We start from the raw sequence: 259286 nt of genomic DNA, 5'->3' as shown, positions 1-259286 counted from the left end.
CCGCCTCAGTCAAGCTGACGGTTTGAGAGTTGGACATAAACGTATCCAAAGAATATTTGGTTTGGTCCACACCAGACAACAAACAGTTGACACACGAGAATGGTTTAACGAACCAAACTTTAGATGTGGGGTTTGCACCTTAAAGGTGAAACCTTTTCTCCACATTGACTCTTAGACGGAATGTATCTGTTAGTGCTTCTATAGATTTTGTAGAAAAAAGATCTATGTTCTACTGCTTACTTATCGCTAATGTATTAAAAAGAAAAAACTTACAAAAAAGACTTTGAGAAAAAAAAAGATCCTAAAAAACATTGATGATAATAACTTGATTTTAGACCAAAAATTTTAACTATCTCTCTTTGGACTTTTTTTATTTCTCCTTATCAATAATGATTTAGACTTTTGATTGTACTATTTATTCGGGTAGGGTTGATTTATTTGCTTGTTACCTTTTTTTTTTTCTCTTGCTATTTATTTGTTAATTTATTTCTAGAGGTGCTTTTTTTCATATTCTATTCTGGGATGTATTTGTGATGGATGTTTTTTCCCCCTGCCTAAGTTCTTTCTTACCTCTATAAACCAAATAATACCACAAATGCAACCAGGGGTCCTGTAGGGCCTTTATAAGAGAATATAGCTGACTTGACGGTCGGCCATAAAGATGTTCTCTTCCTCACTGAGAAGACTCTCCTCTTAAAGCGGAGGGGAAGCTCACAGTGGTGTGAGGCAGCACTGTGTGGACAAACACCTCATGATTTAATGATGGGAAAAATGAATTTGGTATGAGATTTCTGGACACACTTGCCTTTGTGTCTCTTGATAATGAGACAAAAAAAAGGCCAATTTAAACTCTGTTTCCAAGCATAAATGTGATTTATGTGTGAAAAAAAAAAACTGCCTGAGTTACAGTATGAAGTGATCTCTGAGGCACAGTGCTGCTTCTGTTCTCTATACTTTCTCCATAGGGAGAACACACTGAAAGCTTTACAGCTACACAACCAAAAACACAAAAGAAGAAGATCAACTGGGGCAATGGCTAAAGTTTTTTACATGATAGAGAGGAAAGAAAGAGGCAAAAGCAAAAGAGGGTGATTTTGGTTTCCCAGCCTTAAATTGCCTTCTAACTTCTGACTTTGTCTCTGTCTCTTTTTTATGTTTCTGTATCTATTTTTGTTTCCACTTTTCTGCTAGTTTTATTTTAACTTTCTACTTCATCCACTGTAAAAGAGAGATAGTTCATCATATACCTCATGTTCTTTGATGAAAAACCAAATAGATGAATGCTTTAAAATGCGGGGTTCAAGTGGGGATCAGGGTACTGGGATGGTACGTGTGGCCTGTGTGTTCATGTGGCCGGGAGCAGACACAGTGCGGCTCAAAGGTCAAGGGTCGTTGTCCTAATGGAGGTAAACACAGGTTTGGGATTGATCTGGGAAGTAACAGATCATTGAATAGATTGGAGGTTTTCTCCATTGGACTCAGAAGGTGCCACTTAAGGTCAAAAGGCCGCACTGGTTCATGCTCTGGTCTGCACACACACATACACACACACCTTGTCCCCCTGGAAAACACCCCCCGCTGTCTGTGTTGAGCTTTGAACACAGCCCTCTCCTCATATCTGACCCTTAGTGCTTCCTCCCTGTCAAACATGGACAGTGGGCTTAAAGCTGCTCTTTGGCACAGATCTAGGATCAAATCTGGATCCATTTTTGGCTTAACAAAAAAAAAAAAAGCTTTTAGTTTTGTGCCTCAGAGCAATTTTATCACCAAGGTCTCCAAGCCCTCTCTCGCCTTTAGGTCTTTATTGCCTGATGAGGGGGCATATTGGCCACTTGATGTCCATGTGTATCAGGGAGCGCCGCAGGGCAGGTGACAGAGGAACGGCTGAGACCGAGGTTGCTAGGTGACGCATCCAGACACTTCTCACGATTCTGTGTTTGTTGAGAAAGTGGACATTGGAGGGAGAGGTGTGCATGTCATCAAGCCGAGGAAATGGAAGTGGAGTGGCACTTTTCTGGGAACCTCAGGGTTTGGGGGGAGTCAGGTGTCAAATGCAGGTCTCTGTGGTGGGGATACCCCCTTAGTGAATGATACCAAAGTCAATGCCCTGCCACGGGATCCAGCGCGATGTTCATGCTCCCAAAAATCCTGAACTCCACCTGAGTGTCCACAAACTCCACTTTCCTCCATGTTTTTATTATCTGCCAGCAAATTTGTTAGCTCTTTCTCCACACAATTACATATTCTCTGTAGGCAAGAGACGTTTCTTTAAAAGCTTTGACTATTTGGAAATACCACTCTCAAATCTGTATGGTAAATAAGAAGCTTATGCCTGCAGCCAGTTTTCTTAGCATAAATACTGGAATCAGAATGACACAGCTAGCCTTGAAGATTCATAGTGATGTCCAGATACTGCAGCTAAGACAGAAAGACCAGTTCCAGTACCTTGTAATTTATGCTTTTAACGCTTCCTTTTTAAAAAAAAAATATTTTTCAAATTAAACAAACAAGATATAGTTGAATTACTGAGCTTCAGAGGTGCTAGTGCAGTTTAACCTGTGGATAATAGTGGTTTTCAATACACATGAGTCAACTGATGAAACTGAATCATCGTCAGTAGCTTTTTACACTGGAGCTCCACTCACTGGCGACTGAAAGCACCACTGTCAGCTCAGCCTGGAGACACAGTGTGTTGCTGCCGGGTTATAAGCTGACTGAAAGATAATTATGATCTGATAACTGTGTTGCCGATAGTTGGCTGCTAAGCTTCTAAACAGCCAGTTTTGGTACCGAACTGAAAGCAGTAGCTTTGAGCAGCAACAGATGGAACTAAAATGAAGAATCAGCACAGAACATTACAGTGTTATGAATGGGAATGAGTTTGCTTCCTGCTGTTCATGCTCAAGTGCATTTGAACAGTGATGCAAGTGCTTGGCTCAGAAAGAAGAGTGAACTGCATAGTCAGTGACTACACATATCTGAACTGAACGAAACGATTTTAATCAGCAAAGTGATTTATAATTTCCACCTCACTGAGACAGATCAGAGGTAGCTGTTTCCAGTCTTCATGGTAAGCTAAGGTAACCAACTCCTGTAGCTTAGCTTCATATTTACCGTGCACAGACAAGACTCATATCAGTCGTCTTATCTTAAGTCTGGATAAGAAAGTGAATGAGCACGTTCGCATAACGTGGAACCATTCCTTTAAAATGCAAGAACTGACATTTGAACTTAACTGAAATCAAGTCAGAAGATGGAAACTCTTGATAGAAAGCAAATATCTCTGAACACGAAGCCACAAGAAATGCAATTGTTGTTGGGGAATGAGAGACACCGCGAGCAGATCAAAGAAAACAGCAACGACAACAAGCTGCTACTTCTTCCTTCACCCACTCTCATCCACACATACGTGCTTTTCCTCTCTTTCATTCCTTTTCTTCTTTCTCTCTTTCTCTTCTACAATACAGCTTTAGTCCAAAGGTTCTCCAGCAACACAGCAAAGTGAGTCAGATGTTAAAGAATAAAACCAAAGAGCTCTAACTTGACCTTCTCTTCAACACAAAGCCTCCACTGCATCCTTCACCTCTCTCTATCCATCCCCCTGTCCCCCCCGTCTGCTCTCCTTTATCTCCTCTGTCACCTAGCGAGCCGGTCTTTGAAGCATTAACCTCAGCTATCCAAAGGGAAATAATAATAATGATGATAATTAAGATGATGATGATGATGATGATGAAATGTATATTTTTAAGTATTTGTCATTGGAAAAATAATCTTAAGCTTCTCATAATTATGATGATCATGATGACGACAACGACAACGACGATGATGATGATGATGATGATAATGAAGTTTCTCTTGGTATCTTTGTAGCTGTTCTGATCCTTCTTAAGTTCTTGTCCTTTCTGCTCGTGCTGCCAGAGTACTGCTTAACTCCCATCACCCCCCACCCCGACCCCCCTCCCCTTTTCATTTGGTTTACCCCAATGTTTGGTCCTAACGTCTAACTGTCTGACCTTTACCCCTGGATGTGTTTGTCTTTGCCTCTGCTTGTGGGTGTGTGTGTGTGTGTGTGTGCGCGCTGGCAAACACTGACAAGGGGAAGTTTGAGATTTTCTCTGGAAGTGGCTTCTTGTTGTTAGCTGTTGAAGAGGGGAGGGCTTCAGCCAATTATGCATCCACCTGTGAGGTGTATGTGCGTGACACGGTGGGCGTGGGGTGGGGGGTTGCTGGAAAATGGGAAGGGTGTGGTTCCCTGCAGCTATGTGCAAAAAAGACAAAGAGATTACTTGTTCTTTGGACAACAAGTCCCCACACATGGCCTGTACTGTCAACTGTAACGTACCGTTTGCCAACTTCCTAGTACATGTAGCTTTAATTCCCCCTGTCACAACAGTCAGCTTGTTTCCTTATTGTGTGTGTGTGTGTGTGTGTGTGTGTGTGTGTGTGTGTGTGTGTGTGTGTGTGTGTGTGTGTGTGTGTGTGTGTGTGTGGTTGTGTTGCCATCATTCCTCCCTTTGTGTCTTCCATCCTGTGAGCAGCCCCCTCCACCCCTTCCCTCTATCCACCCCTTCCCTTTCTGTCTCCCACCTTCTTCTCCCTTGTGGTAGCAAGTTAGCCTTTTAGTGTATTTATCTTGAAAACCAAAAAAAAAGAAAAAAGAAAAATAACTGCTTGTTCATTGTACAGTGTTGTTCATTTTAAGTCATTTTTGTAACTGAAAGTGTTTCATTCATCCAAATAAAACAGGAGACAAAAACTGTACAGATGACCCCCGCCCACCCTCCCCTGCTCCTCCCTGCCTCTTGTCGTGTTTCTTAATCTCTTCTGTCAAACTCTGCTCTGCACAGACGTTTTCATGTTGAACCACAGGTTTCGCTTGGTTTGGAGAAGTCTGATCTCTGAAACAGGAAATGTACCACCGCTTGTCATGCTGCTTTTTATCCAGAGGAGGGAGCTGTTAGACTTAATATTTTTCCTAACCGAGGCCATATCGAGCCATGATTCTCTGCTGACTCTCCTGTTGCTCTTTGACCCCCCCCCCCCGCCCCCAGGTATGGAGGACCACACCTAGCTACTAGTAACTAATCGATTTAAAAGATATTTACAAAAGAATGAATTAATCCATAAATTATCAGGATAAGATTCTCAGTATTGCTTTAATTGATATTTAGTAGAACAGTCAATAAATATGTAATTTAAAGTTAGGTTAATGAATACCTAAATAAAAAACAAAATTTTAAAATGTAGTCTCAAAAGGGAAATAAATAAATAAACTGAAATAAATATTCAGGCATTTGAAAGGGCAACTCCTGTTTCCATTTGCCTTTCCATTCTATGTTTTTTTTTTTTTTTAATTTGACCTGTTCATTGATGGTTTGATGCATTTATTTTCAAATTACGTTTTAAATTATCCTTTGTATTACCCATCAACTCATACAACACTTAGTAATTTAGTCAGTTCACATAGTTTATCAATCAGTTAATTAATGAAATGCTGTTTCCATGGCACTTCTGGTTCTCTATGCACAGTTTTTTTAAATCCATACTCAACATTGAGGTGTGAGAAGCTCTGATGGAAGTGGTTGAGATAACCAATGATAACTAGCTGTACACTAAAAAAAAGTCTCATCCTGTGTCTCCGCACCCTGGAGATAACTTATCACCCAGCAGACTTGTTGGTGTGGGGAGGAGTCGGGGCGGAGGGGGGCTGAGGCAGGGGTCAGATCATCCAGATCATCTCTCCCTCCGTGTATTTTTCTCTCAGCTGAGTCAGGGGGACATCTGCTAATTAACAAACAGCATTGCATACATTTGGCCTTCTCCCATCGTCCTTCCTCGTCCAGAAGTGTAGCTGTGTGGTGTCTCCTCGTCTGACTCTTTTGCTGTCTTCTTCCACATTCCTCTTCTCCTCCTCCTCCTCCTCCTCCACCTCCTCCTCCTCTACCAGCTCATCACTCTCCCTCTCTTGTTAACTGCCTCTCCTTCAGTCTGTCTCCCTCTCTCTGTTGCTCCCCCCTGCTGTGTGGCACAGTAGGTGGATGATTAGGTAGGATGCTGGAGTGTGTAAGTGTGACAGCTTTCAGACACCCACCTCCGAGTTGAGTCACGGACGGCGGTGGTGAGCATGTGATCCTATCACCAGGGTGACTCGGGTAGATCTGTGTTGCTGCGTTGTCACATCGATATTTGTTCTTTTTCAAAATGTAGCCATTTTGGAAATATCTGAAATTGATACTGATATGTCTAAAATACAAACTGTGACAAATTTCATACAGTTCATTATGCGTACTAGATTACGTAGATTACATTTACTTAAGTATTGTACTTGTGTACAATTTTAAGGTATTTTATTAAAGCATTTCCTTTTTATTTTACTTAATACTTTTACTCTATTGTATTTCAGAGGCAAATATTGTACTTTTTACTCCACTACATTTACTTGACTTTGCTTGACTGAGTTCTTCTTTCTTTTTTAGTTCACAGTTATCTAATTACAAGCGCTTTTCTTAGATAAAATGTTATTGTTATGTAACAATAGTGAGTCAAAATGTCATGATATCTCTAGATAGTTATTATAGGAGGAAGCAAATTATTTGCTGCGGCAATGGGGAGCATCATAACTTTCTGCGTGCCATTGTGAGAGCACTTAATGTTTGACATCACAAAGTTGTTCCCTGTGACTGTAAAACCAGCCTATGGCATGAAGCGGGTAACTGTAGAGCAACATATCTGGTTTGGTGAGGAGTCAGTTAACACAGCCGCAATACGACTGCGTTTGGAAAAATCCCAGTAAAGGTGGAACTGGCTACGAATAAGGCCTCACTGTGTCAGTGGTACGAGAATACAGAACGCCAGCTGTCAGTTTAACCAGGAACTCTGCCAGGGTGTGTGTGTGTGTGTGTGTGTGTGTGTGTGTGTGTGTGTGTGTGTGTGTGTGTGTGTGTGTGTGTGTGTGTGTGTGTGTGTGTGTGTGTGTGTGTCTGTTTAGTGCCAGTGAGAGACAGTGCCAGCAGTGAAGTGCCACTAGACAGATCTGGTTTCCCTCCCTGAGCAGCGGTGTGTATGTTTTGTTGGGTAAGCTACTGTTGCCTCACCCGTCGACCTCCCACCCTCTCCTAGAGACACAAATGAAAAGAATATTAGTGCTCGACCTGTAGTGCATGTACTTCATCAGTCATCATTCAAGTAGAAGTAAGTAACTTTAAAAAAAAAAAGTATTTGTTGCATTTTTGAGACTTATCTTATTTATTTTAGTGTTGTCCCTGCAAATAATTCAGCTTGTAATACTCAGTTAACAAACTCACTAGATTATGAGGGGGTGTCTATAATAGTACAGAAATATTTGTTGCCATTTTAACAAATGTTTCAGTTCATTTTTATTTAACTTGTGACTAACTGCCTGTTTAAAATATCAGATATTAGTGAAAAATGACGTCAAAAATCCAAAGATATTCAATTTACAATTGCATAAAATGAAGAAAAGCAGTAAATCCTCACATTTGAGAGGGTTTAAGTCTTAAGAAATGACATAATGATGATTATATAATCTAAATTGTCAATGCATCCTGATGGGGACCTATGGTGCACGTCATTCCACTCTCATATCTCTCATTACTGTCACTATTGGCAAAAAAAAAATCACATTAAATTACTCTTTCATAAGAAACACTGAATAAAAGCACGTTCCTAGTCTGGTGTATGAATATAAGTAAGTTACTTCAAGAGTAACCTAATACCCCATCAAAGTAGTTTAACCTCTCACCTAGCAGTGGTGATGTACATGTGTACTCCAGGACATCACTTCACTGTTGGATATGATCAGAGGTGAAACAGGCTTGAGACCTTCAACCAGAGACAGCAGTGACACACTCTGCTTTTCAGCTTGGTGTTACGTTACTCTATAAAAATCCTTCTCCTCAGAAAAAGAGAAGAGAATGCCCTCAAGTTCACAGAAAGCTTTTTTACTGCCTTGTACTTTTCCTTTGCAGTTTTACTCCACAATGTGTAGCACAAAAAAATAAACATCTCTGTCGACTGTAGATGATCCTTGGTTCTCCTTTCCTAGAAAGTTCTTAATACATCTACAGAGATCTCTTTAAGAATACAAAATGAATCCATTTTCTTCCATTATTCTATCAGCTTTCTTTGAATAGATTGAAGATTGATTTGGCCTTGTCTTGGCAGAGGCATTGTCATACCATCACTTTAAAGTGTGTGTGGTTAAGTACATGACGAAAAATGAAACAAATTAACAAAATCAGACCTAAAGCTTTAGGAAGTAAAGCTTTAGGTCTGATTAACTTTCATTTTATTCTTTTTGTTCTGTTTTTTTTTTTCTTTTGCTACTTCCTGTCATCTGCTCAGATCCAGTGAACTGTTTACAATTTAGTGTTTCAATGTAAATCTAGAACAATGGTGTATTGAGATTCACATAAATAGACTGCTCTGAGACTGTGGATGTGTTGTATGTTTCAACACCTCTGTTCTCTTATCTTTTCTGTCATTCCCTCTGCCTTCACCTTGTCAATAAAGCGCCAAAAGCCTGAATGAAGGCAGGATGCCGACACTCCATGGAAATTAACATCAGAGCGCTTTGGGAGAGATAAGGATGTGACAGTCATTTAGTACAAGTGCCTCCTCCATCCCTTCATCACAACAATTTTATGGGAACTGAACGTCATTCAGAAACAGACACACAAACACACACCAACCCTGGGCACAGCAGGGAAGCCGTCCGCCCCCTGAATGACACATCACCCAGAGCGCCCACTGCCCAGAGAAACCCTCCACAACACTCACAGCTCCTCTCTCTGCAGTTCCCCACAGCCTTACAGATGATTTTTATTTTCTTCACTGATTTTAAACATCTTGATAATAATCAGGTTGATGTGACAACAAACCTGTTTAGTATCCAGATTCCACAATAAAAATGTTCATCTGCTGAGAAAGGCCACAAGATGCAAAAAAAACCTCTTGAAAAAGCTAGTGTCCTTTGACTGCTTCAACAATGACGCAGTCAAGTATTTCTATACCTGATTATCACTGTGACAGGGTAGGACAAGCCATTAAGCAAGAAATGTACAAATTCTCTAAACTATTGTGACCCTGACACTGTACAGTGTGAAAACCACATTAAGAGTTTACAGCCATGCAAGCAGCATTTTTTGTGAATACTTTCTAAACTCCCAAGATACAGATAAACAAAACTGAAAATGTAGACAGTGTGTCTGGGGAAATTCACCATCTTAAGAAACAGTAAAAAACAGAATTTACTCTAAGTAACTGTGGATATTCATCAAACTTTTGCAAGTAGAAGAGAGACGTAAAAACAAAACAAAACAAAACCCCCCCCCAAAAAAATCTTTTCCTTGGAAATGTTCATCAGACAGCAGCAGTGACCTGAACTAGAGAGTGAGATTCTTCCTTCTCTGCTCTCACAGAGCAGTTCCCAAACTTAGGTTAGCTAGCAACTTCTATTTAGCACTAAACACAAAGGACAGCTGAAGCTGGAGGGAATGTCAGTAGTTCTGTAGGTATTTAGCCATTAACCAAAGTATTGAACATAGTCAGGTGCTATTTGTTGGTGGTACTACAGGAAAAATCAGGGATCAGTTTATATCTGGAAACTGTGGACATCAGTACCAGTTCATCGTGTAGTTGTTGAGATACTTTAGTCAGGACCATAGAGGTCCAAACCACAATGCCAAAGAACTTTTTGTTTGATCTTTTCTGGATGCATCTTCTACACCTGGGTCTCTGAGTTAAGTGAAATGACCCATCCATGACCGGCCAGCCAAAAAGAAAGAAGGAAAAACAGTAGTGTAATAACTAACAATGTGACCAGTGTACACTGGTGAGCCAAAACATTATAACCACTTAAGATGAGGAGAATAACGTTCATTATCTCGTAACAGTGGTGCATGTCAAGGTCTGGGATAAATTAGACGGTACGTGAACAGTCAGTTCTTGTATTCAATGTGTGGGAGAAATGGGCAAGTCAAAAAATCTGAGTGACTTTGACAAGGGCCAAATCGTTATGGTCAGACCACTTGTGGTGCACTCCCAGTTAGCAGTGGCGAGTAGTTACCGACAGTGGCCCAATTAGGGACAAACCATGAACCGGCAATCGCAAAGGCAACAAAAGCTATCCTGTCTGTCCTGAGCCGACAGAGGGGCTACTGTGGCACAAGTTGCAGAAAAATTTAATGATGGTTATGGGAGAGCTGTGCAGCAACACAGTGCATTGCACCCCGCTGCGTATGGGGCTGTGTAGCCACAGACCAGTCAGAGTAGCCATGCTGGCCATAATGTTTTGGCTCATCATTGAACAAGACAGCTTCAACAACTGCAAAGACTGTTTGCGAAAGTTCATTCTTGACTTTGGAAACAATGGTTTGATTAAAAAAAAAAAAAAAGTATATATATATATATATATATATATATATATATATATATATATATATATATATCTTTTCCAGGGTTTTTAACCACATGTCACTGTCTTCTCCAAATTGAGTTATCAAGTCCACTGAAAAATACTACGAGATGCAGGTAAAAGCTCTGGAAAAAAGCTAGTGAGGTGACCTTGAGTTAATATTTTTCTTTGACACATTTAGAAAAGGTTTTGTAGCATCTGCTCTTCTTAAAATGTGTCTTGTTCTATTGTCCCTATTCCCAAACGAGCTGTATTGCGCACTCACTGTACACACAATCCCCGTGGCAGGCAAAGCACAGATAATTAGTTGAGGACTTGCATGATGTAAAACATGAGCCGTCAAACCACCACAATACATACTGGCACACGCAGGTCAGAAAAACTGAATCAGTTCTACTGTGTAACAGCAGCTCCCACACTGTGAATGAGCCCACAGCGCGGCACCTCCACAAAGGGACCTACAGTATAGCAATGCGAAAACAATCGCACACGCACATACAGGCACGCACATATGAGGAGAAATCCGACAAAGCAAAGGATGATGGTGATTATGACACATAGCTATGCCACCCACAGTGGTGCCTGTGCGAGGGCAGAGCACATCAAACTGAGCAAGTGTAACACATGCTCTGTGTCAATCCTCCTCCCCTGCACTGGCATGTAATGTATGACACATAGCTGAACCACCTACAGGCCTGCTGTCTCCATGCCCAGCTGATGATGATGATGATGGGGGGGGGGGGGGGTGAAGTAAGGGTACAGAGACCGACGAAACAGTTCTGCCGGAACGTCCTCTGGGTGAAAGAGGGGGTAGAGTAAATGTTTACAAGACGGTGCGACTGCTCAGTATATGTCAGGGAGAAGGAGTGAGGATTACTTGTTTTGGTTAAATTAAATGTTTTTAACTTTAAAAATATCCTCAAATATCACTTGGAGTAGAGTGCATGAATGTACTGCCAAACATCATCTGCTATTGCTTCCCACACCCAGCTAGATGAATGTCTGACACAAGCCTCAGGATGTTATGTGGCTTGCAGGGGCATCTGACATGGGCTCAGGGTTATTCTCTGTATGTGATGAGCGTGTGGTATTGGGCGGGTGAGGGGTGTCAGTGGCTGGTGGCCAAGCACCTCTGGGTGATCCAATCTGAAGAGGGGGCGAGTGACCCTGGCTTAGCCCGGTGTGGGGATGACTAATTGAGGATGAGACAGAGGGGGGAGAAGCTGAGGCTGTTACTGGATCTCACCCAGACCTCTTCTGCACATACAGTGCATGCCTCTCATACACTCACTGACACACAAACACAAGAAAGGGAGTGATCCGGAAACCTAATCTAATTCTGGACTTGCTCTGACACATATGGATGAGAGAGGGGAGGAGAGACAGGAATATTTGTACTGTACAGGGATGAAAGGTGAGGAATTTTTTTTATTCAGTTCTTTTAAGATTTGTCTATGTTCTCATCTCCACAAAACTTTGAAGGTTGTTGTGATCGCCTCTCTCCGTCTGTCCATCTGACTAACATACCTTGAAACTGACAAAGAAACTGGCAGGAAATTTGCTGAGCAGATCTTAGTAATAAACCTATTTCTTTGACTTTCTGACCTTTTTGTCTGGCACTGGCAATTTTAAAACAAGCACATATCCTGACTGGTTCGCCATCAGTTCACAATATTTACTGCATATAGTCATGTTGCCAATAATTGCTGATCCTATCAACTTTCCTCTGGCACCATCATCAGGTCAAATGTTCAAGCAAATATAGTCAAATAGGAGTCCTAACAACACTGTTAGACCACATTTTGTCTTATAAACTGGTATTAAGGCTGCAAGTGGTAAATGTTTTTATCATCGATTATTATGTTTGTAATTTTTTCAGTTAACTGATTATATGTTTAGATGACAAAATACCAGAAAAGACACAATGTCCCAAAGCACACAGTTATATCCCCAAATAGCTTGTTTTGTCAGACCAGCAGTCCAAAAGTTAAAGTTACAATGATGCAAAACAGAGTAAACCCGCAAACTCTCACATTTTAGAAGTTGGAATGAGTGAATGTTGATCATTTTCTTTCTTGACAGGTGCAATTAACCCACAATAACTGATTTTTGGCCACTTGGTAACTGCTGAGCCACCAGGAAACAAGCTTTAAACACCACTGATATGTCAAACACAGAGAATACAATATGGAGAAACATTAGCATTCATTTGGAGTTGTGTTTCTTACGAGAGTGGAGAGAATGAAACAAAGCAGTCAAGTTATGAGCAGAAACCCAAATCAAAGAGCTGAAAGTTGCTAAAATACTCTACAGAGCTGAGGGGAACTGTAGAATTGGGTAATAACTCTCTGTGGGTTTTCCACGATAAGTGACGCCTCATACACAGGAAGACACATGATCCTTTTAATCCAGTAACAACGATTATAGCTGCTTTCAATATTGTTTAAATTGTTGTTAGGTCATTATCTGTTGAATAATCAACTAATTGTTTTACAGTTGTTCCCTCCTCCTGTCACAATGATATTGACTGTGAAAGCAACAGCTAACTGTGAGAATAGACCTTGGCAAAGGTCTGTCCTTTATTGACTGCTTAATTGTCACTCTTGCAATAATGACTGCCTTTCATTCATGCAAATACAACATAACTGAATTCAACTGACAGAGAAAGAGGAAGAAGAGAGAAATTTGCAGTGAGTTCAAGGCAATTGTACTGAGTGGAAGCAGGTGATAGTAAGACAGATGTGGTGGTGAGACTGAGACTTTATTTAAATCAAAGATAAGGAAAGGAAACAGACGGGATGGATGGGAGGAAGAGAGAGTGCACTTTGGCCACTGAAGGGTAGAGAGGAGTAGAGAGGGGAAGAGGAAGCTCTGTACTGTGCCAATAGGAAGAGTTTGTTCCTCAGTGAGATACAGGAGACAGTGTCAACACACACGCTGCGCTCAATATAGCTACTGTCACATGGCCAGGCATACCTCTCTCTCCTTTCCAGCCTGACACTTGCACCTTCCTTAACACCGATCCCGCCTTGCTCACGTTCTTCAACCACCCCCCCAAGCTGCCTTACCCCTCATCTGAACAGGTTACATTCTTCCCTTCCCTCCACAGCCCCGTCCATCAATGTCATGTCCCCAGAGCTAAATTAACTGATCTCCCTTCCTTTGCTCTTTCTCCCCTTCTCTCTCCCCTCGCTCTCTGTATATATTACAGGCTTGACACCCTGCCAGACATTGGTTTAATATAACACACATTCTCTGTGCCTTCCACCCGCTCTCACATTACCCTCTCTTTCCAACTCCCACCACCCCGCTTTCATATGGGCACTGGCCGCTTGCTTTTTCCATACTTTACCCACCGCAAAAGGAGCTTTTTGTTCTTGAATAGCTCCCTCATTGCCATGGTAATCCAACAGAAAGAGAGTGCGGTTTTTCTGTCTAGGGCCTTGTGGATGAAAATAGTAAGTCACAATGGTTTCTTTAAGTGGCCCTGAAACTAAGAAATCAATCAGTGGAAACTTGGAGTTGTCAGGACGAAAGCAGAAGTTTGTATATGTGTGATTGTTGAGTGTATAAATGTCAAATCTTACCACCATCAACCCATAACCCACATTTGTCTTCTCTCATCTACTTCTTCCAGGTGGACCTCTCGCTGCCTTCCCCTTGATGCCCCTCTTCCACTTTCTCACTTGTCCTCCAACATCACCCTCCCCACCCCTTCCTTCCCTCCTCCACCACCTGACCGCTTGCTGTGGTAATCCCATTACTCATGTGCGAATACCAGCTGGGGAAGAGAAGGAGGGAGGGAGGGAAGGAGGGAGGGAGGGAGAATTTGGACAGAGGATAACTGTGTTGAGGCCTCGGGTCGCAACTAAACGGTTGGACATCCCAGATATTTATTCAAATTGTTGTTGAGAAAAGAAAATGTTGACTCACAAATTGTTTAACTGTAATTTGAAAAGTGTTTAAAGGTAGACCCCTGATGACCCTGTGAGGGGTAAGGAGGGAGAAAAACAGACAGAGAGAGACAGAGGGAGTGATATCTGGCTGTGTCTCCTGACGGTTGGACTGGCAAGCTTGAAAATAAACAAGTTCTTTGATGACAAAGAACCCATTGACTCTCTTATTCCCTCTCTCTCCCACTCCTTATTCTCCACAGCTTTGCTCTCTTTTCCTCTCACTCTCTCTGCCCTTCTTCACTCTTGCCATTTCTATGGGGTGAGGTTGGAGGGTGAGCATGGTGTGTGTGTGTGTATGTGTGTGTGTGTGTGTGTGTGTGTGTGTGTGTGTGTGTGTGTGTGAGAGAGAGAGAGGTGGGGGAGGCATTAACCGCCACCCTGCTGCACTTGTTGTCCCCCTCAGCTGCCGGCTTTTTCTTTCATCCAGGCTGCTCTCACCCTCCATGCCTTTCAGTCTAGCGACCCATCTTCCCTTCGCCTTTCACTGTCACACAAGAAGTTAAAGCTTTTTCTCCTCGGTCAAGGTTCTCCTACAAGAATTGCAGCTGAACAAGGATTTAACTTTGCAGACATTTTGTACAATACTGTCTGAAGTTGATTATGTAAGATCATTCACTTGAAGTCAAGTCAAAGATAATTGTGGCAGTTATGTACATGGGTGAATGAAAAAAAGTAAAGTCTAAGAAGGAGAAAGGTAGGGAGAGACTGAGTGTGTGCACATGCATGTCTTTGTGCGTGTGTAGGTGCATTTGTTCACGTCACCGGAGGAATGAATCATCACATACCCTATGTACATATTACACCTCTGTTGGTTGTTTAACGCCCCGTCCAGGAATTATAATCCTGCCTGGCTTCCACTGATTGCTGAAATCAGGTTCTGCATGTACATGTATTGCATATGCGTGTCTATCTGTGTGTGCATGTGTTTGTGTGTCTGCACTGCCTGTGGTGGCCCTGGTTAGTGGGCTACCACACCCATTGTCCACGGTAATTACACTGAGTCGAGCCATCTGTGTTATAGAGGCACAGCGTAGAAGAAACTGGTGTGTGTGTGTGTATTAGAGCTGGTTGAATGACATGCTATGCAGTTGCACCACTGAAAAAAAGTCTGTAAGGTTTTTGACCCTCTTCAGCAACTGTACACTAACTTGTTTAGCAGTTGTGATTGTCTGACACAGATCTCAATGGCGTCTTCCATTCTTACTTGGAATGGCACATCACTTTGCTCATGTAAGATGAAGTAAGGAGAGGATGGGGGGTTGTAGTGGTTTGAATCTATAGGGAAGATATCCGGGGATGTTCACACCCACACCCACCCAACTGTGAGCATTCACATACACACAAATACTCCAGTGACAAAATCTCCGCTCTCCCTTTCATTCTCTCCGTCTTTCTCTCTGGAGCGTCTGTCTGTCACTCTGATTAGGAACGGACAGAGTCACATAAAGCATGGAGTGGATGAAAAAGGGCGGGATGGGAGATAGAGGGAGTTACGGATGATGTGGAACCAATAGGACAAGGCTTTTCTGTGATACCCTTCATTTGTCAAGCACATCATCAAGCTCACTTGCAAAGTAATGGCCAAAGGCGTGTGACAGTTTAAATAAATAATAATATGTGTACATTTGTTGCAGATGTGGGGATTTACGTCGCTCCCCTGAAACACAAATGTTAGCAGTGCAGAGATCCTGTATCTGACTGTGTGCTCACAGTGAAAAGCTTATAGTTTAAATGTTGGAACATTGCAAAAGTCAGACTGGAAGTGCTGATCATACTGATTAGGCAATCTAACTTTTTTCTCAACTTTTTTATATTCAGGGGCATTTTATGTCTTTATTAACAAATTCACAGTAGAAAGATGACACAAGATGTGGAGAGAGAGATATATTACATGCAACAACATTCTTCTGTCATGATAATTGCTAAATATTTATTTTTATTTTTTCTTACCGAAAACAAAATTCTTTAGCGATGTGTTAATTGGCGAGCTCTCACACCCTGACAAGACTCTTAATTCTAACTTTATTAAAGACGAGTGCACTACAAAGGTCACCATCTGTTAAAGAATGCAATATAACAACAACTTAAAACAGAAAGGTGAGACAAATATACTGTATTTTGCCTACTGCATGTGTCTAACTATAAACAAGATGACAAGATCTCGAAAATGTCCAAATAAATTTAGAATCACAAAAGTTTCTTTACTCATTTTCATTTGTAGGGTATTTGGAATCAGATGCAACACAAAATCAAAAAATACGGGGTATGTAAAAACTTTTGACTGTCAGTGGAAATTAACTTGTAGCCTAATAAAGTTAAATATCACCTATAAAAATAGATACTATTGATTCTTTTGATTGATTCGATTCGTGACTCCGTCAGCCTTTAGCTTGTAACTGAAGTAATGACCTGAGGAGAGAAAGTGAGTGATGAGTGTGAGGGAGGGAGGGAAAGAGATGCAGGCATGGAGAGGTGGCAGAGGATGGAGCGGGAGGAGGAACAGAAGAGGTGCGAGAGTGAGGGGAGGGTGGACGGACGTATGGATATATGAGTGGTAAAAGATGACAGGAGTGTAACAGACAGAGTAGGAGCAAAGTAAAGAGGGAATGGGGGAGAGAAAACTGGAGAGGTGGATAAAAAAACAAGAGCGCGGGATGAGGAGGAGGAGGACATGGGTGGGCGAGAGGGAGGGTGTTGAGTGAAGCACTGTGTTTATCAGTGTTCAGAATGTACTGTGCTGTAGATTTGTCTGTAAATGTCATCTCCTGTGCTTGAGTTACAATAGAGTACGCTCACACTAGTCACAAACGGGTACACACGCACTTAAATACACAGAAATATCAAAGAGGAGAAGCCATTTGTCCACCCTGCAGTTAATCACTAAATCACTCTTATTTGACTGTCAGGTTTGTTTGTTTTTTTACTCATCCTCTCCCTCTGGAGCGTTTCCTCTTGTCCTCTCTTTGATTTCTTCTCTCTCATCTCTCCCTGTCTGTGAAGAGCCCGGGGGACACTGAAGAGCTCTTCACCACAACCAGAAATACAGACATCGGAAAATGAGGAAATGATAGACATGAGGTGGATGTATGCCAAAACAGATGACAACACATCACAGACAGCAACAAACAGAAACGGGAATAGTGCAATAGTCTTGTTCTCAGCTGATTGCCCTATTGTCAGCATCCGTGTGAGAAAAAAAAACAACTAAAAAACATGCAGGTCTCTCCAGTGGTTTTCCTGCTCTGAAGAAGAAGACAGGACAGGATAGCAGCTTCCTCAGTGTGAGGGTTCAGCATCCAATTTAAGAGGTCTTTTTTTCTTCTTCTTATGGTCCAGTTTCTTATCAGGCAGAGCAGAGTGGGTTTCCTGAGCCTGTCAAAGAATGGCCAGTGAAGGGAGGAGAAATCCTGTTTGTAAATCACACCACGGGGACGTAGCTGCTGTCAGGGGACTTTGTTTACTTTGTTTTACTACCTCTGTCTTATCCTGTTGACAAGGCAGGGCAGCGGTGTGTATCGCTGATGTAACAACACGGTGGTCAAAAATGCACAGAAACACACATAAAGCCTCCATCCCTTACAGCAGGTGCTAGTGTACATGGAGGAAAAAGGAGGAGATGCACTTCACCTCCCATGTATGAAGCCTCACCCACTCACATGCACATTGATAACACATGACAGCTTCATATCAGTGGTACATGAGGAAGCAGAAGGTCAACGTGTTCGAGGTGACAGGAAACACGTCTGGGCATGACACCAGAACAAGCCATGCTGAACATCTGATCAAGTGAAAGAGTTACCTTTAACATGACCGGATGTTTCTGAGCTCGGGTACTTTATATGCACATGGACATGCATATGTTAATGCCCACTCTGGGTCACTGTCCATGTGTGAGTGTTTGTGAGTTAAAGGCCAGATATGGTTGGTTGGCTTCACCTTAAAAAAGAGGAAAAGGGAGTTAGCGTTAAATGAGAGTGGCAGGATGCAGGTTCATATTCAAATTAACCACAAGTTTTTTTTTCTTGTTTTTATGTGAAGTACTTCTTGGTCAACATTTCTTTGATCTGAAGCCCACGTATTTCAGAAGAAATTCAAATAAGGGTAAAAATGGTTTCTACTGTGGCTGCCAAAATCACAAACAGCAGTGAACTATATGGCATTGTTGTTAAACATACTTTTAAATCTACCGTAGTTCTACTTTGGGAAGAATTGTAACTGTTATCCAATTACAATCACAGGTAATGCTTTCAGATGGATTTATAAAAGTAGTTATGGTATAATTCATTACAAAATGATTTTCAGAAAAGCAGCTGGGGTAAGAAAAGAAGCTTCAGAGAATTTATACTGTAAGACTTTTTTCAATACAATGCCCTTAAACCAACAAGAGCAAAAGAGGAATAAAATAAGAAACATGCAAAAAGCAGAGGGAAGATTAATTATATAGGAAAGGCTTATGTTTTTGTAACATATGACAACTTGATATAAATACTGTCATAGTCAACAGTCAGGGTTGTAGTTACCATTGAGGTCACAGAGGTCACATCCCTTTGTTTTTCCCTGGAAATCTGGGGTTTGAAAAACCCCAATTTAATATTCAAAGACCCTGCTTTGAATAACAGTTTGTCTTGTATAGTTTTCGATAACTAATGATTCTTAAAAGCACATCTACTCCTTTTTCTTAATTGAAATCTGTGAAATTTGTTTTATTTCAAGTTTAACTGTTTGACGCAAGATGTCTGCTACTTCACCAACAGGTCCTTTCAGAGTGTACTATGTGCACTGAAGGTTTCAAGTTTTCACAGCACACTTGTGTAAGTTTCATTTTTAACCATGACTGGCATCCAAACTAGCTATGATGTTAAAAAAAATCATACTTGCACATAGATGTGTTAAACTCAGGTTTAGCACATCTGATCACAGAGAAACTTTTCTTCTTCAGCAGACAAACGTAAAGACAGCCTTCTCGTGTCAAACGCTGCACATATATCACATTGTTCAGCACAGTGACAGTCCAGTGAAGTGAAATAGCAATAACCAAAACAGGTGCCCATATGAGCACTGAAACAGGTTTTGCCGACTGCAGTCATTCCTCTTTTTCATCCTGTAATGACCTTTACAGGATCCCTTACTAATGAGGATCAGGTTTAAAAGATAGGGGACCTCGTTCTGTTCAAAAATGTATTTCGAAGCTTCATATTAACCTCAGATCAACTTTGGAATACACTGAAAGTACATTAGGAAGGGATCTCATCTTATGTGGTCCTAACTACTGTGAGGACTGTAGACTTGAAAAAATTTTACTTTTACTAGTATTCTTATGAGTACGTTTTCCATCTCTACAAAGGAATGTGGCACAATGTGTTATACCTGACTTGATAAGATAAGCAGTAATACTGAGTTTGAATTTCCTGTTTTCAGTGTTAATCACTAACTGACGCTTTCATATTCAATTTTCCAGTTTAATAAGTGTAATTATCCTGACATGAAAGGGCCTAATTAGAGCCGTAACCCCTGATTGACGTAAACTGTTCACCGTGAGTCGAGCCACTCTCGCGCCCCTCTCGAATCGTAGGGCTCGGATGTGATGTCACCACGGCAGCGCGCTGTGGCGGTCTCCAGGGCAACGCCGCGTGCTGCAGTGAAGCCAGCTCAGGCCCCGGCTCGTGGTGAGTGGGCGTGACTCGCCACGTTAGCCACCCCCCTCACCCTCACCCTCCCGTGCTTCTCTCCAGTCAGTGTGGGCGGGCCCCGCTCAGAAGAGAGCGAGCGAAACACGACACCCTGAGGACGGAGAGAGGCACGGGGGGAGGAGAGAGTAGCATTGAGTGGTGTGAGAGTGAGCGGAGGACTAAAAAAAGTCTGTAAAGAAAGAGAGGTTCCTCTCCGACGTTAATTTCTGTCAAAGAAGTAACGAAGCTTTACGGTGGAGAGATGTCAAACAGCGGAGAAGATGCGGTTGAGACGGAGTAAACAGCTACCGGACAGTTAGCGAAAGAACTTGTTAGAAGAGAGAGAAAGGCTTTTCGGCTGGCTCGAGTCGGGACGGTTGGCCGTTTTTCCGCCGCAACTTGAGCAGATTTCAACGCTACAAGTTACGGGACGAGAGGCGAGGACCAAACAGCGAGGTCTTGACCGCTCAGCTCGGTGGAAGGAAAGCCATTCGCTCGGTTTGGTCGGTTGGCGGAGAGCCTGGGGTGAAACGGACCGAGAGAGCGCGGCGGCTCGACAAGAGAAGAGCCGCTGAAGCACTAGCTACAAAAGTTTGCCGTGTGTCTTCACCTAGTTTTCCAGATTGGGAACCAGAGGCGAAGGAAGAGGCCGAGAGACGGACTTTTCTTTCCACAAGCAACTTTGTGGAATTCATCCAGTTTAGTGAACTTTAGACACTTGCTGTTTTGCTACGTAGCTGAAGCAGAAAGAATGAAAACACCTGGAGATAGTGGTAAGTTTGCGTGAATCGTGCTATGAATTTTTATCAACTATTGTCTTTCTTGTTTACTTGCCGTGGTTGCTGTCGGCAAAGCTAACAGTAACTGCACTGCTGATTAATTAACAAAGCCAGATAATTATCAGCACCCGTCTCCAGTCCGTAAAAAAAGAAGATGAAAATCAGTTGAATTTAGCTGTTCTCATGATTAGTGCGATAGTCCATTGTTTAGCTAGATAAGATACTAAAATCTGGTGCAGGTTTAGTACTGTACTCCGGTTCAAGAGGAAGTGGTTAAACTACTGTACAGTTGTTACAGCGACATCCTCTGTGTCACCCTGACAACCTAATTTCACCATCCAACACCTTTCAGAGAACTGACTGAAGATCCTAGAAGCACTGTATGTGTGTTTTTTTTGTACTGACTGAGTGAGAAAGAGAGATGTGGACGTGTTGATAAGTCACTTGAAGACTCTTCTCCTCCTGGCGGTGGTGGAGTCGAGGCGATTGGGTCTAGCCAGGTATACACGGAGCAATCTGATATTAACCCAGTGGTTGACTATACGTTTGTCAGGTACTTGGCCTGTCAGCATGTTGAAGTGAGAGCCGGGGGGTTTCCAGTAGTCAGCTGAGGTCTGCGTGTGTTTGTCTAATTCCTGAAATGCTTGCATAAGTTTGTTCTTGCTCTTCTCTGTTAAAGCCTCGGCTATTTTTTTTTCGAAAGGAGGAAGTGGAAGTACTACTATTTGTGCCAGCTATGCAGTTTATTATTTCTGAGTGTCCGTAATGAAATGTCTGCCTGACATAACCCTTTCTTAAATCCAAATCCATCCAGATTGACATAACTGAACAGAATAGGACTAAGACAATAAGTCGTTATTGATAAAGGATTAATCGTTTCAGTCATATTTCAAGCAAAAATAATGAATTTTAATTTATTTATTAATTAATGTATTTGCAGAAGCCATCCTCTGATTTTCTTTGCCACCTATCATTGCAAACTGTTCATTGCAGACGGTTCTCCTGGGGTGGGGGGGTTATTTGAAGATGGCACTTTTAGCACAGAGAATCATTTATTTATTTATTTATGGATAGATGTTTCTTAGACCAAACGATTAATTGATTATTTAAAAAAAAGACAGCTTAATAATGAAAAGAAATGTCACTAGCAGTCATTGAATGGACAAGAGACCTAGTGGATAACATCTGAGAGTGTATAACAATAATTTATTGTCTGGCCTTGTGTGTAAAACAAAATATACATATTTAATAAGTTGTCTTTCCTGCTGCAACAATATGATGACTTTCTAAGTAGTTACTGGTAAGCATTTGGCATAAGGCCCCATGTGTGTGACTGACAAACTGTGCGGGACAAACTTTTCCACTTGGGATGTTCCCCTCCCTTCCCCCACCCTGTCCCCTCCTGACTCCCGCTGCACCCTGCTTCAGCCCCTCAGCCCTCCACATTCCTGCACACACACACCCACTCCCTGCAGCAGCCCTGAGGAGGCTGCCATGACATCACACCACATCCCACCACAAGTAGCCCTTTTATTACACTGAACTCAGTGTTTGTGTGGCAGCAGATAGCTTACGGCCTTCTGGGAAGGCACTAAAAATTGATTGTGTTTAGGTTATGGGTTTGATGTATGCACTTCGTGTGTTTGTGTTTGCGTAGCAGGCTGGTTGTGTTTGTTATCTGTTCAGTAAAGGTAAAGAACGTTAACTGGTCCTACTTTACTGTGGTTCTCTTGTGTGTGTTTGGTGTAAAGTGTGTGCTGTCATCAGGCCAGTCTTATTTAACATTTAACTGTGTTGATGGTAGGGCAGCCTCTAGCTGCTATTTTCATAATAGATTTTGTGTTAAGTGTTAAGCTCAAAGTTGTCTTGACACAGCCTGCTTAATCCAAGTCTCAAAACTCAAAGTTCATATTTTATAATAACTAGTGTTGCAACAAATAATTGTTGATTACTTCCTTGATTAATCAATTAATCGTCAAGTCCAAATATTTAGTTTATAATGATATGAGGAAATGCAGCAAATCCTCAGAGTTGGGACCAGAAATTATTTGGCATTTTTTCCATGAAAATCTAATTAATTATCAAAATAACTAATCATTTCACTTCTGATTATTTAAAATTTGGAAAAGCAAAAATCGTCTCAGCTCCGTCTCTGAGTTATTTGTCAGTTACCAAAATTAAAGTTTTATTAATTCTGTGTTTATTCCCTAATTGATTAATCCTTTCAGTAGTCACTGGTAAACATAGCCTCTCTATCTCAGAGGCATTATCTAACAACAGATCTGATCTTATAACAGCACCTTTAAATAGTTGAATTATTGAACTGGTTAATCCGTGGTGCTGTTCTGGCCTGTGTGATCTCCTGCTGTTGCTGCGTTTTCAATCAGAACACAAGTTTTAACCCTTAACCTACGTAGATCCCAACATTTAACGTGAACACACTTTCGTTGGATATGTGTAGGATAAAAAATGTAATCATCCCTTCCCAGGATGTTTGGTGATGTAGGATTATGTCCCATATGGTAAGCTGCTGCCTCTGTGGAGCTTACCTCCTTTCTCTCCATCACCGGACGCTTCCTTTGCGCTCCTGTTTTCCATGGTCACTTCATTAGCCTGAATAGATGATAGGATTTCTGCTGAGATAGAAAACTGATGTGATGAAGCAGGAAAGGACGGGACTATAGCTGCATCTGTTGTTGCTGGCAGATCGGTGCTGGTTTTGTGATGTTGGAAAGTATCCGATTTAATTTCTGTTTATATACGATCACTGCTGTTTACCTGGTCTTTGTTAGGGTTTGACGGGTCTGGGGGGCTGGTTGGAGGCAAAGTATTCTACAGGTTGCCTTAGTCAGCAGACAGGGAGTTGATGGTGTGTAGTATCTCCTCTGCATTTACAGTCATTTGTCCACCTTTGTCTGTACCTCAGAGGCTGTGCTAATGATTGATTAAGCTCTGGTGATAAGGACATAGACACACATTAATAACTGCACTACTGTATGTCTCTCCCCCGCCACACACACTCTGTACTCTGGCTTTTGTGTTTCACCTGTTTTCCTCCATCCTTCTCCAAGGGTTACAATTTTTCTTCCACCTCCTCTGTCATTCTTCTTTTTCTCTCTGACGGGATAAGGACTGGTGTGTGTCTTTGTGTGATGGAATTGCATAGTGGGACCCCTGGCTCTGGAGTGGCCATTGTATGTGTGTGTGTGTGGAGTGTGGGACAATGGTGGGAGTGGGGCAGGCCCTGGGGCTGATTGTGTGTGGACTTGTGGGGCCAGGGACCTCTCATTGTACTCATAATGGTGCGGAGTAGCTCATAGTTTGGTGGTGCTTTTGACAAGTGAAGAGACTGCACTTCTGTGTGTGCGTCTGTGTGTGTGTGAAAGAAAAAGCGAGGTAAATGTGGGCATCCCAGTCTATTTTTCATCAGTCACTCAACTACGTAGTTTAATGATGGTTGTTTTTTCTTTCTTTGTGCTGCTTGCTGCTTCCCCAGAGTGATTGACATGCTATGGAGCTGTTTTACCATGTATTCTAGAGGCACACACACACACAGTCAGTCACACATACACACACAATCCTGCCTTATGATGTGGCAGGGCAGGAGACAAAAGGGTAGCTTGTGAGCAAGGAATTGAAAGGGAACATTTCACCTTTTCCCTGTGTGGGTTTATGTGTGCGATTGCAAGCATATGCTTTTCAATCTCAACACACAACCACTGTGATGATAAGCACAGCGATTAGCCTTATCTGTGAAAACTCCCTCACAGTGCTGACCACAGCAAAACCACTACCTCCCATTATCCCAATACAGTTTTACAGCTTGGTTTATGGGACAGTGTCCTGCTGTGATCAGGCTTAGCCAACATGCTTAAAGCCTGAAACAGATGATGTTCCATAACGAAACTGGTTATCTTCCATCTGAAAAAGCAGGCAAGTTCTGTTAGGTGCCAAGAATTGACTTTGATTGCTGGTGTAAACATATCAGCAGTTAGGAATACTGCTACAGCTATTCAGCCAAATCAGAATATATATTAGCAAAGTTATTTTAATGTAATATTTACACGATAAAGATTGATCTTATAACTGACAGAAAGAGCATTCCCAATGCTGTGGCAGCGTGGCTCAGTTTTCCTTGTCACTATAGCTCTTCATAAAAGTTTTGATATCAACTGTGACGCGAAGTTGACAAATGACTTCTGGTAGTGGAGGCCTTCAGTTGTGGAAATATCTGTATTTAGCCAGGAATGTGACCAAAGGGAACAATGTGCTCAGCCAGTCGACACTAATAGACCTCCCCACCATTAGTTCTGTGCCGCCCTTGACCAGGGAGACCACAGCCAACAAGGCAGCGTTACCCTTGACGGTCTGGGTGCTTCTGACTGCTGTCCTGAGCTGCTCTTGGTCCATTCACCCCCGCACCACCTCCCAAAGACCCACACATTAACCTCGCATCTGACCATCGAGTCCTATAGATTATTGGCCTCTCAGACTTGTTTGATCAGATGCATGGCTGTGAGGTTCGGCACTAAAGAGCTCCATTTAAAATTCACTTTTTATGCTGATAACACAGCAGCAGAACTAAATGTGTCCTCGGGCCATGTGTGTATGTCTGTGATGTGAGTTGAGCCTCATTTTACCGCAATCCCATTGGTTGTAGTTGCTCCATGACCGCATATCGACTTTATTGGCTATTGGTCAGTGATGGTAATGGGGTAGGTCTGCGTGTCTGGACACGCTGTTGATGGATAACTGTAACACTTTTGAGGAACATATTTGTGAGTACACATACACAGAACACACACTCACACACACTGCTGCCTTTTTATTGGAATTCTTGGACCTCCCACATTCCTGCTTAGAAGGTTAATAGTTGCCGGCTGTGTTGCATTACACATGAGGGGAAAACACAACAGTTACTATCTCTGCAAGCCTTTCCTGAACACACTCAGTCACTGACTTGCAAAGGCATGCATGCATTCATACAGACATTTTAATACCTCTTAAGGACAATATGAATAAAATGTGTTGAATAATGTAATCCAAATAATGCCTGTTATTTTAAGAGATGAGAAGTAACATGCTTAATTAAAACTAGTGGCCTCAAAATGCTCACAAACTTAATCATGCACACACAGCAAGGGTCTCTTTTCAAATGGGTATCAGAATTCATGTTGAGAATGCAGTGGGGTGTGTTGGTGTGCATGGATTGACCTGCTCTGTTCAGCAGCTGTTTGTGTTTGCGCATGCATGTGTATTGTAATGTAATATGGGGAGTTTACAGAGCCACATTGTTGTAGAAGTGACTCAGAGTGAGGCGCAGAATGGCATGTTATTGTAAAAGAATATCAAGTGTGTACAGGGTTTTCTGGGTGGGCAGCTGTGTAAAGGTATTACTTGTGAACAAAGTGTGTACGCCTGTGCTTGTGGGTGTATGTATAAAAGCTTCTTGGTGACGAGGGCGCCACTGAAAGTGATCCGAGTCTGATGACATGCACGCCTGCACACACACACACACACACACACACACACATGAAGATCAGGTAACCTTATTCCTCTGATCCATCCAGATGAGAGGTTCCTCACAACACAATGACCTGGTCCTTTAGATTAGAGTCCGGAGTGTCGCCTCTCTGCTGGCTGGAATATAATCAGCATGTAAGCTGTCAATACACTGTCAAGAAGTGACTGCACCTAGTCTCTCAGGAAGTCAGTCTTGAAGCTAACTCTTCCTTCACCTATTTCCCTAACAGTGGGCCACTGCATCACCCCAGACCACATCACCTGACCTGTTGTGCATACATACACACACACACAGACGCACACAGCAGTTTCTCGTAATCACCTACTGATGTCACTGCACTCATTGGTGGCTGTTTTTGCCATTGGCAGGGCTTGGCCTAAGTAGCGTTGTAATGCATACTCTTAATCTTCTTAGATTAACCTCAGGATGTGAGCAACAGGACCTGATCTTCTATGTACTGTAAACTGAAATGAACTATTTAAAGAAAAAAAAACTCAAATCTTTCATATGGCCTTTGTACATTCTGAAAGTCTTGTGCATCAGGCAGTCAGTGTATGCAAGTGATAGTCTTCCCTTGGCCTGCAGAGTTAACTGTGTATAATAATCCATTATTAATCATGTAGCAATTGGCAATTTGGCAATTAAAACACATGCTTTTTCTTTTGACTTAAGTGTCGTCTGTAGCTCTTGTGTTTGGAAGACAATGAAGTTTTCAGTGTGTTTTGCATAGAAACTTCAAAGGCAGACTAAACTTGCAAATATGTCAGATTTGATTTGATTACAAAAAAAAAGAGTTTTTTATACAAACTCATTTGAACTTCATTGTGTGTCTTTTAAGTGTGTAAGTGTGATAGGGATTGGGCTGTCCTGCTGTCCCAGGCCCTTTGATTCAGGGAGGTGGTGAGTGGAGCTCCTAACCCCTCTCTAACCCCTTAAGTCCAGTGCAGTCAGCAGACACTCCCTGCAGAAAGGCAGCAGTGTTTGAATAGTTCCTCTGGCTATTTTTATCTGGGAATCTGCCTCTGTGCTGGACCCAGGGAGCTGGGGTGGAGGGCAAATATCTAATCTAATTTCGGACGATGGGAAGTCACCAAAAGGACTTCTGTGCCACTTGCATAGTGCCGATATTTTGTGTGTGTATCTGTGTGGTTGGCTGTCGGGTATTGAAATGCTGTCTGGCGCCAAGTTAAACTTTCTCTCTTGTCACCCTCCTCCCCTTCACCCCTCTCTCCCTTCCCCCATTCCTCCCTCTTTTTCCTCACCTCCCTCTTTCTCTCTCCCTCTCTCTCGTTCCCTCCGCCCCATGTAAGGAATGCAAGATCACGTTTGCAGTTTTCTTTTCAACCAGTCTTTCCTCTTCCTCTGCCTTTCACTTTGCTGTCTCCCTCGCAGTCTTTACCTCCTTTCTCTCTCTCCCTCCATGTCCAGACCTGTTCTCTTTTGTACGTCAGAGTACATTTTGAACTTTGAGCCAACTCATCACAGCCCATGCATGTGAGTGAGAAAGTTATGTGTATTTGAAAGGCAGGGCTTTAGGTGGGAATGCCATGTCAGAGGTAGAAAGTGTGTTTTTGTGGGAACAAACTGTCCCAAACTCTGTAAAACTTGCATTAAAAGATGGATTCTAGTGTGGTAAATTTCTTCAGTTTGGCTTTTAGTTCACACCACCTTAATGACTAGGCACATAATTGTCACCCTGTCTGGAAGGGCTAGCAGTTGCAAGCTGCAGTTGTGTGTGAGGGAAAGAGATAAGTGGGAAAAGGACATCCTCTGTTTTTATCATCTGTGACTGCTTGATCTAATTTTTTCCTTCTGGACAACCCCACACGTAAGCACAGTCTTTTATACTTGAGATTTAGGAACACAAACCCTGTGTGTCTCTGCCTAATTAGACCTAGTGATTGCTAATCTACCTCTTGTTTGAGTCACAGGCCACTTGCTGATTGCTACTTCTGAATTCTAAGCTAGATGAAGCCATCCCATGAAATATACGTGTTTTTGTGTAGGAGAGAGAGTGTTTTCATTTGGAATAGGCTGTTGTGTGTTTGTGCACACACACACTCACATGTCCCTGTAGGGGATTGAAACCTTTTTAAGCATCGATTGACCCTCCCATCCCACCATCCTCTCCTCCCTCTCACTATCATTTCTGTGTCACCAATCCATGGACTAATACCCCAGTGGCAGCTCCACTTCCATTAGCCTCCTCCTCTTCTTTCCTCTTCTCTCCCCTCCTCTCTCCTGATTCATGTCACCCTACCCTGTCTCTCTTTCACTGGACACCCTGATTTACCAGCCAACATGACTTCAAGACCAGATACAGCATGGTTGTCTGCTAACATGGCTAAAATAGTATAGAAACCTGTCAATCACTGTCAAAATGTATCAGCAATAAGTAGTGGCTGATGTTGTTTTGCCCGAGTAGCCCTGAAAACTGAATATGAGCTGAAAGTCAGACTAGACCACACGCTAGTATCAAGTGCTGGTTGCCCTCAGTGCATGTATAACTGATGCACTGCACTTGAACATATGTCCATACATACACAAGCACACACAGCCTTTTGCTTCTTCCAAGATGCGTGTTCATGGGTAGAATAAGGGGCAGTGGATTGCACTCACTTGCAGGACAAACATCTGACTATTTTTGCCCATTGGCCATCGTCCTCTTAAATGTTCATAAGGCTTCCTTCCTCCAGGAAACTGGCTTTTTCTTGGCTCTCCAGGTGTGTCTCTCTGTTTCTCTGCTTGTGTATCTGTGTGTGTGCTGGCCTGAGAGAAGCTGAATAATGCATTGGATCATTGGAAAGGTATTTATAGGAAAGCAGAGTGTTTAAACTTTAATGACAAAGCCGGCCATCAGTGCTGCACATCATATAGCATATCCTCCTCCTGCACATGCACACACACACACACACACACACACACACACACACACACACACACACACACACACACACACACACACACACACACACACACACACACACACTTGGAAACATCACATATTTCTTGTTTGTCCATAAGTGAGTGTGCCAGCCAGTCTCATATGATGTACCACTACACACTCTTTTTGTGCCCTGACCAAAACACATCTTCTAGTAGTTTTGAGATAATTCTAGCATCGGTCATTTGCTGAGGTTTGAGTAAATTATTCATGTTTTAGTGTTTTATGTAGTCAAAGACAATGTTTTGGGTAAACACCTGTAGTCTGCACCTCTCTATCTAAACAGTTTACTGTTGTTGCTTCCTTTTATATTAGTCCTACTTTGCACCACTGTCCCTTACAAAACTGTTCCACAAAAACCTCAGTAATGTGGAGTGCAGTGTGCAGACTGAACAGACTGTGCTTATGATTCTCACCCAGTCCACACAGAAATACTCATACTCTTAAATTAAAACCAACATTCATTGTCATATAGGAATTTATTGAGTTAAATATACAATTTATTAAGTCCATGTTTAAAGTTCTTGCAGAGGAAAAATTAGCATTTTGACTCTCAGAAGCCTTTAACGATTGTCTATTGTTTAACACGAACATGGCTGGTGATCAGTTAAGGAAAAGGCTTAAATTTGCACCCCTGGTTCATGACATCGGGGTTAAGCAGCTTGCCCAGCCCCCGCTGTCTGTATGTGCATTTGAGATGTGTGTGCGCCAGTGCTTCTGTACAGTAGCCCTGCCCTCGGTCACAATAGCTTTATCCATGTCCATTTTTAGCATCAGATGTGGCCCAGTGAAATTACGTAACAACCAAGCAGTTGCATGCGGGTGGGCGCACACACACATATAGGCCTACTGTACATACACACACACAGTGATTGCTGTTTTAGGGGATTAAAGCCTTTGATGAAGAGAACAGTGAGCTAGATCCCCTGCCCAGTCACAGGGTGAGAGGGAAAAGAAAAGTAAGGAAGAATGGATCAAAAGCAGCAGAGGGATTTACAATAGCATGAGAGAAGGAGGGAAAGGTGACGAGCTAAATAGGGAGAATCAGAAAGCATGGTGGAGGAAGAGAAAATGCACAAAATGTGCTTGGTTATTGGACCTTATAATAGTCTATTATGAGAAGGACAGGAGGGCTCTTAAACCCAAACTCAGGTTACTAATTAGAATCAAATTTAGATGAGTGTGTTGCACTTTTAACAGGTACAGGGCTCATCACATCAATAATAGCGTTCTATGGCAACTAAAATACTCTATTTAAAGAGATGGAAACATAAATCTTGAGCAAGAAACTGAGTCGTGATGAATTGTGGATGTAGTCAAACAGATTTTATCAGCATATTTTCATTAACCTGGCGTGTTTGGTTTTAACTGCCAGGATGTGCGTCTGTGGTAAATAACAATACTTTGTATACATGTTACCTTGGAAACAAGTCATAAATGCAGCAGCTTTCGCCTGCCAAGAGATGTCAATCATAATATTATGTTCTTGACTACAGGCAACAGAAAGAGTGCAGAAAACAAATTAGAGGGGCTGTAACTATAATTCTAATGAATTACTTTTGCCCATGCACACATTAATATACACTAGGGACTTTGTAGTCTCTCACACAAGTGCATATAACATCACACACACTCTTGTACACAGCATGGCCCCCAGCTAGTATCCTCACTGTGTGTGAGTGGGTGTTGTGTTAGTAGGGTTATTGTGTTCGTCTGGCCCAAGTATTAGCCGGGTTCTGTGCAAAGGTACACTCTCTCCCTTAGGTTAGTTGTGAGAGGAGGCATAGTACAGAGGTGTGTGTGTGTGTGTGGGGGGGGGGGGTGTATGCGCGTGTGTGACTCATTGATGTCCGCATTGTGAATGTGTAACCTTGTTTCTCTGTATAATTTAGGGTTGGCCAATAAGTCACACAATGTTTCCACGCTTATACATCTAACCTGCAATTGCTAGTGTATGGTTGGACTCAAAAATTACAATCAGAGTAGCAAGAATGTGTACTCACAATGCTGAATGAAGCCTCATGCTTGTGTTTCCAGTATGCCTCCTGGTGGCACTTGTTTTAGACTGAGAATTGGCAAAATTTCTCTTCTCTGATTCTTTAAGTGTCTGCCCTACAGTGCCAACCCAAGTATAATCCTTTAAATCTTTTACACACACAGTTGTATACATGGTATGTTGTTTACATGGTATGTGGTAACCAGATTATGATTTATCTAATGGTCTGTCAGAAGTAGTACCATAAAAGGACAGGAAAACTGCAGGGACATTGTTCAAAAATCTAAAACCTAAAGACATCAATTTACTATTATACACGCTAAAGGCAAGTGGCAAGTCCTGCCATTTGAGAGGCTGGAACCTTACTGGTTAATCAATTATAAAAAATAGCTGCGGATTAATTTTCTGTTGATTGACTAATCAATTAATTGACCAATTGTTTAATCTCTAATTGTGTTCATGCACCCAGTCACCCTGGTGTGTATATAAAACGCAAGCAGACATCACCTAAATCTCATTGCACTGTCATTGTAGAGATGTAACTGTAAGCCAGCGTACCTATCATTTCATGGGGAACCCCCGTGCTACCTTACACCTTGGATGGATGATTTGAGCTCTTTTGAATCAGCGTTCAGGACAATAGTCTGTGTGAATGCTGTCTCTGTAATGTGTGTGCTTGTGTCTTTGTGTGTGAAATGTAACTGAGAGGTATCACTATTGTATGTTCATGCACGTACCCACAATCCCACCCATACACATCACAGACACACACAAACAGTGAGCTAGCGCCTCATGTTATGAGTTCCACCGAGCGGAGGTAATCGGTGTGTTTGCACTCATCTCTTACATAACACCATCCAGTCAGTATACTAACGGAGAGGAGAAAGTTCATTGCTCTCTCTCTTTCTCTGCCAGTCAGTCTTTTATCTCTGAGAACCTACTTCCTTCCCCATGGTCCATTCATTTCTCTCTTTTTTTCACTTCCTTCCTTCTTGTCCTCTTCTTTCTGTTTCCCCTGACACCTGTTGTTTTTTATTTTTACTTGGCATACATGCCTTGCCAACAGCAGCATCTAAAAATCAGGTCCTTACTTAGTAAAGAAAGTAACAATTAACATTATGCAGCATTAGATTTAATAAAATAGACATGATAAATATAGTTCTCTAGCATACTAAAAAATAGAGCAATAGTTTAATAAATCAGTACTTTAAGGTGGACTTGTAACTTTATCATACCATGTTCTTGTTCAGCACAGATCCTTTATTCGAGACTCACTCTTTTTCAGCCCTTACTGTCCATATCTACCTTGGACTTTTAAGAATATAACATGTGTAAACATTACAAGCGACCAGTCTGCAATCTTACCTACATCTACCTACATCATGTATCTGTTAAATAGAAATCACCAAATGTAAGTCCTAAGGCCTGCAAAAGAAAAAAAAAACTGCTGGAATGAATGAGAAGTCACATGCAGTTTGTTCAGATGAATTCCCTTCAGGGTGGCCATAATGACATCAAGTATAACACAGTGATTTACCTTAAATTGTGTAGTCTGGTTTTGTATGTGGCTGGGGCAAGGATGTGAGAAACTGAGGAGGACTGGTCTCTGCCAGTGCAGGGCAGCTGTGTGTTTACTGCTGAGCTCATTGCCCATTAGAGCGTATTGGCTACCATTGTTTAGATGGGTTGCTGGCACTATATATTACAGTAAGGTTCATACAGCAGGCTGTGATGGAGCTTGGTCATCTTGTAAGGTAAGATGCTTCAAGGCGCCCTGTCACACACCTCTGTGGCCCTGCCTCTTTATCTTTTTCTCTCTTGCTCTCCATTTCTGTATTTTGCTCTTTACTCAAGTTACATCATCATCAGCCTTTCTCTCTCTCTCTCTGTCTCTTCCTCCCTCTCCCGGGCTCTTGCATAACATCCAGCTTTATTTGCTCCAGCTGAGGATTCTAATCTTTCCCATGAAGCAGAGCGCGAGAGCAAACCAGGAGAGGAGAGAATAGGAGCCGGGCGAGTCGACCTTTCTAACCTGCCTGTGTGCAGTGCCTCGTTAACTCAGTCGCTCCACCCATTAATGAGATCTGGAGCAGAGCTTTGTTTACAGACACCAACAGCACAGTGTTAAAGTGTATGTGTTTGTGTGCTTGTGGCTGTAAAGATGGTTTTCATCATTTATGCCTTCAGTCTGTCATGTCAAGTTTGTCTGTGTGTGTGTGTGCGCTGGCGTGTGTGTCCCACCCCCTGCTGCAGTGTTGTAGGTGCATGGTCTCTCTTGGCAGCACTATGTTAACTGGGGGATAAGCACTGATTATCTTCACAGCCTGCATTAGCAACACACACACACACGCACACACACACACTTACACTTACATACACCTGGGGAGACCATGATGTGCACATTCCACCATTGTGGCTAAATGTTCTTATTTCATGCACTGACTTGGCTCCAACCCAAGAAGACGTAGTATTATTGTAATACATGCACACAGGCTTATGAGTGTGTGTGTGCGTGCGTGTGTGTGTGTATGTTGCAACTGCAAATACTCCATGCAGAGCGGTGTTCATTGAAGCAATCTCTCACACACATACACAAAGGCACAAAGACAGTAGGCTGGCTGGCTGGCTGGCTGGCAGCGACGTCTGTGCGAGGTGAGTGTTACATAAGGCTGATCAGCACTACTTAATCAGCTTTAGGAGACATGCTTAACAAGCTGACCAAGTGGGGTGGGGGTTAGTGGAGGAGAAAGAAGCACTGAGGAGTTGAAGGGGCACAAGACAAGGGCAAAGGCACAGGCGTGAGGCTTGATGGAAAACAGGAGAAACTGAGGGAAGGACGAGAATAGTGGGGGAAGAAGGGAAAGTGGTGACAGGCGGTGACACGGCATGTGTCTTTTGTCCCTGTTTACGACGAGATAAACACGCACACATAAACATGCTGTACTCTGCCCTCTGTGTCCCCCTCACAGCCCACTGTGACGCATGGTAGTTATTGCCAGGATCCCGTGTGAGTGCTGTGTGCATTTGTATGCCTGTGTGCATGTATATAGTTTTTTACATGTTAGAGTGTGTCTTGCTGGACATTGGCTCTGTGCAGCTGAGGTGAAAGGGGACTGTGTCACCCCACAGTAGTAAAAGACATGCTAACATGATGAATGTTGAATTTACTGAATCAGCCAGCATGTGTTGTTGCCATTCCATATTTTTCCATGAAACCATTCCATAAGTTTTGGTTTCATTTTGTTTGAAGTAAAACTTTAATCAAATTTAAAATCTCCTGAAGAAAAGCAATGTGTTGCAGACTATAATCCTCCTGCAAAAAAAATAGTTATTTTGTGTGCATCACATTCCTTTACTTGAGGTTTGACTTCACCTGTGGCCAGCATGCCAAAACCATAGGCTTTGTGTCCTCCACTACAAATTATTCCCATTTGGATGATTTATGATCATTAAAGAGATCAAGTACTTTGTCTTTACATTTGTCTCTCCTTCTCTGGGTAGATTGAGCTAAATTATAATGTTTAGTTTATTTCACATTCTCTTTACTCATGATGGCAGTTTATTGCTCTCGTGGTTCACCACTGCCAAGTAAATGTAGAGTGAAACGCTCAGTCTAAATGACTATATTTCAGCAATGATGAACATTTGCTCTGGTTGTGACAGTGACTCTGACTTTAACCTCATTTTTTTGTACATTTCCTCTGATTTCCTTTTCAGTACTCTTTCTGTTTTCTACTTCTCTCTGCCTTTGACCTTTTCCCAGTTTCCTTTCCCTCTCCTCTTAATCCTAAACACACAAACACACACACACACACACCTCTTAAAGAATGACTAGCAGATGTGGACAGAGCTTTTTCCTTCATCTAAAATTAGCTGCAATAGAAGAATAGCAGGAAAGCGCGCAGGGTTGGACGAACGGGTGGGGTGTGGGGGGTTGGGATGGGGGAATTGATGGAGGAATAGACTAGAAGTGCAGGAAGGAATAGCTTGATGGGACTTAGTGAAGTGGTGTGTATTTTTGGTTCTGTTCACACACACTGCTGACGCACAGGAACCTCTGAGGGCACAGTCTACCGGCGCCTCAGACTTTGAATGTGCATGTACTGCTATGTAATACACTGTTTGGTGTTGTTATAAGTGTGTGGGCCAGTGTGAAATAAATTAAATTAATTAAGGAGCGGCAGAGGTAATCAAAGAAGGTTATTGTTTCAGTGTACTTCGTTGCTGGACCTTTTGTTTGGCTGATATACCATTTATAACATTCTGCATAGTTTTGTGAAGTTCAATTATGTCATTAGTTAGTCATTAGTAACCGTGTTGCACTATCAACAGTCATCATCATAACGCAATGCTGCTGTGAAACTTCCCATCCCTAATTTTTTGTAATTACCCATCTATTAGCACCTTAGAAGCTGGATGCTGTACACAGCTCCAAAGCTGCTCTTCCCCCGAGCAGCAGGGAGGTGTTATGGACAACAGTGCTGGTTGGTAAGCTGCCAATGTCCCCTGTTCACTCAGCACCCAAGGGCCCGTTTAGAATACCAGCCCTCTGCTTCACCCTTAAGTTAGGTTCATCTTTCCCCTGATGATCACATAGTCTACAAGGGAGTGTGTGTGTATGTGTTGGAAGGGTGCACAATGACTTAGGTAACAGGTGACACTTTGGTGTTGTTTTTCGAATACAAGCACCATCAGTGTATCAGTGTACCTTTTTGTTTTGTAGAAAACCTGCGTAGCTTTTATGTTATAGCTGCCTTTGTTTTTCAGAAAGTACTAGGAGAGTGTGTGTGCGTTTGTACGTGTCTGCCTAACTACTCACGGTGAATACCTTGTGAATGCAAGCCATCACCAGCACAGTTATCAGCAGAAGAGCTGTGAGAAAAACATGATTCCCCAGGGGCAGTCACCTATTCTACTCTCACCTCTTGTCTGAACAACAGCACACAGTTCATAACAAGAGGCACACAAACATAAACATATAGTACATCCACAGGATTCCCATTTGAGCTTTGAGTTTTTGAAGATGAGAGAGAATATTTGTGTGTAAACGTGTGTGTGTGCCTGTTGTGTCTTCAGGATAGCAAAGGTAGTTCTAACTGAACAAGTAACTTGTAAAATAAAATGAATGCAAACTGTCTTTTGCTGCACTGGAGTAAAGCAACAATAAAATTCTCCATACATGCATAGTTAAGGGTTGTACTAGTGAACTAGTTAGGCTAAATGTAGCTGTAGGTAGGCATTTCTTGTAGTATAGAAGCATTAAAGGTGTATCAAACTTGAAACTTTATCAGGAGATATGAACTAAGGGTTAGGGTTACATTGACATGTAATCAGTATAGCTGTTTTCTCTCTTTTGTTGAGAGCCTACAGTTTTAAAACATCACCAAAATGAAAAAAAAAAAACAGCAGAAGGACAGTGTGTGTCTCCAGAAAATGGCAGAGGCCCGTGGTACCCATCATTAATTTATGTTTCCCATGTAATATAGGAGACTTGAGGCAAGGGATGTACCTGTGACTTTTCCTGATTGACAGCAGCATTTAGCCCTTGCCAAGCTATTTCATGGGTTAACAAAGTATCTGACTGGTCTTTCTGCGTATAAAGGCCATTAGTACACCATCATCAGGAACAATGTCTCAGGTCGGTATTTTGGTAGCTGTTATCAGGCTTGAGCGCAAAATGAGTGCCATACATTACTTTCTTAATATTAGAACACCTTCGTCATCATAACGCGGTCAAAGTTGTGGAACGGTCATGGTTAGATGAAACAATGAAGAAAAAATCAGTTCCACATGGGAAACAAACAACTGTCTCCTGTGTCCACATCCTGTATTTTGTCAACCCATCCATCCACCTGGGCTTCACCTCAAACGAACTTTGTTGCACTGTAAATCACCTGACTTCCTCTTTTGCTTCCATTGTAATTAATATGGCTGCTAGAGGTCGCCTAACAATAAAACATAACTATGGGTTGTAATAAACGGCTTTCATGATTATACTCTTAATAAGCTCTTGTTTGTTCACTCTCATCATAATTAGACCATTATCTGTAATTTTAAGTTATCGTGTATTGATGAAGCACAGAAAAAGTTTTTAACCAGTTCAGTGTAGATATTAGATATATTTAATAGAACATTTTCTTATTTCTACATTTAATAGCAATAAGTCCTTTGTTTAAAGAGCATAAATGTTTTTCTTGAGTTATTTTAAATAAGTTAGTAGCAAACCAGGAGTGATTTTGTCAGTAAAAATATGCCACTGCCTCAGCACCACCCAACCACAGCATTCAGAGTACAGTGTAAGGTATAGCATAAATAAACATTTCTGTCAGGAACGTTGAGATCTGGACTGTTCATACAAACAATCTAGACTATTTGTATAAATATTTAAATAATTACTGTAAGGAAAATGCACAAGAGGTTGATCCATCAAATGTTTAAAAAAAAATCATGACAGAACAATAGAAACAATGGAATCTGTTTCACTGGAGTAAGTCCTTGTTCACAATTATATATGAGTGTAATGTACCTATTAATCCCAGCCTGACAAGAGTAATTATATCACTATTCGTTCCATGAAACTGTTAATTTAGGACTTGGAGATTGAATGCAAATTCTATACCTTTTAATATGGTCTCTCTCTAACTTTTAGTTTTTATGCCAACTGGTCTGAAAGTTTTACTTCAAGGAAAGACTTGAATACACTTGTGTCAGTGAAACAAAAACACATTGTGATATTATATTTTTGCCAACATAGCACTAGGTTGATCTGATTTTAAAAGAACAAGAACAGCTCCTTCTGAACTGTTAGACATCTGGTGTAAAGATCAGGTGTCTCGCTGCTTTGTCTCTCACTTGCCATCACACATCCAAAATGTTAATCCACTGTGGAATGTGTCGGCATCAGATGCTAGACAGCAGGCCTCCGTGTACGTGTGTTCATGACTCACTTGTCTTTTACTTTGTTTCATAACATTGTTTATTTCATAACATTGCAGGAAGAGGAGGAAAACTCACAATACAGGTGCTTGCTGTCAAAGAGAGAGAAGGAGAGAGAGGCCTTGCTGAGTTTTTTGACATGCATCATGTTATTCTCTTCAAACTCTGTTTAACACATGTTGCCAGCTTGTCGCAGGACCGCTGCGTTGGTTTATGCTGGAGGCTTGTTTGCCTAGAGCAGCCCCTGCTTTTGGAGATGGTGGAAAAGTTGTCTTGTTCCCAGCCAAGGATAGTGGGCACACACTCATATACACACACTTTATGCACACGCACATACACTGTCATGTAGCTCAGAACTCTGTCTCCTGACGACTACCTGTTGCTGGCAGATTCAGCCTCCTACTCCTCTCACTCGCTTGCTCCTGCCCTGCTCTTCCCTTTCTAATACCTGGTCTATTTGAGTCCATGTTCCAGGCTTGAAAGGATTAATTGCCGTTTATGCTTTATTTTTTTGTTCTGTTCGTTTCTGGGGGTTTATTTTTAGGCCTTAAGTGTCTGGTTGCTAGGAGACAGTGTTAGAGAGAGAGAGCGGGAGAGAGACGCAGGAGAATGGAGGAGAGTTTGCGTTGTGAAGGCTGAATTACAAACACATTCACGCACTGAGTCAGCACTGACGCACACTCGCACACATAAATATACACACACACACTGGGTGTTTTAGTCAGTAGCTGTTATTGTGGACTTGTTTTTCTGGTTCTGTGTATCTTTTCAGTAGGTCTTAGCTCTGTGTGTGTCATACTCATTTATGTCCTTCATGTATGACAGATGTCATTATGTCATTTATTATTGTCCACTGCAGTATCTCCTGTCACTCGTATGTATGTATGTATGTATGTATTTATGTATATACATGTATTTATATACATATATTTATTTATATATGCACACAGTGAGGTGCAGTTGACAGCAGAGGTGACATCAGAGTGCATGCTCATTTGTTTGAAAGAGTGTGCGTCTGTGTCAGTGTTACATTCTTTTCATTTCTTTTTATCTTTGAAGCACTCTCCCCTGTTTTCTCCAGCATACTTGTATTTCCACAACCGTGACCGTAATCATCAGAAGTACTTATCAAGGTGTAGTAATTCCTGTGTTACTTCTGAGTATTGCTTGAGTTGGTTTTGATTCTTGCCAGATTTTAGTATGTATCAGAAATGACATGCATGGGTGCACACACACACACACACACACACACACACACACAAACACACACACACACACAGGAAACAGATCTGTTGTTGTGGTGCATAGCAGTTGCTAACATCCTGTCCCGCTCTAGTGGCACATTCCAGGAAACCACCTCCCAAAAGTGCCACCTGTCTCTCACAGAAACACACACCTTCTCCGCCTGATAGATATATTGTTCAGTCATGCCACATCTGATGTACTCTTGTGTGGCAAAGTAACTCTTTGACCCACTGACCTTACAAATACACAGTGACAGTCAAGCTGCATAGTGTGGGTGATCACAGACACAGACCCTCTGGCCCACAGTCAAATGATGGACAGTGTGGTCTCTCCATATGGAGATCGTTTCATCGTTTCATGAGGCAAATGTTTAATGAATTGAAAAATCAATCAGCATATTAATGGAAAATGAAAATAATCTTTAGTCGCAGCCCTGATACAATTTTAAAAATACACATAATTTAGACATGGATATAATACTGTAATATTTTTTAAATATTAATGTCTATATCGCTGTCCCTATTTGCTCCAGCACACAGATGTGCATACACAGTCACCACACTCTTTCAGGCAGCAGCGAGTGTGGGCAGTGTGTTGTTGAACCAGAGGTGAAGTGTCAACTGGCAGCTCTCTGCCAAGCTGTTGGCTGGAGAAGTACATTAACACCAGACTGTGAGGTGGGGAGACAGAGCGAAAGAGAAGAGAGGCGCCTGTGGCCTGTAACACGGTCGTGTTAGGCCTTAACAGCTTTTCCCAAAAAGTAACTTTGAAGCAAATTATTAGTCTAAAATGAGAAAATTGCCATATATTTTAGTGCAGATGCCCTGACCTATTTAATTCACTTTCGGTTCAGTTTTCAGTTTCCTAACCATGCAAAACCACTTTCTGTCTGCCACTTTCCTAACCATACAAAGCCATGTTTTAATGAAGGTGTGGTCAGCTAATTTTTTACATTTTTACTTTTCACTTTTTACATTTTTTAGTAAAGGTGAACATTTAAAGGTGTTTGCAGTCCCAGATTTAAGTTTTTTCACACATTCCCTCCACCACAATAAAAAGGTACACAGGAGGGCTACATCTAACGATCATTTACATTACCAGTTAATGTGACGATTATTTCCTCAACTACTTGGTTAATCAGTTAGTCTGTGAAATGTCAATCAGATGCTCTGATCTGATCTACCAGCTTGGGCCTTAATAAATGGACCAGGTATTAGCTGCATGTGACTGATTACAGTAGACAGGGTGTCATTTAAAAAAAACTGGCACTAAACTAATGAGTCCCAGGCCGTGAGGTAGCTGTTTATACAGATTTTAAATTTGGGAGTAGAAAAAGCAGTGGTATCATATCAGCACTCATTGTTGGCAGACATGGGGAATTTCAAGCATAGTTTGAGCACGTATTTGGCATGCTGAAACTACACAGTGTATAAAATCTCACTATTGTTTAATACAGAAAAGACTGCATTAACAATTGAACCAGATGTGAGGCTGTCTTTGGGGTGTACTGGGATCTGGATCTGCCATTGTAGTCTCTGCTAATAAAAGATTCAGCTTCATTCCAACATCTTAAAATTATATCATTAGGTGTGATTTTTATCTTGGTCCTCTGCACCTCGGCTTGTGTGAGTGCAGCATGTAGAAGCAGTTTGTGTGTGTATCTCAGTGTGTGTATTTCTAAGGAGAAGGGTTAATGTCCTGGGAGCAGTGCGTCACTTTGGTGAGAGTAAATATACCTAACAGCGCCCTGAGAGCAACAGGACTCTTCTCTCACTGACACAATATTATTCTGCTGTTCTTAACACACTCTGGGGAACACACACACACACACACACACACACTCCCACCAGGTGTGTTTGAGTGTGATTACACAGAGAGAGGTTCAGTTCTCCAGCCCACCAAAGCACATCAGGTGCAAGGCCTCAGGGCTTTATGTGTGTGTTGCATGGACAGAGCTCAGTATTTTAGTTCGTAGGGTGCTCGTTCTACATGCATTTGTGGCTGCTGGTGACTTTTGCTCTTTTAGTCTTCCAGTTCCCATGTGAAAAAGCTGCATAGGTGTGTGTGTGTGTGTGTTTGTGCCTTTTCTTGGAGCTCCCATGTGAAGAACTGCTTGTTGTGTACATGTTGCTAGTTACATGGGCTGTATAGTGTGTTACAGTATCCCTCGTGGTGAAGTACTAGACTGCTGGGTCGTCAAAGCCTAAAATCAAGCTCCCATCAACAGGCTCAGCCTCTTTGGAAACCAGTCGACCCCTCTTAGGTGATCAAATATTCATTAAGGTAGTTTTATCAAGTGACTAACTTGTCTTTTCTCTTTTTGTTCTCATTCTTAATAAATAGACCATACATGTTTTACACATTTTAGTCCCTTGGCTGCAAATCAGGTATTTTACATTACATTTGGCACCACATTCAGGCATACAGTATGTTTTAGATTTATTTTCCACCCTTCAGGTATTTCACTGCTGTTTTAAATTAACTTAAAACTTCCTTCTTGTGTTAAAGTTGTTACATTTCGCCAGAAGCAGGAATCACATTCTTTGCTTGTAACTGCATTAGCACACTATGCTAAATTAACTAACTTTAGCAAGTTGGAAAACCGTGCAAGTTTATTTTCTATTTGTTATTTTTTTATAATGTATTGAAATGAATGGAAACCTGTGATTATCTTGAATCTGACTGGTTGAGAGTAAGCAATAATATAAAGTAATTTGTAGTTTATTGCAAAACCACTCATACAGCCCTAGAGGATAATGTTGGAGATACAAATTTCTTTTACAATAAAGTGCTTAGCTAGTTTGTAAACCATGTGTAAGCTTAGAGTTTCTGCTTTCAGAGTCAACTCTGAAACATGCGGTCTTCCACACACTTGAAAGCCTTGCTTTAACTAATGGATATTTGTACTGTGCTGTGGCTTAACAAGTTGTCTACTGTCTGGCAGTCGAGCTTGTGGACTAGATGTAGAGGGCTGCAGCAGAGGAGCTTGTTCTGGAAGAGAAGATCCCAGTGGACGCTCGTGCCTTTTTTTTTTTTCCTTTATTGCTCCTCCCCTACAATTTCCTGGAAAAGACGTCTGTCTGTTCACTGGAAGACAAGCTATACAGCACTGAACCGAGGGATGAAGTCGTTCATCTTACATCATGTCCTTCTCATTCTCTGTCCCACGTGTGCCCTCATCGCCTCCTCCTCTTCCTCCTTCATCACTTCTGTACTTTCCCTCTTCTCCCCATCCATGTTGTGTATTCTCGCTCGCTCTCCTCTCTCTTGCTTTCCCACTGTTGAACAATAACCCCTGTGTGTGTGTGTGTGTGTGTGTGTGTGTGTGTGTGTGTGTGTGTGTGTGTGTGTGTGTGTGTGTGTGTGTGTGTGTGTGTGTGTGTGTGTGTGTGGGGTGCTATTTTTGGGCCTTCCAAGGCCACAAAGCACTCTCTTCTCTCCTGCTCTTTCTCTGCTTCTCTCTTCTGCAGCTATACGGCAATGAGTAGGAGCCTATAGAAAATGTAGACTGTGGTGACCTCTAAGAATAGTTGAGCAGCCTGTGAGGCTTACATGTTTTTTTTGTGTGATGTGTGTTTAACCGCTCCTGGCACATAGGTGAGGCCGGGGTCATTATGGACCTCCAACTAGAACCATTCTTCCAAGGGAAATTTGTCTCCATCTGTATTATTCACAACAACCCAACATTTCTCTGGAAGATTGTTTCCAAACCAGTAAAAAAAAAAAACGCATAGAAGTCAAAAACCTGCCTACTTATTCATCATCACCTAACTCAAGTTTTTCAGAATGATAAGTGAGACGGTGTGATGTTGAAATGGAAACTAGGACCAACAGTCATCGGTTGTTGTTCTAATCTGCATCTCCCCTAGACATTTTCACTGGTGGCAGCTTTAAGCATCTGATTCTATTTCTTACCCTTGCATTTCCAGTTTTTAGTCACCTAGTTCAGAGCACAAATTCATAATGTCAGACCAAAGACTGATTCTTGTAGTTGGAGCTGAAAAGATCAGTGGACAGAGAATTCATCAGCAAGCGGTTTAAAGATTATGTCATTTTTCATAAACAAATTCCTCTCTTACAGCCTGTCAGATGTCAGTATTCACTAGTTTTCTTAATCTGTTTGGGTTTTGGGCCATTGTGCAGACAAAACAAGAAACCTGAAGACGTCATCTTCAGTTTTGGGGAAATTGTCATAGATATTTGTCACTGTTTTCTGATGTATTATAGACCAGACAATTGACTGAGAAAATAATGGTCAGATTAATTGATAATGAAAATCACAACAAGTATTAGACATTTCGCTGATAGTGGCATTTATACATTGCAGCTTATAATAATATACCTAACATTTTGAATAAATACCATTTTGAGTTGAAAGTTCTCTACCAAATTATCAGTTTTTCTCATCAATGTTTTTCTCATAGCCCCAACTTTGTGTTGTTTTTTTCTGTCACTCTCTTGTGTGTCTGTCTTTCTCTCTCTCTCTGTCTCACTCTCTAGTCTTCCTCTAGTATTGGCCTAATGAATTTTTAATGGACTTGGTGGGAAGAGTCCAGACACTTTGGGATTCAGGCGTATGGGCTCTTATTACCCCCCCCCTGCAGAGCCCACCCTCCTCTTTTTCTCCCTCCTTTCACTCTTACTTTCTCTGTCTCACCCTCCAAGCCTTTTATTATCCCTCCATCCCTCCCCTCCACCTCCTGGTCTTGTGTTTCTGTCTTCTCTGCTCCCTCTGCTCGTCGCTTCGGGCAGTTTCACTCATCCAAGCAGCTGTGACAAAGGAAAGGCTGTGTATACTTGTGTATGAATGTGCTATAGGCAAATACTGACTGTCTCTCAATATTTAGTGCTTTTACAGAGTCTCAGAGACGACAGTGACCTCACCGCCCCTCAACATTCACCCACCCACACACACACTTGCACTCGTCGTTTCCCACATCCATGTTAAAGCTGAGTTGGGTTAAACTAGTGCGGTGCCAGCCAGCTGCCGCTAATGGCTGTTCAGAGGCCCTGGCCCTGTGTAAAAACCCTGAGTTTGCAACTCGGCTGTGAGTTTGGCACAGGCCTGTCAGTTGATTTGCTGCTGAGTAGGACTCGCAGCTCTGGGAATCTCTCCTCCTCATCTCTTTTCTCACTCTACTACTTTGTCTGACTGGCCGTCTGTCTCTGCCTCCTTCCCATCAGCTCACGCTCTCCTTGACATCTCAGCCCCAGGTTGACGATCCAGTCAGCAATTTCTTTGAGGCTGTGCAGTTGAAACTAAAGATTTTCATCGTCTGCGAACACACTGACAATTTTCTTAATTATCTGATTAAACATTTTGTATGTAAAATATCAGAAAAACAGTGGAAAAAATGCCTGTAATAATTCTCCGGAGCCCAAAATGGCATCTTCAGACTCAGGTTTTATCCAACAATACGTCCATAGCACTGCTGGTGGTCAAAAACTCTAAAGGGTACCTTAAACTGTCATGTAAAAAAAAAAAAAAGCAGCAAATCATCACATTTAAAGAGGTGGAACTGGAGAACGTTTGGCATTTTTGCTTGTTAAAAATGACAGTTGAATAATTTACCAGTTGCTTCAACTCTAAAATGTTTTTGCAAGTAGTGTTGTCAGCAGGGCTTTTGACAGAACACAAGACCGACAAGACAAGAATTAAGGATGATAGAAACTGAAACGACAGATCGAATGAATTATGAACTTTAAGAAATAGGACAAGAACTCATGAAACTGTGCCAAAATGCAGCATGCATCCACAGGCAATCTGAGGGCAATATTATCTTTTGGAGTTTGCTGAGAAGTTGCTCTGTAACCAGCCTTCACACTGTGTCCAGCTCTTCACAGCGTAGTGCCACTTTTCTGTGTCTTCTCAAGCTTTTTGTCATTTTGTCTTTCTTACCTTTCTCTTTCACTATTTTCTCACTCAGTTGCTTTCATCACCACGGACTTCCTCCCCACCCCCTCTTGTGAGCCGCTTACATAGCTGGTATAGCAGCAGTGTTAGAAGTCTGCTAGGGGCTTGCCACCAAGATCACACAGAGGAAAAGAGGCATCCGCACTCCTAGAGAGGAGGGGGGGTGGAGAGGAGAAGGGCAGAAGGGGAGTGGGAAGGAGAGGGGATGGAGGGAAGAAGGAGGAGGTGGGGTAAGCAATCTGACCTGGATGACAACAGACTACCAGACGAGCTATGATCTCATCGCTCCCTTAATCCCCCCTCCTCCTCCTCCTCCTTCCTTCCCTCCATCCATCCACCCCCTCGCTCCTCTCCCACTCTTGCCATTGTCTCTTTCTCTCTCTTCCCACTCTTGTTTCCCCAAACTCCCTCCCCCGTCTCTTTTTCTCCTACTTTCTTTTCTCTGTTCTCCGCATGTCCTAGTCCTCACCCCATCTCGTCTTGCCTTCTTCTCTTTCACTCCACCCCCATCCCTCGCGCACTCCCTCCCTCCCTTCGTCCTCCTCCTCTTCGTCCCCTTTGCATCACTTTCTACCACCTGCCCCTCACTTGTCCCAACTCACAACACAAGCACACAGTTCTTGACGCACTTGCACTCTCTCTAGTGTCCCAGGGCAGAGATTAGGCGCACCCCTATCGCCAACCCTCCACACCAGTCTCTACATTATTGATGCAGAGTCTGTGTGTGTGTGAGAGAGAGAGTGTGTGAGGCCTGCGCATGCATGGTGTAATGGCTATCTGGTGTCTCCCTGGGGAGGGAGGGGGGTGAGGGAGGAAAGGAGCCAAAGAGAGGGAGAGCTGAGGTCAGAGAGGTTAAGTGTGGTGGTGGTGGGGGGGGGGTCGTGCTGTGCAGGCCCTTCCCCGCTCTTTCTGTCTCTCTCTTGTCTTTATCCTGACACACATCACATCTTCACACAGTTTTTACACTCACACACAGATTCCAAAAAATTCCCCGCTGAAATTCTCCTATCGGGTGCGCGTATCAGAGTGTGTGTGTGTGTGTGTGTGTGTGATAGCTGATCCAGTGTGAGTCAGGACAGCTCAGCCTGCGTTGGACTCTGGGTGGAGAGAAGGACAAAGACACCTGTTCTTGCTCTCAGCATTCCTCTAAACATAATCCCTACCATCTCTCTCTCTCTCTCTCTCTCTCTCTCTCTCTCTCTCTCTCTCTCTCTCTCTCTCTCTCTCTCTCTCACACACACACACACACACACACAGTAACAAAAGTTGCTGTTGTATTGTACTCAAACTATGCCATGTGGTCCCTTTGATGTAAAGGTTTTGACAGGTAAACTGATGAGTTATACTAAGTACCCAAGACCATGACATATATATATACAATACAGATGACATGCACACACCTGTGCACTGTACTCGTACCTCTGTTTATCTGCATAGTCGCTTTGATATACAGTGTTGCTGATGACAGTGAATCATGCGTCAGGTAGACAATGTCCTTTTGCCATTATTCACACACACTGCACGGCTGCTGGTCTTCCAAGTATTTACAAGGGATCAGTTTCACACAGTGATCTGAAATATGATGTGTGTGTGTGTGTGTGTGTGTGTGTGTGTGTGTGTGTGTATAATGACCTTGTGGGCCATGCCAAAGTCAAAAAGATCATTATGGATGCATCTTTACAGACATACACATTCACACAGAGTGAGTGACTGCACAAATAATGGCAATATAAAAGTTTAAAAGCTGTGGTGTTTTTTTTTTTTTTTAATACCTACCTTGGATGAGCTTTGCTTGCTCATTTACATGCAGACAGTTACACAGCCGGTACAAACTCCCAGTACGAAACAGTCGACCACTGAGCAGCGTCCGTGGAGCAGTTGCCAACTCGGCAGCAGCACCGCAGGGTCAATGGTTAAGATGCGGTCAGCACTGTTGATTTATTCATCTCAGATTGGGGATTTGGCCAGCTACCTCTTGACTTGACACACATCTCTTGATTTGACACAGTCACCATCAGTACTGTCCTCTGCAGTAGGACTGTGTGTGTGTGTGTGTGTGTGTGTGTGTGTGTGTGTGTGTGTGTGTGTGTGTGTGTGTGTGTGTGTGTGTGTGTGTGATTTATGTGTTATTGTTGGAGGAGTATGCTCAGCCAGGCCAGTATGTTTATGATGGCCCCTCGGTGTGTTCCTCTGTGATTGTAGTTCACTAAGGGTTTGATCATCCCGCGAGTGTTTGTTTGACTGTTTGAAAGAGAAAAAGGAGGTGGAGGGTGGGAAGAGAAAAAGGAAATAAAATGACAGTGAGTGTTGTTTCATTTGCATGCTAACTTCTGCCTACATATGCAGATCTGGAAAGTCTGAGAAATTATACAACACAGACGACACAGTTTATGCAGTTTTCACACCCGTGGTCATTTCACACATCGTGATGTTTGTTACAAGGAACAATAATCTGTAGTTTCAACAAAGTGGCTAAGCTGCCTGCACAGCCTGTTTGTTGACTGTCGTTAGCCACCTACTAACTGCTGATAAAATCCTGTCTGGATTTTGGAGATGGAAAATGTGTAGGCATCTTGTACATTCTTTGACTGATATTCAGAGATCTTTATTTTGAATCGCAAAATGTCTCCTGAGTAGGTGGGACAAATGAATGATTCATTGACCATGCCTCGCAAATACATCACTGTGGAGGAAAACCATCAAGAAATGATGCTGAGAAATAACTAGTAGCCTACGTTTAATGAGTAAGAAGACAAATAGGAAGATAACTTTCCTTTCAGCCTATTTTTAACTTAAAAAACTGGAAACCCAAATGTGACTGCCCCCGATCTGACTCTTACATAGCACAAGAGACAAAAATTGGTAAAGAAGTTAACTCATGTTGATGAATGGCTTTGGTAGGAACACTTATGTACAGATCCAAAGATACAGTATCTGGCAGATGTGCTATCAACATTATTTAGTGTTATGAAACAGTGACTAAATGGCTAGAGCCAGCTAGCGCAGCAGAGATTATCAGGGCTATCTATCTCTGCCTCAGGCCGTCGTCCAGCAAATCCATTGACAGGCCTGCACATTGATAATCTGATGATTTGGGCCTGTTTGTTTCCCAATCTCCAGCCCAGCCCATCTCATTTCCTCTGTTGCCACTTGCATGCTGTGCAGTTAAACACATTGCAGACACTGGCCTCATTCTACCCTTATAAGTCTGTCTGTGTCCTCTCAAAGAAGAATCTAATATTAAAATCAACGAAGTAAGCAGAAAAATAGAAACCCCTGCCCCCTGTAGAACAATAGCCCTTTTCTGAAGTTGACAGTGTCACAGGGGTACTCATTTAATTGTGCTTTTTGAAGGTGTAGTTTACATTGTTTGTTAATGAGGGTTTGTAATATTCATCCCCCATATGTGTCAATCCAGATGGACTAATAGGAGTCCTGTGTAACACCACTACAACATGCACCATTCGCAACAAAAGCTCTAAGGTATCATTTATTGAAGGGTTATTGTATTTCATTGCACAGCATCAGACAGGTAATACCACTTGCCTGGATATTCAGTATAATGTGACGCTTTACATTATTTTCACCAAACATTATAAACTAGCATCAGCAGAACTGACAGGCATTAAGTGTCCTGTACAACAACACTTTAGCAGGGTGGATGTCATTTTCTTTGGTGACTCAACTTCCCCACTTATGCGTTCATTAGTGCTATGAAGATGATTGTGGGTAAACTCAAATCCAATCCAGGCTATATCTGGCTGAATATTACACTGTAATACTCTATTTTGCTCAGTCGTGTCAAATTTTCTTGACCACCCAGGCAACAGAATGTTAGTGGGAGACTTGCACAAACATTTTCAAACACGCACACTGGCACATAAACGCTTTTAAACTTGTACATTTGGGCGCACACATGCTCATACAAACAGTCATATACCCACGCCCACAGTCTCATTCTGCGCCTCTTACTCTGCGTTTCCTTCAAGCAGCGGGTGGAGAGAGATGGAGGGATAGACAGGAGAGATGACTGGCCATGTTGTTTTCCTCCGGTCATAGGAAAGAGTGACTGCATAAGAGGAAAAAGGTGGAGGAGAGGTGGAAACGTTTTTCATGTGCCGAACTGTTCCACGAAGCCCACTAACACTATAACTTTTAGAGTCATAGTTTCAGTGTGTGTGTGTTTCCTGAGAATAGCTACGGTGGTGAGGTGGTGACCTAATGACTGTAGAGGAGTGTGGTTTGTATGTAGTACCCTTTCACTTAAACAAAGAAAAAACACAATTTTCTCTGAAATTTGTGATGTAAGTTATTTTACCTCATGTTTTAATGATGGATATTATTTTTAAATAATACAACAAATGAGAATAGCATGGAAAGAAATGTTGGAACCTTTAACTATATACTTTGTATTACTCTAACTGAGCAAGCTGCTCTAGTTCTCTCAGGTTTGATGGTGCCTTCTCCCACCTGTGAGTTTCAGCTCCTTCCATGTTCAATTAAGATTAATATCAGGACTCATAGCAGTCCACCTCTGAATAGTCCGATGTTTTCTTCTCATCCACTCTTGGGTTCTTTTAGATGTTTGTTTTGTGTTATTATCCTGTTGAAGGAGCCATGACCTGCAGCTGAGGCAGAGCTCTCTGACACTGGGCAGTATGTTTCGCTGCAGAACGCCTTGATAACTGTCTGATTTCATTGTGCCCTGCGCACATTCAAGGCACCCTGTCCCAGACGTAGCAAAGTAACACCATAACATAACTGAGCCTCCTCCATGTTTCACAGTGGGGATGGTGTTCTTTTCTATGACAGCTTCACTTTTTTTCCTCCTGTGAACACAGAGCTGATGTGACTTACCAAAAAACTCTAATTTTGTTTCATTTGTCCAAAGGACATTCTCCCAGAAGCAGGGACTTGTTAGTGTGCATTTTAGCAAACTCCATTTGGGCTTTTTTATGGTTCTTTTTCAAAAGTGGGGCCTTCCTTCTTCCTTGGAGACCACTTTGATTCAGAAAGCAATGTATGGTGCGACTGAACATCCTTGATCTTGGAGGTCACCACCATTTTCCACCATTCGAACTATCCTTCTTTTCAGTCAGATATCGGTTTTCTTCTCCTAGTGCACTCAGTGATACCAAGCAAACACAATGAGGACTTTTTTTGAGCATTTTTCTCCATTTAAATAGCCTGAATGACTGATTGCACGGCTGGAAACACCTATGATACTAATTGAAGACAGTAGTCTGCTTGAAAAATTACTACAGTCCACTTATGATCACCAGTTCTAAAGTATCAATAATTTTGTCCAGGCCATTTTAGAAGATCTTTGTAGAATAAATGAGTTTAGAGAGAGTTCGCGTCTTTGTTTTATTCTGTGGCAAACTGAAGTCATGCATGTATGCATGACAGAAGAGCTTTTAATTTCAACACTTTTTAGGAAGAGTGAGTTCAGTGAGTTGTAAGGGCACCAACACTTTTTGACCACCTAGAGGGTCTTGTAAGATGAAGACAATTAAAGTTATAGTGGCATTCTTGCAGCCAGGGCATGTTACAGTGCCCCTCAGCCCAATGTTTGTGAGATATATTACTTTATTCACTCTCCGTCTTTGCTTTTTCCTGCCTTTCCTCTTGTTCTCCACTGAGTCAAACTCCTCAATAAGGCAGAAATTGCTTGTGAATTACCCACAAAATTGTTCAAAGACTGACTGGAGAATGAAAGAAAATGCAGGAAAGACTCGGGGGTGGCAGTGAAATGTGCAATGTGAAATATGACAGAGGACACTCCATTCTGTGCTCGACTAAGCTGCACTGTTGTATGTGATCTATACTTGGGCAGACACCTATAATCCTCTTTTCTCTTATAGAACAGAATCCTCACCTGAAACAGCTACAACTGCTGACTCGTAATCGTATCTTCTGCTTTTCTTTTGCCTTCCTTTTAAAGTAGTTTTCTATAGTTATCATTTCTCCACAGAGACAAAAGTGACTCACCTTGGTTCTCATGTCCCTCAGAAAGAAGGGCTTTCAAATGAATAAATATGACTTGTGTTCACCACATCACCATTCACTGTTCCTGGTATTTTCCCCACACTAACCCTCCACTCTCCTTATTTTTCTGTTTCAGGGTTCGCCTTCCCAGAATGGGCTTACAAACCTGAGTCAAGCCCTGGGTCCAGGCAGATCCAGCTATGGCACTTCATCCTGGAGCTGCTCAGAAAAGAAGAGTATCATGACGTTATTGCCTGGCAGGGCGACTATGGCGAGTTTGTTATCAAAGACCCAGATGAGGTGGCCCGACTGTGGGGGGCCAGGAAGTGTAAACCCCAGATGAACTACGATAAACTGAGCAGGGCACTGAGGTATGATTACAGAGAAACTTGCTGAATACCCTTGTTTCTTCTGTTTTGTATGTGGGAGTATGTAGTCATTCATAGTTATTTGCTCCTATTCTTGACCTTTAACTTCTCTTTCTGTGGGGGACCAGCAAATACACCAGATGAGCTGTTTTGCAGAAAGCCTATTTTTTTTACACACTACAGTGATGATGATTATGATAAGGTTGTGTGAACCTTACATGGCTGCATATTCTCAAACATTTACTGTATGCTAAATGTAAAGAGCCCACATGCTCCAGTTGAATCGCTAGTTGACTTAGTTGACTTGCAATCAAATCACACAAAACACCACTGACTATTTAGAAGAGGCACAAATATAGATCCACATTGCTTGGATTGTTATTAAAAAGGAAGAAGAAAATTAACTTTGATATAAACAATGTACTACGTTCATTCAAAATCACTGACTGGTTAAGGGCCAGAGTAAGAGTGATTCAAAGACATTTATGAATCGGCTTCTTTAGGGGTTAGGAAAATAAGTTGAGTTCCTTCAATAATCTGCCAGAGCCGATCGCCCTTACATTTTAACATGGACCCATGGCTGTAGTGTCACTTGTCGCTTGTGCAGGGGCCTCAAGCAGGGGCGTGGTCAGGGGACATGGAATGTCACTGTTTTTGGAGGGGAATGAGCCTGAGATGGTGTAGTTTGAGAAGCAGTACCAAATACATATATTTGGGCTCTGCATCTACGTACATCACTGTCTCTGGTTTTCAACTCATGAACAGGGGCTGAAATTGCTCCTTTTTCCAGATAATTCAAAAAGAACTAGCAGGAAAGGAGAACTGCTGACCTCGACTAGGGATATTGTCGGTGTTTGCAGGAATATCTGAGGAACCCCTAAGCCTGGTTGTGAATGAGGCAGACTTAAAAGACTTGGATTTTTAAAAATAATTTTTTGGGGCATTTTATGTTTTTATTTGAGGGTTGAGAGTGTAGACACCAGAGGTAGTGAGGGAAGAGAGAGGTGGGGAACAACAAGCAGCAAAGGTCCCAGCCAGATGCGATCCAGGGATTCTCAGTCGGCGCCTAGGCCACCAGGTTGCCCTGGCTTTGATATCTCTTTGGTGGAGGTCACTGAAGTTGTGAAGAGGCTCTGTAGGGGCATTACCCGAGAGGTGATTGAGATTAGACTGGACTGGTACAGCGACAGCAGTATTTTTACCGGGGTGTTGTAGTGAAGAGGAAACTGAGCCTGAAGTCAATTTACCCATCTATCTATGTTCCAACCCTCACCTGATTTCTAGAATACTTTACCTTGAAGCCAGGCACACTACAGTCTCCTTCTCAGTGGCAATGTGATTTCCATGTGCAGAAGGGATGTGTGCACAGGTTTACTGATCAGAGGTTTTTTTATTTACACATGTAGTTAAACTAGCACTGGTACAAATGTTTAGTAAATGAGGTTACAACTCTTAAACCCACACAGACGCCCCTGAGGCTACATCCATTATAAAGAAACATTCTGTAATCCAAACTGAGAATACCACCTGTGACCCTGGCAGCTGATTCCAGTTACAGCAGTGAACCTGCTGGAAGCATTTCATTCAGACCCACAGACCCCATAGCCTTGATTCTCTGGCTCTGTTTCACCCAGACATTCTACTAGTCATGCCTGCCTGGGCACTAATAACACTCAACCAAGTCTATAATACCGTTGCAAGACTGACCCCTTGCCACATGTCTTCACATGTTATTGACCTGGACAAGTTTAGCTATTATACTCTAAGCATAGTTACAACACTGGCCCATTCAGACGGGCACACCTTTGCACCTTTTGGTTAGAGTTACATCCATGGACGCCAGCACAGCTAAGCTCATTCACATGTTACGACAGTGATTTGGCACAGTTTTGATTGTGACCTTAGCTTCAAGTTCATATAAATGCTGTATCATGGTAAGGCTTTCTGCTGGTTGTTGTATGGTTGTTGATCCACAGTGTTGGTTAACTCCATTATTCAAGTACTTTGATATCAGCAACATTATGTTTCACCATCATCTGTAGACTTTATTATTTGATTTGGACTTCTGTGGCTATTTTTGCTTCACAGTCTATTGAAAAATATATTAAATTTTCTTTCCAGGGGCTGGATAAGTTTTTCTCAGCTGCTTTGCTGATCTTCAAGTATGGGGTAAATCAAATTTGACCGACTGAACTGTTCTAGACATTACGTGGAGAGACTGTATGTGTGAATGTAAATCTCTGAATTAGTTGCACCAGACATTAAACAGATTTTACCAGGCGCCACCCCTTACCCGAATCGAACGGAGTATTTTCTGTAGGTGAGACCGTGTCGTGTCTCCGGTCGTGTGCTGCATGTGTGAAAGGGCAACTCCGGACAATGTCCAGAACTGATTCTCCAGCAACTGTCCGGAGTTCATGTGTAAATGGCTAATGGCTGCCTTCAGCACATTTAAGCTCAGTATTATACACATCACAATATCCCAGAGGAACTTGTCTCAGCTGATATTAGTTGTGGTAATAACAGTATCTCATTCTCTAGGTCTTGTACCTCTGGTTTGTTGTTTACACTCAAACAGGGGCCAAGATTAGGCTAAGCACTTAACAGAAAGCCACATAGGCCATTAACGAAGGGAAATGCATTAAACTGCTTAATTTAGGGGTGGGAGGGCTTATATATATATGCTCAGTTACACTGGTGAGATTAAGATAACGTGTCTTACAGATGGGATCCTATGAGGACAGAGGGAATTAACATGGACTACTAATGTGTACCTACATGTGATACACACACGCACACACGCTCGGACTTGGAGTCCGGATTCAGAATTTCCGAATTAGAGAGAAAAAGAATGTGGATGGGGATACTTGTGGTCAGGCTGTGTATTTATAGCATGTCCATCCTCTAGAGCTGTAACAGATTTGGAGCTTAGGCTTCAGTAAGTGCTTATATATAGCGGGTCTTAGTGCCCTCTGATGGACCGGCCTTAGAGCCTGGTTATCAACAGGTTTTCTACACAGGAGTTTCTCCTTTGCACTTTATGTCCTGATCCACCCTCCTACACCAGGTTGTCTCCCTCTGTGCCTATAAATTGACCAGAGTCACTTCAGGCTTAGCGTGAGGAGGACAGTCAACAAAACAACAGACGCATGCACACACCCACGTCCATGTTGTCACCTGATTTGACACCAGAGCTGTCGTCAGTCCCTTCACCGCAAGAGACACTGGAAATGAAGCCTCTCAAGACACACATCAATAGTAATGTGGCAAGAGGATTAATGACACTAAAGATTAATGAAGTTGTAAAAGAGTCGCACAAACACACATGTGCATGGTAACAGTCCCCATATGGAGCAAACTGTTGATTTGCAGGCCACCTTGTGCCCCTCATATGGAGAAAACCTGGAGTCTGCTAATAATGGAGACCACAGTCAGCATGTGGCAATTAGCATACACACACATGCTCACATACTTGAAAAGGCATGTGTGTTTTGAAGTGTTCTTTTTATCGCTTAGCCTTTGTAATTATTATTTTTACCTCCATGATCTTATTCTTTCCTGTCTGCCATGCACATGGTGGAAATTCCCTTAATCATGACCACTGTATTGTGTGTGTGGACATGTGCGTATGTGTTGGCTTTCCGTTTAGGGGGCACAGCCTCAGTCCATGCGTCATCTTGGCCTCCCGCTCCCACGGCCGCTGTGAAATTCCCACTCCTGTTGAGAGGATTACACTCACACTGTGTGAGTGTGTGTTTATGTACGCAACTGTGTGTGGACGTGCTGGATATTGATAGAGAGAAGACTGTCATTTCATAGCCTTGTTTTTTTTTTCATTTATTAATGAGTTTGTTGTTCTGTCAGGACAAAGGAGACTATGTCCAGATTGTCGGGTACTTCATGTATTCAGCTCTTTTTAAGTCATGCTCACCTTCAGCTTGGATATTCCTCAAGCTTTGAGGTCAGAGATGTCTGACATTTCTTGTGTGAGCAATGAGTAGTAGGAAGGACACAATCTTTAACCCTCAACTGCATTTCCATAATGAGGGATCATGTTGTAGGACAAGGAAGTAAAGCCTCTCCTCTAATTCCCTGCACCACCAGCTTGCTCTCATAAATGAGATGTGTACTGATCGGCAAAGGAGAGTACGGGAAATGAAGCCTGTTGCCAATCAGTCATTTGTCGAGTTTTGGCTTAATGAGTGTAATCACGCTAAGAGGTCCCAGCTCCTTGAGACGTCCAGGCCCCCCTGTCCTTGCAGGCAGCAGCCCACATTGGCTCCAGCACGGCAGTCAGAGGTCAGAGGGGACTGCCACGCACAGCTGGCAAAGATTATAAACACAGCACATGTGCACATTCACATACACAAATGCACCATTGTACACTGATTCTTGCCCATGCATACTTGCTTGCACACATGTTTGGAGTGTTTGCTTCATTTCCAACTTCCATTTAGCTGTGATGGGCTGCCACAGCTGGAAGATTGCCACCACAGAAAAACACATAAAAAGAATGAAGGTCCAACAAAATTCCTGGGAATGGTGATGCTGTGAACAACAAAAAACTATTTTTGTTGTATGCTAAAATTACATGAGAATATGCATCTGACATCCCGATTTTAAGTGAATGAATGATTATGTGTAATTTTTAATACCACTGTTTCATTCTTGTCCTTAAATACTGCAGTGTATTTTAAACTGCTGCACTAAAGCTGGTTCTGATGTGCATTTAGAATAACCTCATAGACCACATCAACAAAACATGCAGCAGGAAATACTGCTGCATATGCACACAGCGTTAGTCACCTAGCTGGCTGGGCCTGTTTGTAGGTCAGAAGGCCTCTCACTGTAACAACACATTGTATGGAAACACCCAGGGCCCGAGAGAAAGTGCAGAGGGAGCACCCAGGGACAGTACCACTGTATGACTTTGTGTTCAACGTATGCTTGTGTGCATTGTCTTTCCATTGTCTCTGTCCGCAGCATGTATGTGTTCAGTGTACAGTGTATGTCATTGTCCCTGATTGAATGAGGCCTTTATTTTCTATGAGGGAGGGATGCACACGAGCTGCACACACATGAGCACACACACCAGATTGTGCTCGAGTAGATACTCGCACCCACAGAGCACGTGACCCTCCTAATCGGACCCTCACCAGATCCTCCTCTTCACACACAAACATATATACCAACCCCAACCCATTGCACACACACAGAGATGTAGCATGTGACACCTTGCCTAATCATACCCCCAGCCCAGCCCACTTCCCTACACAAACACATTTTATTTCCTTTTTGAGACAGCAAACACTTGTCAAACCTGGCTTCCACACAAAGCACTCTCACGTGTGCAATTTGTACACACACACACACACACACCTGAGTGTGAGCAGCTGGTGTGTGTGCGCATGTGTGTAGAGGAGGATCTGGCTGGGATGTGTGTGTAACAGCCAATGCTGACGAAAGAGGTAGAAAATAAACATGGGGCTCATGGGGAGTATTGTAATCCCAACTTCCTGTCACAGTCAGCGCCTATTTACAGCCCAACAATGGGCAAGGCACAGGCTGTGCACGCACACACAAGCAGGTTGGTTCAATTCATTTTTAGTGTTGACGTGTGTGTGGAGTGATACTGAAATAGACTGGTGAGCTTGTACAGATTTCATATTATAAGTAAAGTTGTACAGAAAGTTACCCATAGCAGGCAGGTCTTTTGTTCCTCACTATTTGAACTGAATACATATAGTCCCCAAAAAATGATTATTCAGTTAACCTTTTCCATATTTACAACTACTGCTAGGTGTCAAACCTCAATATTGAATTTTTGAATACAGACTGAGATGTGTCTGTTTGTAGCAGCAATTATTGCACATGGCAACATCACAAAAAAAATCCAAAAGTCCAGTCAGGCAATGAACATAACTGTATAGGTTGCAAACTCTCAGGAAAGTCAGACTTATTTTACACATGAATGATCATCTGACCACTTGTTTTTTGTTGTCCTGTTGACCCTGTTTTTAGCGACATTGCTGCATTCTCAGATCTTAGCAATGACTTGATGTGACCACTATTAGAGCTAGAAATATAAAAGTCACATTTTATTTTCCATTTTATTAAGATTCTGTATGCCTGCTTGTGTTGAAGACAGTTGCGCTTCAGACATTTGGCTTATTTTGTTAAATGAACAAATAGAAGAGTTTAGGTAAGAAACAAATGTTTATATTACTCAAAGTTAGACATCAGAAAATATTGTTTTGATGCAAAAATTGAGGTATTGTACTGATACCACTAATAACACACAAGTAAATCATAATACTGTGCTCTCTTCCTGAATGGCTTTGAACATGGTTGTAGTACTGTTTTGAAATGTATATGTTCATTCATTGCCACTGAGTTCCTGCACACCGGTGTTTCTCTCTGCCTCTGCTTTGATCATAATGTTTTGGATCACAGCAGGTCTGTGTAATCGCAGCCTTAATCCCTGGCCTAGAATCACAGACAGTAACAACTGAGTTGATAGAAAGCCTCCCCTCTGTTTCCCTGAAGGCTTTGCCTAAATCCATACTTGCATTGATTGTTCAATCTACCCTTTTGGTTAAACAGAGAGCGGGATAAAGCTGCATCTTACTGGATGATGCGTTCTGGGGGTGTGTGGGGGCACACATGTGTTTGAGTGCGCCTGAATGAGATGGCAGTTATAGAGTCAGGATATGGGAGAGAGGTGTGCATGTGTGTGTGTATGTGTGTACTTGTGTGTGTGTAAGGCGAGTGTGGTGGGCAGCTAAACACAGGCACTCAAAGAATCTCTTTCTTCTCTTTTGAAGTGAGTTCAAATGCTCTTCAAAGACTGTCTGCCCGTATGACGGCGCAGGAGGAGGGGGCATGGAGAAAGAATGGGTGACCATGTGCTCTAAACACAGCTTCAGTTGCCGTGGCTAGGATTACACAAAGTTGTTGTCTGCTTCCAACTATGCATTTCAGCATTCAGTGTGTGTGTGTGTGTGTGTGTGTGCAGCCGAGCACGCACAAAATTTTAGTTGGCTCCACTCCCTCCAAGCCGACTGCCACAAGCCAGGGTCAGACAGATGTGTCAGCACAGTGATATTATTGGTGGTATTATTTGTACACTGAGTGTCCAGTTTATTAAGAACACCCATCTGAAGGCAATGCGATCTAATACAACCGCCCTGCAATAAATTCAGCCTTTATAAAGGTTGTAATGTTCAGTTTTTAGAGAGGTGATGATTTAGGATTCAAGGAAGCTTTAGGATTTACCTGCTGTGGATAAATGTCCAAGGACGAGAAGGTATTCACTTGAGTTTCTCCCTTATTTGTGTGTCACTTGCCTCCATAATTACAGACACAAATAAAAATAAAGTTCTGCTTGGCACAAATAGTAGGAGATTGTAAAAGAACGCAGTAGGTTGCTTATTTACAGAGTTTTCTAACAAGCAACTACTCACCAGCGACGAGCGAGAAGTGGCAGAGGTGATGTCGCGCAGTTTGTTTGCTTCCAGCAGGTGTTCACAATTAGACTGCATTAGTTTTAGATAGGCACACGCAGTATGTCATGAAATTTTGTTCCAGTTAGGCTGCAGTGATGATGTGTGTTGAAGAAAATAAATTACTTTTACATGGGACTTTGTTTGTTTTCTCCCCTTGCAATTTATATTTATATTGGACCCTCATGTGGGACCATTGACTTTTCTATCATCAGCTAATTTGATCATAGTCCTGTTGTGGTTTTAATCCTGCTTGACTTCCTGTCTGTCTCTGTCTGTCCCCTTGCTCTCAACTGCTTCTCTCCCCTCCTTCCCGGCCCTTGTGAGTGTCTCCCCTAGAGCAGAAATTACATGCTGCTTTGTGCCTGGCGCAAACAATGTTTTCAACAGTGCAGGCCTGTCCTGTCTCTCTCTGTCTCTCCCTCTCTCTCACCATCTCCCATCGCCTCAGGGGACGAGTGAGTGGGGATAAAGAGGGGGGAGGTGGATTGATGAGAGAAAAAGAGAGAGAGAAAGAGAGAGAGGTATCAGTAGGATAAAGGGAGGAGAGGGGGAGGGTTGAAGAGAACAAGTGAAAAAGAGCAACAGTCTGTTCCCAGAGCAAAAACGGCCCAACAAGTCTGTGTAATAAGCATAATAAGAGGGGGTGAAGGGCAACACCTCCCCACCACCAAACAGACAGACACTCACACACGACACACACACACAGACACACACACACATACACCGCCGTCAGGATAACTACCATTCAGTATAATGATAGTCAATGGGCTCTGATTAACTCAGCATTACCTACATACCCTGAAGCCTCTATCTTTGCCAGCACACTTCACTTAACTTGTGCCAGCAGACACATGCAGGAGGAAGAGAAAGCATAGTCTAGTGCTATAAAAGCAGGTCGGCATGCAGACATGATATGTAAAGTTCAGTCTGGTTAAATCTTGTGTTAAATAGCCAGGGGTACTGTTGAAAGGATAGGCGGTGGTTTCAGTGAACATGGCACTCAAGCTTGTTCTCTCCTTGACGGACAAACACGCTCTCTACTCGTTTTCTTGCCCTTTATCTCCTCCTCTTTCCTTCGCTCCGTCTCCCTTACTGTGTGAGGGTTGGCAGCCAGGGATCCAGAGGTTACATAAAGTGGATGTGGATCTGGGGAAGAAAGCAGAGAGATGTTACATAAAGAGCTGTAGCTGGACAAAGGTTAATAAAAATGGAGCCTTGTATTGTAGGCAGGAGCCATGGGAGAGAAAAAGCTTGAAAAAAGAGAGAATGGCCATTACATAAACAGATAAAGATGGGGTGAATTATTGGTGGCTTTGCTTTGGTGTTACATAAAGAGACGGGTCCATCTAGTAAAATGAAAGACAGAATCTCTTGTTGTGTGTGACACTTATCGCTCAAAATCTGAACTTAAAAGACCCTAAAAGACACATTCCTCTAATTTCTGGCCTTCTTTTAAAGAGATATAGATTGGTTCTACATGTACACAATCCACACACAGTAACACATGAGTCACACACACTTGTCAAACATGCATACAACTGCTCACACACCCTTGTGGCCTTACGATCCATGCAGACTCAAAATAGCCCAACATTTGGCCGTGGTGGTAACGCAGCATACATTGACCTCTGATCTCCTAATTGTTTGTTTATCCCTACACACAACATCACTCTGCTGCTTCATTGCTCAGTCCATCCACTGCTCTCATCTGTCTGTTCCCCCTCTCTCTTACCCCCCCCCCCCCCCCCCCTTCTGTGTCTGCTTTGTGCAAATGTCATACAACACTCTGTAATATCTCTCATTAGAAGGGGGGGGGCGGGGGGCGAGATGAAAGACTCATGCTTATTAAAGTGTGTGCTTGAGTGTGTGAGCTCATCTGTCATAGTCTCGATGACTTCAGGAACAAAATAATATTTTAAAATGAGGAACGCATTTTAATCTAAATGTTCCAGTCTGCGTTGTTAAAAGGCCAATATTTATATTTCTCTGTGGTATACAGCAAAGTCTTGGCTTACGTTTGTTTTATTAATATTTTTATTTATCATGTCTGTTTTATGCTCTTTTCCAGATATTACTACAACAAGAGGATCCTTCATAAGACTAAAGGAAAGAGGTTCACCTATAAGTTCAACTTCAATAAACTGGTTTTGGTCAACTACCCATTCATCGACATGGGCTCCTCTGGTAAGCCTGTGCAGTCTACCGCTGTGTGTGCTTGCCTGTGCATGCTCAGATGTCTCCTAATCCTACCTATCCTGTAGGATAGCATGATTACATAGGATTATGCAAGAGAACAATATATATTATTTCTCAGTATTCACCCCCTCCTCTCCTCCAAACCTTGTCTTCACGTTTCCAGGAAGCAGTGTTCCTCAGAGCGCCCCTCCTGTCCCTACTGGTGCAGCGACCCACTTCCGCTTTCCTCCTTCAACACCGTCCGAAGTCCTCTCCCCCAACGAAGACCTGCGCAGCCCCAGCGGCATGTTCAGCTCTGTGGCCCGACGAATGGCACGCGGCTCCGTCAGCGACTGCAGCGACGGCACATCGGTCAACTCGGAGGTTGAGGAGGGCAATGCGGGAGCGGGTGAGGAGAGGGGAGAGAGGGGTGTGAGTGGAGGAGGAGGAGGACCTGGAGGTGGAGGAGGAGGCTACCGGAGTATCATTCATCCTCGTCTGTCTCATGAAACCCTGTTCCGCATGTATGGAGGACCAGGCAACCCTGCTGGCCACCCAGGCTCCCATGGCCCCGCAGGGCACCGGATCCACACAGAGCCCCTATCCCCCTTCCCTGTGTCCCCTCTGCCAGGGCCAGGAGGAGCCGGCCTCCTAGCACCTCCTCTGTCCCCGGCACTCTCCATGACCCCGACATCTCACCTAACTTACACTCCCTCACCCACCCTGTCCCCCATGTTAGGCTCCCACTTTTCATTCAACCCAGAGGACATGAAGCGCTACCTGCAGGCCCACACCCAGTCGGTGTACAACTACGGCCTCAGCCCCAGAGCTTTCCTCCAGTACCCCAACATCGTTATCCCTCAGCCCCACCGGCCCGCTGCAGACAAGGCTGGTCTGAGTGGAGACAGAGGAGCGGCCGAGAGAGCAGAAAGAGCAGCGACTGCAGGCGGAGGAGAGAGGGGAGGAGATCGGCACCACCATCCACCTCTGGCTCACTCTGCCCACCACCACCCGCATCCACCTCACTCTGCCCACCCTCACCCCCATTCTCATCCCATTCATCACCCACTCCATCTGGGTGAGGAGCCTCCACACATGTCTCCCTTCAAGTTTAAGCTGCAGCCACCACCACTGGGCAGGAAGCAGAGGGAGACTCAAAGCCAGAGCAAACCCAGGCAGAGCTCGCTGTCTTCGGGCTCAGGATCCGGGTCCATGTCATCTACCTCTGGCCTGGGATCCTCGCTGTCGTTTGGCAGTGACCTGAGCTCAGCCAGTGGCTCAGGCCTCATCTCTGCCTCCTCCTCAACACAGTCTCTAAATAGTGCAGGACTCCCCAAGATAAAGGTGAGACACATACTTTTATCTGTGCACTGTTCTTAAATCTGTACGGTGAAAATGTTTGACATGAATCACCTTGAAAAGTTTTTAAAATTACACATGCATATTTAATCTGTACAATTAACAACACATAGTCTTAAAACAAAAACTTTTTTAATAAAGCTACATTTTGAATAATTTATATAATTCAAATAAGCTTCAGTGGTGTTCACTATTAAAACATTGCTGAACTAAAATGTTTTATTAATTGAGTTTTCTTTTGTGCTCTTGTGCTCATTATTGTCTTTGTCCCTATTTGTACCTGACTCTCCAGGTGGAGCCCATCTCTGACATAGAGTCAGAGGAAGAGGTGGAGGTGACCGACATTAGCGATGAGGACCCAGATGAAAGAGATGAAGAGTTTGAGCTCTTCTCCCATCGCCACTCCAGAGCCCCTGACCGCCACCACCATCACCTTGCTAACGGCACAGCTGCACCCCAGCATCAACCCCATAATGAGGAGGACCTGGACGAGGATGTCTTCAAAGCCCCCGCTCCGCCTCCACCTGGCCTGATGCCCTTTTTTACCTCCCAGCACACACACTCCAACGCACATCGTGTGCTGCCCACACTCAAGAGTGAACCGGCCGAGCCAGGGGACAGCAACACGCCTCCACCTCAGACGGGTTCGGCAGGAGCTCCCCAGACCAAGTGCATACCGTTGAAGCTGCGCTTCAAAAGGCGCTGGAGCGAAGACCAGCGCATGGAGGCCTCACAGGAGGAGTCAGACGACAAGAAAGTACGACCAGAGGAGGAGAGGGAAAGAGAGAGGCAAAGTAATGGACAAATGGAGATGGACGAGGACGGGACAGGCAGTGGAGAAGGGGACAGCCCCCCTCCTTTGGCATACGAGGGCTCTTTAGCCACACCGTTGGCCTCACACCGGAGGGTGAGCGCGGAGCTGCATCGTGCCACTGCACAGCTGTCCCTGGAGAACAAAGACTGCTGATGAGACACACAGCCCAAACACTACTGCTCCAGTAGCACAGGAGGTGGTACAGGAGTATGTAAATGGTTCCCCTGTAATCCCCACACTGATAAACTAGATTCCTGAAACCTCCAGTGAACTGAGAGCACGGTCCAGCATACACACATATAAAACCGACACCTCAAAGACAGCCTGACTCTTGCTATGTCAGATCCCCCATCAATGTCTGTCTGGATCAGGGTTCTTCTGGGACACATCCTTTGGGAGGAGGGACTCTCTGAGACTCAGCCATCCCAGGCTCAGTGACTGTAATGGGGCTGAAATCAGAGCGATGCTCCCTCATGAAACTTGGCCACAAGTTCACCTCCCACCTGGCCAGTGAAGCTCCAGATACCCTGTCCCAGTAGCACAGCTCCTGCCTTCAGGCCCCCACCGGTAGGAACAGCAGCCAGTCAATACTTTCCTCAGGGGACACACACTCCCTTACAGCCCAGCGACACACCCAGGACGACGATATGCTCACTCTCCCATATGCTACTTTTCCTGGAAGACGACAGGACTTTGATAAGTGCCTGTATCTAAAACTGACAGCCCTGGAGTGACATGGAAGAGAGCAAAGACGGGAGAGTGTGAGGAAGGAGGACTGCTTTGAGTTACCATACGTTTAACTCATGAAAAACCTGGCAGATACTGAAAAATCATATGAACAAAAAGGAAAGTGTGTCTCTATGACTGAAGAGAGGAGCTGTTGGTGTTGTCTGACTGACTCTTTAACCTGGCCCACTCCACTCAGGGAAGCCTATTGCTGTATGTTTATTGGATTCATGCACACAAACAAAAACAAAAAGCAACCCAGCCAACAGTGAATGGGACTTGAGGACCATGGACACTAAACAGTGTTCACAGCGACACAAGACCATTCACACTCACAAGCATACGCTCACCCATACACAGACTTTGACTCTCTGGCACACTGTTCTTTCAGAGCTGATGACTTTTGTATGACCTTCCTTCTGTCTCTCTCCTGTCCTGCCCCTCTTTCTCTTGCGGACCACCTGTGGAAAGGTCACGACTCCACTCACCGGGGTGGGGGGGGGGGTGAGAGGGGTTTGAGGGGCTCCAGTAAATTTTAACTAACCTTCTTGCCTCACCTAACATGGCTTGTACACTGAAAATTGTTTCCCTTGAGTCCCAGCAGCACAGAATCCTAGTTCACCAGCTAAAGCTCCTCTAACAATCATAGATAGTGTTAAACTAAACCAGCATAGACACACACACGCACACACGGCACTGCCTTTAGTTCTTCAACACGCATCCTCTCTCTCTCTCTCTGTCTGGACCTCCAGTTCTCCTTGTAGTGGCGTCATCCTCAGGTCCTGAGAGTGTGTGAGACTGCCAGGCCTGTTAATGACATGAGTGTGAGAGCCTGAGAGACCAGGGAACACACACACACACGCACGCACGCACGCATACGCATACACACATTCTCTGCCTCTCTATGCCTTGTTTTTATAGCATGTACAAAAGTGCAAACTGAGCTCTAATAACACACATGCAGACTATATCTTTATATATTCTAAATGAAATTATTAAAGAAAAGTGAGATTTTAAAAGAACCATAGCATTTTAATGATATGATTGATTCAGGATTTTTTTTTGTAAATGAATTATTTTGAGTGGTCAGAAGCCTCACAGCACTCGTTCGGTAATCTAGTATGGAGGGTGGGTGGGCGGAATGAAGTGGGGTGGGGGTCCAGGATCTTCTTGTACATTTGTTTCATAGACAAACAAGCCAGAGAAAAACAGCACAGGCCAGTCTACCAGCAAGGGAGGGAAAAAAAAGAAAAACACAGGACAGACTGCTAATGATTCAGATGTGTGGTTCACTCTGCTGCTCACTTCATTTGCAGTAGCTTGCCCTTTCAGCACGCAGCACTCTGCTCTTTCCTGTCTGTGCAGTCTAGCTCAGCTCAATGGGGTTCACTCCAGCCTGAGCTGTCCTGGCCCCGGGCTGTATGTGTGTATGTGTGTGTGTGTGAGATAGCTCATGGGCTATTAGTGAAGTAGTAATCCGGTCTTTTCCATAAGGCCAGTTAGCATAATGCTCCAAAGTTCACAGCAGCTCTGGACTGGGGCAAGTGAGAGAGAGGGGGGAGCTTAAGGGGTTAATCATTATCGTAAGATAGCCCGAAAAAGTCAGACACGTGAGGCCCTGTCCTGAAATGCCCTCTCCTCAAACTATACACACACACACACACATACACACACACACACAGAAATTATCACGTTTATGTTATGTTTTAACATCCTTGAGCTTTTCGTCTCTGTGGCCAGGTCATCCAGGCGCCTGATTGGTTGAGTGAGCTGTGTTTACCAGAGCGAGGCCTGTCCCTGCCTGGCCAGCGACAAGACGGATCTATAGCAGCAAACTGTGAGATAGATGTCCTCCAGGCGGTCTGTGTAGCTGAGCTGATCGAATTTCCTCATCAGACCCATGTGGTCTGGACTGGAGCATGTCATAACATGCACATACGCACACGCACACACACATGCACACACACACCACCCTCACCACGTCCTGTGTCTGTATTTGAACTGACAGCTGCCTTATTACAACTTTTCATATCTCAGCAACAGACGAGGCATCAGTCTACCTGCTCTGCACTCTTTCTCTCTTCTTTCTGTTTCATTTTTTCCTCGCTGTGTTTCAGGCGTTGTCTGACTTCCTGCTAACTGCGGCGTGATCTGAATCACTCATGATATTGCAGGGTAAAAAGATTGATTGGAGACTGATTGTAACACAGGCTCTCTCTCTCAACCTCCGCAGTCAAACAAAGGTAGACAAACAGCACAAAGATTACATTTCTCTATAAAAAGAATAAAGGTTTCTCAGTTTATTTTTCTGATGTCAATATTGCTATTGATTATTGTTGTTGTTGTTATTGTTCTCATTGGGTTATTTACCTCTCCACCTGGCATTATGATTATTCCATGGTTCTGTTAGCTGTTGCTTTTTATGTTGTGTACATCACTTTGGATGATGTGGAAACCCCCACCCCTCCCAAACTCCATTCCCTCTTTCCAACCTTAGAGCCCCTGAACCAGAAATCTTTTTCCTGTCTTTAATCTTTACAAATGTAATATAACTAGAATGTGTAATATTAATTTTGATGCTGACAGAGAAATAACATCGGGGACTGAGAGGGAAGAGCAGTGTCGGAGGATTTTATTTAGGGGCAGAGGGGAAGTGATTTTATCTTTTTTGTCACGTATTGTAATTTTTATTTTATAATGTTACTTTTTCTCTCTCTCTCTCGCTCTTGTATATTTTTTCATTTTTTTGGGGAGGGGGGGGGTGGGGGGGTGGGGTGGGGTTGTATCATTTTAAAAGCAGAAAAAAGATGTGTATTGTTTTACTGTGTAAAGGTCTATCTTCTCCCTCTTTCAGTCTCTTCTTCTTTCGCCTCGTCTCCCCCGAGCAGTTACATAACACTCAGATAGAGAGACGAGAGTTAATACCATGATGTAACATTGAATTTCTCCACTTCTTTTGTGTTTTTTTTTCCAAACTTGTAATTAAGCTGTAATCAGGGTTAATTAAAACTGGTTAAAACTCAATATGAGTATCACTCTGTTTATGCCTGTCTCTCTCAAACATCCATATTAATGAATTACATACGATCAGACAGCAGAGTTTTATTACCAGGTTGTTTGTAAACAAGGAGCTTAACCCCTGACTCTTTGTCTAGTCAACAGAAAGCCGACGGTTATATGAGGCCTTTTGCTATTTCAAGATTCCCGTTAATTGCATTGAGAACAAAATGACACTAAACAACACTGCTCTTTACTTTAAGCATTTTGAAAAGTTGCCTCCACTTCTTAGTTTCAGGGCTGGATCACCAAACAGGCAACTACCCAAAGGTTTTACTCCACAACATCTAGAGCTACATAATGCGATAAATTACAAATTTACTGGACATTTGTACCTCTGAAGTACAGTATCAGCTATGATGGGTTCTCCAGTTCATGGTCCCAGCTCTTGAAAAAGTGTTTTAGTTTATGCTGTAGAAAACATAGAATATAGAAAACCTCCAGCAAATGTCGTATTATTCCATCACAGAAGAACTACAAAGCTGCAACCGACATTTACATGATATCAGAATTCACCCAGTTTAAACCTGAGGTATTAACATGTTACAGCTTGTTGGTTAATTTGTACTAATTCTTGGCCGTAAGCAGTAACTTCCTCTTCGCTGGTTGCCTGCTGACGGCTCAGAATCAAGAAATAGTCAAAATCATAAAGCAGCAAATTGACATTTTTACGACAATTTTTTTGCAAAATATATTTGTGCAAAGATTTTTAAAAAAGAGAGAGAAAAGATGCAAAAAAAAATTGAAAGACTCGAGATAAAGCTTGTTCATTCATATCAAAATCCACCCTATAAGAATCAGTTCCTTTTGAAACAATTACTCATTTCATCATTTTTTAACTATAATAGAGCAGCAGTTTTATTCGCTTTCATTATGGCTGAGTGAATCGTGTGAACACACACACATTCATTGCTGCTGTCATGCAGAGACCTCTGAGGTTATACATTTAGCCTTGATAAAGAAAAGCACTTTGTCCGCGGTGCTGCTGCTCACCCACCCACATAATGGTCACATAAGGCACATAAGGAAGAATAGGATTTTTTTTTCAGGCTGACATTTAAGGGTGTTTTCTGTCCACTGGAAATCCTGCAGTTCTGTATAAGCCCACTTATGTGTTTTGGGAGTTATAGAAAACACACAGTTTAAACTTTAAATCTTACACACGCTGTATGTTTTGACAGGTTAAATTTATATGAACAAGTTAATAAGAGACTTCTTTATCCTCAACAGTATCTCTGAAGCTGAATCAGCAGCTCTCTGGTGATGTTTTTATAAACGTCACCAAAGAACTAAAACAACTCTTCATGTTACTGTTTTCCTCGCAGAGTAAAGTTAGAAAGATCAGAACAAAAACTTCAGGGAAGATGCATGCTTCATTTATCTGAAGCATCATATTGTCCTCAGACGAACTTCAGACTGGATTTGGACTGGATTTTGTCGAGTATCACTTACATTGGAATCACTCTAGGGTACGATCACTTTACTGACAGCACAGAGAGAAGGAATAATCACAGCCACCAAATACTTTTTCAGCATTTGTTAGGGAATGGGATTATTACAGACAGACCTGACACAATTTAAAACTACACTTTAAAGCAACTTGTGGGCCAGGATCCCTCCAAGGTATCACGAGGGAATTACTGTAACAGGACAGCATTTTCTTTGTTTCTTTTCAGGCCTTTAATTGTCATTCAAATAGACAAACACACTCTCTGGTTGAACTCCTCTCAGGTCACAGACACATCCAGCCTGTGAGGAGAGGTCACAAGCAGAGACGGCTGGGAACCTTTGTGATATGTGATTCACGTAACCTGGTTTTACCTGCTGTGACCTTGGTGAAGGTATATGAGTGCATGTACAGATTCCTGGACCTCACTGTTGACACACAAGTCGTCCATGTGCTCCATTCACAGCAGAGGAGAGAGAGAGAGAGAGAGATAGAGAGACCACAGGAACCACTGTGCTCTCTCACCTGCGCCACATCCCTCTCCCCTCGCTTCCTCTGTGCGCCTGCTTTCGTGGAAACCTGCGCAGAGCCAGCTCTCTTCTCCACATGTAACCGCAACCTGTGCATTGTGCACACACTGCACAGCAAGAAGCCTTTGTGAATTTCACACACACGCACACACACACACACACAAGGCTGTTGCATCCTCTCTTAGAGTTACCGTATGGTGAAATACAGGAGGCATGCTAGTAAGTTCACCACATCCTCCACCATACAGAGAAAAGCTGCACCACACAGGAGTGAAGCACTTTCACAGAGACGGCACTTTGTCACACCGAGCACAGACGAATGTGTGCATGCATTGATGTGGTTTGTTTGAAACTCTGGTACTGGTATTTCCTTTTTCTCCTTCCTTCCCGCTCATCTTTCTTTTCATACTATATGACAACCAAAAGAAACATCAGTCTCATTTTTTTGTCTCATTCAGGGGACAGAAATACCACTGATGGACCTGGTGTGAAGGGTAAATAACACTCAGTGAAACAGGGCCTAGTTTACTTTTTTCTACAGCATTAAAACAGAACTGGTTTACTTTGCTTCCTCTATTTGGTCATTTCCCATTGACTGTCTCCCCCTATTGTTGGAATACTTTACTGCATACTGTATTTCTACTGTATTTAGAGTGAACAAATCATCCACCTAAAACACTGAGTCTGAGATGTTGGTTCCCATGTTTTAGTTTTAATTTTTAGTAAAATTTCTCCAGATTAAAAAAACGAGATGGCAATTACAGAAATTACAGTTTCGTGTTTAAATTTTTTACACACCTCAAAACCGAAGAAATATACACTTCTTGCTTGTGTACAGTTCTTAAACTATGCTACACACAGGACACCTCATGTGCAAAAGTGAATGCAAAATTTAAGAAATGAAACATTACTGAAGTGATGAGAGGATCTATGACGGAGTGCCCTGATTTGAAAAAGCTCACTAACCACTCGTTCTTCATCTTGTCTCTAATACAGGCAGGAATCTGTGCGTCCAAGGACGCTTGTCCATGACAGTTCTGTCTTCAGCCTGGGGGACATGACGTGGACCCTGAGGAACAGCTGAGTGGTGTAAAGTTACTGTGAACAAGAATGCGGTGAGCACAAGGGCCTACTGTTCTCCATATTGCAGCTTGTACAGATGCCAGCCTTCCTCACCACCTCTGTTAGGCTTTAATGTCACTATGATGTGCTCCCTGTGCCTTTTTTAGCCAAAGCACATCAGTATACAGTAGCTGTTCATGTCTCAGAATAAGTCCATGAATGAGATTATAGATTTCTGTCCTTATTTCTCATGTGGTTCTTTTACTCAAACTGGTTTTATCTCCAGGTTTAATACCCATGTGTGCTTGCTTGATCTCCCCTAAATCCTTAACCTTGCTGAGTCTGAGTAGCAGCATTTATCAGACATTATTAGGCATCATGATTTGTGTGAGAGTTTACCTTAGCCCCAGTTAGCCTGCGGAAGATTGATGACTAAAAACCAAATGTGATTAAAAACCTGACTAACATTTTCTAATTAGCACTAAACAGAAAGTACAGCTGAGGCTGATGGGAACACAGATAGCTTTGCAGATATTTAGTCATTTAGGTATTTAGTCATTTAGTCACCAACATACCGGACAAATTAAAAAGGAGACCCGATGGTGGCACTAGGGGAAAAGTCAGGGGATCACAGAAGTCAGAGGGATTCATCCTCTGGGAACCGTGAATGTTTGTGTAAAATTTTATTCCAGTCCATCAAATATTTGTTACGAGAGTTCAGTCAGGACTGATGGACTGACGTTTCTATTGTCTAACGTGCTGTTAAAATCCAAGGCAGGCCCTCTCCATGAGTGCAAAGCTGTTCTTTTGAGAACCTTTCAGCCTTTCAGTTTTCTATTTTCATCACTTATTTAATAGAGTTTGATGGTGCATGCGCTGTCTGGCTACGCTGGGTGAGAGGCCAGGGTGAGGGTCAGAGGTGAGAGGTTATGCTACTGTGAGTGTCTGCTTTAAGAATCCCTGCGGTGAGAGACATTCCTGATGATGGGCCTGAGTTATGGTTAGTTCGGATGTGGAGAGTGGAAAGAGAAAGGTAAGGCTGCTGCTGCTGCTGAGAGTTGGACTAGTTAATCCAAAATCATTTACTGTTTTTGGCAAAGAATTCAATAAACATTACCGATCTTTCTTCTCCTTTTTTTTCTTCTATTCTCACCGTGTTTCCTCTTCCACTTCTCTCTGTCTCTCTTCCTCCTCTGCTGCCGTCTGTACCTGAGGCCGGGCTGACAGCAGAGCGCAGCAGGAGAAGGAGGGTCTCTGGTGTTTGACTGACAGACCAGTGATGAGTGCACAGAAAGAGGGTGAAGGGTAAAGGTCAGAGGTCAGGATCCCATGGAGAGGGGGAGAACAGAGCTGGGGAAACAGATGGGGAGGGGGGACTTGCTAACAAGGTAGCGTGGTTGGTGCATGGTTGCATGCAAAAAAAAAAGAAGATAAAAACCACACTGAAAATGATACAATGAGAGTTTACTGATCCTCTAGTGGGGAAAGGGGCCACAGTAACAGCAAACAGCTATGAGATCAGACAAAATAATAAAGAAGAATATATATTTGTACATGTGAACATTACAAGCTGTCCACTAAAAGTACTTATATTATATTATTCCGTACAAGATGCAGTGCAAGCAACAGTGATGCACCTTGTTGTGTATCCTAATTATCATTTTAATATCAGCAGTGCAGAACCAAGGGATGCAACAGGAATCCAGGTCCAGCAGTGTTCACATGTGGACACGCCTGGCTGCTGAATCCTTGGCTAAAATCTGGACTGCTGTTTGGACAATGCAGGCAGTTTAAAAGTTCATGTGCTTCCTCAGTGTCTGCACTGCCCCCAGCTGTTTTCAATTCTTTATTTTCCTTTCCCTTTCTCCCCAATAATTCATATAATAAAAAAAAAAAAAATCCTCCAACCAGGGCTGGATTCCTAGCTTTTACTTCATGTCACTTGGGTCTACCGAATTTGATTAATCACAAATTTGTTAGAAACTTACGCCGCTTAAGTACAATATCAGCTAAGATGGGCCCATCCTCCATCTTGTCACCTTATCTTGTCAAAATGTACTTTTAGGACTTTAACAGTTTGAGTTTATATTGTTGTCCTTTGTTGTAAAGGGTTTTCTTAAACTGCTTCAACTCACAAAAAACCTAAGGCAGGGTCCTTTATTCCATCACAGAAGTACTGCAAGGCTGCAACCAACAATTAACTTTCATTATCAATGTGTAGGACCTACAACTCGTGGAACTGCATCTCCTCCATCCTGGATTTTAATATTCAACTCGCATAATATTATTACTAAATTCCAACTGATAATTTCCTGAGATTAACTCATCACAGATGCACTGGTATCAAAATATTGTAGCAAGAAATTGCTGTAAGAAATTCCAAAGATTATGTCTTGGTCTCAACTGTTAAACATCTAAATTGAATCGAAAACATCAAAAACATTTTTAGGTTATTTAATTTTTTTTTTTACCTCTGAGATAACATTATCAGTGTTGATCTAAAATAATCCAGTGTATGAGCTATGATTTTTACTTCCCAGTATCCTCTATCTTACTGGTTTTAAGCTGAAGATTGGTCTCCTCATGTAGAACTGGCCGGGCATGAAGAGACTGAGAGACTGACAGAGAGTAATGTAGTTAACACCTAACATGTTGAAAGCTTACAAGGTTATCTAAGAACAAAGATTCATCTCATAACCTGAAATGTTGTAATGAGGTGGTTCCAAAACCTTTTTGGCTTGAGAAGCCAAAGACCACTCATGACTCACGAGTGATGTTCACCTTTATTTATTTATTTTAAATTTTAGTTTGAGGATAAAACCCTCGAGGGGCATCATCTTGTCATCTCGTCAGGCACCAAAAACATGGAAATTAGCATTCAAATAAAAATGCACCAATAATAGTAACGATAATGTTTGAAAGTGATGCAGATCAATTAATGTAATAGAACACACACAAGGGTTCCCTTGTATTCAAGTGTCACGTGCACAAAGCTAATGAGAAATAAAATAAATCAACACTGCCAAACAAAGTAATGCCACTCCACAAGATGTTTTGAAATGTGTAAGCTGCAGTGCTGGACATTTACCACTAGATGTCAGCCTACATCAACATTTAACCACCATCCAGCCTTGTCTCTGTCTTTCTCCCTCGCTGTCTCCACACACACACGCAGACAAGCACAGACAAGCACACATGAGTGGTAAACACACTCTTACAAAATACTATCCAGCTCCTTTCAACCAATCAGGACTTGCCTCTGTTTTTAGATCTACACATCTCTGCTCTCCCATCACTGGGCTTGGGTGAGAGATCAGCATGCCAGCATCAGATCAGGCCGACAGAGGACGCTGCTCCTATGAGATCCCGCATGGCTGGGTATCTCAGCATGAGTCTGGTCTTCTCTACTACGCACGGAGAAGAGATTATGTAATGTTTACTATTATGGCACTTTATCTTTTGCGAGGTGTTGTGCTTTCTCTCCTTCGATGCAGCGGTTAAAAGTCACAGTGCAGATGTTTTACACGAAAGTGATCATATGTGCAGGAGGCCCGTCTCACGCGCCACATGCACATCTTTCAGTCAGGACTCAGCACACCGGTTCATCCCCACCACCGCTGCCTGCAAGTTTCAAACACGGGGTTAGCCGAGTTTACGCCAGACCACGCCCCCTCGGTCCAGCTGGTGGCAACACTCGTGATGACATCACCGCCGCGCGCACCCATTGGCCCCGAGACGTCGCACACCTGCCCAATCGCCTGCCGGTGAAGTGACGTCAGCGGAGACCGGTCCCGTTCACTTCCAGCGGAGTGGGCGGGGCGGAGACGTTACCGACGTCAGAGCGAGCGGAATGCTGCGCCGCGATTGGCTGACAGCGGTGAAAGTGAGCGTCTGTTGCTGAGAGAAAAGGGAGAGGGAGAGAGACGGAGGGTGGTTTGTGTCGGCTGCACCACGCAGGAGTCGTCCAGCTCCGGGACACACTTTTCAAACGTGCGGTCATGGTAATTTCTGTCCTGTGTGAGTGCGTTCACCCTGTTTGTCTAAATGATCACAGAAAACAGCGGTTGCAACGCTTCGGATGCGGGCCCACTGACTAGAAACTGCCCACCGCATTGTGGTGCTTTAATCCTGCTGCACCAACTTCCACCTGGACAAGCAGAAGCGTTGATGCATTATCACCGTCTGCTCAGGGATGGCACTGGTGCTGTCAATTATGGTAAACATACTCCTTTTCAGAGGGGGAGGGGGCATTTGTGCCTTTCAATTGGCTCTCAGTTGTGTGCTCCCTCCTCTCGGCCCTCCCTCATGCTGTTCCTATGGTTCCCAAAGCTCTTATTGGATACTGTAAAGTTTGGGACAGGACACCGGTCTGGCTCAGCATCTCCGTCGCCATTGGCTGCAGCCCCCAGTCTGTCAACAGCGCTTTGACAGCACGGCACGCCCTCTGGTCTGTGGCACCGACGCTGATTGGCTACTGTACCTGTCAGCAACCTCTGATTGGTCGGCTCGTCCAGCTGTTAGTGGTTCATTCACCATTTTGTGACTGTAGTGGGAAAAGAAGACCGATAGTTTTTTATATCCTTGTTTGAGTTTCTGTGGGGGAAAGACATGTTTTGCGGAGGAAAAGTAAAGTGTGAGGCCGGACCGCACAGTCGTCAAAGCCGACAGCCAAGGGATGTTACCGAGAGTTGTGCGAGCCTCCTCATCAGCAGAATAAGACCATAAATCTTTCTCTGGCGAAGGAAAAAGCTCTGTTTGGGTGAGTTGAAACTAAGTTAGCAAACGACAGAGACGCTCAACTGACATGAATTTTCCATTTTCAGTGCGAGGCGAGGATGAACTGCCAACGGTCGGTCGCTTGTTCCGATACCGTCCGAAGAAACGGAGTGGCACCGCTTGCGAGCCGAGGAAGAGCCGAGAGAGAGGGGAGGGGTGAGGGTGTAACAGCCTAAAAACTTTCTCAAATGTTTTACCGCAGTCCCACGGACGACGGAGAAACATTTTTGCTTCCCTCGGGTGATATCACAATATTGTGGCTAGTGTTGAGCACTTTTCCTTGACCTTAGTTTTCGAGTTTTTTTTTTTTTTTTTTTTTTTTTGCGCGGAGCAGCGCTAGCGTAGTAAAAAAAAAACAAAAAACAAAAAACAATCGACCTATTTGCAGCATTGCAGCCCAAATGTTTACCAATAGCCACGCAGGCTTATTTTGTGTTTATGAAACGGACCCGGGGAGAAAATGGAAAACAACAAGAGAGCGTGTAACGTCCCGTTTCCTTGTGGTCTGGGCTGGCGGTGTCATTATGTGGGTACGAGTGGTCTGCTGCCGTTGCGTACTACGACTTCTACAACCACCACTACTACTAACGTTACTGAGCTGCTTACTAGAGCGAAACACCAACACGGAGAGATTCCTGCCTTTTCCAAGTTTTTAAAAACCATGCAGGCAGAGTGTCACCTTACTGGCTCCATTAAATACGCTTCTCTGGAGCGGTTGCGTGCGTACTCTCGGCGCTGTAGTGGGCATTTGCATGCCAAACATCGCCGTGTGAGGAAGAATCGGGCCCGTCTACATGGGATGATAAAGCGTCACTTGAAACCGGTTGTTTGTGTTTGTTACCGAGCATCGTACAGCAGCGCAGACCGGCTGACTGCCTCGAGTCATAATACTCCTTTGACATTGTGTAGCGCCTCCCGTAGTACTCGCAGAGATCAGCGCAAAGAAGCCGGGGATGCATTCGGTGTTTTCTTTTGCTTTTCCCTCGCCGACACCACTTTTCTGCACTGCAATCCTGCGCTCAGTGTCGGTGCACCCTTGACATCTCTGACTGGGCAGTTTTAAACAGTTTTGTCACATTTCTCCTTGCGTGTATTTTAAGTGATAGGAATTTAATGCTTGTTTTTGACATTTGGAAAGTGTCCTCGTCTGTCCTGCAGATTTACACCGTGGCATGCATTCCTCGTGTCTTCATTAGCCTATTGCACTTGTTTACGAGTAGGACAAATCCCTGATGGTGTAGGCATCTTTGCATAGCTCTTTGCATTGAGCAGTTGGCCATTGATGTGGCATTGGCAGTTCTGCCATTTGGTCCCAAACAGGAGCAGTCACCTCTGATCTATGCTACAGCCTCCTGATCAATGTGGGGCCAGAATGCACAAATTCCAGGCCTCAGTGTATCTCTGTTATTGATATAATATCTACAGTAAGATATGTCATCCACTAAACAGCTGCCAGTATTCATACTACGTCACAATGGATGCTCTTCATAACAAGCGCGCACACACTTCATTGCTCATACACACACACACTTCAGCCCTCCCTCTTGCTACATCTAAAATATCCTAACGAAATGTTTTCTTTTACTTGTGTTATGCTGCCTGTACGATCACATCCCACTCACTCATGAGAGCACAAACCAAAGAGTGTGTGTGTGTGTGTGTGTGTGTGTAACAGAGAGCATGTTCTTTTTCTTTCTTTTTTTGCTGTTTCATATGTGAGTGTGTTCCCCGGTGACCCAGTTAAGGGCAAAACCACCCTGCCATGCTGGAGTGTACGAGGGCCACGGCAGGCTTCACTGTCACGGCTGTACTACTGTCTTCCTCTGTTGTACCATTGCACGTTCTTCTCTCTCCATCCCTGTCCTCGTCACTGCAGCCCTGCGCCCATACAGACACCCATAAAATGCTTTTAGGAGAGGGATGAGCTGCAGTGTGCCTGGTAACTACGTATACACTCACACTGACATATAGTGCAAACAAGGTAGATACAACCTGAAGACAGTTGTATACAGTCATATACCTTGTGTACTATAAGCAGCTCAAATGCCCCCATGTCTCCCACACACACACACATCCTGTGCCATGTTGCGGTGGGGCATACTAGGCTCTACGACTCACTGAATAAACTGGCATCAGGGGTGGAGGTTTAGTAGGGTTGTACAGGCCAGTAATAAATACTGTACAACTTCTTGTTGTTGTTGTTGTTGTGTTGACAGTGAGATGAGATTTTCCTATGAATGATCTTTCTGTGTTTGTTTGTGTGTGTCTGTGTGTGTGCGTTTGGCACATACATGCACCCTAGTCCACGCTACTGAGAACTCACTAGCCCTTTGCATGAAAATGTATATTTTTAATCTCAAAATTTAAGAATGATAAAAGTCATTTTTATGTTTCTTTTTACAGAAATGCAAAACTTATACTGCTCAGAGTGTGAGCTCCTCACCGAATGCGTGTGTGTACCAGTGTTTATGTGGCACAATGAATGTGCGAGTGTGAGACAATATATAGGTCCAGGGGAGATTTTAACAGTGTATGCATGACTACACTGTAAATTCCGGGGAGAGCATTTAGTGTGTGTGTAAAGTTTGATGTTGCTATGCTGTGAAAGGGGGGGTAAGGTTGTGCGCTCCTGTTTGTTTACTGGGTGAAACAGCATCTTTTTGCTTTTTAAGGAGGAGTTCGCTCCAACGCCATGGAGACTATAGCCCTCGATTATCTGTCTTTTCAGGATTTACAGTAGCCTTAGACCAGACCAGCAAACATCTCGCTCTTAACCTACTCTAATGCAGGTGTAGACGAGTGAAGGTTTAGACGTCTGGAATTATTACCAAAATTATGACCAAGTTCCTCTCTGCTTTGTCTGGATTCACCCCAGACGGCAATCAGGATTTTTCAACAATCTCATTTATTTATTTATTAATTAATCCTAATTTTTGAATAACCATCTGATTCAGACTTGCCCTCGGCATCTCGGATTGTAGCTGACGAACACTAAGAGTTAAAGGTCTGCAGTTGTATTCAATTTAGGGGATATTTGTTGATCACACACTGTGTAATGCTTCTGATTTTTTAGGGAAAAATTATAGACTGCCATTAGGACTATGTGAAATGTTAAAATCCTATGCCATTTATTATATGACTGCACTGCAATTATAGATGGCTTCATGCATAAATTCATATACTTTTCCCTGTAATTTAGTACAACATATCTGGTGTCTTTGGCAACCTTGGTATTTTGTCTGGAATTTCAAATAAAATCCTGTGAATGAGATTATTGCTTGTCCACACAACACGCTTCTAAGGATGGACTCGCAAATGGGTACGCATAGCTGAGGAGTTAAAATGTTTTTCACTATTGAATTCAGAGTAACAAAAACTTACAAAGCTTTCTTTGATTACATAAATTGTTTTAGACTGGTTGCAAACTTGTACCAAATACTCAGTTCTGAAAATAAATACAGGTCGGTGTCTAATTTCCGAAACCCCTATTTTATCTGCACAGTCTGTTTTGCCGTCCAGTACCTTCACAGTTACAGAACGTGAATACTCACACATGCCTACTGCTGGCTTATCAGCCAAAGCCTGGATCATTTTGTGAGACCAGGAGCATGACCAAACGCATTTTTCTATGCAAAGATCAGATCCTCGAGAGTCATTCAGTCAGCCAGTCAGTCAGCCAAGTGGCCCTGACTCCTTCCTGTCTTTTCCAGTGCACTACAGTAACTCTACAGGACCAACACTCGCAGTCTAGGCCTCAGTATCTACTCTAATGAAGGGGTACTTGTCCTGGTACTGGTAGGATGTACATTCCTGCAGTCTGAGTTTTCTTTCTTTTTTAATTTTGTCTGAAATGGACGATTTACACATGTAGTTTACAAAGCTCTACTATAATTAGAACGTGTGTGCCGTTTCACTTTATGTCCTTCTCTTTATTTAGTTTTTCTTTTTGTTGTGCAATATAAAATATGGTCTGCAAATTGGTATTGAACAATATTTGTTTCAAAAAATATTTTCTTATCAGCTCGGATGTCAAAGGTATGCCCAATATTTTGGATTGATTATGTGACTCATTTCATGGTGAAGCTTTCAGAGACCAAACTACTTTAGAAGAAACCAGACACGTGTGAAACATTTGCATCTGTTTAATTTTCATACATGATGTAAACGATCTTCTTCAGTAGCAGACGGCTAATAATAAATAAGCACAGAAAGTAATAGAGCTTTGTTTTTCAAATGTAAACTTCAGACGTGGAACCACACTCGTGGTGCTATTGCGAAGAAATACAAAACATCACTAAGTATTGGTTACGGCAGAAATGATCAGTTAATTTAAACTGGTAAGAAAATAATAGATACTCATTATCAGTCAGTAACAATGGTGATACATTTCTGAAAATAAAGAGTAATGAAATGATGATTCAGTAATAAAAATGAAAGCCAGTTTGTTTGTTTGTGCAGTAAATATTGTGTGAGGGCAGAGTTCAAAATGGAGAGTCAGTGATGAGTGTGTGTGAATGACTCGGGTTGTTTATTAGTCATTCAGGGCCAGGAAGAGGTGTTTTTCTGTACTGCAGGAAGTGGAAGTGGTGTGGTACTGGTTTATGTTGTGGATTGTTTGTTACGGCAAACAAACAGTTAACAGTTAAGGTCATCTCATGTGTGTGAGACGAACTTTTCCGGTGTCTAGGACAGGAAATGTGAGTATGTGTGTTGTATGAATTTATCAGGGTCGTAGTTTCTATATTCGTTGGAATTCGGGCATTTGCACATGTTGGCGAGTTGCTGAGCTTAATCGAGGGAAGCACATATGCACGTGTGTGTGTGTGTGTGTGAGTGACTGTATTTAGCCTGTAATCTTGCATCAGTGAGTGTGCCTGATCCTGTGCCAGCCTTTTAATTTCTCTCATTTTGGGCGTATCTTACCATGGCAGATTATTCCAATTATATTGTCTTTTTGTAGAAAAGCGTGTTTTTATATGTGTGTGTGTGTGTGTGTGTGTGTGTGTGTGTGTGTGTGTGTGTCAGTGAGACAATGACAAAAAGCGACTGGGAAAGACTGAGACGTTGAGAAAGAGTGAGAGAGGGCCAGCGAGTGCTAGAATGACTGTGGAAATTCCCAGTGACTACACAAGAACAGCCTATTTGAACAAACAGCCAAACAGCCACATACTCCTACCTCTCTCTCTTTCAGTCTCTCTCTCTTTCACTTATGTTGTAGGCTGACCTCATCCAGGCCCTCCTGATGGAAGTCAAAATAAATGCCGTGTTGCTGTTGCGATCCGAAGTTGAACGTGGAGTATCAAGTCTTTTTATGCATAGCATGAGAAAGCTACCCTGTCGTATGTCGAAGTAGCTTCGGGGAGTACAGTGGAGAGATCAGGCTGCCTGTAGTATGAGACTCAAGTGTGTGTTTGTGTGTGTGTGTGTGTGTGTTACATAGAGAGATAAAGGAAAACATTTTTGGCCCTGCCTGCATTTAAAGAGATGTAGGCCTCATTAAAGGCAGCGTAGGAGATAAATGGAGTGAGTGACCTTGGATGTTTACATTACTTTTTCTTTCTTTCTTTGTTTCTTTCTTTCTATTGTCTTTTTCTACATTTTTTTTTTTTGCTTACTCTTTGTAAACTAACCTACCATATGAGTGATATACCCACACAAGGTTAACTACATTAAACCTCAATCTCAGACATGTTTACCCAGGGTTACCTTGGAGGTAAACCAATATTTCTTTATAATCAAAACACAAACAGCTGTTTATTCATCCTTTATTAATTATTTAATATTGAACAAACTGTGAAAAGACCTTAACAAGAATACTGTTTTTTTTTTTAAATAAGAAAAACAATTCTATCCTATTTCCATGAAGCAGGGAATTTTTAAATGTTGTCAGGTTTTAAAATGGTGGATAGCAAATGTCGGAATTAAGATTTTATGTTTCGAGTATACAAACACAGACAAGCACACACAGACACGCTTGCATGCACACTGTAGTGGACCAGGCAGACATGGAGCATGAATGAGAGCATACGTCAGATATTGAGCCAGTGTGATAGCCAGTGCAGAGAAGCACGCTTCCAGGTATGACGTCATTTTTATTCTAAGCAATTTTTGATTATGAAGATAATAAATGACCACCTGTCTTCTGCTTCTCCCTCTTCCTTTCCAGACTGCAATACAGAGGACAGAAAAAGGGGAGAAGAAAAAGCGGAGAAAGACAAAGAGAAATACAAGGAGTGCCTTAGAAGTGAAAAAAGAGGAGTGCCATACAATCTACAGCACTTTGTGAACAGTGAAGAAGAGATGAGACCGGTAAAGAAACACAGAGGGCGTTCTCCACCGTTAACCAGAGGCAGAGGGGGGAGAAGGAGAGGAGGCTCTCAGCCCCTCCAAGAGAAAGACCCCAAAAGAGTCAAGAGGGAGACACCCGTCAAAACCACACAGCACACACCCAACACTCCCTCCACACGCAAGCAGAGTCCGCCCACAGCCACCAATTCCAACGAAGAACCAATCACAAACAGCAATAGCCCCACGAAGGAGGAGTCTAATGAACCGAGGAAACCTGTGGAGTCAGTTGAGAAAGATGGAAAGAAGGCAGAGGAAAAGACAGAAAAAGAGAAAATAGTGGGCACGAATGGAAATAGTGCTGTGTCCACTGATACTGTAGCATTTCCTACCTCTGCCCCAGCGCCGCTCTCCACAGCTACACCTCCTCTGGCCACCAATCACAGCCCCAGTTTAGGCTCAGTCTCTAGCAGGAAAACAGCCACATTTAAGGCTCGTGTCCCCAAGAAGAAATACACATACGAGCACTTTGCTAATAATGCAAGTGCCCTGACTACCATTCCTACCTCCAGCCCTGCACTCATACACAACAGTTACTGCAATATTAACAGCAAAATTAATGATAATGTGAATACACCCAACAATAATTTCAAGAGTAGTAACAATATGAATAATAGCATTAATAAAAGCATTAATGTTTGCATCAATAGTAGTACTAACAATAACACTACCAGTGGTATTAACAACATGACTAACAGTAGTAACAGTAGTGCTGGGAGCCATAGTACTTTTATTAATAGCAGTAATAGTAGAAGTAATAATTGCTCAGGTAATCAGCCATCAGTGCTAACTGTGGATAGTAAAGCTACAGGAGAAAACCATTTTGTGTCCATGGAAGATAGGGCCCTCAGGACAGCAGACTCCCAGGAAAAAGAGTCCCAAGCTGGTGAAAATGAGTCAGAGGGGGCCCCTAACTCAGTGCGCTCCTCGTCCACTGATACAGCTAGTGAGCACTCAGCTGACCTGGACGTGATGGACGCAACAGGACCAAGCCTTCATCAAAAAAACTCCCACATCCTGGCTCCCCTCCATAACTCACACCCTGAAGAGGTTAGTCTTTCAGAAGGACTAGCTGAAGCTCTGGCCAAAGGCATGAAGAACCAGAGAGTCCTGGCTCGCCAGATAAAGAGAACCCTGGAGAGTAGGGTTGGGGCCCTAGGGGACAGAGTGGTCAAGCAGAGAGACTCGTGCCCTCTGTCCCCCGTGTTCAGACCAGGTGTGGTGCGGAGGGTCAGTGGAGGTGTTGTGGAAGTCCAGCTCCAAGGAGAGGAGGCCCTTGTTAAATACCCTTTCCATAGTGGAACTGTGATAACGTCGTCATCAGGGGCAGAGAGCACTGTGGAGTTCATTTTGGATGCCCCCCCACCTGGCATCGCGCCTGTGGCTGTCGGGACCCGAGTGTGCGTGCCCTTTGGTGGAGAGGAGGGTGTTCCCCTGCTGTACAGAGAGGGGATTGTCACTCAGGTGGATCCCCACCCTGGTGTTTCGTTTCCTTACCAGGTGTTACTGAGTGAGGACAGAGAACTTCTGGGTAATGGAGGGGTGGCAGAAGAGAATGACAAAAGGAAAGCTAATGGTCAAGCTGTGTGGGTGTCCCGACAGAGCCTGAGACTGCTCACCCCTCCCTGGGAGGTCTCACATTTGGATGGTGGGAGGGCTAAGGAGAGAGAGCGGGAGAGGGAAAGGGAAGAGAGGGAGCGGAGGGAGGAGATGGAGGTAGAGAGGGAAGTGTGCCAGTTGAGTATTGGAATGGGGGTGCTGGGAGGGGCGGCAAGGTTGGGCCATGGTTTTACACATGAAGGGGTCGCAGGAGGGCATCCCTATGGAAACGTACATCCACCCCCCCACTCCTCCACTGTGACTTCTAGTGCTGTAGCCAGCGGAGATAACTACTCTGACAGAGAAAGACAGAAAGAGCCAAACACTCCAGAAGAAGACGTTGAGGTATCTCGTTTTAACATGGGCCTTACGGTTGGTCCCAAGCCAAATACTGGGACCTCTCAGCAGAGAAACATCATCTCCAAGTCCAGTGGCTACCCTCCCTCCTCCCCCCACCTCTCTGTAGTGCGAGGCCCGGGACCCACACACCTCTCCACCCTAGCCAATCCTCAGCCTCCCCCTTCCCCTGCCTTACTGGTGTCTGAAATGAACAACACCACTCCAAACCTACCTCCATCCAAAACCACTCCCACCCAGACCCCTACTCCCACTTCTGGTGTGGGGTCCTCCTCTACCTCCTCTCGCTCCAGGACTCCGCTCTCATTGGCCCAGCAGAAGTACAAGAAGGGCGATGTTGTGTGCACCCCTAATGGTATCCGTAAGAAGTTCAATGGTAAGCAGTGGAGAAGGCTGTGCTCCAGGGAGGGCTGTATGAAGGAGTCTCAGCGTCGAGGATACTGTTCCAGACACTTATCCATGAGGACCAAAGAGATGGAGGCAGCAGGGGGGGAGAGGGGAGGAGGAGGCAGCAGCTCAGGGACAGTCACCCCCTCTGACCTGCGAGGCAGAGCCAGTAGTGAGTTTGAGTGGGATGACACATCAAGAGAGAGCAGTGAGACCAGTAGCAGAGGAGACTCAAGACCCCGCCTGGTCCTACCCTCTCTCCTCCCCCATGACCTGTCCTCACGCTTTGACTTTGACGAGTGTGAGGCAGCCACCATGCTTGTATCATTAGGGAGCTCCCGCTCTGGCACCCCCTCCTTTTCTCCCATCTCCAACCAGTCACCCTTCTCCCCTGCCCCCTCTCCCTCACCCTCCCCACTGTTCGGCTTCAGGCCGGCCAACTTCTCTCCGATAACTGCCTCCCCGGTTCTGCAACACCGGAGGCACAGGCAGCCCAGTGGTACTGGGGGAGGAGGGGGAGGGGGCAGTAAAGCCACAACCTCAGCTGGAGGAGCAGAAAGGGAGAGACACACTTCAGGCATCCAGCCCTCCTTCCACAGCAACCTGACGTTTACAGTCCCCATGAGCCCCAGTAAACGAAAGCCAGATGCACCTCCTCCACCACCCCTTCCTTCACACCACCACGATTACACACCGAAAACAGAGCTTGACCAGGGGGACCTCAGTTCTTTCAGGGTGTTGTCCCCCCAAACACCAGCTTCACATTCCCGCACACACACACCCACCTTCTCCCGACCCAGAGGAATGACCACCCCCTCCTCCAGTAGGCCCCCTTCCTCCACCGCTGTCTCCCCTCCTCCTTTGCTGGTGTCTCCAGCTCCTCCTTCTCCTCTCACTCCCGATGGAGGGCCTCGTCGTGTGGTCCCTGTATCTCAACAGGCTTTGCGGGACTCCCCTGTCATAGTGAGGAATCCTGAAGTCCCACTGGCAAAATTTACAGAATGTCCCTTGGGAAGAGGAGCAGGAGGCGGAGGTGGAAACGAGGGAGGGATAGATAACACATCATCTAAAGACATTGGCCTAACACCCCTTACCCCACAGCCAGTTTCTGGCCTTCAGGTTCCCGTCCCCATTAACGCTGCTACAGCCACAGTACCCAACGGCACCGTCCTTTTGCGAAGCCCAGCCCAAACGCTGGTGTTTGTGTCCCCGACACCTTCCTCCCTGCCCACCCCTGATACGCCTGCCACTCCCCTGCAGGCCCTGTCAGTTACTGTCAGCACAACAGTCACAGCTCCTGCTCCAAGTAGCACAGACAGCCCCGGGGAAAGAGAGGAGAACAGGGGGACAGGGTTTGGGGGTGAGGTCCAGCAGCCAGTTCCCTGTCATCCTTCTCCCACTGCCCTGCTGCCCTTGATCCTGCCGGCGGAAAGCCTTCACCCCGTCCCACGAAAGGACATCATCATGGGACGCCCTGGCACAGGTGAGAATTGCTTACTGTGTGTGGGTATATTTTCTATGTGAGGTCTGTGACTTTGGGGGAATGAGGAGGAACTTTAGTTGCGATTTATGAATTGAACTACAGTTATTTCAAGAATAGCATAAAACAGGACCTGAGTGGAAAAAGCATATTAAATGGTATATTCTGTTTGCCTTCAGAAATTCTCCAGTCACTGTTCAGCTACAATACGAGAATGAAAAAAAAGCAAAGACCTCAATAAGAAATGTTTCTTCTTTCTAATCTTGTTGATTCGAAAAAAATATAGATCGTAATAGATTATTATTCAGGTACAATGTGTTGAAAAATGTATGATTTAGTGTATTTCAAAATGAGGAATAATTACACAAAATTCATCAGAATATAGGCTCTCTGTTTATATCACTCATTACACTGTTAATATAGTGTTTTTGAAATATTCCTCGAGACAAACTTTATTCCTACATGACATATCAAATTCCAGCTCTCATGAAAAACGAGGGCAAAAAATTTTCTACTATTTAATTTTTATTGAAACCCGATTTAACCTCAAAGGAAGGATTTTTTTTTGTATCATCCTCAGCAGTGTGGCACAAAGATGTAGGGGAATTCAGATTTTTCTCTGTGTAATAAATATCTTTTTAGTTGATTTTACAGTTTAATTACATGTTATCCATAAGGTATACTCACTAAATTTAATTGTCATTAGAATCTTCTCATAAGTTTTTAAAAGGTATATTTGTTGGTTTGCTGTGTGGCTTGTAGTGACAGTGTGAACTCAGAATGGAAAGAGGAAACTCTTTTTACTGGCCTTGAACTAGTAGGTTAACCAACATTTTACAGTGCAGGGGCAATGATTCTTTTTTTCATACACTGAGAATCCACAGAGAGATGCAGGGACAGTGCAGCTACGTCTTGAGAGACGTATCAGAGGAGAGACAGAAGAAAAATTCTAGCCATTAAAGTAAATTTAGTTGAAGCTACTGCAAGTGACATAAATATTAAAATAATAAGAAGACTAGAAATGTAGCTTTACAAGTTTCTTTTGTTTTTCTGTATACACACACACACACACACACACACACACACACACACACACACACACACACAGATCAAGAAAGAAAGAGTAACAGAGTTGTATTGAATCTTTAATATTAGAATGACATTTTCCTGTTAAATAAAATAGCAAATAGATATTGTTTCTCTCTATATATATTTTCTTATCGTTAAATACCAGGCAACCATTAATATACTGTTTTGTATTTCATTTATCAAATTAATCTAATTTAGCTAAGCAATCATTCAGTCAACAATTATGGTTGTTTGGAGCAAAAAAGTATTAAACAGCTGTTTTTTCTTTTAATTTTCCATAATAACTTGTCTGAGAAGAGATAACACCCACAGTGTAATAGAGGGTTAGATTCACATGAACATGCCACAACCTGTGTGTGTTGGTGCCCAGTGAAAGAAGCGTCTGTTAGCCAGCATGCTGTTGTCCCATATGGCTTCCTCTAATCGTCTGTCCACCATCCTCATGTCTGCTTGTAAACTAAATGTTAAAGCTGGTCACGTGACCCACGTAAGCCCCGAAATAGGCTCTTGTGATTGACCGGGTCATCACTAGTCTTGTTGGAATCACTGCTGATGGCAAAACAATCACTAAATTCACTAGTCAGCACACATTAATGTGCGAATAATCCCTGACGTCCATGCCGGTATCTCAGAGCAAAAAGGGAGCTTGGTTTATCTGTTGATTTTTGGAAGAAGACTGTTTTATGTGACGTATCATACAATATTTAAGGGCCAAACTCTATTATTAGAAAGACAAAATTGCCAAAGTAATAATTGATTTGCTGTTTAGATTTTAGATGCAAAGGGAAAAGGGATGCACAAGCTGGATTCAAAATTATTTCAGTGTAGTCATGTGTGTGTTTGTGTCTTAGAGTGTGTAAGAGAGAAAGTTCAAAAGAGAAAATGTATGCATGGGCATGCATGCTTTGGTGTTTTTGTGTTTTCTATAGGGATTAGACTGTATGTTATACAGGATTAGTCTTGTCGATATTGGAGAGTCCCTCTTATATTCCAGGTCATTATAGACAGAAACTTTGGGGCTGAATGATGGCAATCATACCTTCACTACATAGACAAGACACACAGATTTATAATAAAAGAACTTTGATAAGAAAAAATTATCATTATGAAGAAAAAGAAAAAAATTGGAGGCATGAAGAGGAGTAAGTGGTGTGAGACTAGCTGCTTTGAATCAGTGCTACACAAGAAATTAACATTTAAAGACGAAAGCAAAAGTGGGTATGGAACGTGTGGGCTACATTTACAATATGTAGGCCAGCTATGGAGTGTTTCCACCAACTTGTTTTCGATTTTGTGTCCTAGAGAGAGAGGAAAAAAATGGGGATTAGATCAGAAAGAGAATGAGGAATGCCATAGAGAGGACGGCGGATAAACAAGATAGAGGGAGGGAAAGAGGAGAATTCAAAAGCAAGTTCTGTGTAAATCTCTCATTCATTTATTTCTTAAAAACTTTGACGCTGACTATAACGCTTATTATAAGTGTGTGTGTGTGTGTGTGTGTGTGTGTGTGTGTGACTTCCTGACCCTGGCGACTATTATCTTCTTAGTCACTACTCACTATTTTTGCTGGCTCCTGTTGTGTGTTTGTTCAGGTGTTTGTATGTTTATTTATTAGTGATTCATGTAAAGATATAGTGAAACAAGTTGTGGGCTGCATTTTTGGCCGGTGTTACAGAGGTGGGTTGATCTGAAATGTGTGTGTGTGTGTGTGTAAGATATATGTTGCAAGTTTCAGTTTATTGCGTGGGTGTGTGAAGTATTCATTTCTCAAGCTCCTGTGTGGGAATTTGCTGTACTATACTGTGTGTGTGTGTGTGTGTGTGAGAGAGAGAGAGAGAGACAGAGAACATTATTCATCATCAGCTGAAAATAAGAGCCTACTTTTTAGTTCTGTGGTACATCGACATATAGTATCAGTTAGTGTGTTTCACTTCACCATCTCTCAGTGTGTTTGTACTTATCTCTGTGCAGACTTTCATGGGTGTGACAGAGAAGTGTACAGAAAAGGCACTGCTGTCATTTTGAGTGTACGGTCCCTCCTCAGACCCCTTATTTTTTTTTTTTTTGCAGCTGAAAGGACGCTGAATGAATGAATAGCATCTCTTTGTGAGACAGCATGACGCTTGCCTGTGTGTGCATTTATTTTGAAGATCTTTGCATGAGGAGCACATGTGGGTGTTTTCTGTAGAGTTAGAAAGGGTGTGTGAGCTTTTGCATATGGTCGTAGGAGAGTGTGAAATGTGAGGGAAAGAAGGAAACGCCGTGCGTGTGTGCAAACACATTTAGTACGTTTGTGATTTGTAAGCTTGCGTAGGTGTTAGTGTTTTCTTATCAGATTGTGAGAAATGAATAAATGGCAAACTGCTAATTTAAAAAAAAAAGTTTTAGAGGTAATTTAGTGTTTTTCAAATGACCTTAAATATAGTTTGTGTCAGAATATATTATTATATTTAAACTGCAAAAAATCTTGGCTAATTTTAACTCCCTGAGGTCACAACGAATAGTTTAAAAAACAAAAATGAATTGGTACTCTAAAACCTCTGCAGAAATAATGTTGACACTTGATCTTGGAAGTACAGTTGTATGATTAATATGTGTATCTTTGTGGTGATCATTGGTAAATAATATTATGTACAGTACACATTCAGTTTAATCAGTGAAAACTTGATCATGTTTTTGCCAGAAAGTACACACATTCAGGTTTCTGTTCATATGAGGGTGGAAACACTGAAAACCTTCACTGAACCCCAGACTATTGAAATTCTCCTACGTGGGTTACCAGCTCATCAGTGATGACACATCTATTCAAGGACAGGAAAAACTCTAGAATATATGAGGCTTTTAAATGAAAATTTTATTTGAAAAAAAGAAAAACTACTACTGAACAATTGGCTTAATAAATAAAATGTGCAAACTAAATGTTTGGTGTGTTCCTGTGGTCAGGTTGGAACCTTCTATTCATTCATCAGGAGTGAATTAAATTACTGTGAAATATTTAGCAGCTGAACGGACAATTTAGCTTGATACTTCAGCAAATCACTATAGTTCTAACATTATATAGATCATAAAGTGTAGATGCAATATGTAAGAAGAAGGTTAACAGGTTAAATGTTTGATACAATTCAAAAATTTCATACAATTCAGAAATAAGTAGTTGGTGAATTCTTCCTCTCTTGTCCATGTTAAATACAGTATAATCCTACAAATACAAACTGATATGCTGTTAATTCAGATTTTGTTAATTCACTCAGAAATAAGGCAACAGTCTCCTGACAGTTTAGCTCCTCGGCTGACAGTCGCACACTTTACAGACAAAACCACGTATGTTCATGTGCTTTCCCACCAAAGACGTGCTAATGAGTAAGTAAATTAAATGTCTGTTTAAGCTTCCCTGTAACTTCCTGTAAAATAAAACTGTTGAGGGAAGAGGCAGAAAACTGTTAAGGTGAAGGATGAGACCATTTTCATGGTGTCACGTGTGTGTTGCATGCAATGTGTAAGTGTGTGTGTGTATGAGACGGAGTAACCGCGCGTCAATCATTGAGTACCGGATATGATGTGTGAGCGCCAAACGTCTGTTGCCATGGCAACAAAGCAAACATCACTCTGATGTAGCCTGTATATAACACTGAACATTCACAAATAGAAATAGCAGTCCCTGTGTGTGTGTGTGTGTGTATGTGTGCGTGTGTGTATGTGTGCGTGTGTGTGTGTGAGTTGGTGTTTGTGTGTGTGTGCTCGTGTGTGTGGCACATGTGCTTGTGTGACTTTCCACTGAGAGAGGAGGAACTTCAGCATGCTCACATGTGTTTACACACCAACACACCATCGGTAGCTTCTTCTTATTCTGTCCCGGGTGTTTCAGTCAACATTCCCTAAAAACAGAAACGATCCTGGATAATCGGAGGGTTTCCCCTAAATTATTTAAACAGTGACTAAACTGTTCCAGGTCAAATATCAATTACACACTCATATTTACAGCCATTTCCACATTGTACCACATTTTTATGTATTTAAAAAAAATACAGCTCCTATTATAAGCATTTATTTAGAAGATATTTTCCCTTTTGACATTTACTGAGAGTGAGAGTGTAGCATTCTTGAGCGGCAACTTTCATCGCCATTGCTCTGAAGTCAGTTAGGAAAGTGTGTACTGTGTCCTTCTTATAGGGATGACCTAGGTGACTTAAATCTTAAATGAGTATTGTGTATTTGTTTTCTTGAGTCCAAGTCCTGGTTTCACCTAGTCCACGTCCTGGAAACACAAGCTTTCTCTGTATGACCACATAGTAAAACTGCTCAGCATCTCACGTACTGTGCGGTGTGATTATGTCTGTGGGCAAATCATTATTAGCATGATTGTTTCTTGAACAGAGCATCTTTTATTTGCACTTCTAGCTTCTTAAATGAACATGTTCTCCTTCAGTTCACCTTCAGTCAACATTCAAAGATATGTGTTTTGATATATCTCGTATGCCAGTATTCTACAGTTATAAGTGATTGAAAGCAAAATTGCAATGTAGCCTTCGTATGTTACTAAGTTGGCTTAATTCTTTTTCTCTGTGCTCACACACACACAAACATGCACACGCAGTTAGTGCAACACTGAGTAAACATGTCACCCTCTCTTAAGTACACGTGAATACACTTTTCCGCACTGTTATTTTGCACTTGGATACGTCTTTTTCTCTGCTTTCCCGTCTTCTTCTGTCTCATTTGTGATTTTTCTTTCTAAAACATTATGACACATTTATTTTAACCCTTTGCTCCATCGCATTGCAGTGGCTTTGCTTCCCCTCCTCTCTTTATCCTGGTCTACCCGGATACGGATACCCGGGAATAACATCCCCACTCCCTCCCGCCCCTGCTTTACGTAACGCTTAAAGCCCTGCATATCCTCCCTGGCCATGGCAACAACCACATCTGGATCACACAGACATCTAGACTGGCACTAAGGCACATGTGAGGCCCTCAAGACTTACCACAAAAGTCATGTGCAACGATAATCCTATTTCCTATTGGGCAAAGCATACTTTGGGGAGATTCTCGAAATGCACTGGTGCAGTGGGACTCCTTAGTCTGAGGTGGCTTCAAGACTTTAACTGCATGCATATAAAGTTAGAACGAGATTCAGCTTCTTTGGGGTCTCTGTCAAACTCACATTCATTGTTCTTAAGAGATCACCGTTTTCATGTGTTCCTCACATCCCAAAGTTTGGAATGAGTTTGTATTTTGCATAGGAATTTCTTTTCTCTCCTTCATCCCACTCTCCTCCTCTGCTTCCCTTTCATCTCTAGCTCCACAGTCTTTCCACTGGTTTACTGTCTGTTCGGCATTTATCCGCAGACTAGTAGTGCCCTCAGATGGCCAAACACATACATTACAAGTTCCTTCATGCAGTGGGTGGAGGGATCTCGGTCTCCAAACACTAGTCTCAAGTTTGTGTACGATGTATTCTACTTGATGGTAATTATTCACTGTTGGGAAGCGAGAGTTAATGAATCTCCATATGTGTCCACAGAGTGTGAAGTGTGTTTTGTGTTTTGCCGATGACTGATCCATCTTATTCCTAATAATTATTGTTTCATTCCTCTCAGTACTCAATGATGGGGTTGTCCTTTTTTTGTATCATTGAATGAAATAAGGAGTACCAATTTAATTAAACTTTAAGTGAAACTATAACGAAGGGATGAGCACGTCCAGCGTCTTAAAAATCTCCTTTTTGGGTCACACAGAGTTCTCCCTCTGGGTGTCGACAAGCCAAGTAAAAATGATTGGTAAAGCTTATTTTGATGCAATAGATGGTGATGGTCAGTGGCAGACTAGTGACCATGGGCGACATAGGGACCTGTGCCCAACATAGCTGTTGCCATGGTAACTGCAAAGGACCGGTGGATCGAGTTATAATTGGACAGCGCAAATGGTGGGTTGTGGGAGGGAGAGACACAGAGCACAGGGGTGGAAGATGAATTAAGGGATGAGAGAGATGGGATGGGAGAGTGAGTGAAGGCGGTGCTCTGCCTGCATAGCGCCAGTGTAGGTAAAGAGGAGGAGGAAAAGTTTCTTGAGTGAGGTCACGTGGCGTTTGTCAGATTTAATTGGGGGGTAGACACATGCATACATACGCACATTAAAAGCAAGATGTCTGTAAGAGGAGACAGCCAATGAAAGCTGCTGAACACCTACACAGATATTGCACTGCCAGCACGGTAGCAGGGAGAGATAGTTAAGCTTAGCTGAGGGGGAAATTCTCTTACTGTTTTTTTCACACCTTCTCTCTTACTCTTTCCAGTCTTCACCACTTATCTCTTTTATATATGACTAAGCGCTAAAATTCTGTGGTTTCCTACGATCCTCTTGTGTCTGCCACACCTCCTCTGCGCAACTTCGCATGCATGCAGTCAACAGATGCTCTTATCTTAACGTTACATCTTTTCGTACACAAATAGCTGTTGTGTGACAATTGAAATCGTTTCTGAAGTGACAAAAACACTTTTGTCCAAATAAGTTTGCAATAGTTTGTTGTGATTCGATCGAGAATTTAGGCATATTGAAGTCAGGCTAAAGGGAAAGCTCATTATTCTGCTCTGAATAATTGGTCAGATGTAGTTCATTACTAAGGGCTTGTAATGTTTACCCAGGGTTGTAACCACTGAGCAGCCACAGTAATCCCTCATCTCCACCCCTGCCTTCTTTCACCCTCTTTTCCTTTGAGCCAAGCTGTCCAACTCCCTCCCCTTAACACACTGTGTTTGCTGGATTGACTTGTTGAGAGCTCAGTGCAGTTGATAAGCTTTAATCTCTTACTCTCTCTCCTTGTCTCTTCTTCTAATGCCTATTAGTTTAACCCTTTCTAGAAACCCCCTGGGCTTAAAAACAGACAGCCACCCCGAATTTTTACATGACGCAAGACGCTTTACTGATGCCAGGGGACTGAGAAGCTAAAGGCATGTGAGAGTTGAGTGGCATATTGAGCTTAGGCACATTGCAGAGATGTTTCTTTTTGTTTGAGATGTCAGAATATTGTTTTTAGTCTTGTATAGTTGCACTGACCTAAATTTAGATTTGTAACTGTTTTTGAGATTTGTAACATATGTAACCCAGAACTGAATGGGTTAACTTTTTTACTACTGAGGACAGCGGCTGCCAGTGGCTCTCACAACCTTATTGGTCAGCTCCCAAGCTCCTGATGAGCCAACTGGCTTGTAGTGGTAATTAAGTCCCTCCCAGTATTGTATTTGTCTTGTGGATACATGAGCTAGGCTGCGCATGACTTCTTGACTCAGAGAATGACAAGAAATCATATCATGTGTGGAAGTCCTCTTCTTTCGTGTCTTAGTTGTGTTATATTTAAACAATAGAAATATCTTTAAATGCTTTCTCTTTGTCTCCCTCTGCCCCCCCATCTCTGGCCCCCCACACCCTTCCTCCTTTTAAGAGAAGTTCTGTTTTCACAAGTTGTTTTCTCTCCACCCACCCACCCACCCTTCTCCTCCATCCCTCTCTCCCTCCCTCCCTCCCTGCTTGCCTGCCTCTCCTGCTGAAAATGACTCTCAGTCTATTTTTACCCTCTGGTCCTCTCCACTGTTAGCCTGTTCCACCCATTTTCCCTCTCTTTCTAACCACCCCTACTCTCCTGTTTTCAATTCACTTCTTCTTCTCTGTCTCCGTCTCATGTCTCTCTCTTCTCTCCATGCCAGTGTTGCATCAGAACATTTAAAATTCTGTCTGGAGGAGGCACATTTGCATGATGGATAGATGGAAAAATGTTTGGGGATTTGAAAGGGCTTTTTTATGGTGGAAAATTACATCACTTGCCTCCCTACTGTTAGCTGCATTACTGAAAGGAAAGGTATAGCGTTACCCGAGACTGGGTTTATAATCCTTCTCAGAAGTGACTATTGCTTTACAATACAGTCAGCATTTATATTTGCACAACTTTGTTAAAACATTCAAATATAACCGACAGAATTGACCCTGCATACATAGGTTTAATGGGTGCGAATGCCCACTGTTATCTTGACCTCAGAGCCCTCATCAACATCCATCCCCTGTTCAGATTGCATAGAAAGACCTAAAACAGAGTGGCAAGTAAACAGTAGATAGCTCACTAGCGCCCCCCTGCATCGAATGGTCTTCATGGGTATTAAAGCTTGAGCCGAACATTTGTAAGAGGGAGGGCTCTTATCTAACTTCTGTTAAGTCATTGGTTGGCCTATATCTCAGTGTCGGATTTTGATTCGCGCATTCACGCGTCAGTCAAGGTTTACTACGACTCTTTCACCAATGACATAAAACTGGGGTGGGCATATTGCAAGAAACACAAAAATACATAATTTTGAGTCATTACTTGAGTGCCAGCCAGTGTGTTCGTGTGAGTTCAGTAGAGTTACATGGCGTTTCTTCCTTAATAGCATTGTGGCTGTAAGATAAGTTCAGTGTTTGTGGTGAGAACAGAAGTTGCTCGTGAGGCCGGGTGAAATTTGCATATGACTGGCATTCCAGTGCACACGCTGGCCAATCAGAGTACGCGGCGGGCAGATGACGGGTGTCTGTCTTGGCCAATAGCCGAGCGGAATTTGCCGAAGGAGGCGGGACAAGGCTGGGCGAGGTTGACAGGACGAGAAGGGGAGGGCGACGATAACGGGGGAAGGGGGGTGGGGGGGGAGCAGCAGCCTAGTTTACAACAAGAGGAAGAGGGAGGGAAAGAGAAAGAAAGGGCCAAGGCTTGCGAGAGCGAGGACGAGACAAAAATAAGGGAGTAAACTCGGGCCGGGAGCTCTGGAGATGCGATACGAGGACTTTTCTAGACCAAAACAACACTCGTAACTCCAGGTATTATACGCGGACTGGGCTGTGTGCGCGCCGATGTCGTCCGCGCGAAGTGGCTAGCTAACCTGCTGCAGACGGACGGACCTCACCAACGGCTTTAACCTAACCTACTGTATCGCTTCTTCTTAAAGTCCCCCCCCCTCCTCACCGCCACCACCTCCCTCGTCGGCTTCGGGTGCTGTATTCGGGCATCTTCAACCAGCCACTCGTTTGCTGCCTTGATAGCTTGATCGAGGAGGAGGAGAAAGAAATATAACTGCGATTCATCCCGCTTTTCTCCTCGCGGACTGGAGACAGGAGTCCTCACCGTTCTCGCTTTTTTCGCTGTGGTGTAGTCTCATCAGTTGCTAGCTAACGTCAGGTTTGTGGTCAGATCGGCCAGGTAGAAACGGAGCTGGTAAATTGTGCAGAGATGAGCTAAGTGTTAGCTAGTAGAAGGGACGATAGTGTTTATTTGCTCTCTTGATTATCAGGCTGATGGATAGCGGGCTTGTAAGCACTGGGTGATGGATGAATGCACCAGATTTACAGTCAACGACATCTGCTTATGCGTAGTAAACAAGGATAAACCCAAGTTGGTCGCTATCCTTTTATAGGTGATTTTATATCTTGACAGGTGTTAACTAAATCGTCAGGTTAAGTCAGGTGCATGGTACAATTCAGGGGTCAAGTAATGGGGAAAACAAGTTAGTATTTGGTGTAATGCACTTGTCAAACAGTCCTCGCCGGATTATTTTGGCAGCCAATACGTGTGAATACGCCTTTGTAGTTGAGACATGAGAACAATTGCGTTTCTTTTGCCTCTGTCTGTGCGGCTGGTGCACGACCAGGGGCGTTCCCGAGAGGTTGGTCCAATTTGGAGCGGTGCACTTGAGGCTCCGGTTGTTGCGAGAGACAGCTAAATCAAAGTCTGTGTGGTTTATTATGTAAATCAGCAAGTATTAAAGCAGTCTCCGTTGCACACGTTGACAATAAGCAGATTCTCACGCCGCTCTTCCAAGTTAGACGAATCACCTTAGCTCTGGTCGCCCCAATTTGCTTGTTGCAGTGCTGTTTAGCCTGATCGATAAGGTGCCCTCTTACAGCAGCCCTTCAGCTGTTTTACTCGGAGGCTTTATGTTCTTCTTCATACCTGCCGATCCCACCTGTCTGCAGCACTATTTTAACCGCAGACCAAGGTTTGACATGGCCCAGAAAGACTGCGTAGTTTCCGGGTGCAAGTATTAATCCAGGCCGCGGATGTGCTCGAGGCCTTGTTAACCCCTTCATGGCCAAGCTGCTGTAGTAATGTAAACAAACAGGGAGAGAGGGCATCGGGGGTAATTAGACCAAAGGGAGGAGGAACGTTGCCTTCGATCATAATCATCTTTTCAGTGGGTCGTCTATACACTGTTGCATTCTTACCAATGTAACTTAAGTTTTGTATGTCATTGTAATCGTTTATAGTACATTTTGTCCACTGATGTTTGGTTGTTCCGTGTGCGTTATTAGATTGCGGCATTCTGCGATACGGAGAGATGGACTCTACTTGACAGATATATTTCATTTTTCCTCACATTGGAATAAAAAAAAAGAATACCTCTGTATGCTACATCTTGAAATCCTCATGATGCAGGAGGGTGATGCAGTAATAATTGTGAATGATGACTGCAACCTGTAGGGATGAAACGGATACAGACACCATTGAGCACTTGTCGTCATCTGTGAGCTTCCAAACAGTATCGGCTCGAGATTTTGGATTAAAAATGTTTCATTACCTGGATTTCTGTGTGTTGTAGAGGAGAGAATTTAAAAGGACATATCATTATTATTATTATTTTTTTTTTTTTTGAGAAACGTCAAGGATTTCATTCAACCATGTTCTCATCAGAGAATCCCCAGTATCTCCGCCAAGGATTAAGCATGTTTGGTTAGTCCCTGTCCCTTACCTTAATGAATGTATGGAAATACTGTGTTCTTTTTTTTTTGCCAAATCTGTATAAGTATTTCATTATTGTTTAGTTGTAACATAATGCAGTTCTTAAGTGTTTAATTAACATTCTTACTGAATATGTTTTTGAAGGCTGAAGCCAGATATTGCTACTTGAAAGTCTTTGGCATACGTATCCTTATTAAGAGATTTTTCAAAAATAAAGGACATTAAGATAATATGACTTACACAGTCCTTTATTCCTTTATGAGGTTCAGAGTGTACCAGCTTCTGTTCCCTATCCAGTCTGTTATTGAGAACAGAGAGTCCTGTGGTACATCTGCTGTTGTTGCAGTGATTTAACCAGTTAAGTGGCTGGAGGTGTGCTGCTTGTATTCTTGGTGGTTCTCAAAGTGCTGATATTGTTTTATTCTGCCAGGCATGTAGCTAGTGTCACAGATGTTAACCAGCCCCTAGTTCGATGACTAAAATGAAAGCCAGTAGTTCTCTTCATACTGTCATAGCCTAAGGGCTGGGCTCTAGCATATGTCTGATTTTAGTATATTTCTTTGTGGTACCATCAGTCATAACTAATAAAAAAAAAGGATGCATGATCACATTGCAGACTAATTTTTAAAAAATGACTAGAACAAGTGAGTGGAGTAGGAATGCATTTCTGGTGGGAGTGTTGCACTGAGGGCCCTGATTCCCCAAATAAGGAAATAGGCCTGGTTCTCTTGAATGTGATATCTGAGCAGGGAGCATATTATGAAGTTATGGACATCAGATGGTGTTGGCTGTTAATAATAAGTAATACTGTTTTCCTCCGCAGTGTGGACCAATGTAGAGCCCCGGTCAGTTCCAGTCTTCCCCTGGCATTCATTGGTCCCTTTCCTGGCACCAACCCAATCAGATGCTTCTTCTCAGCCAGGAGAGGGCCAGCACCCAGTCAACCACCCCCAAGCAGCCAGTCTGAAGACAGGTACCTTAATACCTTTCTCGCAGACAGAGTGACTATAGAACATTTGTTATCACCAGTTTTATGTAATTTTCCTTGGGTTTTAATACTGTTTTGAATACCACATATTGTTTACTTTTCCATGAATAAGTATGCATCTCTTTGTTGTTTTTCCTCAGAGTGTCAGGGGGTGGCAGCGCTGTCACAGGAGCCTGCAGAGGCACCTCCCACTGTAGAAAGAGGTCCCCCGTCCCGGCCTCCCCCCTCTTCTGATGAGCCGCCTCCAGAGAAGGAAAAAGGAGATGCAGAGAGGGAGAGGCCTGACAGCGAGACGGAGAGTGATGTGGATGACCCGTTAGTGCAGTTTTGATTTTTTATAGTGATTTTTTTTTTTTATGTGAAGAGATGTGAGGTTACATGAACACATAAAGACACTGCATATACACCCTCATGTGTTACCAGTGTCTGTATATAAGAGTGGTTATGTATTTGTCCAAGTCAGCCTTTGCAGTCATTTTCTGTGTGGTACTGTGTACCCACACATACAGTAAGGGAGTGTGATATTTTCTGTATCCTCACGCTAATTTGGGCAGAAGAGCTCAGTGCCAGAACAAAGCAGATGGGAACAAAAGCATTCCATCTCTGGGCTCTATCACTATATGAAAGGCAGTGGCCAGGCTGTCAGCCATTGAAGTGAATGAGCTATCTGCTGAATCTGCTGATGTATCTCATGGGAGATGAACTACTTGTGCTGTGTGTCTACATCTGATAGATTTGCAGCTCTACGGTACATAATACTTGTTCTGAAGTAGAAAATTAGTCACTTTTTGAATATTAAAGATGGAAAGGAAAGTAGTGTTTATGTGTAAGGCTGCATGTTCGCATTGTTGTCTAGGGAGGTATCTGCTGAAGATTATAAACAGGGGGCTGTTTTTTGTCCCCTTTCAGCTTCCTCCCAGGAGTTGTACCAGAGCAGCCCCTCTCTACATCACCAGTAAAGAGACGCACTCAGTCCCTCAGTGCACTTCCCAAAGATGGAGACAAGAGCAGCCCTGGAAAGGTAACCTTTTCATTGCTCCTACTAGAATATCAAAATTTTCAATGTTCTTTCAGTAAAACGTGTAATGTAATATCCGTTTGTCTTTTTTTCTCACTTGCTCAGAGGGAGAAGGACCACATACGGCGGCCGATGAATGCATTCATGATTTTCAGTAAGCGCCATCGAGCATTGGTGCACCAGCGGCACCCAAACCAGGACAACAGGACAGTCAGCAAGATTCTGGGGGAATGGTGGTATGCTCTGGGACCCAAGGAGAAGCAGAAGTACCATGATTTGGCGTTCCAGGTATGCAGATGCATTTTCAGACAATAAAAACCCTCCACAGAATTGAATAACATACTAGTACTTCTGTGCTAACCTATACTGCATGTACTATATGTTTGTCTCCTTTTCACTTACTCCCTCCTTCTTGTCCCCTCTCCTTTTCCCAGGTAAAAGAGGCCCACTTTAAGGCGCACCCAGACTGGAAATGGTGCAATAAAGACAGGAAGAAATCCAGCTCTGAAGGTCGTGGGGTCCCAGGGGGCAAAGACATCAGAGAGAGGAGCATGTCTGAGTCTACAGGTTGGTTTCACCCAGCTCTCAAATATACAACAACAACAACCACACACACACACACACACACACATATAAATATTTCAGTAACATCTGTCATTTACAATATTTCTATCCTCTTCAGTCCTCTTGATGGTCCTTTTTTTGCCCCCTGATAGAGCCCCATTCTGTGGAGCTGAAGGGGGTTGGTCCAGGTCTGGCATCTGAAAGGAGTACAGGAGAAGGTCATGTGGGCCAGCTTACCCGTCCCCGAGCCTTTTCTCAGAGTGCCATGCACAGCCTGGAGCGGAGTGATAGGGGTAATACACAGGCCCTGGCAGAACTGGCACAGGTAAGGTATTACAACAGCTTGTGGACCTGGAAAGTTGATTTTGTAACATGCAATCTGGCGTATTGTGAACAACAAAGAGGAAACAATCATCACTGCTGGGGACTAACAGTGTTTTATTGCTGTTTTTGTAAGCACAATTTGATTAAAAAAACAGAGCTTGTTTTCCAGTGCAGTCATTGCAAAAAAAAAAAAAAAATATTATGTGGCAGATTTGCTTTTTACAAACATTGAAAAAATTACCGGTACATGTTTAACATTTCTCTCATTTTAGATGAAAATAAGAAAACAAACACAAATAGTAAACAAATACTATAAGGCATTTCTGCTATTTGGTCTTTTATGTCACGATTTCAGATGTGTGGGGATGGTGGCAGCCAGTTTTCAAGCCATGCCCCACCCCTGTCGCAGTCCCAGCGGGGGGTCAGTGAGGACATGACCAGTGATGAAGAACGCATGGTCATCTGTGAGGAGGAGGGAGATGATGATGTCATTGGTGAGAAATCAAACTCATGAAGCCATATGTTAAATTAGTGATATTAAAAGTGTCAATGCACTTTCCTGTGTCACTGACCTACTTAATAAATTTCCAGCAGCTACATGTTGCCCTTGTGTTACATTGCCACAGAATACTTTGCGAAACTATCATGAGGGGTTTTTTTGTGTGGTTTTATTTATTCTCTCTGTGCTGTTTGTTCCTTACCTACAAATATAGCCTAGAAAATAGTGTTCTTACCTCTTCCATGTTTTGTTTTTATGGCTCGGATTGCATTGAAAGTTGATTCAGACACTTGCGGCTTTCGCATCATATCGTTTAAACTGTAATTACAAGCAGCCAAGTGGGAAAACCCATTCATTCGACTTGAATTTCTGATACTGATGATATCTCCCACTTGGTGAAAAGAACTACAGGCATGTGAACAAACTGTTGGCAGAATGGCTGCAAATGCTCCACTGCTGACATTTACATTAAAATAAAATATAATATTAACACTAATACAGTTGATTCGGCTCATTTTATCTGAGCTAAACTGTTCTCATTCTGTCGACATTGCATGAATGCAGCATTATTAGTGTATATTTTTATTTTCTGCAGAGGACCCCTATCCTAGCAGTTCCATAGACCTCAAGTGTAAGGAGCGGGTGACTGACAGCGATAGTGATAACGGTTCTGGAGACGAAAGCGATCGAAAGGTAACATTATTTTTCTCCTGACACTTTTTAGTTTATCACATACAAATTTGCTATTTAAAGGTAGTTGCCTTCTGCGGTATCTTCCTTTTCTCAAAATATTTTTCTGTCCATCTGTCTTTCTTTTCAGAGAGTTTTTGCTCCAGTCATCTGCTCTACTGCATCATCTTCTTCTTCACACCATATCCCTCATGGCAGGAGTGTCTCACTGTCATCTTACCCCACCAGCAAGCGTTATGATGAGGGGAGATCAGGAGGGGGAGGGTTTTCAGATCACAGGAGGAAGGAAAGAGGAGAAGGAGAGGGTAAGGACACATTTGGGGGAGAGGGAGGAGGAGGAGGAGTGCAAGTGTCTTCTCTCTCCCTCTCTTCTGGCCAGTCAGTCATTTCCACTTCTCCAGCTGGAGGGCCTCCATCCTCTTCAGTGGGTTCACAGGGTGCGAATCCACTCCTGGGCATTGGCGCTGTGAGGATGGCCTCTACTGTGGTGACCAATGTAATGCGTCCTGTTATTAGCACACCACTCCCTATTGCCAGCAAACCCAGAGACGGAGGCACTTCATCCAGCCCACATCCACCAGAGAGGAAGTCCCTGACTCCCCAGCAGCAGCCGCAACTTCTGATTGGTTCAGGACCAGGAGGCGGGGCTGCAGCCACAGGGGGTGGGTACTACTCTTCTTCATCACCTAACCCTGTAGGTGGAGGCGTGGGCCCAGGTGGTGTAGTGACTAATTTGGTGTTAGGTGGGCCTCTGTCTGCTCAACCTGCTGTACAGCTCATCACCCCCTCCCCCCAGCCTCAGCCCTCCCAGCAGCAGGCCCTTCCCTCCACCGCTGTATCAGCTGCACATAGCCAAACCAATGGGCCTCTTCCTCTGCCCCTGCTTCAGCCCCAGTTCCTTCCTGCTTCCTCCCTGGCACCCCCCGGGGGTAAGGCCATCACACAAGTTCAGTACATCCTGCCCACCCTACCTGCCAACACCAACCCCAAGAGTCCACCTCAGCAGCTCAGCCAGCCAACCAGTATCTTCAACCTGCCCACAGCTCCACCTGCACATGTGTCCTTGGCCAATGGAAAGCAGCAGGGTACAAGTTCACTGACAGGATATACGTCCAGCCCAGGAGTGGGAGTGGTCAGCCCGGGAACTAGAGGTGAGAGTTTTAAATCAGCAGTAATGACAGCAAAGCAGAGTAGAGTAACGATGGGGCCGTAGGCACATATAGCTAAAAACCTGGGGTGACTCCTAATAAAATGCTCTTTCCCCCTCTTTCTCTGTCCGTGCCTCAGTGCAAACTCAGTCACCGGTGCTCCAGGGTAAAATGCTTGTTCCCATGGCAACAGTACGGACTGCGCCAGCTCCTGCTCAGCAGTTTCCCATCGTGGCTCCTCCTCTTCCTGTCCAGAACGGTGCTCAGACCGGAAGCAAGGTTAGTGAGCACCTCACTGGAGACACAGACATGACTACTTTCGAAACTGTGTCCATTTGTTTTTTTTTTTTAAGTAATGCCAAGTAAATACAAATCTTTAGCTCACCAGTTGCATTACCCACTCACAAATTTGTATTTATTCTATGCCTTTCTTCATGGCTTCCTCTGTCCATACCTCTCCAGATCATTCAGATAGCACCTATGCCTGTGGTCCAGTCCCAGCTGCCTCAGGGTGGAGCCGTGCACCCTGCCAGCCCCTTCCCTGTAACAGTGGGCACAGCTGCTGTGGTGGCTCCAGGATCAGCCCCATCCCAGGCAGTACTACTGCCACCAGCACCTACCAGGTAGGAAATAACAGTGAGAGAATGAATATGGATCCTATACTTCTTGAACCTGCAACTCCACCCTTGCTGACTTGAGAACATGGCCGATAAACATCACCACTTTGTTACTCCAGAACAAACAGTTTTCAGTTATTAAGATTGTTCTAAACTGACTGAAATGCTTTACTGTAATTGTCTGCTTAGACACCCTCTTTATTTATATGAGACTAAATCCACCTGTCAGACTACCTGTCACTCTGGCATTCTTTTAAATTAGGACTAAATGTGATGATCTAAATGAGTGTTTATACATACAGCTGTTACATGTGTGACTTGTGTTGCCTTTTTAAGGGAGCTGGGTAATACATTTCACATGTATGTAATTATCAGTCTATGTTCAAAGAAATTCAATCTATAATAGATTATTTTATAAACAAAATACAGTGAATAAGCCAATTTAAGAGGACAAAAGAGAAAAGTAGGACGAGATGTTCTTCATATTTCAGGTGAGAATATTTCTAAGATGTGTTTTCTTTTCATTGAGGGTTTATTTTTTATAGCAGTGCAGGGGAACAAAGCACAAAAAATCCTCCTCAGCAAATTCTACTGATTAGATTACCAGCATGTTTGCCCCAAATTTTCACCTTTTTTCAGTCCAAGCATTTTGTTGAAAATCCAGCAAAATGTCTACCATACAAAATACAACAATATGTGCAACCGATACAAGGCTGGGTCCTTGCTCAGGTGAGAGTAGGACTGCACGACAACATATGATGGCACACCCTGATACGCCCTGCAGGGCCTGATGATAGGCCGCAACGTGAATTTTGGGCTTCTATAGAAATGCTCACCTGGCCATTGGCAAATTTTACTAAATAATTTAACAAAGAAAATAAACGGCATGTGAGCTAATGAGGAATTGGTTGAAAGCCATAACTGAACCTGAATATGTGTTTTCCAAACATCACTGTAACAGCTTGGATGCTGCCAGCATGTGTTATATACATATGTGTGTAATCTGGGCGAATAAATTAAAGTTACTAAAAGCGGGGGGGCTGCTGACTATCAAAACAGTGAGGATAAACTGTCAGTGGCAAAACAAGCTTTATTTTTCATCACAGAGGCACTGTGTATGTTGGCTGTGTATGGCAAAATGTACTAACTCGCCGATGTTTTCCATCGCCGTTGTTGGGCTTTGCAGTAACAAGGAGGGGAAAAGGGAATTTCAAGTTCCTTTAATGCTGTGGCTCTATAATGGAGACTGATGTTTGAAAGCCTAAAAGCTATTTCTTTAACAGATAAATGAACCCAACACTGTTACAGATCAGATGTCTGCAAAGGGCTATAAACAAATTACAGTATGTGCCAGTAAAGGTTGAGTCAGCTCTGACAAACGGGCACCCATTTGTGAACATATGCCAGCTTCACTCATCCTGCCCTGGGCTACTGTTGATCTCAGTAGTCATTGCATTATTGTCTGTTTCCTTCTGTGTAATTGGCAATGGTAATTTTTTTTTCTGCATGAGAGAAATCCATCTGATGGCTTCCATTAAAGTCCATAAATGTACAAAGTCCACAAAAATAGATAAGGTGTGCTGTTTATATGTCCGGTGTAGAAAAAGGAGTTCCAACTCATGGATAAATGTTTGAAAAGATGTACCCGCATTGAGTCACACTGTGACAATATACTACTCTAGCAGTCATTAAATGGGAAATAACAAGTCATCCATGGGATATGGAGTGATTCAGAATCTCCCTAGAACAAGTAAACATCACTTAACCAAAGATAATTCCCCTGCAACAATCTTGGATTTAAATAAATTAGGTGAGCATTCACAGAAAATGTGTCTTTACTCCAAAAATAGAAAGTTGCCAGAAAGAATGTTTAGACAGTTAGACCAATAATAAAAGGTTTATTTGTCCATTTCAAACAGAATTAAATATGTTTTCAAATGGGCTAGTTTATTCTTATTAGGGTTTTAAACAAAGCAGTTTTATCCTGTGTGGATTCTTATTTTGCTTATTGGTGGAGTAAAAGCCCCATGTAAATACAAATGATAGCAACTAATGAAGCTTTTGCAATACTGTTAAACAAAGCTGTTATCAAAATAAATGTACTGCCCTTTTGTTGTACTTTAAGGACAGAGTTAAGGTGGCATAAATAATACCAAACATCAGGAAGTTGTAGAAGTTGTATTGTCTGGTGGTTTGGATTTCTTAAAGCATAGCAATCAGACAATATGAAAAACAAAAACTCAGCAGGGGTGCAGCTGTAGCAGTGCAGGTCTATTCTGGATGTGTTAGTCATGCTGCTGGTGGCCCAAGTTGCCTCTGCCTTCCACCCCCACACTACCTCTCAGCTTCTAACACACACACACACACACGTATAGCACTAGTCATCTAGTGCTGCTCGCTGTGATGTACACTCACCCACTGACCCCCTCTGCAGCACTTCTCTTTTTGTCTTCCTCTTTCTTTCTAATCATGCCTCTGTTCCCATCATTTCTATTCTGCCTCGTTATTATACCATAGCACCTTCTGTCACTGCTACTACACCTTTCTCGACATTTTTCATTACAAAAATGTCATCATCTCCTTCCTCTCTGTCTCTCTTGGCCATTTTTATTTTTCCTCCACGTTTTTCTCTCCTCTAATCACCTCTCCCTCTCCTGTCCAGGATCACCTATGTCCAATCCACTCCAGGGGTCCCATCCACTCTGCCTCTGGTCTCCACGACAACAGGCTCTTCCCCCACCCAGCAAGCTCTGCCTGTGCCTGGATCTGCATATGTTCCCTCGCCCCTAGCAACACTCGGGTTTACAGCCATCGCACCACCTGGACAGACATTGGTCCAGCCCCTGATTGCAGGTTAATGCTTTTGAGAAATTATTTCATAGCCTCTATTCTTTAGATTCTGACTTTATATTTGGCTGGACAAATGTTGAAGTTAGTTAGCTAGACAACGTTATAACAACACACATTTAAATCTTAATAAATACAACCTTATAATATCTATTACTACGGCTACATGAAGAGAAGTGTGCAAACCACGAGTACTCTAGTGTATGTACTGTTTCCCACTTGTTATAGTAAACTAGTTTAGCAAACAGGATTCAAAAAAGTTAACACACTTCACCATTTTATACTAAATAATACGTGTAAGGCCTGTACAAAAAAAACTTTTGGAACACGTTTGCCAGTTTAACTTCACGAATATGAGAATGTTTGTCCTGTCTGTCCTGTTTTTTCCCAGTACCTTTCAGGATCTGTTTCACCAACATCCACAGTTTATTTTAGTCGTTTTCCAGCAGTGTGTAAATTCTCCATTTCCTTTTTGCTTTGCTTTGTGGGAGAGTATTGTCCAACAACAGCACACTCAAAAATCAACTATGTTTAGTCTGCATACAGTGTGGTTTGAGTATACTTCATTCAGTCACTGTTTTCAATGTGAATACACTACTGTATATTCTCAAAGCTTGCTTAGAATTAGTACAGACACCCACATTTTCCAGTTTGCAGTTTTTATTGAAATTTTCACATTCAAACACATGAAAAAATCTTGTAAACTTCATACACAACAGGCCTTTTTCAGGGATTATGAAATGTATTAATTTACAACTTTCCTGTAGCAATGGAAGCAAATGAAGCTTTAAAAGTGAATGCAACAACAATTCCAGGTGTACCTACTCTGTCCTGCCTACTGCAGGAAGTAGTTCTGTATCTTTACTGTTACTATCAAATGGCGAGAAAAAGACAAGTAACCAAGGACAGACTGGTTGGTCAGAGGTTCATCCCACAGCAAGATAATGACCCAAAACATTAGAAGAAAAGAACTTGATGGTGACTTCACATGATGGAAGACCAGCACAGAAAAAAATCAAGGTGTTCTAAAACTTTCGACCTGTAGTGTGTGTAGTTAGGGTTTTGGACACACAGTGTGTCTCATTCTGTGCCAGGTGAATAGTGCTGAAATGAAACGTCCGTCAGTCGAAAGCTCTGCGAAATGAAACAGTTTAAATTCCAGGTCTTTATCCTGTGTGACACTGTGATAGTAGAACTAGTTCATGTTAAGACCTCATTCTCAGGGACAAGTCTGGCCCACAGTTGGCAAGGGAGACTGAATCGCTAATTTTCAATGTGAATTGGCAGTAGAGAAGAAATGTTGACATCCATTCATGTGAAAATGTTATGTATTATCACTGTAAGGGTTAAAGAGACTGACAAGAATATTTTGCGTCTTGGATCCCCTGTCTCCTTCATCCAGGTCAGCCTCCGCTGCTCGCCACAGCTCAGTCTCCACAGCCCTCCACCTCAGCCCCGGCCTCAGGCTCCGGGGGCCAAATAGTTACCGCCATCTACCCTCCCTCACCTAGCGTCACCATGGCAACAGGGGTGGTCTCCATGACAGCGGTGCCCCCCAGCGTGGTTTACTCTGTCTCTAGCCCTTCCAGTGCTTCACCACACATCCTGCCCAAGCACACAGCAACACCCGCCACGATCACACACCCACATCCGGACAGACAGGCAGACAGGCACCTGCCTTTGGACAGACCTGCAGATCGACAAGCAGAGAGGCAGACAGAGCTGCTGACGCACTCGGACAGACAGCTTGAGAGGCCGACGCAGATCTCCAGCAGTAGCAGCTCAGTGGCACCTCCCAGTGGCTCATCTGTGTCCATAAGGCCCTGCAGTCCGCCAATTCAAATCCAAACACCTAGTACGGCTGCATGCATGTTTCCTTTTTTTAATTCAAAACTAAATAAATTGTAGACTATTTTATTTATTTATTTATTTATATTTTTAATCTTTCTGTTTTTAGGCAGTGCACCAGGTACACCCAAACTAACCCAGCTTCCAGTCAGGACCCCTCAGAAAGTGAAGGCAACAGTGGCAAACATTCCTGTGGGCAGCTATGAAGGAGGAGGAAGAGGTAAAGAGAGAGAGCGGGAGAAGGACAGGGAGCGAGAGAGGGAGCGTGAGCGGGAAAAGGAGAGAGAGAGGGAGAGGGAAGCCGCAGCCAACAGTCACTTCTCCTTTGATCCTGAGCCGGCGGGGCAGACAGGGTCTCCATCAGCACATCCTGCTGAGGAGCCGCCATCCTCTGACAGACCCCTGGAGGGCTCCAGTTCAGCAGACTCCTCTGACACACGGACTAGGGAAAGCACAACCACCAAAGAGGTGACAGGAACATCACACACTGGCTCTCAGCTCTGACACAATCAGAGAAATCTACCCAGTTGTTGTTGACAAATAACACCTCTGAGTCTTTGTTTAAAGTATTTAACTGGAACTTTCTCTGCAGACTGGATGGAGGGAGTCCCTCCCCTCCTCTCCTCTCCCTCCTCCATCAGCCACGGAACCTGCCCTGCCACCTCCACAGACTGACAAAGACGGTCCTACACCCAAAAAGGTCAAAGCCCGCCCACCACCTCTAAAGAAGACGTTTGACTCAGTTGACAAGTGAGTTAACACCTTTATGAATCTCTTGTGTAAGGTTACACAAATCATTAGTGGGCAGTGTACATATACTCTGTTTTGTGTGTGTGTGTGTGTGTTGGTCTGGCAGGGTGCTCTCAGAGGTGTATTTCGAGGAGCGCTTTGCCGAGCTGCCAGAGTTTCGGCCTGAGGAGGTTTTGCCTTCACCCACCCTGCAGAGTCTGGCCACTTCGCCTCGCGCCATTCTAGGCAGCTATCGCCGCAAGAGGAAGAACTCCACAGGTCTCACTCACAAGAGCCTTTCATGAACGTCTGACTAAATGCTTTTAGATTTGTGTTTGTAGTTGAGCTGTAACGATTACTTGATCAAAGAAAAAACGAATTGGCATATTCACTGTATTTGTGAAAGTGAAGGTAGAAATATCTCTACAGCGTTTATTGATTTTTATATATATGAGACCCTCAATAGACTTCATTACAAGTCTATCCTAATGAAAGTTTGCAGCTCGTTCAGCTGATTGTTACAGGTGTTTAATTGTTACCAATGTATGTGTCTTTTTAGTGTAATTCAACGGTAAAACTATTTTCAGATTGTTTCATTCTCACGTTGAATTTGTCGTTTCCTCTATGGTAAAGCTTGAGCATTGTGTAAGTAGTTTTGAAATAAGTGTGTTTTTGTATAAATCTCATTTTGTGTACTGGGTTCTAAGTTTGTTTCCTCTGTGTGCTTCTAGATTTGGACTCAGCCACTGACGATCAAGTCTCTCCTAAAAGAAAGAGCCGACGACGCTCAAGTTGCAGCTCAGAGCCCAACACGCCTAAAAGTGCTGCCAAGTGTGAGGGAGACATCTTCACCTTTGACAGAGCAGGTAAGGCACAGAGTAAAGCAAGGGTATACTACTCAGACAATTACAATTTCTAGATTTCCCTAATTTTTCTTTGGTTTATGTATTTTTTGTTCTGGGCAGGATGTGTGGAAGGCAGCATAGGATCCCTTGTTTCATATTTTAGTTGTTTCCTTTTTTAGTTGTTTTCTTTTTTTCCAGTGTTTGCACTTTACTTTCATTGTAATGTTTTTTTTTTCTTTTGTGTCTGTAATGACTCTCTCAAAAATAAAATTAAAATTAAAAATTAAGTCCTTCTTCATATTTGGCTTTATTTTAGTTGCTTTGACCTCAGCAAGAATTAGTTTGAAAGTCTTAAGAATATGTGGGTCAAATAGGAATCACTATTTTTCATCTCAAATGGATGCCCCTTTTGGAGTGTATCAGATATGGGCCTGTAGGGATATGATCAAAGACTTTCATTGCTGTAGTCAGGTCTCTGAAGACTCAACCACTCCACCTGTTTGTCCCCTCTTCCAGCCACAGATGGAGAAGACATCCTGGCAGAACTGGAGTTTGATAAGGTGCCATACTCGTCCCTGAGAAGAACACTGGACCAGAGGAGAGCACTGGTCATGCAGCTGTTCCAGGAGCAGGGTTTCTTTCCATCGGGTAAGACACAAACTGTGCACTCTGTACTGCATTTACGGGCATTTTTAAAATGAGTTTCCGCTTGCAGACAATAATATTTTTGATTTTGTGATATTCCTCCCAGCTCAGGCAACTGCAGCCTTCCAGACGAGATACTCCGACATATTTCCCACCAAGATTTGTCTGCAGCTGAAGATCAGGGAGGTCCGGCAGAAGATCATGCAGACAGCTGCTCCCTCCGATGCTTCTGGTTTAGGCATTCCTGACTCAGTCGGCTCCCTTCCTGGACCTTCTGGCTCCCAGTCAGGTGAGGGATCTGGGAGAGGTGGTGGGGACCTGCAGGATGAGGAAATGGAGCAAGGGACAGAAGTGAGTATAGAGGATGCTCGCGACTCGCAGGACTCTTGCAGATGAGAGATGCTGACTAATCAGATTGACCAATCAGTGGCTGTTGCCGTCACATTTTTCCACCCCCCTCCATACACTTTTCTTTTCACTCTCATCTACTCTCTCTGCTCTCCCCTGGTGAGATCCTGATTTATTTCTATCCTCAGCAGCCAACCTTTGAGAGTGAGAGATGTTTGTATGCAACTTTTTGCCCCTTTTTATTTTTATTTTTTAAATGCGTGACCCTTGTACCAAAAAAAAAAAACGGACGTGAAAAAACCAGTGGAACAAAAACTTCCACATACCACAACACATACACAAACCCTGCAAACTCTTAAATCCCACACTTGAATTAGCACTCTGTATTAACCACCTTGGAGGAAGTTCCCATTGATGCCAGTGAACGAAGGACCATTGTGTACAGCTGCACTCATTTGCCTCGAAGAAGAAAGGGTTCTTGTTTTGGACGGAGAGACCTGCTTAACCCGTTCTGAGACGGTGAAAATTCAGCAGTTTAAAAAAAAAAAAAAAGAAGAATGTTATATGTTTTGATATTTGTTTTTAATAGGGTTAGAAGAGTAAAAGCAGTAAGCATCTGCTTGAGGAACAATCTGTACGTGGACTTAACCGTTGTAAGCTTGTGTCTTGTTTCTGCTGACATTCGGGGGCTGGGCCCTCAACAGCTGGAAACCATTTGATTTGACAAGAGCACTCATTGTTGTGGACCTGGAGAGATCTTTTTCTCAGTTTTACGTCTCACATGTAGACCTTCAGGGGAGGTCTACCAGGAGTGACTGAAAAATTGACTGAAACGTTAGTGGACTTCTGGCAGTGCCATCATTCCTGCAATTACCTGTCTGGCCAAGACCTCCCTTCTCACGACTGACCCTAGCACATGCCAGTAGGTAGGAACCAAGCATTCCCGTGCCTCTCATTCGCTAGCCATGAAGGAAGGAGGTGGGTCAGAGTCAACAGGCACATCCTGGCTCTTAGTTGTAGAGGTCAGGCTGTTACGGCCTTAATCCTCTATTGCCAAGCAGTTTTATTAACTTTTTTAAAATAATTTGATTTGTATTTAACATGGTCATATTCAGTTTGTTGTTGTTACTATTCTTATGGTCATTGTTATTACTCCTTCTATAATTGCAGTGAATCCTGGTCCTTAGTTCTACTCTCATTGCTGGCAGATCCTTCCTTTCTGCCAGCTGTTGATTTCTTGTACTTTTTTTTGTTTTTATATAATTTTGAAGGCAGGTGAGAGATGCTGCTCCACACCTGTACAGCTCCATTGTAGTCTTCCCTTGACTGGTCTCTCACCTCACCAAGGACCTGTGGTGCAGTTATTTTTATGGTTCATTTCACACAGGAAGACAAACTCAACGTGGACCTTTATATTCTTTCAGCAGTAATAAGCAGTATGTTTTTAGAAAACCTTGTATGCCTCTCTGTCCCTGGCTAAGTTCTGACTCTATAGTCTCAACACTTGTACATCTCCTTCCTCCACCTCTTTCCTTCCCTCCTTCCTCCCTTTGTCACTTTATTGCTCTCTCAAGACCTCCTTTTTAGACAGGCGGAGAGAAAACTGGGGTAAGTGAGAGGAGGGTAACAAATCAAAGAGAGCTGGTAGGATATAAAACTGATTGTGTCTTTGTGCAAGACTTGGTTGTGTTGTAAATAATTACTGTAGAGTCAGTAGACTCATTATATTATTGATAAGGAAAAATCTGTCATTGAACATAAGTTGACTTTTAAGACACCCATTACCGAAGGTTAAAAAAAAAAAACACATGAAATGGAAAAACAATAATAAATATGGCTATTAATGTTTTTGTGTTATACTCCTTGTTTTGCTGTTCCAGTATGCAAGAGAGGAATTTATATAAATAATTTAAGTTTGTATCTGTATCTTTCAGTATGCAAATAAAAATAGGTGTTCAATTAAAGTGATTTTATTGCTGGAAATGTGAAAAATTGTTTTTTCTTAAGCAGAGATATAATAGATGAGAGAGTGGTTCAAGAATGTTATCTAAAATTATTATTTTTTTTTTTTTTTGTCCAGCACCTTTAAACAGCAGGTCATGGGAAAATGAGGTTCACCTTATTCCTACAGTGTGCAGCCCTGACTCTGGATATAAGAAGTCTGACTTAATGAGACTGTGGGTTACAAATGTTGATCATCTTGGAAAAAAAAAAACATTTATTGATTTCACTTATTTACAACAGAATACTTTGTTTCAAAAGTATGACCAAACCTTTAAACAAAAGAAAAATCACAGCCATCTCATATAAATGATAAAATTAATCATACAAATGTCATGAGGCACAACAAATGGTCCTTTTTCATAACGAATGCTGTATTCTTAAATTTAATATGCATCAACACATTTTAATACTGAACCCTTTCATAGCTTTGTGAAAGAGGGAACTTGACATACTTTGGTATGTTTGCTGAACTTAACATGCATTTTGTCCTTTCAGGATTCTGGTTCCAGAGAACTAAATTCTCAGATTCACAGTAATCAATTAGTCTTTCAGTCTGTATTAAGACTTGCACTGGACTCATCAGTTCAGCAGTAGCTCTAAAGAATTAACTGTAGTTTTTCCTGACTGGTACTAGTCCTCAGAGGAGCTGCAGTCCGTCCACAGCGACTGTGTCCATGGTGAGGCCGTTCTCCAAAGCTGTGTGGTAGATCTCCAAGGCCTGCTCCAGAGGCAGGGCTCCTCCCTCGCTTGTCTCAATGATGGCGATGGTCTCCCCAAACTCATTACACATGATCGTAGGAGTGCCTGTCTAAGAGGAGGAAGCAGAGCTCAGAATAAGTTCAAGCACCACAGACAACAAGTGCACAAACAAATTTACATATGCTTAATTTTCAATTTTTTAACCATAAATAGTTTATTAATGATTCACTAGATATGACTAAACTTGCCAGTCAGCTCATGTTAGTTTACTGCAATGCTTTCATGTCTTTTTCTTTTTTGATAAGGTGACATAAATCCATTCTACCTGCTGAAGATCTGAGGCTTGGATCTGGATGAGCTGAGGCTGCCCGTTAGCTAATTCCACTGCTGAAGCGTCCACCACTGCCACAGCAGAGCTGGTCTCAATGGCAGCTTGAGCAGCAGCCTCCTCATCCAGCCTCTGCTGCCTGGCGTGGGTCTTTTTGTGGCTCCTCAGGTTGGAAAAGGTCTTGAAGGCTTTGCCACACAGAGGACAAACGTGCGGCCGTTCGCCCGTGTGTGTTCTACGGTGTTCAGCCAGGTGCATACTCTGGATGAAACCCTTTCCGCACACTTCGCAGCGAAATGGCCGTTCTCCCGAGTGCGTGCGCAGGTGCTCTCGCAGGTGCGTGTTCTGACGGAAGCGCTTGCCACACACCTGACAGGGAAACGGACGCTCACCGGTGTGGACTCGCTGGTGAAGAGCAACTCCGGAGGAAGACACAAACAATTTTCCACAGACAGGACACTGGTGGGCTTTAGGCCGCTTCCCTGAGGCGCACCGCGGCCGCCCGGGGCCTAAGGCGAAGTGGCTCAGTCTGTGAAGTCGCAGATTGGCAGGAGAGTTGAGCCTCTTCCCACAAATGTTGCAGTCTAGACCCCCCCGCACAAGACTGGCTGAATCCCCTGATTCCGTCTCTGCTGTGCTTGAGGTGGAGGGCTCTGAGGTCAGGTCTTTGACTGGCTCTGCTTGGCAGTAGGTCTCTTTGCCCACTTCTATCCCTGTCCCAGCCTGCACCAGGGTGGGGTGCTGCTCCAGACAGTGGCTGTCTCGTTGCCTCCTACTCAGGAAGCCAGCCTCGCAGTGTGGACAGGAGAAAGGGGCTGGAGCACCTGGGTGCTGGGTGTAGCGATGTGCTGCTAACTTGGTGGGCCAGCGAAAGGTGGCGGGGCAGTCAGGGCAGCACAGAGTTGCAGCACTGGAGTGCAGCAGGCTGTGCTGACGGAGGTTGGAGGACTGTGAGAAGGAGCGGTGGCAGATGTCACAGCGGTGCGGGCGCACACCAGAGTGGATGAGGTTGTGTCTCATTAGATTGGCTAGAGATGAGAAGGTTTTGCCACAGTCAGAACACTGAAAGGGCCTCTCACCAGTGTGTGTTCGTATGTGATTGCGCACGTGGATCTGCTTCTTAAAAGACTTGCCACAGATTCCACAGACAAAGCTGCGCTCAGTGACGTGGGACTTGCGTCGATGTTGAACTAGCTGCAGCTGGGACGGAAACGTCTTCCAGCATGAACGACAAGAGAACGGCCCTTTGTCTGGTGACGAGGCCGAAGCAGCTTCTGTCGAGCTAGTGGAGCTAAACGTGACTCCTACGTCCAAAGGGGCAGGGTCTGTAGCTAACCCAGGCTTGGTGGCATCCTCCACCTGCTGGGGGCCATCAGTGTTACCTTCAAGTGAGACAGACACCTCCATGTTGTTGTCCTCCCCCTGCTTCTCCACTTCAACTCCTTCCGTTTTAATCTGAGAGATTTGTATGGGATCTTCTTCCAGTTTTTCCATCTCTTCCTCTGTGAGCGGGGCCAGCAGGTTGGTTTTTGCCTCAGAGAGGGAATTCCTCTTTTCTCTTGCTCTCTGTAGGATGGCAAGGGCAGAGAGAGATGCTCTTCTCGGAGCTGAGACCTAGCGAGGACAACAGACATATGTTACATTAAAATGTCTTACTAAGACGAGGTTGCGGACACAGCTGTGAGAAGGACATGCTTATTGTACTACCATAGAGGCAGTGGCGGGTGTGGCAGATGTATCACGGTTGAGGTGGGTTCGACGGTGGTAAAGGTACTTGGTCATGTTGGTGAAGGTTTTGTTGCAGAACTGACACTTGTGAAGGGGGTCTGCAGTGTGGGACTTCCTGCAAGAAGATAAAACAGAAAAAGGGGTCAAAGGGTCACATCAGAGTCAGTTTCTCATTATTACTCAGGATGTGGCGGTGTCTCCAAGCCTTTTACCTATGCATGATGAGAGTCATCTCAGTGGTGAAGCCATTGCCACAGTCCACACACAGGTACCTGGCCACACCAGAGTGTGTGCGCATGTGTGTCTGCAGCGATGTAGCCTTCTTGAACACCTTGCCGCACTCCGGGCACTCGTGCGTGCCCTGCTCATGAACACGTTTGTGAGCCGCCAGCCGGTTGACGGAGGTGAATGTGCGGCTGCAGAGCTCACACTGTTGTGGCTTGGCCCACATGGCGTCTTTCTTGTCTGCCACTCTAATCCTAATGTCCTCCACCTTCTCTGAAGTCTCTTCCCTCCCTCGCACCTCCTCAAAGCCACTCATGACTCCTGACTCTCCACTCTCTTTGTCCTGGGCCAGGAAGTGCTCCCCCTGGTGCTGGAGGAAGTCTTCTGGAGTTTGGAAGAGAAGGGAGCACTCCGAGCACTCGTAAGGGTGGATGACCACCACCTCTGTAGGCTGCTGCTGCTCCTGGATGGTGGGGGCCAACCTTAACTCCAGTCTCTGGACACCGTTCTCCAGGACACCCAGCTTTGCTGAGGAGCCTCGGCCAACAGCAGGCAACAGAGGAGGTAGTTTGGAGCGGTGCTGACTGTGAGCAATCGAGTTGTCCGCTAGTGCTTGAGCCGTGAGAATCTGCAGGTGCATGGTAGCAGAGCCGGGGGTTGGTGTCACGGGAGGCAGCAGGGAGGAGCGGGAGTGTGCAGCGGCTTTAGAGACAGACTGACGTTTCTTCTGTTGTTGCTGCTGCTGCTGCTGTGCAAGTACCTGGAAAACACACAGAACAATGTACAGAAAAGGACTTAAAGACCAAGAAACCCCCAAACCACTTATCTTGTCCTCAAATCTATGCCTCTGTTTTGAGGTGTTTAAAATACCTGTGCCAAGATCTCCCCCGCCTGCTGCTCACTCAGCACGTAGTTCTGTATACTGTTCAGTGGAGTGACGGTGCCATCAGGCTGTAGTACGTACTCCTGTTGCAGGGACAAAAAAAAAGGTAGGTGATGATGTCTGATCATTTCAGTTTCAGAATAGCAAATGCTTTGACATTTTAGAACCGCTGCCACTCATTCATTTATTTTAGTCGATTATCAGATGTTTTTTTATAGACTGGATGTCTGTGGTTTGGCCGTGACTCTCAATCATACTAGTATTCCTAGAATTACAGTATAATCACAGCGAGCTGGACTGTGCTGGCCTACACAACCCCAATCAGAAAGGCACTGAAGTAAACTTTGACTGTGCTGCAAATTGAATATAGTCAGAAACAGCTCTAAGTGCATCATTTCCATTCTTAGGATTTTTTTTTTTAAACAGTGTCACCATCGCCCAGAGATTTTCCAAAGTGCTTGCTTTTGAATTCATAGAAATAGATACAGCTTTTGACTGCTCTCGCAAAAATTTTCACTGGGTTGATCTGTGCCCTCATGAATGACTCAGCATGGTAAAAGTATGCATCAGTAAATTACTGCTATTACCAATACTTCAAGTCAAGCAGTTTTAATATAGGATAGCCCCATTGTCTACATTTCTACTCTACAACGTTCAGAGATGTTATATTAAAATAAAATTACAAATTCAGTTGATGATTTACAAAAAGGGAAACAGCTCGACAAAATCTTGTATTAAGAGGATGTTAACGAGAAAGCATAATGTGCCCCTCTTTAATTACAAATAATTTTGATAATAACAAAAAGACTTGTACCTTAGCACTTAACAAAGACACGCTAATCAATTAAACACTGATTAGACTGTCAGTATGGTGCTGCATATGCCTGATCCCTTACCGTGGTCTCTGTGTTACTGTGTGTGCTACTCCTGCTGTGGGTCCGCCGGTGCTCGAGCCAGGTCTCCGGTGAGTGAAACAAAGCCAGACAGTCAAGACACTGGTATTGGACCGGTCCCGACATCTGAGCCTCTGACCCGACTTCCTCTGTCTCCAGGACCTGACACAACTCTGGTGAACAGACATATGCACACACTTAGTGTTGTTTCTTAATCTTAAAATAACAAAAAGCCATAGAACTAACCAAAAGATTGAATGTAGAACTAAAAGTTGAAAACCTGACAACTGAGTAAGAGTCTGTTTTACTGAGAACTGTATGCTTCCTGTTTGATATGACTGCATTATTAAATTAGACAAATGGACTTCCTAATAAGAGAATAGCATCATGTACATTTTATCAGTGGTTATCATTACTAATATCTCATGCTCGCTCAAAGCACACATAAACCAGTGTCACCTTGTTGCTCCATCTCCATCCCAGCCTCCCTCATGTGCATCTCCTGGTGCTGCAGTAGCTCCTCTGGGTTCATGAGGAGGGTCTCACACTCCACACACTGGTACTGCTGGGTTTGCCCCATCCCCAGGACACCCTGGATGGTCATCCCCTCCAATACTTCCCCTTCACCTTCTCCGTCTTGGCCAGTGTGGATCTGCTGGTGGATCAACACCTCCTCGAGGGTGTTGAAGAGCTGGTGGCACTCACTGCACATGTACTGGTGCTCCACATAAACACCTTCTCCGTCCTCCTGCTGCTCAGCCATGCTGGCACTGTGTGTCTGTGTGAGTGTATGTGTTGTCTTATGTAGACTGTATCATGAAAGGGGATACGTGTCCAATTAATGAAGACTTCTTTTTTCATCCAGAAGGCAAGTATAAGAGCACACCTGTGGTAAACAAAACATTGAGCAGTATCAGTACATGAATCAGAAATTATGCAGTTGCCATTTAATTACTAAAACGAGGCGTTTCTCTCGCACATTTGTCATTATTTTTTACAATCAAAAAAACCCAACAGTGTTCAGACAGAGACATTATGGAACAACGCCGCGGACAAACATCGTAATTTTCAGCCGTTAGCTAAACGAAGGCCCTCTGCTGCTAACGATACGACCACTAGTCAACAGGAACTAATTTATCGTTGTCTGATTTTCCTCAAAAATGTGAGCCATATCATTGTTTACAGTGTGATGGCATATGGAGAGCTGTTGGCGGCGCTCCCTCCGATATTGCAGACCTGTTTCTCGACACCGCGGTTTCCTGACAGCGGCTGCCCGGTTCGTCGGGCGGTCCGTCAGGCGGCGCTACCCACTTTTTCCCGAAGCTCTCCGGCTACGATGGCGGGCCCTTCTTTCCCCTTACCTCTCATTTACTCTGGTTGGACAATCCCTCGTGTAGTCACCTCTCTTCGTTCACACAGGCGTATGCCGTTCTGTCAGTCCCTCGTCGCCATCCGTGGCATGGAAATCAAAATACTGAAAAGACGCCGTGGGAAATTACATTTCAAAGCGTGTAATGAAACGTTTGCCCGCCGATCGCCTCCATTCTTGTGAAACGAAGCCCCGCCCAATGCGGTAGCTTCACCATTTGAGATTCTGTGATTGGACAGGATGACTGTCCATCACAGAGTGTGTTTTATTGATGGGAATTGTAGTTTTTTGACAGTTGTGAAAGCACAGACATAATTTGATATTTTTAATTGTTTGATCATCATTATTATTGTACTTCTTCAGTTTATCTATTAATCCTGTTTAGTTGATTACTTTGTGTGATTTGGTGGATGTCTGTCTTTTTCAGAATTGTTTAAGCTTACACATGTTCGTTTTAAAAAGCAGCATTAACCCTGTTAATAATATGTTGACTGTATGTCCATAACCAGCTTCAATGTATATACACATAGAACACACATTTAGACATCTTAGTCTATCCGTACAGTACGAAATCATAGAAATGAAGTTTTAATTTCATTAACACAGCTGGAAAAGGGGTTTGCTTTAAGAGTATCGATAATATAAAAGCTGGCTATAGGTATGATAAGACTGATCAGTTAGTAGGTTTCTTTATCTCTCTGGCTCTGGTAAATGAAACCAAACGAGACATTTTCCAATTCAATGAAAAAAGGATGATCAACTCTAGAATAAGCAAAGGAATATAGATTCTTTCAAAAACGTATACAGTATTGACTGATGCAAGATGAACAACTGAGTGACAATCTCAGTAGAATACTTACAAAATCACAAGCAGTATCAATGGATGGTTTTTTATTATTATATCGCACCTTTCACCAGCAAAAGTTATTCCATAAAAGTTATGAGAAAGAGCATAAATTTCAGTCATACACTCAGTTGGGAGTGCATTAGATACACCTAGCTAAAACTAATACAGCCTAACACAACAGTGTATTTTTGTTTGTACTGTCACTGGGTCTGGAAGAGCTCAACAACTCAATTTCCCATAAACCCTTGCGAGCTTTACGTCGTTGTGCGTCAACTCCCCAGTCCCCCCACCATCATCGTTCTACAGAGGAAGAAAGGGGGAGACGGGCAGCCTATACAGAACGCTGTAAGTGTAGTTTTTATTTATATCGAATATTAAAATACACATAGATAGCCTAAGTCTGTGCCGGTCTGGCTGCTAATAACGCTCATTCTTGCCCCGGCTTTAGTTCACACAAATATGAGCAGCAGCGGGCGGCCCAGGACCAGCTCATTCGCTGAGCCTCCCGGAGCTCCCGGATCCGCTGCAGCCGGTGCCGGATCAGCAGTAGCCGGTGGAAGCTCGACAGGAAAAACTGGGGCTTCACAAGCCACTGGAAGCAGCTCAACGAGCTTTGGGAATCTGAAACTGCCTAGTGAGTATTATTTTATGTTTCGATCACAAGCCCAGTTTACATGCAAATACAAAGTTTCGGATTGAGCGGTATTTTTAAAGAATTGTGTCGGAGTGTATTTAATGTCGATCATTGTCGCGGAGCTAACCGTAGCTGGTTAGCTAGCTTAAGTTAGCGGTCTGGCTAACGCTAGCTGTGTTTTTCATTAAGGAGCCACTGCGATCAAGGGCTTTTATCGTATAGCTAACATCACCGTTAGCGCCTGGTGGCAGGCCTACAACTAAGCCGATAATATTTCGACGGAAAATAGCGTTATGTCATTTTTTTCTGCAATATTACCCAACCATTATTATTGCATTGTAACCCAAGAATAGAGCTGGCGTTAGCCGACGCTCTAATGTATTCGTCATTAATATCAGATGTAGAAGCTAACTAGCTTGCTAACGTTTGTAAAGAGCAGACTGAAAATAATCATGTTTAAGTTTTTAGGCGTCGTCCTCGGTCCAATCTGATCTTGCACAGATAGGTTTTGCCAGACTACGGTAACGTTAGTATACGGTGTGGTAGCCTGAATATATGACAATTATTTTGAGTGAGGATTTCCCAAATTACTAAGTTCCAACTGCTTATAAACCAACAAATGTTGACTTTACCTTTATGTTACTTAACTGTTCGCTTGGATACCTTTACTTCCATACATAAAAGTATTTATGCATGGTTTCAGACAGCTGGTCCAGTACAGAAATCCATCTCAGGACATCTTTGCAATCAGGAAAGTAAGCATATTCTACCTTAGTGTCGTAGAAACAGTTTGACAAACCTGTATCTGGCATATTGCCTGTGCAACTGTGTCAGCACCCTGGGATGGAAGACATGTTCTGAATTAAATTTTTGTACACCTTAGAAGAAACCATTATCTCCTTAAGTAGGCTGTCTGCACTGACGCTGATGGTTGAACACACTGACTTTCTTTACAAGCTTGTACCGGAAAACCTGGTTTTCCAACAGCAGAGTCCCTCCAGTTGGTTTTATTGGTGTGATGACAAGAACTTACAGAATGCTCAGGGTCCTGTAGCTATGCAACAGTAGCAGTTGGCTGAAGATCTGCAGGGTTAAACAGAGGTGTGCAGACGGGCAGACTGCAAGAGGCCAAAGGAAATAGTTCTTATGTCAAAAAACATTTCCAAAACAGGAAAGAAAAACTGGAGTTTCTTTGGGTCTCGACAAGAAAATAATATTGAGTTTGATAATTACCACAGGTGAAATGACTAACCAAGAAAATGAATGGAAGTCAAAGATCAATGTTGATGCAGTCTGCTGTGCTCGAAGTCTCTATTGAAGTTTGAACTTGTTTGTACTCTTCACCAGGTGATTTGGCCTTCTCATTTACATCCATTACTTTTAGAAGCAAGATGACCTTTTCAATTGCTCAGTTTTCAGAATATTCTAGCTTTGGTCTTTAGAATCTGCTGCACTCACTGAAAGCACTGTTCTTGTGTAAGGTGTCTGGACCCTCCAGAAACCCAAACAAAAGTGCTTTTTTAGACTGCATCAACACTAACTGTGCGTATACACACAGGGATACAAAGTAGGTGCCAGTATCTGGCCTCTTGTGGATCTGTAGGGCACGTAATTGACATACTCTGCCCGTTAACTTCTGATGTATCTGCAGCCCCCAGACACCCCGACAATGTTTGCAGTTTGTTTTGATGTGTCTTTTGTCTTTTTCAATGTCCCAGTAACTCCTTAAAGATGTGCTTTTCAGCTTTTCTTCTCTTTTGTTTAAAGTTTATTCCTTTTGTCCAAATTAACCTGGCTGTTTTCACATCCCAAACTAAGCTCTCTGGAGTGGATAAAGCCAAAAACCACAGACTCAATTTTTAATGTGCATCAAGAAAATAGAGCATCCCCAAAAGGAAGATCTCTGCCTGCTCAGACGTGGTCAGATGCTGTGTAGCAGAAGTATTGAGAAGGCCACTTTCTGCTTCCTCTACCCTCTGTGATTCTGTCGATACTGCTAGTTACACAATACACATATGGTTGTTAACCTCTATTCACTGTTGTTAAACAACTTGTCAGCACATAATAGTGATTTGATCAGTGGTTTTAGTGCAGCAGTGTAGGAGTAACCGTTCTTGACTAACAGGTAGCATTAGCAAGTCACAAGTGAATCACTACTTTATACAACTGAATATACTTATTCAGTTGTCTGACACCACAAAAATCTCAGTGAGAACAAATGAATGGTGTTTTGGTAATATTTGAAAACGGTATAGGTGATCTCTGAGAGCAGGGTGTGACAGATCAGTTGAAAGTGATCTAAAGAAAAGGAAGAAGAAAATATCTGTCCATTTTGGCTGATCAAAGCCTTTATGGATGATGCCTGTGGCAGATTTAAAGCGATTACATTTGGCTAAACAAACATCCGTCTCACATTCATTCCTATTTCTCAAATGTTAGATGTTGTCAAAACAACTAGCTCTACAGGAACATAACCTTAACAAAATATCTGAAATCAGAAACAGTCTGGTCAAATAACGAGAGGACTACAAATCTGAGAAAGATTTCACCTCTTGAGTTCTTAATATTGACACATTTCAGTGTGTACCAAGAAACAGTTCAATATTCTGCCCTTTTCATTTCTTTTCTGAAGTGGGTTCACACATTTGTATCTGTTAGCCATGTTAATTTCAAAGTTGGCCTTCTCACTTCTAACTATAGTATGTATCTTACTACTGGTTACGCGTTTCAAAAGTATTAAGCCGTTTTATTGTGACCTGTGGGTTGTTAAATTAAATTAATTACATTTTCCTAATCAACATCACTATGAAATTCAGTGTTTCTTTGAGTCTCAACTGAGTGTTTAATACCATTGCAATACCTTGCCTGATGTTAGCTTATATAAAAATGATCGCAATGAGTTCTGTGCAGTTTGGTATTATAGACTTTAAATTCAGGAAAATGCAAGCACCATATTGGATCAGTACTCTGCATCAATAGATAGCCTGAGTTGAGGTATCATAATTGGTAACGGGAGGGAAAAGGGCGAATCTGTGCATTTCAGTAGCACCACGTTTAGTCTGTGATCAGCAAATTTATGGATCATTGATAGTTATAATGCATATTATGTGATCGTGATTAGCTTCTGGTCACTTGATGCATCTTCTATTGTGGAGGAAGAGAAATGTGTAAATGAATGGATTAAAAGCTGCACCCAGTGTAAATCCATCACCATACAAAATCACACAAGATGGCGTTATAATTCCCACAGGCCAGTATTTGTAAAGTGCTAGTTGTAATTTATCCTGCAATTGCTGATCATCGTCTCAAGTTAAAAGTGTGCTTGGGTTTTACACTTACAAACAAGCTCCAAGCTAATTACTTGTAAGTGTGGGTGTGATGAAAGTCACTTTGCTCATCCTTTTTCTCTTACTCATCAGACTTGCATTGACGTATCAGAAACCAAAGCTATTCACTGACAGCTGGGCAGAGAGCTCATCTGTGCATTCATTATTCAAGGGACTATCATGCCACAGCTGCTCCATATTTAACGTGTTCCCCTCTGTCTTAACTTGTTTAAAAAGAGTGTGGAAGTGATGCTAAAAGGAAACACAGAGAGGTAGTGTATTGTGGAGCTGGAATACAGGAATGTGCAGGAACCACACAGTGACTGATCTCAAAGGCTAAATATTTCCTGCTGACCTGAGGGTAGAGATCAGATCTAGGCCGGTCATGTGGATATGCTATCGACTGCTGTTCACTGTTAACCTTGAAAAAGTTTTGGAAACCTGTCAAAATAGAAATGTATTTGTTTTTAATTTGTCATTGAGAATTAATTGGACGTTGTAATCTAATCAAGAATTTATTAAATCATTAAATATCTTTGCAGATTTGTTAATACAGACAGAAATAGCAAGTGATGAAGCTAGATTGCTCGTTTTTTCGTCAATTTATGGGAGAGACCTAAATTCTTCATTGTCTGGCTCCATTTTGAGTCTCGGAGACCTACTAGAGATCAGGAGGGGTCCTGTTGAGACAGGCGAAGTGAGCAAGCCCAGGAAATGGTAGCACTTCTGGGTGTGCTACTGTCCACGCAATTTTATCACAGGCTCTGACAAGCCTTTTGGCAATGGGCCTCCTTTCTGCTGTTCTTCCCCTCCCAGTGTCATTGCTTCTGATGCCGATTTGTCAAATCATTCTTGATCCAACACGCGCACGTACGGAAAACCCTAACGAGAGCTGTCAGTTACTGATGGACCTTGAGCATCTCTGTTTGCTTGACCTCCACAAGGTCAAACATTAGCCAGACAGTGACACTTTTGGACGAGTTTAAAACATACACCTTGCATTCCTTCCTATATGTAAAATCTCTAATGCAAGTGCTACAGCTTGCACGTGTCCCTTTAGCCATTCTGAATGTGATCAGGGTGTAGTGGCGCTTTTTACTGTATTCTTTTTTCCAAGGCCGCTCAATCCAACTTTACTGTGTAACTTAACCAGTAGCAGGTGGAGGCAGAGAAAATACAGAGTGAGGGTTTATGTGGTGGTTTAGATCACAACATGACGACAGGTGATTTGGCGACCCAAAAGTTACATCTTACACTGTCAGATGGTCAGAGGCGTGTTTTGATTCAGATTGTACAAGCGCCATTTGTTCTTAAACTTATCTACCCGTACACTCTTAAAACCTTCCTTATGGCACAATCACACCTTAAAAAATATATATTAGCTCTTAAAGAACGACGCATAATTGCAAATATAACCATACCCTAGTCCACAAATAGCTCACTATTCAAAATATATATGAACTCTTGTATGAATGCCAATAATAACGGCATGTCCATAACACGTGATAATGACAAAGAAATGTACGACATACAACCATGTGCTTGACCGACTCTGTGCAGGGATTACATCAACTCACCCTTGGGGTATATGTGTATTATTGGAATGGGGACATTGAGGTTATTGAGATTGAAGTGGTGTGAGCAAAGCAAAGAAGCTGGCTTCAAGGTAAATTTTACTGGCTAATTTATTCTGTACATTAGTACAGAATAAATTACATTACATGTAATTAGTACATGTAATGTATTTTAGGTGTGATATGTTTAGAGTACTGTTGTAGACACGTCTGTGAATTGTGATGACAGTTTATTAATGTAAGCCATCAGTCAGGGTCAAACTTTGGCTGAACTTTATTTGACCTGCGTCAAATTCGTGTCTGCAGTATGAAAGGGGTTTCACCCAGGGGATCAGGGGAAATTGTTGTGGGAGGTATCGGGAGCTCATTACCAACCAGTGGAGTGTGTCTGGGGAACCACCACATGGGTCACAACCACTCAAAGAAGGAGGGAGAGCTTGTTGGTGTTTAGCTTCTCTCTCTTAGGGACACTGGTTTAAAGGCTAAATTGGAGAGGGTTATGTGACTGGGTTTCTTGCATTTATAAACATCACTTTATCAATGAAAAGTATGGTATTTTTTATGCTATGGTTTCATTACAGTATGTATGTAATTTGATATTTAACTTTGTTGTTAAGGGATATTTTTGGGTCTCTCTCTGACAAGGTGCATTTCTGCTTTCATCCACAGGAGACAGTGGCAAAGTGACAACAGTGGTGGCTACACCTGGCCAGGGCCCTGATCGCCCACAGGAAGTGTCCTACACAGATATAAAGGTCATAGGAAATGGCTCCTTTGGAGTGGTCTACCAGGCTCGCCTCATCGACAGCCAAGAGATGGTGGCGATTAAGAAAGTTCTCCAAGACAAGAGGTTTAAAGTAAGTTTAGACAGGTTTACTTAGTCAGATAATTACAGTAAGGCTAATTGCTACTGTTTAAATAGGGGCTTTGCATCTACAGAAAAGGTTGTGGTGGTATCTGGTATGCTTAAATGTTCACTTTATGTTACTATGTTTTTATAAGCACTGCTTTTTTACTCTTTGGATTATAATATGATGAACTTCGGTCCTGAATTAACTGTGTCAGCTGTGATTTTTGCACAATTCACATTCTCTGTTTCTCTTCCCTTTCCCTTTTCCTTTCCTCATCATAGAATAGGGAGCTGCAAATTATGAGGAAATTGGACCACTGCAACATTGTGAGGCTACGTTACTTCTTCTACTCCAGCGGAGAGAAGGTGTGTATTGTAGGAATCAAGTTTCCAGATGGAGCACTCTGCCTCCACACCCAGCCATTTTTATGGTGCATGCATCAAGGATGATTCATGGACATGGTCTAGACTAGTAGAGCTTTAGTCTTTAGTGTAACATGAATTCACATGCTTTACTTTCAGATTATTGTTGTAGTTTTGCTTTTGCCCTGAATGTAGAAAACATGAGCTATATCACCTAGACGTGAAAGGAAAAGGAAGGTTTATGTCTCACTCACAGCCTTAGCAAGAAATACCAGATCTGATAACTGTGAAATACTTACAATTGGGATTAGCTTTTGGTTCAAAACATCTGATCTGTATGCTTTAGACAAAATATTTGTGTCCCTGAATTTCTCAGATAAAGATGTGTCTTTCTATGTAGGTTATGCACCGTGTCATGTACTGAATTTTATGCCAAATCCGACACAGCAGGCATAGCAAATAGCACATAATACATCCCCACTGGCATAGAGCCACTGTATAACTCGTTTATTCTAACTCCGCCTCTGTAAAGAGTAGAAATTCATGTATCATATTTCATAATGAAAGATTTTATTGTTTATGAATTAAGTTCTACATTGGTGTCAGTAAAACTGTGTTTACAATTTATTGTACTTTCGCAATATGTGCCATAGCAGGCTAATCAATTGTGTTTAGACTCATAATGATAGATGTGTTTTATTGCTCATAAAGCGTAAGTGCAGTGTCACTAAGCTCAACTGTAATTGTTTTATTTAGTCATTGTTTTCAGCAAATATTCATTTAAAATAATAAGTGCAAATTACAAGCTAAATATTTCATTTCTTTCTTATTGTCCTTCTTCAGTTATGTAACTAATCACTGCTTACAGCTACAGTAATTATTCTTTGTTTACTCACTTAACCCATATCCAATCCATCAGCATCTTTTTTTTTTTTTTTACTGATTTTTTTGTGTAGGTTATGCTCATAGCACTTTTTTTTGTGAAGTAATAACTTTTGATATAGATTGGATTGGATGTCACTTTCCTCTTCTAACTATACAGTCCTCTTACTTGCTTTTGTTCGTCCTCTCCAGAAAGATGAGGTGTATTTGAATCTGGTGCTGGACTACGTCCCCGAGACAGTGTACAGGGTGGCTCGGCACTTCAACAAGGCCAAGACTACCATCCCCATCATCTATGTTAAGGTTGGTAAGCACAAAAACATACAGACACACAAACACTCACACACACACACACAAAGCTGGGCATGCTCCTGGGTGTTCACTTCACTGTTTTTACCACACCACTTTAACATCAAAATGTTAATTCAAGTTCAGTTTTCAGTGATGACACACTTCAGTTCTGCGCATATCATAAGTGAAAAGTGCAGTTGTCATCTTAGAAGCAAATATTGTTTGATCTGTGTAATGGCTACTTGTTATGTTAACTTCACATTGTTTGCAGTGGTTGTTTTCACCCCTGTCTGTTTATCTCAGACCTGGGAATGCAAATGAAGTTGACGTTGTCTGAGTTCATTTTGGCGGTGATGTGGGATTAATGCATCTGAAACACCTTTTTACTGGAATTTAAAATACTGCATTTATTCGTTTTTTGGGAAGCCCTGACATCTGGACTGTCAAACAGAATTGTGTGCTGCTTTTTGTCAGAAGACAGACAGATGCCGTATAAACTGTTGGAAAGGCAGCTGCTTTACAAGTTGGAAAATTGTTCACCTTGTGGCTTGAAGTATACTGCTGTAAATATTTAATTTAAACGAGCAATCTAATTTAAAAAATGAGACTTTAAATCGAAATCGCCAACTCTGACATGGAATGTGGCTTATATTTTTACTTGGCTAATGGGTCTGATTTTTACCTTTGTCCTTTTTACATTTTGCACTTAGTCATTGGTTTCCATGGTAGGTCATTATCTCTTTCCATGGGTCAGATAATAAAAGGGGTTGGGTTTAAATATTTCATCTTAGCCTTTTGAATTTAGTCCTAAATGTTATTGTCCACTTTTTACTGAAAATTGGTTTAAACTGAAAGTGAAATTTTGTTCAGTAATTGCCTGTGGATGTAATAAACAACCAAGTATTTTCCAGTTTGTTTTTCACAGACAGCTCACTGTTTAAGGATTATGAAAGCAGGAAGGGAAAGATTGCCCCATGGGAATTAATGTGTTTGCAATACACTTGGCTCCCTGTCTAAAAGGGTGCTCATTTTAGGGAGAGTGTTTGTGTGTTTACTGTCTGTTGCAGCAGAGAGGACATTATAGCTGTCTCATGGCCCATTTCCCTACCTCAGCCTGCTGCTCCCCTGTGGCTTTGAGATGCATACTGATCTCTCCCTCCTTCCCTCTCCCCTCTGTCGTTCCTCCTTCCTCCAGCGGCACACTTCCATCACAGCATGTCTGGGACCTCCACGCCCTCTGAGTCTAATGTTTTTACCATGTCTCTCATTGTTTCTCTCTTTCTCACCTCTCTCCTCCTCTTATCTCTCTCCCTCTCTCTCTCTGTGCCCCCTTTTTCACCATTATCTCTCATCCCTCAGTCATCTTGTCTTTAATAATTTTGTAATCTGTGGCCGGCCTGCTGTCACAGCATGGGCGGGTAATAATGATGATAATGGTGATGATGACGGTGATTTCATATTAAGATGCTTACCATCTGCATTCCACAGACACATTAAATGAGTGCAGACCTGGATGATTACATATTTCAGGTTCACGTTTTTTGGGTTTTTTTTTTTTTTTTTTTGTAGAAGCATGCCACTACAGGCTGCATCAGACACCATACAGATGCTTCATTCGTATACCTACAGTAAACCAAAAAATCCAATTAGAACACATGTAGAAGTGACGAAAATCTATAAACTTTGGAAAAGAAATTATATTGCCGCCTGATAATAATGTATCTTGTGACCCTGTGGAGGGGTCCCAACCCCAAGGTGGGGAATCACCACCTTAGTTAACTCAAGCTTAGCTGAGGTCAGTTAAGGTCATACGAGATTACCAGTCTAGATGGCAATGAAACCTATGTTACTCTAGTTACTCATTATAACATCTGAATGTATACTTTGCAATTAATTGGCAGGGTACGTCTTCCATTTCCTCAGAAATAAATAATTTAGTCTTAGACGGTCTTACATTTAATTAACAAATGTCTTGAATATTTTCTCTTGCCTGCTATAGGCAAAAACGTTGTGTTATTGCATGTGATTGTGGTCTGCCCGTAGATATTATACATTTGTAAAGTACAACTGGCATAGTTGTGACAGTTGATGCCACTGCAGGAGGTTGTTCGGTCCTTTTTGTGGAGTTTCTGTCAGTGCTGTAGGCAAACACTGTCACTACTCCTAGCTGCAGTATCGAGGAAGCTCATTGTCTCATAACAGGCAAGTGTCATTTTTAGCAGGAACTTGTATGAATGAATCATTTTTAATTGGTTGATACAGCCATCCTGTTTCTGCTGCGTATCCAGGTCCAGGTTGCATTAATTTCACTATTTATTTCTTTAGGAATTATTGTACTGCTGGAAAGTACTGAAAAAAATTTGAATATTCTAGGACTTACCTACTTGTTTGCCATCATACTTTGGCTGGTATGATTTTAAAAGGGGTATAAATTTGCATTCTCCGTGGTATTAAAAAGGTCTTAAGAAGTCTTGCAGCAAATCTGATTGAGCACCGGAGCTAGGACGTGTCCCATGAGTCAAGAATCACCTGACTAAGCAAAAGAAGAGGGGAAAGACGTGACAGGCAGTAGTGACCTTGGGTGTTCTAGTGTGCTCTTTTGCTTTTCTTCTTGGAATACGTTTATGATTCTGTCGTTAAACACTGTCGGGCATTATGCCAACCCTCTCTGTCCCCCCTCAGGTGTACATGTACCAGCTGTTCCGCAGTCTGGCTTATATCCATTCCCAAGGCGTGTGCCACAGAGACATCAAGCCCCAGAACCTCCTGGTGGACCCAGAGACGGCCATCCTCAAACTCTGTGACTTTGGCAGGTCAGTAACAGACATTGCCTCTGGACCCGTCTGACTGTCTCTATCATTCTTTCCATTGTGGTAACTGTCTGTGTCTCAGCATGCATGTTTAGTTGGCTGTCTGTTTGTGTAGCCATCTCTTTCTCAGTCTTGACTTTGCCTCTGTGTATCTGTCACATGCCTTCTCACCTGCTGCGATTTTGTGAAACAAACACACTGAGAAATGAAAGGTTCCTATTGACTGGCACTCTCCTCCTGAGATCTCTGTTTTTCTGCTTCATCTCCCATCTACCACCTTCTAGTGCTAAGCAGCTAGTTCGGGGGGAGCCGAATGTGTCCTATATCTGCTCACGGTACTATCGTGCCCCAGAGCTCATCTTTGGTGCCACCGACTACACATCCAACATTGACATCTGGTCGGCCGGCTGTGTGCTGGCTGAGCTGCTGCTGGGCCAGCCCATTTTCCCTGGGGACAGCGGTGTGGACCAGCTAGTAGAGATAATCAAGGTACAGTAAGGATGCTACAAACAGTGAAGGAAAGCAAACTGATGGCTCTTTGATGAAATGAGACATGGTGTTAAGTTTGTAATTGAAACTAGTTTTGGCATAGTTTGACCATGCAATACTGATGTTAGTAGAATCAAGAAACATGGAAAAAGAAACAAGTTTTCAAAAGCAAAGTTTAGCTAAGTCCTACTTAACAATTAAAAACAAAATAATGTGTGCACACCCACCCGCTGTGCACACATGCAATAATTGTGATTAATATGACTGAATGTTAACTTTTCACCCTTGTTTGTCAGGTTCTGGGGACACCAACAAGGGAGCAGATCCGGGAGATGAACCCTAACTACACAGAGTTCAAATTCCCACAGATCAAAGCACACCCTTGGACAAAGGTATGTTCCCACTGCTGGAGTACATTCAAGCCGGAAATATGCCATAGCAAAATAAAACTGAAAGTTTGTCTAAGTAGACTCAGTGTGCTCTTTGGAATCCCCATATTTACATACACACAAATTCCTGGTGGCACCAACTCTCTCTCTGTCTGTGTCAATACAGAACCCTAAATTTCTGTATCAAATTTCTCTCTTTCTCTCTCCCGTCAGGTGTTTAAGCCTCGTACCCCACCAGAGGCCATCGCCCTCTGCTCTCGACTGCTGGAATACACGCCGGTGACCAGGCTCTCTCCTCTGGAGGCATGTGCACATGCCTTCTTCGATGAGCTCCGCCAGCCCAACACCCGCCTGCCCAGCGGACGAGAACTGCCGCTCCTCTTCAACTTCAGTCCCGTTGGTCAGTTTGCCTCTCTGTCATTCATTTTTGTCCTTTATCTCCACATTGTATTGCTTGTTGTCGACTTTTGATGACCTTCATTTAGTTTCTCATGTTTGGCTGTCATGCCATTTCGCCTCAAGTATTGTATGTGTAATTAAACATTTACTTGTCTTTCCTGCCCACTCAGAGCTGTCTATCCAGCCCCAGCTGAACTCCACACTCATTCCTCCTCACGCTCGTGCACAGTCATCGCCTGCCTCACATGGTATGTTTGGCTACAAAAAATTATTCTCTTTTTGATACTACTGTCTTCTTTGATTGAGCTTACCGAGAACCGAGATTTATTCACTTATTGGCAATTGTTATTGTACTGTCTGTCTTTAGAGGCCTAAAATATGACAGGTAATGTGGATCATCCACTGACACTGAAAAAGTAGTGTTGAAAACAGAATATCTTTTTGGTTGCTGACCTCTATAACCCCAACCCTTAGTTTAACTCCAGTCTGAACTCTAACCCTGACCCATTTCTGAGATTGAATGAAAACTGAATTAAAAATGACAGAACTTTTTCTGTGCGTCTGTTTTTGATAGTGACAGTTGTATTCCCTCTCTCTCCCTGCAGAGGGCAGTGTGTCAGACAGTACCGCCCAGCCCAGCTCAGCACCTGGATCACTCAACAACAGCACCTGAGCATCCATCCCTCTGTCCTTTCTTTTTTGTCTTCCCCATTTTCCTTTTCTCTCCTCTGCTCTCCTCCCTCTCGCCCTTCCTCCTGGCTCCAAACCCCTTAAAATAGAAAAAAAAAAAACTATACACACCCACATAAACACTCAGCATTGCTATTTACCCTGAATGTTAACCATTTCCAATAGAAAGCGGTTTCCGTGGCTGCTAGTTTCACAAAGATGTGGGTTGTTTTAAGGACATTTAGGTAACCATTCATGGGCTTAATATAAGCTGCAGTTCTAAGTCCCTGGTGGCCCTTGTCTGGCCCATTAGAATAAAGAATCGTTACATTGGTTGGGTAGGATGTTTGGGAGATGGGTGGGAGGGGGTGTTCGGGGGGGTTATACATGTTGTGTGGATTTTCTGTATTATAATCAAAAGTTGGCTTTTATCCCTTTTATGTTCTTTTTATTTGTATTAGCTGATTTTATGTGTGGCCGTGGTGCCATTGAATGGGGTCTTGATTGGCTATGGAGTTGAGAATGAGGGCCGCATGTAAGGCCTGACTAATATTGACAATCATTCTTAGTAGGGTCAAAAATGGCACACTTGTACTGTACATAGTGTTTGATCGTACAACCCACTGTGTAGACTAGTGGCTTTTCTTATCATTTGCTACCCTGAACTCTACTCAAGTATTGTCAGTTCATCTAGCCCAGCGGTGAACAAATGTGAAGAATTGTTTTTAAATCTCCCAGTTTGACACCAGACCGATTTTGTCCATGTCATTTTAGATAAGAGGTGGTTTTAAATTTTATTACAAAGCAGGGCACCACAGCCTGTCTTTACTGTTTGTTTTTGAAAATTAGCTCCTCGACTGCCTTTTATGTGAATGAGAGGGAGCTTTATATGAGCAAAGTGCACACATCTTCACTTTATTTAGTATAAGCTCATGTTGTCATTGGTTAAGCTGGAAACCAAGCGTTTCATGTTGATTCTCATAGTGAGTATTGCACATCTCCAAAGGGAGTAGAAGAGGGGGAGCAAAGGGGGGAGTTATGTGTACTGTCCAGCTGTGAACGTAACCTCACACAGAGGGAGCCGTTGGTGTGGGGCTCCACTTGCATCCAATACAGAAGCCTCAGTGTCTCAAATGTCATAAATGCAGTTGCCGAGCACTGTAGGGTGAATAGTCACCTCATTAATTATGTCACTTTTACGGTGTTACGTTTCATATCAGCTCGATTATGTTGAAGCATTACATCAGGTGCAGAGGGTACAGAGAGACTACTGGCCGCTTTCGCTGCTCACCTGGCTCATCATTGTCATTTCGGCTAATATACACAATTACTGTTTGTGCAGGAGGATGACTCTGTGAATGAATTTAGTTTGCTGTGTGTATGAGAGATCTGTTGAAACCCTCTTCGCCCCTTCCCAAACAGCCTGCCTGTGACGCTCATATCACGTCGTGTAATGGTGGTAGGAACTGAGCTCGAAAGAATCGCGCAGCCTAACGGTCCACGGTCAGCATGGACTACTTTTTCTTCCACCACGCAAATGTGCATGTTCAGCCCAGGTTGACCACACTATATTACTTCCACTAATATCAGTAATAATCTGACCAGAAATGATGCTCAAACGCCTGAAACCCAACAGCTTTGGAGCCTCCCCCAATTCCTTTTTGCCCTCATCCCTCTGCCTTCTGCTTCCCTCTTTCCTCTTCCTTTTTTCACTGCTAAACTGTAAATATCAAGTACCTTTTATTTTATTTTGTTATTTTTGTTATTATTGTTATTATATTGTTGTTCTTGTAATTTTTTTTTTTCTCTAGTAGACCGGCGCAGCAGCGGCCGGACTGTTTATCCTCAGTCGCAGTCTGTAAATAAGATTTCATTTCAGTCCCTGGTTCACGGGGGAAAAACAGAACAAAACGTTTCATTTTTATTCTCTCTCCCTCCATTTCTCTCTTCACAACTTTCCCTTTCCCCCCATAAATGTTGTCATAACTGTTTTATTTATTGTATTGTGTTTTTGAGGGTGGGATTTGGGGAATCTTTTTTTCCACTGGGGTGGTAAAAATTGAGGGATTTGTTTGTTTTGTTTTTTTTTTTTGTTCCAGATTTTAGTCCATCAGTGTCACATGCAAAATGATTTCACATCCAAGATACTGTACACAGATCCAGATGTTGGAGTGTGCTCTTCAATCAGTGTATATTCAGCTGCACATGGCTACCAACAGGTGGAACTCATGTTTTCCATTTGACTTCAATGTGAAGGGAATGTTACAAACCTCTGGATCTATTGGGGGGGTCACCCTGTGTGTGTGTGTGTGTGTGTGTGTGCTTGTGCGTGTGTGCTTGGAGGAAAGGAGAAAAATGAATCTGTCCATTGACATGTATCATCTCCTGTGTCCGACCGTCTCCTGTTTTCTCTCGCTGTGTCATATGAGTGTAACGCGGGTTTGACCTGTTGACAGTATGTGTCGCAGATAGGTGAATTTCTTGAGCACAGCTGCAGGGAATGTATGTTTGCATCTTTGTGTGCGTGTGTGTGTGTGTGTGGGCAAACCATGGACATTATTCTCTGTATTTTCCTAAACGAAGAGCTGACTAAATGTGCTATTTTAATGTTTGTTTTTTTGTTTCCATCTTCTGATGTCACACTTAGTTTTAAATTTTGCTCTTTTATCACCCTTGCCTGAGGGAAGAATGTCATTGTTGGGAACAGAACGGTTGGATAAAGGAGATGATGAACCATGAGGGATGGAGGGAGAGAGACAGTTTTTGTTTGTTGGTATAAATAATTAAACTCATTAATAAAGTGATGAAACTGTTCATGTTTCACATTCATCATTGAATTATACCTGAATAATTGAGCCGTGTTTTGATGATCACAGTGGGGATACAGGTCAAAATGATATTATTACTATGATATAGTATATTTACTGACAACTCGCTTGTCCTGCGTTTGCAAAGAAAGAGAACATCATGAATATGAAATTGAAAGTCTGTGCAATATAAGGGTAGATTATCAACCAGGCAATGTGGGCAAATAGTCAATTTAATTGTGTTGCACCACTGAGCACCATAATAACATACATGATGAGGACCTTAAGATGGGTTTTTATTAACTGATCTTGAGACTATGTCCTAAAGAGGATCCCAGTGTTAAAATCTAAGTCAAATTACCACATTGCATGTCCCCTTTCTCCTACATGAAATGTGAATATCTACATGTTCTGAATATAAAACAGGACATATTTAATGCACTAATTTTGATGTGGAATTTTGAATGTCCAAAACATAAACTTAGTTATCAGGCATGAGTCGGGATTTGCTTCAACTCTGTGTGAAACCTTTTCATGAGGGGATTAATGAAATGAACAGCTCTTTAGGCTCTGCAGTGGAGCCGAGTGGAGTGCTGAACTCAGGGAAAGGACCAGTTGGAGAATGATGCAATCAGAACGGCTGTTATGGGAACCATGCTACTGCAAATGTCAGTGAAAATGTTTTTGACCTTGACTGATGAAATCTTGCACTTCCACAGTTTGACTATATCAGATGTTTGAGCAGAGGGGAGGGTTCTGGACAGGTTCATGAACAATTAACATGCCGGTATTCATAGCTTTTTGTGTTGATGGTACATTTCAGTGACACTCCCTTAGCCTTTGTCTCTCTTTTTTGACACAGTCTCACTTTTGTCTTAAAATATCAGAGCATTCCATTGAATTCAGGTCTCATTTGGCTTTATGACTTCAAGGACCTTCAGCACACATCTCAGACAGCTGAATATCTTCATGGCCGCCTAACAAGGACCAAGGAAGTCTCTTCCACACAACTGTCTCAGAGCGACTCCGATTTTTCATTCAGACAAGAATCTGCTGTTCACTGCTGTAGAAGAGCAGGATTTAATGAAGTCTCAGGGTGTCCATGAACTTTCTTCTTTCATCTTTCTCTGTGCTCAGTAGAAAATATTTATAGGCTCTGGCAGAACCTTTGCTTCCCAGTGCAAAACGAAAATTTCTTGGTTACCTGTGAGCATGCCCCTCAGGTTCAGCTCAGCTAAATTAATACTATGTCCTTGTGTGACCTGGCCCAGTCCCTGATCTCTATGCATAAACATGAACTTAAGTCTTACATAGACACCAGGCACGGATTTAGACTGTGTGATAATTTCTGAAGAATGATTTTGGTTTACAAAATATTAATGTGCTTGTTCAAGTTTAAAAAATTTGGCACGGTAGGGTAATTGTGTAGGCAGAGGAAATCCTTTGATACTTAGTGACTTATGTGTGTAGTTAGAAAAATTGTTAAGTCATTCATGATGTTTTCTACAAGTAAAATATTTTGCACTACAAACGTTGTGGTCAGCATCTACACAAGCTACAGATATATAGAAGGACAGCAAACTGTAAAAAGACAGAAATCTTGTTAGGCTTTAATTATTTGATGATCTTATTGATCATTTTACCCAAAGTAATCATTCCCGTAAACCACACAGTACCTAAAAAAGTGCTGATACTGCACCTGCCTTTGGATAATTTTCTGCAGTTTATACCAGTAGCATGTTCTTTCCATTTTCTCATCCATTTTAACTGGTTTGCTGGAGAAAGTTTTTCTGTTTGGTTAAGTTGATCTGTATGAGTGCTATTAATATTTATACTGAAATTTAATACATTAATTCACAATTTCATACATGACTTAAAGGTAGCTGAACCACAATAAAACACATCCATTCCATGCAGCATGCCTTATTTGATTTTATGAAATGACAAAGTGGATTACCAATATGTCACTTTGCAGTCATTTACTGATAAAAACTAAGAGAAAATCAATAACTAAGCTTAGCTTTAGTTTTAGTTAAGGCTTATCTAGAGCCAGCTTCCACTTGATATAGACTTATGTTAGCTACCTAGTTAGTTGTCTCTCTATGGCAGAGTGCAGTAAATGTGGTGAGGAGTCCAACAACTCCCAGATTCCTCATACTGCCACAGTTTCTGTTGGATTATTTTCTGTATTTAGGTTCATGAAATAAAAGGTAACAGTGCACTAACATTTGAAGAAAGGTTCATTTTTAAATGTCTGTTCGCTGCTGTATTTATGTCCTAAAAAAACTGACATAATATGTAATTTGCCTTGAAAGTTTTGCATGTAACATCCACACAGACGCCAGACAGACGCCTGTCATTCCACTAATGCTTGTTTGCATATTCAAATCTGAAAGTATTTCATAACAAAACCTGAGTGAGATAAATAGATGTCCGAGTTTTCCAAGTCTCTTTTAATTGTAGTGGGAATCTGCAAAGATAAATATCGAGTGAAGGCATTTTTTCAATGTGAGGAATCAAATTCATAAGAAGCCTGAATTCTAGCCTTATAAACTACAAAATGCTCTTCTTGACAAATCCCAAAATGAGTCACCTACGAAGTGGACCTTACTGTGAGATAGTTTAACAACAGAGGAAGTGAGAGGAAATGAAGAAGAAGAGGAAGAAGGTGCATGTATAGATCCCAAGTAATCACTGCTGCATGACAAGACAGCTCTCCTCTCCAGGGACCTGCAGTCTCTGAACCGTAACCTTCAATGAAAAACATTTCTGCTAAGTCTTCATCTCGGTTATATGATATGTCAAGGTTGAATAATGTTATTGCTCAGTGTGTTGATATTATACAGTTTCTGTGGAGCTTGAGTGGCCCCGGCCCCTCTGGCTGAACGCCCGGCCGGCTCTTTAATACCATTTGGATTCAGGTTAAGCATTCTGGAGGAGCTGCTCATCTTCCCAATCAGCCAGTGGGGCACATTGGGGCACTGTGTAATTCTGGGAAATGAGTGGAGTGGGCTAGTCTATACTTCCACTGACCTCTGTAATACTTGATGTGGCAGAATTGAGATATGCCACGCAGCTACCTGTACTCACTCTGAGGAGGGTAAATCTGATAAGTGTTATATAGTGTAGATTTAATAAACCTCTCTGGGTATTCAAGTGCAGTTGAAGTCACACAAGATAGTTATTGCTGTCACTGTGGGAAAAAAGGTGAAAAAAGACAGCAATTATGTTGTTTATCAGAAACTAAAACATTTGACTCAGTGCTCCTTCAGAAGTGGCGCTGAGAGTGCTGTGTGGCATGTTTGTGTGGCATTAAATTTGGCTTAGAATAACAATTTGAGTGTTTACAAATTGTACAAATAGGCCTAATAGACTCTCCTCCACCTATGTCTTACGACATGCCCTTTCACGAGCTATACACATATGTAAACAAATGCATCAATACCACATACACATATTGTTTGTTACCAGCAATACTGAAGGCCTCAACACTGCTGAAGATTTAATGTAGTCATATGATTTCAGTGTGCTGTATATAGTTGTGTAGCCTACTCATCAACCCAACCTAAACAATGTGTGCTGTTATATATGGGGCCTAAACAGCTCCAGGTTTACTCCATGTCATTTCTGTTGAAATAATTTAGAAAACCTACAGCACGTCTGGATTATTCCATCATAGGGAATGTTGTAAAGCTGTAATCAACGTTGTTTTCATTCTTTATAGATCTGATACGTATTTTCTTTCAAAAAATAATTGATGTAATGATGATGAAAATTATGTCCAAGTTAACGTATTCTACAGGCAACCCTAAAAATGTTGTAGTTTGCAATTACAGAAAGAAAGAAAACCAAGCATGTACCAGCCAATATTCACGTTTTAAGGCAGGAACATGTGATTGGCTTTTTTGGCTTTTTTCCTTTGCAGCAGTGTCTGTGACCGGTCTTCACTAAAAAACTGTGCTACAGCACTGGCGCGCTTTTGGACTACAAACCCTTTCAGTGTTATGTGTAATCGAATCCTATTGGTTTACGAAGTGACGGGTCCAGCCAATCAGACTGAGTCTTCGAACATGCAGAAAAAAAACTGAAGTTGTTGTCCTATTTCCTCAACCGGTAACGTCTGAGTACGGTGAGTTGTGCTGAATTAATTATGTTTAATTTACATGAATGTGGCTTTTTCGGTATGATATTAGACACTCATATTAATGGATGGAGGATTTCAACGGGGGGAGACAGCTAATGTTAACTTTTAGTCTGTCGCCGCCATTATACCACCGAAGAAGCGTATCCCGCCCTCCTTCTTCGCTCTTTTCTTCTTCTTCTCCTTGGTATCAGAAAGTAAGCACCACTGGTCCAAGTGGTAAACCAGGTTTAGTCGCCAGCTAACGCGGCTTCGACGCCCGCCATAAAGGAATGATCTAACAGCTGTTTCATTAGCTTCCGAGCTAGCTACCACGCCGCGGACATGTTAGCTTTGTTGCTAGAAAGATGGCTATCGTTGCATGTTAGCAACACTATTCTGGTCAGAGATAATACAGCTGGCTAACTGGCTGCTAAGCTGCTAGCTGTGAGTCCGTCGTTCACCCCTAGCTCCGGTCAGACCCTCAGAAAAAGGGTCAAAGGTGCTGACATGTGGAATTAGCTGGTGACTGCATGAATTAGGAGATACTGGTCAATTTGTGTGTAAAGTCAACGTCGGACTGATTTTGCCCCTGCAGAAAACATTCATAAGTACTGGCTAGCGTTAGGTCATCCTCCATTAACATGTCATGGATTAACATTCGTGGCGTTTGAGCAAATGGTATGTCCAACTGCTCACTAATAAAGGCCTACTGGTGGAAGGGAAATTACTACTGGTGCATGCAGCTAAATGGGTCCAAACAGTTGAAGACCATGGCCGGATTAACTTCGTGTGGGGGGGCGGGGTTCTTCTTGGGCCCTAGCTGACCCCAAATACACGTTAGTGTCACTATTCCCCAGACAGGTATTTGAGAGATTGGGTTTAACAAACTTTGAGATGTTTAATCCTGAGACGGGAAACTCCAGAACAGCTAATCAGGGGTAGTTCAAACTCTGATTTGTGTGAATGGAAAAAAGCCATCAGCAGTGGACCTCCGATACAACAATTCATCATGTCAACAGGTAAAGACACAGTTAAAGAGTCCATTTTAATCCAGTGGTGCCATAAAGATTAATGTATGGTGGTGTACATTCAAACACATTAAAACACAGCAAGAGCAGTGAGAGAGCCTGCGGTCATGTCTACATTAAGCTGGCTAAATTCTGAAACAGTGTTTTCATGCTAATATGACGTCTACTGCAGGACTTTCAGCGTTTACCTCTGTTCTCATTAAGACAACAAACAGGTCATTTTCATCTTACTTGGCTTGGTATAATAAAAACAATATCCAGTTTCCATTTCCAGACTTAGTTAAAGAAAACAATGAAATGCCAAGCTACTGCCACCATCTGTTTGATCACTGATATAATGGTGTTTCTGCAAAGCTCTGTTTTCCCTGTACACACAAAAACGCCAAGCTGGCATTTACACACTCTGGAGGTTGTTTTGGTTTCTAGTCTGGAAAATGGAGAGAAAAAGATGTCTTTATGAATTTATCTGGCTAAGTGTGGACATGGCCTGAGTTGGAGCAGAGAAAGCAGTCAATGTATTAACACTATTACATTTTATCCAGCGTTGTCCACTAGACCACATTGTTTTGCAGACTTGAATTTCCTTAATGGATCGTACAGATCTGAAATCCAGCTTTTGGATTAAACGTTAAAATCTATTTATTCAGCTGTAACTTGATGGGAGACAAAGTGCTGCTGGCAGCAGAAGAGGAAATTATAGATTAAATTGATAAGACATAAGTTTATAGACTGGCCCAGTAATAGCCTAATGATTTTGGTGATTTGCAGCTGAAAAAGCCTCAAGGTTAAATTTCTAGATGTCTGCTTTACATTTAAAAGTCTTCCACAACAGTATTTAATGACTATATTTCAACATGTAGTAAATTTAAACACAGCAGCTAAAATGCTGTTAAGACTACACTCTGTTGGCTATAAGTGTGGCTATATTCTGTTCTATTTTCTTTTTTCTTTTTTGATAGCTGAATAATAATTTTTGTCATTTTTCTTAAGCAAAGATGTCAAATATTTCTGTTTGTAGCTTTTCAAGGAATTGATGCTTTTCTATATATAATATAATTGCTAGTTGTAGCTGCACTGAGTAACATGTTACTTCATTACAGTGAATGTGGTCACTGTAGTTAGGGTTTTAGTTAATCCCACATACACTGTCCTGCTGCTGTAAATACTCACTAAATCACATCTGCAGCAAATGATGCTGTAAATTAAGTTTCCTCCAGTTTTACTAACATTTGCTAAAACCAACAGTGGCCAGCTGTTTTAGTTGTTTTTTCTTTTTTTTGGGGGGGGGGGGGGGGGGGGGGTAAGGCACCTTTTAAAAATTAATTTATACATTTGTGACCCATTTTCAAAGATTTATCTCTGGTAGAAACAAATGAGCTTGGTGTGGAGTGTCACAGAAAACCAGGGGGAGGTGAAAAGTACTGAGAGATAAACAGTGCTGGTTTTGGTCTTGCATTTTTCAACAATTAGAAAAATATAAAATTTCACCATTGACTTATGTCTTTCAGTAGATTTCTTTGATTTGTAAGGTTCTTTTTTCAAAGCAGACCTTTGCTGGTGTAGTATGTGGTCTGATTAGTATCCATTGAGGGGGAAGGATCGCAGAGATTGTGTCTTTGATTGTAGTATACATTCAGCAGCAGCATGAGCTAAAAAAATTACAATTAGCCTAGGCCCAGCACATGGTGAGTCATCTTGGCAACCCCAGAGTTAGCCTCCTGGCACTTGAGTCCAAGCTGTTGTCTTGATAATATATGCAGGCACTTCTTTTCATCAGGAGAGGGCAATGTTCACAACCTAACTTCAGATGTAATGCACTGGGGGGTAGGCATCTGTATAAGGTTCACGTTGCGATATTACTTTCATATTCAAAGCATGTTGAGTTTTGTGAACTATTGCACCTTTTATCTAAATCAGATTTGCATTGCTGTGTCTCTTATAAAATATTTTTGATTTCTAATCCTCTGGCAGCCATGGAGACTTCGTCAGTGTACATGTGCTTCCCCTGCTACCAGGAGTTCAACACTCTAGAGGAGGTACTCAAGCACCAGTTGACGTGTACTGCTGAGGATGAACAGTCAGACGCATCAGGAGCCACCCCTGTCACTGTTCCAGTGCTACAGACTCAGGTAAATACTGGCACAGTTAACAGTTTCTCCTTTTTATCATGTGAATCGTGCCTGGCTGTTTTGAGTCCAAGAACAGAATGGAAAAAACATCAGCATTGTGATGGTGGAGCCTGAAATGGCCAGATGTGTGATCACATAAAAGCTGCTGAATCATATCTGGAGAATGACATTGAAGAGACAAGTATAACTTTGCTCATAAATTGACAATGTTCTGCTATTCATCATAGTAATAGTGACCTTCATCAGAGCACTCATCAGAATATTGAGTTGTTTATAATGATTTACTGAGTCATTTGAAGGCTTTGCTGTGTATTTATACCCAGTTTAGGTGTACGCTGACTTTATATTTTTAACCACAGAATCACCACTGTCACCAGTCTTTTTTGAGTTAGTCATCTTTGTCAGATTTTTATTGTGTACTTCTTATTTGACATGTACCAAATTTCCTTTTTTTCAGTTTTCCTTTATTAAATTAGGCAAATCACTAATCCACATCAACATTAAAAGGAATAACATGGTCATTAGACAATTTTAAAATATTTTTTCTACAACATCTAGTATATAGTAGATGTGGAGGTCTTTATGTAAGCTTTAATTTGTTAGCCTGGATTTCCCTGTTCAGTTTGCACTACAACATGTATACATAACAGTATACTAGAAAACATATTAAATACAAACATCGGTCACTAGCTCATCGTATTTGTACATTTATTAGGCAGACCCCTGACGTTTACCCTGATAAGTTGACAGTGGATGTGCAGCAAAGCCTGCAGATTATTCAACAGGTTTTTACTGAGTACTTAAGTGCCTACCTGGGCCTGCTTTCTGTCTAGCTTAATGGCAAAATAACACATTAGCACGTTGTTTATCAGGGGAATGAGTCACTAGTGAAGCAAACAGGTGGAACAGGGAAAATGTGGCAGTGCTAAAAGTGGATTGATTATGGATTACAGAGTGCTGGACTTTTTCAACCAGGCTTTATATTTCAGAATACGTGACAGCGCATGTTTTATATTTTGAATGAGCTCTGTCCAGATATGTATCACGTACATTAGACTTGTTGGTTAAATTCTATTCTGAAAGTCCTGGTGTACATAAGATTTTGTCAAGTCAGTGTATGTAAGCCTGTTCAATCGAGAGGTTGTTTTTTTGTCATATGATACAATACAACAGCAACATAAGTACTGCATTATTTTTGGATGTAATAGAGTAAATCATAGTAGATCAAAACATGAAGGATTGAGAGCAGAAGAGAAGGACATTTGATAAAGGTCCCAGGCCAGATTGATGTAGAGTATGCCACGTTTTCATGGTATCCAGCAAGGCCAGCTGAATCGCCAGCATGTTCCTCGTGCTTCAGTAATTATGAACAATTTGTTTTCATGAGGATGGAAAAAAATGTTTCTGTCATTTTATGCTGTGATGGTTCTACCCTTTTGCATCTTTGGGTGAAGTCTACAACATGTCGTTTTTCTGCATATTCCCTATGTGTAATTAATGTGTGCATCTGCATGTTAATCCTGTTGTACTTCTGTTGTTTGGCTCATAGTGCATCTGAAAGGCCTGTGGATTTTTACATAATGCATTGTGTTCAGTGTTTTTTACAGTATGTCCTGTTTGGAATATATTCTCCTGGGATGCATTTCATCTAAATGCTGAGCTCTATTAATTCAGAGTTCTATGAAGATGCTATCTGAATTGCAGAGTTTGAAAGTTGTATAATGGGGCGAGTTATTCAGTATAACTTTGACATATTGCGCTGAGTCTTGGTGCGACTGGCACTTTTTTCTTTTTGCCTTTCTCATGACAGCTTCAGAGAGCCCTCGGGGCTAAAAGCAGTCATTGGCCCTCGTTTAGCAGTAGGGCATGGCTGTCTGAGTTTGTGCCCAGACTTCCATCCTTACAGTCTTCAACACACGTCCATAAAGCACAGTGACACTCATGACAGACAGATTGCATCCTGAGTCGCCAGCGGGAAGAGAAGCATGAGAAATGCATCAGTCAGTGCCACCCTTTCTCCTGATGTATCGCTCATTTGCCTTCTCATAGATGAATCAGCTGGAGAAACACAATAAAACCTGTGTACCTTATGGCTTCCCAGCCTCTGCTTTGCCATAACCCGGTTTAATGCAAACATCCCCACTTCATCAGCAAGAGTATTGAAATTTCTGCGGACCAAAGTGGGACTCAACTGCTACATCTGCAAACTTATCCGCATACTGAAAATACCCACTTCACATACAGCATGGCAGCATTAGAAGCTCTCTAATAATCATTGAATAATTGGGTAAATTCAGTAGGGTTGGTTAAATCCTTCCATTTTTTTTTAGTTTTAAAAATTGTAATACATCGTGCCTTTGTTCAGTATGACAAAAGAGTGTAGGTAGTTTCTAAATGGGCAGTGCAGACAAAGCTTGCAGGACAGAGTTGGGGCCTTGTCTCCTCACTCGTGTTTACCCTTTTGAATGTGTTTTTTGTTTGGGGTGTCATCCTCTACTGAAGCTTCAACACCAATTAACAATACACAGTTGAGCCAGTTGAACTCTGCACAGAAGCTGTTAAACCATTCATTATTAATTGCAGTATGAAAGAAGACTTAATTTGTTGTTGTTGCCTTTTTTTTTTTTAAATTGGGATGGTTTCACTATTTGAAACTCACTGTAATGGAAGCCTTATGTCAAAGATTAAAATGAAACTCTTCCTAATATGATAAAATCAGGGACTTAAACAAATAAAATACTCATTGTTTTATGTGTCATTTGTATTACATGTAACTGGTGTAATCAGCGATATGAGACTTTAATAATGTGTATGTTAAGAAAGATGAGACCATGCAGTCAGTTTGAAATCTCTATGAATCAAAATGTGCAGAATTTTGCACTTGTTTTTCCTTGTGATGTTTTTTTCTTTATGTCTGTGAAGGGAAGAAGCTCTATGTGAAAACTCATTGTCCGTATAGCCTCCGTTTTAAAGCTGTCCAAGGTCTTTCTTGCACAGTCTGAAAATGCTTATTCTGAATGGTGAAGATCTGTCCACTTATCAGAAGAATCACAAGTTAGGATTAGTGTTTGATGTGAAGATTTAAGCCTTTATAACTCTACTAACTTTTTGCATTTGAAACCTTTTGAAACCGTTTTCACATAAAATATGACTGTTATAAACAGAGGATATGCATGCTTGTTTTTACTAATACTTCCTTCTGATATTATTTGCTGTGATTTTTAATAATGTGAAACCTTATCTCCAGTGTAGCACGTAGTGCTGGAGATGGGCTGATAGACTGTTTTTGTTTGTGGGTCTTTTTTTGTGCTGTGTCTGGGAATGTGACCGGTTTTGTGCATGCTAAAGCTGTAGAGGAAAATTTACAGAAATGGTAGGTCTTTTGAGTGACTTTGATCTGAAAAATTGCAAGAACAGTTATGGATTACAGTGCCTGTGGATGAGTAATGTTTTTTTGAAGGTATGGTCCTCCATCAAATCATGTCCACAGTTGGCTAGATCCTACAAAAGACTCATTCTGTATGCATGCAAGATGACATAAGTTCTCCACTGTGCTGAGCTACAGGAGATAAAAAAATGTTATTCACATTCCTGGTGAGTTCAAAACATAAATCCTAATGTTGACTTTCTGCCCCATTACAGGCTTGAGTGTGCAGTTAGTGAGAAAATACTTTAGAGCTAACAAAGTTATATTCTGAAATATGCCCTTTGTTGGCAAGAAATCTAAGGTCAAAGAATGTAACCGAAGCTGAAAGTAAGTTGTTCTCATCTGTGACATGATGTTTTAACATTATGTGCAACGTTTTACCTCGGATCCTAGTTCATGACACATTCAATAATCATTTGTTATATGGATAAAATTGAGCAGTTAAGCAAACCGCTTCAGCTTTAAAATGCGGTGAAATGTACCAATTTTAAGTAGTAGTGGAGACACAATATTTTAAAGGTGCTTCGGAAGCCCAAAGAACAAAATAATACTCAGCGTACCATCAGCCAAAATGCCCTAAATATTCAAAAGCTTACAGGATAAAAATCTAGCAAAATGGTTTTAGCTGTAAAAAAAAAAAATCAACAAAAAACAGGACATGAAGTATCCCACAAATCACTAATGTATGTGAGACATGTTGAACTGTTGTGATTGAGGCAGTTTCAGACGTCTTAAACCTTGACCTTGACGTTCCGTTTTTATCATCTGAATGGACAGAGGGAGCGAATGTAAAACCCTGTGGAGTGACCTATTCAACCTTTGATAGTTATCATCCGGTCTGAGACCTTATCTTGGCAGTCTGGTGCTCTCAGTGGAACCTTGGCTCTTAAACACATGCTGCTCTAATTGACCTCAGTACCCCAACACTGAATTCTCATCCCTCATCTGTCAGACAGGGTAAAATTAGAGGAAAAATGCTGCAGGTTGAGCTGACTCCAAACAATTATTTGATTAGTATTGAAGAGTTGTTTGTACGCTTAAATACAAAGAACAAGTAAAACATTGAAGGTGATTTCTGATTTGTTTTTTTCCTTTTCTTTGCAGCAAAAGGTAGTAAATATATCAAGGACAGTTGCCGCCCCACAGATTCAAATCCAAGCAAGACACTCCTCTTTGCAACTTGATAAGAGTGCACTCAGGCAGGCTGCAGTCAGTGCAAAGCTGTCATCAGACCAGCCCAGAATCCTCTACCAGTGCGGGGACTGTGATGAACTTTTCAAGACCCTGGACCTTTGGCAGCAACATCGTAAAGAAGAGACATGTCAGCAGTCTGCCTCTGGGAGCAAGTCAAAACCTGATTCACAACTTGAGGAGGAGACCTCCTCAGCTCAGTGCTCCACTTCAGCTTTAAATCCAGATGATTCTTCTCTCTCACAGAGTGAAAGTAGCGAAAATTTCAAGCCAGAACCAGCGGAGCAACCTGTAGCAGAGGAAGAGAGGCAGCAGGACACAGAGACCTCTGCAGCTCAGAGCTCTGATCCTCCTGTTTCTGAGGCGACCTCTTCAACCTCTAATCCAGAGGATTCATCTCCCAAGAAGAGAGGGGCAAACAAAAAGCCTAAGCCTGAGCCAGTGCTCCTCTGTGTTGACTGTGGCTCATGCTTTGGCCTGGTGTCTGAACTAGTGGCCCATCGCAGGACACAGCACGGCTTTGAGGAAGCTCTGCACCGCTGCTCTGTTTGCGGGGAAAGCTTTCTAAACACTACACTCTTTCTTTACCACCGCAAGCAACACAGACAGAAAGGCGAAGAAAAGGTGGTAGTGGTTCCTGAAGAGACACCTTTAGAGGAGGTTTGTACTCAGAGCAATGTGACTGATGAGCAGGGTCAGGATGCCACTCCATCCGCCACCACTGTCACCTCCACTTTCACACAGCCCGAGCTGTTTATGTGCACCCAGTGTGGGCAGAGCTTCAGCGATGAGGAAGGACTGGCTGCCCATCGTAAGCAGCAGCACGGCCTGAAGGAGCCACTACACAGATGCTCCCATTGTGGCGTTAGCTTCATGAACACCACCCAGTACCTGTACCATCGCCGCGAGCACACCTTCACATCAGGGACGGAGGTGGCGGATGGAGCTGAAACCGATGATGAAACAGCCGCCGCTAAACCTCAGGATACCCCTCAGAGCTCAAAGCGGCTGCTTTCCCCGCCCGCCTCTGCCAGTGATTCAGGTTCACCCGTTCCTAAGAGAAGTAGACCCACTTTCAGGATCCTGAGCGGTGGTAGTGCCCTCAGAGGTAAGTGGAATTAATTGTTTTAAAGCCCATTTGGGAATTAATAAGGCATTTGTCGCAGGGTGTTCTGGCCTTAATGGACTGTTCTTTGTTGTTGTCAGGAAACAAGGGATCAGGCGCCAAAGAGGAAACAGAGGGCAGCACTGCAGCAGACTCAGACAACACCAACCAACCTCCACCTGCTAAGCTGCTGCAGGACTGGGCCCGTACACCATTACCCCATGTTTGCCCTTACTGTGGCAAAACCTTCACCCGACGCGTCTTCCTCCGCACCCATGTGTACAGCCACACTGGAGAAAAACTCTTCACGTGCAAGGTGCTAATCAAAATTCTATCAAACTGTGCCCTTTCTTGAATCTGAGGGGTAATTTGCTTTGATGTAAATGTCATTTACTTTGTGCCGTTGACATTGACGAGATGATGTAATGCTTTGAAGGGGAGGCAGATGCAATTTGAACCTCCAACCTCATTATATTTGACATATTCTCCAGTTCCTGTGCACAGGGTTGGAAATTGCTTTGACAGTTATAATTTTATCATATTTAGTCTTAAACAACTTTATGTATTCCTTTACTAGAGGTTCTTAAAACTGTTTTAAATATGTCTATGGCACTAATCCTGATTATTGTCATTGTGAAGGTGTGCACAAAGTCCTTCACCAACTCACAGAGCCTACTGCGCCACAGCATGAGCCACACAGGCAACAAGCCCTTCAGCTGCGATATTTGTGGCAAAAACTTCTCGCAGGCAGCCACCCTGAAGAGACACCAACGCATTCACACATCAACACAGCCTCGGCGCAAGCGTGGAAGAAAACCGGTACACTTCCTATTGTCCATTTTCTGCTTGTTAAAATTGTTCTCAAATTGATGCCTTCCATTCCAAAATCTCATAGAAAAAATTTTGGAAAAATTAGTGCTACATGAAATTCAAACGCAAATGATTCAGAGAGATTTACCTGGATGTCAGCTGTCAATATTTTTAGTATGTATCACACTTAAGATAAGTTATTTTGAAATAAAAACATTGAATTTTATCATTGGTAAATAAAGAATTGTATATTTTTGTAGGTAACCTGCTGTGAATTTTTTAAATTGACCTTGACTTTTGTGAACCTCAACATAGGTGTGTACTTTGGACAATGAGGGAGCTGTTCATCTCTTCCCGTGTCCTCACTGCCCCTCACGGTTCAACACGGAGGATCAGCTTAACCATCACAAGTAATAACTTCATTAGTTTCTCACATCTTTTATTTGCAGAAATGTAGGTAGAAATGGCGAAAAACATGTCAGACAGATGTCAATATTTAATTCCAGACCCTTTTTGTTGTGGAAATACATTAGAATTACGGCTCCAGACAGAACCCAGGGCAGGATTTAGATAACCCACCTTTGCCAAGAGCTGCAGTAGCTGAGCCGTGTCCGACTACTGAGCAAGACCTTTAAGCTGCGTAGCACACACACTAACTGAGATGTCTTGATGCCCTTGAGCCTCAGCCACATATGACTGACAGACAGAGGCCCAGTAAATTAAGATGATAACGATAACAGCCCAGGACTGGGGAACAGCGTGGTCCTGTCCTATCTGGTTAAGCAATGGGGAGAGGATATACAGTTTGTATGCATGTATTTTTATTAGTTTTGGCAACAACAGTTTGGATGTGAAATAAAGCATTGTAAGTTAAAAGCACTGACTTTAGGCTTTACAGATTGAAAATTGCATACCTTACTTTTTTACCAGCAGGACAATGATCAGGGTCAAGGTTTCGCTGTTAAAATACCTATGGACTACACTTGTGTTTGTTTTGAAACTGACTGGGAAACTGACATGTTTTGGGAATCAGTGTAACATACAGTTTGGCCAATTTCTGCTGTACTGAAGAAAAAGCAGGAATCAAGATAAGGGTTTGTCAGATATTCGGTTGATTATAATTTTGTTGAATCTCTCAAATGTCAGAAAATAGAGGGAAATGCACATCACAAGATGCAACGACCTTAGAATTGGCTGTTTTGTTTGAGGAAGTCCAAAACCCAAAGATAATTAATTTTGACAAAACAATGTCAACTTAAGGTCCCCTTTCAAGCTTTTTCCCGAGCTTTCAACATTACATTTATCTCACATTCCGCATGAGCAGATAGAGTTTGTTGCTCATCCTCTGAAGAAGACCTTGAGTTATGATTGTTATGTTTATTTCCAAGGTCAAAGATGAACGTTCACACAGCACAAAGATATTCAGTTTCCTGTCACAGAGGATGAGCAAAAGCAGCAGCATCATCAATTGAGAAGCCGAACCCAGCAAATGATCAACTGATTGTTTTCAGCTCCAGTCAGTGTATACTGTTGTATGTGTAGTACTAATACTATTCAGTTCACACCTACCGACGTACTAATGCTGTACATACAGCATCACCCCTACTCGTTAACGAGCATCTGGCTGGAAGGAGAGGTGACTGAAAATTTTAATTCTCCCAGCTGTCTCAGGGTCAGCTGTCCCTGAAATATTGATTTCTATTGTCTATTTAACAGGGAAAAGAAACAGCCTGAGCTCTTATATAGACCTTGAGAGGTCCTTGCGCATCACCTCTACCCTCCAGCTTTACTTTAAATGACTTGTGTTGTAATGTACTTTTGCTTTACCAATACCTGTGGCAGTATGAAATATATAATATACATACTTGTATGTATACACGAATTCATGAAGCATGTTTTTAAAACTTCAGCATCATTTCAGTTTGTTCTGATTATGAGAAGCTACCAAAAGAACCAATGTTTTCCTTTCTTTGTCCCTGATTTGAAAGCAGGCCTGATGCAGCATTAGGTGAACACACTCTAACACTTCTCTCCTCCCCTAAGGCTATATCCAGCGTAATGTTATGCAATGGATAAATATAGACGTTCATGTCCTAACTCTGACTCCTCCCAATTTACTGCTGTTCTTTTATCTCCAGCCGTTATACACTCAGCTAATACCCCTTATTTAACCTGAAGCACAGCTAAGCACATACTTGCTGGCAATCCTCCTACGAGTCACATATAGGGCGGCAGCTTAAAACCAAAACATGACTTTTTTCACCTCTTTATTAAGGTTTATTATGTGTCTTTAAACTGGGACACTTTAAATCTTAATATCTTGGGGCTTAGATATAATTATTTCATTTAATTAAATGTGTATGATGTTCTTCTGAGACATGTTTTTTGCCTTTCTCCCATCCAGACGTTTTTATTACAATATTTTTGGTTTCAAACCTTCAATTTATTAGTTATTGTCAGCTTTAGTAATGGTATATGGTTAAATCATCTTACTTGGTTGTGTTTGTACACTTACTTAAATATATTTTTTGTTTGTTTAAATAGACTGCTCCACACCAGCCACCCATTCCCTTGCCCAGACTGTGGAGAGGCCTTTAAACGCAGGAAAGACCTTGACCTGCACTCGCTCACTCATCAAGGTGAGAGTTCAGGGCTCAGCCTGGCAACATATATCTTTCTCCCTCATACCTGGATGATTAGCAACAGCAACCTGAAGATAGCAGAACGTGGGACGGAAGCTCTTTTTTACTTCTATTTTAAGTCACATATTCTTTGCCCGTGTGACCATTTCTTATCTATCCTTGATCAACGTTTCCATCTATTTGTTAGAACGTGTGAATGCTTTCAAGAGGAATACAGATTGTGATGAACATATCAAGAAATCAGGTGCAAGCCCATGTGCTTTGTTTTAATGGAAACTAATTAGATATGATGTTCTTATCTGTACAACATGCTGTGAATTACTATTGATTAATGCAAAGTTGGCGATAAAAGTCCCTATCAGCTTGCCTGGGTGGCCTATCTGGTTTATTTATAAACATACATCCATGTTATATGTGCATTGTTCCTCTGATGCATTAGGTCAATGACTTTGCATTGATCTGCCTCCCATGTGGAATGAAGGAGGAAGGTGGAGGTAAATGAATTGGGTCAACATGTTGACACTTCATCTTAATCAAGGGGGCGTTGGCACGGCAACCTCATTAGTTAAGCTTGAAGAGTCAGCGTGCAGCAGGGGTCAGAGGTATGTGGCTCCTCCGAGAGGGATGATTGGGGAGATTGATCCATTGATCAGTCCAAGGCCATAGGCTGAGATTGTCCTTATTAAAGGTTTAATTAGACGGTCCCAGTGGGGAGCAGAGTGGATCGCCTCCACTGGCATAGACAGTACAGATGGTTAGCAGATTGCAAGATGTTGGCGTGACAACCCATGGACACGCTGACGAGCCATCAGTGTCAGCGATTTCCCAGCCAGGTTTTTAAGAGCAACCCATGTGATAGTGTGGTTTTTGCTTTGCCAAAATACAGCTAGGCCACCAGCTGATCAGAGCTGAGATGATGAATGGATGAGTGATTAGTTGTTTGACAAGAAATTAATCTGCAACCATTTTGGCAATTGATTCTTCACTTAAATCAGATTTCAAGAAAAAATGCTCAACATTTGGTGTTTCTTGGTTCTCAGGTGAGGATTTGCTGTTTTCTGTGTTTTATGTCACCGTTGATAATTTTAGGTTTTGGAATGTTGTTTGGACAGGAAAAGCAGCTTGGTGCCATGTTGGGAAGTTGTAATTTCTTTTATTTTCTGACATTTTGGTCATAGACCAAATTATCATTCAGTTCTTTGAGAGAGAGTTCCCGGCTAGATCAGTTGATAATGAAAATAACTGTTAATTGTGGATCTACAAAGTAATCTGTCAAAGAATGTAGTGATACGTTTATGTTTATAAAATGTGAAAAAGGTAACGTCTTCAGATGACTGGTATTATAATATATAAAACAAAGAAAAGCATGCCATCATATTTTATTTGGCACTTCTGCTTGATAAACCACTTAAATGATGAATAAGTTGATAGAAATTATTTCACTTGACGAATAGACCTTTTTCACAGGAGACAATTTGAGTTTTCGTGTTATTAGGAAAAGAAAAGGTGTTTCTGGAAACAATAATGGCTTTGTTCTTTTCAAGTGCCCTGTAAACTGTGACAGTGTGACCATGAGTTATTATTGATGCCTGTGCTTTGTCACTTTCACATCAAAGTGCTGTGTGTGGAAAAAGAACTATTGTTTAGTCCCTAATCACAACACAAGTTCGTATCTTAACATCTTGTGTTGGACATTTTTGTAGGTTGAGCTCTCCCTGTGTGTTCATATTATGAGCAGCCACTGATCACAGTCACAATCTTACCATGTTTATTGACACTGAAAAACTGGCTGCATCTGAATGTTTGGGCACCGCTGTCCATCGCCAGCCATTTCTCTATGTACCACCTGTCACTGCAGGATTTTTGGCGCGACATCCAGCAATCAACAGCCTCAAACAAGCCATCAGATATCAGCATGGCACAGAAGCTTCTTGTAGAGTGAGGACAGAATACAACCACCTGTCTAAGACCTGACACTGCTCCATTACAGACAAGCAGCCGGCGATGTGCCCTCACTGTTCATCCCAATTTGTGAACCAGTCCGTGCTGGAAATCCACCTGCAGCGTTGTCCTACCACAGAGGAGGAGAAGAATGCTGGCCGTGGCCGGGGTCAGGGCCGGGGACGCTGCACTGGACAGGTTAGCAGCAAAGATAACCATTAATCAGTTTTTTTCCCTCTCAACCTCAAATGCGTTCAGAGAGTGAGAGATGGCTAAATCTGAAGTCACAGATATGTTTTTAACGAGAGTGAAGCGAGCGCTTGAAATTTTATGTGATCTTTTTATCTGTTTACTTCCACCTTTTTAAAATTATTTTGGCATTTTGCCTTTATTGGATAGCTGACATTCAAGACCACCTGGAAATACAGGCATAGAGAGAAGGGGGTGGCATCTAACAAAGGTCTCCATTCGTAATTGAGTTGTGACATTGTGGTTACGTCACAATTAGACCATAAAGACACCGACCTTTTCTCTTTTCATTAATCCACCCCACCCTCTTTTCCGTTTCTTTATTTTTCTGTATGTCTGCCTCCCATCTCTTTTTCCTTTGCGCCTTTTATTGCTCCCTCAGATTGAGTGTGACCTATGTGGCCACCGTTGCATGACCCAGGAGGGCCTCGACCTCCATCGGTTGTCCCACACGGGCCAGACACCCCTCAAATGCCCAGTGAGGCCTTGCCGCCGCCGATTTACCTCCAACTGTGCCCTGGAGGAGCACGTGCTGGCGCATTTCCAGGGAACACTCAGCAAGTCCAAAAACCGACCCCGCTTCCGCTGTCAGATTTGCCTCAAGGAATTTGCCTACAATTCCACTTTCAATGTTCACATGAGGACACATACTGATGAGAGGCCCTTTGAGGTAAGAAGCAGGATGGTGTGTGTGTACTTGCATGGAGAGGGAATTTCTTTCAGCCCTCTGAATCATATTTTGTCCTTTTTTTACACAAGGCTTTCAAACACTTTAACACCTGTATTTCAAATTGAAATCCAGCTCTGCCTCACCCCCCCCATGGTCACATCCTTTCATAGCTGTGGCCATCTCTCTGGTTCCGGACCATGGCCATTTGTGCAGTGTGTGTCCTGCGGGTGTTTCCTCCCTCCCTGTGTACCTGTGATTAATGGCAGGGCTGAGTTAGGGCCTGTCAGCTCCCCTCTGTGCCTGTTACTATTCTGGGACTCTCTCCCTCTCTCTCTGCTACTCTGGTGACAAGGCAGGGCATCAGCTATAGACCCACCCAAGCCCATCACTGCACGTGGGACTGTAGAAATTGATTTAATGTTTGTGGTTTTTGAGCCGTATCTATCAGGCATGCTAAAGATTGAGGTTCAAGGAGCATTGGTTCTCAAACACAGGCAGTTATAGGGATGAATTTTAATTTAAATCAAATACACTTTGCATTCCCAAAGGAACATCTGTATTTGCTCAGTATATAAAAAGCAATCTCAACAAGAAAGGTAATTTTATTAGGGTATATTTCACAGAGATACTGAAACTGCAAAACTGACAGCAGGGATTACGGTTTCAATCTGAGTGTCTCCAGTAGGAATCAAAGTAAAGCACAGCGAAGTCATTCTTTTGTAGTGCTTTAGGTTTAATCAAGTATCTAGTTGCAGTTCATTGTCTTCACCCTGGTGGGAGCAAACAGAGTGAATGTTAGGGCAGCAGGAAAGGTATGATTGTTTATTTGTAAATTCTCAGCTCACTGGTCACACTTTTTCTGTTGTCCACTGTTCATTAATTGGTTGATCAACAGAATATTATAAATAATCATTTGTTTATTTATCGAGCCAAAAAATCAGTTTCTTAAATGTAAACTAAGGCTAGGCCAAGAAAAATGTACATATTTTCTTAGTCTTTTATGACAGTAAACTAAATAATTTTGAGTTTGGACGACTGGTCAGACAAATCAAGACATTTGAAGACATTTCTTTAAGCTCGAGCACAATGCAATGGTCATTCTTTTAACTGTTCTCTGATTCTTTATAGACAATTAATTGTGTGAAAATCATTGATAAAATAAGTGACAAACGCTTGTGTCATATTTACGCTTCATATCTGTCTTTCCCCATCTGTCTTACCTCGTACACTGTCCACTTCTTCACTGCTTTTATTCTATCCCAGCCAGAAGTGCCGCATCTGCAGAAAAATATAAAGAGGTCTCAGAAAATATTAATTACTGCCGAGTTTGTGCACTGGCACTGTTGTGAATATAACCGTACTTTCTTTCCACCCTCTTATCTTTCTTATATTTTTTCCACTTTCCCCTTTTCCACTTCCCCATTCTCCTTCATCCTTCCACCAGTGCACCACATGTGGCAAGCGTTTCCGCCAGTTACCACATCTGCAGGACCATGAGCGCATCCACAGTGGCCTGCGGCCTTTCTGCTGCTGGATTTGCGGTAAGAGTTTCAGCGTGGCCGCCCGTCTCACCGAGCACGCCCGTACTCACAGCGGTGAGAAGCCCTACCCGTGTCCCCACTGCACTGCTGCCTTCCGCTCTCGCTCGAATCTGGACAAACACATCCGGCTACATGGAGACCTGCCTTTGGAAACCGCTGAGCAGGTGGCACAAGCAGCAGAGGCTGCCCAGGTCCAGAAGGTGCTGGAGGGGGCCAAGGTGCTGTCTTCTCTGGCCACCACGGGGGATGTTGATTCTGGCTCAGTGCAGACCATCTATGTGTTGCAGGGGGCCGAAGGAGGTACTGAGACGGTCATGATCCCATCTGACCAGCTCAGTGGCATGGAGGGTGCCTCGCAGGTCGTCATCCTACCTTCCTCTGTTCTAGGAACTCAGGCCATCACTGTTCCCACTATCACCATGGATGGAAATGAAATCACCATGGTGGAGACGAGCCAGTCACCGCAACATACCATCGAGTTCATTGTAGAGGAGACGGTATGAAGGCAGATTAGAAACTGATGGTGGCCAAGTTAGTTAAGAAAGCAGGCTATCGATAGAGTGAACAATTTGATAATTAAAGGATATGCAGTTCCTACATTATGTGTTTATAGTTTGATTATAGTTTGATAGGTTTCCAAGCCAGTTTAAACAAAAGTCCCATCCTGTGAAATAATACTATTTCACAACTTTTGTTGAGCAGAAAAGGAATTTAATAATCGAAAAATGGTGTAAAACTAACAAATTAAAGGTTGGTACACAAGTGAAATTCTCAGGAGAACAGAATGTACCTTAAATTAGTCTTTCAAACTGATTGAAAAACAGGTCGTAAATTGGCCCCCCCATTGTATATAGACGTGTATCTAGAGACCCTATTTATTAGGGGAAGACCGGAGGTGGCCCATGAAATGTCTTCTGCTTTCTTTATAATAAAACGCTTCAGCTTTCACAACTGTGAGCGTCCATCATTTTATAAGGTGGATGACATGAGGGCATTGCCCCCATCCCATCAGATGAGATGGACTTTATAGGTCGTGCCGTAAATTGCCACTTCTGTCTTTTGACAAACAATCTGAGGTCTTCTGATGAGAAATATACAGACCCACTCAGCACCAGTCAGTGTACAGGTTTTCAGGCCGCTTTGTTTTGTGTTCACATGCACGCTAATGTTAGTGGAAGGCACGATGAAGTGGAACGGTTTGTATAGATCAACCCTAATGTTCCAATAATTTGTTGGGCATTATGTTATTGATTGGTTCTGTGCTGTAATTAAATACAATAATAACAGGGATATGGCGAGATATATGATGATTTAGCTGAAGTGTAGCATTATGCAGTGGCAAGTAGTGTAATGAAATTATCCACCGCTTGCTGTATAGTTATCAAAAATAATGATCCTATTTGTGTCCGAATGGGAAGAGGCATAATATGATATAAGTTTTGCCAGCGCTGCAGTAGCCCATTATGGGCTTCTAAAGCGCAGTTTATGGCTGTCTCCCACCCAGTGATTGCTGACAGGGGGTTTGAAACCGCACGCACTCAGAGGCACTCAGTCTTAGTTTGTTTTCATGTCATGGAGGGAGAAATGCTGATGATTGCGCGGGGAACTGAAATGGGAAAATGGCAGCATTTCTGCAGAGTGAGACGCATATCAGGAAATAGAGGGATCCTGAAGAGCAAAAAGAAGCCGGTGCCAAGAATTCAGCAGCTCTTCATTGCTTTTCTGAGAGAGTCAACAAGCAACCAGTCGATAAATACATGTTTTTTTTTTCCCTTCCTAGCAAATCTTGAGAGCTGATATTCTGGTGGAGTGCCGTTTATCATACCTGCAGCCTGACACTGAAACCGAAAACGCACACAACAAACACACAGATGTGTAATGAAATTGTTGATGCCGGCGGTGAAATCATGAGTCGTATGCTCTAGGGAGACAGACTGACTGCAGTATTATGGTCTTTTTGCTGTACAGAGGACAGTATATTGCCTGCCCGTGTTCATTCCTTAGCTCGGACTTTAGCTGGTGGTTTTGCTTTTTTTGTTTTTTTGCTCTGGGTTTGTGACGAGCATTGATGAACCGAAGAAAAAAAAGAAAAAAAAAAATCCCCAAAGTGATTCAGAATTTTGAGAACCAAATTTAAATGCAGTTAAAATTTTAAAGTGGCCATATTTTGACTTATGGCTTTAGGTGCGATTTGTATGTTACATCATGATGCCAGGCTGTAAGCTCACAGATCTGATTGGCTGGTTTATCTTGATTGAAAATGGAGTTTGGTGTAGTCTGATCGAGCAAACTACAAATTTTGGGATAAATAATGTAATTGCAATTGGCAAACAAATACAGTTGAATTCAGTTATTTTCATTTTAAAATCTGATCACATCTTCAAAAAGTACTGTAACCATAGTCTAGGAAACTGCAGTGTTGATAATATTGAAAATAGAGCATTTACAACCAATTTTGATATATGAACTCAGTTGCAGTTGGTGCACTTGAATAAACTGACATGACTAGTTTTTAACTAATCATGTCAATAGCTTTTCTGATTTTCACCTTATTGATAAAAATACTCAAAAAGCCAATATACAGTAAATGATTAATAACCATGCATGTACAGAGCTGGGATGAATATAAAATACTGTATATGCTTGCATGTGTTTTTGCAATTATGTATTTGAATTATTCATGGAATTTGTAGGCTGTAGAAACAGGCTGTGAAAAGATTTTAATACAAGCAAATGAAAGGGACAATTATGCAGGAATGTGTGGCCTAAAATAACTGTCAGATTTAGGAATGTCCTTGCTACAAAAAAAAAAAAAAAAAACTAAAACGAGAAACAAGCACATGCAGTAGCTGCTCTCACCCTGGGCATCCCTTTGATTCTCACCTCTTTTTATATCATAAACACTAAAAATACCCAAATGACCCTCAGGAGAAAATGTGCATATTCAGCTCTCACAGCAGTAAACTCGCTGACATCACAGTGTCCCGTGCAGGTGGAGGACACCATGAGCTCTGTTTTTGGCAAACACCTCCAGGTAAGAAAACCGTAAGTGGAGATACAGGTTTAAAACAACTACATTTTGCTTTGAATTTTAATGTTGCCTTTAAACATCATCTGCAACATCTGTAGTATTTTTTTCATGCCAGATGCATTTATACCAGTTAATGTTAAAATATTTATCCATTTGCAAAATTACTTTTAGTTATTTTAGCCATTCATCCATTACTTTGAATGTTATGCATCCATAACTTTTAGCTAGACTAAGGGATTTCAATTGTGTATTTACTGGCTTATGTTTTGCAATTTCACTGTTAACTGTTAATCTGTTATTTCAGCTTGTTTAACTGTTTGAGCCGTTTACTAATTACTCTTTGATATTTCAGCCTTTAGTCATTACTGTTACTGATTTGGCTATTTAGCATGCCATTACTTTTAGCTATCTATTTCAACCATTTATGTGACCAAGCTTCTGTTTCAACTATTTATCCTTTATTTATGCATTTATCCTTTTTTATTACTTTTAGCCATTTCAAAAATCTTTTCCATTTCTTAGCTGTTTTAAACATTTTGCCATTATTTGTAGCCAATTATTTCAACTTGTTTGTAGTTCAGCTATACTGTATTTCCATTACCTTTAACAATTTCAACTACTAATTCATTACCTCTAGCTATTTCAACATTTACCCACTAGTTTAAGCCATTTAAACCATTTACCCATTACTTTGAGCTATTTTATTCATTTAACCACCAGCCCTAGTATTTCATCCATGGATTGATTACTTTGAACTGTTTCAACTTCCCTTGCTTGTTTTCTTAGCTAGTTTTCACATACCCTTAGTTCCAGTGTGATATTTAGGTGTTACAGCTGACATATATATGTATGTATGTATATTGTTGAAATGTAATTTCCATTTTTCAAAGTAGTTGGCCTAACATTTCTCCACAGTCTTTCCACGGTCCCCCCTAGGGTACATATACTTCTGGCTTGGATTCAGCGGAGTAAACTGTTGTCCTAAATAACTCAATCTGCAATATGGGCTTCTAGAATAATGCCTACAGTAATGCTATAATGATGTGTCTGAAGGATACACTACAAATGTTACTTCAAAACTAGGATACAATATCCTTGAGGTACATTACAGTATATCACTGGAAATAAAAAAATATATAGACCTACATTAAACTTCTATGCAGTCGCTGTAAACCCACTAACCACTGACTCCCCAGAGAAGTATTGAAGTCATGGTTTGTTGCCATGCCACTTTTATTGACATCTTGGCAAGTTGGAGATGCTTAGTAAAGCTTTGTTTCCAAGGTAACATGATGGAAAATTTATGTTTGCTGACACAGATTAGCTCTGTGGTTTAAAAGAAATGTAATTTAACCGTAGAGCCATTTTCTTTATAGTTCCACGGTTACTGCGTTATCTTTACACTGCCATATGACGTGTATTCAAGTGTTGCATGAGCATTCGTCATGGATTAATTGCTGTACTTATTTACACTACACTAATAGATTTTGCCTGAAGCATTTCATGTTTCAGTTAGATGTGACAGGCGACTTATTTCATTCAGTCCTTAAAGTAACAAGGTAATGCTGCATTATATATATTTATGAGAGATGCAATATAAATATCACAGAAAAAACTATCATGCAGCCATTAAAGGTCAAAAATTTTACCAGAGAAAATCACAAACAGAGATAATGCAACAGGAGAAGGAAAATATCATAAATCATGTTAAGGTCAAAGTACTGTATGTACACTGCTATACAATACAACCCTGCAGAAAAAATTATGCTGTTTTTTTTTATATAGTGAGACAGCCATGTTTTATTGAGTTATATTTTTATACACACCACTGCAGATGTACATGCTGAATCTTGACTGACACTGGTGACCTCTGCTTGGGGTGTGTTATAAATGATAGTCAAAATTATGCATTCCTACCCACCTTAGCTGTTTTACTCAACTAATATTCTGTTTTACACATTTGTCTGATGAAGATTATACTATTGCAAATGCATCATGGTGAAACTGTAGATGTACTTCAACAGACTTAAATGCTGTATATTTAAGACTGTGTCTGACTGTCTAAAATCAAAGCGTCAACATTTGGTCTATTGTTTATACCATTAAAAATTAATGTTACTGCTTCCAGTAATTCTTTCTATTTACTGTGCTCTACAAGTGACATTTGAGTAAGTTATGTGCATTAATGTAGTTTAAGATTTTCCATCTTAATTGAAAAACATTTCTCTCCTCTTTTGATAATCCGCCTTGCAAAATAAAGTCTGAGTTAGGGGGCGTGCAAAAACATGATGTAGTTCTTTGTATTTGACTAAGTGAGCACACTTATGCAAACTTACTCAGTCGGCTACAGCTGACTTCCCAACTCTATTATCATATTGTAGTTATTAATGTATGATTGACCTATTTAAGTAATCGTATACATTTATCATTCTCTATGCCTTGTGATTACATATTTATTGCTTGCACATGCTTCCTCTCCATCCTCTGTCCTTCTCTTATTTCCTTTTTCTCCTTTCTCTCTTTTTTTCCCATCATTACTCCCCCATTCTGTCTCTCCCTCTCTTCCCCCCTGCGACATAGCCTCTGTCTCTCTCTTTGCTGAGGTGGCTATACCTGCTGTGACTTTGACAAAGTAGTCTCCACGCGTGTAGTGGTGTATTTCTGTGTGTGTGTGTGTGTGTGTGTGTGTGTGTGTGTGTGTGTGTGTGTGTGTGTGTGTGTGTGTGTGTGTGTGTGTGTGTGTGTGTGTGTGTGTGTGTGTGTGTGTGTGTGTGTGTGTGTGTGTGTGTGTGTTCGTGTGTTCGTGTGGATTTGAGGGTCCACAAGAGTGTTCGTGTGCATGCAGGCGCTGCTTGCACCTAGGTTCACTTTTACTTTGCAAATTTGTCTGACTGTTGTGTTTGTTTAATGTGCACATTGAACACATGCATTGTGCATTTGTGTGTGTGTGTGTGTGTGTGTGTGTGAGCATACTGCAGCATACTAGCAGCCTCATCTACTGCTTATGTCATACTATACTCCTGTTTTGTCCTCCATTACCCCTCACTTTTTTCATCCATTGCTCTCTTTTTCACCTTGTTTCTCCCTGTGTGCTCTTCTTCGCTGATGCCCCCCCCAACCTCCATCCTCCCTCCGCTTGTCTCCTCCCTCTCTGTCCCCTCCCTTATGTTTCCTCCTTCCTCTCTCTCTCTCTCTCTCTCATTGATAGTGAAGCATATGTGACTAGAATACTGAGGAGCTAATCATTATTCCACGAGCACAGCGCAGTACTTGGGCAGAATGTCAATTCTCCCCCCTCCCTCTGTCTTCCTCTCCCTCTCCCTCCCCTTTTTTGCATGCTTTCCAAGTAATAGTTAACATGGAAGCCACATTTGTGTTCTACGAAGAGAAAACTAAGGAAGCACTCTTACAAATGCATATTCGCAATTGCAAATGCTGGGCTCTTAACACCTGCAGTGAAGTGTATGTGTGAGATGGTTGAGTAAGGTTTACATTTGTGCTGTGGATGGTATTTGGCGTGTGTGTTTAAGTGATACGTAGTTGTTATGTAAAAGCGCTCCATATCAATTTGTCAGGAGCAAAGTGGTGTGGGATGGAGATGAGAGAGAGACAGCTGTTGAATGCATATTTAGAGAGAGGAGGGAGACTGAAACAGAGGGACAGCAGACTTTCCGTGGACACAGTGAGGCCTAAATCACCAGTAATATTAAGTTAAATAGCCTTAACACCTTTTTGCATGTTGGATTATCAATATACAGTATATAGGATAGCCATAAAAAGACTGAGGTATAATATGCAGATTGTCACTCTCACAGAGCAGATTCAGTGTCACCCAGTGGTGCTGAAAACCAAGAGAGGGGTAAATTAGACCAGAGGTAAATTAGACAACACACACACAAACACTGGGACTGCGGGCGTGTGTCAGTGTGTGTGATTGAATGGGAGAGACAGCACACGGAGACTCCTCCTGACTTCCTGAAAACTACAGCTGTGGGTCACAGCCAGGGGTAACGCTGTGTATGCTCTCAACCCTCCAAGTCACACACACAGACACACACACACTCACTTACCACGTGTACAGAGCCTAAATAAAGAATGTTAGATTTGCAAGTTGGTTGGATGCAGATACAGTCATGTCCAAATGTCCACACAGACACTCACACATAGAGAAAAAAAATGCCATGGCCTAAGGGAACCTCTGGCGTGACATGGCTGCAGTCTAATAGGGTCAAGCATGAGTGAGTAATAGGTGTTCCAGCGCTGTCCACCCACTGGACAAAGACATCTTGAGATGCGCATTATTTTATGAGATGCAAAGTGAATAGGTGAAAACATGGTGGAGCACTGGGTGGGGGGGCTGTTTGAGACCAAAGCAGAGGAGACAGCTCAGCATTGTCACTTACTATATTTGCTGCCCTGTTTGATTAGGGGACAACTTAGTGGACGAACTAGAGTTGATGTATCCAAAGGCTCAAATCAGAGGGTATTAGTCAATATGGGAGACACAAATAGGCCCTAGCTTTACATTACGCCACTGCCCATGCAACATTTTTTTGTTTGACTGGGGCAGTATGGTTTAATTGGTAATAGACACATGGCAGATTTAGCTGTAATTTAGTTAAATTAAAATCTAACAACAATCTTGTAACCAAACACATGTTTTAAAATGTTTTAAAGCATAATTTACAAATATCACTGCAAGGCACCACAGTGCTGTCACTAGCAATTAAAGAGCCACCTCATGCACAGAGTGACAAAATCAATGATTCAACACACTGTGGTGAGTTTAATAGCCTTGGAGGACATGAAATGCTAAGGGAGCATTGGGGCTACAAGGTTAAGAAAAAGATCTATGTTGAAAAGGCTACTTGGACTGACCAGAGCACCAGAGAGGAACAAAGGCATCATAAGGCCAACGTCCCAGTCTCGTTAGGGGGGGATGAGACAGCGTAGCGTGATAGAAGTGGGATATGGGAGTTAGGCAGTGACATCATATAGTGTGAGCTGCTTCCTCTGGAGACTGCTGTCTGCTTGCAGTGGGCTCATGCTGTTGTGGAGTTGTGCCTTATATGAGTGAACATTATAAATAGTGAGGAGGGTGTCAGCTCCATTCAAGGGAGTCCCACATGAAGTGTCTGGGTGCTCTGGTGAGAGGAGGGATGATTTTCAGCAATGTGTGCATGTACTGCATGCGCTTGCCCAGTGGTGGAAGAAGTATTTAAATCATTTACTTGGGTAGAAGTAGAAATATCAGGATGTAAAATATACTCCATTACACATAACTGTTCAGTATTTAAATTTGATCTAAGTAAAAGAACTGGGAGCAAACTGTACTTAAAGTAATAAAAAAAGAATTTAGAATGGATCTTTGCAGAGTATTGAGGTACAATTTACATGCATTTATGTGTAAATTAATTTTGTAGTTGGTCAAAGTAGAGATAATTTTAACTACTTTATATATTGTTGTGTAGTAGATCTATAAAAATGCATGTCTTTTAGGGTGATCACATTTTCAGGCTCTCTGTCGGTCAGGATGATGACCATAAACTGCAGCGTCCCTGGTTTGTGTCTGGCCGAGGGCCTTTGTTGCATCTCTCACCTCATTTCCTGTCATCTCTGGCTGTCGGCTGTTCAGTTAAAGGCATAAAGTGAGTGTTTGAAATCTATCGAGTTACCAACTATAGCTGAGTTAAAAGTACAACATTTGCCTCTGAAATGTAGAGGAGTAGAAGAATTATGTCACAATAAAATAGAAATAAAAATAAATCGACACCTCAGAATTGTACAGCTCTTGACTAAATGTACTTAGTTACATTGCACCACTGTGTACGCCTGCATGCATGTTTGATCTAACCTCATGCTCTGATAGGATTTATGCCCGTGTGTGTTTACCTCTACTTCCCCCGCTTGTGTTTGTGCATATCAGTAACATTATGTCAATATGTGCCTCAGTATGTGAGCCCAAATATGTGTTTACATCTGATTCTGCTGTGTGTGTAGATATATATATGTTTATGTGTGTGACAGTGTGTGATGTGTGTCATAGGGTATGAGGCGAGCATTGCACAGTGGGTGTGATAGTGTTTGTCACCCTGAGCATGTAGCCATGTCAAACTCTGTCAGAGTGGTTTACCCTGGCTGGGGATGTAACACATCCCTATGATTACTCGCCCCCCCCCCCCCCCCCCCCCCCCCTTCCTGTTGGCATGTGTGTGTGTGTCTGTTTCAGATAGTGTGTATTTTCTTCATGGCCAGTTTTTTTTTGCCTTTCCCCTTATTTCGAAAGCTTATCGCGGAGACTGACAGAGAGAAGAGAGAGGGTGGGGGGGGGGGGGGGTGATAGTCATCTTTGAGAAAAATATCTAGGAGGGAGAGAGAGAGTGTAAAGGAGTGGGTGTTGGGAAGGAGGAGGAAGGGAGGGGGGAGAGTGGGAGGGTGCAGGCAGAGAGAGAGAGAGGGAGAGCTTTATAGATTGGAGAAAGCCAAGGAGGTATGGGTATACTATTGAGCAAGGGGAGAGACAGAGCAGAGAGACACAGAGGGGAGGGTGACTAAGTGAATGCCGCTTGCCGTCGCGTGTCGCTGAATCACAGTGAAGTCCACAGGCAGGCGGACGGATTGGACCTGAATCAACAAATGGATACAGAAAAACTGGATGTACACTGCATATGAGGAGATAAGAAAGGAGGACGAAGAGTCTGCCTTCATTTCCTTTTATCTCTGCATCAGATACTGCTGTGAGGAAGCCACGGGGAGGGAAAGGAAAATAGCGGACAACTCATTTCTCTCTAACACCCTTAGCAGCCGAGGAGCTGTGAGCCAGAATAGAGTCGACTGTGGGACTCGTTGGGATTGAATATATGCTCAGTAAGTGTTTGTATAGGCTGCAAATGTCAGTGCATAAGCGTGTGTGTGTGTGTGTGGATTGATGCCTCTGGCTTTAGAATAGCCTCTGATGCTTTTTTCATGAAGAAAGAGAAAAAGGAGAAAATAAGAGAGGAAGAAGGGAATGCAAATGAACTTGTGCTGCAATGTCTCTTCTATTGTGATATGCTGATTATGTTGCTGGACAGCTTTTTTTTTCCCTGATTTAAACAACTACCCCTGACTTGACTGTGTGTGTTTGTGCCTTTTCCTCCACAGTGCCGGTGTGAGTGTGTATGTGAGTGTGTGTGTGTTTGTGTATGAGAGAGCTGATAATAGCAGCCCCATTGGTATTCAGTGGAGGGAGCTCCAGGATCTCGCTGCGCCTTTCCCCAGGATGGGATCACAGAGCAGGGATTGTGCTTGCCTGTGGAGAGCCCGCTGAAATGGGTGAGCGTCCATCCTTCTCTTCCTCCTTTTTCCCTCTCTCCATTCTCTTTCAGCTCTCCTTTTCTTGTTTCTTATATCTCTCTGTCTTCCTCCTCTTCTTCAGTCTGCAGTTGTGTTCAGAGCATTTTCACCTCTGATGGGTTCTCCCTTCGTTCCCTTATGTCTCTTACTCACTCACCCTGTCCCTCCCTACCTCCCTACCACTCCCCCACCTGTTTCCCTCCATCCCTCCTTCCATCCTCTTTTCATCCAGCATCCATCTCTCCTCATCCCCCACCCCACCTCCCCATCTAGACATAAACAGGCCTGTCCGGTTTGATGGATTTGGATGAAATCTGAATGGCTCACTTCAATTTGTTGCTCCCCCCTCTCATCCTCTGCCCCCACTCCCTCTCTGGCTTGCTCTCTCTCTCTCCCCCCACTTTGGCTGTGTCACCCCTCCCCCCTCCTCGCCTCCATCCCTCTCTTGGTCTCTTCAGGCTCCTCTCTATATTCTGTTTGAATTCAGACACACCGAAGACGGTTGAGTCTCTTGCCTGACACAGGCAATGAATGGAGATGCTGTGGATGTGTGTATATATAAAAAAGGACTGCTATTTCTGTGACTGTGTCAATCATTTTTTATAGCATTTCATATGTGCACGTCTGTGACACAATGCAGAGAGGAAGAGCTGTGTGTTCAGCCTCAGTGTATGGGACTGGTGGAACAGAAGGTTATGCAGTAGATCAATGTGTTTAATTGCTTCAGGCATGACAGCTGTGACACATATGCACGCACACACACACTGTCTCTCGTTTTACACGCACCTCCGTCTTTGCACTCCTCGCTGACATACCTTCTGCACACCAATTCACACCCACCTACATCTTTTCACACCTGCGACACAATAGCATGCTAATGGTGCCAACAAAGGCTGTGCGCGCACACACACACACACACACACACACACACACACACACACACACACACACACACACACAGACATGCACGCACACACACACACACACACTAACAGACGCAGAGCACTAACCTAACTAGTAAGCCAACACACACACATGGTCTCATCCTAAATGGTCCTAGGAGGATATGAGTGTCACAGGAGGGTCATATCTATCCACACAGCAGTATTGATTGGAGCTGATCCTCTGAATGGCCTCTAATGTTTCACTTTAAATGGAACATCGTCTCACTGGACTCTGGAAAAAAAGAACGAGTGACAAAACCCATTTAATGATTTTGTTCAGTTCTGTTCAAAGAGATGATGTTGAAATCTACTTTTAAAGAAATGCATGCTCTCTCTGTACTTCTCTGAATTAAGAAGGTATTCATTACTCAGTTGCGAGCTGTGAGCTTTTTGATTAGTGTTCAGAAATGACTTTTATATATTCAACAGGTGCAAACTGTTGCATAGTAACAGAGGTGAGACTACCTGTTGGGGAGCTAAGATTTGACATCCTGCTGCTATTTTTAGATTTAGGCAATCTCTTTGAGAAAGGGCGGTATGATTTATTAGGAAAGGAGAAAAACAAAAGAAAAAAGAAAGAAACTCAACAGGCGTCTGTCTAAGCTCAGGCTAACATTAGTTTTGCCATCTGTCATCTTCATGCGTACCTGTCTGCCTGGAACATTGAAGGGGTGTAAGAATATGCCCTGGCACGATTTAGAGGGATACATAAATGTGACAATGTGCATTGTGGAGCTGAAAAATTGATCAAAGAATAAACTAAATCTGATGAGTTATGACTTTAAAAAGGTAAAAATTTTTGTGTACATACATGAAATCCAAGAAAGCACAATGAAATACCAAAGCTGTGACCTGTTTGAAAAAGCTTTGTCAGGACAAACTTCTTTTCATTCGTGCTGCCTCACTTTAGTCACAAGTTAACGTTACTGTAAGGCAGCTGCATTTTACAAAGTTAGTTTGACATTTGTCCACAAATTTTTCCATCTGTGGTGTCAAAATTGCCTCCTCCTGTTACGTCTCATGGTTTGGTGTCCTAGTTATCCATTCAGAATGGCTCACTAGTTTTCTCCTTCTTACGTTAGTAAAGAAAACAATGATTAGTCATCGGGCAACAGGCCATGCAATGGTTCAGACAGACAGTGTTTCCTACTCTACAAATTTTGAATTCTAACAGATCTTTGCAGAATATTCTCCCACAATCAAACACAAGTTTGAAATTTGTAATAAAAGTGACAGCCGTCGTCTACATAAATCAAGTATGTGCACTTCTATCTGACCAATGATCCTGGGATCTTCCACCTGCCTCAGGCATATTCACCTGTCAGAGGTGTCTCTACGTCCTTCTGTGTGCTCCCTCACATGCATCTTGTCTTGGGTACTGTGGCATGTGCTGGACCCCTAACTTGGAATTGAAGAAAAAGACAGCAGAAATGATTGGATGAAAGCAGGAGTGGTTCAGATGTAAAATTGGATGGAGGGAACAGAGGAGAGATGTGACGGGCGAGAGTATTTGAAGATGAGCTTGTTGGGAGAAAGTGAAGGAATCAAATCATAGAGTGAGTGGAGAGGTGGAAGGAGCAAACAAGCAGCAAAGTCGGAGGAAGAGTGACAAGGACGGAATAGACAGCAGGACGACAGGCAGGGTGGAGTGTGACAAGGAGGAGAATGACGTACGTGATAAGGCAGAGTGACACAAATGTCACCATGCTAACCTTTCATGCACTCTCCCTCTCTCTCTTCTCTACTTTGCCTCTGTTCTTCCTCTCCTTCCAGATCTGAAGCCTTGCAGAGATGGACACCAAATGGGCAGCATGGAAGCCAACATACACCCTCCAGCGACTAGCTTTCCACACCTAACTGCCTCCACAAACTCCAGGCGTCAGTTCGAACCATCCCAGCGAGGCCTGAGCCTGCAGAGTTGAGGCTGGACAGGCCAGTCTGCAATACCAGAAGCTGTCTACAGGAATACAGATGGAAGTGGAGAAAAGCAGAGGGTGACAAGCCTTAGAGGAATCGAATCGACCTATAACAAACCAATCAACCTGTTGAGCATTCAGCTGAGCTTCTTGGACTTCATGAGAAATGAAATAGGCAGGAGTGATGCTTGAGCAATGGTATGGAGCTTTCGGACATGTCCGGATTTATCGACCGGATATCCTTTCGAGATTACGACACTTTTGTGCACACCTCAGAGTTGGGCCACTTTTCCAGATTGGCTTGTGGGCAAAAGCGAGTAATTGAAAATCCCCCCTCGAGAGACTCTCTGTTCTGATTTGTTGTGGGGGAGGAGGGCTTGTATTTTTTAAAAACGAACAATTTCAAAACCCCCCTCTCTTTATCCCACCACCCCCCTACTTTTTCACCATCTCTCTCACACATTGCGGAGAAATACATTATGAAGCAGCACCATTCTTCTTCATCCTCCCTCTGTGACTGAGAGTGAAGAGGGACAGACTGTCCAGAATAGATAACGAGCAAGGAGAACGGCACTGAGGAGAGGAAAAGGAGAGAGAAAGAGCAGAAAACAGAGGGAAACAGGTAGAGAGAAAGAAGAAGAGAAGACAAGAAAAGAAAAATAGAGAATTAACTCGGATTGTTCAAAATCCTCTCTGAGACTCAGTTTCTTTCTAATTCGTCTATGCCGTGTTGGAGGATAGTTAGCGCAATGGCCAGGGGAGGGGTCAGGATTTACACAAGGGGGGGCACTTGAGCAGGAGAGTAGGGTTATGTCCCCCCTGCACCTGCCTGCTCTGTATCTTAGCATTTGGCAGGAAGACAGACTGAGAGATGGCCTGGTAAACAGACAGCTATACTGAATGACAGACAAGCTCTGAAGCTGGTAAGACAGACAGACAGACAGACAGGACGACACAGCCTATTCCAAGTGTCAGGCAGAGAGCCAGGCAGACATCCAGTGCCGGCACAGTAGACAGCGTGCGATTCATTGTCATTCTATACAGTGTGTGTGAGGAAAAGACAGGGAGAAGGAAAGAAAGCAGAGGCAGAAAAGAAGAAGAGGAGCATCCCTGTGTTTGTAGCTTCCAGAGAATCTCACTTCCTCTGCATCCACTTCAGTCACTACTGTGGCAAGCCCATGCACTAAAAAAACCAGCGGGAAGGGTGGGGGCTGTTACTAGAAAGGAAATACAGGTTGGAGTGAGAGGGAGAGGGAGGGAGGCAGAGAAACAGAGGGAGAGAGCAGGTGTCGAAAATCCTCCCCTTCATCTGCTTGTCATTTACTCCTTTATGTTCTCTCGTCGTCTGGCGAGGTGATTGGTTTTCTGATGCCGGCGTTCCTCTGCTCATAGGCCCTGCGCAATCCCAAGGAAAACAAGCGGTGGGCAGACAGAGGAAAGCAGAAAAAAGACAGCATAAAAGGAAAGGTGGAGCCCTATTTTGATTGACTAATTTTTCACTCCTTCCTTTTCTTATTTGTCAAGACGGGCTCTTTCTTTTTTTTTTTTGCTTTTTTTCTAGAAGTAAGAGATAGAAGGAAGAAAAACACTGGCCCAGTCAATCCCTCATTCTCCTCGTACACAGAACTGAACCTCTCCTTTTATCAACTGTTGATTTTTCCTGCCTTGGTCTTAAAGGATTATTTTTTCCATCTGAATATAGACACTGGAATCCTCTATATGTCCATATAGTGTGAACCCCTCTGACTCCCCCACGGCATCCCCTCCTTGGCTGAAGTGCTAAAAACCCTGTGGTCTCAAGTCTCAATGCCTGTGTTGACTCACTACTACAGCGATAATATGGCACAGAGCTTCTGATACCGTCTGATTCATTCTGTAAGTAGGACTCTCTTTCTTTCTATGTGTGTATATGTAGGTTTTCACATGTACACTGCATGTCATTAGCGTATGTTCCGCTCATGTACGCAGAAAACACAGACGTGGTCCATTTTTCTGCAGTGTTGGTTTTATGGTGTCTTCACAGTGGATTTGCTTTCCTGTGCTTACTCCGCTCCAGGCAATTTGAGCATGTGTGTGTGTGTGAGTGTGTGTGTCTGCCAAAGAAAGAGATTTTGATCTTACAGCCAAGCTTACAACAGCATCAGAGTGGTGTCAGAAAGAGGCAAAGGAGGTGCCTCTCTCTCTCTCTCTCTCTCTCTCTCTCTCTCTCTCTCTCACTCTGTCTGTGTGTGTGCACTCCTACATATTGGTCCTGAGGTTAATTTGAACTAATTAGTGGTATTTTTGCTTCTCAGAGCAGTTTTTGGTTCTGTGTCAGTGTACTTGCATTCATTAGGGTGAGATGGAAACGGGGATGGGGGGCTAAAACTGAAGAGGGTGAACAAGCTAATGAGAATGACTGATTCCCTGACTAGTTCTTTGTTGCCTCCATTTCACGTCTAATGCCCTGAACATTATGCCCCGGCTGCATATCATTTCAGCCTCCTTTTATCTCCCTATGTGTTGCTTTGGATGAAACCCTATATGGAGACCTAGCCTCTGCAATGTCCTGCATATTACTAAGCCCATCTATCTCCGTGGACACATCCACATCTTTATACACTCCCACAGTCACCAGGCCCTGCACCGGGAGACGCTCAATCAAGATAGTCCCTTCAAACAGACCAATGAACTGTGAATAACGCCATTACACAAACTCCCAGCTGAGGGTGGAAAAAAAAAAGGAAGAAAAAAAGCAAGAGAGAGAGAGACTGAAAAACATTCTGGAGATAGAAGAACAAGAGTAGAAGGGGTATAAAAGAGGAAACAGAGTGTGAGACAGAAAGCAACAGAGAGGAGGACATATCGAGGAGGGAGGGTGAGAGACAGAGAGGGAAAAGGGAGTGCGCGGGTCTAGTGAGGCTGCAGAGCAGGAAAAGACCTCTGCTCCATGGGAGCACTCTGATAGGCTTAGCAAGGCCCCGCTTTGTTCACACTGTTGGTCAGCCACTCAGAATTAAGATTACTAAATAATACGATTACTGCAGCTGCACATTGATAACACACTGCTGCCGATCCCCTTTGTCACTGTCAGAAAACCCGGAGAAGAGAGGAGGAGTGGCATATGATGGCATCAAAGGCATAACAGCACTGACTACATTACACTATCACAAGGGCCCCTGCTTCACAACATCACTTCCCTGCTTGTCGCTGAGTAAAAGTGGAAAGAGATGGTGTGACTTTTCATATGACAAGTGGCCATAAACAAAAGGACACTGGGGCACGAACAATGCTACCCCAGGTGTTTTCTGGATGGATGTTGTCATTATGATCAATAATGTGCCATAAATTTTGATTTGTTTTATCTTTTTCTCCCCAGTTGTTAATGTTGCCCTGTCAGCTCCAAAAGGGACTAAAAAAAACAAGTGAACAGGGAAACCTCTCACTATATTACTGTACATGTGTAAACGTAAACCAAGGGTCTCTTGGTGAGACGTCAGCCCCTTATCTCGATGTTTTACTCCACATCCTCTGGGTGGGCTATTTGTTTCATGTTTCCGCGCTTGACAGCTTTGACACAGATTCCTGCCAAGTTGACCCTGCAGTTTAAAGTCTAATAAAAGCTGAATTCCCAGGCTATGTTGCACATCGATACGTGTTCTTCTGGTAGCTGATAAATGGTCTCCCACCCCTCGAGAGAGAGTGGAAAAACAAGCAGGCAGCAGAAACTGCTGTCCAGTCCTGCTCAGCGGAAGTAAAGTACAACCAACTGGACTAATATCGGGGTTGGGCTTGGCTCAAACCCCCTCCTATGAGATATGAAGTATCTCCACTCTCCTCTCAGCAGGAGCAACCATTTGCCTGCCGAGCTAAAGATTAGCTTGGAGCGGGAAACAGAAAAGGTGCATTTAGCATGTGATAGTGTAGTGTAAGAGTAACAAATAACAAACCAGAGCTGAGGGCACAAAACGAAATCAATGAATTATGACACACAGCACAAACATGCAGCTTAAAACAGCCCTAAACCACTCCAAGTTGGCAACCATTCATTTGAGTTTCTGTTCCTGCGCAGCACATTTGTCATCTAGTGGTGGTTTCATGTACATGTCATGGAGTGTATTTGCTTCAATGACATCAAATGAACTTTGACCCCAGGCCCTCGCTGAGTCCCATTGTCACAAGATAACTGTATGAGTCACCAGTCAAAAAGCATGCGTGTTGGAACGCTTGCGCTCTGCTCAGCGAATCCAGACATGCAGAAACAGAAAGGCAATACGGAAATGATGTGCCAAATTATCAGCTACATGTTCTTGTCATTCGGTCTCCCCTTTTTAAGTGCTTTTCACAGTAGCAGTATGTTGTGTTGGTACAGCGCGCTCCAATCATTTCACTCGACTTGGTCTAAATTGTGTCAGAAATGCACATGGTTCATATGATAATCTTTCATGTTGAGTTTCAGAGCTTCCCATTGCCTCTGATTGTACCAGTCAGGTCCTTTCAGATCAGTGGTCCCATCATCCCTCTGGGTTAGATTTTCTAATCTCTGGTTCAGACTTTTACTTTCTGCTTCTACTTTTATTGTGCCTCACAATATTGTTCCTTCATAGTTTTCCTCTCATTCCATCTCATTTCATTGTTTAGGCAAAAACACTTTCTCACAGTTAGCATCATTTATCATTTCTTTGGTGGGAACATCTGTTCTTTCTTAAAGGTGGTCTGCAGTTGTTGTTTCCTTAACTGTGCTGTGATGTTACAGCACAAGGAAATGTTTCATTCTCCTGAAAAAGGTCTTCATTTAGAGTTATAGTAGAAGTAGATAATTGTCAGACTGTTATCAACACGGAGTCTATCCTTTTTTTTGTCAAGTTGGTGTGGTGAACAGCTTCTGCTGTTCTGCCCCATGATGCCTCTTGCATGACAGTTCACCCCTGGAGTGTCTCAGGCAGCTCCTGCTCTAAAGCCAGCCAGGCTAATTTGGGATATGAGATCTCTTCTAACACTGAGCAGCTCTTCAGTTTCCTCTGCTTTCAATCCTCCGCCGCTTGACCACCAGCGCGAGGCACTGCAGCCTGCACTAAACCTTTGCTCCTCATTGCCTAATGGAGCACAAAAAATGGCCCTGTTTGCTTAGTCGTTTGTCCACTCCTGCTTGCTTCAGGCTAGTTGGCCTTGGGGGAAAGATTGAGTGAGTGCATGAGAGTGTGTGTGTGGCTGTGCGTGTGTGTGAGAGAGAGAGAGAGAGAGGAGGGTGACAAGAAATGGACATTAGGACACACATGCCCTTTCCATAATGTGCTCCCGGCTGGGCTGTTTGGGTGGTCATAAAGTGAATGCCGCTAATGGCCTCTCAGTTAATGGAGTCATTAAGATCGGATTGCAAGAAGATAAAAGCAATGTGTATAATGTGTGTGAACCGGGTGGAAGTGTGATCGTTTGTACATGTACTGTTACTGTAACGGCTTTGTGTATTTGTAGTTATTTAGTGCTTCAGTGGCTACACCCAGGACAACACGAGAGGTGGCAGTGACACTCTGCTGCATTCGCATTAGTAGAAAAGGTCAGTTTTCTATCAGTGTAATTGTAATACGGTCTGAGGCTCAGGTGATCAGACCCGGCTTGTCCTAATCAGCCGGCTGGCGGAGGCTCAGAAAGTCACAGCTATAATGTTTCACTGCAAGATTGCTGCTGCCTTGTGTGAGTGTGTAAGTGACAAAGGCTGATAAGGCTGATCTTAGGTCACTCCAGGACTTTTCCCTGGGAGAATATGGCAAGGCTGGCGAAAGGCATTCTGGGTAGTGTTGCGTGTTGTTTTCATGGTGGCACGACTGCTCATTAAGCCTATGTCAATTTCTAGATTCTCACCAGAGGGTTTGCTTATGTCACCGTGCTCATCATGTTTTAAGCTTCAGTTGCGGTCGTTACAGCTCACCTCATTCACTTATTGTATTCAGTGAAATGCTGCCTTCAATGAACCACAAAGCCGCCTCCTGTAGGCAGAATTAACATTAAATTATGTGATAAAGCAATTAAAACAGAATAGAAAACACTTTTAGACCAGACAGAGTCAATAGTTTGACTGCTGAACTTTGTGTATATTCACATTTTGTTTTTCCCAATTTTGCAAAATGGAAGTGTATTTACCACGCTGTTTACAAATATTCTAAACTAACAAAACTCTGATAGCCTGATGGGTAATAACCAGATTTATCCATCAAATGGTGTCAGAATATCAGAAAATACATTTCAGAGTGAATGAGTGCACCTTTTAATCTAATCAGTTACTAAGCAGCCAAATCCCGTAGCGAGAAAATAGAGTCTCAGCAGGGGATGTCATACTCCAATCACTGATCAAACCTGTCTGCACACCCCTGAGGAGGCCTTCAGGAGGTCATGCTGTAAAATAAGGAAAAGTGGTTTAATGTCAATCTTAGTTTATTGTGAGATAGGCTAGTGGGGGTATATTTTAGAAGTGACTGTTCTGAGAGATTTAATTATGGTTTGTCATCATAGTATAAACGGTTGTAAATTACAGTGTGTATGTGTGTCTGTTTGGGGAGCTTTTTTTGTGAAAATGTTCAAAAAGCCCATATTTAGACAGTCTGACTACACTATAAGGGCAAAGTCTTTCATTGCAGTATGAGCTGAAGCACTCTGCAAGCAGTCCTGTACTGTTCATCTACTCTGTTACAATTCTACATAACTGCCTTTGTGCGAAAAATTGTCAGCATTGTCAGCCTTGGTCTAGTGAGTCTATTTTACATTTTAATGTTTCACTGCTGCTCCTGCTGAGTGGCAGCTTGGCTCGCAGTGTAATAATGGCACTCATCATCATATCTACAGGTATCGCCTCTCTCTGAAGCTGATCATTAATACACTTTGGACTCAGCTTGGCTCCCCTTGTCTTTATAGGATTCAGTGATGAACCTGGATCAAATAACTTTTTAATGTATTTGCTTTGATGTATGTGGATAAACAAAATGCTGTTTTGCCTTATCAAAAAAGCAAAAACAATCAAAAGGACAAAACTCTCTGCTGCCTCATGCTTCACTGTGGTTCACATGGCACTGTGTGTAAATATAGGGACACTCACTGGAAACTGGAGTCAAATTTCTTGTATGCACAAACAGCCTACTCGGCCAATAAAGCTGATTCTGATTCAGATTCAGGTTGAGTACTTCCAATGTAGTATTTGCAAGCAGATGTTGTGCTGTTTGTGTAATATACTGTACATATACCAGTGCGAAACCCACATGAGCTTATACCAAATATACCATTTCAGTAGTGAAAGGTTTTGTCAGGAAAACAAATGTGTTCAGAATTTAGTTTTGCCCCAAATATCAATAGATGTATAGTGTGTAAGCTATAAGGAACAGTGTGTGTTAAGAGATATGAATATTCCATGCAAAATGTCCCAATACAATTTCAAAATACAAAGACCCAGCAAGTTCTCTCAGCTAGTGCCAGGATAAATGTGCGTGTCATTGTAGAACATTAAAATCACCCACTTGAGAGTTCTCATCTCAAACGTCAATATAAAAATTGTTTAGGATCATATCATACCAATATTGTGACAATTTCAACGTGGTCATGTCACCTGCAGATACATAAATCCCTCCTAAGGAATCTTTAAAAGGTAAATTCACTTATCAAGGGGGCTGTCACCTTCTGGCAGATTAATCTCTCTCTAGTGCTCACCCTTTTCCGCCACCCAGGTTTTTCCAGCATTCATTAACATTATTGTAAACCGCCAACAGCACATTTAATTATAATGCCATGTCTGCCGCTCATTTGTATAATGTAGTCTAAGGCCACATGTCTTCGCCACGTCCATATCTTACCCTGCGTCTCGTTGTGTGTCTACAACACTGGTATTTTGGGATTGTGAGTGAAGAGCCTGTAATCAGCTCCAGCAATCAGAAGTATTAACATACGAGTCAGTTCCAGCTCAGCTGGCCTGGTCCAAATGGTGATGTGGCAGTTGATTATGGGCCACTGCCTGGTTTTAAACTGCTGAATATTTAATTGACTCAATGAAACATAATACTCCAAATCGGCTCATATCATGTCACTATGACTGAATTTAAAACACACGACAGATGTGATTAATAAACTAATTTGTGGGTTTATGGGCTTTAGATTTCCATAAATGTGTGGTGGGTCTGGAAAATATGGCAGCATCTTTTCCGCTTAGTCAAAACTTGGCTACGATGACAACCCCCCACCACTGCCCCCTGCTGCAACCACATACACAGGTGTGTCATGAAATAGTAGAAAATTATCTGCATCATTGCCTTTTTGGGGTATAACTTTCAGATTAGTTCGGATGTAAAATGGTAGCTTGTGAATAATGCAAGTTCAGACACCTAGGGAAGGAGGTGTTGACTGTAATTAAGCTCATATGGAGGTGTGCGTGACATAAAGTAAAAATGTTTCACTAATGAAAAGTAACTCTTTAAAGGGTTTGACACCTTCCTGAGGGTGATAGTTTTCTACTTCACTTAAGCTAAACAATAGCAGCACATCATCCAAGAAGCTCAGTTAAAATGAAAAACATTTTTTTTTGTCTCTGGTTCACTGGTGCTTGATGTAATCCAGAGTTGTTTGACCAGTGTCTATTTCAGCTCCTCCTGAGCTAGACTATATTCACTTGCTTGGGAATCAAAGTGTAAAGCTCAAATAATTTATCTAGTGCTTTTCTCTGAATCTTCATGTGCCGCAGCGACTTTTCACCGAACCCAGAAATGAAAAAAAAAAAACAAATGTGTACATGATACACTGCCTTTGGACACATATGTTTACATGTCTGCTGTTTATACATGAGCATCTGACATAGCCTGTGCGTGTGTATGTGCATGTGTGTGCCATGTTTATGCATACCAAGCCTGTATGTGTGATATAAATGTTGCGTGGGCGTTTTTGCTGTATATGTCATAATGAGTGATTGTCAAGATGAGGGCCGTATTGTGCTTGGAGGTGGGGGAAGCGTTCATCAATGCCTTCTGCCGATGTCATGGTTAGTGTCGGTGTGTGGTGCTTGCCAGAATCAATGCATTTCACACAAGCGGAGCTGTGGTCATGCTGAGAGGCACAGAGGATTTCAGACTGCTCATGAGACAGTCTTTGATCCAGGCTGGGAGAGCACAAACTCTTCAGATTCACACAGGCTATACCAGCCTATTAGCACCTGCAGTCAGCCTCAGCTCTGAGGCTGACTGAGCTGAGCAGAGCCACTAGGAGAAAATAATATAAGAAAGTCAGCAGGATAACTTGGGACACAACATATTGTGTGTCTTACTTAAAAGCTGCTGGATTCAAACTGTTATGTTTTGGGTATTAGTGAACAAATGTGGGGTACAATGTAACAGGTGCTATATTGACTTTTATTTTATTTACTGGCATCTAACCTGCTGTTACAGACTTTTTTTTGCCAGTTGGGGGCAGCAGAAACAAGCTCTACATACAACTCTGACATATTAGCACCTCATTAAGTTGATTGGCCGAATATATGTGCAAACAGTTGCATATTTAAATGACCTGAAGCAACACTGATGAAAATGGTGAGAGTGAACCAAACAGTTAGGCCAAAACAATTTTGTACTGCGGGGAACTGCAGTTTGTTGGTCATTCGCTGTGTCAGAACTGCAAACAACCGCTTTCATATTACATACTGCAGCTGTAACAGTGCAGATGAGATTAATCTGAATAATACATCAAAAAATAAGATTTTGGCCTTGTAATCTGAGGGCATTCTGATGGAAATCCAAATCCAAACCAGGTAGCTAATTAGCAGTTATAGGCTGTTTGCCCAGTGAAGATTCACTGTTTAGCTGACAATGTCAGACCTTTGCCCACACGACAAATGAGGACAAAACAAACAAGAACACTGCCATCATTTGCAGTGCCTGAAGATTTACGTAACATCACCTACTGATATCACTGTTTTCCAATTTTGCCATCTATTCTCAATGGGACATAATCAGTCACTAGCAGTTGGCCTGTGGCACTCGCTGGTGATATTCTGTCTACGATAATGACAACAGGGCCTCATAAGGGGATAACCTGCCTTATTGCTCAATAGATTTACATACAGCAGGTAATCATTGTGGCCGCAGGCTATGTGTGACTGATGGTGTGTGTCAGCACTGTACATGCAGCTTTTGTTTTCATTTGGCAATCAGGCCTGTCGGGCCATGCTGCTGCAGAGATCAATGTACCGTTTGGACGATTGTAATGTGTGTGATTGTGTGTGTGTGTGTGTAATTCATCTAAATGCTTACCTGTGGGCCATCATCTTTGCTGCCTCCATGTATCCATCTCACTCAGCGCTGTCGTGAAGCAGAGAATACACAGAGCTCCTTTCGAAGGAGACCACACCATTAAAATAGGAACCTGATTTACACTCCCACAATGGCTTTGACATTAAAACACTGCTGTATAATAATCCATTTTAACAGAAAACCCAAATTCAGAAATAGGCTAATTAAGAGAAAGGTGTGTGTATAGCTATATCCTCCAAGGCTTAACTAGTGAGGGGATGTTGGAGGCTGAGGGGAGGAGGTGTGGAGGGGAGGAGATAGGAACCGTTAGCTCAGCAGAAAGGTGTAAAGTCCTCTAGTGGCTAGCTAATCTGCCAGGCTTAGGGTGGCTGGTTTTCTTCGTGCCCTCATGGAGGAGAAGGGAAGCTCTTTTGGGCTCACCTTTCAAGCCGCCTGGGCTATAGCCACAGGGGGAAACCCAAACACATCGATTAGCCGTCAGGAGGGGTGGGGGGCGGCAGAGAGGGAGAGAGCCTCCACCTCCTTAGACCACCTCCTCTGGCTCAGGCCACTGCTTTCTCACGGGAACATATGGGTATGGCAAGGAGAAGATTGAGGATGGAAGGAGGGCAGTCAAGAATGAGGTGGAAGAAAAATGAGGAAGGTGTGTTGAGCGAGAACAATCGACAAAGAAAGAAAGACAGGAATCAAACAAACAGGCGAGCCCAGAACAGCCGTGTTTTGTTTTGCTCTGATCATAAGCCAAAATCTGGGAGTGTGCGTGTGCACAAGTGAGCTTGCGTGTATGTGTATGAGTTTGCGTGCACGGCAGCTGCGGAGTTGCTGTGTTTATCTGTGTGAAAGCTTTACGGTAAATAAAGCTCGGGTGCTGGCAGGGAGACAGGTGCAGCAGGCTGGGCCAAAGGAGAGCTACTGTAACTCAGGAAGAGAGAGAGCGAGAGGAAGAGAGCAACTGTCTTGAAAGTGCCAACCGGACAATCTTTTGAAGTGGCCCATATTGGCATATGATGAATAAACATGAGCAATGTTTGCTTTCGAGCAAAGCAAGGCTGAAAGTGTGGGGCTCATTAGCGACCAAGAGGCCATGTTGATAAAAGAACTGTGGCCATGATCATTTACTGCACTGAAAAGCCCTTTGTCTGGTTGTATCAGTCATTTTAACCCTTATGTTAGTCTAATCATGCATGCAATGATGAGAAAAAATGGAGGAGCTAATTAAAAAGAAAATTCCGCAAAGATGAAGAGTACCATGTAGACATGAAAACATCTGAGATCATCTACTGTACTGTGTTATCTATTCATTGCTCAGTATTTCGAAATTACCTACCAATTATGTTGTCAGCTACCTAATGATACTATTTTGTCAGCACATTTATTAAGTAAACCATTATAATAATCTCTAGAGTTTCACTGTAATGCCATTTTGTAGGGATAGGCTTCACATTTTTCAGTTGCTGGAAACAAACTGATGATAATGTCTATTACTGCTGATAAAATTACTGCTACAAATTACATAACTCTCCCAGCACTTCAACTCCAAATCATAACTCATCTATAGGCACTTGGAATATTAACCCAGTGCTCCCCCAAGGCTGAGAATATGAACCAGCACCTTATAAGCCAATGCAGCCCGGTGCAACGGTGGTGTGATTATAAACCCTGCCTGGTGAACTGCTAATATACTCGCTGGAGTTTGATAGCCTCCAGTATGGCAGGCTGCTGGTTATGAATAACCCTCTGCATAGCCGACCCTCCCCCACATCACTCACGGTGAAATACACAGTTTTCACTGCCTTTCAATCAGTGTTTTAGGCTGTGCACTTAATTTTTTTTTTTCAGGCTAACTGAATACATGTCAGAGCATAAGGTTCATCTGAAAGCATTAGAGGAATCAGTAACAGCCTTTAAGTCTTTCTGAGGCGGATCGGGGTGGAGATTAAACAACATCGGTTAAAGGGAGACGGGAGGGGAAATGCGTTTTTTGGTCTTATAGGCATCTGACAGTTCCTCTATAATAGTGAGCTAATCCTTTTTATACAGTGCGTGTCAGTCTGTCTCCCTTTCCTAGACACATTGGCAACATCCAAACCCACAAACACAGATGTACTGCATGCACACACACACACGCGTGCATGTAAATATGGGCTCATAGGCACAAACACTTAACACATAAACAAAACCGTTCATAAACACTCATCTCAGCATTCCCGGTTGAGCTGATGCATGGTCTTTGAACTGTTGATAATTTCTTGACATGTTTCATCATTTCAATTTGACATCTGTCAAAACTGCTCAGACCACCGTAGCCAAATAACTGGTGTCCTCCTGCCAAGACCTTGGCCAGGCAATATTACTACAAGTCAGGCTGTTGGCTAAGGTGCTGAAGCACAGTGTGTGGCTATTCCTGGCACGGTTCTACAAGCTAGTTAGACACCAAACTGACTCATTATAAGTGCTAATGACAGGTGTCCCTTCATGTTTGGTTTGCTGTATGGAAACGTTGCCAAATGCCTGTCATCACTAGCGGTGTGCAAATATTCTGTAGGATGAGGTGCCTTATCTATTGCTGTGCACTTGTTGAGCTCATTAAAAATTAATTGATATGTGACATTTGATATCCATTGTTGAATCACTTTAATGACATTGATGTGACAGACTCAATTTAGCCAGTTAGGCTGCATCAGAGTAAGAAGTCATTTTGTCCCTCCTATCATTATCTCCCTCATCGCACCCTGTGATTGCACAGACCAATTAAAAAGGATTAACCTCCCATCCAGTTCAAGCCTTTCTGCCACCGAATTGTTGTGTCATTTACAGAGCATCATGGCTGCCCGAGCTCACTCTTTGTTTTTTGTTCCACTCTCTCAGGGGCTGTCGAAAGTAATAATTGTGTTTCTTGCTGTGTGATAATGCGGTGCTCTCTGTTCCTTTCGGGTATGTATTGAAATCTCGATCCTGTCCCTCTGCAGTGGCTATCTCCCTCTGTATCTGAAGAACTGATGGTATCTTCCTCCCCCTGTGAATTTCCTCCTCTCCAGTTGGATTATCCATTCTCCCCCTATTGCTCTCTTTCTCAGCTTTCAATATTTCCTCTCTGGGTTCCCTATCTTCCTCCTTTAACTCTCCTTCATCACTACATTTCCTCCATCTTGCTCACTCTGTCTTACTCTCCTCCCTCCTCCTTTCTCTCCTCAGTCACAATTCACTTTTGCCTCTTATCGGTCCACCTCAATCGAACTCTTCTGTCTCACTTCAGGCTAACTCGGTATCCTGAAGACGTTTTTGCATGTCTCTGGTCAGGAAGCATCAGAGTGTAACCTGCTAAATTGGAACGTTATGGTGAGGCAACACACACGCATGAGAAACCCTTGAGTTAATGGACAATTTACCTCACCTCTTTGTTATTGCCTTTACATTCATTAAGCCCCTTCTGCTCTCTCCTCTGCCTCGCTTTATCTTTCTCCCACTCACTCCTTTATTCCTTCATTTTCTGCTATCTTTCTCTGGCCTGGTTGTCCTCATCCTCGAAGCCTGGCTGCATTCTTCTTCATAGTGTCCTACCTACTGTAAGTTTCCCATGGCTCTGGTGTTTGCCTTCCCTCTCTTCCGCTCTCCTCTCTGTCCCCCCTCCGGCTTGAGCTGTCCAGCCTGGTTCCTCCAGCCTGCTGGAGTAAATGGTAAAATAATGGTAACAACCAGCCATAAATCAACCCAATTGAAAAACATCACCATTAGAGTCTCCCTCTCTTTCCCTCCCTCATCTGCTCTTTACTGTGCCCTTCACCTTTGTTCCAGGAGGGAACGAGGGAGGGAAAAATGACTATTAGCAAGTGCTGTGGGGGAAAACAGAGGCTTCCAGAGAAGGTGAAGGATAATGAAAAATAAACACAGCACATGTGCTACTGTGCATGCGTGTGTATTTGTTTCTGTGCACATGTGTTTGTGTATTTGTCAGCTCCAGAGAATGAGATCCAGTCTTTAAGCTGTTACTGGTATGTGGCTGCTATGTGCTCTGTCCTGACCCGAAGCTTAGAGGAGAAGGCTCATGCGGAAGGAAGAATATCCTTGTGTCAGCACATCCGCAATCCGTTTCTGTGTGTGTGTGTATGTATGTGGCCAGGCATGTATTACAGGCTTAAGGGAGAAAAATGCGTCACAGTGAGACAGATAGCGCAAAATGGCAAAAAGAAAGGGGTGATAGTGTGAGACAGACAGAGGCAGAGTGCATGATTGTAGTAAGAAATTTGCAACATTGGGTGGTGAGTGAAGCAATGTGTTAAATGTGATATGACACACAGACATGCATATTGTAGACACACAAAGTCTTCTGTCCTCATTCATAAAACACAAACTCACTGACACACAAACACATCCATGCACACAATTATTTAGTTACAGCAGCTGATTGCAGGCTACGATGCGTTGTTCTGACTTTATTGGACCAATAAACACTATCGTCAGACAGAGGCCTGTCTGGGTTTGGTTGCTGTGGTGATGCTTGCCAAGATACACGGCCTAGACCTGTGGTCGGAAGGTATTTAAGTCCGTAACTTAAATATAAGTAGAAATATCACAAATACTCTATTACTAACCAAATTCAAATTTTATCTTAAATGGTCAGTTCACCCAAATTACATGTTTTCTCACCTGCTTCTGGTGGTATATAGCCAATAGTTTTGATACCGTTCACCCATGTTTTGAGAAATCCATCTCTGGGCTTACTGCCTCCACTGCAGTACTGTATAGGTGAACTGAATTTTGCAGCTCACAGCCATAAAATATTTCCTTTAAAAAATTCAGCAGTGTCTTTTCAGAAACAGTATCCTGGTTACTCTCAATGATCCACAGACTTCACTGTGAATAGTTCTCATTGGAACTACTTTCTGGTCAAGAAATAGTCCTTATGAAATCTATTGATAGTGTACTCCAAGCAAAAATTATCTGCAAAGCATAATAAGAAAGTAGGTCAGGGAGATTTATGTTTTTTTTAATGTTTTTTATTTTTTTTTTTTGGTAATTTGGATGAACTGTCCCACTTGTATCAATATCTAAATGTTCTTGATGTACAAAAAGTAAAAGCGCTCGATGTGCAGATTGGCTCCTTTCAGAGTGGTACAAGACATGGCACAAAAACACATACAATACGTATTCGTGCATGTGCTATGTGCTTGTTCTCACAACTCCTGCACACTTGACTGAACTACACGTGCCATGACACATCTTGACATACACACACCCATCCACGCATCCTTATAGACTCACAGCGCAAAGGCCACGCTGCACAGAGGTGCTGACGGCTGTCATGTTAATATGCCAAGGAGGCTGGAGGACTGGGTTGTTACCAGCGGGATGAGCTGGAGGAGCAGAGAGCTGGTGGGGGGGTGGTGAGAGGGAAAACTTTCATTCTTAAATCATTTATCAATCTCTTTTACAACAAGTGACATCTGCTCCTGCAGAATGATTAAGTGCACAAAAACCCACATACTGGACAGGGCAGAGCAGTAATTCAACATTGTTGTTTACCATCTTTCACATTTTGGTGAAATTAACATATTAGGTCATTGCTTTAAAAATGACAAGACATTTTGCTAAACCCTCTCCTGAACATCCACAGTCCAACCATAACTTGAGCTCAAGGAGCATTTCATTTGCATTACATTATGTTGTGAGGCTTACAGGTTATGTTACAAAGAGCCCCATTCAGCTAATGTGTGCAGTCCCACACTGCAAAATCATGCTACGTAGCAGTTTATAGTAATGTCCTGTCCTTTGTTGTATTTGGGAGCATTTGCACTCCAGCAACCCCAATCAAACTCAGTACCCCAGATAGCATTGTGTTTGCCCAACCCTGTCTCCAAAAATCATGCTACAATACAACTGCACTGCAACAGCAAATACATTTTACAGGGAACATAATTGTTGGTTGGATTATGTTCAGAGGCAGCACATTTTTTGAATGAATGAAGTGCTACAATTATTAACAGCAGTAGAGACGCCAGGATGTGGTTGAGGTGGATGGTGTGTGCACAAAGAGCACAACTGTCACACCAGAGACTGGGGCTCACATCCAGAGTCCTGTCTGTGGTTAGGTTTAGGCAAAAAACAGTGCTTTGGTTAAAGTTCTGGAAAGATTGTGGTTTTGTCTACATCTGTGTGAAATCAAGAACCCATTTCAGTTTCAGAAATCCCTGAATTTCAAGTAGTCAGTCTTTGTTTTTATATCAAATGTGTATATACTGTGTGACAACAGAAAGCATAAGAGCATCATTTTGACCATTTTATATGTGATATTTGCGTAATAATGTACATCAACAGTTTGACAATTGTTATCAAAATTGTGATATATTAGTTTCAGCCGGATTTCCCAGCCGTGATATTGAATGACCAACTTCAGGTCATGATGTATAAAATGAATAAACAGAGGTGTGGAATTGAGGCCCACCTATGTAAATGGTAGTGGATGCAGAGAGTGTTTGATGAGATGAAGATGAGGGGTGTGTGGATGGGGGAACGAGGGAGATAGGGAGTTAGGGACAGGCAGAAGGAGGCTACACAGGATGAGGGAGGGGAGAGAAGTCAAGACTGACAATGCAAGAGGGGATGTTGATGATAGGATGAAGATACACATGGCAGGGGGAAGGGTGGAGGCGTGTTGTGAGCGAGTGGGGAAAAGGGTGGAGGGACTGTTGGAGGGAAAGGAAAGGAGGGGGATTTGTCCTCCATCCAGCAGGAGTGTGGTCTTCACTGGCCCCTGCGGCACTGTCTTCCCAATCTCCATCCCTTAATCAAGAAGAAGAACAAAGATATGCATGTTATTAAAAATCAGGCCCGTCAAAGGGAACAAGGGAGCAGGGGAGAGGGAGAGAAATAAATAAATAATGGCATAGTAGAGTATAAATATAGTGATATCCTCCAGGCATGTTCTATCTATCGCTCTTTTTTTTCCTCGGCCATGAAGGAATTCTTCTCTCTCTTTCGCCTCTCTTTTTTAAATAAAAATGAAATGGTGTTGATTTTCATTGTCTGCCTTCACTACGTCCACCACGTCCCATCTCTATTTTAGTGCCGACTGCCCATCTCTTTTTTTCCTCACTCGTTTCTGTGCTTGTGTTCTGTGACTTGCTCTGTCTCACTGTCTTATTAGCTTTGTTCTCATTCCCTGTCTCTCACCTGTTCTTCATTTTTCTCTTACGCTCACCCGCACCCTCCTCTATCACACCCTTATTTTGTGTGATGTCAAGCTAATCACTCTGCCACTGTTTCCCTCTGCATCTCTCTCCCTCTCTGTCCCTCTGTGGTGTGAAAGTGATTACGGTGGATGGCGCATTAGGTGGTTTGTAGTGTGCACGTGTGTGTGTGTGTGTGTGTGTGTGGGAGTGATGATGATGGCATTTTGAGAGACAGGTGAAAGGTAAGGCATGGGGCGCAGCTTCAGACGGAGGCGTCAGTGTGTCATCTTTTATCAGCAGTATTTAGTACTGGATGTGTTACCCCAGTGTAATTTGCGGCTCAATGTGGAATTATACAATATTTACAGCCCAGGATAATTAGAGGGCTGCAGTCAGATATCACAGTGTCACTGAGGACACAGACAGTCTCTAATTACATGTCACATGTTTGGATTTAGTCAGACTTTAATATTTGACTAAATCCAGTAGTCAAATCTGTCTTGTACAGTACAAAAAGACTAAAGCTGTGTCCCAGTTCCTTATTAATTCTAAGTTGGGTTTGAATATATTATTGTGTGTTCACGCTGGAAAAGTGAGAAAATTAAGCATATTTAAAATAGTCATAATGTGTACTGAAGAACTCTTGATTTTTGAGTGTGCTGTTGATGTACGCTGTTGTCCCACAAAGCAGGACCCAAAAGAAATGGAGACATTGCTCATGTATTGCATCATATCCATATCCTTTTTGTAACAAAAATTAGGAGTAAAATAAAGTCACTGTTGGTATAATGACTACAAAACCAATATATTATGACAATTAGTAAATAGTACATATTTTGTTCAATTAGTACATAGTAGTGTTGTCATTCTTAAAAAAAAAAAGACTGAACAAATGAGAACAAACATGAAATTTGTTTGAATTAATTTGAATGGCATTTTGCATTTTGCCTAGTGTACCGACAAGACAGCAGTACATTTTAGGAACACTTGCACTGTTGCACTTGTATAGTGATTATATTATTGAGGAGAAATCATTACAAATCCAGTTTTTAAATTTTTTCAACACTTACACCTTACCTTTTTTTTTTTTTTTTTTTAATAAAAAGGCCATATTGTCATATAAACAGTTTATCTTCATCTCAATGGCTAATCTGGGATATCAGGTTCGTCAGACAGCAGCTCTCTTTGAAAAAACCCAACCCACCATTCATTTGAATGGTAGTGCTGTGTTGGCTCAATGGGTTTGCCAACACACAGGACTCAAAAGCAAAAAGATGCAGGGTCATCCAGCGAAAAAAGTGGAATCTGGCTCAGCTTTTGCTGCAATGCAATGCGACATCACCCGGCAAGGGGCTGTGTTGGCCAATCACATACGTGCAAGCACACTCTCCTGGCAAATTACTTTGTAAGGTGAATGTCATATTTCTACCATGCAATCATTGCACTGAAAGATATAATGACTGCTGCAGTGATAACTTTCCAGAGCAGTGAAAGCCTCTCTCACAGAATTATAAACTGCTTGCAGCAGCCTGCATTTTTTAATGCAGGACGGTTTTCACTCTGAATGCTAAGCAATGGCTTTCTGCAAAGTTCAGCTATTGTTACTTGAAACATTAGCCTACAGACACACATCATAGCATACTAATACCACCAACACATATATAATAATCCTGTTAAATCCAAAATGTCTGCATAGGCTAGAGTTATTGCAGAGCTGTTGCGCTGGATCACATTATACTGCACAGGTGTTCATGTTAATGTGCTGACCCCTGTATTTGCTGTAATATAAGTCCGAAGCATTCACTTACCCCTTTTCCCTCTCTCCTCTATTGTTATAAAAATATGTCAACACAGAGAGGGTGTTGACCACTTTGGCTTCCTTTGACCTTCTGCTTTGTTACCATTTATGAGTTTAAAGTGATTCTGGATCAGTATTTGTGCTCTGAAAGCACATAAACTGTGTGCTCCCTGTCCTGCTGCCCTGTTTAACTTTCCCTCTGTCTCTCTCTCTCTCTCTCTCTCTCTATTACACTCTCACAAACACACAACACACAAAAACATACCTGCCTGACACAAACAATTTATTCCAATATATAAACAATCTGCTGCCCAATTTCTCAGGTTTTCCAGCAACATTTATGATTTTCTTTCTATGACAAATGGACATTTGTAGGACAAGGAATAAGCAGATTGCAGGAAAACAAGTCAAATTTCTAGTGTTGCTCCAAATTTCTACTGTTGATAGGCCCAGGTGCAGAACATGATTGGTTTCCTAATAGGTAAGCTGGCTTGAGACACATCGAGGATATGGGGCCACCTGGGTGTGTGTATGTGCACGTGTTTCATGGCCTGTTTGACAGCAGAGTGTGTATGTGTGGGAGTGTGTAGGTGCATTTGTCCTTGGTTGTGCTCAGTAGACTATTATGAGGATGGTATGTGTTCATGACACAGTGAAGATTCACAGGAGCTCCCATAGTATGGAACATAAAGACATTAACAAAGACAACAAAGAATGTGCAGCACTTGATTTGTCCTCTTGTACCATCAGTGGTACAAACCTGTGTTGAGATCAAAGACCCCAAGTTCAAACAAACTGCAACCGCCTCTAAAGCAAATGCATAAGTGCCCTATATACATCCTGGCTCCTGGGAAACTTATACTGTGTGGAGAGAATTTCTGCTCCAAAAGGAAGAAAACCTGATTCAAAATCACGTTGACATTTGCAACATCATGAAAAGTCCTGCCCTACCATGACCTTGTTTTGCAGTATATTATGCAGTTCACTCTGCTTGTGGAGACAAGGTGGAGAGTTTAAAAAAACTTGTTTTTTATTTAATAATTCTATTTTTAAGATCCTTAAATAAACCCTTAAGGGCCACAGTGGGTTAAAGGAATAGTTAAACATTTTTGGAAGTACACTTAGTTGCTTTGCTGCTCAAAGTTAGATGGGAAGGTCAATACTACTCTCATGTCTGTATAGTAATTATGGAACCAGAGTGTGGAGGTGGCGGTAAAGTGGCAAGTGTAGCTTAGCATAAAGTCTGGAAGCTGGCTTAAACAGGTTGCCTAAGTTCAATTTACTATCACCTGCTTTTAAGCCCTTTAATGAATACATTGTATCTTGTTTATTAAGTTTGCACACAAACTGAAATGTATAAATAGCAAGTTGTTTCCCAAAACTATTCCTTGTGGGAGCTGCAGCTTTCTGAATGACAACCAATGAATTGTTCAGCTTTATCATGAAAGGCAGAATTTCTAGAACCATGTGCTGTAACAGATTCTCATTTATCCTCACATGTCCATAGCAAACACAAAGAGCATGTTCAACTGTTTCAGAAAAACAGATGAAAGAGACTCTTAATGACAGATTGCATTGATTTATAGAAGGCAGCAGAACATCAGCACTTCGACTTTCTAATAAACTTAAACTAACACTTCAACCGAAGCCGGTCTCTCATGTGACTGCACTCATCTCCAGGCAGGTGCCATGCCATTGCCAAAACTGTGGGCAGCGGGTGATAAAAACTACACAGCTTAAAATTTCCCATCATACACCCTTTTATGATGTTGCAAATGATAATCCCCTAGTTTCTTGCAGTAAATGAGCCCAGCCAATTACTACCTTCTCTTTCTCTCTGCCTGATTCCAGCGGTAGCTGCTTGGCATGCCGTGGATGCGTCCTCCTTGCAGACATGACTAATGCATGGAACACACAATATATCTGCCAGTCAAGGCGAACTAGACGTGTGTGGGCGACAGCATTCTCACAATTACCTTTTGTGTGTGCTTAATAAAATAATTTCCTCTGCTAAATATGCATAAGCCAGGATTATAACATATGATACAAGAAGAAATGCACCGACCTTACACTGCACACACACATACATGCACACCCAATTTCTCATCTCTATGTTCATTGTCCTTCACCTGATGAGTGTGTTTATGTAGTGGTGCAGAGATCCCTGTGGTTTGCTGATGTTCCATCATAGCATTCCCTCTCACTGAGCTGGCACTTCGCCACAGGGCTGGTCACGCTAATAAAGACCCTTTGAACTGAACCGAATTGACTTGAGACATGCGGAGAAAGGAGGAGGAGAAGTAAAAAACAGAAAGAAATGGAATTAGGAACAAAGACTGAAAGAAAGAAAGAGATAATGAAAGGTTTTGTCCTCCAGGTAAAGACCTACCAAGATCTATGATTTTTGCCATTTTTTTCCTGTTGCCCACACTAACATTAATAATTAAAGGCTAGGCAGGCAGGATGGGGCCCCTAGATAAAGCTGGATGACGTCCTCAGATAATGCTTGTTTCAACCTTCATTTTGATTTTTAAGGTCTTACTCGAGGGCTATTTGACATCTTGACATCTGACATTTAAAAGAGTGGGCTGTAGACTTCACTTTGGCATTTTATTAGTTTTTTTTTTTTGGACAGTACATTGAAGCTAAAACGTGAAGAGAGAGAAATGTGACACAGGCCTGATCTGAACCCATTTCTGGCTCTTGTGTCAGTACTGGAGCATTGCCAGACTTCATGTTATGCCCTCCTCTCCAGTCATTCTACACCTCTAACTATTTCTCCAATGACAATGGAAGTCTTCAAATTTCACAGCCTTGATGCTGTATAATACTCAGTGCCATTTGTTTCAAATCTGTTAAAAGATCTTGTACAACCCACCTCACTTACTTCCTGAGGAAATCTGGTCAATATTTTCATGGACATCAGTGTTGATGAGTTTATTTGGAACCTGTTTCCAGATTAGCAAAAAGGCTATCATAAGAACCAGACAGGATGTCAATCAAACAGTCAATTATGGCACAACAAGACATCCACGAGCAGGATGAAACCTACGGGCTGTGTGCATTAGTTACTGTACCACTGATGAAGCAATGTGACATCTTGTGTGTGGGCCTGCGGCAGCTTCAGTCCTGCAGAGGCTGTCTAGTCCGACTAATGAGGATGGAGAGAGAGGTCAGAGATGATAGCCAATCTAAATAAGGACCTTGATATGACTTTAACACTGTGTCATAGTGTGTCACTGTATATGTGTGTGTGTGCTTGGAGGTAATGTCCTCCCACCTTCCTGCTGTTATGTTATGACTAGCGTCCTCGCTCTGAGCCCACTGTCAACAGGAGGTGTCATCCAAGCAGCTCAGCCATCAGCACACTGCTGGCTGCGTTCTGAACACTGACAGCGATGGACATACCTCCGCAAACACACAAATATTTAAATGTGCACAAATACACACAGTTGCAGATCTAATGCACTCTTTATTAATCATTCTGCAAGCATAGACAAATACAGAACACGCACATGCACACACATGCTTCCTGCTCTGTTAGTTTTCCCACTGGCCGTTGGTGAACGTCCATGTTATGCAAACTCATAATATAACACTGTCAGAAACTGTGAGTATGTGTCATCTCACCTGACAGTAACAGAGGGCCGTCTTCCTCATTCACCATCCCATTTTCGTTTTCTCTATCCTCATCCATCCTGAGGCAGACTCTTTACCACAGCACTTAAATTCAACTGAAGTTGACGTATACTCACTTAACATTGACACATTTCTTGTTTCTGTCTCTCTTCCTTATCTAGTTCCTCTGTTACACCTTACCACTGTTGGATTTTTAATGGATAAAAGCCTCAAGCTCTTCTTTTTTTTGCGGAGAATTATAAAGCAGTTGCCAGGGTACACTGGACATGTAATTGCTTACTTGAAATTGGTATTTTTTTTGTTTTCAGGAAGTCTGTAATTTTCCCTGCTCAGCGGGACTCCGAAAGAAAGCATGCCTGTCTAAGGTGGCATGCAGAGAACTATTTTGGCGCGCTATCTATGCTTTAATACGGGGCTTAGCAGCCACAGTGGAGTTGTTAAGCAGCATTGTAGCAGAATGTTAACCAATACTTTAATGCCAACAGGCCTCATTGTGAGTGTAGCTGTCAGGAAGAACAGGAACTAAGCTCCACACTGGGACCTGTTTCAAACATACACCAGATGAGCAGTTGATGAGGAAGAAGGTGCCTTGCAGAAGAACACAAGTGAAATTTGAGCATTCAAAAAATTCCCAGAGTTGTTGCTGAAAATTGTTCCTGGGTGGGAAGGAAAGCATTTGAAAAAGTGGTGTTATTGCACATAGTTTTTTGATGATGATGAATAAATTTGCACGTGGGCTCTCACAAACATTCTATGTACGACATCTCTTTGGTGTGTCAGTGTTTACAGTATGCTGGCAGATAATACGTAGGCGTATGTTTCAGTTTCCCCATGAAGTGTATGTTCGCTCCTCTGAATCTGAATAATAAAGTCACAATTCTCTAAATCTATACGCTGCCTTCTTGGCTGACCCAACAGTTTGTATATAGTTTGTCATCTGTTGTTGTTTTAGCCTGCGGGCCCTTGTGATAGGACCATTTAAGACTCATTCGCTCAATGATAGTGAGAATGACACCTCTCTTTATGTGTCTGTATATGGAGCAGTGTACAGGGACTTCACTTTGTCACATTTAGAGCCATCTCACCTAGCAGCCCTCTTCTTTGAAGGCATTTCTTGCCGCATGACTGGCTTTACTGTACAGTAGATGAGTTGTTTAAGTTGTTTTCACGGCTGCCGGAATGCAGCTCCTGACAGAGAAGCCATAATGAAAGAGAACCCTTTTTTTTTTTTTTTTTAAGCGCTGCTTCTCACATAATGGTTTAATTCAGGCAGGAATGGAATTTGCTGTGCGTACGGATGTGAAACCCGCTGGTCAATCATAGCAACTCACATAGCAACAAGACCTGCGTAGGACAACTGAAATAGATGAGATGAATCAGTAGCAGTGTTTTACTGTTGGCACACTTCATCTCCTGGCCATGACAACGGCTTTGTGATCAGTATTTGTCAGTTTGTCCCTGCATTCTGTGGTGGATAATATTGCCAAGAAAAAAAAAACTGTGGACAAAAGAATCTAATTAGGGCTTGGAATAATTCAAATGAAAAATATGTCTACAACATATACTACATTTGCCATTATCTGAGAGGTCTGCTTTCACTTCTGAAGCTGCGTAAAAGGCAGAGAGAACATAAACAACAACAAGAGGCGAGCTACATGCAGTGATGCCCTTTCTCGATCTGTATTTGTACATTCCTGATTGCTGGCCATGCGTACAGATGTTGCAGCTGAAGGTTGCTGACCTGGCCACATGGTGTGTGTATGGTGAATGTCTGTAGTCCATTACACCATAGCCCGAAGTGAAACCTGAGGGTAGCCTTCATAGATTGATGAGAGTTCACACAGTTCACTGGAGCCCCAGGTGGGGTGACACAGACGCATATAAGCAAGCAGACACACTTATGTGGTGGTGTAGGAGGATACACATTTACACACAAACACAGGTGGACAGGTACGAACCTGCTTGGTCACCCTCACACAGTTCTGAAGCATCCCTCATTGCCGTGTTCTAGATGGGGTCGGCGAGTCAACTGGCTCGCCGTGAAGGAAAGGGAATTAGAGAGGTGAATGTGTGTATGTGCATGTATGAGCATGCTGGGGGGGGGGGGGGGGGGGGGGGTGGGGGTTGTTTGTATATTAGGCCCAAGTCCTGCATCACTCATTCCAGCACAACACATCAAAGAGACAGGAGTCGACGCTGCTGCCCCCTGACCATATATGGGTCTTCCTGCATCATCCAGGCTCTGGTGTAGCCCATTAGAGAAAGTAGGACAGAGCTGGGTCCTGATGACCATATTTGGCCGGGTGCTCTGTCCCCTGCAGCCATCTTGCCTGCCTCCACCGCACGCTGCCAGGGCACGGCTGCTCAAGCTCCTTTCCTCTTGTCGTCTATCCCCGTTTCTTCTGTTTTCTGCTCTTTCTTCTCCTCCTCCTCCTCCACCAAAGGAACTGAACACTTTTTATCCCCCTCTTGGTTTCTCTTTCTGCTCACTTTGCCCCTTATCACTCCTTTCCCCTCCTCCTCTTCTCTCCTGCTCATCCTGTTAGTGCGCTGTTTTGTCTTTTCTCCCCAAACCCTCTTCTTCCGCTCATCCTCCTTCTCGCCGCTTCACCCATCTTCACTGCTTCCTTTGTTCATTCCCTTCTCATTACTTCCTGTGTTCCCTCTTTCTTCCTTATCCTTCTCCAGCAGGAAGCTGTGCACATCCAGGTTTACTTCACTGGCTGTGTACAGGGAGCCGGGTCTGCTGGCCCCTGGCCTATTCTGGCTCCATCCCTGTGTTCCTAATCAGCTCCGCTGCACGATGCACACGTGTTTGCAAATTCATTAACTTACGCACATCCTCACACATGTGCACACACACACACACGTTTGTTATGTATGAGTGTGTGAGGGTGTTAAGCTTACATCTGCACACCCCTGTGCTTGTTAGTGCACGTGCACTTTCACACACTCAGTTTGTGGGAGCACGTTAATACTCACACACACACACTCTCCACCTCCTGGCAGCGGGTTTGATCGCCTGGAAAATGAATACTAAATGCAGGGCAAAATGGCTGGCAGGGATCACCTTGGCTGCATGCAGCTCACTGCCCGCTCTATGCAGGCATGAAACTGGAGCACCTCCATACCTATCTCCCCACTCAGATATTCTTGGACTCCACAGCCTGGTAAGGAGACACAAAGTGATAGCTGGTTTTGTTAGTAATTTGGTGTTTAAGTAGAGAGGAGCGAGGCTCCTCCTGTGCCCTGGCTGTAGCATTCCCTCTGAGCCCTCTGCCTTTCCTCTCATCGCCTCAGACTGAAAGGAAACACACCAGGCTATGCTGTATAGAGGTTTCTACAGCACATACACACTACTGCACGCACTCACACGCACAAACATTAACATGCAGTTTTTGCTCGTATTCACACAAGTGAGCACACACACATGCATAAACTGTTTCATTTTCCCAATCGCTGGGAATCAAACGAGGAGGAGTTGCTAGCTGAAGTCTGGGCCAACTGGGACCAGGTCTTCCCGAGGCTGAAGGAAACTATTTGGGATCCAGACCCACACATGTGCATACCCATGGGACCAGGGTTGAATGCTTTCCCCTGGTTTTAAAATGATTTAATTCTGGGAGTATATCACTTTACTGATTCAAGTGCAACATTAACCACAGAACTGCAGATAATTATTTTATTATCTATTCTATTATTTAATAATAATATTATATAATAATAATATTTTTAGCAGGAAAACAATTCCTCTTAAAATTACACTGTCTTTGAGGTGGAAAAAACACTAATCTACATATACTGAGTCATTTGATTCTCTGTTTTCAAGATAGGCTCCAGCTTTGATACATTTGAGTATGGGACCATGGAAGTGTACCCCAAACGTTATAGTGCTGACCTAAAGTTTTGGGTTTTTTTTTTTTTTTTTGTTTGTTTGTTTGTTTGTTTTTTACCCTGTGCAGTGCAGCCATTTTGGGATATGATTTTAGCTGTTTTAGACAGAAACATTGTTCTTGGACATTTTTGTCTTCTGCACTCAGTGCTCCACCTGTTGAATACTGTGCTGCACTCTGATTTAAGCATCGTGGTCTGCATGTCTGATGAACTCCATTGTTATACAAATTTTGCACCGTGTTTCCTTCGCACTTATCTCAAAAATATTTAGCCACACAGCTGAACTGTAAGCTTCCATTTTAACCCAAAATTGGGACAAAACTGCCGCAGGATTGGATCCTGTTGTATTACCATAATAAAGCTGTATCAAGGTTTGAGTTTGCATGGTAGCTTTAATGAAGTCTGGAGACAGCATCTTTGCTTAATTGCATATGAGCGTTGACTGTGTATGAACACACAGTGGTGTGCAGACACACAAGTGCACCAACTGAAAATATTGGGTTCACAAAAGTATGTTTAGTTTCCCAAGTATGTTTAACACTGAGTACACTGAGTACATTTTTGCCAGAATATCAGGTAACACTGTGATCTCGACTGTCAGTATTGAACCCTGCTTTGAACTCCTCCTCTAAAACCAGAGTAGGAAAAAGTTAGAGTTCTTGCACAGCAAGAAAAAGAAAAATTAAGGCCCTTGCCATAGCTTATTGTCTGTTTAATGTCTGCATGTGTGTGGCAGGAGAGTAGCATGGCTACTTGGATGGAGTGTTTACAATATAGCCATGTCTGTGTGTTTGTATGCGATTATGAGTCTTTTTATGTATATGAGATGTGTTCATTGCACGGTGGGAGTGTGTTTGCGTCCGAGTGTGTGTGTTTGTGAGTGGGTAGTGTTTGCTTCCGTTATCAATCCGGGCCAGACGACAGAAGCCCTTTAGTAGAGAGTTAGTTCAGTTTAGCATGAAGATGAGGTTTGTTGGCCCGCGTGTGCCAGCATTACTTTGCAGAGTGTATTCCAACGTGTATGTGTGTCAATGAGTGTGTGTGTAGGGTATTTGTGTGTGTGTGGTCTTTGATGTCAGCTGGTGGCTGCTACTGTTTGCAGATGTGAGCGTTAGGTAATCACAAAACACAATCACTCTGGTCTATTCCTGAACCTCTGCCATTATATATAGCATTCTCCTCATCCACCCACAACCTCTCTCCATTTTTCTTTCTCTCTCACACATTTTCTCTTTTTTTCCCTCTATTTTCCATCTCTCCTCTGCCTCTGCCACTCCTCATCTCTGTCCTCCATCTCCTACTCCCACACTCACTCTATCTCCGTGTTTTGTTATATATTACTGCTCTCTGTTGTTTGTCTCCGGTCTCTGGACATTTTTCTTGTCATCTCTCTTTTTTCCCCTGTTCCCTCACCCGTTGCCCCCGAGCCCTACACTCCCCATCACTAACACTTCCCGCCTTCCCAGCCTTTCTGCACCTCTCCTCCCTCCTCACCCTACAACATCCCTTCTTCACCCTTGCTGTCCTCCTCCTCTCCTCCCTTTTTGCCTTCCATCACATGTGTGCATGCTGTCAGAGGGGGAGTATTGATTGCACGCTTGGCTGACAGGCACAGTAATGGACGACTTGGAGTGTGTGCGTGTCTGCGTGTGTGTGTGTGGTGGAGGGGGGCTGTTTAAGCAACAGTCCTGGCAATAACTCACCTGACCAAGCGGACGGCCGCCGGGCAGGCAGGCGGAGTGAGAGGTGCTGCAGCACGCAGCACAAGTTGACAGGCTGCATTTGAAAGCAACTGAGCCAAATATAGGGCAACTTTCAAATCACACCCTATTTCTTCCTCGGGGAAGTCATTTTTGACCAGACGCACCATGTGAGAACACTGGCAATAAAATGGTTGAGCAAATTCAGGAACTGCACTCACTAGTCTCCCTTGCCGTCAAATTATATTGTTTTACATTTATCTCAGACATGCAGGAAATCAAAAGAGCTGTTTTCAAAAACACTGCGCTTTGTTGTTGCCAAATCCTGAGCAATGCTCCTCAATAATCACCACTGCAGCATGGAGAGCAACACACTGTAAGACATACAGTACATTGCAGTTAAAATGCTAATATGGGCTATTCAATTAAAACTATCTCTTTTCCATCGCCCATAACACCATTTTGTGGCTTTTTGTGTCCACTCTTTTATGGATTATTATGGAAACAGAGAGTCGGTTTCTCTTCTCTCGGGCAGTTTTTGGACATTGTCATAATGACTGCAGAGCTTTATGCAGCAGCTCCTTTGACAGCAGAACAGCTTTTGTTTCATGGTGCTGATCTAATAGAGAGAGCCTGTGACATCTGGGTTCAGGCCGGACACTATAACAAATACTGTACACATACATAAACCTGATTCCAGTACATCTGCGGCATGCAACAGCCTGATTAAGAGATTTCTATACACACCAGCACAATGCAGTGTATTGCTAATAAAGCACACGTAAGTGTTATCATCATTCCCCGTGTCATGATGTGCAGCACATACAGTACATGAATACATGCTTGAAATCAGATTGTGTGACTTCATATTATAGCACATTCTGTCTGTATACAAAAGTTAAAAATTACAACTGGTAGGCAAGAAATAGTATACTACAAATAATAATTCAAATAAATAAGCAGTTGAATAAACACATATTTCTCATACATAATTAAGTGAAACCTGACCTAGATCAAGTAACATGAATGAGTGATTCTAATTTGAGACGCTGGTAGTAAGCTGTATAAAAAATGAATGTGGATATTTATAATTCTGTAGTAAGTTGTAGAACTTCTAAGGCTAATGTACCATGGGCTAACTAGATGTATTATGTATTTATTCACCAGTGCTTGGTACTTATTTACTGAACAATGGAGCAAACAAATGCTAATCCAGCATTAAATATGGTGCTGTTACATAAATATTCTAATAGATGTTGCTTTTAGCATATGCTACCATCTATTAGCATAGAGCCGGCGGAGGGATAACCAACAATTTAGCATCAAAAAGCAGGACTGAATGTAGTGCAGCAGTGTTTGACCACTGAATGACAAACTGAATCCCTTAATTGACCTTGTGAAGGTTATGTTCTGGTCATGGAGACTCACATGCAGAAACAATGCAGGCACACAGCCTGAAAATGACCTGCATTTTTCCCAATAAATAAGCACTCTCTCTCTCTCACAAATCAGCTCTCCTGCTCAGCTGAAGCATGCTTTGTGGAGACGGCTGAACAGCCAATCTGTCCTGCTGGTGAGGGACATTAAATATTGACTTACGGATGGAATCAAGGCCCAAATGGCAAGAAATTATTCATCATTTGTCAGAGGCGATGTTTTTGATCATCTGAGCCATTGTTATGCTCCAGACCTCTGGCCTCCAGTGTTCTTCTGCTGACCTTGGACCGAAGTCCATCACACCCATGTTAAGACGAAATATACATACTGAAGTTAACAGCTTCCTTCTTAAAATCACAATCTGAGCAGCTGGAAACACAGATAATATGCTCGTCTGGTATACCAGGAGAATCTCAGGGATTTACACACAGGCATTAATTTACACACTCTTAATTGTTGACAGAAGGTAGCTACATTTGCTCCATGCATTTTTGATTTCTAAATCCAATTTTCATGATTATTGTTGGTAGCTAAGTATTGCTTAATCAATTTATATTCCTTTAATTCCTTACTTGCATCCTTCCAATCCATCCCCAAAACACCGCAGCAAAACTTGTGTTCAGCAGTTGAATCCTGAAAAAGTCCTCACTGTTGCTTCATGCATGATGTCCTTTTTTGTTTCAAACTGGGCCTGAGAGCTACAGAAAAGGAAAAAATGCCTCTTGCCCGGGGCATCTGAAAACAATTTGAGAATGCTGTTGTCGGCAATGCATTTAACACAGATGGATACACAAATAAAAAGCTTTTAATGCAAAACTGATGCACAACCTTGTTTTGAAAGTGCCCAGCCACTCCATATTTCTGTATTTTGCTGAATCTCGCTGCCCCTCCCCTCTCCCCTCTCCAGTCACTCCCCATCAGGTCTGATACTGTGATGTCTCGTCTTGAGCGGAGATGACCAATTTTAGACTCAGTCATGGGTGACAGAATTATACAACATCTTGAGGAGACACGCAACATATTCAGACAAACTGTGAAATAATTTTAAGGGGAGTAAAACTGATAAATATCAACCATTAGCCCCTGGTCAGACCACAAATCTAAAAACGTAATTATATGACTAATTTGATATGATTAATATGTATCACAACCGGTTGAATTGCATGGCTAATATCAATCAGGATTGGACAATGTGTCTCTAGGCAGTTTACATAACATAAATACCAATAAATTAAATGCATAATGTACAATTATAATCTGAAACAAGCAGTTATGATGGAACATATGCACAGCCTTAGGATTAGTATAATAAAATATATTCGGGTGAGAGCAGTTTTTCATGGACATCATTTAAATACAGATATTGAAATTAATATGGTCTGTAGGCTTATACTGTAAAATTGAAAAGCAGAATGAAACTGATGGAATCATTTGATTAAAAGGATAATTTATGGTGTAACACAAACAGATTACTGAAAAGTCATTATTTTCTGTTTGTTGCCTCCTCCAGCAACGTGGCATTTTCTGTGCATTTGAGCAACTCCAGCAACTGGCACAGGACATTATTAAAAATTACTTTTCCTGGCATTTCCAGTGTGCTGGATATTGCAGAATGAAAGACAACATGGGAGAGAGGGAGTGACATCGACCAAGGTCACGAGCTATATTCGTGCCCATGTTGTTTTCAACATGAGACAAAATGACAAAAAATGCCTCAGGGCTTCATTGTGTTATCCTATCGCTTATGTGACCTTTTTCAATATGGATGATGCAGTTTTTTTTCTGTTTTAGTGAAATTGCTTATAAATAATTTGATCAATTATGTAATCCAATACAGCCACCAGTAGTGCCCCTGCTCATCATGGTTTTTGTTCCTTTGTCTATTCACCTGCACATTCTGAGATAAGAAATGGAGTTACCTTGAATTGTTTGTGGTATTTCACGTATTTATTCATTTATTTGTAGGTACCATATTTAGAATAATTTTTTGGTGACAGTTTTTCCCTCTGTAGTAACATCAAGGCCAAAGTCAGTATTATCTATTAAGACACAGACGTCTGATTGTCACTGAGTCAACACAGATTGGCACTGTCTGGAGTCGCATGGCATTATTCATGGCTTATATTCACCATCTGGCACTAATGCAAAGTTCTCGTCTATTTTAGCAGCAGCATCAAAAGTAAGATGTATTTTTCATGCGTTTATCCTAAGGCACAATCCTCAGCACAACCAGAAAACAATGTCAGATGAAGAAACATGAAGTAAACAAGATAATTACTGCATTTGTATTCATTAAATTAAATTATTTTTTCACTGCCACTGCCTGGCGCTTACTTAACTTATAAATGTATTACAGTATCAGACAAAGAAACAAGTGAAAGTGTGAAGAAGTCTTTGATTCAGCCAGGACATATAACTGGCCAGCACATACTTAACAAATGGCAGTTACTAATAGAACAGTGTTCCTACGATATGGTTAATATGAAGTCATCACCTTGTCTGATTATTTCAATGACCAAGTTAAATGTCTGTTTGCAGAAAGACATTTACTGGAAACTCATAATGATGTTTTTATATTGTCTTATTAATTCTCTGAAAGCCTTTCATTATACCTGCAGCCATCATAAAAATACACTTCATCTAACTTAGATGATTCAAGTCTTGTTCATTTATTGCACATCCATGCTCACTTTCCTTAGGCAGAGAAAAAAATTCTCACATATCTCTTTGTGAAATGTCTTAAATGAAAGAGCTGGCAGAAAAACATAATGAAAGGTTTTGTTTTTTAATAGGATTTTAACCCTGGCTTTTTACATTAATACTTGATAATTTAACTCTATAAGAGAGTGTGATCATTCGTCTCCTGAATGAGAGCAGTGGCTTGCCCTACATATTTTGGTCTTTGCTTAGTTACTTTGCATAGTTGCAAGTGAATCCTTTTCGGATGTTGAACTGAGTCTGAGAAGTGCAGTCAGAGAGAATTTGTCTCTCGCCGCGGGCAGCTGAAAACAAACCAAATTTGAGCATGCTGCTTTCTGCAGAGCAAATTAGTACAGACGAACACACAAACCAGAAACCCTACATATAAACTTGAAACACAAGAGCACTTTCACAGCACTCGCCCCTTTATTCTCATGTTTTTTTAGGCTTTTTTCTCCTCCCTCCCTGGTTGCTCTCTAACAGCACTGGTAGTGTGATGGCTCGTCCTGATCTCAGATGACCAATTTTAGATGTAGTCGTGGGTGACAGAATTACACAACAATCTGAGTGGACACGCAACACGTCCGAGTCATACCGTACACACACCCGAGTCAGACGCAGTGTGCACACTTGTTCCCAATCATGGAGCAAAACCAAATTCTTTCTGTTTCTGCCTCTCACTACCAGAGCACAGTCAGAAACACACACTGCAGCAGTGGCGAAGCCCCGCCTCTCATGACCAGTAGGCTCTGACTCCTCGATCTCTCATTTACCTGTTCCATCACCAACTCCCTTTCCTCTCTCTCTCTCTCTCTCCCTCTCTCTCTCTCTCTCCAGCTCCCTCACACTCCTCCCCACTCCCACTCCCTCCTCCTCTCCTCCTCGACTCTGTTGCCACGGCAGCAAAACCTGACAATGAGAGAGAGAGGGAGAGAGAGAGAGACAGAGAGAGCAAATGCCATCTGAGTCATTTAATCCACAACCTGTGTGTGTGAGTGTGTGTGTGTGCATGAATATGTTGGATATGTTTGTGTACATCTCCATGTATCTGTTGTGTGTGTGTGTGTCTGTGTGTGTGTCTGTGTGTGTGTCTGATGTGTGCGTCTGATGTGTGTGTCTGATGTGTGTGTGTGTCTGGTGTGTGTGTGTGTGATGCGTGGGTGTCTAAGTGGGAGAGTTGTGTGGAGTCAGTTCATCAGTTCATCACAGAGCTATGGCTGTGCAAAGGCAAACATTCTACCTTTGTCTGTCTCACTACATATAGCAGTGTTGTTTCCGTTTTCTGTTTCATGTTCACTGTAAACATCTGGTTATTTTAAACCAATGTTCCCTCACCAGCTCTTAGTGATTCACAAACACGTGTGTTGTGAAGCGTTTGTGCTCTGACTGATCGAACAAGCTAAACTTCTGACTCTGAAATGCTTTCAATGATGTAACATAGTTTCTCTGCATCAGGAATCAGCTGAAATGTATTGAAGATCTTTGTGTTAATATGAGGCCCTGATGCCATTGAACCGATTCAAGCCAAGTCAGATCAAATTAAATTTATTTGTGAAGACCAAAATGGCATACAAACGTCGCAGTGGGCCTAACAGGCTCACACCATTGGTGTTAAGCTCTCTAAGAACACAAGAAAAATACTATTCACACACACACACACAAACCCTTTAGCACATACGCAAAAAAAAAAAGAAGAAAGAAAGAAGCCTCAGGAGAGGCAATACAAAAAGACACCCCTCCTCCTCGGATGGCTGGTTGTGTAGCAAGAGAAGTAGTTGGGAGAAGGCATCCACAAAAAATGAGCAGAAAATTCTAACAGTTTGTAAAAATTCAAAACACAAGGGATTTACAATCCAACAACGGGATTATAATAAGTCAGATACTAAAGTATGTACCAATATTCTTACATAAAATCCTGTAACTAAACCCATACCAGCCATTTAAAATGAAAATGAAAACATATCCGCTGTGATGTCCACCTGATAGTTAACACTGATTTAAAATGACAGCGCTCTATTCTCAGTCAGACATTGTTCTCTTTGCAGCGCCGTGTGTAATAATATCACTCTTATATTTCCAAGTCTTTGTTCTGAATGCAAATTTTAGCTCTCCAAACAAGCCAGAGGGCAAGTGAGTTCAAGGAGAGCTTCCTAATTGTGATTAAACTGTTGTGCTTACATAAGCTACAGCTGCAACAAGTGGGACCTGCGTCGACAGCTAGTGACACTGAACAGCACATCTTTTTTTAAACAGCTCCTGGAGAAAGCTGTGCTCTGAGTTTCACCCTCCCCCCCACCCAGCATGCACACATACACACACACACACCCTGATCTGATCAGCAGGTGGTACATATGTATGGAGGAAGGCTGAAATGCAAACTCACTGCTGGCATGTACAAACAAGTAACACACAGACATGCATCGACGTCGAGAAAACAAAAAGACACACTCTTGCGCGTAAGCAAATACACACACAATGTTCTTTGAACCTTCCTCAAGAGTCGATGTGTGTGTGTGTAAGTGTGCGGCTAGTGTGCTTGCTCGTGTGTTTGTGTGTGTATGTTTGTGCGTGACATACTCGGATGTGACAGTGTCACAGGAGCACGGTGGTTCCCCAAGCAGGCAGTGTCACTGACTGAGGGCCTCTTTGTCAAGGAGAACACTGGGAAGAATTTATCCATGTCCAATGAACAGAGAGAGAGAAGGAGAGAAAGAGAGAGGGAGAAGGGTGGGGGGCTGTAACAGAGAAAGTGCGGTGTTGAGATTGAGGAGGCCGCTGAGAGCTGAGATAGGGAGAGAGAAGAGAGAGGTCAGTAAAGAGACAGGGGTATAGAGTGTTCCTGAGGAAAAGAGACAAAATAGATAGAGTCTGAGTGAGAAGAGATACAGAGGAGGGGGAGGATGGAGAGAGAGTGAAAGAGAGAGGAGAGAGATACACACAGGAGAGGGCAGAGAGGTGAAAATGAGAGATCAAAGTGTCTGCAGCCCTGCTGAGGGAGGACAAGGTGAAGACATATAGGAAGTGGATGGGAGACAGAAAGCTTGAGACTAGAGTTCACTTGGATTGGACACAATAATGTAAACACCTGTACAATCTAACAACAGTGCTCTGATGAATATCTTGAAGCTTGTAATTAGAGCTGCAACTGATGATTATTTCCTTTTTTGATTAACTTGGGCAAACCAGAGATTTATTTATTAATTTATCTTCGTAAGCAGTGTTTTGATCCCAGTTGAATCTTTTATTTGACCTTTTTCCTCTCCTTTATTCAACAAATTAGCGTGTTTTTATTCGTGTTTTCCCAGGGTCCAAGGTGACATCGTCAAATAGCTTGTTTTAACCAACCATCAAACCAAAACCCAAAGAGATTCAATTTACAATCATATAAAACAGAGAAAAGCTACAAATCCCATATATTTGATTATTTGATTCAAATTAATTGTAAATTAATCATTATAAAGTTATGTTTTGTTTTTTATTTATTTATTTTTACTCTGAACAGTTCTGTATCCCTTGGAATTATGTTCTTATTGAACAATTCTGTGACACTTGATTTATGTTGAGGACCAGAGTTCAGTGCACGGCAGAGGTTACAAAGGCACTTTAAGAAACTCTAATCTCTTTAGTTGCATAGGATGTAGTGTGGGGTTTTGCAGAATTGCTGAGTATCAGAGTTCTGCCTGGTGATGAGTTTTGATTTGAGAGGTGCAGATTCCACTAATTTTTTGAGGCTGCACTTTGTGATGTTTCTGTATCAGATTGGGCTACGTTGTCAGATGTTGATTTTATTTTTTCCCGTCAGTAGAGTGAGAGGAACCCTGCTCACAAACAAATATTCAGCACGATAAGATTCAGGTTGTGTTTCTTGCACTAGTGTTGAACTGAATTACATTATTTACTATAGTTGTTCCTGTTATTGTGTCCACCCCCTTTATAAGGTTTAGTTTGCATTTAGAATAGTTTTAAGAGATGGAGCGTTTACTTTTTCTTATTCCATATGGCCAAGCTAGTGTAACCTTTTACCCAACGTTCTGCACTCAAGTAAACATTTTCAAAAATCTAATTTGAGATATACGTACCAGCTTCCAGGTAGAACGACATCACATGAATAAATCATATTTCCTTAAACTGTTGAACCTCACCTTCAAGTCTGACTTGCCTCAAATCCAAATTCCCAAAAGCCCGTATCACTGACAATCAAGAAAGGTAATATGAAAGGAAGGCGGAGATAAAAAATCACAAAAAGACAGAAATACTGAAACAAAAGGGGATAGGAGGAACAGAGAGGGTATAGAGAAGAGGACAAAGCTAAAATAAAAGACAAAGGCAGAGATGGTGAGATTAGAGAGGTACATGTAAGAGGAGAGGAGAGGGAGAAAGTGCGAATGGGTGCAAAGTGAAACTGCTGAGTCAGTGCGACCAAGAACATGTGCTGCTGCTTTGATATTAGGTGCAGACACGAAGTACTAAACACTTAATTCTACAAAAAGCCAAAAGAGGCAAGAGAAGGGTCCTTGGTATTTTTCCACGACCACTGACACCCTTTGTACACACACATAGACCCAACCGACCTACCAGCTTATCCATCCATATTGTCTAGAGTTAACAAATGCTCTGAAATCCTGACTCCCTGTGCTCATCCAGGGTCAGCAGCCCAGCTGTCCGCAGCAGGCCCTCTCTCGTCAACAATGACTATTAATTGTGAAAAGAATAAGCAAAATAACACTTCTATACCGTAACGGCTGACGGTACAGTCTTCTTAAATCCGCTGCCACTGAGGCCGTTCCACTTGCAAATTAAATTATGGGAATGATTCATCCTTCCATTATGATAACTGTCAGATTTTGTTGTGTCATACAATAAGGCAGAAAGGGAAAAACAAATGATTCGCCAGCCCCCCCACTGACACCCTTCTCTTCTCCTTCTCCTCATCCTCCCCTCAAGCTGCTTTTCTCCATCTGAGTTCTTTTTGTCTTTCTCTGCATCCCTCTCTTCTTCCACTCTTCCCCTGCTATTGCTCATCCTGCTTCCTCTGCCTTAGTCTCCGTTCATCCTCTCCTCATCTGCCTGGGGGTGTGAGGCGAGATAGCGTTCCCTCGTTTTCTGATTTTCTCCATATCTCCCCCTTCCCTCCCTCCCTCCCTCCCTCATTCCATCCCACTCTGGTCCTCCCTTTGTTTCCTTTCCCTCGCCTACCACCCCCCCCTCCTTTTCCTCTCACTCTCTCTAGATAATTAAGATCTCTGATTTTACGGTTTTCTCTTTCATAATAGGCACTGCAGACACTTTAAGCAAGCCGCCAAGTCTCCAGCACACACACAAACTAAACAGCGAACACACACACGCAAATATGCATATGCCTTCATACATACACGAAGATGAATGCATGCACCAAACAGCTAAATCTCCAACTGGGATGAATGTCCCCTCTCTCATTCTCTGTTCTCTCTCTGCCTCTCTCTCTTTTCTACTCACTCCTGCACACACACACACACACACACACACACACACACACACGCACACACAGCGAGTTAGGATATTTATGTATTTTTGCTTTTGTGTATTTCTCAGTGGTGCCAGCATGCGGGGTGACTTACAGCAGGGTGCAGAATGAAAGCGAGCGAGGGGAGCTAGAAGCAGTGTTTTCTGTACTGCTCAGACTAGTCTGGCTCCGCTCGGCCCTCTCGCCGCTCTAGCTCCCTGCAGACTGACACCCGACTGCTACAGGGACTCAGCCATGTACTACTACAGCAACAGAGCACGCACAGCAGCCAGACAGTCCTCGCAGATTAAACACGGCAATAGTATCTCACTATTTTCTCTCTTTCCCTTTGACTGTGTCTGTTTCCCTGACTCCCTCTAGCTTTTCCTACTACATTATAGGTTTATTTTCTTTCACTCTCCTGCAGAGGTAGAAACGTCATCAGATCTTTCATTTAATTAAATCGCTAATGCCGCAATTTAAAACAAATGCCCTGGATTTTTACCAAAGTACAGAGGTATTAGAAGTGTTTAATAATTAAACTGTCAGCGGTGCTCATCATGCAAAGTGTTTTTAATCAAGCAGCATGAAACATTAATAGTCTGTCAACCACTCAACCTGCATACAAGACATGTCTCAAGCCAAACAACCAACAATCAAGTGACAAATAGAATTAATGAAAACAAGAGTGATGAAAAACACTGAGTAGTAAAGCTGTAAAACTTGAGGGCAATGAGAAGTTAGTGCATACTGTACATATGGGATATTTAATGTTATGTAATAATTGGATCGTGTACAGTAGTTACAGGATTTAAATGAGAGATCTGAGGTGTATGGAAGCTTTAGCAGTATAGCTTCAGAGATGAATGTCATGAGATGATAATCCCCTCTTGTGTGAAGTGGGTCCAAATACAGTGAACAGTGATGAGAAGGAAATCTTCCATTAGCATTACAGCAGCATTACACAACTGTACACCCCCAGTGTCTTTTATTGTATGTATATTGGATTATTATTATTGATGAGGTACTGTAACATGATCGGTATTTTAGTGTTGTAGATAGGTGAGGGGGACCTAATATTAACCACTCAGTGCAGTGTTGGGAACTCAGTTTATTACAGTGAAATATATTTTATTAGTTGATGATATGTACTATCCATGAAATTAATGTGGTGGCCTAATAACTCCACTGTTACCCTCTGAAATGCAGAGGAGCAAAAGTATAAGCTCATATAAAACCTGAGTACAGCACTTGAGTAAATGTACTTTCCACCACTGCACTTCTGTCTTTCCATCTCTATCCTGCTCTGCGTCTCTCTTTCTGCAGAAACACTTTCCAATCTCTTCTCTCTGTATTCAATTTTGTTCTTTTGTTCCCTCATCGTCCTCAGCCCATTCCCTCTGGTTCTTTTTTTCTCTCATTCTCCTTACTTCTATCACAGCTTTCCATCTCCTTCTCCCACCCCACCCCTCCTTTTCCTCAGAGTATAGATGCTGTAATCTTCTCTGTCCTAATGCTGTCAATAGCTCTCAATAACAATGAAATAGCACCTGTTCCATCCCATCATTGATGAAGGCATAGCCTCAGTTAGGATCTTATTCGTCATCATGGTAATCTGCTTCTTGGTAATAGCCAATCAGATGGCTCCTGTGAAATGCAGCGCTCCCATGATAGGTTCCCCATTGTTTTGATTGACTGCACCTGAGGGCCCGCCACTTCAGCTGGGCTCGATCAATACGCCATCACGCTTGCACAAGGTAAGCGCACGCCCATACATGCCCTGGAATAAACACACAGGTTCCGGACACCAAACACACACTTTGGTGAAGAGTAAATTGAGAAAGAGACCGCTGGTGTGGGAGGCAAACAGAATACAGTAGTAACAGCCAGCAAAATGGAGTAGTATGCAACGCAATACACGGCTGTGTGACAGCAGTTTGCCTTATCTCACTGTGTGGTCAGAATAATCAGCCGCTTCTTAACTGTCTCTGTTGTACATGTTCACCATTATACACATGCGCACAAATATACAGCATGAAACTTTTTACTCTTTGATGCAGTAATTATTAGTTGGCACACTTAGTGTAACATACTGTGTTAAAAAAAAAAAAGAATGATTTATCAAAAACAACGAGTGGGGAAAAAAATGACTCCCACTGTGTGCCTGTTATTCCATGTTGTGTCACACATACAGATGGCCTTACATGAGCCCTGCCCCTGCTCGCTTTGAGCCGTGGTAACTATAATGAGAGCAGCAGAGCCATTTGCACAGTATGGCGCATGCTATTAGTATTACAAACATGTCTGTGCGCACATTTGCCCACCCTCTGACACAACAAACCTGAGAATGAGAGACACATAAAATTGTACAGGAAGAAAGGGAGGGCAGTAATTGCATGGAGAGCAAAGAAAAAAGGAGGAAAAGGGAAGTATGGTTGGTTTATGAGAGGTGAGGAGGGATTCAAAGCAGAGGGTTACTCAAGTGTTTTGATGTGTTTTAAACTTCAAAGCCAAATAAGTGCTGGAAAGGTGAACATGGAAAGAAAGACAAACTGATGATTTCAAAGTGGAAAGGGGGGTGGGGGGGGGGGGGGGGGGGGGGGGGGGGGGGTAGGAGGGATGTTCGTTCAACACAGTGACTCCACAGTGATCCACATCATCTCCCTCTTTGATGTACACAAAACAACACAACCCCAGCTCATTTCCACCCCCGCATGTACTTGTCAGGGTCAAAGGTCAGCCTTCTACAACTCCACCACCCCCTCTGTTTACAGCTGCAAGGGTCAATTGAGGGTCATGAACTGAGTCTTTCAGCTGTCTGTCAAACCTGTCTAAAGCTCAGACCAGTGAACCAGACGTTTGAAACATTCCCAGCTCAACACCCCCCACCGCCATGGCCACCGTCACCAACGCCCTCCCTCAACCTTTCTGACTGTCTGTCACACAACACTCTTTCTCCTGTCCTCTGTCTTCATCCCTCCCTTCATCTCTCCATCCTTTCACACTGCCTTGTCATGTTGTCAGTCAGAGCAAGGCTTTGTCACTCCTGGAGAGAGCTGCTTAGCACCCAGTAGAGCTCAGCTGAGCTTTCTTTGTGTGCTCTTTTTTTTTGTTTGTTTGTTTTTTTGTGCCTGTTTAGAGGTTGGGTGGGGGTTAGGTTATGGAAAACATGAGTGGGCACAGATGTGTGTGGGATTATTCTATATGGTTGTGTGTATATTTAAGGCAGTTATCTTTGTACTTGTGAGTCTCTGTGCTTGAGTTCCGTAAGCGTTTCTTGTATGTGACTGTGTATCTGTGTGTTTGCATTTGTTTGTGAGTATGTGTGCATGTGTATTTGTACAGTGTAGATGTGTATGACTGAATGTGTGCTGATGTGTATGCCAGTTGTTGTGATGTTGTCTTTGAACTGCCTCTGGAGATCTCTTCAAGGCTGAATCCTGTCACTTCTAAACGCTAGACTTTCCACAGGAGACATGAATAGAGATGTGTGGACTGTATTTTATTATGAAACAAGCTTCATGCATGGGACTGGGCTGCCTTTGTGAGATGACTTCATAGCTGGGTATGGAGGTCTATTTTATGTGCTGTCAAATTAAAGGTGCACCCACTACATGGAAATGACAGAGCAAACTGAAGATAAGCCGCAGAATGACAATTTAAAGAGACACGTCTTGTGCCAAGAGGATGGTTATGTGTCCACTAACATGCACTTTGTCCTGCACTCCTGCAGGTGGGGGTACAGGCAGCCAGCAGACCATTCTCCATGAGGAGCAGTAGAAGATGCCGGCTCTGCCAGCACTGCTGCTGTCAATACACTTCCTCTCCTTCCTGCTAGTCACCATGCCGCCACGCTCCCTCAGTCAGGCCCCCCTACTCTCCTCTGTCCGTATGGGTGAGTGGCCAGCCATACCTTTCATCTCCACCTCACCTGGGTCAAAAAGTTCCTCAGCATACTTTCTGTGGTTTGTTTTCAGCCTTCTTTAGTGCCTCAGAGTGGGTTTTGCCCCATTGGACAGCACAATAAGAGACAGAGTAACAGGAAAACATTTAAAGGTCAGATTGGCACTAATAACATATATGTTGTTGTCCAAATGGTGCTAATGCAGTGAAGTGTTCCAGTAAAAGCTTCACTGCACTTTCAAAGTAGAGGTATGTCTCAGTATTTTTTTAGACTATACTCATAGATGTTTTACATATGAATGGGTCTCCCGGATTCAGGTGTGAGAATATCTGCACATTATCATCAATTAGAAAAGCATATTTTCTATAAGCATTTAAGATTTTTGCTTTCTGGTGAAGATCAATACCACTCTCATGTCTGGAAATGGTAGATAAAGTTGTTGCCAGGGGCCTAGCCAGGCTAGCTGTATCTCCCTGCTTCCATTCTTTATACTAAGATAAGCTAACTGTCTCCTTGCTGTAGCTTTAACAGCTTTTTACTTAGTTTACTTACTTATATTTTCCAAAATGTTTAACTGTTCCTTTAAATTTTAGCATTGGATTTCAAACCACTTACTATTTCGAATAACTTCAAACCTTTGCATTCCTTTGCCACTCAGAGGTTATGATTCCTCTGCCAGCCTCACTCATCTTCCCAAAACCATACCCACCCACACATGAACATGGCTAGTACTGTGCAATCTTACACCTCTCACTCTCGCTCATCTCTTTTGCTTACTCCTCTCCTGTTTTTCCCCTCTCTCTGTGCCCTCCATCTTCACTCCTCTGTTTCACCTATCTCTTGGTCCCTCTCTGCTTTTCTAGCGGCAATCCTGGATGACCAGTCTGTGTGTGGGCGTGGGGAGCGGCTGGCACTGGCCCTGGCCAGGGAGAACATCAACAGCGTGATGGAGGGTCCGGCCCGAGCCCGAGTTGAGGTGGACATATATGAGCTGCAAAAAGACTCCCAGTACGACACTACTGACACCAGTGAGTGGAGCCGATGCACACCAATGAAGACCAGTAGAACACATTCACACTACCCCTCTAGAGTGATGAAGTCCAGCTAAATCCATTAGAGCCCAATAGGACATAGTGTCTAATTAGCGCACACAAAAAGTGACCTCTAAAAGTACTAATAAATATTATTAGTAATATGGAATATTAATATTAGTGACAAGTACAGAGTAGAAAAGAACGGTACCCTGCTGAACACTGCTGGTTTTATTCCCGAGCACGTAAGAAGGGCGATTATATATATATTTTTAATTTAATCACATTTTCTAAAGATTTTCCCTTTGTGAGCAAAAACCTCAAATGATGACTAGAATGATGAAACACCATCACTTTCATGTGATTAGGAACCAGTAAGAGCTTGTGCTGATTAGTTTACATGTCATTGGAGACCAGTAATGGGCCACTAAGCCCGTCTCATTAAAAACAGCGGACCAGTGCCCTCCAGAAACAGCTGGCACCGGCTACTGTGCAGACGCAAAACAAATCATCAAATTGTAATACAGATCAGCAGTGCAGGCCAACAGAATGCAGCACCATACCACAAAGGCTGCTCCATTAAATTTGTATTGATATACAGACTTAAAACAGAATGTTTGGAGCCTGTAAAGACAGAAGATGTACTGCTGAATCCAGCCACAGAGGAGACAGAGACTCCCTGCTCCTATTCTAATAGGTCAGTGACCCTGCCACAAGCTACTGGCAAAATGTCTGTGTGTGTGTGCTTGAGAAGGGTTGTGTACATATGTGCATGCTTGAGTTGCAGGCATGTGTGTTTGTGTCTTTGTGTGTGCGTTTGTGTGTGTGTGTGTCCTTGACCGATGGGCAGGAGACTCTGACAGGCTTGTTTGCTTGCAGCGTTTTTTGGTCTCTGGATCAGAGAGCTCATCATCTTACAGCTACTGCTGTCTGAGGCACGCTTGCACGCACACACTCCCAATCACACACATGCACACACCCGCATCCATTTCTGCAGACACACATACACATTCACACATGGATGCAGTGTGGGCATATATACTCACACACACGCAGCCACGCATACACACAGACAATGACAGGAACTGAGGAGGACTAATTGGGATGAATGAACATACCAACCAAATATACCAGCAAGAACAGAACTTGACCTGACTATCAGAGTAAGGCAGTTAAGACTCTTTTCTTCTGTATTAATGAAAATATTTTTCAGGTGGGTAGACAGAAAACATTGTCAATAAAAATAAGCTCAGGGCTTACTGAAGAGACACTGTGCAAAAATATTCCAGTGAAGTTTTTCTGTAAGCTAAAGGATTCAGCCGCCCGCGTGCATAGCACAGTCCAGATTCTGTCCGTAATGAATACTGGTCAATAGCAGATGTTTGATTATAAAGGAATCGTTTAACACCTTGGGAGAAGTGCTCATTTGGTTTTTCATGGATTAAACAAGTGAGATATACTGTGTTAATCAGTGAGCTTTAGAAAAGGTGGTAGACAAAGTTTGTTACCTCTGGATAGAGCCAGGCTAGCTGTTTTCCACTGTGTCCACTCTTTACACTAAGATAAGCTACCTGGTTTCTAGCTGTAGCTTCATATTTATTGTACAGACATGAGACATGAGCCTTCTCACCTAACTCTCACCAAGAGAACAAATAATTTTCGCATTTCCCAAAATGTTGAACTATTCCTTTAAGCATTTCCTAGTTTCTTTTGTTTTTGGCAAATGGACTTGTGAGTCTGTTACAGCTGTTGATCAGTAACTCAGAGCGCAGGCTGTTCAGTTAGTTAAGTATATGACAGACAATGAACATAACCTTATCTGCCCCCACTCATGTATCAACTTCTCACAATGGAGCCATTTCAGATGTGCAAAAAAGCAAACTTAAGGCATTCCCATGGAGAAGTGCTAACATATACTGGAGCTTTGATTAAAAAAAGCAAAAAATGTGATCACCTGCATGACTTGTTCATAAAAAAACACTCACAAGAGAAAATAAATGTTAATAATGATAAAATAAAGGTAAACATGATCCTACACATACACGTTTCACAAAATAGATGTCAAATTCTCCAATTTGGCCTGAAGTAAATGCAGTATATGAACATAATGGAGACCTTTGTTGTCACTGGGGAATAGTCTCAGAGGTAGAGTTTACATAAGCCATTCCTGAGCAAAGAATTTGCTGAGTTAATAGTCATATAATTTCATGAATAGTTAATACAATAGACAAATATGTAAAAAACCCTCAAAAAAACCCTCAAAAAGGTATTTAATTAAAGGTGGCCACCAATTTGCCAGCATTATTTCAATGGCAGAGTTAGAGCAAAATGCCTTAAAATCATTAAAATCATTAGAAACAACTGTCCAAACAAGTGAATAATAGCAGAAGGCAACCCGTGGGCTGCCCTGCTGTAGTCCTTGGAGTATTTATCTCAAAGTAAATTAGATTATGTTGAGACAGATTGTGCTACTACAATAGAATCAGTGGTTAAACCGAAATTATAATGCGTCCTCTGAGTTTTTGCTGCATTTTAAAACTACGCACTTTTCCCCTGACTGCAGGCCCTACTGCATGCCAGCACTGTGCTGCCATCAAAATGAAGCAGAGGGAAAGTGTGTGTCTGCATATTCTAAGTTTATTTTTCTTTTTTCCTTTCAGTGTGTCAGATTCTACCCAAAGGCGTCGTCTCTGTGATAGGTCCCGCCTCCAGCCCCGCCTCTGGCTCTACTGTCAGTCACATATGTGGAGAGAAGGAGGTGAGTGTGGAAGATAAACACACAAATATGTACAAATCTGTGCACATCTAGTAGCTCTATGTCTCTGACTTACTACCCCTCCCACCCACACAGACGTCATGACGAATGTATCTAGAGATTCGGTTTTCCTTGCCTATTGAGCTTCTTCTCTTTTAATTAGCCATCATCCACTTCTTCTAACCGTTTTCTCCTTTCCTCCCCTAGCCTTTTATCCTTAGGTCTCTCTGTTCTCTGCCTCTGCCAGCTTCTTATCTCTGTTTTCACCCCCTAGCCTCTCTAATGGATCTTCCTAATTCACTATTTTTCTTGTTGTGCGTTTGGAAGGGACTCAATCACATATTACACGTTAGCTTTTTCTCGCCTTTCTTAACATCTCTCCTCTGCTCTCTCCTTTTTTTTTTACAGATCCCTCATGTAAAGATCGGTCCTGAGGAAACTCCACGCTTGCCGTACCTGCGCTTTGCCTCTGTCACTCTGTACCCTAGCAACGAGGACCTGAGTCTGGCCATAGGAGCCATCTTGCGCTCGTTCAGCTACCCCTCAGCCAGCCTGGTCTGCGCCAAGGCTGAGTGTGAGTACACATGCAGCGAGCTGTATAGTTATTGAGTACATTATGTGCGACTCCGTGGCTATGTTTGCGTTTAGGTGGGTGTAAATGTATCAGTTGTGTTCTTCAGAGCTTGTTTACCTACTTTATGTGTGTGTTTGTGTGTACGAATGCCTCTGTGGGAGTGTTGGCACATTCACACTGTTTGGGCGGATATGACTGTTTTGCGCTGTTGGACACTCATTTTGACAGTCTGGTCATAAAGTTCTGTCTGTTGTCAGAGTTCAGAACATGGCTCACACTACAGTCTTCCTATTTATTACTCATGCTCTTGCACACTGTCTCTAACCACCTCAGAAGGCTGTTAGCCCAAACCAATTTAATAAATATTCGTGTTTGAAATGCCTTCCACTATTGGAAGAACTTAAGGGACATTTGATTTAACTTGCCAGGCACTCAGAGAGCTTTAACATCACAGGGGATTCGGGGCTTAGTCACTAGCCCTCTTTATTTTCATTTTGAAAGAGTGTGTTATTGATTTATTATGCACTCCCCTATCGAGAGTCGCAGGAATTAAAGGGCTTGGTCGGATGGTGGCTGTAGTATTCAAACTGGGCTTTGTGAATTCATGACAGAATCCACTATGTGCTGTAGGAGGTGGCAAAATCATAGTTTTTCCACTGAATAATTGCCTGACTTTTTGTCCAGTCCTGAATGAAGCTGAATTGGGATGAGTTGTTGCGCAGCTGTTGACTGCTCACACCAGCCAAGTAGAACCGTACAAGAACTGAAGGGGAATTACATAAAGACTAAGTGCGACCACTGAAGCCTGAACACTTCTCATGGCAGTGTGAAAAGGGTAGACTTTGACAAACAAAAAGCTGTGACATTATAAAAAATGATTCAATCACAGAGATGCTTTCATTATCTCCCTAGCACTTAGCCAGCCACCCCACAGTTTCCTGAAAGTAAGCTGAATTCCTTGTGGACTTGTCATTTCATTGAACTAAAAGAGCTTTGAAATGGCATCAGACGTCTTTTTTTCCAGTTTTGATCATCAGTTGAATGGGTAGATAAGAGCCTTGTCTTTCACCAGGGTTTTCCTCTCGAAAGAATTAGAGGCAACAGATTCCTTGATAGTTACTGTCCGAACCAAGAGATGCAGCTCTTACTGGTGGAGAGACAGAGGGGTGCGTGCGTGTAGTATATTTGGCTTGAAGGTGATCTTTACAAGGTTATCACACTCACAGACTCTGACCCACTTGGCATGCGCTATCTATCGCCATGGAGCTGGTTGCCATGGCTGCAGAATAGGTGCTAACTGCCACTCAACAGGCTTGTTCCACACTCTGAATGGCTCTGTGTGTGTGTGTGTGTGTGTGTGAGATATTTTTATTTATCTGTGTGTTTGGTTCACTTTGTCCGTACATGTGTTTGAGTGCTAGTTTATGCATGCAGGAGTCCATGTGTATGCGTGTAGTGTTGCCCTTGAGTGTACTATATGTCTATATGTGAGAGTGGGTTTTGGGATGCTTGTAGGATGGTGTGTCTGTGTGAGCGGCTTTACTGTGGCGCTACAGAGGTTCAACATCAGACAATGTTTACCACCAGCTCACTTGTTTTATTCATCTTGTTTACCCCAGTGTAGAGTGGTGCGTTCAAGTGAAGTAGAGATTCTCTCTTTCTTGTCAGTGAGGCGAGTAATGTGTGAAGTCACACATTTCATTGATACCACCACCACCACCACCACCATGCACACATCCTAATTAAGTAATGTATTTAGCAACTGGTCATTTTTGCAACAGCGTGTTAATTGGATCAGTCTAATTTTTCCCTCTTTAGCCCGTGCAAGTAGCAGTCCACAGATATTCTGTTAAATGAGAGTGAGTCAGAGATTTTGGGTCACTTCCGATGTATCCTTCTCTCACTATGCCTGGGTCACAACGTGCTATCTGAGCCTAATTCCATTATGCAGTTTTCATGAGATGGATGAGGTAAAGGACAGCGAGAGGGAGAGACTAAGCACAAGGAGGAGGAGACGGCGGTGGCGTAAGAGCAAGATGGATAAAGACAGAGAGAGGTAACTAGAGCACAGGGCTAAGACGAGAGAGATAGAGAGGTTGGAGCTTAAGTGTGAGAGAGAGAATATGTGAAAGAAGGAGAGTGAGAGAGGGGAGGAGAGGAAGCTGTAAAGTGCATTGATTTTTTTTCCCCTCCTTCCTCAAACTAATTAAAGTTTTGGCCTGGTTCAGTGATTACCCCACTGCTTACAGAGGCTTTCTCCTGCTGAAGGGCTCTGTGTGCTACCTCTCCCTTCCTCCTCTCCTCCCTCTCCCCTTCCCCTCCATCCCCCAGATGCCTGGCCCACCACTTATTTACATAGCTAGGGGAGCTTTACTATGGAATTACAATAAGGAAGCAGCAGGGTACACTTTCTAGTGAAGACTCATTCCATGCACGATGTCAAGTGAGTCTTGACTGCCATTGGTTATACTTATTTTCGAGAGGAATTCGCTTGAAGTGGGTGAATTGTCTCAAGTACGGTATTTCAGTCTTTCTGCTCCTGCAGTTGTGCTCTTCTTTCTGTCCATCCCTTTCTGCCAGGGGTTAGCAACATTCTTGCATTTCCAGTTTTGTTATTGGATTTTAAGGTTTTCAGTTTTTTGAACTCATACTATTTTACTCACAGCACACACATCACTCAAAGAACTGAAAACCAATCAATGAGGGATAAGACAACAGAGACAAAGTGAATTACAAAGCACTCAAAGAGCACATACCTCTGCCAAGGCTGCATGACCCTCTAAATTTATCATTCTGTTAATAGAAAATGTTTAGAAATTTGTCATGCTGATTTATTTAGTAAGATACCTAAAACCTGTCTGGGAATGTTTGGTCTTTGTGCAAAATGAATTTCAAATGAGTCAGGTTGAGATATATTTTGTCATGTAACGCCAGTCAGACACACTATACCTTATAACCAAATGGTTAAGATTAGATGAAATCTTTAGGAATAACTTTAAAGAGGAAATAAGTGACAATCCATGCATTTGATGTGATATATAAAATCTAATGACAGGCACTCAGACGGATAGCTAAAAAAAAAACCTTTAACACATATATACTCTTGCCTTCCTCAGGGGGTCTGTAGGAGAAATGTTTGAAGATGTGTTGACATGAAAAAAAAATTCAAGGTGGTTGTAACTGTCTAGGTGTAAACAGATGTAACCTGAAAACAGAATTAAAGAATCAATGGGAAAACATTTTGCGTCTCTGCTTCACAGTTTAGGTGTTGCTGTCAAACAGTAAAATGCTGGATAAATGGCTGTTGTTGGCGCTATCTACACCAAAACTAATCACTTCCCATATCCTAATTCCTCTTCAAATTACACAAAAATCTGTAGCAGATTCTGAACAATCATGAAAAGAGGACTGAATACAAAACCTCCTTGGTGGAGGTCATAATTGATAAAAATACGTCTGAGAAAAGCAGTGAATGCAGAAATACTGTAGACTCCATATTAAATGATGTTTCATTTCCTGGAGCTTTAGACAAACCATCCATCATGCTTTGCAAAAAGGACACAAATATGTCCATCAGAGGAAAAATCAAGGTTTTCACAGGTCCTGCAAAACTTATATTTTGGACATATGAGTTATGTCTACTGATACAGACACTGATATGCAATCCGACTCTGCTTTGTCTCTGCCTCAGGCCTGCTGAGATTGGAGGAACTGGTCCGCCGCTTTCTCATCTCTCGGGAGACGCTGTCAATCAGGATGCTGGATGACAACCTGGATCCTACGCCGCTGCTGAAGGAGATCCGTGACGACAAAGTGGCCACCATCATCATTGACGCCAATGCTTCTGTCTCCTATCTCATTCTCAAGAAGGTCAGATCTCAAAGATCAATACATTCTTCAGAGCCACACACACGTGCAGGATTCGAAGTTACTCGAATATACAGTACACGCAGTAACGCTCAAGGATTTGCGTTTTTCGTTTTTATACATCCATTTAGGAAATTCAGGTTACAGTCCTGAAGGGCATGCAGAGCTTACCATCTGTAACATAATAAAACTACTCTCTCAAAGTTCTACAGGCTACACATTTGCTGTTGTAACAGAATTAACATCTATTTTTTCCTTCTCTGCCCTCCGGAGCAGCAGAGGGAACAATATTTATGCATGTATGCCAGCAACAATCACTTACACTCTTAAGAAAGTTTTTGACAAAAGAACATCTTTTGCTGAGATGCGGTGCTGATGTTTCCCTGGCTTGTTTCGTTCAATGGTATGGCCTGTAATGCCGATAGCCAGCCCAGTGAGTCACAGTTTGAATGCGTATGGGATGTTTTCACTGGGCACACATTTGCCCTCAGCAAAATGTCCTAGTGTTAGCCTGATGATGTAAAACTGTGATTAACGTATGCTCCCTCTGCCTCTTCCTCCCCCACATTCTCTCCTACTTTGTCCCCCAACTGTCTCCTTTGCTCTCTGCCTCTCAATAACGCTCCTCCTTTGCTCTCTTCTCTAATTCTCTCCTTCCACATTCTGTATCCCACCTGCCTCTTCTTTACTTATTCTCTTTTTTTATCCTACAGGCATCAGAGCTGGGGATGACATCAGCATTTTACAAGTACATCCTCACCACCATGGTAAGAGCATACTAGTTCTTCGCCTCCCTCTCTTCTTTCTTCTATTCGTCCATGTTTATTTTCTCCTCTCCCCTGCTCCTCCTCCTCTTCTGTCCCTTTACGAGCAAGCAAAGGTGCTAAGGCGGACAAAGTATTCGATAAAGGCAGAAGAGAGAGGTGACAGAGAAAAAGGGGAGTGGAGATGAAGGATGGGGAGAAGGAGGGAGAGAGAGGGAGAAATCTGAGAAACGAACATACTGTACAAAAATGTGGAAGAGCAGAGGAGGATGGAAAAATAAAAAACTGAAGAAAAACGGGTCTGAGGTGAAGGTGATGACAGACGTGATGTGCCCTTTTTCTTCTGCCACCCGCCACCTTCTCTACGCTTCCGGTGTTTTCATCTGCCTCTTTGATATACTCCCCTCCCCTTCTACCATTTGAATTTATGTGTCACTTTATGCTGTGTGTCTGATTTTTATTTTTTTCTCCCCTCTCTGCCCTCTGTGCTTGATGTTCTCTTGTTCTTTAGATGCCGCGTCTTGTGTGTGCATCTCTCAGAAAAGCTGCTGGAGTCATTTCCATCAACCTATCTTTGCCCTGCATCACTGTTTTCCCCCTTTCCTAGCCGCCCATATGCTTTTTTCTCCCTCCATCAGAGATTAGATGTTGTCACTCCCTGTAGCCTCACTTTTTCTTTATCACACTCTTCTTTGCACAGTATTTTTCCTCTGCGCTAAGATTTGATACACTGTCAACACTGTCACTCACCTGAGGTTTCTGTCTCTCTCTGTAAACATCCTCCCCACCCCTCCTCCCCTTCTCTAGGACTTCCCCCTCCTGAGACTGGATGATATAGTGGATGAGCAGTCCAATATTGTGGGGTTCTCTATGTTTAACACAACACATCCCTTCTATTTGGAGTTCATCAGGAGCCTCAACCTCTCTTGGAGGGAGGGCTGTGACCTAACATACCCCGGCCCTGCGGTCAGTCTCCTGGACACGAGTACTCATGCATGCACACATTCAGGAGTAATTTTTTACAGCTTTGTTTGCATGCCATGAAACATTAAGCTACTTTATTCCTCACACTGATTCATGGAGCAGTTAAAGAGATTCAGCTAGTCTGTTGCTTGTATTTAATGGGTATTGATGTATCCATCTGTGTTTCCTCCCCACTGGTTTACTCATACCTCACATCTATTCTCTCTCTCCCCACTTACTTACCCTGCCTTCCATCCCTGTTAACCATTCAATCACCTGTGCTTGTGCCTCTCTCCTGTTTCCTCATCGTGTCTTCTCCCTTAACTCTTTGTCTTTCTTCCCCATGTTTCCATCCCCCCTCTCTGCCTTTACTCGCTTCCATATCTCTTGTGTTCCCTCTCCCCCTCCCACAGCTCTCGTCAGCGCTGATGTTTGATGCGGTGCATGTGGTGGTGGGGGCGGTGAGGGAATTGAACCGCAGTCAGGAAATCGGAGTGAAGCCACTCAGCTGCACCTCACCTCAGATCTGGCAACACGGGACCAGTCTCATGAACTACCTGCGCATGGTAAACGTTTGATAAATCTGCATGTGTGCAGTACGCACTGCTGATAGGTATGGTCATTCACATGAACATGCACTTGCATACATCATAAGAAATATGGGAGAAATATGAGCTTGATATATGGGCTCAGTTTAATTAAATTTTCAAGTTTCTTTTTTTTTTCCACCACAGAAATACGTTGGCTGCACCAACAGTTGTTTTCATTACTGATTAAAATAATCAGTAATATAATATAATCAGTAATGAAAACAACATTTGTTGGTTCCAGCCTCTAAAATGCAGACAAGACATAGAAAAATCAATAATTACTTAATCAGAAAGATTAATTGATAATGAAATTAATCTGTAGCTGCAGCCTGACTTCAAATGATCTGTGTTGTCTGACCAACAGCCCCAAACCTGAATATTTTCAGTTTATAATCCGAAAGGATGAAATCCTCACATTTGAGATTGTACAACCAGGAAATGCTTGTTTTTTTTCTTGGAAAATGTCAGTTATCGTTTATCAGAATTGTTGTTGATGAATCTTTTCTTGATCGATTGATTTATTGATTAATGATGTCAGTACAGCTACATTCTATATCATCCTCATCTCACATTGCATGTAACCTTTGCTTCTTGTTGTTCTTTGTCATCTCCCATCTCTGGTCTTCTGTGTGTTTCTCTCATCGACGACCTGTTGTCAAGACAGCCCGAGCCCCATCTCTCATTGCCTCCGCCCCACCGGCCTGACATCTGTCTTTGTTAGTCAACATCATGGTGTGCTCCATCTTCAACACCATGCCATTCATCACAGATCTCACTAACTGTGCCAGCACCTGGGTTTTGGAGAGGCAGAGCTGAGCTGTGGGGTGCAGGTCTGAGTCTTATTAGGGAGCTGTTGACTCTCTCTGCTGCTCTTTCTGAGCCTCTCACTCAGTCACTTTCTCCTAGTTGATCCGAAACTGATCATCCGTGTCTGTTTCAGCCTCAGACACTTCCTCTGTCTCTCCTGCTCTTTCTTTCTCTTTGTCTTTTACCCTCTCTTTCCTCCTAATCACTGTTGATAGTATCTGTTAGTCTAATCATGATGGATAGTGAGAAGAATGTTTTGTCTCATATAGAAGATTGCCTGTATTTGTTTCTCCATCTCTCCTCATTGTTTCTGCCTACTCTCCTCTCAATTTCTTATCTTTCCTTCTCTTCCATTCCTTGCCTCTCTCGTAGTTCCTCACCTTTCTGTCTCTGTCTGCCTGCCAGGTGGAATACGATGGTCTGACAGGGCGCGTGGAGTTCAACAGCAAAGGTCAAAGGACCAACTACACCCTGCGGATCCTGGAGAAACACAGAGGAGGCCACAAAGAGGTCAGGAGTCACCTGTTATCATGCAGCAGCCAGGTCACATTGCCCATAGGCTTTGGGTTAGTTATAGGTCACCCCTCTGATTTCACAATGCCGGGGGAGAGGCGTTTAACACTGAGGTCAGCCTCATCACAGACTCCTCTTTTAGTAGCCAAATATTTTTATTTTGTGAAGCTGGTTTGATGCGTTTCACCTGACAGCACGGTAGCGTAACCTGCAATCTGATGCGGGTCATGTAGTAGCTAGAAATATGAGTTAACATTTGTTTTATCTGAAGGCCTCTAGAATACATTAGCTGCCTGCATAGTCCATCAATTGACTTTTAAATGCTAAACTTTCTAGCAGGTCTGTAGTATTGAGTGCAGGATTGTGAATCCCTGTCCCAGATGGTTTTTTTTTGTTTTTTGCCTTGGCTAGGGATTCCCTTAACGATTCCTGATCAGTTTTCTGTGTGGAACAAAAAATAGGCCTACACAGATTATCAGCATCAGTGCAACTATTGTATTATCTTTTTGAAACGAGTGAAATAAGGCGTTAGGTTGAAATGGAGTGGTTTGTCTACCCGGTCGACTCTTGATCTACCAGGATGGGCCGTCCAAGTACATATCGGAAACACTGCATCACCACCAGTTACAATTAACACTGTTGTTATCTTTCTTCATGAAACAAAGCCACACTTTGGTTAATTTCTATAACTTCTGGCAAGATGGTGAACAGGACACACAAAAAGTTTCAAGCACTGTTTGTTTGGTCCCAAACTTTGGTCCCAAATCCTGTCCTTGGTGCAGAATCATGCTTGCGACAATTCACCAACATTGTGGTAACACACAGAAGAACAAATAAGTCCAATAAAGACCATGCTGGTCATCAACAGCAAAGAGTTTCCTGCTCTGAGGACAGGTAGCGCAAATATGGGAAACATGTTAACTTTTCACAGCTGTGCTGGTCCTGTCCTGAGGACAGTCTCCAAGATGCTTTTAGGGATTTGGCTCAAGTTTAAGCTTCAGGGAAAGAAGTCTGTCTGTTGGTGTTAAAACCTTTGTCTCTGATTTTGCACTTCACTTAATTTATTAATTTATTTATTATTCATTTTTCTTTTCCTTTAATGTCCTTACAAGATAGTCTTAGATTCTTAACAGTTGCTAGGTGGAATAACTGCAGCTGTTGTCATAGTGAAGTTGAATCTGCTGACCATCTGTTTTTCCACTGCATGTACTGTGACATTTTGGGTGGATTTACAGGACAAGCTGTCAGCTGAAATCCCTCTACTTCTTCCTCTCACAAGAGAAAATATTGTGATTGGTATTAATATGAAGGGCATTAGAAGTAACTTGATATTGAAAAACCTGATGGTCCTGGCATTAATTTTCATTCACGCATTCAAATGGGGAAAAAAAGCCCTTCTTTGTGGGGACTTTGTGGACAATCATTTTAGTTCTTTAAAACTATTTTTTTTAGGTAAATTAATCTATTATTTTTTCACATCATTTAAGTTTTCTTTCTTATTCAATGTGCCTTTTCTTTGGAGGCCACTGAGGTTCACTGAATTCATTATCATGTTCATGAAACCAGTTTGAGAGGATGTTTGCTTTATAAGGTGAATTATCATGCTGGAAGGATCCATTAGATGATGGGTAAATTGTGGCCATAAAAGAATTCACGTGGTCACCAACAATGCTTAAATAGGCTGTGGCATTCAAATGATGATTGAGTGGGGTTAAGGGGGCCAAAGTGAGCCAAGAAAACATTCCCCACACCATTACACTACCACCACCAGCCTGGACTGTTGACACAAGGCAGGTTGGGTCCATGGATTCATGCTGTTGATGCCATCTGCTTGCCCTAGTAGAAATCAAGATTCATCAGACCAGGCTTTGTTTTTCCAGTCTTCAACTGTCCAGTTTTGGTGAGCCTGTGCCCACTGCAGTCTCAGATTTATGTTCTTGGCTAACAGGAGTCATTCCGCCTCGAGGTGCAACGTGTTCACCACAGTTGTAAAGAGTGGTTATCTGAGTTACCTTAGCCTTTCTGTCAGCTCAAACCAGTCTGACCATTCTCCTGTGATCTGTCTCATCAACAAGGTGTTTCCGTCTGCAGAACTGCCGCTCACAAGATGTGTTTTGTTTTTCACACCATTCCGAGTTAAACTTTAGAGACTGTTGTGTGTGAAAATCCCAGGAGATCAGCAGTTTCAGAAATACTCAGTCCAGCCCATCTGGCTCTAACAGTCACGCTATGGTCAAAGTCAGTGAGAATTTTTTTCCCCCATTCTGATGTTTGATGTGAACAGTAAGTGAAGCTCCTGACCTGCATCTGCATGATTTTATGTACTGCACTGCTGCCACATTATTGCCTGATCGGACAATTGTACGAATAAGCAGGTGTACAGGTGTTCCTATCAAAGTGCTGTGCAACTTTCACACAAGACAATATTTTATTAGAGGAATAATGTGTCATTTCTGCCTTTGATATCCTGCTTTAAAGTTTTTGTTCTACGCATAAAATCCCTTTCATTTATTTTCCTGGACCAGATCTCTCCTGTTAGTCTGGGTGTTTATTTTTTGATCTACTAGTTACAAGCCAAAACACAAGGAGGTGCTTAGGGCCATTATTCTGTCAATGAAGGCTCCTCCAGAGAGCATTAGATGGACAGGTGCAGGAAGCTAGAAATCAAAATACGTTTCCCCTGCATTTCAAAGTCAAGATTAAATGAAGCATAAGTGCAAACATTTCTGCAGATCCAGACTGAGGTAACTGTGTTGCAGTTCACTGAGTGGAGGAAACACTTACTCTTCACCTTCCCTTATTATGTCTTCTTGGGCTCCACTATAGGCCATCTACATCCTCTATTAACACTAAATGCCACCTGATAAGCATACTTAAATCTAGACTTTATCTCAGTGGGAGACTAACCCTGTGATAATTAACATTTTAACTCTGTCCACCTCTCTGCACAGCAGCACCCACTCTGCAGGGAGGCAGCGTTAGTTCACAGAAAAAAAAAGCCTCTCAAATGTCAGGGCAGGATAAAGAGTGTCATAGAAAAACTGTGATTCTGTCTGAGGAGTTGTTTCCTCTCCTCTGACCTATTGAAAGATGTACAGTAATATCGTCCAAAGAAATGTCTCTGCAAGCTGCCGTTCCACCCATGCACACTGCTTAGGTGATAATCACACATTTATCGTCCTAAGTGACTTTACTGTCTCCATAAAATGGAAATATGGGTGCTGTTTTTTATGCAATTTAAGAAAGGTGTAAGTGAAGGAAAACAAACATGGCAATGAAGCTCCTTATCATGAACGTTCTTCATTACCGTCTTTGCCATCTTGTCCCTGCTCATTGCTCTGCTTGTAAATATCAGTGTTTTTTACAGTGGTACATTATACTGCACGTTCGTCTATGGCTCCAACGGGAACAATTAAATCAATGTGTATATACAGTATGTAACAATATGGATAGCAGAGCAAAGCATAAAATATTAAACATGCAATGGTACTCTGGGTTAATATACTCAGTGAAATACTTATTTGTTATGGATGGTGTGCCTGCCACAACAGTAAAACAGTTGCAGTGAAGTTAGAGCTTAACAGTACATTATTTATCCCACTATAACCATTGATTTTCTCTCACTTTCTCTTCTGTTAGATTGGGATCTGGTACTCCAACAACACTCTTGTAATGAATTCCACAAGTCTGGATATTAATGTCTCAGAGACGCTGGCAAACAAGACCCTCATTGTCACCACCATACTGGTAAGGTCTCACCTACTTTCTGGAGTTGGTCAGAGTTGTTGTTGTGTTGCAGCACAGCCTGTGCTGCAGCTCATGCTGTGTTTTGGTCTGTTTCTGCTAATTCTGCTGTCACTGTAGCTGTCATAGAAACTGACACAGCACTGAGGGAGACGTGTTACTAAATCCGACCTGGCAAAGTCCTGGTTCCCTGATAATGTCAAAATACTAGAACTTGTTTCCTTCTGGTTTCCATTCTGAGTAATGTCATATCAGAAAATCAATTATTCTCTTGCATTATGATGCTCCATCATCTTCAGGTTGGATTAGATCTGGAAAAACAACCTAATAGTGCATAGTGCACATATCTTGCACAACAATATGTTATAATATAATATAACATCACACAGACAATCCTTTTCACGAGCCAGAAGTTATCTTTAATAGGACAATCCTTTAGAACATTAACTAGAACAAAATGGTAGAATAAAAGAGGAATCTCTTGTGGCAAGCATATATGTAGCCAACCAAGTTGTTTTGCTGCCTTCTTCCAAGATAAGTTCACCCTTGATTGTGTGGTGGTGGGGATTTCTGGACATATGATTCTAGCTTTGTGAATTCTTCCTTTGGCTCAGTATATTTTGTGCATTCCATGAAGACTATTACAGTGAGAACACAGACTGTCTTCTCTTTGTACTCAGGTTTATTTCAATTGCCAGACTGTGGTTACTGAGTCTGTCTTTTTGCTCTTATCTTCTTCTGAATTTTGCACCAGCTATTTTATGTCTTTTAAAGGAGTACTTCAGCAAGGATGTGTCACAAGAGACAGATTTTAAAAAAATGGTCTAAATTGAATCTGCCAAGCCCAAGATTTCCTATATTATATTGGTAAAGCTGTTATGCTCTCACTGCTATATCTTTAAAACTGAAAAGTGTTATCAGTTTACAGGCTTTCCTGCACAACTGTTTTAACAAACTGAGTAGCAGACACCCCATGACTTGTAAAGTAATTCTAGTAAACTAATGTGTAGTATTAGTGGAATTCCCACTTAAAGACATTACAATTAAATTGAGTAAGGAGTCAAAATGCTTTTGAGAGAGATAAGAAAATAAATAAGCATAATTCCCACACTTTCAGACTATTCCTTTAAACTATTGTTGACACAACGTGCAATTTCATAAAGTAGATTTTGAAACACTGAGCCTTAAAATTCAGTTAATAATCTCTTTTCAAGATGAATATTTGTAATTTTGGATTGAGCCTCCGTATGTGTTCTCCATGTTTAGGAGAACCCATATGTTATGCGTAAGGACAACTACCAGGACTTCAAGGGTAACGACCAGTATGAGGGCTTTTGCGTCGACATGCTGAGGGAGCTGGCAGACATCTTGAAATTCTCCTTCAAGATCAAGCTGGTGGATGATGGGCTGTATGGGGCTCCAGAGCCCAACGGCTCTTGGACTGGCATGGTTGGAGAGCTAATCAACAGGGTGAGTGCTCTCCCTCTCCCTCCCTCTCTGTCTCTGTCTCTTACACACACCAGAAACACATAAACATACTGAAATGTTCTAACCAGTGTCTCTACAAACAGAAACTTAACAGACACACACACATATATGCACAAACCCACCCACACACACACACTCATACTGCCCCAAACCACAACTCTGCTGTAACTTCCCATGTCTCAAATTGCCCTCAGAGGAGAATAAGACTCTTATCTAGGACAAAAGCTGACTTGATAATTCCCCGAAAGAGAGTGGTAGCATTGCCTAAAATTGTCCGCACCATCTTTCCTTGCAGTAAATTGTTCCTATCCCAGCCTGTCCCCCCTCTTTCTCCCTCTGTCTGGGCCTAGTGTGCCTCTGACAGACACTGTGGTTGGAGCAGGCTAATGAGAGTCCCTCTCTGCTTAATTACCATACGGTATACTTCAATTACCAGACTGTGGTCCCTGTGTGGGGTCTACCACACTGGTGCTCCCCCAGCTCTCCACGCCTCCTCTCCCTCCCTGCCCTCCCCACTGCCTGATCACTCAACTCTAATTAGCGGCCCATGTTCATCAATTAGCTTTTAATGGAAGAGATGGAGGGGAGGCAGAGCGACCAGAGACCTGCAAGGTTTTATACAGGTGGAAGGACCATCCACTCAGTGCTTACTTGCAATTAGCCTCATTTGGACATGGATGATAATGTGTGTGTGCCAGGGGGAAAGCGACAGAGTGCACGTCTGTATGTTTTTTTCAAATGTGTTTTCAAGTGGATAGTCAAACTTTTCATTTTTCATTTAGTAAAACAACATTTAATACAAACATATGTACCCAATGCATCATCAACTTTTGTAGTTACCTGACTGCTTCATTCTTCACTACCTCTGTGTTTCTGTCACCCCTGCTGTTATCTAGCCATTTACCTATCTATCTTTGGCAATCCTACAGAAAGCAGACCTGGCTGTGGCAGGCTTCACCATCACATCAGAGAGAGAGAAAGTTATCGACTTCTCTAAGCCGTTCATGACCCTGGGGATCAGCATCTTGTACAGAGTTCAGCTGGTGAGGGTGCTATCTAGGGCTGTAGGGCGCCCGCTGGGAGATGCTCACTACAGATCTTGAATTGGATTTACTTTCTTTTGTTTGCACTGCTTTTAAGCTAACATGGTCCAACAGAAGACGACAAGCTACACTTGCTAGATGAAGCTTAAGGAATCAGGCTGCTTGCTGCATAAGAGCTGATCTCATCTTTTGAAGCTGAGGATTGTTTTTGTGTAGTATGCTGCATGCTGCATCCACTGTGTCCACAGTGAAATTTATAGGTGTAATTTAAATTGCTCAATAAGTCAGTGCTCTGTAACTGGGTAACTGTGGCAGCTTTACATTGCTAATGAGGTTTTGGGTCTAAGCCAAGTATGCTTCAGCAGCAGGCATTGTGAAACAGAGCGTTTATGGATTGTAGCATTAGTGTATCAAAGCACTGCAGACTTGCTGTGAGGGTGTAGTGAAGGACACTGCCCTCCTGTGGTGCAAAACAGACATTTGCTGACTATTTAGACATGACACCTACTTTTCTAACACAGTGTACCTTCCTGTCTGTCTGTCACTGTCTGCCTCTGTCTCTTTATCACCCCTCTTCTTCTTTTCTTCTTTTTCTTTGCACCAGGGTCGGAAGCCGGGTTACTTCTCCTTCCTTGATCCCTTCTCTCCAGCTGTCTGGCTCTTCATGCTGCTTGCCTACCTGGCTGTCAGCTGTGTGCTCTTCCTGGCTGCAAGGTCAATACATTACATCACGCACACTACTGATAATCTGCAGTTCACATCTGTGCTCTATTGCCATTTATCTTGTTGAACACAGGTTGCCTGTCAACAATTGGAATTTTTTACCCTATACAACCACCTACAGACAGTTTGACAGGGAATCGAATGACTGATTGAGGGTGACTTGATATGACAGAAGTACATTACTGTACTATAATTTGACCTCAAGGTCGTATCAATGTACCCTTGTTTTCCCACCAGGCTGAGCCCCTACGAGTGGTACAACCCTCATCCGTGTCTGCGAGAGCGCAGGGACATGCTGGAGAACCAGTACACCCTGGGAAACAGCCTGTGGTTTCCCGTTGGAGGCTTCATGCAGCAGGGATCAGAGATAATGCCCAGAGCCCTATCTACCAGATGCGTTAGTGGGGTGTGGTAAGTCACAGAATAGCTGAGTGTGTTTGTGTGTTGGACAGTAGTAATAAAACAGTAATCAAAGAATGTAAAAAAGACTTTAAATCTATAAAATGGCTTGTGAACAATGAGAAAGTTACAGCCCATAAATACAGATTGCAACAAGAAGTCCAAGCAATATACACGTTTCTAAACAAGGTAGAAAAATATTAAAAGAATTATCCATTTGACAATTAATGGTAAACTGCCATATTTGCAAAATATGGCAGACATGTGTTTTAAAGTAAATTCACTGGCTTCCTGATTTCTTAATCAAAAACCTGCATTTTTCCTTGAGGTTATTATTTTTTTTAGCACATCTGCTGTGTAAGATAATGACATGCTCTTTGGATTCTAGGCATATAGCTGACATGTAGCTCATAAGTTTCAGTGTCTAAGTACAAGCTTTTCATGCAAACAATAAAAAAATGCTAAGCTCACAGAAATACTAGCCTGATGATATTCCTGTGGCAACAGAGTGACTGTGAAAGAGACACGTGCTGAGAAAGAAATAATAATCGCTAAGAGCTAAGGAGATAAAGCGTAGAGGAAGACAGGAAGAGCAAATTACACTGAGTTGAGCAAGATATGGGATAAGGGTTATTATTAAGTGTAGTGAGTTCATGATGTTCTTCTTGAAGAAAGTTTTTTGGACATAAGAGACTTCCATCTTCAAGGTGTAGAGTATTATCTAAGTAGGGGCTATAGCATTTGTTGCAGGGCTCCTTGTTCTTCCTTTCACTGAAGATAGTTCTTTATAACTCAGGTTGTATGTTTGGGCTCATTGTCATGCTGTAGAATGAATTTGGGACCGACCAGACGTCTCCCTGTTGATATGTTACACAATGAATAAGAATCTAAACATTTGCATAGTACTGTATATTAATGTTCTGTTAAAAAAATGACATATTGCCAAGCCCTACTTATGCTTTTTACTTTTTTCCTTCTTTTGTCTCTTCCTCATAGGTGGGCATTCACCCTGATCATTATATCCTCCTACACAGCCAACCTGGCGGCCTTCCTGACTGTCCAGAGGATGGAGGTTCCTATCGAATCCCCGGACGACTTGGCTGACCAGACCAACATTGAGTATGGCACGATCCATGGAGGAAGCACCATGACCTTCTTCATGGTATAACCCTCTGCAAATGTCTCTCTGATTTGTCTTTGTGTTTGGGATTTTTGACTGGTTAAATGTGTGTGTTTGTATCTGTGTGTTTATGTTAAATTGTGCTGTTTGTCATGCAGTTGGATTTACTCTGTAGTCTGACAATTTCCCGATTCTCCTTCATAGCAAACATTTTTCATAAAGTTTCTGTGTTTGTGTCATTTAGTCTTTATTGCCGGGCCTGGATTGAATGGTTGTCTTCATATTTGCTACTATATCTCTGAGCTCCTTTATTGTTTTCTTTATGGCTGTTTGTATTTGTGTTAAGTGGCTGACTGCCTGTGTTTGTTTATGAGAGCGCTTCCGGCATCTGTGTCGGCATCTGTGTTTGTCATAGTGTGTGTGTATGTGTGTGTTTTGTCTTTGTGTGTAGGTGTATTTGCATGTGGGAGTCTGTGTAGGTGAGTGTTAAAAAAAAAAAAAACATGTACTTGTTTATTTGTGTGCATGTATGGGAAATGGCTACATGCCAATTTGTGAGAGCGTATGTTTTGTATTCTCCTGGTGTTTGTCCATACTGAGAATATGTGAGTGGTTTATGTTTGCCAGTTTCAGTACATTACCCCACTCAATGCCCAATCCACACACACACACACACACACACACACACACACACACACACACACACACACACACACACACACACACACACACACACACACGTATAAAATACACGCTCACATTATTCCACACAGATGCCACCCTTTCTATGCACAATATACAGATACAACATGTAATTGTACACTTTAAACACGTAATCCTTTTTTTTGGGGCTTTCCATATTTTGCTGAAGTGCTGAACCACCTCCTGTTTGCTGATTTACCTCCATCTGTATGAAAGACGATGCATCAGCTATGCCATGAGCAAATAATCTGTTGCCTTGATTCACCTCGCTTTTCTCCCTCCACTCTCCATTCTCTTTTTTCCCTCTATTTGCCATCAGTGTTTTACTGTGCTTGTCATTATTCACACTGGATTTTCTGATCTTCTTGTAATTCCCTCCCCTGTTTGTCTAGGATGCATCTCTCTTTCTCCATTTTTCCCTTTTTTTGACCTTTATTTGATTTCTGCTTCAACTATAGGTGATAGGACGAGTTGGAGAGCTCATACAGACAAATGTGTAGACAGTGTTGAATTTCCATTCTTGTCTTCTCATTCCTCTGCAGAACTCACGTTACCAGACCTACCAGCGGATGTGGAACTACATGAACTCAAAGCAGCCCAGTGTATTTGTGAAAAGCACAGAGGAGGGCATCGCCCGTGTGCTCAACTCCAAGTATGCCTTCCTGATGGAGAGCACCATGAATGAATACCATCGCGGCCTCAACTGTAATCTCACACAGATAGGAGGCCTGCTAGACACCAAGGGCTATGGCATCGGCATGCCGCTGGGTAATGATACTAATTTATCATTTTTCAAACAAAACTTGAAAAAAGGAAAGTTCTTGTAGCAACTGATAATGTAATAACTGCAATAACCACCAGGTAAGTTTGATAAATTGCTGAAAGATAAGATTCATGCTGATTCATAAAGAGATTCAAAGAAGGCCTATGAAAAGATTTTGAAAAGAGACTTACCCATCAGTACTGATTTAGTCAGGGTCATGTTTTTTTTTCAAGCAGGACATTTCAAAGTCTACAGGCCCCTTTGGCAAACACTCAATCACCTTGTGTCTTTTTACCTCAACTGACTTGCCTGAAGGTCTAAGGCTGAGATTGGCCTCATCAGTGGTTTAAAGGTCATAGAAGGTCACAAATACAGCTCTGTCATGTCTTTGTTTACACCTATAATTTATCAATAACAATAGCAATGGTTTTCTCTGTGACCTTTAACACTGTCCTTTTTTTGTTCCAAACTGCTGCAGTATTTTTTTTTAGCTGTGCCATAGCTTGTAGATTAAGGCCTATAATTGGACATGAAACTGTACCACATGTAGGTAAAAGACATGGAAATAGAATAATTACCAAAGTATTAACATGAAAGTTAAGATGAGAACAATTCCAGTGCAGTGTCTGAGATGTCTGTGACAGTAAGCTGTGGTTAAAAATGCATAGATGGCAAGTATAACTTAAATTGTGTAAAAACGCTGCTCTTAAAGGATTTTTGTAATGTCTAAGCTCAAGGTTGAGTTTCTTCACAGAAACTGGACTCTTGTGATCCTAAAATAGTCAAGGACACAATCATTATTCTAGGAGCTATTCACAGTTGAGAGTTAAGTAGGTCACCTATAGCCCCAGTGACCTCTTTGAGGAATAGAGTTAAGTCTGATTAAGTCGACTGCACTGGTGAACAGTTATAATATAAGTTCTGGCAGAGGAATTGGCATGCTGTGAGTGAGCATGTTCAACGGAGGGCAGGGTGTTTCAACATGAATGATGAGGAGTTATCTTGGATCTAAAACTCTAAACCTCATCAAGAAAAAGGATAATAACTCATTAACTCCGAGAGGCAGAAACACCTGCATGAGATCAATTATGCAAAATAGACACATGTAATAGACACAGAGCCAGACTAGCTGTCTCCTCCTGTTTTCAGTCTTCATGCTAAACTAAGATAATCATCTCCTGGCTGAAGCTTCATTTTTAACACAAAGACATGAGAATGGTATCATTCATCTCATTTACGTCTCAACAAAAGTGAATTAGCAATTTTCCCCAAATACCTTTCCTTTAGTTCAGTTTAATTCACTTTGTTGATCACACAGCTATGCTAGTAGAATTTGTTGTTGGCACAGAGTTCAACAGCATGTTTCCATCAACATCACTGCATGGGCAATGGCCACAATTCATATTCATATATCCAGCAGAGTGCCAGAAATACACAATGCTGTTGGATGTTATGAAATGTAATGTAATGTATGTAATTTTGAGATGGTTTGTCATGGTGGGAAGTGATTTATAGCAAATCCCAGAGAATAACAGCTAGAACATGTGCATATGATCCAGGACAGTGGGTTTGGGGCCAATTTTCCACATTTAAAAAAATAACAGCAGTGTGTCCTTTGAGAAACAATATTTCTGTTAGTCGCTCCATAGAAACTAATGTAACTGAGAAAATATACTTAGAAATTTTGAACTGACCCTGTAAATCTTCCCAACCTATTCAACTATACCTAGTTCATAATGTGCCTCATATGCTGCCTCGCCAGCAGCTGTACCAGTGGGCTCCGTCTGGATGTAATCTCACTCTTTATCTCTCACTAATCCTGTCTTTATTCTCACCATAAGATCACACAAAGCCGTCTCTCGGCTGCTGCTCTGTGATTCCTCCTTCTTTTCTTTTACGTTTCCTTCATTTCATGTCTTTTTCCTCTTCTGAAATACTCGCTCTCTTGTCTGGACTCTTTTGCTTCACCCTTTTCATCCTCCACCACTTTCTCTTATCCTTGCTTTCCTGTCATTTGCCAGGGTCTCCGTTCAGAGATGAGATCACCCTGGCTATCCTCCAGCTGCAGGAGAATAACAGGCTGGAGATACTGAAGAGGAGGTGGTGGGAGGGAGGCCAATGTCCCAAAGAGGAGGACCACCGTGCCAAGGGTCAGTTGACCGCAGCTGTCTGTCTCTCCCTTCTTCTCTCTAATGTCCCCAGTAATAGTCTCCTCACTCTCTGCTACAGTCTAGCTAATGGGTAATGCCTAACCTAATATCCTTGTGAAGGGTGCTTAGCACAATCTACTTTCCCAAATGTCTTCTGTTTGTCTCAGGTGGGGTGTAATGGGAGTTTTATTAGAGTGAGTGTGTCTGTTTATGCGTGCGTATTATATGTGCATGTGTGAGTGTTAAAATTCTGTGCCTGCATAAATGACAGACAATGAAAATGCCTCAGCATTTATGCAGCTACTGTTAAATGAAAATCTCTTTTAAAAATGGTTTCAATAACTCTGAAATACCTCATGACTGATTTCTCAGCATCATTGAGCTTCATCTTTACAATCTCAAGCTTTTCAAGGCTCCATAATTCTGGTATTCACTCAGCCACTTCATCATGGGTCAGTGAGATTTTTTAACTCCATTTGAAAAGCACTCCAGTGATTTGGTATTGTGCTTTCTCCATGTTGTGGCAAATTTTAAAAAGAATGGTCAAATTTGAGGATGAAAAATTAAGATTTTGAATTCAGTTAGATTTTTTTCAAGCTCCAGAAATACTGGATCCCACACTTCCCGTAATAATATCTTTTGTTAGACCCTCCCTGAGTCGTAAGACCCATGTCTTTTTAACCTCTGCAGTTTGTATCACAGGCTGTCACGCCTGTACAATAAATATGATGCTATAGCTGATTATCTTAGCTTAGCATTAAGACTGGAAATGGCATGGGGGACAGCTAGCCTGGCTGTGCCTGAAGTTAGCAAAATTGGGCTATCAGCACCTTTAGAGCTGACTAATGAATACATTATATCTATTTTGTTTAATCTGTACAAAAACCAAAGTGTAAAAAAGAGGACTTGAAGTTTTCAGGAAGTTACTGCCTCTGGCCAAGAAACAGTTCAGCACATAGCCCCTCGTAAAACCAAAATGTAATTAGTGAGCTTTAGCAGTGCTGGAAAGCTAATTGTGTTACCTTTGGGCAGAGTCAGGCTAACTGTTTCCGGTCATTAACCAGCTGCAGCCTGTGACTTCATATTTATTGATCTTCTCCTCTAACTCTTGGCAAGAAAACAAATATGTGTATTTCCCAAAATATGGAACTATTCCTTTATCAGAGCTCCTCCAAAGCCGCAGAAAATATTTATACAACTGCTTTTACAGGCTGTGTATGACTAATAAATCTTTGACGTGTAAAAGGCCCCCTTAAGGAGCGTTTATGTGTACAAATGTTTGTCTCCTGTTGCTCACTTTCAGGTCTGGGCATGGAGAACATTGGGGGCATCTTTGTGGTGCTGATCTGTGGCCTCATCATTGCCGTGTTTGTGGCCATCATGGAGTTTGTGTGGTCGACACGCCGCTCGGCAGAGACCGATGAGGTATGCCCCCATACCTGCCCTCGCCGACCCCACAGACACACCCCAGTAGGTTCCCATGGCATCCCGCCAACCCTTTTGATTATGTTGTTTTGTGTGTGTGTGTGTGTGAGAGACTTGGTAGATTTCTCAGCTTCTGCCTCCATTGGTATGTGTTTGTTTGTGTGTGCTGTAACATTTGAGGTTCAATGTGTGTTATGTGCATGTGAGATGAGAGGAATGTTGAAGTATGTGGCAGTGAACTGCTGTAGTGTCCAAAAATGATAAAACAAATGGAAAATTTGATTTCTCTTTGCATGCATTTGCCTGTTTTGAAGTCATTGTGCCTTTTTAGTGTTTGGTGTTTAACAGTATGGCAGGAAGTGTTTGTGAGCTAAACTTGATCGTACTGATAAGCAATATTGAGAAATGCCAATATTTGCTTGCTTAAAGAAGTAGTGTGATCTTTTTCCCTGGCATTAAATGTCACGATGTATCTTCTTTTACATGCCTCACATGTACGCTGGTATTCTTCGTTTCCATTCTTGGATTACTTCTACCCATCTCACTGTGCGTCTCCCTCTATCTCTCTCTCAAACACACACACCTCCTGTCATTCGGCCATCAGTGTTTGTTCTCTGATAATGAGTACTGTTTCTGTTTATGTGAGCACATGACTTTTTATTATGATTTCACTGAGAATGTTGTTTGTCTGAAATGGACTTGATGCATTTTGTTCATCGTGTGTGTAAATTACAGTAGTCATATTGTTTGAATGATTAAAAACATTTATGGGTATGTGTGAATGTGTGCATAGTTGCTGTATGTGTGAGTGTACCTTTGTATATGTGCACCTGAGTTTGCAGGCCTGCCTGTCCGTTCATAGTGCATAGTGCCATAATGAAGTGCCCATAAACTAAACAACATTTTGGTGTTTTGTGTGTTCGGGTTGTAATAACTCTCTCTGCTCCTTGGATATTCTCCCATCTCTATCCATCTCCACATCCTTCCCCATCACCTCCTCATTTCTGTTTTCAAACCATCCCTCCATTTGTTGATCTCTGTGCCCTCGCTTCTCCTGCGGCTATTTTGTTTACCATGCCTTACTGTGTCTGTTCTTTCTGTCTTCTTCCCTCTTGTGGTTTTCCTTTCATTTTTTTTGTTTTCCCTCCGCTCTCCTATTTATGTACTGCCTTACCACTGTCTTGTACTGCTGCCTGCCTACTTGTGTCTGTGGCGCTCCTCCTACCTTTGCCTCCCTTCCTCCCCTTTTTCTTCCCTTCCGTCCTTCCTTCTTTCCTCCCTCCTTCCTTTTCTTCTTTAGGTGTCTGTCTGTCAGGAGATGATCACAGAGTTCCGAAACGCCGTCTCCTGTAAGAAGAGCTCCCGTATGCGCCGCCGTCGACCCCTCAGCAGCTCAGCAGCCCTGCGCCATCCCACACGCATTGCTCTGGGGGCCCCTCGACCTGTGCGCCTAGTGCGGGAGATGCGCCTCAGCAATGGCAAGCTCTACAGTGGAGCTGGCCCCCTGACAGGTGGAGCAGGAGGTGGGGCAGGAGGGACAGGGCCCTCAGATCTGGGCCCTGGACCACAGCGGCTCCTGGATGATCCACTTGGAGCCAACACCACCCCTCCTCCACCAGCCCCCACCCCTGTGATGCTGCCTTCCCGCAGCTGCGCTCACGTGAGGATCTGTCAGGAGTGCCGGAGGATCCAGAGCCTGAGATCAGGCAGTAGTATAGGATCAGCCTCAACAAGAATACCACCTTCATCAGCACCCCTGCCCAGGCTACCCCCACCTCCACCTCCATCTTCATCCAACACAGACAGTGAGGGTGGAGGGGGGCCCAGCCCAAGGCGGCTACATCATAGCCCCCCACCTCATACCCCCCGACCCATTCCACCTCCACAGAGCAGCAACACCACAGACCTACTGGTGGATCAGGACTGAGACCAGTAGCACTGGGTGGGGTAAGGTGGCTGCAGGTAGCCAATGGTGCGACTGAGGGACGTTTGTGCTGCTGAGAGAAACACGGCTTGTTTCCACAGGTGAAATGGGAGAGGGAGAGATGGAGGGGGAAAAAAAAGTTGAACTTGCCGACGTCATCCAACAGAACATGAGACAACCTTTAAAAGGAGAGAACAGAGGGGAAACTTTAACCCTTCCTCCAGGTGAGCTTTAGGCCTACAGATACAGAACTGGCTACAAGCACACAGTGACAAGGTCGTCAGTTAAAGCTGCTGTGATCAACTCTGAGGAACAGTTCAGTTTGGACAAATCTGAGTGGAAATGCACATGACCAGATGATGGTTTCCACTGGCTTCCTTTTTCTTTCCTTACTCCCCTCTCACTTTACCTTTAGATTTGAGGGCTCTGGTTTTCTTCCACAGACACTTCCCTGGAAGCTAACTATCCCTCTAGTAAAATGAAGCCTTGTTGGAGGACATACCGTATCTGTATGTGATTTAAAACAGCAACTAAAAGACTTCCAGAGAATTATTTCCTGTTGTTTTTTTTTTCTTTTCTTGTCTTAATTGTTTTGTTACCATTGTTCTAAGTGGGAATTACAGCGTTAAATACAGACTATGTGTGATAATATGGTGGATTATGACATACTATGAAACTTGACTACGGCTAATTGTGTTCAAGAGTTTTGTGTCCCTCCCTGTGCCCCGTAGCTGCTTTTTGGATGGCATCAGGGAAGGTGGATAAAACGACTTCAACGTAACATAATGCAAACAATAGCAGAAGAAACTGTTGGCCTGCCTTTCTTTACACTGTGCGTGTGTGTGTGTGTAAAAATTTGTGCTTCCTGTAAGTCTGTCTGTAAGTGTTCACAGTGAGGAGGACCATGTATCCAGCAACAGCACCCTTATACTAATGTTAGATAATCAGACAGCCACAAAGAGGAACAGAGAAAGAGAGAGAGGAAGCAAGAGCTTTGAAATGTGAAATTAATGTCCCTCGTTATCCTGGGTAACGCTTTCCAAGCCTTTACTTCTTTTTCACCTCTGTTCACACAGCGCAGAAGAGATAGAGAGACCGCGTCAAGCAGAGCCAGAGCCAGAGCAGCAAGATAGAGAAGAACAGAAAGAGAGGAGATATAAAGAGGTAGAGAGTGAAAGGACACTACTGAATTTGAATGAGAAATCCCAAACTGAACTACTTCCATTATTAGATCTGTCCTGATCTGTTAATTCTGGGCATCTTTTAAGGGGCTTGTTAATGCGCCAGCAGGCTGTAGCTGTGGCTTCTTCCCATCTCTCTGTTTAACAGACAGACTTGGCCATACACAGTAGAGGCTCCTGCCAGAGTGATAGACTCAACACAGCCTCGTCAATACTGTCTCAAGCTTTTGATCGCCTAATTACTCCCCTCGGTGGCTGGGGACTCATTCAGGAGGGGGCTGAATGCAAGAAAACATGCTGATAAATAGATTTAGAAGAAATACATGTTTTTCACTCAGGCCATGTAGAGAATCTGGTCTCTTTTAATTATGCTGTTAGTGTTACAGCCCTAGTGCTGTGTGAAAGACTAAAACAATCTAGACACTACAGTATGTTAGTTATGGTGCTTAAAGGAATACACTGGTGGATTTGCACGTTTTAGCCCTTTAACTTTGAATGTGTGTACACTTCACATTACTGCTGATGATTATTCAAACCCTTCCATTGATTTGGATTCCTAACCTCCCAAGCAGTCATTGCTTGCTTAGTTTATTAGACATCAGAATTACCTACGATTAATATCATGCGCTGCAGCCATCTTTGTGAAAAGGTCCCCACAGAGGCAAACGCAACTCTGTTACACATTATTCAGTATTATGTTTTCATTATTCAATACATAGCTATCTCAGAATCATGTGACGTTGTTACTGCGTGCTGCATTAGCATTTTCTGCAGCTCACTGGCGCATCAGTGTCTGAGTGTTTATTGAATCTGTTTCACAAATCTGTTGCCCAAAATATTCTCTGTTGTGATTCACTACTCACTGAACTAGGCTATGGTTGGATACACACCCTTGGTTATAGTTAAGGCACTTACAGTAGTTATGAAAAACCCTTTCTGGTTGGTGTATTCAAGTAAACATCCAGTATTTTTTTTTCTTTTAAAAGCTGATTCTCAATTCTATAAAGTCAGTGTTTCCTGCTTCCTTAATGCATATATATATATATTTCTCTTTTTTGCCCATAATTTGGAATGACAATTACCCCATTTGTGGCACAATCCTTGTGTCTTATAACCTTTATCAGTTACCAGCTGCTTTTTTCATCTGAAACTGGGAAGACTTCATACCTTCCGCTCAGATCGCGTCAAACTGCAGAAGTCACTAATGCAGCAACAATAGCATGATCCCTCACCTGCTTCCCACCCGTCTTTATATTCAGCAGTAATACTAAGTGTGTGACAAAACATGCAAAACCATCATTGCAGCCCTTTACAAATCCCTTGAAAAATGCAGGCAATGTTGTCTTGGCTAACAGTTTATTACTGTATAAAATGATGCATTTTGCAGTGAAACTGATTGCACAACAGGGTTTGATTCGAGAAAACAAATGATAACATTGTTTGCACTCATTATGCTGTTTCTCTGAATGATTGCTATCAGCAGAAACAGGCCCGTGTGGACAGGATGCGTCTCTTTCTCTGTTTTCTTCTACCTTTGTGTTCAGAATGCTGACAACATGAGCCAAACTGTCTCCACAAGACATTATAGTACACACACACGCTCACAAACAGAAACACAAAATCCACATCTTCATTTCTGATTTCCTTGTTATCTAAAGGCTAAGACTGGTTGTTTTTTCTAATTTGTCTTCAGAGTCTCTTTTCCTTGTCTTCTTTAGTTTGTTCTGAATACGAATTCACCAAACTTGATATGTGACAGCACCACATAGCCATTAATTGGCTATCAACAGCTTTAAACCATCAGCTGAAAGCCTTTGTTAGCTGCAAAGCATTACTGTGGAGAGGCGAGAGGAGGGTTCAAACCCTAACTCTAGTATGAATATCAAAGGGAAGGGAGGGTCACAAAACCATCAGACGGGGTGTCTGAGCGGTCACTCAACAAAACAAACCTTTTTGTTTACTTTTATGTTATTTTCTTTGATATTTTTTCATATTTCTATACTAGTGCTAAATGGATTATTAAAACTGATGATGAATATTATGATTAAATTGTTGTTATTATTCCTACTGAAGAGCAAGAGGTTCTATAGTGTGCTTGTGGGTGAAGGGTGGCCGATGGGAGGTGTTGGGATAAAGGCGCATTGATGTTCCTCAGAGAGATCGCCCAGTTGTCCAAACCTATAGACACAATTTCTTTTTGTAATAAAAATATTCAAATAGCCCCACAGTGACACGTGTCTTTGCTTTTGATGCGTAAAGTCCCCTGTGACTCATAATACTACATACATTATTATTTAAAAAAACAGTCAGCTGCTGAATTACTCAACTTCTCTTTTATTGAGAAACATCTCAAAGCACCTTCAGTATTGTGTAGTATAGCTGTAACTTCCAAATTAGTTTTTAACTCGTTTTAGATGTCTTTCACCGGGGATAATTTTGTTGTCAACTCGTGGAGAGTACGCTGATTCATGCTATGTAAATAAAATAAAATAATCTATCACTGTAACTCGATCGCTGTTGTCTCTCGCTCTCGCTGTCTTCCGCTGTCGCTGTTAGGTCACTGGAAGTTTTGACCGGAAGTACTGGCCCACACACTCAAGTTCTAACATCAGCGGTCGCCATATTGTGCAAGGAGCGACACACCTCTCGCTAGCATAGTAAGTACGCTCGCTGCCTCTTTTACAGGGTATTTTGTTATGACTGTTAATCACCAGCTCCGCCTTGCGGTTAAATCTTATATGACAGCCAGTAACTGGAGGAGTCCCTGCTGCGTATTACAAAAAAAATTGATCTTTGGAAATTTAATAATCGACTCATAATTGTCCATAATGTAATCGTGATTAATCAATACTCCATTTTTTTCACCACCCCAAATATTTTGTCACCTTTTTTTGGTGTAATAGAAATATACTTTGGTTTGTATGCAACAGACGCAATGCAAAAAGAATACTGGGTTGGATAAAAAAAGTACTAATAAGAAAAGTATTACTATCACTTGCTAGAATTTATGCAACTGGGATAGATATAAAATTCTTGATTTTGGTTTGGTTTGAAGCTGTAAATTCGAGGAATTATGCAGAACAAGCATAGCAATTCTCTCTCTGACTGACAAAACATTCAACCCCAAATAAAGTAAGATTTAGAGAAAGAGCCTCATTGTGTAACTCAGTTTACTTCTCTCTTGGCTGTGTAATTTTCAGTCTCTCTTTGTTCCTCTTTGATGGTTTGGGGAAATAGGAACTTTGTGTACGGTTAGTTATTGTGTCAATATTTTGTGTATTCATTGCTTGGCTTATTCTAGTAAAATGAGGAACAGCCAGTCAAAACTGCAAGTCCTGTAACACCTTGGGACCATGATCGACTTTTGTGCCTTACATATCCATCAAAAAAGAAAGGGCTGTAAGAAGCTAATTTTCTGAGCGTAACACACATTAAAAAATACTTGAATTATTTAAACTGGAAGAGAAACATTGTCCCCTGATGACAAAGCATTTTCTAAGTCTGTTTAGAAATAAATCTGTCTGTAATGTTGCTAATTTGGCAAATTGAGCTCATCACCTCCCTCTAACATCCCGGAGATCTTCTAGCATAGCATTTCTTGGTGCACGTGGTTTCCATACTTGTATGTGTCTTGGTATTTGTTGCAGTTCTAGATTTGGAGCATGTCTCCCTTAATGCTTGTGCTTTGTCCTTAGGGGCCACTGTGGATAACGATAATTATATTTTTCTTACTATCAACAAATCTCATGAAAAGACCAAAAACTAACATTGATCTGTTGTTGTCCAAAAACTATTAACAGCATATTAAAAAATTTGGAATAAGCTGTAGCATTTCTGGATACTTTGAACTTGACAACAGAGTAGATCAGATCCTGTGAGGAGGAGGAGCAGACTTTAGTGCTCTGTTTTATCAACATAGAGTGTTTTTCAACAGCAATTCAAAGATGTAACCTCAAAGCAATTCTGAGCTCACCTTGTCTCTTTCAATTACATGTCACTGGACCATCTGTATCTAAAAAAACAGAATAGTTTTAGTAAATGGAACTGAAACAAAGGATATAAGATAACATGGTGCTGTTTATAAATCAAGAGAGAAAGAACTTATTCTTGTTTGACACTCTCTTTGTGACTGGGCGTGGCCAAACGGCTCTGCAGCATCCCCTAGAGTGTGAAAATATTCACCGTAAGATCTACAGACTTGAAAGTCAGTACACAGATGCATCATGTTGAGACAAGAAAAAAAGCCTCTTGGAGAAAAATTCCATGATGTACAGGAAGTCGGCCATTTTGGAAAGACCATTTTGCCTTTCGCACTTGCCATACTTTGACAAACTCCTCCTAGGGGAATTGTCCGATTGCGCTGAATTTTGGTCAGATTGCTCAGAAGGCATTAGGGACAAAAAGTTATCAAATGTTTTCATGTGGGTTCGCCAATACACAGGAAATGGATGTATTTGTGGCTGTATCTCACACATACTTCATCCAATGTGGATGAAAAAAATCAGGCATGATGAGCATGTGATTCTGAACAGATTGATATGCTAATATGATGATATTGCCACAGGGCAACCTAATGGCAGTGGTTCATTTTTTTCTTTAATTAACTCCTCCTGGGGAAATCATCAGATTGAGCTGAAATCTTGTCATGTCGCTCTTAAGACACTATTGTCCAAAAGTGATTAAAAGCTTTTCTCTACGTTACACAATGTGAATGGAGCAATGCCGCAAACTCACCCTCCAATTTGTGAGATTGAGGATTTGGGATTTTTCCCACTTATCCTCCATTCTGGCTAATATTCTGCCTTGAAACCTATAATCCCCTGCAAGCATTTTTTTGGCTGGTTTTGAAGCCTTACTATACTATGACGTTTTTTAAGACATTTTGAGGCCATACTAACGTATAACTTTTTTTGGCTGATTTTGAAGCCTTACTATACTGAGATGTTTTTTTAATGACATTTTTAGGCCTTAGGCCTTACTAAAATATGACTTTTTTTGGCCGATATTCAGGCCTTATGACTGTATGACACTTTTCTTACATTCTGAGATCTTACTAAAATATGACTTTTTTTTGGCATATTTTGACGCCTTACTATACTATGATGTTTTTTATGACTTTTGGAGGTCAAAAAAATGTTTGACTTTTTTTGTCCGATTTTGACGCCTTACTATACTATGACGTTTTTTTATGACATTTTGACGTCAAAAAAAATTTTGACTTTTTTTGTCCGTTTTTGACGCCTTACTATACTAGGACGTTTTTTATGACTTTTGGAGGTCAAAAAAAATTTTGACTTTTTTTGTCCGATTTTGACGCCTTACTATACTATGACGTTTTTTATGACTTTTGGAGGTCAAAAAATTTTTTGACTTTTTTTGTCCGAAAAAAACGCCTTACTATACTATGACGTTTTTTATGACTTTTGGAGGTCAAAAAAAATTTTGACTTTTTTTGTCCGATTTTGACGCCTTACTATACTATGACGTTTTTTATGACTTTTGGAGGTCAAAAAAAATTTTGACTTTTTTTGTCCGATTTTGACGCCTTACTATACTATGACGTTTTTTTATGACATTTTGACGTCAAAAAAATTTCTGACTTTTTTTTGACCGATTTTGACGTCTTACTATACTATGATGTTTTTTATAACTTTTGGAGGTCAAAAAAATTTTTGACTTTTTTTGTCCGATTTTGACGCCTTACTATACTATGACGTTTTTTTATGACTTTTTGACGTCTTACTATACTATGACGTTTTTTATGACATTTTGGGGTCAAAAAAAATTTTGACTTTTTTTGTCTGTTTTTGACGCCTTACTATACTAGGACGTTTTTTATGACTTTTGGAGGTCAAAAAAATTTTTGAATTTTTTTGTCCGAAAAAAACGCCTTACTATACTATGACGTTTTTTATGACTTTTGGAGGTCAAAGAAATTTTTGATTTTTTTTGTCCGAAAAAAATGCCATACTATACTATGACGTTTTTTATGACTTTTGGAGGTCAAAAAAAATTTTGACTTTTTTTGTCCAAAAAAAACGCCTTACTATACTATGACGTTTTTTATGACTTTTGGAGGTCAAAAAAAATTTTGATTTTTTTTGTCCGAAAAAAACGCCATACTATACTATGACGTTTTTTATGACTTTTGGAGGTCAAAAAAAATTTTGACTTTTTTTGTCCAAAAAAAACGCCTTACTATACTATGACATTTTTTATGACTTTTGGAGGTCAAAAAAATTTTTGACTTTTTTTGTCCGATTTTGACGCCTTACTATACTATGACGTTTTTTATGACTTTTGGAGGTCAAAAAAATTTTTGACTTTTTTTGTCCGAAAAAAAAACGCCTTACTATACTATGACGTTTTTTATGACTTTTGGAGGTCAAAAAAATTTTTGACTTTTTTTGGCCGATTTTGACGCCTTACTATACTATGACGTTTTTTATGACTTTTGGAGGTCAAAAAAATTTTTGACTTTTTTTGTCCGAAAAAAACGCCTTACTATACTATGACGTTTTTTATGACTTTTGGAGGTCAAAAAATTTTTTGACTTTTTTTGTCCGAAAAAAACGCCTTACTATACTATGACATTTTTTATGACTTTTGGAGGTCAAAAAATTTTTTGACTTTTTTTGTCCGAAAAAAACGCCTTACTATACTATGACGTTTTTTATGACTTTTGGAGGTCAAAAAAATTTTTGACTTTTTTTGTCCGAAAAAAACGCCTTACTATACTATGACGTTTTTTATGACTTTTGGAGGTCAAAAAAAATTTTGACTTTTTTTGTCCGAAAAAAAAACGCCTTACTATACTATGATGTTTTTTATGACATTTTGGGGTCAAAAAATTTTTTGTCTTTTTTTTGTCCGTTTTTGACGCCTTACTATACTATGACGTATTTTATGACTTTTGGAGGTCAAAAAAAATTTTGAATTTTTTTGTCCGAAAAAAACGCCATACTATACTATGACGTTTTTTATGACTTTTGGAGGTCAAAGAAATTTTTGATTTTTTTTGTCCGAAAAAAACGCCATACTATACTATGACGTTTTTTATGACTTTTGGAGGTCAAAAAAATTTTTGACTCTTTTTGTCCAAAAAAAACGCCTTACTATACTATGACGTTTTTTATGACTTTTGGAGGTCAAAAAATTTTTTGACTTTTTTTGGCCGATTTTGACGCCTTACTATACTATGACGTTTTTTATGACTTTTGGAGGTCAAAAAATTTTTTGACTTTTTTTGTCCGAAAAAAACGCCTTACTATACTATGACGTTTTTTATGACTTTTTGAGGTCAAAAAAAATGTTGACTTTTTTTGTCCGATTTTGACGCCTTACTATACTACGACGTTTTTTATGACTTTTGGAGGTCAAAAAAAATTTTGACTTTTTTTGTCCGAAAAAAACGCCTTACTATACTATGATGTTTTTTATGACTTTTGGATGTCAAAAAAAATTTTGACTTTTTTTGTCCGAAAAAAACGCCTTACTATACTATGACGTTTTTTATGACTTTTGGAGGTCAAAAAAAATTTTGACTTTTTTTGTCCGATTTTGACGCCTTACTATACTATGACGTTTTTTATGACTTTTGGAGGTCAAAAAATTTTTTGACTTTTTTTGTCCGATTTTGACGCCTTTCTATACTATGACGTTTTTTATGACTTTTGGAGGTCAAAAAAATTTTTGAATTTTTTTGTCCGAAAAAAACGCCATACTATACTATGACGTTTTTTATGACTTTTGGAGGCCAAAGAAATTTTTGATTTTTTTTGGCCGAAAAAAATGCCATACTATACTATGACGTTTTTTATGACTTTTGGAGGTTAAAAAAATTTTTGACTTTTTTTGTCCGAAAAAAACGCCTTACTATACTATGACGTTTTTTATGACTTTTGGAGGTCAAAAAAAATTTTGACTTTTTTTGTCCGATTTTGACGCCTTACTATACTATGACGTTTTTTATGACTTTTGGAGGTCAAAAAAAATTTTGACTTTTTTTGTCCGATTTTGACGCCTTACTATACTAAGACGTTTTTTTATGACATTTTGACGTCAAAAAAATTTCTGACTTTTTTTTGACCGATTTTGACGTCTTACTATACTATGATGTTTTTTATAACTTTTGGAGGTCAAAAAATTTTTTGACTTTTTTTGTCCGATTTTGACGCCTTACTATACTATGACGTTTTTTTATGACTTTTTGACGTCTTACTATACTATGACGTTTTTTATGACATTTTGGGGTCAAAAAAAATTTTGACTTTTTTTGTCTGTTTTTGACGCCTTACTATACTAGGACGTTTTTTATGACTTTTGGAGGTCAAAAAAATTTTTGAATTTTTTTGTCCGAAAAAAACGCCATACTATACTATGACGTTTTTTATGACTTTTGGAGGTCAAAGAAATTTTTGATTTTTTTTGTCCGAAAAAAATGCCATACTATACTATGACGTTTTTTATGACTTTTGGAGGTCAAAAAAAATTTTGATTTTTTTTGTCCGAAAAAAACGCCATACTATACTATGACGTTTTTTATGACTTTTGGAGGTCAAAAAAATTTTTGACTTTTTTTGTCCAAAAAAAACGCCTTACTATACTATGACATTTTTTATGACTTTTGGAGGTCAAAAAAATTTTTGACTTTTTTTGTCCGATTTTGACGCCTTACTATACTATGACGTTTTTTATGACTTTTGGAGGTCAAAAAAAATTTTGACTTTTTTTGTCCGAAAAAAACGCCTTACTATACTATGACGTTTTTTATGACTTTTGGAGGTAAAAAAAAATGTTGACTTTTGTTGTCCGATTTTGACGCCTTACTATACTATGACATTTTTTTTGGCCGATTTTGACGCCTTACTATACTATGACGTTTTTTATGACTTTTGGAGGTCAAAAAAAATTTTGACTTTTTTTGTCCGAAAAAAACGCCTTACTATACTATGACGTTTTTTATGACTTTTGGATGTCAAAAAAAATTTTGACTTTTTTTGTCCGAAAAAAACGCCTTACTATACTATGATGTTTTTTTATGACTTTTGGAGGTCAAAAAAAATTTTGACTTTTTTTGTCCGATTTTGACGCCTTACTATACTATGACGCTTTTTATGACTTTTGGAGGTCAAAAAAAATGTTGACTTTTTTTGTCCGATTTTGACGCCTTACTATACTATGACGTTTTTTATGACTTTTGGAGGTCAAAAAATTTTTTGACTTTTTTTGTCCGATTTTGACGCCTTACTATACTATGACGTTTTTTATGACTTTTGGAGGTCAAAAAAATTTTTGACTTTTTTTGTCCGAAAAAAACGCCTTACTATACTATGACGTTTTTTATGACTTTTGGAGGTCAAAAAATTTTTTGACTTTTTTTGTCCGAAAAAAACGCCTTACTATACTATGACATTTTTTATGACTTTTGGAGGTCAAAAAAATTTTTGACTTTTTTTGTCCGAAAAAAACGCCTTACTATACTATGACGTTTTTTATGACTTTTGGAGGTCAAAAAAATTTTTGACTTTTTTTGTCCGAAAAAAACGCCTTACTATACTATGACGTTTTTTATGACTTTTGGAGGTCAAAAAAATTTTTGACTTTTTTTGTCTGAAAAAAACCGCCTTACTATACTATGACGTTTTTTATGACATTTTGAGGTCAAAAAATTTTTTGTCTTTTTTTGTCCGTTTTTGACGCCTTACTATACTATGACGTATTTTATGACTTTTGGAGGTCAAAAAAAATTTTGACTTTTTTTGTCTGTTTTTGACGCCTTACTATACTAGGACGTTTTTTATGACTTTTGGAGGTCAAAAAAATTTTTGAATTTTTTTGTCCGAAAAAAACGCCTTACTATACTATGACGTTTTTTATGACTTTTGGAGGTCAAAGAAATTTTTGATTTTTTTTGTCCGAAAAAAATGCCATACTATACTATGACGTTTTTTATGACTTTTGGAGGTCAAAAAAAATTTTGACTTTTTTTGTCCGATTTTGACGCCTTACTATACTATGACGTTTTTTATGACTTTTGGAGGTCAAAAAAAATTTTGACTTTTTTTGTCCAAAAAAAACGCCTTACTATACTATGACATTTTTTATGACTTTTGGAGGTCAAAAAAATTTTTGACTTTTTTTGTCCGATTTTGACGCCTTACTATACTATGACGTTTTTTATGACTTTTGGAGGTCAAAAAAATTTTTGACTTTTTTTGTCCGAAAAAAAAACGCCTTACTATACTATGACGTTTTTTATGACTTTTGGAGGTCAAAAAAATTTTTGACTTTTTTTGGCCGATTTTGACGCCTTACTATACTATGACGTTTTTTATGACTTTTGGAGGTCAAAAAAATTTTTGACTTTTTTTGTCCGAAAAAAACGCCTTACTATACTATGACGTTTTTTATGACTTTTGGAGGTCAAAAAATTTTTTGACTTTTTTTGTCCGAAAAAAACGCCTTACTATACTATGACATTTTTTATGACTTTTGGAGGTCAAAAAATTTTTTGACTTTTTTTGTCCGAAAAAAACGCCTTACTATACTATGACGTTTTTTATGACTTTTGGAGGTCAAAAAAATTTTTGACTTTTTTTGTCCGAAAAAAACGCCTTACTATACTATGACGTTTTTTATGACTTTTGGAGGTCAAAAAAAATTTTGACTTTTTTTGTCCGAAAAAAAAACGCCTTACTATACTATGACGTTTTTTATGACATTTTGGGGTCAAAAAATTTTTTGTCTTTTTTTTGTCCGTTTTTGACGCCTTACTATACTATGACGTATTTTATGACTTTTGGAGGTCAAAAAAAATTTTGAATTTTTTTGTCCGAAAAAAACGCCATACTATACTATGACGTTTTTTATGACTTTTGGAGGTCAAAGAAATTTTTGATTTTTTTTGTCCGAAAAAAACGCCATACTATACTATGACGTTTTTTATGACTTTTGGAGGTCAAAAAAATTTTTGACTCTTTTTGTCCAAAAAAAACGCCTTACTATACTATGACGTTTTTTATGACTTTTGGAGGTCAAAAAATTTTTTGACTTTTTTTGGCCGATTTTGACGCCTTACTATACTATGATGTTTTTTATGACTTTTGGAGGTCAAAAAATTTTTTGACTTTTTTTGTCCGAAAAAAACGCCTTACTATACTATGACGTTTTTTATGACTTTTTGAGGTCAAAAAAAATGTTGACTTTTTTTGTCCGATTTTGACGCCTTACTATACTACGACGTTTTTTATGACTTTTGGAGGTCAAAAAAAATTTTGACTTTTTTTGTCCGAAAAAAACGCCTTACTATACTATGATGTTTTTTATGACTTTTGGATGTCAAAAAAAATTTTGACTTTTTTTGTCCGAAAAAAACGCCTTACTATACTATGACGTTTTTTATGACTTTTGGAGGTCAAAAAAAATTTTGACTTTTTTTGTCCGATTTTGACGCCTTACTATACTATGACGTTTTTTATGACTTTTGGAGGTCAAAAAAATTTTTGACTTTTTTTGTCCGATTTTGACGCCTTTCTATACTATGACGTTTTTTATGACTTTTGGAGGTCAAAAAAATTTTTGAATTTTTTTGTCCGAAAAAAACGCCATACTATACTATGACGTTTTTTATGACTTTTGGAGGCCAAAGAAATTTTTGATTTTTTTTGGCCGAAAAAAATGCCATACTATACTATGACGTTTTTTATGACTTTTGGAGGTTAAAAAAATTTTTGACATTTTTTGTCCGAAAAAAACGCCTTACTATACTATGACGTTTTTTATGACTTTTGGAGGTCAAAAAAAATTTTGACTTTTTTTGTCCGATTTTGACGCCTTACTATACTATGACGTTTTTTATGACTTTTGGAGGTCAAAAAAAATTTTGACTTTTTTTGTCCGATTTTGACGCCTTACTATACTAAGACGTTTTTTTATGACATTTTGACGTCAAAAAAATTTCTGACTTTTTTTTGACCGATTTTGACGTCTTACTATACTATGATGTTTTTTATAACTTTTGGAGGTCAAAAAATTTTTTGACTTTTTTTGTCCGATTTTGACGCCTTACTATACTATGACGTTTTTTTATGACTTTTTGACGTCTTACTATACTATGACGTTTTTTATGACATTTTGGGGTCAAAAAAAATTTTGACTTTTTTTGTCTGTTTTTGACGCCTTACTATACTAGGACGTTTTTTATGACTTTTGGAGGTCAAAAAAATTTTTGAATTTTTTTGTCCGAAAAAAACGCCATACTATACTATGACGTTTTTTATGACTTTTGGAGGTCAAAGAAATTTTTGATTTTTTTTGTCCGAAAAAAATGCCATACTATACTATGACGTTTTTTATGACTTTTGGAGGTCAAAAAAAATTTTGATTTTTTTTGTCCGAAAAAAACGCCATACTATACTATGACGTTTTTTATGACTTTTGGAGGTCAAAAAAAATTTTGACTTTTTTTGTCCGAAAAAAACGCCTTACTATACTATGACGCTTTTTATGACTTTTGGAGGTAAAAAAAAATGTTGACTTTTGTTGTCCGATTTTGACGCCTTACTATACTATGACATTTTTTTTGGCCGATTTTGACGCCTTACTATACTATGACGTTTTTTATGACTTTTGGAGGTCAAAAAAAATTTTGACTTTTTTTGTCCGAAAAAAACGCCTTACTATACTATGACGTTTTTTATGACTTTTGGATGTCAAAAAAAATTTTGACTTTTTTTGTCCGAAAAAAACGCCTTACTATACTATGATGTTTTTTTATGACTTTTGGAGGTCAAAAAAAATTTTGACTTTTTTTGTCCGATTTTGACGCCTTACTATACTATGACGCTTTTTATGACTTTTGGAGGTCAAAAAAAATGTTGACTTTTTTTGTCCGATTTTGACGCCTTACTATACTATGACGTTTTTTATGACTTTTGGAGGTCAAAAAATTTTTTGACTTTTTTTGTCCGATTTTGACGCCTTACTATACTATGACGTTTTTTATGACTTTTGGAGGTCAAAAAAATTTTTGACTTTTTTTGTCCGAAAAAAACGCCTTACTATACTATGACGTTTTTTATGACTTTTGGAGGTCAAAAAAATTTTTGACTTTTTTTGTCTGAAAAAAACCGCCTTACTATACTATGACGTTTTTTATGACATTTTGGGGTCAAAAAATTTTTTGTCTTTTTTTGTCCGTTTTTGACGCCTTACTATACTATGACGTATTTTATGACTTTTGGAGGTCAAAAAAAATTTTGACTTTTTTTGTCTGTTTTTGACGCCTTACTATACTAGGACGTTTTTTATGACTTTTGGAGGTCAAAAAAATTTTTGAATTTTTTTGTCCGAAAAAAACGCCTTACTATACTATGACGTTTTTTATGACTTTTGGAGGTCAAAGAAATTTTTGATTTTTTTTGTCCGAAAAAAATGCCATACTATACTATGACGTTTTTTATGACTTTTGGAGGTCAAAAAAAATTTTGACTTTTTTTGTCCGATTTTGACGCCTTACTATACTATGACGTTTTTTATGACTTTTGGAGGTCAAAAAAAATTTTGACTTTTTTTGTCCAAAAAAAACGCCTTACTATACTATGACATTTTTTATGACTTTTGGAGGTCAAAAAAATTTTTGACTTTTTTTGTCCGATTTTGACGCCTTACTATACTATGACGTTTTTTATGACTTTTGGAGGTCAAAAAAATTTTTGACTTTTTTTGTCCGAAAAAAAAACGCCTTACTATACTATGACGTTTTTTATGACTTTTGGAGGTCAAAAAAATTTTTGACTTTTTTTGGCCGATTTTGACGCCTTACTATACTATGACGTTTTTTATGACTTTTGGAGGTCAAAAAAATTTTTGACTTTTTTTGTCCGAAAAAAACGCCTTACTATACTATGACGTTTTTTATGACTTTTGGAGGTCAAAAAATTTTTTGACTTTTTTTGTCCGAAAAAAACGCCTTACTATACTATGACGTTTTTTATGACTTTTGGAGGTCAAAAAATTTTTTGACTTTTTTTGTCCGAAAAAAACGCCTTACTATACTATGACGTTTTTTATGACTTTTGGAGGTCAAAAAAATTTTTGACTTTTTTTGTCCGAAAAAAACGCCTTACTATACTATGACGTTTTTTATGACTTTTGGAGGTCAAAAAAAATTTTGACTTTTTTTGTCCGAAAAAAAAACGCCTTACTATACTATGACGTTTTTTATGACATTTTGGGGTCAAAAAATTTTTTGTCTTTTTTTTGTCCGTTTTTGACGCCTTACTATACTATGACGTATTTTATGACTTTTGGAGGTCAAAAAAAATTTTGAATTTTTTTGTCCGAAAAAAACGCCATACTATACTATGACGTTTTTTATGACTTTTGGAGGTCAAAGAAATTTTTGATTTTTTTTGTCCGAAAAAAACGCCATACTATACTATGACGTTTTTTATGACTTTTGGAGGTCAAAAAAATTTTTGACTCTTTTTGTCCAAAAAAAACGCCTTACTATAATATGACGTTTTTTATGACTTTTGGAGGTCAAAAAATTTTTTGACTTTTTTTGGCCGATTTTGACGCCTTACTATACTATGATGTTTTTTATGACTTTTGGAGGTCAAAAAATTTTTTGACTTTTTTTGTCCGAAAAAAACGCCTTACTATACTATGACGTTTTTTATGACTTTTTGAGGTCAAAAAAAATGTTGACTTTTTTTGTCCGATTTTGACGCCTTACTATACTACGACGTTTTTTATGACTTTTGGAGGTCAAAAAAAATTTTGACTTTTTTTGTCCGAAAAAAAACGCCTTACTATACTATGATGTTTTTTATGACTTTTGGATGTCAAAAAAAATTTTGACTTTTTTTGTCCGAAAAAAACGCCTTACTATACTATGACGTTTTTTATGACTTTTGGAGGTCAAAAAAAATTTTGACTTTTTTTGTCCGATTTTGACGCCTTACTATACTATGACGTTTTTTATGACTTTTGGAGGTCAAAAAAATTTTTGACTTTTTTTGTCCGATTTTGACGCCTTTCTATACTATGACGTTTTTTATGACTTTTGGAGGTCAAAAAAATTTTTGAATTTTTTTGTCCGAAAAAAACGCCATACTATACTATGACGTTTTTTATGACTTTTGGAGGCCAAAGAAATTTTTGATTTTTTTTGGCCGAAAAAAATGCCATACTATACTATGACGTTTTTTATGACTTTTGGAGGTTAAAAAAATTTTTGACATTTTTTGTCCGAAAAAAACGCCTTACTATACTATGACGTTTTTTATGACTTTTGGAGGTCAAAAAAAATTTTGACTTTTTTTGTCCGATTTTGACGCCTTACTATACTATGACGTTTTTTATGACTTTTGGAGGTCAAAAAAAATTTTGACTTTTTTTGTCCGATTTTGACGCCTTACTATACTAAGACGTTTTTTTATGACATTTTGACGTCAAAAAAATTTCTGACTTTTTTTTGACCGATTTTGACGTCTTACTATACTATGATGTTTTTTATAACTTTTGGAGGTCAAAAAATTTTTTGACTTTTTTTGTCCGATTTTGACGCCTTACTATACTATGACGTTTTTTTATGACTTTTTGACGTCTTACTATACTATGACGTTTTTTATGACATTTTGGGGTCAAAAAAAATTTTGACTTTTTTTGTCTGTTTTTGACGCCTTACTATACTAGGACGTTTTTTATGACTTTTGGAGGTCAAAAAAATTTTTGAATTTTTTTGTCCGAAAAAAACGCCATACTATACTATGACGTTTTTTATGACTTTTGGAGGTCAAAGAAATTTTTGATTTTTTTTGTCCGAAAAAAATGCCATACTATACTATGACGTTTTTTATGACTTTTTGAGGTCAAAAAAAATGTTGACTTTTTTTGTCCGATTTTGACGCCTTACTATACTATGACGTTTTTTATGACTTTTGGAGGTCAAAAAAAATTTTGACTTTTTTTGTCCGAAAAAAACGCCTTACTATACTATGACGTTTTTTATGACTTTTGGAGGTAAAAAAAAATGTTGACTTTTGTTGTCCGATTTTGACGCCTTACTATACTATGACATTTTTTTTGTCCGATTTTGACGCCTTACTATACTATGACGTTTTTTATGACTTTTGGAGGTCAAAAAAAATTTTGACTTTTTTTGTCCGAAAAAAACGCCTTACTATACTATGACGTTTTTTATGACTTTTGGATGTCAAAAAAAATTTTGACTTTTTTTGTCCGAAAAAAACGCCTTACTATACTATGATGTTTTTTTATGACTTTTGGAGGTCAAAAAAATTTTTGACTTTTTTTGTCCGATTTTGACGCCTTACTATACTATGACGCTTTTTATGACTTTTGGAGGTCAAAAAAAATGTTGACTTTTTTTGTCCGATTTTGACGCCTTACTATACTATGACGTTTTTTATGACTTTTGGAGGTCAAAAAATTTTTTGACTTTTTTTGTCCGATTTTGACGCCTTACTATACTATGACGTTTTTTATGACATTTTGAGGTCAAAAAAAATTTTGACTTTTTTTGTCCGAAAAAAACGCCTTACTATACTATGATGTTTTTTATGACTTTTGGAGGTCAAAAAAAATTTTGACTTTTTTTGCCCGAAAAAAACGCCTTACTATACTATGACGTTTTTTATGACTTTTGGAGGTCAAAAAAAATTTTGACTTTTTTTGTCCGAAAAAAACGCCATAATATACTATGACGTTTTTTATGACTTTTGGAGGTCAAAATTTTTTTTTGACTTTTTTTGTCCGATTTTGACGCCTTTCTATACTATGACGTTTTTTATGACTTTTGGAGGTCAAAAAAAATGTTGACTTTTTTTGTCCGATTTTGACGCCTTACTATACTATGACGTTTTTTATGACTTTTGGAGGTCAAAAAATTTTTTGACTTTTTTTGTCTGATTTTGACGCCTTACTATACTATGACGTTTTTTATGACATTTTGAGGTCAAAAAAAATTTTGACTTTTTTTGTCCGAAAAAAACGCCTTACTATACTATGATGTTTTTTTATGAATTTTGGAGGTCAAAAAAAATTTTGACTTTTTTTGCCCGAAAAAAACGCCTTACTATACTATGACGTTTTTTATGACTTTTGGAAGTCAAAAAATTTTTTGACTTTTTTTGTCCGAAAAAAACGCCTTACTATACTATGACGTTTTTTATGACTTTTGGAGGTCAAAAAAAATTTTGACTTTTTTTGTCCGAAAAAAACGCCTTACTATACTATGACATTTTTTTATGACTTTTGGAGGTCAAAAAAAATTTTGACTTTTTTTGTCCGATTTTGACGCCTTACTATACTATGACGTTTTTTATGACTTTTGGAGGTCAAAAAATTTTTTGACTTTTTTTGTCTGATTTTGACGCCTTACTATACTATGACGTTTTTTATGACATTTTGAGGTCAAAAAAAATTTTGACTTTTTTTGTCCGAAAAAAACGCCTTACTATACTATGATGTTTTTTATGACTTTTGGAGGTCAAAAAAATTTTTGACATTTTTTGCCCGAAAAAAACGCCTTACTATACTATGACGTTTTTTATGACTTTTGGAGGTCAAAAAAAATTTTGACTTTTTTTGTCCGAAAAAAACGCCATACTATACTATGACGTTTTTTATGACTTTTGGAGGTCAAAAATTTTTTTTGACTTTTTTTGTCCGAAAAAAACGCCTTACTATACTATGACGTTTTTTATGACTTTTGGAGGTCAAAAAAAATTTTGACTTTTTTTGTCCGAAAAAAACGCCTTACTATACTATGACGTTTTTTATGACTTTTGGAGGTCAAAAATTTTTTTTGACTTTTTTTGTCCGATTTTGACGCCTTTCTATACTATGACGTTTTTTATGACTTTTGGAGGTCAAAAAAATTTTTGACTTTTTTTGTCCGATTTTGACGCCTTACTATACTATGACGTTTTTTATGACTTTTGGAGGTCAAAAAAAATTTTGACTTTTTTTGTCCGATTTTGACGCCTTACTATACTATGACGCTTTTTATGACTTTTGGAGGTCAAAAAAATTTTTGACTTTTTTTGTCCGAAAAAAACGCCTTACTATACTATGACGTTTTTTATGACTTTTGGAGGCCAAAAAATTTTTTGACTTTTTTTGTCCGATTTTGACGCCTTACTATACTATGACGTTTTTTATGACTTTTGGAGGTCAAAAAAATTTTTGACTTTTTTTGTCCGATTTTGACGCCTTACTATACTATGACGTTTTTTATGACTTTTGGAGGTCAAAAAAAATTTTGACTTTTTTTGGCCGATTTTGACGCCTTACTATACTATGACGTTTTTTATGACTTTTGGAGGTCAAAAAAAATTTTGACTTTTTTTGTCCGAAAAAAACGCCTTACTATACTATGATGTTTTTTTATGACTTTTGGAGGTCAAAAAAAATTTTGACTTTTTTTGTCCGATTTTGACGCCTTACTATACTATGACGCTTTTTATGACTTTTGGAGGTCAAAAAAAATGTTGACTTTTTTTGTCCGATTTTGACGCCTTACTATACTATGACGTTTTTTATGACTTTTGGAGGTCAAAAATTTTTTTGACTTTTTTTGTCCGATTTTGACGCCTTACTATACTATGACGTTTTTTATGACATTTTGAGGTCAAAAAAAATTTTGAATTTTTTTGTCCGAAAAAAACGCCATACTATACTATGACGTTTTTTATGACTTTTGGAGGTCAAAAAAATTTTTGATTTTTTTTGTCCGAAAAAAACGCCATACTATACTATGACGTTTTTTATGACTTTTGGAGGTCAAAAAAAATTTTGACCTTTTTTGTCCGAAAAAAACGCCTTACTATACTATGACGTTTTTTATGACTTTTTGAGGTCAAAAAAAATGTTGACTTTTTTTGTCCGATTTTGACGCCTTACTATACTATGACGTTTTTTATGACTTTTGGAGGTCAAAAAAAATTTTGACTTTTTTTGTCCGAAAAAAACGCCTTACTATACTATGACGTTTTTTATGACTTTTGGATGTCAAAAAAAATTTTGACTTTTTTTGTCCGATTTTGACGCCTTACTATACTATGACGTTTTTTATGACTTTTGGAGGTCAAAAAAAATTTTGACTTTTTTTGTCCGAAAAAAACGCCTTACTATACTATGACGTTTTTTATGACTTTTTGAGGTCAAAAAAAATGTTGACTTTTTTTGTCCGATTTTGACGCCTTACTATACTATGACGTTTTTTATGACTTTTGGAGGTCAAAAAAAATTTTGACTTTTTTTGTCCGAAAAAAACGCCTTACTATACTATGACGTTTTTTATGACTTTTGGAGGTAAAAAAAAATGTTGACTTTTGTTGTCCGATTTTGACGCCTTACTATACTATGACATTTTTTTTGGCCGATTTTGACGCCTTACTATACTATGACGTTTTTTATGACTTTTGGAGGTCAAAAAAAATTTTGACTTTTTTTGTCCGAAAAAAACGCCTTACTATACTATGACGTTTTTTATGACTTTTGGATGTCAAAAAAAATTTTGACTTTTTTTGTCCGAAAAAAACGCCTTACTATACTATGATGTTTTTTTATGACTTTTGGAGGTCAAAAAAAATTTTGACTTTTTTTGTCCGATTTTGACGCCTTACTATACTATGACGCTTTTTATGACTTTTGGAGGTCAAAAAAAATGTTGACTTTTTTTGTCCGATTTTGACGCCTTACTATACTATGACGTTTTTTATGACTTTTGGAGGTCAAAAAATTTTTTGACTTTTTTTGTCCGATTTTGACGCCTTACTATACTATGACGTTTTTTATGACTTTTGGAGGTCAAAAAAATTTTTGACTTTTTTTGTCCGAAAAAAACGCCTTACTATACTATGACGTTTTTTATGACTTTTGGAGG

At 41.7% G+C, this 259286-nt stretch overlaps 6 protein-coding genes across 11 annotated transcripts; 5 read left to right on the top strand and 1 right to left on the bottom strand.

Annotated features, from left to right (window-relative positions):
* The first annotated feature begins 20195 nt into the window (after positions 1–20195).
* On the top strand, positions 20196–81578 carry erfl3 (Ets2 repressor factor like 3). 2 transcript variants are annotated; one of them, XM_041044184.1, is made up of 7 exons: positions 29565–29569; positions 38528–38534; positions 51523–51757; positions 61328–61443; positions 61619–62778; positions 63086–64825; positions 81568–81578. In XM_041044184.1, exons 3-6 carry the CDS (start codon positions 51726–51728, stop codon positions 63758–63760), a joined length of 1983 nt encoding a protein of 660 aa, XP_040900118.1. In that variant the 5' UTR covers positions 29565–29569; positions 38528–38534; positions 51523–51725; the 3' UTR covers positions 63761–64825; positions 81568–81578. The 2 variants fall into 2 exon arrangements, with proteins under 2 accessions (XP_040900117.1, XP_040900118.1); XM_041044183.1 differs by lacking the exons at positions 29565–29569; positions 38528–38534 and adding an exon at positions 20196–20833.
* On the top strand, positions 74987–112195 carry cicb (capicua transcriptional repressor b). Of its 3 annotated transcripts, XM_041044139.1 has the most exons (22): positions 74987–75188; positions 81372–85376; positions 98036–98185; positions 98341–98515; positions 99110–99221; positions 99324–99506; positions 99653–99785; positions 99935–100107; positions 100462–100600; positions 101201–101298; positions 101426–101957; positions 102339–102446; positions 102583–102722; positions 102906–103066; positions 105723–105913; positions 107310–107762; positions 107865–108223; positions 108348–108505; positions 108603–108763; positions 109216–109350; positions 109846–109977; positions 110081–112195. In XM_041044139.1, exons 2-22 carry the CDS (start codon positions 81506–81508, stop codon positions 110368–110370), a joined length of 7854 nt encoding a protein of 2617 aa, XP_040900073.1. In that variant the 5' UTR covers positions 74987–75188; positions 81372–81505; the 3' UTR covers positions 110371–112195. The 3 variants fall into 3 exon arrangements, with proteins under 3 accessions (XP_040900073.1, XP_040900072.1, XP_040900070.1); XM_041044138.1 differs by having other exon boundaries at positions 101426–102446; positions 108612–108763; XM_041044136.1 differs by having other exon boundaries at positions 101426–102446.
* A 327-nt stretch (positions 112196–112522) lies between these two features.
* On the bottom strand, positions 112523–118616 carry LOC121185759 (zinc finger protein 574-like). The gene is made up of 8 exons (XM_041044156.1): positions 118444–118616; positions 117542–117968; positions 117086–117255; positions 116177–116272; positions 115294–116066; positions 115061–115196; positions 113351–114967; positions 112523–113134 (listed from the first exon to the last, which is right to left on the bottom strand). The coding sequence occupies exons 2-8, from the start codon at positions 117843–117845 to the stop codon at positions 112964–112966; spliced, it is 3267 nt and encodes a 1088-aa protein (XP_040900090.1). The 5' UTR covers positions 117846–117968; positions 118444–118616; the 3' UTR covers positions 112523–112963.
* Positions 118617–119533: 917 nt separating this feature from the next.
* Positions 119534–134788, top strand: gsk3ab (glycogen synthase kinase 3 alpha b). The gene is made up of 11 exons (XM_041044257.1): positions 119534–119643; positions 119747–119932; positions 125502–125689; positions 125965–126048; positions 127120–127230; positions 129901–130031; positions 130313–130517; positions 130814–130909; positions 131120–131306; positions 131476–131553; positions 131911–134788. Exons 2-11 carry the CDS (start codon positions 119758–119760, stop codon positions 131976–131978), a joined length of 1323 nt encoding a protein of 440 aa, XP_040900191.1. The 5' UTR covers positions 119534–119643; positions 119747–119757; the 3' UTR covers positions 131979–134788.
* A 4059-nt stretch (positions 134789–138847) lies between these two features.
* LOC121185766 (zinc finger protein 585A-like) lies at positions 138848–157665 on the top strand. Of its 2 annotated transcripts, none has more exons than XM_041044169.1 (10): positions 138848–138910; positions 141904–142061; positions 146593–147787; positions 147886–148100; positions 148424–148603; positions 148910–149004; positions 151139–151233; positions 153227–153375; positions 153809–154096; positions 155541–157665. In XM_041044169.1, the coding sequence occupies exons 2-10, from the start codon at positions 141906–141908 to the stop codon at positions 156138–156140; spliced, it is 2973 nt and encodes a 990-aa protein (XP_040900103.1). In that variant the 5' UTR covers positions 138848–138910; positions 141904–141905; the 3' UTR covers positions 156141–157665. The 2 variants fall into 2 exon arrangements, with proteins under 2 accessions (XP_040900103.1, XP_040900102.1); XM_041044168.1 differs by lacking the exon at positions 138848–138910 and adding an exon at positions 139111–139923.
* Positions 157666–210677: 53012 nt separating this feature from the next.
* On the top strand, positions 210678–238190 carry grik5 (glutamate receptor, ionotropic, kainate 5). 2 transcript variants are annotated; one of them, XM_041044366.1, is made up of 19 exons: positions 210678–210833; positions 211706–211870; positions 214534–214631; positions 215037–215202; positions 218894–219072; positions 219783–219836; positions 220641–220799; positions 221210–221362; positions 222599–222703; positions 226346–226453; positions 227717–227920; positions 228868–228981; positions 229586–229695; positions 229942–230115; positions 231100–231265; positions 232468–232693; positions 234710–234838; positions 236142–236263; positions 237564–238190. In XM_041044366.1, the coding sequence occupies exons 1-19, from the start codon at positions 210722–210724 to the stop codon at positions 238188–238190; spliced, it is 3171 nt and encodes a 1056-aa protein (XP_040900300.1). In that variant the 5' UTR covers positions 210678–210721. The 2 variants fall into 2 exon arrangements, with proteins under 2 accessions (XP_040900300.1, XP_040900299.1); XM_041044365.1 differs by having other exon boundaries at positions 236142–236308.
* The last annotated feature ends 21096 nt before the right edge of the window (positions 238191–259286 follow it).

The sequence above is a fragment of the Toxotes jaculatrix genome, chromosome 8, assembly GCF_017976425.1.
Source record: "Toxotes jaculatrix isolate fToxJac2 chromosome 8, fToxJac2.pri, whole genome shotgun sequence".
Classification (NCBI taxonomy): Eukaryota; Metazoa; Chordata; class Actinopteri; family Toxotidae; genus Toxotes; species Toxotes jaculatrix.
The sequence above is the reverse complement of the archived record's forward strand: the minus strand, read 5'-3'. Positions and strand labels throughout refer to the sequence as shown.

What these genes read in the sequence shown, in the direction of transcription:
- erfl3 (XM_041044183.1), top strand. Translation starts at nt 20,812, where the DNA reads ATGAAAACACCTGGAGATAGTG. An exon ending in AAACTGAGCAGGGCACTGAG is followed by an intron (nt 51,758 to 61,327) that starts GTATGATTACAG and finishes GCTCTTTTCCAG; the next exon opens with ATATTACTACAACAAGAGGA. An exon ending in CAGGACTCCCCAAGATAAAG is followed by an intron (nt 62,779 to 63,085) that starts GTGAGACACATA and finishes CTGACTCTCCAG; the next exon opens with GTGGAGCCCATCTCTGACAT.
- cicb (XM_041044136.1), top strand. Translation starts at nt 81,506, where the DNA reads ATGAGACCGGTAAAGAAACACAGAGGGCGTTCTCCACCGTTAACCAGA. An exon ending in ACAAGAGCAGCCCTGGAAAG is followed by an intron (nt 99,222 to 99,323) that starts GTAACCTTTTCA and finishes TCACTTGCTCAG; the next exon opens with AGGGAGAAGGACCACATACG. An exon ending in ACCATGATTTGGCGTTCCAG is followed by an intron (nt 99,507 to 99,652) that starts GTATGCAGATGC and finishes TCCTTTTCCCAG; the next exon opens with GTAAAAGAGGCCCACTTTAA.
- LOC121185759 (XM_041044156.1), bottom strand. Translation starts at nt 117,845, where the DNA reads ATGGCTGAGCAGCAGGAGGACGGAGAAGGTGTTTATGTGGAGCACCAG. An exon ending in ATGACTCTCATCATGCATAG is followed by an intron (nt 115,197 to 115,293) that starts GTAAAAGGCTTG and finishes ATCTTCTTGCAG; the next exon opens with GAAGTCCCACACTGCAGACC. An exon ending in AAGCCTCAGATCTTCAGCAG is followed by an intron (nt 113,135 to 113,350) that starts GTAGAATGGATT and finishes TCCTCCTCTTAG; the next exon opens with ACAGGCACTCCTACGATCAT.
- gsk3ab (XM_041044257.1), top strand. Translation starts at nt 119,758, where the DNA reads ATGAGCAGCAGCGGGCGGCCCAGGACCAGCTCATTCGCTGAGCCTCCC. An exon ending in TCTACTCCAGCGGAGAGAAG is followed by an intron (nt 126,049 to 127,119) that starts GTGTGTATTGTA and finishes CGTCCTCTCCAG; the next exon opens with AAAGATGAGGTGTATTTGAA. An exon ending in AAGCACACCCTTGGACAAAG is followed by an intron (nt 130,910 to 131,119) that starts GTATGTTCCCAC and finishes CTCTCCCGTCAG; the next exon opens with GTGTTTAAGCCTCGTACCCC.
- LOC121185766 (XM_041044168.1), top strand. An exon ending in CGGTGGTAGTGCCCTCAGAG is followed by an intron (nt 147,788 to 147,885) that starts GTAAGTGGAATT and finishes TGTTGTTGTCAG; the next exon opens with GAAACAAGGGATCAGGCGCC. An exon ending in AAAAACTCTTCACGTGCAAG is followed by an intron (nt 148,101 to 148,423) that starts GTGCTAATCAAA and finishes GTCATTGTGAAG; the next exon opens with GTGTGCACAAAGTCCTTCAC.
- grik5 (XM_041044365.1), top strand. Translation starts at nt 210,722, where the DNA reads ATGCCGGCTCTGCCAGCACTGCTGCTGTCAATACACTTCCTCTCCTTC. An exon ending in ACTCTCCTCTGTCCGTATGG is followed by an intron (nt 210,834 to 211,705) that starts GTGAGTGGCCAG and finishes CTGCTTTTCTAG; the next exon opens with CGGCAATCCTGGATGACCAG. An exon ending in GTGCTCTTCCTGGCTGCAAG is followed by an intron (nt 229,696 to 229,941) that starts GTCAATACATTA and finishes TTTTCCCACCAG; the next exon opens with GCTGAGCCCCTACGAGTGGT.